General features: G+C 53.1%; 11 protein-coding genes across 13 annotated transcripts; 6 read left to right on the top strand and 5 right to left on the bottom strand.

Moving 5' to 3' along the window:
• The first annotated feature begins 17,124 nt into the window (after positions 1–17,124).
• Dtx1 (deltex E3 ubiquitin ligase 1) lies at positions 17,125–47,005 on the top strand. 2 transcript variants are annotated; one of them, XM_051176557.1, is made up of 10 exons: positions 17,493–17,640; positions 18,091–18,179; positions 31,432–32,137; positions 43,578–43,639; positions 43,886–44,047; positions 44,201–44,262; positions 44,666–44,824; positions 44,937–45,098; positions 45,177–45,266; positions 45,757–47,005. In XM_051176557.1, the coding sequence occupies exons 3-10, from the start codon at positions 31,437–31,439 to the stop codon at positions 45,979–45,981; spliced, it is 1,623 nt and encodes a 540-aa protein (XP_051032514.1). In that variant the 5' UTR covers positions 17,493–17,640; positions 18,091–18,179; positions 31,432–31,436; the 3' UTR covers positions 45,982–47,005. The 2 variants fall into 2 exon arrangements, with proteins under 2 accessions (XP_051032513.1, XP_051032514.1); XM_051176556.1 differs by lacking the exon at positions 18,091–18,179 and having other exon boundaries at positions 17,125–17,640.
• An 874-nt stretch (positions 47,006–47,879) lies between these two features.
• On the bottom strand, positions 47,880–76,254 carry Rasal1 (RAS protein activator like 1). Its single transcript, XM_051176555.1, has 21 exons — positions 75,951–76,254; positions 72,498–72,554; positions 70,364–70,477; positions 70,178–70,239; positions 67,453–67,582; positions 65,095–65,176; positions 64,877–65,008; positions 63,974–64,059; positions 63,174–63,291; positions 62,909–63,062; positions 62,516–62,580; positions 62,150–62,262; positions 60,822–61,014; positions 56,581–56,718; positions 55,745–55,889; positions 53,430–53,602; positions 52,080–52,217; positions 51,869–52,004; positions 50,540–50,660; positions 48,642–48,718; positions 47,880–48,407 (listed from the first exon to the last, which is right to left on the bottom strand). The coding sequence occupies exons 1-21, from the start codon at positions 76,013–76,015 to the stop codon at positions 48,283–48,285; spliced, it is 2,424 nt and encodes an 807-aa protein (XP_051032512.1). The 5' UTR covers positions 76,016–76,254; the 3' UTR covers positions 47,880–48,282.
• Positions 76,255–86,792: 10,538 nt separating this feature from the next.
• Cfap73 (cilia and flagella associated protein 73) lies at positions 86,793–92,446 on the top strand. The gene is made up of 7 exons (XM_051176554.1): positions 86,793–86,888; positions 88,529–88,634; positions 89,398–89,502; positions 89,763–89,969; positions 91,010–91,231; positions 91,483–91,641; positions 92,148–92,446. The coding sequence occupies exons 1-7, from the start codon at positions 86,833–86,835 to the stop codon at positions 92,223–92,225; spliced, it is 933 nt and encodes a 310-aa protein (XP_051032511.1). The 5' UTR covers positions 86,793–86,832; the 3' UTR covers positions 92,226–92,446.
• Positions 92,447–92,841: 395 nt separating this feature from the next.
• Ddx54 (DEAD-box helicase 54) lies at positions 92,842–107,557 on the bottom strand. Its single transcript, XM_051176537.1, has 20 exons — positions 107,343–107,557; positions 103,928–104,057; positions 102,579–102,649; positions 101,979–102,167; positions 101,843–101,892; positions 101,102–101,143; positions 100,893–100,988; positions 100,386–100,507; positions 100,235–100,296; positions 100,007–100,138; positions 98,928–99,138; positions 97,459–97,593; positions 96,882–97,112; positions 96,725–96,798; positions 96,010–96,204; positions 94,949–95,094; positions 94,758–94,871; positions 94,240–94,344; positions 93,940–94,055; positions 92,842–93,403 (listed from the first exon to the last, which is right to left on the bottom strand). Exons 1-20 carry the CDS (start codon positions 107,511–107,513, stop codon positions 93,171–93,173), a joined length of 2,625 nt encoding a protein of 874 aa, XP_051032494.1. The 5' UTR covers positions 107,514–107,557; the 3' UTR covers positions 92,842–93,170.
• A 559-nt stretch (positions 107,558–108,116) lies between these two features.
• On the top strand, positions 108,117–111,558 carry Rita1 (RBPJ interacting and tubulin associated 1). Its single transcript, XM_051176550.1, is given in 4 exon segments — positions 108,117–108,367; positions 108,925–109,000; positions 109,002–109,291; positions 110,694–111,558. Coding segments are annotated over 4 exon segments (942 nt in total). The 5' UTR covers positions 108,117–108,299; the 3' UTR covers positions 111,202–111,558.
• Positions 111,559–113,750: 2,192 nt separating this feature from the next.
• Iqcd (IQ motif containing D) lies at positions 113,751–129,497 on the bottom strand. The gene is made up of 5 exons (XM_051176546.1): positions 129,349–129,497; positions 119,337–120,143; positions 117,124–117,357; positions 116,171–116,242; positions 113,751–114,251 (listed from the first exon to the last, which is right to left on the bottom strand). Exons 2-5 carry the CDS (start codon positions 120,054–120,056, stop codon positions 113,853–113,855), a joined length of 1,425 nt encoding a protein of 474 aa, XP_051032503.1. The 5' UTR covers positions 120,057–120,143; positions 129,349–129,497; the 3' UTR covers positions 113,751–113,852.
• A 258-nt stretch (positions 129,498–129,755) lies between these two features.
• On the top strand, positions 129,756–182,559 carry Tpcn1 (two pore segment channel 1). 2 transcript variants are annotated; one of them, XM_051176538.1, is made up of 28 exons: positions 129,756–129,922; positions 133,037–133,271; positions 157,435–157,562; positions 159,371–159,547; positions 160,519–160,632; positions 161,227–161,357; positions 162,347–162,435; positions 163,338–163,372; positions 163,756–163,814; positions 164,003–164,102; positions 166,351–166,467; positions 166,680–166,804; positions 167,760–167,808; positions 168,135–168,198; positions 168,662–168,706; positions 171,779–171,835; positions 171,919–171,972; positions 172,266–172,338; positions 173,635–173,742; positions 174,277–174,348; positions 174,824–174,913; positions 175,735–175,850; positions 176,444–176,490; positions 177,074–177,142; positions 177,249–177,333; positions 178,596–178,735; positions 178,919–178,999; positions 180,411–182,559. In XM_051176538.1, the coding sequence occupies exons 2-28, from the start codon at positions 133,160–133,162 to the stop codon at positions 180,531–180,533; spliced, it is 2,460 nt and encodes an 819-aa protein (XP_051032495.1). In that variant the 5' UTR covers positions 129,756–129,922; positions 133,037–133,159; the 3' UTR covers positions 180,534–182,559. The 2 variants fall into 2 exon arrangements, with proteins under 2 accessions (XP_051032495.1, XP_051032496.1); XM_051176539.1 differs by lacking the exon at positions 129,756–129,922 and adding an exon at positions 130,825–130,932.
• A 794-nt stretch (positions 182,560–183,353) lies between these two features.
• On the bottom strand, positions 183,354–198,410 carry Slc8b1 (solute carrier family 8 member B1). The gene is made up of 15 exons (XM_051176553.1): positions 198,180–198,410; positions 191,993–192,145; positions 191,854–191,906; positions 191,289–191,345; positions 191,078–191,184; positions 190,827–190,994; positions 190,156–190,263; positions 188,648–188,707; positions 188,374–188,504; positions 187,709–187,850; positions 186,070–186,191; positions 185,501–185,654; positions 184,834–184,914; positions 184,291–184,358; positions 183,354–183,616 (listed from the first exon to the last, which is right to left on the bottom strand). Exons 1-15 carry the CDS (start codon positions 198,333–198,335, stop codon positions 183,419–183,421), a joined length of 1,758 nt encoding a protein of 585 aa, XP_051032510.1. The 5' UTR covers positions 198,336–198,410; the 3' UTR covers positions 183,354–183,418.
• A 9,668-nt stretch (positions 198,411–208,078) lies between these two features.
• On the top strand, positions 208,079–225,891 carry Plbd2 (phospholipase B domain containing 2). The gene is made up of 12 exons (XM_051176542.1): positions 208,079–208,361; positions 214,271–214,364; positions 217,207–217,365; positions 218,690–218,790; positions 218,971–219,185; positions 220,682–220,779; positions 223,058–223,218; positions 223,447–223,542; positions 223,710–223,781; positions 224,385–224,537; positions 224,977–225,139; positions 225,342–225,891. Exons 1-12 carry the CDS (start codon positions 208,084–208,086, stop codon positions 225,507–225,509), a joined length of 1,758 nt encoding a protein of 585 aa, XP_051032499.1. The 5' UTR covers positions 208,079–208,083; the 3' UTR covers positions 225,510–225,891.
• A 1,615-nt stretch (positions 225,892–227,506) lies between these two features.
• Sds (serine dehydratase) lies at positions 227,507–235,727 on the bottom strand. Its single transcript, XM_051176549.1, has 8 exons — positions 235,590–235,727; positions 232,849–233,003; positions 231,975–232,014; positions 231,582–231,721; positions 231,413–231,504; positions 230,611–230,838; positions 228,965–229,089; positions 227,507–227,853 (listed from the first exon to the last, which is right to left on the bottom strand). The coding sequence occupies exons 2-8, from the start codon at positions 232,999–233,001 to the stop codon at positions 227,648–227,650; spliced, it is 984 nt and encodes a 327-aa protein (XP_051032506.1). The 5' UTR covers positions 233,002–233,003; positions 235,590–235,727; the 3' UTR covers positions 227,507–227,647.
• A 12,453-nt stretch (positions 235,728–248,180) lies between these two features.
• Positions 248,181–255,770, top strand: Sdsl (serine dehydratase like). Its single transcript, XM_051176548.1, has 7 exons — positions 248,181–248,572; positions 248,732–248,771; positions 249,931–250,070; positions 251,249–251,337; positions 251,917–252,144; positions 254,408–254,532; positions 255,562–255,770. The coding sequence occupies exons 1-7, from the start codon at positions 248,399–248,401 to the stop codon at positions 255,753–255,755; spliced, it is 990 nt and encodes a 329-aa protein (XP_051032505.1). The 5' UTR covers positions 248,181–248,398; the 3' UTR covers positions 255,756–255,770.
• The last annotated feature ends 2,712 nt before the right edge of the window (positions 255,771–258,482 follow it).

Genomic DNA, 258,482 nt, shown 5'->3' with positions numbered 1-258,482 from the left:
GGAGCACTGCAGTCTCTGGGAGTGGGGTGGGCTGTGGTTTCGGGACTCTCAGATGCATGGACAGGCCAGGGTCTGGGTGCTTTCTCCCTCTTGTTCTCTGGGGCCCAGATGGCCACCTGGGAGGAGGGAGCAGAGAGTTGGGGGAAGGAGGGCTTGACTCCTTTACTCTCTCTGTGTATATTCATGTGTCTGTGTGTGTGTAGGCATGCACACATGCCTGTGGGAGCTCGAGTGTGTGTGTGTGTGTGTGTGTGTGTGTGTGTGTGTGTGTGTATGGGTGCAGGTGTCCAAATTTGTGCCTATGTGCATGGAGACCAGAGGTCAACCTCAGGTGTAAATTCCTCAGGTGCCACCCTCTACCATAATTTTGGTTTGGTTTGGTTTGGTTTTTTTAGAGACAAGGTCTCACATTGCGACCTAAGACTTGCTAATTAGAATGGGCTGGCTGGCTGGTGGGCCCCGGGAATCCTCCTGTCTCCCTTTCCCCAGGGCTGGGATTACAAATGTGTGCTACCCTGCTAACTTTTTAGATGGGTGTTGGGGAGCTAGCTTGCATGCTCATGCTTATGGCAAGCGCTCTACCCACTGAGCCGCCCCAAGCCCCTCTTTGACTTTCCTCTCTTTTCTATAATAGTCTCCGTGGGTGTCAACACCACACACAGGCGGGTCTGACATGACAAGGTCCCCTGCTCTGATTTGAGCAGCCTCAGAGGAAAAGAAGCCCAGGGGCAGGTCGGGTGCTGCCATTGTGGCCCTGTACCACAGACTTTGGACAAGCCCTCTAGCTACAGGTTTGCCTTGCGATCACACTCATTCTGAGCCACAGGTCACTCTGGCCACGGCTTCCTCTTTGCTGGGGATGGGCACCTGGTTGCTGGGGTAACTGGGGCACAGGATACAGGTCTCAGTCTACCATGTTCTCATTCTCTTCCTGGTGATTCTGGGAACACAGGAATCCATCCACACTCAAGGTCCTGGTTCCTCCTTCTCTGGCTTGCACATATTGTCAGCTCTCTCTCTGTCTCTCTCTGTCTCTCTCTCTCTCTGTCTCTCCCTATCTCTGTCTCTCTCTGTGTCTCTCTGTCTCTCTCTGTCTCTCCATCTCTCTGTCTCTCTCTGCATCTCTGTCTCTCTCTCCTTCTCTCTCTGTCTCTCTGTCTCTCCATCTTTCTCTGTCTCTCTGTGTCTCTCTCTGTCTCTCTCTGTCTCTCTCCCTGTCTCTCTCTGTCTCTCACTCTCTCTCGTGTGCACGTGTGCATCCGTGTGTGTACAGGTGTGACTGTGGGTATGGGTGTATCCGTGTGTGTACAGGTGTGACTGTGGGTATGGGTGTATCCGTGTGTGTACAGGCTGTGGGTATGGGTGCATCCGTGTGTGCACAGGTGTGACTGTGGGTATGGGTGCATCCGTGTGTGTACAGGTGTGACTGTGGGTATGGGTGTATCCGTGTGTGTACAGGCTGTGGGTGTGGGTGTATCCGTGTGTGTACAGGCTGTGGGTATGGGTGTATCCGTGTGTGTACAGGTGTGACTGTGGGTATGGGTGCATCCGTGTGTGTACAGGCTGTGGGTATGGGTGTATCCGTGTGTGTACAGGTGTGACTGTGGGTATGGGTGTATCCGTGTGTGCACAGGTGTGACTGTGGGTATGGGTGTATCCGTGTGTGTACAGGTGTGACTGTGGGTATGGGTGTGTCCGTGTGTGTACAGGCTGTGGGTATGGGTGCATCCGTGTGTGTACAGGTGTGACTGTGGGTATGGGTGTATCCGTGGGTGTACAGGCTGTGGGTATGGGTGTATCCGTGTGTGTACAGGTGTGACTGTGGGTATGGGTGTATCCGTGTGTGTACAGGTGTGACTGTGGGTATGGGTGTGTCCGTGTGTGTACAGGCTGTGGGTATGGGTGTATCCGTGTGTGTACAGGTGTGACTGTGGGTATGGGTGTATCCGTGTGTGTACAGGTGTGACTGTGGGTATGGGTGTATCCGTGTGTGTACAGGTGTGACTGTGGGTATGGGTGTGTCCGTGTGTGTACAGGCTGTGGGTATGGGTGTATCCGTGTGTGTACAGGTGTGACTGTGGGTATGGGTGTATCCGTGTGTGTACAGGCTGTGGGTATGGGTGTATCCGTGTGTGTACAGGTGTGACTGTGGGTATGGGTGTATCCGTGGGTGTACAGGCTGTGGGTATGGGTGTATCCGTGTGTGTACAGGTGTGACTGTGGGTATGGGTGTATCCGTGTGTGTACAGGCTGTGGGTATGGGTGCATCCGTGTGTGTACAGGTGTGACTGTGGGTATGGGTGTATCCGTGTGTGTACAGGTGTGACTGTGGGTATGGGTGTATCCGTGTGTGTACAGGTGTGACTGTGGGTATGGGTGTATCCGTGTGTGTACAGGTGTGACTGTGGGTATGGGTGTGTCCGTGTGTGTACAGGTGTGACTGTGGGTATGGGTGTATCCGTGTGTGTACAGGCTGTGGGTATGGGTGTATCCGTGTGTGTACAGGTGTGACTGTGGGTATGGGTGCATCCGTGTGTGTACAGGCTGTGGGTATGGGTGCATCCGTGTGTGCACAGGTGTGACTGTGGGTATGGGTGTATCCGTGTGTGTACAGGTGTGACTGTGGGTATGGGTGTATCCGTGTGTGTACAGGCTGTGGGTATGGGTGCATCCGTGTGTGTACAGGTGTGACTGTGGGTATGGGTGTATCCGTGTGTGTACAGGTGTGACTGTGGGTATGGGTGTATCCGTGTGTGCACAGGTGTGACTGTGGGTATGGGTGTATCCGTGTGTGTACAGGCTGTGGGTATGGGTGCATCCGTGTGTGTACAGGTGTGACTGTGGGTATGGGTGTATCCGTGTGTGTACAGGCTGTGGGTATGGGTGTGTCCGTGTGTGTACAGGTGTGACTGTGGGTATGGGTGCATCCGTGTGTGTACAGGCTGTGGGTATGGGTGCATCCGTGTGTGTACAGGCTGTGGGTGTGGGTGTATCCGTGTGTGTACAGGTGTGACTGTGGGTATGGGTGCATCCGTGTGTGTACAGGTGTGACTGGGGGTGAGTGTGGAGTCAGAGGACATCTTTTAGGTTCTCTCCTCCCACCTTGCCTTGACGAGGCCGGTCTCCCCTATTCCCCCTGCTGTGCTGTGATTTGCAGCTGGCTTGGGAGCTTCTGGTGGATCCTCCTATCTCTGCCTCCCAGCTTGCTGTAGAAGCTACAGGGTTACAGATGTATGCCACCGCGCCCTGCCCTTTATCTACTTGAAACAGAGACTCATGGGATTGGCCTTTCTCCTATTTCCCCCTTCGTTCAACTTCAATCCCTCGTGCAGTTCTTTTCAGAGTCTCAATCAAAACAAGGACAAGACTTGGAGGGGTCAGCAAAGTTGCCTGGACTTCCAGGGTACCCTGAAATAAGTAAGCGGTGGGCAATCGATGCCTCCTGGGGAAGGCAATGGAGCTCTGAGGCGGGCCCCTCCCAAGAGGTATGCCAGCCGAGCAAGCACACAAAGACTGGACCATGAGTAAACGTCTCCATCTGGAATAACTGTGGATTCCACGGGGTGGGGTGGGTGGATAGCTGACGACCTCCTGGAGGGGGCCTGAGGGTCACATGGGCAGAACCACATATTTGAGAGAGTACCAGTCTCCAGGGACATAGCTCCTTCTTAGAATTATAGGGCATCTTCATAAGTGGGAGAGAAGCACGCACCCCAAAATCAAAGTAGAGTTTAAACAAAACTATACCAATTAAAACAGAACAAAAGCAGCCCTTGCTCCTCACACCCCAGAACACCCTTGCTGCAGCCTGGTAGACATCTCCGCCCATCCTGGAACACTCCATCTTGTTCTACAATCCCTCTGTGTCTCCCTGACTCTCCCATCTTTAATATTCCCAATCTGGGAAGCTGAGACTTTTGGGAGGAGTCATTTGATTCAACCTTCACTGGACAGAAAAGGCCTGGAGAGATGGGACCCAAAATCAGGGTCAGTTGTCAAGGACATGGCTAGGCTGGGACTTGAATCCAGCTACCCATTGCATCAGCACCATGGCTTCTCTCTGTCTCCATAGCAATCTCTAACAATGACTCAGCAGATCTTGCCCCAGAGCTGCTCTGGGTAGCATTCTGGGTGAAACAGTCCTGGTATCCAAAGGGCTGTCTTAGATAGGATGTTGCAACTTTAGAGAGAGATACAGAGGAGAGAGAGAGATGCCTTAGGGGCTGAGCTTTCCATCTTTTGCACTGTCTTACTGAACAAGCTGTCTGTCAACCACTCACTCAGGGCAGAGCCACTCCTGTTGCCAGCATCTGAGACCCACCAGGGACAGGCACACTATCCCCCTGGAGCTGCAGCTAACCCATACCTTATGCCCCTGTTCTACCCCTCCCACTCCTCGCCTCTCTCCCTGGGTCTCTTCCTTCCCTGTACCACTCTGGCTCTGGCTGCTGCTGTGCTTTCTGCCACCTTGTGTTGTCGAGGAGAATTAAATTCACCAAGGAGGAACCAGTAAAGCCCCAAGATGTGCTTAGGTTCTAGGAGAAGCCATTGAAATAGGATTGGCCATTCTGAGTGGTGGCCTCCCAACTAAGGCATCTTTTAGTAGCCTACAGGGTTTACATACCATACCAGGGGGGAGGGGGACAGGTTGGGACATGGCTCAGAAATACTTCTTATTCTCTTCCTTGGCATTGACATGCCCAAAGAACACTGGACAGATGGCAGGATTAACCCCAATAAACAGTGCGGCTTTCCTCAAATCATTCTTCCATCTTATATGGGAAATAGCTCCTTCCTGTGAACGTCAAATTTGACCCTGTGGATTCACAGCATGAAGTTCCAAAAAATTCTTAGCTGCTTTGGTTTGAGAAAAAGGGTCTCCTGTAGCCCAGGCTGGCCTCAAGCTCTATACGTAGCCAATGATGACTTTGAGCCTTGATCTTCCTGCCCCTACCTCCTAAATTCTGGAACAGGTCTAGAATTCATGTTTTTTGATAGTTATCTTGCCTGTCTAAGTTTGAGTTTGAATAGTCAGCACAGACATAAACCCTGGCACAGCGGTGTGCCCCTGCAACTCCAGCTCTGGGATATGGAAGGCTGGAGGATTACTGGTGCTCAGTAGCCAGTTTAGCCTTGGACCACATTCAGTGAGAGACTGCCTCAAAAAATAAATAAGGTAGAATGGCCTCTATACAGATACGTATATATCATACACCCATGTGAACACACACAAAGTGTGGCAGGGGGAAAGAGAGAGATTCGGGGGAGAATTATCTTCCAAGACTGACTGTCAACCTCACAAGACCTAAGGCCACCCAGGAGACAAACCTCCAGTCATGTCTGCGAAGGGGTTTCTAGACTGAGTTAGCTCATGTGGAAAGATTCACCTCAAATGTGGGCAGCAGCATCCCATGGATGGGACCCTTCACGGAATACATAGGGGAAAGCCAGCTGAGCACTGGTGTTCCCCTCTCTCTGCTTCCTGACTATGGATGCCTCACGCACCTGTCATCATGCCTTCCCCCACAATAATGGGCTATACCCTCAAACGATGAGCTGTGTAAGCTGGAAAAAAACCCTTTCTTCTTAAGTTGCCTTTTTTTTTTTTTTTCTCCAAGACAGGATTTTTCTGTGTAACCCTGGCTGTCCTGGAACTCTGTAGACCAGGCTGGAACTCAGAGATCCTCCTGCTTCTGCCTCCCCAGTGTGGGAATTAAAGGCGTGCACCACCACACCCGGCCAAACCCTTCCTCTTGAGTTGCTTCCTGTCCGTTATTTTGTCTCAGCTCCAAGAAAGCTGTAGATGCTTAAGGTACCCCACAAAAGCTAAAACAATGTTTAAAAAAAAAATAAAAGAAAAAAGAAAGGAAGGAAGGAAGGAAGGAAAAGGAGAAGAGAAGAAATGGTACCTCTGTGTGACTGACCCCCTCCAAGGCTCAGGCAACATCAGGGAAGAAGGGACACAAAGGGTTTAATTGCTGGAGACGGCAGGGCCGGGGAAAGCTAACTTTGGAGCCTGGCAGGGCTGTTACACATTTGAACTCACAGCATCTGTGATTATCCACACAAGACCTGCACAAGATTGAGTCCATTGACATCCTGTCATGGAAGGGATGAGCAGCTCAGGAGGCCGCACCCCTTCATGAGGATTTAGATAGTTAATGGTTGATGGGGGAGGGGGAGGGATCTTCTTCGTGATGTAGACATAGGTAAGGTACCCATGCTCCTGTAAGCAAACCTAGTGAAACACATGAGAGAGAGAGAGACAGAAGACAGACAGACAGACACGCACACACACACACACAACACACACACACACACACACACAGAGCAGGGAAGGGTCCCTCAACTGAGCCCACAGGAGGGAAATGGCATTGTAAGTGGGAGTGAGAAGATGGGTTACTTGAAAGTAAGCTCATTTTAAAAGACATTTAGCTTATTTTACAATATGATCCAATTAGCATATTTTACATTGCGTTCCAATTAGCATATTTTACATTATGTTCCAATTAATTACCAGCTCTTCAACAAGATTAAATCAAGTATTCATGTTTTTTTTCCCCACTAAAATTATTTCCTTCATTTCCACGTCTCTCGGGGCTCGAGGACATTTTAATACAGTCTCATCACGATGGTCAGCTCTCTGGGGACAGATTTTGCGTCTTGTGGCCTTTTGACCTACGAGGATGCCATATGGACCACTGGGGACCCGGGGACTCTCAGGGGCATCATTTCAGGCCCCCTGTTCTGTGGGAGCCTAAGAGTGTTGAGATGTCTCACAGAGCATCAGGGCCCTGCTGATCCTGATCCCTGGGGTTACCACGTGGCTGCCGGGGTCTGGCATCCAAGAAGCTGGCCCTGGCAAAGGCAGAGAGCCAGCAACTGCCAAGGACCTGGAAGCCTTTGGGGCTTGGGTAGAAGAGAGAAGGGGCAGGTGAATGGCTCCTGGGCACCGACAGAGTTTATGGAACTGAGCCACCAAGTCTTCACATGCCCACTGACACTCACTGCAAACCCAGTCATTATGACTGTGCCCAGCCTCCTCTGTTGCCCTGACCCTGCATTGGATCTCAGTTCTGAGCAGTGGGGTTGGGAACTGGGGGTTATTAGGATGGGAGGAATCAAAAACAAGTATTTTCCTAAGGAAGGGGTGACCTCGCCCACCTCACCCCGGTTCCTCTTGCTTGGCCATGGGTATCTATATGGAGCTGGAGCTATGGCAGCCATTTAGCAAGGATGAGGAAACAAACATGATACTCAAAGGCCAGCACATTGACCAAGCACAGCCGTCCAGTAACCCAAGCACTGGTCCACCAAGGTATTATGAATGGTGAGTACGGCGGGGCACCGGCTGGCACCCACCTACTTCCAAGTCTAGGTACTTGAGGAAGCACACTTCTGCCTGGATATATAAGGTGGGGGGTGACCACGGACCTGGCACCAATCTCTGGCTTCTGTGCGCTTATGCACACACGCGCGCGCGCACACATACACATATACTCTGGTGAACTCATAAATATACCTATGCCACACACACACACACACACACACACACACACAAAGAAAAGAACTAGGAATTGCACATTTAAAGATAATAGCTTTAAATGGCAGGTAATAAAAGCCATTGATTTGCCAAAGAAGGAAGCAGCAATCCAAAGATACAGAAGAAGCAGCAGCCAGAGAGCAGTGAGTTAGAGATGGCTGCAGATAGAGTTAGCTGACTGGAAAGTGGACTGGAAGAACTCAGTTAGCATGGAAAGTCCTCCTCCTCTCCTCTCCTCCCTCCAGGCTCCTCCTTCCCCTTCCCACCCCCTCCGCTGTCATCCTTTTGCTCTGCCCTCCCTCGCTCCTCCATTCTCCCTCTCTCTCATCCTTCCTCTGTTTCCCTTGCGCCCACTTTCCTTCTTCCGCTCTCTTTTAGCCCCGCCCCTTTTGCCAGTTCTTCCCCCCCTCCCCCGTTGGTCAACCTGACCCAAGCTAGAGCCATTTAGGAAGCGAGACCCACAAATGAAGAAAAATGCCTCCATCAGACGGGCTGTGAGCAAGCCTGTAGGGCACTTTCTTGCTCAGTGATTGATGGGGGAAGACCCAGCCCACTGTGAGTGGGGCCACCCTGGGCTGGTGGTCCTGGGTTCTATAAGAAAGCAGGCTGAGCAAGCCATGAGGAGCAAGCCAGTGAGCAGCGCCCTCCATGGCCTCTGCATCAGCTCCTGCCTCCAGGTCCCTGTCCTGACTTCCCTCGGTGACAAAGTGTGATGTGGAAGTGTGAGCTCAAATAAATCCAGGTTGGTTTTGGTTCATGATGTTCATCGGAGCAATACAAACCCTAACTAAGGCAACCCCAGATGAGGAACCCCCCAGCCTGAAGGTTTCCAAGGCTCCTCACATTCTCACCAAACCTCCTAGCCCTGCTTCCATCCATCTTGTCTGCAAATTTTGATGCCGGGCTGCATCCAGAACCACCACTGCAGGCTCCTTGTGTTGGGTCGGTACATATTGTCTTCCCAAAGCCTGCCCGGTTTGGGGGAACAGCAACTGATTCCTCATCCCTCCCCAGGAACCATTTTCTCCCCACCCAGCCCCCCCACCAGTCCGATTCCAAGCCAGGCCTCACTTCCACAAGGGGGCCATAGGGACAAAGAGGACAGTTCTATCCCCCACCCCACCCCTGCCACTGGCTGCAGATCCCCAGAGGCTGAGATGGAGGAGCCTGCCCACATCCTTAGTCAGTCCTGGAGCAAAGCAGGAAGCCAGCCATACAGAGTGTGGTCTCCAGGGCTGGTCTGTTTCTGAGAGAACCAACCCTTTTGTTCCATCTCGTTGTCTCTTTAAGGCCACCACCTTAAACACTTTGGAACATTCAGACCCCAAAATTCAGGACCAGAAGAGAGCAAGGTAACCTGGTTTATGGTAAATGACAGACTGCTCTCTCTTCAATAATGAAGTGCTTCTTAACATTTATCAAGGTTATTAGTAATTAGATAGTGTTTTCAGAACTTGGCATTGGCAGAAACAACGGAGGCCTCACACTCTAAGAAATATCAGTTAATAGCATCATGTGTTAACAGAAGAGAAAACCAGCTCAGAGAAGTAAAGCAACTTGTCCAAAGCCACACAGAAATGAAGAGTCAAAGCCTTGTTTAACTGCGACTGCAGGACCCCAGGGCCCACAGGCTCATCTCTTGCCCAAAAGTGGTACATTCATTGCTTTATTGCACAATGGCCAAATGCCTGGCAGGAGCAACTTCAGGATATGGGTTCCTCTTCTGGCTCAGAGTCTGAGAGGACACCGTCCATCATGATGGAGAAAGCATGGCCGAGATCACTGTAATAGAACAAGAGGCCTTGGTTCTCACCTCTAAGCAGAGGACCCAGGCTGGAAGTAGGTCCAGGTTACAGCCCTCAAAGGTCTACATCATTGGCAAAGTGCTTGCCTTGCAAATCCCCAGACTCCACATTTAAAACAAAAAGCAAGCCGGGTGTTGCTGGCACACGCCTTTTATCCCGGCACTCCCATGAGGCAGAGGCAGGCGTGTCTCTGAATTCCAGGCCAGCCTGATCTACAGGGCGACTTTTCAGAGAAATCCTGTCTTAAAAAACAAAAACCAACCAAATAAACAAAAACCAAGCCAGAGGCACACACTGGTGATTCCAATGTGGAGCTGGTGAAGATAGGAGGGTCTTCCAGTACTGGGCAGCCAGCCTAAACTACCTGGGGAGCCTCATGCTGTGAGAGAGGTGTCTCAAAAGGCAAGGTGAACAGTTCCAGAGGCAAAGTACCTGAGGTGACTTTCTGGATTCCGTGTGTGTGTGTGTGTGTGTGTGTGTGTGTGTGTGTGTGCACATTCACACCTGCCTGCACTTATATAAACATGCAGGCTCACCACTAACGCCCGCCTCCAACACGCCATTCAAAACCACACTTCGTACTTAAGGCTTGCACGATTTCTCCCTCCGCCTTCCTCCCTGCACAGCCCCCCACCCAGTGTTCTCCTCGGCCTCCCCAGGCAGATTCAGTTTTCAGCAGACAGCAGGTGAGTGGCCAGGTGTCAGCTATTGGCCGGAACCCAGACAGACAAAAGCAGATTATCACACCAGGGAGGACATGGCTGGTAGTGACCACTTCCACTGAAGCTGGGTCTCCCAACCGGAAGTCCCACCCATCCTGAAGCAAGCGCAATGCTGTAAGAGAGCCTAGCCCATTCTACTCGCTGCCTTCCTACTTCCTGCTTCCTGCTTCCTGCTCCTCCTTCCTCTGTGGGTTGTCTGTACCACACTCCATCTGCCATTGCTTCTCTCCCACAATACTTATCAACATCCATCATGCCCCGCCCTCACTGCCATCCCCCTCCCTTCCAGCTCTCCAAACCCCACCTGAGCCCAGAGGCTGGGTCTCCCCTATGGGAAGGCCACCCACTGGAAGACATGTGGCCCAGTGCTGGCTGATGGAAACAGAGCTCAGCCATGAGGTCAGAGACTTTCCTCCTCTTAACGAAAGACAAAGACCAGCTAAAGATGTGTTTACTCTTTCTCCCTGCTTGCTCTGGACACTCTTGTTTGGGATTGCGATTTCCAGCACCCTGGCAGCCATCTTGTGACAGGGAGGACATAACGCTAAAGCTGAAACGCCAGTCTATCTCCTATGGGAGAGCAGAGGAACACTGGTGGCTGGTATGATTAATTTTAGGTGTCAACTTGGCTAGGCAATGGTGCCCAGATGTTTGATCAAACACCCAGTTATCTACATGGTTCTGTGACGGTATTGTTAAAATTTGGGTAAGTAGGCCCTGAGACAAGAGGCTGACCCTCCATGTCATGGGTGGGCCTCATCCAATCAGTTGACTGTCTCAAGAGAAAAAGACTGAGGTCCCTAGAGGAAGAAAGAATTGTGTGACTGACAGACAGTTCTACCCTGAACTTCTGTCTGCCATCTGGACCTTAGCCTGTCCCCTCTCCGTGGTCATAGGAATTGATTGGGAGGGAGGGAAGAAGGGAAGGAAAAAAGAAAGACAGAGGGTCAGAGAGAGAGCGTCATACATAGTTAAATAGTTGAATCTGAGGTGCTGCTGACCTCCCCCAAGGCTCCCCATTAGGAGTCCTGGGCCAGTGGGTAACCAAGGCCAAAGGACCTGACTTCAATTTCTGGAACCTACATGGTAGAAAGAGAGAGCTGGCTCCCATACGTTGCCCTTTGACCTAACACGTATGCCGGGATACCCATAGCCCACACACAAATGAGATTTAATTTAAAAAATTTGCATTCCAAAGCTTCCCAGTAATGCACCTACTTTACCAATTCGAACTGCAATGAAAAATCCCTGTGGCCAGAGGGAACAGGAACAGAAACCAGAAATTATCTCTCCTAAGCCCATGTACCAGCTGGGCCTCCTTTAGCTGAGCTTAGACGGGTGCCCTGGGTGGCCCAGTGCCCAGGTGACCCGGGGAGCCTTTTTCCTTCTGTTGCTGTGTCTGGATGCTCTTCCTAGGCCCCATCAGCCAACTGTGAGTGAGGCTGCAGGGAGCTGACATGGTGGCCACATGTCCCGCCCAACTGTCGGTCACCAGGGCTCCCTCATGATAGGATGTAGGGACCAGAGTGCTTCCGGGTAAGGAGAGACCCTGTGTGGATCTGATCTCAGATGTTTCCAAAAAAAAAAAAGTACATGTACATGATCATGTAGCTTGGAGAGAGGGGTAGAGAGACCAAGAGGCAGAAAGAGACCAAGAGAGCAGAGAGACAGAGACAGAGAGAGCGACCAAGAGACAGAGACTGAGGATTCCGCATCCAGCTCCCCTAACGCATTTGCTGTGTTGGAACCGTGTCCCCCGATGCATGCATATTGAGGGTTAAGCCTTGGCTTGTGAATTCGGGGGAGATTGGCTTAGTCTCTAGCATTAGTTTGCTTTTCTCACCACTAGGGCAAAACACTTGACAGACACAACCTGAAGGAGGAAGGAGCAGGCTGACTGATGGCCTCCAGGGCTTCCATCCATCGCAAAGAGGGCAGAGTATAACAGAGAACAGCCTCTCGAATCGTGGGAAGCCCAGGAGGGGACAAGGCCAGCACTTAAACGGCTCCTTCTTTTCCCCTCATTCTGTCCCAGTCACCAGCACACAAGATGGTGTGGTCCACACTCAGAGCCATCTGTCAGGTCATTCTAGATCCTTCTGCACCTCACAGTGGACACAGCCAAAGGAACTGAAAGCAAGGTTGGCCACTGCTCTGAACACCCCACAGTGTGTGGGGGGGAGGTGATTGGAAGTGAGTGAGGACCACGGATGGTGGAGCACTGATTGGATAAATGAATGGGAGCACTTCTACTCAAGAGTCCAGAAATCAGCCGTTCACAGTGTGTGTGTGTGGGGGGGGGGTCATTTGCACAACAGGAACCTACTTGGTGCGGATCAGCTGTAAACTCAGGTGTGACCAAAATGGGGAAATCTTAGATTCCCAGTTTTTGCCACAATAAGAAACATTTTAAAATAGGTTACCTAAAAAGGCCGCCGGCAGGAGAGCAAGGGATAAACTCTGGTCACCAGAGGGCGCTCTGCACCCACTCCTATTCCATTCCCCGGCCTGGCCTGCAATCTCTAGAGGAGCGAAGGACCTGGGTCCTGCAGGTGTCTAGTCCTCTGTCTTTCCCTTGGCCAACCTCTTCCAGGAGTGCCAAACTTCAAGCACACCTGGGTCGCATTAACTACCTGGCTGGCTCTTTCTGGGAGTCGTGGGGTGTGTAAAGTCTGCTGCAATGCCCACTGGGTTTACAGAGTCCCCGGTTCACAGAATATACTAGAAATGTCTGGTTTCTGCCAGCATCTCATGCTCAGCACTGGCTTGGTAGAACTTCTGAGTCCTGGGTCATACAATTCCAGAAGTAACTGAGGAGGCTGAATCTAGGTCTGGACCCCTCTGGGGATCCAGGAGTGTCCTCTTCTCGAGCCCTCCTACCAGCCTGCTTCATTCTCTCCCTCTGCTCTGTCATCTTCAGGACAGGCCCATGCTCAGGCCTGCTGACCCCACTGCTGTTCCAAAGGGCCCCAAGGATCGAACTCAGGTTGTCAGGTTTGGCAGCAGGTGCCTTCACCTGCTGAGCCCTCTTGCCCAGGATAAACGTTTTTTGTTTTTTAACAGAACTGGGGATGGCCCCAAACAAGCCTGGTGGGGGGGCTCAGAATACAGACCCCCGACTCAGCCTGGCTTGGTGTCACTCTTTCATATGTGGGGCCAACCTCAGTTTCTGAGGTGAGGATTGTACTCTCGCCACCTTTGAGAACGGTTGGGGGAGACTCCTGAGCACACGAGGGAGACCTGCGTCCACAGGTGGACACTGGTCTGGCTGTGGGCTTCAGGGTAGGTATGGACAGATGGGACCTTGTCACCCTGCTCCCCTGTCTCTTGATAGGAACACACTGATTCCAGGCCACAACTTAGACATGTGACCACCAACACAAAGCCTCCTTGTCACCGGGTGGGCCTCACAGGCCACCCTTCTGGGGTCCCTCTAGTCTACCTTCACCACACCCAGCTCTATGGCCTCAGGAAGTGCCCTGACTTGCGAAGGCCCCAAAGGCTTAAAAACTGACCACAGTCTGCTTCCCCTGCCCCTTTACGTTTTTACAACTGCAGAAGGACAGAGCACAGCTGGTCCCAGCTCTGGACGGACAGAGAAGGGCTGAGAAGAGCCCAGAAGCTAGCTGTACCCACCCTGTTCTGTGGGTCAGGGACAGAAGTGGCAAGCACATACTCCTAGGGACTATACCCTGACACAGGACCCCTCCTGGGCCTGGAACCACAGGTGCTGGCTATCTTCACTGCTTTTGTCCTGAGCCATCCTGCCCTGGCCTTCACTGTGCTAGATCCAGCCAAACACCACGGCGGCACATTGTGTGGAAGGTGCAAAGGCTTTTGGGACTCAATTCCCAGCTCTGCTAATTCTCATGAGAGCTTGAGCAGATCAGGTGACCTCTCTGCACTTCCAGAGACTTTATTTCCTGCCTGTAAAATGAGGACACAGTCTTACCTCCAAGGGACTATATGTAACAGACATTCAATAAGTAGAATTCAACATGCAGCGAGCTCAGGCCACAGGTATGGGAACATAGCAGGGGCCCTTCGGCACCTCTTGAGCAGGAACTGGGTTCATGTAAGTGGCTAAGCAGCTGCTGGTGAGATACAGGGTTTCACAGAAGAAGATGGATAAATCCAGGAAGGCTGCCTGGAGGTGGCAGTGCTTGCTGGGCTTTACACAAGCAAAAGGCGCTACATTGGGTTCCTCTTTGTTTTTTAGCTATTAAATCCCTGTGTGACTTGGAGCCTGGTGTCTTTCCTCTCCTGAGGACCTTAGGATCCCACCTCTATCACAAGCCGGTCAGGGCATTATGCCTTGGTTACAAAAGGTTATAAACAGCTTTCTTCTGAATAAAATAACACCACAAGTGTGCCTCCTTGATGCAGGCTGAGTTTTATGCCTCTCTACCACCCCCAGCCCCCATGATGTCATCCGAAGACCCTGAACTAACAATTCAGAGCTTCCCAATCTTGTGGGAGGCTGTCCCTACAGACCTGGGGGCTGCCCTCCCACAGGCCACTGCCCTCCGGCTTGAAGAGCCCAGGATGTATCTGGGAGCTGGCCCTGCAGGACCGAGGGGCCACGGGGAGGGGAGGGGGCTACTCCAGCTGACCCAGTTTGGTTCTGGGAAAGTGCCCAGTACAGCCTTCCCCTGACCTTACCCCCCAGGGAGGCAGAGGAGCAAGGTTAGGCCACTCTAAACAGACCCATTGACCCTGCTCAGCTGCCTGGACCACAGTTCTCATTCCCAGACAGCCTGGGCAGCCACACTTTATCTTCCCCAATCTAAACACCTCAGGTTCTGAGGGCCTCCTCCTCTTCGTCCATGTGTGTGTCCTCAGCTGCTGTGTCCAGCTTGCCAGAGGACAAAGGGCCCATCATAATGTCCTTTAACACTTGAACTGCTGCCCCAAGTGCTCATCCTACATTTATAGAACACCTATTGTTTGCAGGTGACTGCAAGGATCTTGGTTTGAGGCCATTCATCCCTTCCTCCCTTCCTCCAGGCAAGGGACCAGGCCTGTAGGCAGATATAGGCCTGGTCCCTTGCCTGGAGGATGCCATTCCCATCCCTCTGGCCTGGAAGAGCGGGTGGCTATCAGGGAATACAGCATGGTTTAGCTAACTCGATCCTGCAGCCAAACTAGAGTTGGGAGCAGGTCTGGTCACTATTAAGACTCCAATGATGTGGGACTTGATTTTTTTTTTTAATTTATTTTTGTTTTTCTGAAACAGTATTTCTCTTTGTAGCCCTGCCTGTCCTGGAAATTGCTCTGTAGCCAGACTGGCCTCAGACTCGGGGAATCCACCTGCCTCTGCCTCCCCAGTGCTGGGTTTAAAGGGGTGCACCATCACCTGGCTCTTTATTTTTTTTATGTTGAATTTGTTTTTATTTTCTGTGCATTGATATTTTGCATGTCTGTCTGTGTGAGGGTGCCAGATCCTCTGGAACTGGAGTTACAGACAGGTGTGAGCGGCCATGTGGGTGCTGGGAATTGAACCCACGTCCTCTGGAAGAGCAGTTAGTGCTCTTAATTGATTTTCATCCTATGTGGGTCTCTTTCTGAGCTCTCTAGGCTCCAGGGTTCCATTCGGCTCTGAAATGGGCCCTCTGGGTCCCTTCCCTCTCCACCCCAGAAGGCCTTATAGACTATCTCTAAATCAGATTCATTCATTCAAACATTTATTGAGCGCCGGTTATGTACCAGATCCCGGCCTAGCTATTAAATCAAAGATGACAGATTGGGACCTGGACCCCTGAACACACACCGCCTGGACCCGATGCCTCTCAGCGGGCCCAGCCGGGGACTCAGTGACTCCCCGTGTCACAGCGGCTGGGCGGGTCGGTCTCCTCCCCTTCCTCCACCCGCCCCGCCCCGAGGCCGCCTCCACCCGCGGGATCCCGGCGACGCGTCCGACGCGTCCGCGAGCCAGGGCTGCTGCGTCCTTCTGTCTGTCTGTCGGTCTGTCCTCGGCGGGGCGAGGTCCGAGCTGGGGTGGAGGCAGGACGGTCCCGTCCCTCCCTCCCTCCCTCCCTCCTGGGAGCCGGCGGGGAAGGAGCCAGCGCGGGGAGATCACGGTAAATGAGCAGCGCAGAGACCCCCACATCTCTGGCTCAGGCGGGTCCTCGGGCAGATGCCACTGGGAGGGGACATAGCGACCTGCAGCTCTTTAGCCTCTGGGGACACGACCCCCTAGGAGACCGGGTCGCGCGGCTTCGCCGGGCACCCTCCATCCGTCTCGACATCCCTCCTCTTGAACTCGAATCCCTGCATCCTTCATCTTTCATTCCACATCCCGCATCCTACATCCCCGCATCCCGAGTCCCCGCATCCTGAAACCCCGCATCCTGCGTCCCCACATCCCGCGTCCCCGCATCCCACACCGCAGCCCCCAGTAGCGCGTGGCCCGAGGCGGGGGACGCGCTCCAGCGGAGCACGGGTCACTGCGGGTGACAGTCAATGGTCCCGTGCCTGCTCTTCTCCAGGCACCCCAGGGACGGCAGGGCGTGGACCCCCGAGCCCCCCTGCAGCCCCCCCACCGGCACCCCATTGTTCTCCACCGCGGCACCCGGGAGGGGGAGGGGGCTGCTCTCTTCTTAAAGGGCCCTTTCCGCTTCTTGTCGCCTCTGCAGGTCGCGAACACCAGTGGGGTGGGTGGGGCGTGCCCACGGCCCCCGCCCCCCCCGGGGTCCCCCAGCCGCAGCTCCAGAGCAGCGATCCCGGTGCTCCGCCCCCTTCCCTGGGACATCTGCGACCACTCGGGCCGACCAGGAGAGGAGACAGGGGTGCAGGGGTGCAGGGAGCCCCTAACAGGAGCCGTCGGGAGGGGCGGAACCGAGTCACCCAGGAGCGAGGCACAGGGTCTGGAACGCAGAGCTGAGCGCACAGAGAGCAGCAGGCTGGGGCCAGGGCCTCCCCAGTGACAAGGCCCTGCGTGGCGGACACAAGCAACTAGAGAGAAATGGGGAAAGGCCGGACCTAGAGGGGCAAGCTCCTCGCTCCCCACACCTGCACCGAGGGGACCCAGGAACTAAGCACATCCCCCACCTAGGACAGACTTTGCCTTCGGCGCACCCCTGTGTGCAACAGCTGCGCTCTGCGGGAAGGGGTCCTCGCTGCTGCGTCTGGATGGCCACCCATCCCCCTAACCCAGGCCTCTAGGCCTTGGAGAGGAGCCCAGCTGGAAAAGAGGCCACACTCCTCGCTGCCCGCCCTGGAGAGAGAGGACGACACTTCCGCGGTGCTCCCAGGCCCAGGAGGAGCTGGGCCAGCAACAGTGGGGACCTGGCCCCGCAGGCAGCAGCGGCCATGTCACGGCCAGGCCAAGGTGTGATGGTACCAGTGAACGGGCTGGGCTTCCCGCCGCAGAACGTGGCCCGGGTGGTGGTGTGGGAGTGGCTCAATGAACATAGCCGCTGGCGACCCTACACGGCCACCGTGTGCCACCACATCGAGAATGTTCTTAAGGAGGATGCCCGGGGCTCCGTGGTCCTGGGCCAGGTGGACGCCCAACTGGTGCCCTACATCATTGACCTACAATCGATGCATCAGTTCCGTCAAGACACAGGTGAGTAGATTTCTACGGGGCCAGGCCAGCTTCTCACAAGAGAGGCGGGGAATACAACAATCCCCACCCCACCCCCCACCCCCAGCATTCCCGAAAGGGGAACTTGGGGTTCTGAAGATCCTGCCTGCCAATTAAGCTTCCTCCCTCTCCCTCCACTGGGAAAAAGGACAGTGTGGCCTGGTCCAGGTTAATACTTTGGCTCCAGCCCTACCTCATATTAGTTTGGGGGAATGTGGGTAAAAGAATCACCTCTCTGAACCTCAGTTTCTTCACCTGAAAAATGGGTAGATCTCTGTCTCTCAGAGCTATGTAAACATTTTTTAAGCGAGTCCCCACACTGAGACCTCAGTACTTAAACACACCCATTTATCAAACTCACCAGTTGTTTGGTATCTCTCCACCAATCACAGACAGAAAGACTTTTAGATTCCTCGTGGGGCCATTTTACAGGCAAAGAAACTGAGTCTCCCAGAAGCTGAGTGAATCGCACTCAGAGCTGGGATCAATATCCAGACAGCTGGGAGTCCAGAGCTGGCATGGTAAGCTGGCTGCAGGTGCAGGGGGAGGGGTGGGGTGTGGTAATGGTCCAGGTGATGCCTGGGGATAATGGTGTCCATGGTGGGGGCCATGATGGAAGAGAGCGTGGTGGTGGCTTGGTGATAAAAAGATGCTGAGATGTCGTCATCATGATGGTCGGAAACTGATGGTCCTGCTGGGATAATGTTAGGGGTGACCTGTGATGCAGGAGGGTGTGTGTGTTTGGGGTGGGGGTTGCTGGCCATCTTGGTAGCCCCATGGTGTGGGTGGTGTCTGCTGATGGTGGTCTTGGTGGTGGTATTTATAGTACAATAATAACAGTGACGTTAAAGATGGCCTCACTCTCAGGCCCTCTCTCCTCCTCCGGGGATTTGTCACCTCTGTGGAGAGTTTCTGCCACATCACCAGGCGGCCTCTGAGACACACAAGACAGGCACTGCGCAGTGAGGCCCTGCCTTGTGGGAACCTTGGTGTGTTTGACCTCGAGAGGCAGTGATGGGGTCTGGAGAGGCCTCTGTACTTCCCTGGGTGAGCACTGCAGGCAACTAGCTTGGGGACAATAGAATGTTCCTCCTCCCGTTAGCTCCCTGCCCAGCCTGCAGGCCACTAACCACCTGTAGCTACTTCAACTCACATTAGTTAAAAATATGTCATCGTGCTGCCACACTTCAATTACTCTAGAGCAGGACTAGGCAAGGTATAGTGTGGACCCAGAGATTCCAGGGCTACAAGTGACACCTACAGATGTCCAGACACACCCAGGGGATGCATCTCCAGCGGTCCATCAGTGTGACATTTCAGTGTGTCTGTTTCCATAGCTTCGAGCACCAGCCATGCCTATCATAAGGACATTTCCTGACCTCCCACTGTATGCTGTAGTGCTGTGCAGAGCCAGACCTTTCTGAGTAGGGACTGACCACTGGTAACCATCCCTATGTGGTCAAGGAGCGGGCAGGAGGATGGAGCCTGTGAGACAGAGATGTGTGGCTACTTGGGAAGACCAGTCAGGAAGTGGTACTCCCAGAAAAAGGGGATGGCTGGTACAAAGGTCCCGGAATGAAAAGGAACTGCACGTTTGTTTCTATTGAGCTTGGGAGGCAGGGAGGCTGCTTCCAGATGTGTAGATGTAGGCCTGGACAGTGAGAAGGGCTTGGGCTTGACCCTGAGAACTGGAGATTACCCTCAGCTCCTTCTCAGGAGGAAGGGAGCGTGGGGTGGGGTCTGAGAGGAGAAGAGGGTTCCCCTCACCTGCACCTTGGCTTAGCTTTCTGTAGCCTCGGAGTTTTGGCTATAGAGATTTTCCAGGACTGAACTTGGGAGGGTGGGGGCCCCCAGAAGCATAAGCAGCACCCCCTAGCTCTCAAATTTGTATCTTTGCCTGTGGCCCTCCCCTGGGTCCTCCTTCAAGACTCATCACCCCCACTTCAGCTCCCAAATCCTCAAGCCCAGGCCTACTCCATCCCCCTTACTATCCTCCTGTGGTCCAATCTTCAACTCCTAACCTCTCTCTTCAAGCTGTGTCTGGCCTATGAGCTAGAAATGGGACTAGGCTTCTGAGCAACTGCCAGGGACCCCCACCCACCCACCCAGCCAGCCAGCAAGGAGAAGGGTCTGGGAACCCCTGGGAAGCTAAGGGCTGCCTCCCACAGATAGAAAGTCTGGCTGAGCTACTTCAGAAAGGCCTCTGGCCCTCGCTGCCCCAGATCCAGGAAAGAACTTCCTTCTGCTCTGACCAGCTGGGGGACCTGGCCGGAGGGCCTCGGCTCCCCAGGCCTCGGCTTCCATCTCATGTCACAAGCAGGTCAAAGAGAACAGAGCCTGTCAAACAGACCAACTCCTGCCCCACCATGAATCCACACCAGGGTACACTGGAAGACAGGGGGAGGTAAAGCCGAATGTCAGGGGCTGGGAATTTTGCTCAGCTGATGGAGCAGCCATAGGCAGTGCAAGCCGAGCATCCCAGCATGTGCAGGTGGAAGTACCCCCCAATGCAAAGCCATAAAACCAGAAACCCGCACACATGCACCAAAATGCACAGGACTCCTGCTTGACTTGCTTGTATCAAAGTTCCTGGAAGCTTCCGGAAGCTGATCTGTCCGCGGGTGGGGAAATGTGAGTCTGGTTTTGCCCCGATGCAGGGGCAAAAGCTGGTAGGCTTTCTAACCTTGTGGGGACCCACAGGCTGTCACTGGATCATATGCACTGCCTGGGACATATGCAGATGAGCAAATGTGACGGGCTGAGATAAACACTTGTGGCCATCACTGACGTTTGAAGTTTGTGCCATGTCTCGTGGCTCATAAAGTATTATTATTTTTTTTTTACAACTGTTTGAAAATGAAAAAAACTACTCTCTATTCTTAATCTCTGTGAAGGCAGAGGGTGGGTGCGCCCCCCCCCTGTGCCCCACTGCAGGTCACCCCACCCCCACCCCCTGCCAGAGCACCTTCTAATCTTGCCTCTGGGGTGTGACAGGCGCTGACACCCCAGAACACCCAGGATGATGTAGGCACGCCTCAGGATGTGCCAGACAGAGCTCATGTTAAGCGCAAACACACACGCGGCCGCAGCCTGCTCATCAGCCGCCGGCACACAAGTGTCCTGTCTGTCTGCCTGTTCTGCTTGGCAGCCAGCAGAAGGGAAGAGAAGGGAAGGGAAAGGGGCCAGATGTCAGGCTTGGGGACAAGTGGAGAGGACAGACCTGTCACACAGGGACTGCTGTTTATTCAGCTGTCCCAGATGTTTCCACTCCTACTCATGGGGGAGGGAGGAGGAGAGGAAGAGGGGAAGTTCCCTTTGAAACCCTCTGGGCTACAGCCCCCCACATGGAGGCAGAGGGTACATCCCCGGGCCATGGGATATCAGATCCCTAACAGCTGCACCCCTCACTGGCTGCTTGCTGGGGTCTCTCCCACCCCCACACTTCTTTGTGGGTGGTGTTCTGTGCTGGGATCTGAACCCAGGACCTCACATACACTGGCTCTGCCACTGAGTTACAGGACAACTCTCATGAGTGTTCATTTGGAGATGGGCTCTACCCAACTGGCCTTGAACTTGTGGCCTTCCTTCTCAGTCTCCTGAGTGGATGGGGATGATGGTCCCGTACCACCAGGCCCAGCCAGACTCCCAAAGTTTACCCCTTTTATCTGGAGCTCTCTGACCCAGCTGAACCTAGGTAAATGGACAGTCAGGCCTAGAGGGGTTTGGTCAAGTGGGCTCACAGAGGCCGAGGAGCCACCAGGATGTGTGTGGGTGAGGGGTTAGGAGTGGCTTTCACCCACACACACAACTTCTCTGAGGTCTACAAGATTTAGACTCTAGGTAGGAAAATCGAAGCCCAGAGACGGTGAGTCACTTGCCCAGGATCACACAGCTTAGCAGCCCCAGGGCCTCCCACAGACCCACTCCACACAGCTAGAGATGGGTGATGTGGCCGGAAGGGACAGAGGGCTCCAGTGTGACAGGCGTCTCCCATCTTCCTCCCCCTCCATTCTGTAAAGGGACAGCTAAGACAGACGCCATGTCAGAGGGTCCACCAGCAGTTGTGTCTCGAGATGCTGGACTGGAGACAGTCCGGTGGGGGTGGGGTGTACACCCCTTCCCTGGGCAGCCAGAACTCCCTCACCCCGCATCCTGCCCTGGGTAGATCCTGCCTGTGACACTTAGACTGGGGGGGGGGGCGAGAGAGTGAGGTCACCCAGAAAGGAAGGGCAGCCATTGCCATGGAAAGCATCTCCAGATGGGATGATAAAGCCCCAGAGAGGGTGAGTGACCTGCCCAAGGTCACACAGCTTTTTATTCTCAAACCAAAGCTAGGCTCCTATGTCAGGTCTCAGGGATGAAGGAGAGGCTGACTGTCCCTTCTCCCTGTCCCCTCAGAGTTCTGTCGGGCTTGTTGTCAGGGCCATCCTGAGTTACCAAGAGGCCTCTAGGATCTGAGTCCCTGACTCCCACGCCTCTGGGGCCCTTTCCTAACAGATCTAGGGCTGGGCTTGATGGGAGAGCAAGAAGGATGGATGAGAAGGAGTCCCTATCAGGTCTGGCTAAGCCATCCACAGGGTGCCCCGTGTCTCTGGCGCCCTACCACAGCCCACAGTAACTCCCTGAACGCCTGTTCTTTGGGGTCTACTATTTGCCAGGCCCAGAAGCCTCCTGGTTGCCCAACTCCATCATTGTTCTATTGTATGGTCATTGTTGCTGTCCAGGGCCTGGTCCTGAACTGGGTCTTGGGGGTCTCGGAGAGAAAGATAAAATCAATGCATTTCAGATCTTATCAATCAATATCAAATCTGTGTCAGAGTCTAGGAGAGATAAAAGCCAGCACGTCATGGAAACGACTTGTGAGCCCAGTTCTGACACCGAGGCCAACAGAAAGGGTGTATAAAGCCCACTTGCTGGCTGTGTGACAATGCGCAAGCCACTTAACCTCTCTGGGCCTCCATTTCCTGCCATGTAAAGTGGGAATAATCCTTCCCAAGGTCAGTTTCACGGGAAGCCTAGAGAACACTCTTGTACATCCTTCTTATGGGCACTTAGGTACTTTCTGACATTCCAAGCAGGCTATGTGGGCTCCTGAGCATGTGTGGGCCTATGTGAGGGTCCAAGGAGCCCCAGCCAGCCCCCAACTCAGGCCCAAGGACAGAGGAAGGCCATGACAATCAGGAGACAGGAAAGGTGGTCCCTTGGGAGCCATCAAGACCTGGCAGACATACATGGCTGCCAGCTGCTGCCCTTTAGTGCCTGGGCCCCAAGAGACCCAGAGCCAGTGTGCAGTACCAGCATCATTAATCTCAGGCCCTGGGAGGCTGGCACAGGTGAGCCAGGGCAGGCAGGCTGCTTTTCAGTGAGTAGGGCACCCCTTAGCAACAGCATACACTGAAGCTGGGAGATGAGAGCTCCTGTCCAGGACACAGCCATGGTCTGACACACAGACAGAGGTTGGGACAGACCCTCGCCGCCCCCCCCCCCCCGGTTGCTATGTGACGCCTTGAATGGCTATGAGGGTCTTGAGTGTGTAAGGAGGGGGTCTTGGGTCACAATGCCCCCTGCCTCGCCCCCCTCCTCTCTTCTCTGGAAGCTGTAGTCTATCTTAGATGCTAAGGTACTGAAAGCCATAAGGGGGTGCTGGTCTGATGGGAGGGTGTGGAGCAGGTGATAAACAAGGCGTGAGGCTGAGGTGGAGGAGCTCAGTGTGGAGGTAAAGATCTGATGGAGGAGGATGAGGAACTGGAAGGGAGGGGGGAGTTTGGAGGTAGTAGCATGCCCAAATCCCTCTTCATTCAGGGACCCCAGGGGCCTCCCCACATGCCCCTCCACCTATTTTCCAGCTTTCCACCTAGTCACCGACAACAGAGTCACACCCAGCCCTGGCCAGTCATTAGGACAGCCTTGTTCCCTAGATACTCACTCACCTCAAGCACATTTAGCCAAGGGCACAGGGGCCTGGGGGGCCCCAACCCTAACACAGACTGCCTTGGGAGCCTGTGGGCGAGGACAGGGCTCCCAGGTCTAGCCCAGGAGCTCACTAGGCACAGTGAGAAGCTGTAACTTTGGCTAAGGCCCATACTGCCCCCCAAGCCTCAGTTTCCTCATCTGTGATATGGGCCCAGCAGCAGCTGTGGCCAGACTGTTCTGCCTTCCCTCATTCCACAGGGACTGGGGATGCGGCCTAGTTAATGATGTTACTTGGTATGCACGAGGCCCTGGGTTCGATCACCAACCATGCACGAACCAGATATAGTGGAATACAGCTGTAATCCCAACACTAGGGAGGCAGAATAATCAGAAATTCAAGGTCATCCTCAGCTATGGAGAGAGTTTAAGGCCAGCCTGGGCTACATGAGACCCTGTCTCAAAAAAAAAAAAAAGGGGGGGGGGGACTCAATAGGAATTTAACGAGTGTCTGTTGTATGCAAGTGTTAGGAATGTCACAATCAACAGAGCAGACACTGAAAGCCTGCCTCTGATGCTCCAGCTCTGGACAATGCCAGGTACCACAGAAGTCCAGGGCATGTGGCTGTCACTGACCTTGAGGCTACACAGATGCCAGACAGTGGCTAAGCCTCCTCCAGATCCTTCATGGCCATACCCTCGCTCTAACTCTGCCGCAGAGCCTCTCTGGGCCCCTCCCACAGTCTCTGGAGCTGGTCCAGGCTGCCACCTCCACCTGCCCAGACAGCAGTGGCACTCAGTGACTGGGTACATGAAGGAGCCTGGCAGGGAGCCCTGTGTAGCCCGGCACCCTGAGCTGTAGAACAAAGAACCGAGTCATCAGAGGTGGCTGCCAAGACAGCCTGCCCACACCTGCAACCCAATGGCTACCTCTTCTTCCACAGCCGCGGTGCCATGGCTGCTGCCAGCTTCTATTCCTCTCTTGGGCTCCAATGGTGCCACCAAGGGTATCGAAGCTCAAGTCAAGTGGCCACATGGAGGCAGAGAGATAGAGGAGTGTTCTTGTCAAGGTGTGAGGGGCCTGGCCCCATTCAAACTCCATTCAAACCCTAACCTGAGTTCAGACTCTGTCTGACTATCAGGGTAATCTTAGACAAGTTTCTCTTACTGGGACTCAGTTTGCCCATCTGTCCAGAGGCTGCAGATTCATCTGCCTGACTGGATAATGATACATGGGAAACCATGGGTGTAAGAGTATCTCGCTCACCAGTATACATGGTACATAGTAGGTGTTCAATAGATCCTTGAAGGTCTTGAGCCTAGAATTACGTCTATAATTCTAGTACTCTGGAGGCTAAAACAGAAGGATTATGAGTTTGATATCAGCCTAAGGTTGTCTAGTGAAACCCAATCTCAAATAAAATAGGGGGGAAATAAAACAAACAAAAACACTTGGAGACATGTACAGTGTGGCCCTACCCAGCTCTGGCTACCTGTTGTTAAGGAAACCAAACTTTGTAGTCACATCTCTGGCCATTTGAGGATCTAGAAAGCTAGGCTAACATGTGTCCTTTACCCCCAATTTTTTTTGAGATGGGGGTCTATGTAGCCCTGGCTGGCCTGGAACTCGCTCTGTAGAGCAGACTAGCCTCAGACTCACAGAGATCCGCCTGCCTCTTCTTCCTGAGTGCTGGAATTAAAGGCGTGCACCACTATGCCTGCCTACACTCCTGGTTTTTAAATGTGGCTCACGATTTTTTTTTTTTTTTTCTCATCATAAGCAGTAGGTGAGCAGAGGAAGCCCACATTCTCTCCAGTGAGAGCCTCCAGCCTGGATGTGGGAATGGCCCACTTAGCATCATCTGTATCCATGCACTGCATCACTCATTCATTGCATCATCCATTCATTGCGTCATTCAGCCATTGCATCGTTCATTTGTTGCATCATTCATTTGCTCCTATTCAGCCACTGTTTCCACAGTGTTGACCCTGTGCTACTGACTATGCTGAGATTAAACGGGGCATGAGAAAACCAGTCCAACCTTCTGAGCAAGGGGGCATAGCCTGACTGAAGGGCACGCAGGCACCCTGTCACCTAACAATAGAGCTTCTGGTGCTAGAGAATGCAAAGTGTTCAGGGAGCCTGTGAGAGAGCCCTTGGTTCTCCTTTGCGATGGTGGAGACCAGTCTAGGACGTAGTTGAGCCAAGAAAGATAAATTCAGCAGGGAGGGGAACTGGGAAGATGGAAGACTGTTCTAGATAGGGTTTGGCAAGTGACAGCCCCCAAGTATACCGTTATTAAGTATTGTGTCCATTTCACAGGCTGGAAGGAACAGTTTGGGGGACCCAGGGGAGGAGGATTCAGGGCCCTTAGGTCTCCTCCCCCTCCCATTGGCTGCTGCTGAGTCAGAGCCCTGAATCCCAGGGTGTAGGAATTGGTGTCAGGGAGGCCCCAGGGCCATGAGGTGCACAAGGACACACACACACACACACACATATTGCAGCAGCCTTGGCAAAGCAGAGTGAAGGAAATTTAGGGCCCGAGTCCTCCCCACTCTGCTACCAGCAGCTGCCCCCCCCCAGGGATCTTGGGCAGCCCCCATGCCCAGATCACTAATGGGCCGGAGCCAGGCCTGAGAGTCCCACGGGAGCAATCAGAGGGAAACAACCTGCAGGCTCATCGATTGCGGCTGGAGCAGGAGGCCCTTGACTCAGAGCCAGCCTGTGTCTACTGAAGTCAGCCAGTGCTGGGGCTGGACTTCTGTGCCTTCCCGAGGAGTCTCAGTTTCCCAGTCTCTTCAAATGGAGCCCCTGGGGAGATGACGTCAGAGGGCTGCTGTCGCTGCTGCAGGAAGTCCCACCAGCCCTGCAGTCAGCCTGGGTGCAAAGCTGCAACATTCCAGGCTGGGGTTTCGCTGACTTGCTGTGTAGCCAGTGTGCCTCAGTTTCCCCCCGGGTGTGAGGGACTGGGGAGTGCACACTGTTGAAGGAGCAGCCACAGAAGGCAGGTGGCCCCAGGCTGGAGTCTACCGGGCCAGGGAACTGCAGATGACCCTCATGTGGCCCAGAGCTGCCCAGCATCCTAAGCTGTACCCAGGGCAGCCAGCTCCATCTCACAGTGTGGTTGAGGATGGGGTGGGGGACAGGTGAGTTCTGAACAGAGAATAAGCTTACTGCCAATGTCACTCGTTCCTGGGATGGTTGAAGATCCCACAGCATCCCTCCTCAAGCCTGGCATCCAGAGGTGCTCAAACTTGCCCAACCCACCCACTGCACACTCCCAGGCCCCAGCTTGACAGAATGTCATGGCCACCTCCCACAGGCCTTCCTTCCCAGCGGGTCTCAGTGCCCCTACCTGAGGTCCTTTCCCTCAGGAAGCCACCCCCAAAAGGGAGGGGCCCCTACTTGGGACTGTGGAATATCAGAGAGGCAAGCATAAGTGATCTCCATTCACAAAGCCACTCCGTTCTGAAGAGCTAGAACTTGGGGCAGAGACACACACTCCCGCCCCCCCCCCCACAACGCTGTGCCACTAGAGGTGTGGGGGGATTGCTGTCCAGGTAGGAAAGCAAACCGAGGTAATGAGACCCCCGCGAGTGGAGGAATTCTAGGCTAGGCTACCACTTGGCTAGGCTGGAAGCCTGAGGAAGCAAGCCATGCTTTAATTTGCCCTTCCTCTGCGATGCTCAGCCCTCAACTCTTGCCCCTGCCCCCTTACCTCCCTTCTCTAGACCTATGTGTGTCCATGGGTCTCTGTCTCTTGCTTTCTCTGATCACCCCCCCCCGTGTGTGTGTGTGTGTGTGTGTGTGTGTGTGTGTGTTTCCTTCTCTGTCCGCCTATCTCTCTATCTCTGTCTCTCCCTGTTACCCATGCTCTCTCCCTTGTCTGACTATCATCTTCCTGCAGCCTCCAGCAGACACTGGCCCCCAGCCCCTCGCCAGTTCAGGCAATTTTTCAATTGTCCATTCTTTCTGTTCAGAGGAGGAAGGAGCAGACACACACCACCAGGCCCAGGACAGCCCTCTGTACAGCCCTCTGCGTAGGAAGGCCCATCTCCCAGGCTCACGCACTGGGCATCCAGTCTGCGGCTCATTGTTCTGTCCACAAATCTAGGCCAAGGCCACCATGGAGGAGGCCGGCACAGCTAGGAAATCTCGGGATTCAAGACCAAGCAGACACTGGGGGCCAGCCGCCTCCCCTCCCCAGGCGCCCCTGGTTCATGGCCACCCTGGGCTGCAGGGGTGGGTGCAGGGGCAGCATTCACAGCAGTGCAGGGTCTGGGCGGGCGGGCGGGCTCAGCTGCCCTAATTACTCCAGCTCTCCAGGCTCCAATCCTTTCTCAAAAGGACTCCAGGGACACTGCCTTTAGTAACTACCACTAAACAGGCAAGAAAATCCATGCCTGGTAAACAGAGCCCCAGGGAGCAGATGCAGGCTGGCCAGCAGCTCCCAGAATCCTTTGCGGCAGAGTGGCCCAGGCAATCTCTACAGCCCTCTCCCCACTGCCCTAGGTCCACCTCCCCCCCCTTTCTGCCAGGCCTGGCCCCTCTCTCCCCCCTCTGCTCCACAGGCCTGGGTTCCAGCTGCATAGGCCTTCCTTCCCAGCAGGTTTTGGGAACACTGTGGCTCTGATCTGGCCTTTGTCGCCCCAGAAGTTATCCGCCAGGTCAGGAGACAAAAGCAGAGATGACTCAATGACAGTACAATAGCCACATGTGCCAGCTTCAGCAACAGAACTAAGGCCTTGCCAGAGGGGCTGGGCATGAAGGGCTCTGTGGTATGATGAGGAGTTCACCGGGTGGGGAGGCTGAAAGTAGCTCCACTCGTGGGGGGCTTCTATATGCTAAGTCATGTGCTAAGCACCTGTCATGCCTCTTTTATTTTGTCCCCCAGAAGTTCTTGGGGTAGTTGTTGATACCCCCATTTTACATATAGGAACACCACCAGGGTTTACGTTTTACTGACGACTCTCGTCCCCCATTTTTCTCATACATTCGCCTTGGCTCAGGCCCTGGGCAGCAGACGGGGTTCAAGAGGACAATTCCCCTTTTCCTCCTGTCCCATCTAAGGGACACAGCCCCTTGCTTCACCACAGAGCTGACCGCAGCCTTTAAGGTTCATCTCTCTCACAGCCCCTCGCTCTACAGATGGGGAAACTGAGGTACTGAGAGGTCGAGTCTAGCATGGAGAAGCAAGGGGACAGGAGGGAGGGCTTGCTCCCAGCACAGCGAAAACCACAGAAAATCAATATGCATTCCATTAAAACAAACAGGCATCCATTGGGCCCTGGGGAGTCTTCCTGTGGTTGCTGGGGCATTACTGCTACACGGGGACCTGATTTCTTGGCACCGTCCACCCTGCCCCTCTCCTATCAACAGATGCAGGCCCGGGCCTCAGTTTCCCCAGCCCTCAGGGCCGGTGCTGTTATCGGGGGCAGCCTTGGACAAGGCAAGGCAGAGGACAAGTTATCTGAGGCCTGAGTGGCAATATAATGAGGGACAGTCACACAGGGTCTGTGGTCAGAAGGGAACCTTCCAGAAGGATACCACGATCTCAGTGCCCCCATCTCATGTTGTGAGGACCTACTGTGTGAGTCACCCTGCCCAGAGTGAGGGTGGAGGAGCTGGAGAGCTAAGCAGAGGGCCCCCTGTGGGACTGAGCTGACAGGTGGAGGTAGGAAAGAACCAGTCATGACCAGAATGAGCAGCTACCAGGAAGTGGGGAACAAGGCAGCGATAGAATAAATCACTCAGAAGCCAAGTTGGGGGGCGGGGCTTCCTAACCAGTGACATCCAAACAGACCTGGATTAAAGAAGTCTAAGGGTGACCAAGTCATAATCTAGGCGGAGGAAACAGCCAGTGCAAAGGCCCTGAGGGCACACAGGGCTTGGGGTGGTTAGGTTGCAGCAGGGAGACCAGAGAGCTCTATGAGGGTGGGTGTGATACAGCCTAGATTGGCTGCCCTGGCTGCCAGGTGGGGACCAGGGTCTACTGCTGTGAGCCAAGCACGGGAGGCACAGTGGCTTAGAGCAGCTGAGAATCGGGCAACAGAGCCGTCAGAGAGACAACTTGGTGCCCACAGGCCTCTCAGGAGAGACGGGGAACTAATGTCATCAGAGTGAAGGCAGGCAGGGCCTGCCCCGCAGCCTCAGCATCTCTGCCCGCCTGGCCCATTGCCCTGAAGAGAAACCAAGGCTGACAGAGGAAGTCATCTGAATGTGGTTACATGACTGGATAGTCTTGACCTGGCAATTTGAGATGAGGGCTGTCTGCTCCAAATCCCTCCCGGGGTTCGCTGAAGACTACTCTTGAATCCTTCCAGCAGGCACCGGACACGGTGGGCCAGGGAGCTCCCCACCACTGTCGAGATGAGGCAGGCATATTCATTCTTTGTCTCGTTGCCATGACAAAAAGCAAGACTTAATTTTGATTTTGACTCACAGTTCGGGGGGTACAGTCTGTCATGGCCAGAAGGCATGGCAGCGGGCGCCTGAGGCGGCTGGTCATGTGGCGTCAAGCAGAGAGAGACCAAAGCCCTTGCTCAGCTCACCATCTCCTCTTGATGCAGTCCAGGACCCCAGCCCACAGGAATGGTGCCACCACAGCCAAGGTGGGCCTCCCCACCTCTACCAGCCTGCTTCAGAAACTCCCTCCCAGACAAGCCCAGAGGATTAACTTCTAAGTCATGAGTGCCAGGCCCTGTTGAGCCAGATCTGTATTAACTGTCACCAGGGCCACAGAGGCCTGGGGAGGCCTGGGGGACTTCAACAGCTTTGCAGCAGGTGGCAGCCTTTCTACAGGCGTGGCCTTGAGAGCCTGGGACAGTCATTTCTGTGCTGTGGCACCTGGGCCGGGCAGCCCTGAGGCCTGCACTGTCCATCACTGGTTCCCTCAGTTTCCTCAAGAGGGTGGCTTTCAGGCACAAGGTAGAGAGCCTCAGCCAGTGCAGAGCAAAGAAGGAGGAGCCATAGCCCTGGTGAACCGCAGGCCGGGACACCGCAGAGCTCTGGGGTGTGTGTGTGTGTGTGGGTCGCCTGAACACACTGTCCACTCTCACAGCATATACTCAGCACCTGTTTACCCAGGGCTGGAACAGAGGTGGGGAGGGCAGAGAGAGGGAGGGAGGGAGAGAGAAGGAAAAGCCAGGGGAGGGAGGAGAAAGGGTACATAGAGGTGTGAATGAAAAGGAGAAGGTGTGGCTGAATGACTGAAGCAAGGGATGAGTGAATTAATGAAGTGAGGGATACGTGAATTAATGAATGAAGCCAGGGATGAGTGAACGTGTGGCAGAATGAGTAAACCGGCGTGGAATCCAGTGGGCTGTGGTGTGAACGGAGAAACCCACCAAATGCTCTGGCTGCTGGCACCCTGGGAGCCCAGGGCAGGTGGGCCCTGCTCTCTGTGTGGCCACCACCCACCCTTAATGTTCCCCTCGCCCTGTGATGAGCAGGCCCTTCAGGACCTGCCTTGACCCTGCAGAGGGTGGCTGGCTCTCCGGGGTCCACCCCTTGCTCCTTTTCCCCTTGACTCTATGCCGGCTTCGTGTCCCTGTAACCCACACGTTGCCGGGGCCTCTGCCTGCCTCTCCCCAGCCCCTCCGTGCCTTTTACGATTCTATTGCTTTTATTTATTAGTTTTCTGGAGGACAGATCACAGCCTGAAGGAGCCGATTCTCTCCTTCCACCATGGGATTGGATTGAAATCTTACTGTCAGGCTTGGTGGCAAGCACCTTTACCTGCTGAACCGTCTTATCGGCCTAGTCCCCATGCCTTGACCCTCCTGTCTGCACAGATCCCCTTCCTGGCCCTGAAGGTCCCCTTGGGGGTCTGTGCTGACAACCCCTCTCCCTTCTGAGCGCAGGCACCATGCGGCCAGTGCGACGCAACTTCTACGACCCGTCGTCAGCGCCGGGCAAGGGCATCGTGTGGGAGTGGGAAAACGACGGCGGTGCGTGGACGGCCTACGACATGGACATCTGCATCACCATCCAGAACGCGTACGAGAAGCAGCACCCGTGGCTCGACCTCTCATCGCTCGGCTTCTGCTACCTCATCTACTTCAACAGCATGTCCCAGATGAACCGCCAGACGCGCCGCCGCCGCCGCTTGCGCCGTCGCCTGGACCTGGCTTACCCGCTCACCGTCGGTTCCATCCCCAAGTCGCAGTCCTGGCCCGTGGGAGCCAGCTCGGGTCAGCCCTGTTCGTGTCAGCAGTGCCTGCTGGTCAACAGCACGCGCGCCGCCTCCAACGCCATCCTGGCCTCCCAGCGCCGCAAGGCGCCCCTTGCGCCAGCCGCTCCTCCAGCGCCCCCGCCGCCCCCTCCGCCGCTACCACCAGGAGGGCCTCCGGGTGCGCTCGCTGTGCGCCCCAGTGCCACCTTCGCCGGGGCCGCGCTCTGGGCCGCCCCTGCCGCCGTCCCCACAGAGCCCGCCGCGCCACCTCCAGGAGTTCCCCCGCGGAGTCCTAGCGCCCCCAACGGAGCGCCCACCCCGGGCCAGAATAACCTCAGCCGCCCTGGACCCCAGCGAGCCACCAGCGTCAGCGCACGCGCCTCTATCCCGCCTGGGTAAGACGTCCCCCCCCTTCCAGGGCCACCCCCAGCAAGAAGCTACCCAGGGGCCATTGCCGGCCAAGGCCAAGGCTAGGGTGAAAAAGATTAGGTGCGGGCTACCCCTCTCGACTTGCTTTATAGTGGAGCATGCTACCAAGCTGGACAGCGGGACCCCATGAGGCAGGGACCAGCTCACCATCTAACTAAATGGGGACCATGACTATCATTGTCTGTCTATTCACACACACACACACACACACACACACACACACACACACACACACACACACACACCTACCTTCCCAAGCCATGGAACTAAGTCTTCATCATTTTGTGGCTCGCACTTGACCACTGAGCCATCTTCCCAGCTCAGGGTTTATTATTTGCCCCACTTTCTCAGTGTTAGTTTGTGACACCCTCCCCAAGACAATTCCAGAGGCTATAAAAGAGATACCTTCTGTCCATCACCCAGGAAAGGAGGTGTTCAGCCCACACCTACAGATCCAATGATGGAAGTTTTGCCATTTACTGTGGGGTGGGGAATCGAACTCAGGGTAGCAGGCTTTGTGGCAAGCCCCCTTTACCATCTGAGCCAGCTTGCCTTTCTGAAAGAAGTTTTTGGGAACATAGCTGTCTCTTCTGCTCCAGGCCACTGCTACCTTAGGGGTAAAAACAAGTTTCTCGAAAGAAACATCGCAGTCCCTTTGGGTTCTTAATGTCACTTTCCAAACTGGGTTCCAAGGACTCAAGTGACCTGACATGGAGGCTGGCCAGAGGGAACCAGTCTCTTGCTTCAACAAAAGTTGCCCTTTTTCTGGGAGAGGAGGCGGGGGGGGGGGGCTTCTACCACCCAGTCTTCCCATTAACACCTCACTGAAGACTGAGGGCCAGAACTCAGTTTGGAAATCACAGGCTTAGTGCCCTAGGTCACAGAAGTATTGGGGTGTGAGCATGTGGACATCCCATCCCAGCACCCACCTATAAACCAGGTACAGCAGTGTCCAGTTCTGGGGGGGTGAAGGGGACTGATAGAATCCGGGGCTCACTCTTCCATGCTGAGCAGATCCATCAGCCAGTGAGCTTCAGGGGTTTTTTTTGGGGGGGGTGTGGCTGGAGAAGGCTGAAGGTTCTTCTAGAGGACCCAAGTTCAGTTCCCAAAACCCACATGGTGGCTAAAACCATATGTTGCTCCAAGAGATCCAGTGCCCTCTGCTGGCCTTTGCAGGCACCAGCAGAGAAGAGTACATATAGATCACACACACACACAGTGTTCTCTGTATTTCGAGATCACATATATTGGGTGGTGTGTGCACGTGCTTACACACTCCATCACATGGGCACATGGGCACGCACGCATGCACACACACCACAGGATGTATGTGTAGATCAGAAGAAAGACAATTGTGGCAATCAGTTCTCTCCTACTGTGCTGACCCCCAGCATGGCCCTCAGGTCATCAGGTTTGGCAGCAGACACTCTGAGTCATGTCACAGGCCCCATTTCTGCACACTCTTCACGGGTCAGTGAGGACAGTGCTGCGAGCCACTCCTTTGGGACACACTACACAAGTCACTCAGCTTTTCCTGCCGAGTGTTCGTTCTCCATGAGTGTGCCATGGGTGTGAGCTCACAAAGTTGATCTGGCCTGGGAGGACTGAGTTCTGAGGATGCACACACAGGAGATACACAGCCATCAAGGGAGTCAGTGAGCACAGTCCTGGGAGGAGAGGGGAGGTCTGGGTAGGTGGTGGCACATGGGCCAGAGGGGGTGGGTAGTCAGGACAGACCACATGAGAGGAGTCTGTTTCTAGGGATTTCAGAGGACATGGTGTGTTAAGGGAGGGGCTGGGGTGTCCCGTACCTAGCAGGAGGAAGGGCATCCCAGGATGGCATTGCAGGTGCACAGGAGTGGAGGCTGAACAAATCTAGAAGGTTCTAGAAACCATACAGAGGCAACGCCTCCCTAATAGAATGGGTAGAGCAGTTGTCTAAATGGGGGTTTAGAGCCAAGTTGGGGAGCCTCAAGAGAGCTTGGTGTTGGTGTTGCCAGCAGCTGGGAGCCCTAGAGTGTTGTTTGAGCTCGAGAGGGTAGAGGCTATTGATCATTAGACACATCCCACTCATGTCCCACTCTGCCATGCAGACCCCCCTCTCCTGCCTGACAAATCTGTCAAGGCCCCCAATCCTCCCTCTCCAAGGAACCCCAAGAAATACACCCCAGGCTCATATGAGGTATGGGTGGGACCCAGGGGAGAGGGATGGGGAGGGAGGGGCCACCAATCCCTGGCCCTGTCATGTTGTGAACTAGACAAGAGTTGTGGGTGTCTCCGTGGACCAGGCAGCTCCCACCCACCCACCAACCCCGGCCTGCTCCCCAAGCCCCCTCACAGCCCTTGCTTCTGAGTCTTTTCCTTCACCCATCTGCCCAAAGGGCTTAAGCTGCAGAATTCGAATCCTGAGCTTCTGAGTCTAGAAACTCAAGATGGAGGACAGGGTGGGGTTGGCTCTCCCCTAGGCCCCACCCCTCAGACTCTGTGTGTCCTTGTGTTGCCTTCTCTCTGGGTGGGCCTGAGTCCAGACTGCCTCCTCTTGGGAGGACAAGGCACAGCCACGTTGGGTTGGGCCCTTGCTGGCCTCGACTGTTCTGGGATTCCAGGATCCAGCACGTAGGCACTTAGGTCCTGGGGTCTGTGTCTCCCTCCACATCTCTCAGATCTCCTTTTCCTCTCAGCCTCTCCAGGGATATTTTCACCTCTTCAGCCTCCTTTTCCCCACCTGGCACAGAGTCCCACCCTCCACCTGTGCAGGGCTGACCGCTGGATGAAGTCTTCACACCTGTCAGGTGTGATCAGTGTGCAGAGAGGGCCAAGGACTCCTTGATCTGTGAGGGAATTCACATATCACTGGAGGGGGACCAGGACGGAGGCCCAGAGTCGGGGAATCAACCTGCCCAGAGTCACACAGCCAGTGGGGATAGGCTAGGGTTTTTTTTCCACTATCCCTGTGCTGGGGCCAGAAGCCAGCTGGCAGGGTGGTCCTGGGGGATACACAGGGTGGGAAGATCCGCCCTGTCTTATGGGAGGTCAGTGTCCATCCCTGTGAAACACAGCTGCAGAGCAGAGGAACCGAGTCAGACTTTCCAGCCCACATGGGGACAGCAGCGGGGCTGTTTCAGTTTACAGAGCACACCCCAGGTCCCCTGTCCCATCCCATACTCTACCGCATTGCCCATCTCCATCAGAGAAACCCATAGCCACAGCTCCTATTGCCGCTGCTTCTCGGAGGGCAAAACCGAGGCTCCGAAAGACCATGACACCCACTTGGGTCATACACTTTGAACCTAAGTTGGCCAGGGTATGTGGGATGTTGTTCCCCCACCCCCGGAAAATAGAGCCCAAGAGAGAAGATGTAGCAACAGAGGCCATGCTGGGACTCAGCTTCAACTTTCTCTCTCGCTGTGTGACCTAGGAGAACCCATTGCTCTCTCTGGTCTTTGGTTTTTGCAAAGTGTGAGAATAGGATTGACATAGTACAAGCCATTGTCTAGCACGTGGCACCCCCATGTTTCCCAGGCTGCACCCTGCTCCCCTGTCCCTGTTAGCCTTTACAACACTGCCAACTGAACAGGTAGCAGGCACCAGGCAGGCGCTGTTTGAACACCTAGGTCTTAGCAGGTCTTTTCCTGAATGCAGGCCCTCAGTGACTCCCTGTGGCTGAAGACTGGTTTACTTCCCGCGATTCTCCTCATGAGTATTTCTGTAATCACTGTCTCTGCCTTGATGGTGTTAACTGGGCATCTTCTCCAGCTCCCCAGCATGACTTATGTCTATCAACTCCACATTTTTAAAGAACCATTGTATAGCAGGCACCCTAGGGGGATCCTGGGACACAGCAGGCCAGTCCCTGACATCCAGGAGTTTACAGCTTCATCAAGGCAAACCGAACCCAAAAGAAACGGATCCTAGACTATGCTAGAAGGTAGTCTGAGTGCTGCAGAGGAACCACAGAAAGAGGAGAGTGACATTTTATCTTACTGCATTATTTTTAAAGGGTGTAACTTTAAAAGTTGCTTTTGGGCAAGGAGAAAGTTGAGATTAAAGAAGCCAGCTAGAGCCAGGCGTGGTGGTGCACACCTTTAATCCACACACTCTAGAAGCTGAGGCAGGAGCATTGCTGGGAGTTTGAGGCTATCTTGAGTTACATAGCAAGCCCCTATCTCAAAAAAGGGGTGTGTGTGCTGTACTAGGCTTTTTCTTTTGGGCCACTAACCAGTCCTAGATAATGACACAGAGACTTATTATTAGTTTTGAATGCTCAGCCTAGCTTAGGCTCCTTTCTGACTAGCTCTTTTAACTTAAAGTAGCCTGTTTCTCTTTACCTTTTGCTTCAGGGCTTTTTACTTTTCTTTCTGTATATCTTACTTGTCTGTCTGGTGGCTGCCTAGTCTCTTTCCCAGGGAATGTCTCTCTCCTCCTCTCTCTTCTCTTTCTAGATTCCTCCTCCTATCCTCTCTGCTCACCAGCTCTGCCTATCCCTCTTTGCCTAGCTATCAGCCATTCAGCTCTTTATTAGAACAATCAGGTGCCTTAGGCAGGCAAATGAAACAGATGCAACACATCTTTACATAATTAAACACACATCCTTACATGGTTAAACAAATGCAACATAAACAAAAGTAACACAGCTTCACACAGTTAAAGTAACATTCCAGGGCATAAACAAAAGTAACACAGCTTCACACAGTTAAAGTAACATTCCAGGGCATAAACAAAAGTAACACAGCTTCACACAGTTAAAGTAACATTCCAGGGCATAAACAAAAGTAACACAGCTTCACACAGTTAAAGTAACATTCCAGGGCATAAACAAAAGTAACACAGCTTCACACAGTTAAAGTAACATTCCAGGGCATAAACAAAAGTAACACAGCTTCACACAGTTAAAGTAACATTCCAGGGCATAAACAAAAGTAACACAGCTCCACGCAGTTAAAGTAACATTTCACAACAGGGGACCAACAAGATGGCTCAGCAGGTAAAGGTACTTGCTGCCTAAGCCTGACGACCTTGGGAGCCATGTAGTAGGAGAGAACCGACTCCCAGAACTTGTCTTCTGACCTTCCCATGCATTTCGAGGCACATGTGCACCCATGCATATACACAAAATAATAAGTGGGGTTAGGGAGAAACAGAAGCGAGAAGCATGGTGGCACACAGTTATAACCCAGCATTCGAGGGGCTGAGGTGTGCAGAATGTGACAGGCTTGACACTGAGACTGGGGGCAGGCGTGGCAGCATGCCTGGAAGGCAGGTAGGGACACACTTTCCAGACAGCACGAACTGACTGTGCAAAGGCCCTGAGGCAGGAACTGATCTGATGTGGCCAGGCCTGAGTAGCTAGAGAGGATGGAGTGTGTACAGGCTGTGGGACCTAGTTTGCTTTAACCAGCTTAATCCAGTGCTAGAAGCCTTCAGTTGTGGACAGGTGTGCCTGGTTGTATATGGGGGGAGGTGATTTGAAAAAAAAAAAAAAATATATATATATATATATATATATATATATATATATATATTTTAAAGACAGGGTCTCATATAGCACAGGCTGGCCTTGAACTCACTAGGTAGCTGAAGAGAAACTTGAACTGCTCAGGTCCTTCCATCTCCTGCCCTCTCTAATGCTGGATTTACAGAAGTGTGCAACCGTGCCAGGTTTATGCAGGAGTCAAACCCAGGATGTCATGAATGCTAAACAAGCGCTCTACCCACTGAGCCACACCACCCAACCCTTGTTTATGTTTTATCTCTTGTGACTTTGTGTCTGCCAGTGTCTCTCTCTAGGTCTTTTTGTTTAAATGGCTCTAAAATGTTTTATGGCCCCAAGTTTTGCTGGAGCCTAAACCAGGGAAGGGAGGGGCCTTAGCTTCCCACCCATCCCCCTTTCCTGGCCAGGGTAGCTGTGATGAGACAGGGTCATCACCTCACCACAAGGTCAAACCCAAAGCCACCCCAACCAGCCCCCACCTGAAGCACTTCCTGCCCTCTCCCTGGGAAGCCAAGCCACTGTTTGCTCTGTGTGCTCCTCAGGACCGTGGGAACAGCAACCAGCAGGCCCTCCCCTACCTGGGCTCCTCCCCCCACCCCCACCTCACCCCCCACCCGGAGAGAGAACATATACACACACAAAATTAATCTTTGAAAGCAGGGCTGAGCCCCAGGATTCTGGAGAGAAATCCGAATGCCAGCCAGGGCTCCAAGTTATGGAGTGCATGTGCAACCTGAGAGGTAGACAGGGGAAAGGAGTCATTTGGCAAAGGGGAAACTGAGGCCTGCAGATGGTCAGACCTGGCTGTCATGGATGACGATGGGAACATAGGGCGCCCAGACCACTGATGGTGGACCCCAGAGCTCAGGCTCCATCTCCGAGGCCTTGCCTTGTCTCCACAGATGGGGTGTGCAGGGGTTGGCCTCAGGTGACCTTGAGAGCAGGAACTAAAAGGCAGCAGGTGACAAGATTATCTCTGAATCCCCAAAGGAACTTCTTGAGAGGGGGAAGGGGAGAGCGGGAGATTTGCCTCTCCCTAGATGGCATGGTTTCTCTTCTTCCCTGTCCTGTCCACCTGCACTGAGGCCAGAGCCTTTAAGGGTTCCCCAGGGGCTGCTGGGTACATGTTAGGCATCCCCAGAAGGTCTGAGGCTCAGGGACATGGAAACTACCATCAGGGAGCTTGGCAAACCTGGGCCTTCTGGGACAAGGCAAAGATGGAGAGACTCAGTAGGCCTACGGGGGCATTGCTGGGGCTCTTGTTCCCAAAGGTGGTGACTCGCTCCGATGGACATATCATGAGGTCCCTTGTAGATCCCCTGAGCTAGCTCTGCAGTCCAGCTCTGAGGCTTTACCTGGCTCTGTAGGTCTCAGATCAACAAAACCCCACAATCTTGGCTAACCCAGCCAGGTGAGCCCAGAGTTGGACCCAGAAATTCCAAGAGCATCACCGGCCAGTTTGGGGGCCAAAGTGATGTCATTTCCTCTCTTTGAACTTCATCATGCTGTTAGGTGCAGGGTCCATGACCGACCATCTCACATGTGTCCTTGCCCTGGAAGTACAGACTTCCTAGAGTATGGTATTGAGGGTGATTCTCAAGTTAACATCTTAGCTGTGTGGGAAGGAGTGCTGGGATTGATTGATGATGTCTGCCATGGGTGCAAATTTGGTGATAGTGGTATGCATGTTATTTATCTGACATCTGGTCCAATCTTGTTTAGGAGATTGGGTGGAACATCTGGATTGAAACCCTTGTTTCTAATGATAACCAAGAGACCCCAGAGGTAGTGAGCTAGTTTCTTATCTGTTCAGTCCTGGGAGTTTGTTTTGTTATTCCAAGCCCTTGGGTCACAGGGTTGGGTGGTTCCCAGAGCTAGATATCTGGCAGACCAGATAAGAGTTGAACCGCACAACTAGAAAACAAGATGGAAAATGCCCAGACCCTCAATAAGAGATGAACTGTGTCCCTTGTGGATAAAAAAGGAGTAGAGCCTGTGTTCGAAGGACAGATGTGGAGAATGGTGGAGAAAGGGACTACATGGGCCTCTTCCCACTTGGGCTGAGGAGGGAGATGACTTGCTCCACCCATCAGTTTCTGGCCTCAGCCTCTGAGCCATGGGACTAGAACCTGGGTCAGTGTAGGCTTCCAGGAAGCCTGGCTGTGGACCCTGCCCTGCAGAGAAGGCAGGTGTGTGCTGTTCTTCAGGAGGCCTCCCGAGTGCTCTCACTTCAGCATGAACACAGCTTGGAGGCTGCAGAAAGTGTCCCTGAATGCCTGCCTTGTGACTTCCCTAAGACATGGTGGGAGAACGCCCAGGGATGGTGTGCTCCGACCCTGTGCATAGAACAAATCAGTGCCCACCCTGTTTTCCCACACTCGCCCCGCAGGCAGGCAGGCAGATGTTGAGCATCTACCACATGCCAGGTGGACATCCTTTCTGCTCCCCCCCCCCTCTTGAGGGACCTAGTTGGGGATATAGGTGGGGAAGGCACAGACATGCAAAGGCCAGAAAAGGGACTGGATCTAAACATTAGAGAAGCCATCGAGTGGGAAGGGAGAGGTTGGGTGTGTGGGGAGCACAGAGGCAGAGGCCAGACAGCACAGGGCTGGCCATGGGAGGAGTCCGTGGAAACTTCTTACATCCATGCTAATGCCAAGAAAACAGTAAGCTTGGGAGACACGGGCTGTCTAGGAGGACAGCCTTGAATCAGAGACCTTTGAGGGAGGGTGCAAGAGACATCTCAGGAAGAGCTGCCCAAGAAAAGGGTTAGTTGGTGCAAAGGTCGCAGGGTGGGAATGAGCCTTGCATGAGTGAGGAGATCAGCGGGGCTGGTGTAGAGTGTGCAAAAAGGTGCACGCACAGGAAATGAGGTTCAGGGTACAGCAGAGGCCCTCTCAGATCGCCAGCTGTTTCTCTGTGCAAAGGGCTAGCCTCAGCAGGATGGATGGCAGAGGACACATGCCAGAAGACCAGGGATGGGAACAGTCGTCAGGCAGGTCCTGGGAAAGCCTGTCCTCAGACCCTCTGCCAACCTAAGCCTCAAGAAGTCAGGGCGGCAGTAAAGACTCCCCCCTCCTTTACTGGAGGCCCGGCAGCAGCGCTTGTCCAGGGAGATATTCTCGATGCCTGGGAGGAAGCGGTGTCTCCCACATCAAAAGGGCCACCCCTCAAAGCTCTCACGCTTGGCGGCATGGGAACTGTGCTGCAGAAGGTTCTCTCAGGCAGAGTGTAGACTGCAAGAGGGTGTGTGCCACCCTGGGACTGTCCCTTATGACATAGAGATGCTGCACCATCAGACCCCACACAGCTCTCTTCCCAGGAACCCAGGCCTCAGAGAGAGAGACAGAGACAGAGAGAGATGTTTTCAAAGCTTTTCTTGAAATATAAGTGTGGCCAAGATCTCAAGAATCCTTTTCATGGGGCTTCTCTGCCCATCTCTCAGAGAAAGAGACTCAACAAGATGGGAGATCTTTTGGACCAGACTTTGGGCATCATGTATTAAGGTAGCAATCTGATTGCTATCCTAATTGATAGAGGCTGACTGGAGAGCTGTTATAGATTCTTTAAACTTCAGAGAACTGTGATGGATTAGTCGTGCCTGTCACTGGTAGGAGACAAGTGGATAGTGGTGTGTATGCTAAATATTTTCCTCCCTGCCCATATCACACACTGTTCTGAATAAGAAGAGGGGAGTTCTCATGAGGCAGAAAAGAAAGGGAAGTGGGAAGGCAGAGATGAGGGAAGGACCTCAACTGGTGTGTCCACATGCAGTGTTTGTAGATAAATGGGAAGGAAGGCTGGGAACCATGACCACCTCTCTGCTGCCCATAAGTATGAAGAGCAACAATTAACAGTGGTGCTGTCCTCCAGGAAGGTCTTGGAGGGTGGTGACAAAGCCTGAGGCAGGTCACATGGGTGCTCAGCCCCTCCCATTTTGGGTCCTACCATACTGCAGAAGGTGAAGCGCTTGAATTTTCACAAGACTCCTCATTACATGCAGGGAAACTGAGGCTCGGTGCCTCCATCCCACTTCCACTGATCATATACCTCAGGACTCGGAGCATCCATCCCTCTTCCCCTTTCCCTCCTCCCATGGGGACAATGCTAATGCCTTTACATTGTCTCAGCCACTTCCCCAAAGATGGGCCTAGTGGTGATGGTATTGATGATGGTGGCGGTGATGGTGGTGAAGATGGTGATGAGGTTAACGGTGATGATGGTGATGAGGTTAACGGTGATGGTGATGAGGTTAACGGTGATGATGGTGATGAGGTTAACGGTGATGGTGATGAGGTTAACGGTGATGGTGATGAGGTTAACGGTGATGATGGTGATGAGGTTAACGGTGATGGTGATGGTGATGAGGTTAACGGTGATGATGGTGATGAGGTTAACGGTGATGGTGATGAGGTTAACGGTGATGGTGATGAGGTTAACGGTGATGGTGATGAGGTTAACGGTGATGGTGATGAGGTTAACGGTGATGGTGATGAGGTTAACGGTGATGATGGTGATGAGGTTAACGGTGATGATGGTGATGAGGTTAATGGTGATGAGGTTAACGGTGATGATGGTGATGAGGTTAACGGTGATGATGGTGATGGTAGAGATAATGGTGATGGTAGTGGTGGTGGTGCCGATGGTGTGATGGTGGTGAAATTGGTATGGTGATAATAGTGGTGGTGGTGATGGTGATGAGGTTAACGGTGATGATGGTGATGAGGTTAACGGTGATGGTGATGAGGTTAACGGTGATGGTGATGGTGATGAGGTTAACGGTGATGGTGATGGTGATGGTGATGATGGTGATGAGGTTAACGGTGATGATGGTGATGAGGTTAACGGTGATAATGGTGATGGTAGAGATAATGGTGATGGTAGTGGTGGTGGTGCTGATGGTGTGATGGTGGTGAAATTGGTATGGTGATAATAGTGGTGGTGGTGATGGTGATGAGGTTGATGGTGGTGGTGGAGGTGATAGCAATGGCGGCGGTGGTGATAGTGATGGTGGTGATAGTGATAATAGTGATGCTTTCAGAGTGTCCCTTAGCTACCAGGGTTTGTGTTCCTCTCAGCAAATACAAAGCAGGTACCACATCATGCCCATTCCACAGATAGACAAACTGGTACAAAGGGTGACATGTTGTGCCGTGTGTCACAAGCTAATTAGTGGCTGAACTAAGAAACAAAAGCAACTATGGTTGACCCCAAAAGGCGAAAAATACTTTTTCCAGGGGCTCTTTCTCTGAAGAAGGGACTGTGTGAGTCCTGGTGTCAGGACTTATCAGCCTCTAGTGTGCTCAGATAAGTTGGGAATCTTGGAGTGAGAGACAGACTAATATTTCCCAACTTACATGTGTCCTGAATTCTTCCAAGTGTTTTGCAGGAACCGGTGCTCTATAGAACAAACCTTAGAAGGTAACTCGCTGACAGTTGGGTTTCAGGCCAGAGAAGGAGAGGGAACTGGAGCCCAGATGCTCTCTGGTGGAAGAGGCCATCTGTAAGGTGAAGAGGAGATTGAGCTTCGGATGTGGTTCATTTGGTAGCGTGCTTGCCTCACCATGAAGCTCCTGGTTCAATCCCAGCACCACGTAAAACTGGATATGGTAGAACACACTTGTAACCTCAGCACATGAGAGGTGAAGGCAGGAGAGCCTGGGCTACATGGAGAGCATGTCTAAAAAACGCAAGTCAGAACTAGGCCTAAGGGTGTTTCCATTAGAGGCCTCTGACTGTACTGCATCGCTGAGAGGAGCTCGAGATGGGATAGGGTTTCCTGGTGGCTCATCCAGACGACAGAGAGGCAGAGGAGGTGGGGTGTGCCAGGAGGAAGCCTGAGGTAAAAGCAAGCCAGGCTCTTTGCTGGAGTGTTGGGGCTGGAGTCCAGCTGGGATCACTTCTCATCCCCACAGAGTTCCTGCGCTCCCCGTGAAGAACTTGAATGGCACTGGCCCTGTCCACCCAGCGCTGGCAGGTAAGACCCAACCCAGTGAAGCCCCGCCCACCAGCCTCATGATCCCCGCTCCTTTGGTGAACTGGTAGCTGGGCCCAAGAGCCGCCCTTCCCATTGGGTTACCTTGATTGCAACTTGGGGTGGAGCTCTTGCAGGGTCAGAGTCTGGACCTCCGCCCTCCATTCTCTTTGGCATTCACCAAGCATGAAGGGAGGGTGTGGCTTGTCACGACCACGCCCCTCATCACTACACTCCCACCCCTCCCAGGGATGACTGGGATTCTGCTGTGTGCTGCCGGGCTGCCAGTGTGCCTGACACGAGCCCCCAAACCCATCCTGCACCCGCCCCCTGTGAGCAAGAGTGATGTGAAGCCCGTGCCCGGAGTGCCCGGCGTGTGCCGCAAGACCAAGAAAAAGCACCTCAAGAAAAGTAGGTCCCATGTGACCTCCCAACACTCTTAGGACCCAGCAGACACCTGCCTCTGCTTGCCCTTGGCTCGGCCTTCACCCCTCCTTTCCTGCCACTTCCCAGCACTTGACTCCACCCCAGCCGTCCTGAGACATGTTTCCCCAATCTCTGCAGGTAAGAATCCCGAGGATGTGGTTCGAAGGTACATGCAAAAGGTGAAAAACCCACCTGATGAGGTGAGCCAATCAAGTGGGGCCTCAGCTCCCTGGACCAGCTCCTCCCTGCCGGCCTCTCCTGCCCATCCTGGTGTCACTTTCCTTACCAAGCCCCCCCAGGGGAGGAGCTTAAGTTTAATAGCATCACACCTGCCTGTCTTTGTGGTGGATGGTTTTACGCCACGTTTTCCACTCAGGGTTTTGCTTTGGGGAGTTAAACTCTGCTCGGGGGCTGTCTGGGGAGCAGTCAGAGCCAAGGTTTCCCATCTTCAGTGTCCCTCAGTGGCCTTCCTCATGACCCTCATCCTCAGGTGCCCTCTACCCATCTTCTGCACCACCCCACCATAGCCTTTCCCATGGCTTCATCCTCTGGGTCCCTCCTCATGGCCCTCCCCATGCTCAGTGTCTCTCCCTGGCCCTCCAGGACTGTACCATCTGCATGGAGCGGCTGGTCACAGCATCTGGCTATGAGGGTGTACTCCGGAACAAGAGTGTGCGGCCCGAGCTTGTGGGCCGCCTGGGCCGCTGTGGCCACATGTACCACCTGCTCTGCCTGGTGGCCATGTACTCCAATGGCAACAAGGTGGGCCACAAGGTGGGCTGCCGTGCAGTGGGTGGGGGCCAGGCAGTGAGTTGGGCAGTGGGTGGGGAGCAGGTGAGACTGTAGGGGCCTCTCACCAGCACCCCCTTCACAGGATGGCAGCCTGCAGTGCCCCACCTGCAAAGCCATCTACGGGGAGAAGACAGGGACACAGCCACCAGGGAAGATGGAGTTTCATGTCATCCCACACTCGCTGCCTGGCTTTGCAGACACCCAGACCATCCGCATTGTCTATGACATCCCCACAGGCATCCAGGTGAGCCCCGCAGACCACAGTCCCAACCCTCTGACCATTCCAGATACTCTGACCTGAACGCTCCTGCTGTCCCCACAGGGCCCTGAACACCCCAACCCAGGGAAGAAGTTCACCGCCAGGGGCTTCCCTCGACACTGCTACCTACCCAACAATGAGAAGGGCCGGAAGGTTGGTGCCTACTGGCTCTCAACAATGAATGAGGGCAGGACCCCCAGCCACCATCTCCTAGGCCTGCAGCCCCCCCCCCACCTCCCCGTTCACGGTCCCTGCTGTGTCATTCCTTCCCAGGCCACTGTGCTCAATAGCAGGTCCCCTCCCTACTTCATCTCATTCACCAGCTAAAGAAAACCTCAGAGAGGGCAAGGAATGTGTGCACAGCCACAGAGCCCAAGCAGCTCCATCACTTAGGCTGTCTGATTTTTCACTTACTGCTTATGCAAAGAAGCTAGAGCGCCTTCGATTTCCCTGTGAGACCTCCAGATCTTTAATCGAGGGAACTAATTCACGAAGGAGCTGTTTAGTGCAAAGAGTGGGGTCTAAGCCTCATCTGTAGTGATGACAAGGCCCAAAAGAAACAGACCTTTATGTAGTCGATGGTAGTCGAGAAGGCTGAGGCCCAGGCTGCCTGTAACGTTCCCTCCCAACCCCCCCCCCCCAGGTGCTGAGGTTGCTCATCACCGCCTGGGAACGCAGACTCATCTTCACCATTGGAACATCCAATACCACGGGCGAATCGGACACGGTGGTGTGGAATGAGATCCACCACAAGACGGAGTTTGGTTCCAACCTCACTGGCCACGGCTACCCCGATGCCAGCTACCTAGACAACGTGCTGGCTGAGCTCACCGCCCAGGGTGTCTCTGAGTCCATGGCCAAGGCCTGAGTTGCCCGCCTTCCCTCTTGCTTTGCCCCTAGCCAGGCACATGCCTCCCTCCACCAGGCGGGAGGAGCCAGAAGCGCTAAGGGGATCTGGCTGGTGGCTGTAGGGGTGACCCGAGAACACCAGGCCAGCTGGCTCCAACCTGTGGCTCCCAGCAAGGGCAGCAGAGATCGGATGGCCAGAGAGGGCGACCTCCCTAAGGAAAAGATGGAGCTTTGCCCTTCACGCCACACACAAGTGTCCTGTTGCACGCACGCGCTCTCACGCACGTACACTCACGTGCCTCTGACTTCCCCCAGTTTGAGGGGGGAAAGAGACAGAAAGGCTCCCATTGACATATCATGTGGATTCCAACTGTGTCTCCATCACATCTGTATAGGCTCGTCCCCTTCCCAGGACTTGGGTCAAGCACTGAGGGAGCGGGGTGTCTAAGGTTTCCAGGGGTCAGTCTGGCCCCATGTCTCACCCCCTTAACCCATGTCAGCTCCGCTACCCGCCCACTGGGCACTGCCAACCATTTCGGTAGAAACCCCGGTTACAGAGTAGCTTCTTGCAGGCCGCTGGGGACGAGGCTCTTATTTTGTGCTTGTGTCTATTTATCTTTCTGGGACCCTAACCTTCCTCCTGTGCCCATCTCTAGACCTCTGTCTATTCCAAGCAAAGGCATTGTTCTTGCCTCTGTACCGGCGTCTCCCCTTCACTAAACCGCTTCGGACATTGAGACCCAAGAGCTGTAGCTTCTGGCTTCAGGAGAGAGGGAAGAAGCCGTTTAGGCCCACACATTGAAAGAGCAGGAGGCAAAGTGTTAACTTCTATGCTCCTTGGAAGTGGGCAGTGGGCGGCTGATCGTCTCAGGCCAACCAGAGGCCTGTTGCCCAGGCAACTCACCAGCTCCGCCTCTGAGGATTGGCTGCTGTGATGGAAGTCAGCCAAGCTTTAAAGGGACGCCAGCGATTGCTCTTTTGGAAAAAAAAAAAAAATTCTACCAGTCCCACTGTGGGTGGAGAAATAAATGGTCTTTCTCCTTGTCAGGCCTTTTTCTGCCAAGAGGGTGCTGGGTGACTGCTTCCAGGGAACACTGGGGAAGAGACAGCTTAGGAGACAATGGTAACTAAAGCCACTGCCCTGGGCAGCGGAAGCAGCAGTGGGTGGGCTCTGATACTATCCTGTCTTGCAGCATCAAGGGAAGGATGGGAAGTGACAGCACACACACACACACAAGGATGATGAAACCCTGTGTGCCCTCCAGGAGGATGTGGAAGATCCCATATCAACCCACCAGATGCCAACCCTACCCCAAACTAGGAGCAGGAGGCAAAGCTTCCCTACTAACAGTCTTTGGCCGCCCAGGTGTACCAAGCCAGTGGGACATGACGCTCCGGCTCCAGGCGACCCCTGCTGGCCACATGTGTGATAACGCCGCACCATCCCTGGCGCTCTTGATCCAGCCTGGTGAACTTGAGTTTCCAGCGCTCCCCTTAGACAAACTCCGGGGTCTCCCTCCACAGGCTCTTCGGCTCTGCCAGCCGAGTGTTCCCAAACGTCTCGCCCTCTGTGGCTCACTCTTAAATCATACCCCAAGCCCACAGTCCAGACCTGTGAGCTCCAGAACTCAGATATGCCTCCAAAACCCTCAAATGGATTCAGTGGCCGGGTAGGGCCTGGTAACCTGTGTTTATATAGCCAAGAATTTTCTCACTGGCCGCTAGGGCGCCCTATTTGAACACTTCACAGCTAATCACACTCACTCATCACTTTATACAGAATAAACTGAGGATCAAAGAGGGGGAAAGCGCTTGTGTCCAGCGTCAAGGCTCCAAATTGGCATGCTGGGCTCCCAGCCCCGGCTTCTGAGAAAACCTGGCTCCAGAAGCTAGAGGTTGGGGCCCCAGTTAAGGGTGGGGTGCGAAGATCTGTGAGGTCACGGGAATCACAGGAAGCTCTCGGCCAAGCCAGTTTAGTGCTTTTCTAAGACAGCTAGGAAAGCACACCTAGGCACAGCTGTATCCAGCAGCTCAGGCTGAGATGGACTCCACAGATACTAGAAGAGGTGCATCCAGTGATACTGAGACTCTGGGCTCAGAGAAGAAAGTGAGGTTTGGTCAGTACAAAGCTGAACCCTGCCAAAGGCTCCCACACCCTGGCTGGCCACAGGGCTCACAGGCCCAGGCTTTGCCTGGGAGGCTCCAGGCCACAGCAGTGAAGAGGGCAGCTTCAATAAGATGCCTGGGCCAGACTGCACTGATGGAGACCCATGGCTCATTGTCCTCAACTGGCTTTGGCACATCCTCAGCATCCAGCATCCTAGAGGGCCACTTGCCCCTGTCCCCGCTTCTGGAACTCCTCATGGGCTTGCTCCAGATCTTCAAGTACCTGCAGCAAATGGGTGGTGGCAGCTCTCTGCTGTGCCAGAGCCTCAGTGCAGGTCCCTGGAGGGAAAGAGCAGGCCACGGGGTTCAGTGGGCTCCTGGTGACTGTCACCAGACCCCGGTGGCTTGCTGGAGTTATAGTTTTATCCTATGCAGAAATAAGCCTCAAAGTACTAGCACAAGGGTCCTATTGGTGAACTGGAAACAAGAGGTCACACAGGAGGACATTGGGGTTTGCTTGGCAAACTGCAGCACACATTTGCAAGGGACAAGAATGGAACTCCTCTCCCTTACCATCCATGGCACCGAAGTCCTTCCCAGGGCCCACCTCCAGAGCTGTGTCCAGGCTGGAGTCCTCTAGCAATTTCAGCCTGAGGGTTGAGAGAAATGCGGACAATGCTGGTTTCTGAGGCACAGTGCTGTTCTTACCCAAGATTCTCTGCTGCTTGCAGGAGAAATCAGGTTCATCACCATCACTACCATCATGACCATCATAATCACCATCACCACCACCACCATCATCACCACCACCACCACCATCATAATCACCACCATCATAATCACCACCATCATCACCATTACCACCACCACCATCATAATCACCACCATCATCACCATTACCACCACCACCATCATAATCACCACCACCATCACCACCATCATCACCACCACCACCACCACCACTACCATCATAATCACCACCATCATCACCACCACCACCATCATAATCACCACCACCATCATAATCACCACCACCATCACCACCATCATCCCAACCATTGCCACTCCATTACCACAAACATTCTAGAGTAGCAGACACTACACCAAGAAGCCCTTAAACACACAAATTCACTTATCGACACAGCCAGCTTACATGAGGAAGCTGCTTACCAGTAACACTGCTCTCAGGTAAACCACAGATACACAGTGATCAAGGAACTTGCCTAAATTCACACAGCATAATTACAGCTCCTACATATGGGAAGCTATATGATGTCCTTTTACTGGATTAGCCCCTAACCTTAGGACAATACTATGAAGCCATTGCCCTATCGCCTCCTTTTCTACAAGGCACAGAGAAGTCAAATGACCAGCTGAGCCTCATACAGACATTAAATCAGCCAGGATCTAAACCCCAGTACACAACCTTCTCTATCGTGGCTCAGTACAAACCTGTCACTAAATAACCGAGCTCCTTAAGCCAGTAAGAGGGAGGGAGTATCCAAGGTACCAGGGAGATTCCAAACCTCTGGAGCCCCTGGGGTGGAGTGAATGAGGAATAACACCAACTCATCTGCTTGAATACTTGGCTCCCCATTGGGGGAACTGTTTGGGAAGGATCAGGAGGTGTGGCCTTGCTGAAGGAGGTGTATCACTAGGGGTGGGCTATGAGGTTTCAAAAGATTCAAACTGTTCCTAATTAACTCTCTCTGCCTCCTGTCTTTGGTCCACCATCATGGACCCTAACCATCTGAAACCTAAGTCCCCAGTTAAACACTCAGTTTTAGATGTTGCCTTGGTTGCAATAGAAACCTTAGCTAAGAAAACCCATTCTGCCTTACAGATCATTACAAGTCCTGACTTCCTGGACACTGAGGCTCCACGGTGGCCCATGCACCTCTAAAAGCCCGGCCAGTGTGCTAAAAGGTGGGCAAATAGGGCTGGGCTGAAGCTCAGTGGAATGCAGGAGTTCTATCCCCAACACTAACACACAGAGAAAGAAAGGAATGGCAATGGGCTGGGCTCAGTTGGTAGAGAGTTTGCCCACCACATGTGAGCTCGAGGCTGAGTCCCTAACGCCAGCTAAACCAGGCATGGTGGTGCACACCTGTAAGGCCAGTGCTGAGCAAGCACAAACAGGAGGATCAGAAGTGTGGCTGGAGAGATAGCTCAGCAGTTAAGAGCACTTGTTACTCTTCCAGAGGACCCAGGTTCAATTCCCAGCACCCACATGTCAGCCTACAACTGTCTGTAACTCCAGTTCCAGGGGTCCCAACTCCCATGGCAATATACCAATGCAAATGAAATAAATAAATTTTTAAAATTGCAAATTAAAAAAAAGTTTAAGGTCATCTGCTACACAGCAAGTTCAAGGCTAGCCTGGGCTACATGAAACCCTGGAGAAGGGGAACTTTCTAAGGGTTAAATGAATGTAAAGAGGCTGCACAATGGGGTGAGGCAGTGACTCCCACCTGAGTTGGTCCCGTCCCAGGAGCAGCTGGCGATACACCATCTGGGCCTCTGCGTCTGGGTCCAATGGGTCACTCCAGTCTCCCAGCGTGACGGCTGAGTGTGTGCGGCTACAGCCGGCAGCTGAGGGTACACAATATTGTCAAGAAAGTCTCTCTCCAAGCCATTCCAGGCGTAGTTGGCATCATGTCCTGCCTTCAGTTTGTCCAAATCCTGTGTAAGTTTCTCCCTCCTCCACTTAGCCAAGTGCCCCTGTAGCTCGTGCCTGGGTTCCAGCCTCCACCCTGCCACTCTGGTTCAGAAGCTACAGCCTCATGAGCCCTGTCCCTGATCAGCTTTAACTGTCAACTTGACACAGCCTAGTGTCATCTAAGAAGGGAGTCACAAATAGCAGAATAGTCCCTGTTCCTATCAGTGGCAGAATGTGTTGACCGTTAATTGATGCCGGAGAGCCCAGTCCACTGTGGGTGGCACCATCCCCTAGGCAGGTGGTCCTGGGCTGTATAAGAAACCTAGCTGAGTGTGAGGCTGTTAGTGAGCCAGGAAGTAGTGCTCCTCCATGGTTTCTGCTTCCGATTCCCGCCCTGACTTCCCTCAATGATGGACCGTGATCTAGAAATGTAAGCCACATTAATCTTTCTTCCTCTAAGTTGCTTTTGGGCAGTGTTTTATCACAGATACAGAAGGGAAGATGAAACAGACCATATTGACCCATTAACCCTGCCTCAGCCCCCTTTGCTCAGGCTTGCACATCCGGGTTCACCATCGCCACTCAACTCTACCCACTCAAAGCCACACCTCCTCCAGGCAGCCTTCCCCAACCCCTACCCTAGGGCTGGGTCTCAGACACTCTCTCCAACGCCTTCTAACACTATTATAACTGTCTGGATGAGTCTGGAATCAGTGTCAGCGGTAGAGCGCTCAGGGCCATAAATTCATCCCAGCAACAGCATAGCAACCTGTTATCCTCACCATCATCGTCATTGTCATCTAACCTCAACAAGTCAGACCGTGTGCTCTGGGCAGCTGGTACACGTGGTGTGAATATTGGAAACAATACTTGTGTGTAGCTAGCACTGTGTGCTGGACAGTGCTGTGAGTATTATCAACTCAGGATCAGCTAAAAGAACCAAGGAGGTAAGGGCTATCCTCAACCCCGCTTCCCAGTCGAGGGGCTATCCTCAACCCCACTTCTCAGTTGAGAAGACTGAGGCACCGAGAAACTGAGTCTCTTACTCCTGGTTACACGGTACACACACCCAAGTGAGGGTGGGGTTCTACCGATTGGCAGATGGGGAGGGCAGAGCCTGCAGCAAACTCCACACTCTCACCTGTGCGCTCAGCCTGGAGGCAGCAGGTCCAGCGTCCACTGCGGAAGGCACCAGGGTGGCAGGCAGTCAGCTTGTCCTGGTTGGGGGCACTGGCTTTACGCAGGGCTGACAGCCATTGGTTGAGGTCATTCACATTCTGCAAGAGTAGAGGCAATCAGAGCGTGGGTGAGGCTGAGCCACGGTCCCCACCCCGATGGTGGTGACACCTTACCTTGCACTGGAGGTAGGTGGTGTGTGGCACGCCGGTGCCATCCTGTGTCACCACCTGCATGACGTGTGGTAGCTGGAAGGCACCCTCATCCACGCGCTCCACGGCACGAACACAGGACACTGGGATGGATGAGTGAACCTGTGGGCAGCCACAGGCAGCACCCCTTTGGATGTGGCACCAGGTGGGGTCACCAAGGCATGTGTTCAGTTCCAAATAGCTCTGCTGTGCCTTCCCCACAGTCCAGCTCTGTCAGCAGCTGAGCGACTCGATTTTTCTAGGTCTGAGTTTGCTTTTATCAACATTAACGTCACTGACACCATCACCACCGCCACCATTATCAGCACCAGCACCATCCCACAATCACCATCCCCCTCATCACACACACCACCATCACCATAGTCATCACCACCACCATCATCCCCACCAGCAGTAGCAGCAGCAGCAGCACCATCAATATGGCCACCATCCTACAATCATCACTGTAACCATCATCACCATAATCACCATTACCACCACCACCACCATCATCATCGCCATCACCATAATCAATTATCACCACCGCTACCACCACCATCTTCATCATCATCTTCAGCATCACCAGCATCACTATTGTTACCTCTACCGTCACTGTCATCACCAGCATCACCATCATCACCACCACCACCCTTGCCATGGCAACAGTAGCTTATGCTGCAATTGCTTGTGGCTTTCAGAATCTTAATTTCCTCCGCTCACTCAATAACCACGACCACCTTCTGAAACTAGGCCTGTTATTTACCCCCAATTTGAAGATGAGAAAACAGAGGCATGGAGGTAAATGGCCCTGCCAAAGTCATTCAGTCTGTGGACCCAGCCTCGCAACCCAGACAGCCAATGAAATGCAAGTCATTCCCACAAGCCGAGTCCTAGTTTCCCTTGGGCTGGTTAGGGTGGAGGACAGTGGTGTCATCTGCCTAGGACAGAGCCCAGCACACACAGGCACACAGGGAAAGCTTGTGCACTATGAATGAGTTGTTGAGTGGCTGCCTGGATGTCTGGATACCTGCACATAGCCAGCAGAAGGGTTAGAACCCACGTATGTCTATGATGCTTGGTGTAGACCTTGTGGCCCCCACCCCTGTGTGTCCACACCCGGAAAAAATGCCTGGCTGTGAAATGTGTATCTGTTCAAGAGTGTAACAGCAAGTGTCCTTGTCCCTGGCCAGGTTGGCCCCAAGCTTGGAACCAGCCGTGAGTTTAGAATTTGTTGCCTTAGCCACTATGATATTGGAGAGAGGTTTCCAACTCATACCCTGGGCCTCAGTTTCCCCTGAGTACCCTGATGACATCTTCTTGTGGTCAGAGTCCCACCTGCCACTCTGGAGTCTTGGAATAGGAGAGGTCCTGCCCACTCAGGCGGAAGTAGCGCTTCTTGAAGGCAAAGCGCGTGGCCAGGCCTGCGGGCTCCTCCTTGCGCTTCAGCAGGAAACCTTCCCGAACAATTGTGGAGGGTTGGATCAGGGCACAGGCTGGCCCCCCAGCCTCTGGAAACAGAGAAAGGATGGGGGACTCTGCTATGTCTGGACCTCTGGCCCCTGCTACACTGTCTGCTCCTGAGGGGCAGGAAGGCCATGGCTATGACCTCAGACTCCATCCCTACACACACACACACACACACACACACACACACACACACACACACACACACAGAGTCCCAGCCACTAAGGCAAGGAACTAAGGTGCAGGGGGAAAGTAGTACCCAGAGCCTTCTCCAAGCCCAGGGACCTGCAGGTGATACTGCAGCTGGCCAGCAGAGGGCATCCAGCTAATCCAGGAATGTTCCCAGCTAGCAACCTCAAGCCCACTCAGAGTTCCAGGCTGCAGATATGCCTCAGCTCATCCCACCCAAGATCACCACAGCCCGGGCTCTCCATCGCCCCTGGTTACTCCTATGCGACAGAGTCTCCCACTTGGAAGCGCCCTCTACTCCAAGTCCTCTGCTTCAGAGACGCATGACAGCGGTCCACTCCCAACACAAGCCCCAGTTTTCCCACAACTGCCCAGTATCCTGCTCTCTTCCCCTATTTCTCTCCTCTGCAATAGTCTCTCTGTTGCTCTCTGTTCCCGCCCCAGGGCCTTTGCGCGTACTGTTCACTGCCTGGATCATTCTTACGGCGAGACTAGTACTCTGAATCCTAGCCAGAGTGTCTCCATCTTGCACCAAGGTGCCCTTTAGCTGTTCTGTGTGCACACACAGAAGCCAAACAAGCCATTCTTCCCCAAGCCAGTATCTCCGAGGCCACAGATCTCAGACAAGAGCGAACTGGAGTGTGCTTAAGTCCTGGTTTTGATCTGTGCCCTGTTGTTGGAGCTGGCAGTCATCTCCACTGCACTGACACTAGGTGGTGCTCTGAACCCAGGGCTGTATCAGTGCCTGTGTGTGTGTGTGTGTGTGTGTGTGTGTGTGTGTGTGTGTGTGTGTGTGTATGTGTGTGTGAGAGAGAGAGAGAGAAAGAGAGAGAGAGAGAGTATGTGTGTATTAGGTGAGTCAGGCAGAGGGAACGTCTAGAAAATTCAGCATTGAGAGCTAAGCTTGGATTCCATTTTCTGGGCACTTGTCAGTGTCATCTGGCAGCTGATAACAACACTCCAAAAAAGGTCACCGTGCTCACTCAAGATCTTCATTTTAGTGGGACCAGGGACATCTTTTCTTTCTCTCCCTCTCCCCTCACACCCATCTCTCTCCCTCTCTCTTCTTCTCTTTCCTTCTCCCTCTTTCTCCCCCTTCTCTCCCCCCTCTCTCTCTGTCCCTGTCTCTCTCCCCCCCCCCCCCAGGACCTCACTGTGTTGTTCATGCTGGCCTGGACTCTCTGTAGACCAGGCTGGCTTCTCTTGCCTCTGCCTCCTGAGTGCTGGGATTTAAGACTTGGGCTATCATACTGGCCAACCCCTCCTTCATTTGTAACTCCCTGACACTGTGCATTTGCCTATTGCCTTACAGCTTGAATAAATTCAAGATTTTCTCCTATCTCATTCACTGTGTACGCACACGCATGTGCACATGCGTGTATAATGCATGCATGTGTGTGTACATGTGTTCATATGAAGACCAAAGGTTGACATCTGGAGTCTTTCTCTGTTTTCTGAGACAAGACCACTTGTTGAACTTACAGTGGCTGGCCAGGGAGCCCTGGAAGATCTGCCCATGTCCATACCACCTGGTTACAGGTGGGCACAGCCATGGCTGGATTTTAGGTGAGTGTAGGAATTTGAACTCAGGTCCTCAAGCTTGCTTATCAAACACTTCACTCACTGAGCCATCTCTTCCTCATTAACTACTTTATCCAGATCATCTAGAAAGATATCTAAGTTTTTTGTTTTCAGTGCTGGAATTGAACCTAGGACCTCATGCACACAGGGCAAGCTCTCCTCCACTAAGCCATAGCCCGAGGCCTTTGATGGTGCCTAATACATAGTGGAGACTTACTAAGCATACCCATACCAGAGACTCCAGGCCATGACCCTGCCACACGGCCACAGTGGCAGAGATGACCTAACCAAGCCCGAGGCAAATGTAAACTGACTGACTAGCTGACCTGCAGGTCTACAATCTTGGTACTGGGGAACTGGAGACCAATGGAGTGAGATGCTTAGTACTCCCTTCCCCATCACAAGCCAAGACTCACCCTCTTCCCCATCCACATCCACCAACTGGTCCAGGAAGTCCCTCACACGTGAGATGCTCTGCAGCAGAAAGGGGTGGAGGGGGGCCAGCCACAGCTCCTTGCCCTGGCCCAGCTGCTGGCCCAGGTTTCCAATGCTCTGCACGGCCTGGAGCAAAAGAGAAAGCAGGCCAAGGTCTCTGCTGGGGTGAGCGCCCTCTGCAACCCCAAACTCTGGCTCTTGCATCTGTACACATTGGGCACTGTCTGATCCTCCCTGTCCCTTTTGGAACCAGTACCCCAGTTCCCACCCAGCACAGCTTAATTCTATCACATGTGCTTGGGGACCCTTCAGAGCCACAAGTTGTGGCTACTTTGTCAAGAATGGCTTAATCTTCCAAACTACTGTATAAATGACTACTAGCCCCCCCTCCAAAAAAAAAGGAGAAGAAGGAGAAGGACAACTGGGCTGGGGCTGTAGCTCAGTGGTAGAGTGATCACCTCCCATGAGGCCCCATGTTCAATTCCCAGTACTGCCAAAAGGGCAGGGGGTGGGGAAGCAAATGAAAGCTAGGCATGGTGGCACATTTACCATCTCAGCACTTGAGAGGCTGAGGCAGGAGGATTGCCTTGAGTCCTAGGCCAGCCTGGGTGACAAGGCAAATTTTCTAGGTCTCAGTGGCCCAGCAAGCCCGGGTCATAGAGAAGAGACACCCACACAAGGAAATTGGCTTTCCTTGGCCCTTCTCCCAGATGGCTTTCCTGATATTCCCATCATGCTCCTCTCTCCAGCTGGGAGGACCCAGCTGGGAACCCCTCCACTCTCTCTCACACACACACACACACACACACACACACACCTTGGCGAGCAGCAGCAAGGAGCGGCTGGTCTGGGGGTCTGCGTGTTGGTCTCTGAGGTCAAACAGCTTTGGTGTGAGGATGGCAGGCGCAAAGAACCTCAGAAAAAGGAAACCGCTGGTGGCCAGGTACTTGGCATCCTGCCAAAGAATCACAGAGGACAGGCCCTGAAGCCCTCAGCCCAGCTGGGGAAACTGAGGTGGAAAACAGCAGGTACCCAGAGGAGGGAGTTTGGTCAGGAGACTTATCCTTAGCCTGCTAACGGGCTTGCTTCTCCCTGCCTCAGTTTCTCTAGCTAGAAAATGGGTTGACACAACTGATCTGACAAAACTGGTTTTAGCAGTCAGTGACACACAAGCCAGAAGAGAGAAGTCATTGCAACCTCAGAGAGGCCAAGTGGCTTGCTCAAGGTCACACAGCAGAGGAGTGAGAATTCAAACCCGGATCCGTGATCTAAGGTTGCAAGAACAGGCCATATTCTCCTCCATAGCCTTTACTTATTACTCACTCTAGGACGGGTTACTCTAGGACGGGTTACAGCCGGTTTTAGAGAAGCAGCAACTGAGGCCCAGATTGGGTCGTTTGCCCAAGATTACCCAGCAACCAACAGCAGATACAACAATGCTTACCAGTCTTCTACTGGTCAGTCTCAGCTACCCAAGGGTCAAGGGTCAAGAGCACATTTAATCTCTGCTTTCCAAACACGGAAACTGAGGCTCAGCAAGGAGCCTGGGCTGAGTCCACGCTGTCCCGGTCCGCGGAGCCCTCTGCGGACTTGCCACGCTGGCTCCCCAACTGCTGTATCAAGCCTGAGTATGTAGTCTGTTTATTTAGGGGTGTCAGTCACCTCTGTGACAGTGTGCTAGCTTCCTGCGTATGTCAGCCTTGCCAATGGGCCCTGCCACGTCGGTACCCAAGGCTTCACCTCAGGGCCCTTCCCAGCCAGAGCCCTAAACTATCCCCAAATCACTACTTCCTCCCAGAAAGGTCCTCAGGTCATTTTAGCTCATCAAGGTACACAGGCTTGGTGGCGTACGTCTGTCATCCCGTGTGCACAGGGGCCGAGGCAGGAGGGCCACAAGTTCAAGGCTAGGCTGGGATACAGAGTGAGTTTCAGGCCAGTCTGGGCAAGTTAACGATACACTGTCTCAAAGGAAGAGTAAAAAAAGAGGGTTGTGGGTGTGTCTTACCGCTGGAGTGCTCACCTAGTGTTTGCCTAGTGTTCATGGGGCCCTCGGCTTCTCCCCAGAGCCACAGAAACCGGCTATGGTAGCACATGCCTGTGAGCCCAGCATGTCCGACGCGGAGTCACTGTGCTAGTTAGTTTTTTTTGTGAACTTAACACAAGCTACAGCCACCTGGGAAGCGGGACCCCAATTAAGAAAAACTCTTCAATCGGATTGCCTGTAGGCAAAGCTGTGGGGGGTTTTTCTTGTCTAATTATTGACGTGGGAAGGTCCAGCCTACTGTGGGTGACATGGTTCCTGATCAGAGGATCTGGGTCATGTGAGAAATCAAACTGAGCAAGCTCTGAAGAACAAAACAGTGAGTAGTGCGCCTCCATGGCCTGCACTGCATCTCCTGTCTCCGGTTTCCTGCCTTGACTTCCCTCCAGGAGCCTACACACTCTTTTCTCTCCAAATTTGTCTCAGTGTTCATCACAGTGGGGGGAAAAAAACTAGAACAGTTATCCTTGGGTATGTAATAAGTTAGAAGAGGCCAAGCCTGGGCTACATGACACGCACACACGCATTCACTTACACGTGTATACACACACACACATGCATTCTCTCTCTCTCTCTCTCTCTCTCTCTCTCTCTCTCTCTCTCTCTCTCTCTCTCTGAGGCTGCTCAGGGCTCCCTATCTTCATAACCTAAGAAAGTCTGTGGTCCCTGCCCACTGGAACATGTGGGTGATACTGATGTTGGCTTCCTGGGCTGAGCTGAGAGGGGACCTGGACTCCTGATCTCTTTCCTTCTCTCTCCTTCCTCCCTACCTCCCTACCTCAGCTGTGTCCTACTTAACGCCTCTGAGGCAGCCCAGGTGAGAGCCAGGCTAAGTGGGATGCAATGAGGCCACCTCCAGATGAGAGGCCAGCCTCAGTCCAAGGGGGGAGGAGGGGGAATCTGGGGGAGAGATCGCCAGCTCCCTGGGCCTCAGTTTCCCAGTCTGTAAACAAAAGGCAGAGAGAGGTGCTACATACATCCAAAGCTCTTAACTCAGGCTGCAAGAATTGGGTTGTGACAGCGCCAGCATTCAGCAGGTTCTAGATCTTTCTGCCAAGGGGTCTGTATTCTGGCTGGAGCAGGAGAGTTGCCTCAGTGGTTAATAATGAGTGCTTAGTTCTCTATCAGAGGACCCAAGTCCGGATCTCAGCACTGCCATCAGGTGGCTCACAAACATTTGGAATACTAAAGACTCATATGACATCCTGTGACCTCTGAGTTTGAGCTCACACACACGTAAAATAAATCTGTATCTGAAGTCAGCATCAGTGGCATCTGTGTTGCCCTGGCTGGCCCTGGACTTATGACCCTCCTGATGCAGCCTCCAGAGAAGCTGGGATTAGAGGCCTGTGCCACCACATTCCCCCATGACAGTCACCTCATGCTGTGCACTGAACATTACGAAACAGATCTCAGCCGGGCAGTGATGACGCACACCTTTAATCCCAGCAGCACTCAGGAGGCAGAGGCAGGTAGATCTCCGTGAGTTCGAGGCCAGGACAGCTAGGGACGTTATACAGAGAAATCTTGTTCCGAAAAACCAAAACAAACAAAAAATCCAGGGATCTCAGACTGGCAGCCCATGGTCCAGGACAACCTAGAAACGTGGTGACTGATTCCAAGTAACAGTTGCTTATGTGTCTGGGTGAATTAGCCCGAATGTCTCCAAAATGGGAGACTTTACAAAGAACCCTGGAAGTTGGCAAGAGAGAGAGGGGAAGTTGGTGGGGAGAGAAGGGAGGGAGGGAGGAAGGAAGGGAGGGAGGAAGGGAGGGAGGAAGAAAAGCAGATGCCCAGCGTAGCCCAGCTCAGCTCAGCTCAGCCCAGCTTGGGCCAAAGGCCTGTCTGTCATCCTAGATATTCCAGAGGGTGAGTCAGGAGGACTGTAAGTTCAAGGCCTGCCTTGGAAACTTGGCAAGGCCCTATTTCAAAATAAAGGGGAGAGAGAGCTAGGTCTTGGCTCAGCGGTAGAATACCTGCCTGGTGTTGTTCATATTGTGTTTTAGCCCCAGCATAGTAGTGAGAAAAGGGGCTCCGCACGAGCAGAGGGGCTAGGCCCCATTCCTATGTAGAACACTGGCCTGGGTAGTCCCAGTAGACAATCTATGGGGGGAGGGCTACATTTTGCCACAGGCTCCACCACTCCCTACAGTTCTACGTCTGCTCTGTCCATGTACCTCCCCTGGCCCTAAGCCACAGCTCCTAGTTTCCACCTTTTGTATGCAGGCTGGAAAGTCAGAACCCACTCAGCCTTCATCCTGGCCCTGTCCTTCTCCCTTTCTGCTCTCATTATTACCGCCATCACCATCATCACCACCATCCTCTGCTTGGAATATGATTTTAACTGGGCAAAGATGTGTTACATTTGTTTATGCTACCGATTGTTTAATTGTGTAAAGGTGCTTTGCTTTTGTTTATGCTGCATCTGTTTAATGGTGGAAAGATGTGTCGTACCTGCTTCACCTGGCCTGCCTAAGACGCCTGAATGTTGTAATAAAGAGCTGAATGGCCAGTAGCCGGGCAGAGAAAGGACAGGTGGGTCTGGCTGGCAGAGCGAGTACGTAGGAGAAATCTAGGCTCAAGAGGGAAAGGGGGAAAGCAGCGAAAGCATGTAGTAAGAAAAGCAAAACGCCCCCAAGGCAAAAGGCAGATAAAGACAAACAGGTTGATTGAAGTTAAAAATAAATAAACTAGCCAGAAGGGAGCCTAAGCTGGGCTGAGCATTCACAACTAATAGTAAGCCTGTGTCATGATTTGGGAGACAAAGCCTGGTACAACCATCACCACCATCACCATCATCTACACCATCATCACCGCCACCACTAACACTACCACCTTCCTCAGTCATCACTGGTCCTGCCAAGAACACTGTTCCTGTGCCAGCGCACACGTACTTAAGTCTGAGAGGTCCGGATCTTGCTGTCACCTTTGGCCTGACTGTGCCTGTGCCCCTGGACATGGTACCCCAACCCACCCCAACATCTGCATCAGCCCCTCCCCCCCAGAAGCCAGCCCACCTGATGCTCCACCCCGGGGAAGCGTTTCTCCACACACCGCTGTAGCTGCTTAAATGCCAGGCGCAGGGCTCGAGGGCAGCGTCCTGCAGAGCTCACAATGGCATCCACAATGGACCCCAGGTATCCGGTCAGCAGCCCCAGGCTGGTCTCCCGCACCTGCTCCTCCGTAGGCGTGCCCTTGAAGGAGATCCTCCTGCACAGCGCGACCGGGCAGGTAGAGCCTTCAGTCAGAATCTCCACCAGCCTCCATTGTGCCTCCCCTCACACCAGACCCCCTGCTGGATCTTGAACACTCCGGAGCTGCATCCCTGAGCCTTCACAGTGGCTGCTCCTTTGTTCTGGAATATGCTGGCATGCAGCTAAGTGTCATCTCCACAGAATGGCCATCACCCCCTATCACTCATAAATGCAAGCTCTAGCTTTGGGTATCTTCAATATGGTCATGTCAGATACGTGTTCCAAACCCAGACCCTTGCCACATACAGAGCCCACTGCCCGGAGCCCTCAAGTTCTCAGCCCCTGTATCCAGTCATGGCCCCTGGTTTTGGCCCACGTAGTCCTAACAGTAATTCATGAGTTGAGTATCCGACTCCTCCCATTTGACAGATAGGAAACCGAGACCCATCAACGTGACTTTGCAAGTAGGTGGCAGACCTGAGGTTAGAAGTCAGGACCAACTCCTCCAGTATCTATCTGCAACCCTGTCCCACCCAGGTGCCTAGTGCCCCGTCCCCCATAAGTGCCACTGAGCCTCCTGTGGTTTCCAGTTATACTGAGTATCACCAACAATCCTGTCCTTCTGTTTGGGGCCTGGACTCAAATTCCCACTTTGCAGTTTCCCAGTTGTGTGAACTTGGGGAGGGACCTCCCTTCCCTGAGGGTCCATAAAGATGCTGAGGCCTGCATCTGAGCCGGTCAAGAGGTGTGGGTCCTAACAGATGGCCTGCATTTAGCTCTAAGGGTTTCATGAGAGCAAGCACCCAACTGTAGCAAAGAAGGTTCTGGAAAGAAAGGAGTCCATAGAGGTGTGGAATGGCTTTTAGCTAACACCTAGCTTGCCTCCAATCTCACAGAAGGTTCTCGGGGCCCATTTTGCAGATGGCCCCCATGTGGACTGTCCTGAGTTTCACGTGAAAAACCCATAAGTGTCCCCAATACCCCCAAGTCACAGGGCGTGGGAGGGGCAGAGGCAGGATTTGGATTCCCCAGAACAGCCTGAGCACTCAGAGGCCTAACGGTGTCCCTAGACAGGTAACGGCACAGAGCAGCCCAAGGCTACTGCATATGGCAGGCGCAGCTGGAGGCCTGAAGCACCCCGCCTGGCTCACCGGGAGCGGTTCAGGTCCATCTTGCAAGGGTCCAACTCCATATATTTCTTCTCCTCGAAGACACGGCTGATCACCGGCCTCAGGACCTCGTGCAGGTAGCGCATGCCCACGAGCTGGGGGCAGGGGCCACACGGAGTGGCTAAGGGTGGCAGGGAGCGCCCTGGGCTGGGGCAGGGTGGGAGTGGGGGTTGTGCAGGGAGATTTCAGAGCCAGGCCAGCTGTGTCCAGGGGTGCCGCCCAGGCCTGAAGCCAGCCACCTGCCACCAGCTCAGCCATCTAGTGCCGCTTGAGGCCAGCAGGCTCTGGGGACCCGGTGATCAGGGGAAAGAAGCCACATGCACCCAGACATGCCAGGTCCTCACTCACCTTCATGAACTGCTCCATTGACTTGGATGCCAAGGAGTTAGAACGGAAGAGGGTGTTGGGGTCATCTGGGAGGATAGGGGATGTGTTTGCTGGGGGGGGGGGACGCTGGCCCCAGCTCATCCCACACACTCAAGGTGGAGATATGACTCTTTTGGCCTCAAGAATCATGGGGAACCCAAAACATCAACTTTATCCATAGGACAGAGGCCCAGAGTGGTTTGGCAAGCTGCCTGAGGTCACACAGCACCTGAAGCTGGACCTGTGTTCTCAGCCCTTCAGGGTTCACAGCATAGATACCCCAGCATATAAAAGTCCTCTAAAGAACCCCATTTCTTCCCTGGAAATCCTCTGCAGACCCATCCTTGGGGAATGGCATCTGTGTGGGAAACTCACTGGTTCGAGCCACCTCACGCTTTGTGAGGTAGTCTAGAAAGGGCCCAACCAGGCCCCGGCCCAGGAAGAGCTTCACCAGCTTGGTGGCAAGGTCTTGACGACAGTCCCCAGAGACCAGCTCCTCTAGCACAGCCAGGGGGCTGGTGGTGTCCTCCTGAGCAGGGATAAGAGAGCCAACAGGTGACTCAGGGCCCTGGTTCCAGAGGGAGCAGAGCTACACCCTGGACCCAGCAACCCAGGTGGAAGGACCTGCCACCACACCCACCTCGGCTGGCCCCTGTACGGACTCCAGAAGCAGTTCCATGAGAGGCTGATAGTATTGGGAAGGCAGGACACGGTCCTCAGTGAGGCGTACCTTCAGCCTCAGGGCACCCAGGCTCCCCCTAGATGGAACAGACCACAGGGAAGGGGATGTGAGTGTAGGCTAGCCCAGAGTGGGAGACATGAGCATGGGAAGGGACAAGAGGCACAGGGTAAGGGCAGAAGAGGCCAGCAGGGACAGAAATGGACAGGGAGAATGAGGATTGGGGGTCCCAGATGGTGTGTGGAAACTCCTCAGTGGGAGCCATGGCCAGGTGCACAACACAGGGCTTACAGAACAGCAAGTGTAAGCAGGGCACTAAGACGTGGGTCTTGTGGACACAAGTTGTGCAGTCAGTTAGTTATGTGAACAGGAATAATCGGGAAATGACTGAGGGGGACGGGGAGCTCTGTGGTCAGTGTGCATTGCACGTGCGTGCACTGGCAGTGGTAGCTACTCAGGATGGTAGTAGAGCTCTTACCTAGCACAGCCAAGGCCCTGAGTTCAATTCTTGGCACTACATAATAAAGCAAGGAATATGGCCAGGAAGGCAGACGTGATGTGACCACACATTCTAACATGCATTGGGTGTGTGAGCCTGTGTGTGGTAGACACTGGCTGGGCCAAGGGGCGCTGTGTGGGCCAACTAAAACATCCTGGGGGGCATGTGCTAGGGCCAGAGGGACAGGGTGGGCTGGCACCAGCACCCAGGATAATCTGCCCACAAGCTGAAGTGGTGTCCCTCCCTAGGCACCCATATTTACCCAGAATCCTCAGCTTTAGGAAAGGGCAGGAGGCGGAACCAGCCATTGGGTGGCTTCTGCTGGAGGGTCTGTGGGGTGAACTCCACCTGTGGAGGGACACACAGACCTCAGCTGGGGGCCCCATCCTGCCTGATGCAGAGCCCACCCAGCCCTGGAGGGAGAGCTTGGATTGCCATCCACAGATGGCATGTGGCCAGCCAGGGTCCAGTTCTTCCTCTCTCTCAAGCCATGGCACTTAGGGCCTCTAGGGGACACTTAGTTTACAATTGAGAAAAGCTAAGGCACTGGGCAGTAGTGGCACACGCCTTTAATCCCAGCACCTGGGAGGCAGTGGCAAGTAGATCTGTAAGTTGAAGGCCAGCCTGGTCTACAGAGCGAGTCCCAGGACAGCCAGAGCTACACGGAGAAACCCTACCTTAAAAAACCAAAAATAAAAGAAAGCAAGGGGGGGGAAGCTAAGGCCTGGAGAGATGGCTTGCCCTGGGCCACACAGTGATCCAGTGATGAGCACAATGTCACTGTCATAGCCACAGCCTCGGACAAGAAAAGAGCTGAGAGCCAAAGGGCTTCGGAAAAGCCACTTTGCTGTTCCAAACCTCAATTTCCTCATGTGCAGAGGGGGACAATGACTGTCAACGTCACAGGTGGTGACAGGGAGAGGTCAATGCTGGTGGCTGGCATCGGTACCACCAGGAGCCTTGGACCCACCCTGTGACCTCAGATAGGTCCTTGCCTCCTTCACAGTCTCCTTACTGTGTGTGGGAGCAGAGACACTCCCGTACCTAGGCTGGCCCTGGTGCTCGAGGCAGCTAGAACACCCACTCTCCGTCCCATCTCACCTGCCTGCTCATGGGAGGCACTGGGAAGTCACAGAGGGCATTTGTTAGTGAGAGGGACACTCACCATGCCCAGGAAGTCATTCTTGCCCACCATGTCCCAATCCCAGAGCTCCACCCTCAATGAGGACGTGGTCCCCGGCGCCTCCCGGAGCTCCAGCACCTCATCCCAGTGTGGGAAGCGGGTCTTCTTGATGGTCTGAGGGTGGAAAGGGCTGTGAGTGGGAGAGGTGGCTGGCTCCATCCACTGAGGAGTGCCCCACACCTGCCTGGCTGACTGCTCACCGATGTTTCCAAACTATGGCTGCCCCAAAACACACGTGCAAATGGGTCTGATGTGCCAGAGATGTCCCGGGGGGCCAGGTCCCTGTGGACAGAGGAAGAGAAGGGGTGTGTGGCCACAGGCCCTCGAGGACTCAGAGCCCAAGGAGGGCCTAGGAAAGAGCTTACGGGAAAACATGAGCTTTCCCAATTTTCTCCCAGTTTCCATAAGAGGAAACTGAGGCACAGAAGACCAGACTCTGTCACAGACCTCAGACAGTGAAGGGACAATGGGAATGAAAGAACACCTCAGTCTCCCCAGAAGCCCTACATGGGTGGCTACGGGCATGAGTTCAAAGTCTAACCCTGCACTTACTGGCTGAGTGACATTAGAGACCGTCACCTCCCCTCCCCGAGGCTTAGTCCAGAAAAGGAGAATAACAGACCAAGTTCACAGGTCCAAGGGTCCAATGAGATGACATAGGCAAGTCATTCAGCGTAGCATTGAGACCAGCTCACTTATTCATTCAACAAACATCCATGCCCACACCTTACTTAGGAACAAAGAGAAAGTCGAGACACAGACATCCTGCCTGTGGTTACCATGACAACCCAAACCTCACCCGAGTCAGCTTCTCCCTTCTAAGGACCCCCAAATCCAGGAACACCCCACCACCACCAGGGGCTGTTTCTTGCTCCCGTTTGCTTCCCAGCCTTGCTGGGCATCCAAAGCCTTTGGTTTCCTAGGAACCAACACAGTTGCTAAGCGACAGCACTCAGTCCCTCTCCTGCTTGCAAGGATCCTGTACGGCCTAGTGTGTGGGGAGGGGGTCATGGGCAGAAGAGTCGAGTTCAGACCCCTGCACACAATCTGTTATCTGGTTCCCTTCCTTCTTGGGTCATTTCTCATTCATGCTTCTCCCCAACCAGCTGGGGCCAAGGCTGAGACCTGAATCCAGAGGTTGCAGAAGCTCAGAGAGGGCAAGGAAGGGTCTTATGGTCACACAGCAAGTTAGAAATATGAGTCATCCTTACTGTGTGTGGGCAGAACCTAAGAGTGAAGGTTCCAGGAGGGGAGTAAGTGGAGGACAGAAAGGCAGGGTGTCAAGAAGAAGATGCCACAGAGCCGAAGGGTATGAGTGACGACTGAGGAGGGGACAGGCGGACTGAGGGAGGCTGAAGGGAAGATGGGTGTGGTCTCTAGAGGCCACCTCTGGGTTTTACTGGTCTTGTGTCTGTTGACCTCTTTCAGGCTTTCCTCATTGTCCTCCTGGTCAGCCCACATGACTCCAGTGTGACCCCAGGTCAAGCCAATAAAAATTAATCCTGGGATATTCTGTAAGAGTGAGGTACAAGTAAAGTTGGTAGGTCACTAGCCTGAGGCCATGAGGACTATGATGTCCCCACTTGGAGACACTGTCTGATGTCACCCTCTTGGATCCATCATGCCTGGGGCCACCTATCACTTCAGTGAGCCAATAATTAAGACTTCTGAGAAGTAGCAGTCAGCTATTTATTACTCTGTGTGTGTGTGTGTGTGTGTGTGTGTGTGTGTGTATGTATGTATGAGTCTGTGACTATGTGTGTTCTGTGACTGTATGTCTGTCTGTGACTCTGTGTGTCTGTGACTGTGTGTGTCTATGATTGTCTGTCTGTGACTGCATGTTTGTCTGTCTGTGATTATACATTTCTGCACATGTGTGGAGGTCAAAGACAACTTTCAAGAGTTGGTTTTCTCCTCCTATGGATTCCAGGGATCAAACTCAGATCATCAGGTATGAGTGGAAAATGATTTACCTGCTGAACCATCTCACCACCTCTGAGCTGTTAAAACTTAATTATTACCACCCTTCACACACCCACCTACCACCCTCCCACATTCATCTACATACACACACACATCTGTCTATCTGCCTCTTGTATCTACCTGGTTGTTATTTGTCCCTGAACACACCTAGGTTAAAATTTTGCTTTTGACATGCTTTTTGACATTTAATTCCAGCACTTGGGAGGCAGAGACAGGCAGATCTACACAGAGAGACCCTCAAACTCACAGAGATCTTCCTGCCTCTGCCTCCTGGTGTGCCACCACCAGCCGGCTTGACTTTGTGTTTTGTTGGTTTGTTGAAACGGGATGTCTTATAGCTCAGGCTGGTCTAAAACTCCCTATGCCGCCAAGGGTGACCTTAATTCCTGATCCTCCTGCCTTCACCTTCCAAGTGCTGAGATTAGACATGTGTGCCACCACGCACAGTTTATGTGGTACCACGGCTAGAATCCAGGGCCCCATGCATTCTAAGCAAGCACTCTACCCACTAGGCCACATCCCTAGCCTCCTTGCTCATTTTCAGAACACTGGACACCTCCCCCAGGCAAGCATACCTGGCCTGTCTCACATGGCAGCGGAGGCAGCGGCCCCGAGCATCGTCCACCAGCTGCACGGCCAGGTAGACCTCACCCTGTACCTCAGCATCTGGATCCACTCGGCTCAGGTTGATCCAGCTGTCAATGCCTGCAGAGGGCACACGTGGGGTTTAGCAAGCACCTGCACTCACTAGGCATTGTGTTAGCTCACAACTGCCAGTAATGACCACCATACATGATGCTGGAGGCTTCTCAGGCAGGACCTCAGGTTCAGTATGTGATCAGCTGTGTCAAAGGAGGAAACTGAGGCACAGAGACTAGACTGCCCTCTAGACACAGATTAGGGAGGTACAGGCAGGGGAAATCTCGGTGAGTTCAATGTCTACAAAGTGAGTTCTAGGACAGCTAGGGCTACAGAGAAACCCTGTCTCTAAATGAAAAAGAGAGAGAGAGAAAAAACAACAGAGATGGAATCTGAACATGGTCAGTATAGCTTTGGGCTGTCATCCTGGGTACTCAGCAACGTCGAATGACACAGACATGCCCATGCACACGAGCGCGTGCACACACCCCTCTCATCACACTTTAAACGTATCGCTTATTGACTTCTGACTCCCGCTGGAGCCCAATCCCTCTTCAGCAAACAGTTCCCCTTCCCCCGCTGTTTCTCTTTTGTTTCCATGCAGAGTCTTGTTGCATATCCCAGGCTAGACCGGAACCCCTGGCCCTCCCACCTTCACCTCCTGAGCCCCCCACCACCGCCCAGCATCCACAGGCGCCCTTTCCTGAGGTGTCCTTATTTCATTTGGCTCTTGAAACCCATGGGGTCTGTGCTATAATAAAAAGGATACATACAAGAATGTATGATTTGATTCGGTGCATAAACTTCCAGGAATTTCTTTGACTGGCAGGGACCAGAATGTGTGACATCATTAGTAAGTATAGGGCTGCCCACTGCAACTGCTTGAGCTGGGAACATATGGCCAACACCCCAGATGCTTCACCAGGGAGCCAGCCGAGTGCATGATGGGACATTACAGCAGAATGCAGTGATTGCAGAGCTCGGAACTCCTTGTAGCGCTATGAGGCAAAGACCTAAAAGGCACACTGTGGCTGTCTGTCACAGTGGCACATGCCTGTCACCCCAGTACTGGGAGGCTGAGTCTGTACCATCATATATTACAGCCAGCCTGGGGTATCTTGTCTCAAGGTACATAGTGAGGGAGGCTGGAGATACGGCCCACACTGTCTGCTCTTCCAGAAGCTCCCGTTCTGTTCGCAGTACCCACACAGTGACTCACAATCATCTGTAACTCTAGTTCCAGGGGATCCAGTGCCCTCTTCTGGCCTCTGCAGCCACTGCATACATATGGTGCACTTACAGGCATACAAAGCATACAAAACACATATAAAATAAAAGCACAAATTTAAAAATACATGAGGCAAAAAAAAAAAAAAAGGCACCTGGAGAAAACTAGTGTAACTAGTAGTGTAGCAAGTGTAACTAGGTAACTAGCTACCAAATGGGCTGAGAAAACCCATGTTTGTAAGTATTCACACAGACACACACACACACTCATGTGTACACATCCATACACATATGCACGCATGTGTGTGCGCACACATGCACACACCCACACAGTGTGGAACATGGTGAGCTCAAAACCTGGACCCAAAAAACCTTAGTCCCAAGTCCTGGTTGTCACAAAACCTTTGCGAGCATGAGCAAGTCACTGAGCCCTCCACACCTCAACACTGTCACAGGAAAAACATGAGGGAACAAAGGTCCCCACCTTACTTACGTTTCTGTGTGTTTAAAAAAAAAAAGCACAGTTTAGAGGCGGAGCTTTTGAGAGGTCCTGGGTTCACCACCAGCATGCATGCAAGTATAAAGGGTTCAGAAAGACTTAAGGAGGCTAGCCATAGCCAGGCATGATACTGTGCGTTGCCAGGCATGATTCTGTGCATTGCCAGGCATGATACTGTGCGTTGCCAGGCATGATTCTGTGCATTGCCAGGCAGGATTCTGTGCATTGCCAGGCATGATTCTGTGCATTGCCAGGCATGATTCTGTGCATTGCCAGGCATGATTCTGTGCATTGCCAGGCATGATACTGTGCGTTGCCAGGCATGATTCTGTGCGTTGCCAGGCATGATTCTGTGCGCTGGAATACCACCATGAAGGAAACTGAGGCATGGGGAATCACAACTTGGAGACTATCTAGGGCTAGATAGAGACAGCCTGTCTCAAAAAGACAAAACTGAAGCTGCTGACTACACAGGGTGGGGATCAGAGACCCAGGTGGGAAAGGGTACCACGCTTCTGCTGTGTGAACCCCAGGTCTATGAAAATGAATTAGCTGCTCAATAAATGAACTGAATTTCAAATTAAAGAGACAGAATACAAAAGACACATCCTCCAGCCAGTGGTGATACATGCTTTTAATCCCAGCACTTGGGAGGTAGAGGTGGGCAGATCTCTGTGAGTTCAAGGCCAGCCTGGTCTACAAAATGAGTTCCAAGATAGCCAGAGCTGTTACACAGAGAAACCCTGTCTCAAAACAAAAAACAAAACAAAACAAACAAAAACAAAACAAAACAAAAAAAAAAAACAGAGAGAAAGAGATGGAAAGAGTAAGATGGGGAGGGAGAGAGAGATCTTCCCCTTCAGGGTCTGAGGCCACTCCCTCAGTTCTTGTGGGTCAGACCATTTTTCTTCTCCCGCCAGCCAGGCCCTGCTCACCTCGAGGGTCAGTTGTGATGGCCTCCTTGCTCAGGGAGATCTTCCCAATGATGTCATCATGCCTGTGGGAAAGTGGTGGCGACAAGTGTCAGGGGTTGATTGCAGCACACCCCCTCTTGACCTGTGGACTGGCGTGTGGCTTGGGATCCCCGTGCACTCCCCACCCATTCACTACACACCACACACCCAACAGTGTCCTCATCCAGCACGTAGAAGGCCAGGTGGTGGAAGTCCAACGGCAGGTGCACAGTGTATTCCTCCCCCCAAAAGGGGCTCAGGCTCCTCCAGATGGTTGCTGTCCTGCAAGAGGGGTCCTGGGCTCATACACTGGGTGACCTGGAGATCCCCACAAACACAGCTAGTGATGCACACGTGTGCACACATATGTGCAAGTACATGCATATGTGCGCGTGCACGCGCGCGCGCACACACACACACACACACACACACACGACAGACTTGGCCATGCACACACTCCTAGAATCTTCACACGCTCCCATCCCAGGAATAATACAGCAAGCACACTCAGACAAATGAGCCCAGACAGAGAAGCACACCCAGACCCAACACGCACACATACCAGAGGCAGACAAACACAGGCACAGCTGCAGGCAGTTGAAATGTGCGTGTACACATGCAGGCACACATGTCCCCAAGACACAGCTAAAGAGCTTCACAAATAGACCAAAATAGGCAGAGACCCATGAAAACACATACAAACATACAACCAGGATAACACACCTAGACATGCATGCTGAGGAAGCCAGAGACACAGGGAGTCACAGACACACAGACACACATAAGCATTCTCAGAAGCATCTAGAAACCTGTTGGTAAATACAGACACAGTGTCTGGGATAGACACAAGCCTGGATACAGAGACACAAAGACATGCTTATATAGCAACATAGTATCCGCAAGTCACCAACACCTAGTGGTCCATTCATTCATTCCCTCTCTCCCCCCACTCTAACTCCCCCCCCACTGTAGACATCATCTGTGAAAGGGGTGAGTTCAGTGATGCCTGGGTAGGGCTGAGGCTGGGAATAGGGGAGGGAGGGCTTCCCACACAAATTAGTCAGACAAAAGAGAAGTGAACAGGGAAGACCAGCATCCCAGATGGCTGGGACAGCATGTGCAAAGGTCCTGAGGCAAGCATGAGCAGGGCCAGGGCACTGTAGGACCAAAGGTGGTCAAAACATGCAGGGCTTCATGGCACCCAGAAAGTTAGGGGACGCTGGAGTCCAGCCAAAGCTGGACACAGTCATCCACATACATGTTCAACATCTAGGCCGGGCACCCTAACAGGGCTCCCACCATGGCCGCTCCTGGGAACAACGACTCTACACTGCTCAGTGAAGCCCCAGCTAAACCAAGTGTGCAAAGCTTGCTACCTTTTGCTGGCTCCTTCCAGCCCAGGAAAGGAGAACAGCTGTCTGGAGCATAGAGAAAGCCAGTCTGAAGCTTGGGGGTTAGCATCTTATAATAGGGCAAACACAGAGTGAGCCATGGGAGGGGTCAGCCTTCCCTGGGGGCTCCCCACCCCCAGCTCCCAGCCCATCTGGACCAGAACTAGCGCCAAAAGCATCCTGAATCCTGCCGTCTCCATAGAAACCAAAGCTTCAGCCACCCACCCACCCACCCCCTCAGGTCTGCAGGGGTTGAGAGCTGTCCCTTGACCTTCGGGGAAGAGAAGCCCAACTCAGCTGGTGTCCATCTAGACTCAGCGCCCACAGATATCCACACACCCTCCTCTGCATTCACACCTGAGGCACATGCACACATCCCTGCTCGGGTACCCACGGCAGTCCTGAGGACTTGCACACCCACATAGACACTCACACATGGTCTGAAGCATTCACGCCAGCTCTGTGGCACCCCAGATGGGCAGGCTGATATGCACGCACACACACACACACACACACACACACACACACACACACACAGAGGCACACACACACTCCCGCTTGGACATTTGTGTGAATACAACACACCCAGACACCCGCAGGACCCAGAGGCCCGGAACAGCAAAGCCAACCATGCGTGAGATGCCCGCCCCACCTCCCACCAACAGGCCACTGTGGAGGCACAGCCTGATGGTGGCTGAGTCAGCCCCAGGGTGCCAGAGACATCATGGGTCCCCAGACAGATGATATTGGTCAGTTGACATCAGCCGCAGCAGTGTACCCAAGAGGCCAGGGCATAAATAGCCTCCTTGAAACCTGAAAGACAACCCTACCTCCATGAGAGGATACTCTCTCTGCTCCTCTGGGAGGTCCCTTCCCCTCCCCTGTCCATCCATCCCATCCTGACTACGCACCTGGCCACCACCTCATCATCCACTTTCACCAGGCAATAGGGGTCACTGCTCCCAGACCTGTAGGAAGAGGGGGGTCAAGGAGAGTATTGGAAGGGGCAGCCATGTGGGATCCCAAATCCCCACATTAGGTAGGGTGAAGCTGAGACCCAGAGAGGGGAGGGGACTTACCCTGGGTCACACAGCAACTCCTACAAAAAGGCAAGACCTTGGGGAACATCAGCAAGTTATATCACTGCTGCCCAGGCCAGTCACCTACCACCCACAGCCAGTATAAGCCTGAATGTCCATCCTTGTCTGCGACTTCAGTTTTGTCACTATGTGACTCCAATAGATGTTAACACACACACATGAGAGAGAGAGAGAGAGAGAGAGAGAGAGAGAGAGAGAGAGAGAGAGAGAGAGAGAGAGAGCAGGAGGGGTTAAAAGAAAGAGGTTTGGAGGCAGGGCAGGATCATGGGTTACCCAGAGCTCCCAGACACAGATAAGACCTGAATGTCAACTTCTGAGATAAACACTATGTTCCCTAGTCTTTCCCTAACCCCCATCTTCAGCAGGAAGGGCTTGAAGGCAAACACCAGAGTCCAGGACCTCAAAACTGAACCCATAGAGATGGCTGTAGGACTCGAGTATGGCTCAGTGGTAGAGTGTTCATGTAGTGTGTTCAAACCCTGGATACCATCCCCAGCAGGAAAAAACAAACAAAGCCAAATCCCAAAAGCCCTGTGTAATTGCCCTCATCACAAAGCCTGGAGCCCTAGGCCGGTCAAAGCCAGCCCTACCCACCTCCCCCTTATAATAGTAGTCACCAGAACTCCAGGCTGCCTACCGCCCAAAACCATCTCCTCGGAGAGGTTGTCTCTAACTGCCACTGTCTAAAAGGAACCTCCAAGCCATTTGGGATGGCCCACACCCACAGCCCCAACTCCCCGGAGGCTGAGGCAGGAAGTTTGCCTGAACCCAGGAGTTGAAGGTCAGCCTGGGCAACATAGTGAGAACAAGACTCCTATAAATAAAAAATAAATGTTGCCTTCCCGGACCTAAATCATCTTGCACACGGTATATCTGTGTGTTTGTGTCTACCTCTGCCTTCCTACAACCTCTGAACTTCAGCCTCCATGGGGTGCTGGCTGTACCTGCTTCATGGGTCTGGGGCTGGTCATGCAGGGAAGGTTCAGGATGAATGGGTGTGTAAAGCTTATGCTCTGGAGGAAGGTGGGATGGATGGCAGGAATGTGACTTTAGCCCAGGTCTCCTAGCCATGTCCCCTCTGCTCCTCCAGCCTCCTTCTCCCGGCCATCCACCTGCTCAATCACAGGGAATAGGGATGCTGGCTACAAACCGGGCTTTTGACTGGCTGAGTCCTTCCCTGTCCCTCAGTTTCCCTCCAAGGCTTCTCTACCTCATTCTTCAGCTGCCCCAGGACAGATGTGGCCCAGACCGATTGGGATCAGTTGGCATGGAGGCTTGGAGATACAGCCTCTCCCAGGTCCCTCAAGGGAGTAGGGTTCAACACATCTACTCCATGGCCATGACGCACATGGTCTTATCAGGCTCCTATCAGGTAGGGGCCAGAGTGGCCGGCAGGGCTGGCCTCTCCCAGGCCCTGGTCTCTCTCAGACTCCCGGCCTCTCCCATGGCCCCTGTCTGAGTCAAGTATGGGAAAATTTGACCCCCAGGCATCACTTCCCTAGACAGTTCATACATTGAAGCTGTTAGTGTTTACGTCCTAGCTTTGTGACCTTATAGTCATGACTGCCTCTCTGATCCTCCGTTTCTCCATTTATAAAAAAGAGAAACCAGCATTAAAAACATGATACCTGTCCATGGTAAGCCCTGCCTTAACCTTAAGTGTCAGACTGAATCTGAGCCCTCTGCCTTGGAAGGGGAAATAAGACGACACCCCAGCTAACACCCACTCTCAGACAAGGGAACCCCAGCTTGCTCTGAGAAGATCCCTTTTGGGAAACGAAGCTGATCACTGGAGAAACTGAGGCAGGGTGCCCCGCAGGGCACAGTGACACCTCTTCAACCTTGCTCTGGGGCACAGCCCACTCCAGCCAGAGTTCACCTTGGCCAGAAAACTGGAAGGAGAGGGGGAAGATAACTCAAGAATAAAAAGCAGCCGTAAGCCCCTTCCGGAAGAACCAGAAGAAGCAGGCAATGCTTGAGCCTGTATCCTAGTCCAGTGGCAACATCTGCCAGTGGCTCACGACTCTCTCCGAAGACCAGCTGGAGTTCAATGAGGCAAGAGCCCTATTTCTGGGCAGGTCCCCTTAGCCAGGCAGCAGGTGCCAGGCCTCCACTCCGGCCCCACAGTAATCTCTAATGTTCGGAGAGATCTTGAAGAGAGGGTAGCTCACACTGGTGCCATCACTCACTGTATTTACTTCGGGTGTGTATTTATTTACAAGAGCTGATGGGGAAGATGGTTTTACTCTAAACGGCTCCCCTCCTGGTACAGCTGCAGTGTTGGGGAACAAGGAGGTCCGCAAAATCAAAGGGTGGGGTTGCAGAACCTGCAACTTAGATAGTTGGGACCTCCACCCAAGCAAAGAAGGCCTCCAGGTCCCCTGTCTGCTCATCTTTCCACAGATGACCCCCTAGCCAGTGTCCTCCACCAACCCAGCTGGTCAAGGGATCAAACAACAGCTCCTTCCAGTTCTACACTCTACCCAGATGGGACACCAAGGGCCAGCAAAAGACATGTTCAAGGTCACCCAGCACACCTCCTCCCAAGGATCACAGCACCTGTCTCAGGTGCTGGTACCTTCAGAGCCCTTTCTGGCTCCGGACCAAGCAAGAGGGGGAAACCCGCTCCTCCACCTACCCCGTTCTGCTGAGTCAGCACTTGCTGACTCAGCCCTGGAGAAGCAGAGCCAAGGACAGGGGCAGAAAAAAAAACCAGCGCCCCCAGCCCCATCACATGAGGTTCATGTGAGTGAGTGGCTTTTAGAGCAGTTGGGGACCCAAAACAGCCCACCATAGGTTTGCAGGTACAAGACTGGAGGTCTCGGGGTTCCAGGCTGGAGAGCATCTGGAGAAAGCTCTGCAAACCTAAACACCTCCGAGGCACGCAAAATCTTGGGGTCCATCTGGACCACAGTCCTCTGGGGCTCTACCTGTGATCTCTGGGTAGCCCGGCTCCGACTCCGTGGTCTGGAGAAGCCTCACCTCCAACAACTGCTCTAGCTAAGAAGGGTTCATCAGTCCCTTCCTTGGCTCTAAGGGGACCCCATCCAGAAATCCCTTCTCCTGCCCTGGAAGACTTACTTGGGGGACATCCTAGAACAAAGACACCCTCCTTCCCCGGGGGGGGGGGGAATCAGGGCGCGGCACCTGCTAAGCATGGGTGCCCCCTCTCACAGGACAGAGAGGGCGGATCCCCAACAGTGGGTCCTAGACAGAGGTCCCCACAGCCCTTCCACGCACCCCAGTGGGCACCCGGGGACTCACACATCCTTGGCGGGCAGGGCCCGTCCCTCCACCACGCGGATACTCAGCGAGCCGCTCTTGGCCATGGTGCAGTCCCAAACTTTCCAAGCAAGGAGTCTACCGGGATTCCAAGGCTGGACCAGGTGACCCTACATGTCACCAGCTTCGGGCCCGGGGCACTCTCCGCAGGCTCACACAGGTCCGGGTCCGGGGTGTGACTAGGCAGGACGCAAGGCTGGGAGGGAGAAGTGCTGGATCCCAAGAGGGGACATGCGTCCTGTCCTAAGCCACAGGTAGCCGCGCGCTGCGCTCGCTCGAGGCAGGCTGAGCCCGGCGTCCGCAGCTCGAGAGGTCCCTCCCGATCCCGCCCCCCGCAGCTGCCCCGCCCGCCCCGAGCCCCGACTCAAGCGCCCCCTGCTGGCACCCCAGCCCACTGCACCCAGCCGGGGAACACAGGAGCTTTGGGTCAGGGGGTTGGGGGCCACGGACAATCGGGCCGGGCGGCAGGCCACTACTGAGCTGGCATTGGTCCCTCCAAGAAGCCGGGTGTCTCCCACCTGCCCCAACCCAGCAGCTCCACCCTCTCCCACCTCCGCCCCTACCACCCAACATCAGCCTCGGGGTCCCGGAACAGTACTCGCGCTGGGCGGCAGGCGGCGCACACTCCCTGGGGGTCTGATGCTAGAGGAGGGAGGGGCCTCGGACCCCCCCCCCCTCCGCATCTTCTCCAATTAAACCTGGAGTGTGCCAGCGGAGGCTCCCACGTCACCGGCTGCCACTGCGGGGGAGGAAGCCGCGGCCGTTGGGGGAGGGGAGGTGCGGAGATAACACTGCCAGGGCGACACGATAAGAGCCATCTGCAATCCTCGAACACTTAACTGTGTGCCAGGCACGGCCTGAGCCTTTCATGGGGATTATCTCACTTCTGAGCCCTCAGCAACCCTGTATGCCATCTATGCCCTCCATCTGTGGATTAAAAACAAAACAAAAACTGGGGTTCTGAGAGGTGGGGGTCTCTTGCCAGAAGTCTTCTTCCTGGGTTTGAATTCTGACTCTGCCATTTGCTAGATTTGATAGCTGTGTGGTCTTGGATGAGTCACTCAACCTCTCTGTGCCTTAGTTTGGTTTTCTCATCTGTTCAATGAGGGCGACACGTGTCTCACTCACAGGGTTGAGGGAGAATTAAGTGACATACTCCTATACCGGCCTCAGAACAGCGGTAGGCACCTAATCAGCCACACAAAGTATTCGATATTATTATTGTTCTTCTTCCAGGTGTGGTTTAAATGTCACATCTCCTGGCATGGCTCTCAGGGTGCCTTTCCACCCCAGGCAATGTTCTTTTTCCTCTTTGCTCTGTTTCCAAAATGCTTTATGTGTTTGCAAGTTTTAAATGGGGTTGTGCGAACAGGAGGCTTGTCCCAGCACAGCAGCTTCCTTCCTCCTGGAGTCTGTGGCTTACCTAACTGGAGTGTTTAGAAAGGCTGGCAAGGGACTTGTACAGAATGAGGTCACCTGCCACTGCCCAGACTGGCAAGACTGGGAGCACCTGCCCAGTCCTGGGAGCACCTGCCCAGTCCTGGGAGCACCTGCCCAGCCCAGAGAGGACCTGCCCAGTCCTGGGAGCACCTGCCCAGCCCAGAGAGGACCTGCCCAGTCCTGGGAGCTGTTCCAGATGTCCCAAGCACAGAGTGGGTACTCACAGTATGCCCCACAATCTCAAAGGCAAACAGAGTCCTCGTTAGCTCTCTGCATCATCTAGCATCCATGGCTGCCAACAGCAGACAACAAGACGTGGAGAGATTTAAGTAAAATGGGGACATGATGGTGCACACCCGCAATCCCACCACAGGAGGCTGAGGCGACAGGGTGGTAAAGTCCAGATTAGCCTGGATTACAAAGACAAACACCCATCTTAAAAAAAAATCAGGGCTGTGACTGCACTCCACTAGTAGAGTGCTTGCCTAATGTGTACATAATCCCAAGTTCCTTTGATGGGAGATGTCATTCGTTACATTCCTTTCCCAGCACATGGCTACAACATCAGCTCTTGGAGGACAGAGGCAGGAGGCTTAGAAGTTTAAGTTCATCTTTGGCTGCTTGGTGAATTCAAGGGCAGCCTGAGCTATACCTCTACATAAATAAAGTCTTGTCAGATGGTGAGGCAGAGACAGGCGGATCTCTGTGAGTTCGAGGACAGACAGGGCTTCACTGAGAAACCCTGTCTCGAAATGCACACACACACACAATTCTATAAAGGGTGGAGAAGGTGCTGGCTCAAGGTTTAGGGAAGGGGTTCTTATTACTGAATCCCAGAACTGGGTGCTTTCAGGCAGGTGAGTTACCCTCTCAATGCCTGTTTCTTCCTGTGTGAATCAGAGCTGTTAACAGCACCCATCTCATTGGATGCATGAGGGCATGGAGAAATGCAAGTTTTAGCTCACCTGGTATACAGCAAGTGCCCACTATGTGTAATGGTCCTCTTGTACAATCCCAGAGACTTCAGCACAGCACACCTGGTATACAGCAAGTGCCCACTCGGTGCAATGATCCTCATGTAGAACCCCAGCTCACTCCGGAGCCTGGAAGCACCCCCTCCACCTTGGCTCAACACAGAGGCCAGGCAGGTCCTGAGGATGTGGCCAGGTAGAGTGCCAGGCCCAGCCCAGAATTCCAGGGATGGAGGGAGTGCCGCATTCCAGCTAGCATGAGGAAGTGTCCTTTCTGGATTGTAGAGCTGCGGGAATCTGGGTTTTGTTTTTTTGTGCTTTTAATCTAGGCAAAGAGATCCCAAGATCAAAGTTCTTCCTGCCCCTGAAGGTTCACTGCTCAGATCTGGCTGATACCCTCACCTCATCCTGTGACAGGCTCACAGGGGCCCAGGGGAACTCACAGACTTTGAGCCGAGCATCCCTACCCTAACCTGTCTATGGGGGTCTGGGCAGGCTATACCACAGAGAGCTTCCCTGATCATGAGATCTGATTGAACCACCTTTGGAAACCCACCTTCCCAACCTCAAACCACAAAGAGAAAACTTACTCCACGGAAACTGGCAACCGATACCCTGGGCTTGGTTTTGGTTAAGAGACAGATGCTCACCATGGAGGCCAGGCTGCTGCTGAACTAACAACCCTCTTTCCTCAACTGCCCTGATACTGGAATCCTAGAGTGGAGATTCTGACTGTTTATGACAATAAGTCCCTTCACCAACCCATCACTGGGTTTGACTCTCCTGAATTCACCCTTAAGGCTTTTTCTAAGCTGGGTGTGGGGGGTACAGGTCTGTAACCGCAGCACGTAAGAGATGTAGGCTGTAGTTCAAGGATAACTTCAGCTATATAGCAACTTTCAGGCCAGCCTGGGCTACAGGCAACATCGTGAGCAAAACAGAATGAACAAGACTTTCCCCTTCACCCCGATTTTGCCTTTGCCATTAAGTCCTGCCCGCCCACAGGGAGACTTTATATACCCCCCCCCATTCAGCTACCTGCGTCCTTCACTTCAGCCACTTATGGCACAATTGAGGAAAGCTTGTGAAGGGTGGGACCAAAGACAGCTCGGCAAACAGACTGATGGAACAATTTACAACTGTTAAAAAGGAATTTCCCGGCTGGGAGCTGGCTCAGCAGGAAAGGGGTATGCTGTCCAAGCATGAGTTTGAATCTCCTGTACCAATGTAAAAGGCCAGCCATGGTTGAGCTTGCCTAGAACCCCAGTGCCGGGAGGAATGTGGGGGGTGGGTGGGAGACAGGTGGGTCCTGAGGACTCGCTGGCCAGCCCAGCCTAACTGACTCAGAGAGCTCTGCGCTCAATGAAAAATAAGCCTGTCTCAAGAAAAACAAAAAAAGAGGAGAAAATCACACACAGACACCTGATGCTTGTACAGGCGAGTGCACACAGGCACGGGTACACACACACTTATTTATAGGGGTCTGACACAATATTTTTTAGCAGGAGGACTATAGGTTTGAGGCCAGCCCGGACTATATCTCAAGAACCTGTTTGAAAAATAAGCCGGGCGTTGGCAGAGCACTCCCTTAATCCCAGCACCTGGGAGGCAGAGGCAGGAGGATCTCTGTGAGTTTGAGGTCAGCCTGGTGTACAGAGCAAGTTCCAAGACAGGCTCCAAAGCCACAGAGAAACCCTGTCTTGAAAAAACAAAGCAAACAAAATCAGAAGTTAGTTGAGTCTTCCTTCTGTTTTTGAAAGGACACTTCTTCCTTCTGGCTCTCACCGTTTGGCATCCAGAAGCTGGTAAGCCCAGGCAGAGAGGTGGGGAAGTAGGCAGGCCTGCCTGTGGAGTCCCCTGTAGCCATTGTGTCCCACCACCCCCAATCCCAGGGCCCTGCCAGGCACACTCATGACCTTGGTTTCCTGCTGGCTTGTTTGGTGGTGATTTACCCAACTAGTCTTATTGCCTAAATGTCAGGGACAAGGTCTGATTCATGTCGCCTCCCACACCCTTGGCACTTGGACTCAAAACAACACATACTCGGTACAAATCACTGCCCCTAGGAGCCAGAGCCCAGGGTTCTGAGACCCTGCTCCATTGACTGTCAATTCTCTGTCCCAGGGTACCTGGACGATGTCCTGACCTTCATCAGCTTAGCCCTGCCCTGTGCACCTCCTTCTCCACACCCAATAGCAGACCTGCCCCTGCCAGGGATCAGTGTCCCCTCCTAGGGAAGTGGCAGCATCTGAGGCCATGGCTAGGGCAGAGATGACAGGTCTCGGGCACAGGTGAGGGGGTGAGGGCAAGTCCTTTGTCTTTGGACACAAAGCCTGGTTTGTGATGGCTGGGCACAATTCTGGGCAAGATGCCATGGGGGACAGGCGGCCACGGTGGAAGGTGTATGCAGGATTGGCATTCTACCCCCTTCCCCAGGCTGCCTGCCCAGGAAACAGGTCCGTGACAGCCTCCCCCACCCACGCCTTGGAATGGAGAAGTAGGAAGGGAAGCCATTGGACCGTGAGGCCAAGGGAGGGGGCAGTGGATATTTCCAGAGCATGTGGGTTTGTGGCCAAGGGCAAGGCCAGCTGGGAAAGTGTCCTGCTGTCACTAAACACTCAACCCTACATCCCCCAGCCCCCACCCTAGCTAGGGACAGAGACAGGCAGAACAGCCAAGCTCACAGCATGGCAGGGGAACCCCAAGCCAACCAGACACATCCTCCTGTTTAACAGAAAGGACTTCTGAGGCCGGGGAGGGGAACCGTTCCCCACAGCTAGAGGCATAGTGCTCCACCATCGAGGACAAGCTGGTGGCTTGAGACCTTGGGCTTGCCTTTCAGCCATGCACGGTCTCAGGGCTAGGGTGGCTATCTGCATACAGGCAAATACCTGGTATGGCAGAGGACACCTAGAACGCCAGGGCTCAGCAGGCAGAGGCAGGAAATGGATTGCAGCCACTTTGAGGCCAGCCAGAGCTACAGAGTGAGACCCTACCTATAAAAAACGAATAGAGGCCCAGCGCCTCATGAGTCACCCACACCACAGGTGTGGACCCTCCTTGGCCTCATCCTGCCCTGACCCCCTTCATGCCTGAATCCCACACACCAACTTGTAGACCTTCCTTCTCTGGCCGCCTCACGGCCTTTGCAAACGCTGTGTTCACTACCCCGATCACTTTTCTCCTAGGCTCAACTCACAGGTGCTCGAGTCTGTTTACATGTGACTCTTTCCAAGTGTCCCTTTCTTCTGGGAACCTTTCCCCAGAATCCTTAGGTTCATGTAACCTCCTGTGTAGCAGGTGTCTACGAACCCATAAGGACAGGTCTGGCTCGGCTCTGAGAGCTGATGTATCTTTGGTGTCTGTAACAGTGTAGGCTATAGAGTAGGTGCCCAATAAACATTTGCAAGAGTGGGCTTTAGGAGGGTTTGTCTGCATGTCCACCTGTACACCACGCACATGCCTACTGCCCATAGAGGTCAGAAAGGCTTCAGATCCCCTGGAATCACAGTGGTAAACACTTGTAAACTGCCATCTACTTGCTGGGAATCAAACTTAGGTCTCCTGCTAGAGTAGCCAGGATTTTTAACTGCTGAGCTATCTATCCAGTCCCTGTAACTTGTGGGGTTTGGTTGGTTTGCTTCATGTAGCCCAGGCTGGCCTTGACTTCAGTATGTAGCCAAGGATGACACTGAACTTCCAGTCCTCCTGAGGACTGATATGCCAGATGTGTGCCCCAACACCTGGTTTATGCAGGACTGGGAGCTGTACCTATGGCTTTGTACATGCTAGGCAAGCTCTCCACCCACTAAGCTACAGCCACAGCCCCTGTACAGCATTTTTTTTTAAAAAATTATTTATTTATATATTTTATGTATATGAGTACTTTGTCTACATGTACATCTACAGACCGGAAGATAGTGTCAGACAGTTATATGTGGCCATGTGGGTGCTAGGAATTGAACTCAGAACCTTCCGAAGAGCATTGAGTGCTCTTAACCACTGAGCCATCTCTCCAGCCCCCTCTATAGCAATCTTGACAGGGTAAAGCTGTGCTGATGCTGCCAGGTGTGGTTTGATGGGGGAACAAGAGGATGTAGAGGGGAGAGGGCATGATGTGGGCTAGAAAAAGAGGTTAATAAAAATTGCAGGAAGTTGTGGCTTTGACCTTCCCTCCTGCTCAAACCAAGCTCAAAACCAAAATGGAGTCAGTCAAGCTAAGGTTCCACATTCCTGAGCTAAAATTAAACTGTTTGTCAGGTCTTCCCAGAAATGGGGATTGGCAATAACAACTGAAGTTTCCGAACAGGCAGGTTTCCATGGGAAATTATGAGGGAGATTGCCCTGCTTTAATCCTCACACAAAAGAGCCTGCAACAGCAGGATGTTTGATCATCGGGCATCTTCCTATGGTGCTTCCCGGTCCCTGCTGCACAAGGGGAGGAATTGGGAAATGACTGTGTGTGTGTACATGCTTGCCTATGTGTATGTGCATATTCATGTATTTGTGTGTGTATGCATGTATATATGTGTGGAGGCCATGTCTGGTGGTCCGAAGTCGCTCTCCACCCTATGTTTTGAGACAGAGTCTGTCCCTGACCCAGGAGCTCATCCATCCATCTCAGCTGACTGCCCAACCACACCCAGCTTTTGTGTGGGGGAAGTTAAGGATCCGAACTCAGATCCTCATGCTTTCAAGGCTCCCTAGCCCCTCCTGTTTCTGTTCCTGCTTTTCTTCACGCCTCTCTCTTCTGTGAAGCCACCCTCCTTTGTTCCAACTATTGGAACATTTATTCTGTTCTATGGAATACAGTGTTCCCTGATTCTAGAATTCCAAGTAAGTGGGGGGAGGGGCGTAGAGGAGGGCTGGGAGCTCGTTCCCTCTGAGGAACACTTTCTGTGTGTGCATGGCAACTTGGGCTTGCAGTGCAGTACCTACCCAGAGAGCCAGGCATAGCTTTGAACTCCTATAATCCCAGCACTAGGGAGGCAGAGACAGGAGGAGAAATGAGAACCCCCATCTCAAAAGAGGGAGGGATGGGACAATGAGATGGTCCAGCTGGTAAGGTCCATGCCACCACCAAGTCTGATGACCTAAATTCAATTCCTACACCACCCCCAACCCACGTGATGGAATGACAGAACCAGCTCAAGTTGACCTTTGACCTCCACAAATGCACTGTGGCTTGCCCCACAAACTACACGGTAAATAAATGTTTGGGCTGGATGGTAGTGGCCCCTGCCTTTAATCCCAGCAGAATCTCTGAGTTCGAGGCCAGCCTGGTCTACAGCGTGAGTTCCAGGATAGCCAGGGCTACACAGAGAAACTGTCTCAAAAAACCAAATAACAGCAACAATAATAATAATAACAATAGTAATTAAAAACCCAAATATATTAATAAAAAATATTTAAAAGGTGGATTGTGCCTGAGGAATGATATTGAGGTTGTCCTCTGGCCTCCGTGTATGTGAGAGCGTGCTCCTGCGCGCGCGCGCGCACACACACACACACACACACACACACACACACTTACACCCAGAGCCTAAGATCATTCTCAGCTATACTGAGGTCAGCCTGGGATACATAAAACCCTGTGCCAAAACAACAAGAAACTGACAGCAACCTAGGAGTGCAGCCCTATGCATCTCTGTGCAGCTCAGAGGATCATGTGTTTTGTTGATAGGACCCAGGGGTCCACCCCATCCTCACTTACAGTGACACCAAGCTTACACGGGACACTGGGACTATGAATGAGAAGACAACTTCCCCCCCTCGCTTGCTCTCTCAGTAAGTACTCTCACTGAGCTGCTCCCCCAGCCCCCAGCTTTTATTACTTTTCCTTGTGAGACAGGATCTCAGTAAGTTGCCGAGGCTGGCCTAGAACCTACATCATAACTCAGCATTGCCTGGGTGGGTTTTTTGTTTGGCTGGTTTGGGGGGGGGTTTGGGGGCCTTGCCATGCAGCCCAGGCTGGCTTTGAACTCTCCATCCTTCTGCCTCAGTTTCCTGTGTGCCTGGATTACAGATGTGCACCACCATAGCCTATGTGGTTTTGAGTCTGGAATGTACCCCAGGCAGATTACAAATGAATCCCGTGGTGTTTTCCTTGTGGTAGCTACACAGCTTTACACATTTGCCATAGCCCATGAAAACGTGTGTGAAAAAAGGGGTGAATTTCAGGAGGTAGAGATTATACCTCCATTTTTTTTTAATTAAGAAAAATGAGATCATGTTTCTTGCTGAAGCTTTGCATCAGGCTACACGGAAATATAATGTGGGTAATTTAATGCAAAATGCTCAAAGGGAAAATATGGGTTATTTTTGATCTCTTTTTTAAAAATATCCCCTAACAAAATTCCTTAGGAGTCATTTTAAGCAATGAAGGCCTTACAAGTAAGTATAGTTTGGCACAGGACTGGAAAATCCCGATGCTGGAGGGGCTGAGAAAGGATTCTGAACCCAAGGCTAGCCTGGGCTACACAGTGAGACCTTAACTTACACAGATAAACCAATTGAATTGAGCAAGGGAGCAGTCTTAGTTAGGATTACTATTGCTGTGATGAAACAGCTTGACTAAAGGCAGCTTGGGGAGGAAAAGCTTTACTTCATGCAGAGTTCCACAACATCAAAAGCAGTAAGGGCAGGAGCTCAAGCAGGGCAGGATCCTGGAGGCAGGGGCTGATGCAGAGGCCATGGAGGGTGCTGCTCACTGACTTGCTCCTCATGGCTTGCTCAGCCTGCTTTCTTATAGAACCCAGGACCACCAGGCCAGGGATGGTACCACCCACATGGGCTGGGCCCTCCCCCATCAATCACCAATTAAGAAAATGCCCTACAGGCTTGCCTACAGCTGGATCTGATGGAAGCATTTTCTCAGTTGAGGCTCCCTTCTCTCAGATGGCTCCTACTTGTGTCAAATTGAAATAAATCTAGCCAGCACACCTGTAATCCTAGCATTGGGAGATGGAGATGGGAGGTCAATCCCCAGGTCCCAGGAGGTTAAGGAGAGCAACAGGTCTCACAAGTTGTACTTACACACACACTGTTTTTTGTTTTGTTTTTGTTTGTTTGTTTGTTTTTTGAGACATGGTTTCACTGTGTAGCCCTGGCTGTCCTGGAACTCACTCTGTATACCAGGCTGTCCTTGAGCTCACAGAGATCCACCTGCCTCTGCCTCTTGAGTACTGGGATTAACAGCATTAGCCACCATGCCTGGCAATAAAACAATTTTAAAGGCAAACAAAAGAAATATATTCATTCGAGAGGGAAAATTACAGGAAGCTAATGCAAGCGAATTACCACGGGTTAGAGACCAGCATTGACTACATTATGTACATGTGTCACAGAATGGGACCCTGTCTCAAAGAAACTCTGTCTTGAAAAACAAAAATAAAATCAAATATGGAGATTAAAAACAAACAAACAAACAAAAAAACACAGCAGGTGTGGTGGCTCATCTCTATAATCCCAGCACTTTGGAGGCTGAGGCAGGATGATTTCTTTGAGTTCAAGGCCAACCTGGGCCATAAAGTGAGACCTTGTCTCAAGGAAGTACAGAAGGGAAGAAGGGAGGAAGAGAGGAAGAAGTGAGGGAGAGAGGGAAGGAGGAAGAGGAATTCGAACAGTCTGAAGCAGGTGACCAACTACTGTTCCAGCAGGTTCCAGGTGAATGTGCTGTGAACATTTTTTGCTGAGTCCTCCTCCAGGTTAAGTGTGGTACTATACAACGGAGGGCTTAGCATCCTGTGTGACCAGAGTAATTACTCAAACAGCCTCCTCCACCTCTCAAGTACAAATCTCCAGTCCCTTCTCAAGGCCCCTCTTCAGAGCAGCACTTTCCCCAAACCAGTCTGGGGCTCCATGAGGCATGGTCAGGATAGCCCTATCACCAGCATGGGCTTGAAGACTCAAAGGGCTGGAGCCCCTCCTCAGAGTGAATCCCCCAGAGTGAATGACAGTACACAGGGTCGAGCAAACAGTAGGCACTCAATAATTACTCTTTTGAGGGGGGCACAGCACCCGAGATAGAAGCCAGGACCTCCCGTATGCTCTGGATGAAAGCTGTATTCCTGAGCTCTGGTCCAGTTGGGATTATTCTCTGGTGTGCATGAAGGGACAAACTGTTGCATGGTGATGTCTGACTCTACACAGCCAAGAAGAGGTTTAGCCACAAAAGGGCTTCCCAGAAAGGGAAATATTGACCCAAGACCTGTGTCCTGTCCACTGCATCCAGATTTAGATAGGGGATAGCCGTCCCCTCCCTTCCTGATTGCTGTCTGTCCCTATCGGGGTGGGTCCTAGGCTGCAGCCTGGCAACAGAATGTTGCGCTGTTGGCTGCCCAGGCAACCAGGGCTCACTCAGCCTTGGGCTTCTAGGAGTTTCAAGCAGGGGCAGCACTCTCCATCCAAGCCCCTCAGTTCCTGCTAAGGTGGTCGGAGACACTTGTAGGCAAATGGCAGTGGCATGGGAGGAGTATTTCCGACTGGCCTTCCAAGAGAAAGCGCCCACGTGAGTGGTGGATGGGGTAAGAAGGGGGAGTAAACAGAGAGCCTATCCCTTCTCCTGGAGTTCCTGCTGCCTTTGGGCAGTCTTGGGGTGGGGTGCAAAATCCCTAAGAGAATTTGTAACTCAGACTCATCTACCCCAAGAACGCAGGGTTACTGGGATGGCTAGCCTGCTCCTGTCCTCGCCTTGGCCAGTATCTCACAGAGATGAAATCCTTGAACCAGGGTGGACAGGAGTTTTCCTGGGAACTGATATGCAGTGGAGAAGCCGCATTTTAAGGACACCAGTTCTGTAACTCATTGTCTGGGGACAGTGGAACACCCTGGCCCCAACAGTCTCGGTATCTGTAAAATTGGGAGGAGTAGGCAAGCAGAGATGCAGAGATGGGCAAGCCTTGTTGAGAGAGATATCAGACTCTGTCTGACTCCCTCCCATCCTCCCGGGAGAGTTAGGCTCCCACACTCAGCCTCTCCTGGACCTCTGCCCACAGAGGAATGCCTCCACTCAGTGTGGTCAGAACAGAGACTCATCTCTTCCATCCTACCTGCTCAGCCTATAGTCACCCCTCAAAGAGACATCCTCCCAGCAGCAGAGCCCACCTGATTCCCCTCTCACCCTGCCCTCATCCGTCGGCCCCGCCCTCATCCGTCGGCCCCGCCCTCATCCATCGGCCCCGCCCTCATCCATCGGCCCCGCCCTCATCCATCGGCCCCGCCCTCATCCCGTAACTAGAATGGGTCCATCCTCACCTCCCCACGCTGCCCACCCTGATCAGAGTGACATTCTTTCTAGAGTCCCTAAGCCCCACAACTGAGGTTCCCAGCTACTCACATCGGTCACAGGGTTTTCTACCTGACTCAAAATTTGCCCATGATTTCCATCTCTCTGCTGAAGTCTTCTTTTTCCCCCAGCCCGCCACAGTCCAGTCTTGCATTTCTCTGATTTTAGTTTCCGCTGTCATCTCCTATCTCCAGTCACACTTTATGGCTCCTTCAAGACACCTGGGTATTTTGCTGAGAGCCTGGGTCTTTCTTGTTCCCTTTATCTGGAGTCTGTTTCCCCACAGTCGTCAGTGCAACTCACTCCCGGCGGCTCTGCCCCAGTGTCTTTTGCTCAGAGAGCAAATCTGCCTCTGGTCTCCTGAACTTTACACCGCAGGGACCACTCTGTGCCTGGGCAGTGTTTGCTATTATTATCCATGTTAGCAGTCTGTGGAAGCACAGCTTCCAGCAACATGGGTTTCTGTCTGTCTTCTTAATGGCTGCAACTGCTGTGTCTAGGTACATTGCTTGGTATAGAACAAGTTGTCAGCAAACTTGCGAATGATTTTTTTTTTTTCCAGGACAGGTTTTCTCTGTAGCTTTTTGAGTCTGTCCTAAAACTCGCTCTGTAGACTTGTAAACAATTTAAAGACGCAGTAAGTAGTAAGTAGCCAATAGGTGGGCCAGCCTCATATCTGTCATCCTAACACTCAAGTGTTAGGTAGAGGCTTGGGATCAAGGGTTCAAGGCCATCCTCAGCTACAAAGTTAGTTCAAGGCTAACCAAGCCTATATGAGATATCTTAAAAACAAAAACAAATTAACTCAGTAGGTGGTGAGGGGGCAGCTCTCCTTCTTGTAACCTTCCCTTTGGGTCCTCCAGGAAGCCACCAGAGCAGAACGTGGACCACTTTCCACCCCTTCTGCGTCTCCTGGAGAAGAAGCAAGAGCTAGCAGCTGCAGACCAGGATCTGCAGGCCCAGAAGGAGGTGAGCCCTAGTTGTTGAAATTTGGGGGTTCACCAGACACACACTGGTGGTGCCCAGTTTGGGAGGGGCACATAGTCTGGAGTGAGTCTACTCTGAGCCCTGATGTCCTTGTCTATCAAAGGAAGATCTAGTGAGAACACTTGGTACAAATGCATGTGCGTGCATTGAGCACCTACTGTGTGCCGTCCTCTGCACTGGCTCTTGCCCTTGAGTTTCAGTCTGGAAAGGTAAATAAGTATGCAGGTGGGGGGTTGCTGTGTGGGAAGGGTTGTTGGATCCTGGGGGGACCTTCTGCTCGCCACGGAGAGTGGACAGTCAAGGCTTCCTGGTGGAAATGAAGGAGAACTTAGAGACTGCAGTGGGCAAGCCACATAAGGCAGCACAGGAAGAAGGGGGCATGAAATACAAAAACCGGAACTCAAGGACAAAGCTCAGAAGGTCATGGAAGTGGAGAGATGGCTCAGCAGTTAATGCTGGGGGCTCTTACAGAGGATCCTAGTTCAGGGGACTCACAACAGCTCTCAACTCCAGGGACCCGACAACTCGAGGAGCCCGCCCTCTTCTGGCCTCTGCAGGCACTGCATTCACGTGCACACACTCCTACTCTAGATATACACAAGGGTGTAGAGAAGAGGTGTGAAGAGGTCGGGAGTTAGCCTTCAGGGACCACAGGAGGGTATGGTGTATAAGTCAAAGAGCAGCTACAGCTGGGAGCATTAGGTGACCTGACAAACACACACCTCTAACTGCACCCCACTCCAAGGAGTTCCGCAGGACGATGGCCACCCTCAGCCAGCGCTGGGCACAGCTGGGGCAGAAAGAGCAGGCGCTGAAGGAGTCCTTCATCCGCTTTGACAAATTCCTGCAGGTCAGTGGATGTTGAGGCCTAGAGGTAGGTGTGACAGGGGCTCCTTCTTGCCACGCCCCCACCTAGGAAAGTCGCCTGAAGTGGGGAGATCACATTGCCTGAGGGTGGAGGAGTGAGGACCCCGAATCATAGTTCCTGGATGAACTTAATGCAACCTCCCGGAGTCTACGCACATGGCTTAGAGTGCCAATGTGGCCGCTCAGTGGAGGCAGGAGAACCTCCAGTACTCAGGCTCCTTATTTACTTCATCCTCCTCCCAGGATGCCGAGGCCCGGCGGCGGGGCCGCCGCGCACAGTGGAGAACAGCGGAGGAGGGACATGGAATGCGACACCAGGAGGCAGAGGCGCTGCGGTTGCGTGCACAGTTGGAGGAGCTGCGGCGGGAGCGCGCGCGGCTGCAACACAGGCTGCAGCGTCTGGAGCCCTGCGCGCGACTGCTGGAGCACGTGCTGGAGCAGATGCCCGAGGTGAGCTGCTCTGGGAGGCTGGGGACCGCTTTATTCTGACACACTAGTCAGTGCTGACTGTATACAAGAAACAGCACTTAAGGAGTGCTCACTGTATATCAAGGACACGCTTTGTTCTCCAGCCATCCCCTAAGTCTGATCAAGTGGGTCCTGTCATTGTCAACCCTATTTTACAGATCAAAAAAAAAAAAAAAAAAAAAAAAAAGTTGCAGAAAGTTCATTCTCACTCAAGGTTGCGTAGTTAAGCAAGTGAGAGAGAGAGAGAAAGACAGAAAGACACAGAGACACACAGACAGACAGAAAAAGACAGGACAGAAAATAATGCAAATTTTATTATTTGTGGAAGGGTGGGTTTGAGGGAGAAATGTGTGTGTTTGGTTGGTTTGTTGAGACATGAGAATATAGCCCAGGCTAGTCTTTTAACTCCTTACATAGGCAAGGCTACCCTTCAATTCTGCCCCAATACTCCCTCCTTTCCTCCGGCCCCTGCCTGTCCTGGCATTCACTCTGTAGACCAGGCTGGCCTCGAACTCAGAGACCCGCCTGCCTCTGCCTCCTGAGTGCTGGGATCAAAGGCGTGCGCCACCACCACTCCAACCTTCACCTCTTACTCCTCTCGCCTCACCCTGGTGCTGCCTTGATGCCCAGCTCTAGTTGTGGTCTTTTGTTTTCTTTGTTTGTGCATTTATCGCTTGAGACAGGGTCCCATTCTGTAGCCCAAGCTAACCAGGTACTCAATATGTAGTTGGGCTGGCCTTGAGCTTGAGGCAACTCTGCAGCCTCAGCCTGTCAAGTGCTGGCATTCCAGGCGTTAGCCACAAAGTTCGTCAAATGATGTCAACAAGTTATGGCGCCTAGCCAGCTTAGCTAGGTTTGATCTCGGAATTGAGAAGTGCATGAACAGGGCTCACTCAAATCCCCGTCCAGGGACTCCTGATGTCCTCGCTTCAGGACGTGTCCCATGGCACACCTGAACTGAGGACGCTCCCGGTGTGTGTGTGGCTAGTCAAGTGCGGAGGGCAGCGAGTCCCCCTCTCCAGTTTCAGGAGATTCCAGAACTGGTGGCACGCTTCGATGGCCTGGTAGACACACAGGCAGCATTGAAGCTGGCAGAGCGCAGGCGACAGGTGGAGCTGGATGAGACCCGTGCTCAGTTGCATCATCTTCTGGAAGCCAAGCAGGATGAGCTGCTGCGTCTGGGTCAGCAGCGTGCACAGTTGCAAGAGCAGCTGGAGGCAGCACACGCGCGAACACTGCAGTGGGTACGCGTCCCCGGGGCTGGAGGGGCCCCACCGCTGCAGTGGGTGCGCGTCCCCGGGGCTGGAGGGGCCCCACCCGCTGCACTAACTACCGGGTTGGGGCACCACATGACCAAGGGTACCAGAGACAGTGCTTGTCTCCGCCCTTTAGAACACACGGGCAGAACACCTGGGTGTACCTATTGGGTGGTGTAGCCTCCCAGACCCCAGAGTCAGGTCCCGACTCAGTGGCGATCTGCGCGTGTGTTCTGCAGGAATCCAAGTGGACTCAAATCCAGAACACTGCGGCGGCCAAGACGCTGCTCCTAGGACGCACTCGGATGTCTGTGCTCAACCTGTACCAGCTTGTGCGCCTGCGCCAGAGTCAGTCTCTAGCCCTGGATGTGGAGGACACGGAGGGGCAGCTAGAAGAGGTGAGGTTTGCTACCTGGAGAGATGGCTCAGAGGTTAAGAGCACTGACTGCTCTTCCAGAAGTCCTGAGTTCAAGTTCCAGCAGCCACATGGTGGCTCACACCCATCTATCATGAGATCTGGTGCCCTCTTCTGGTGTGTGCGCATACATGCAAGCAGAACACAGCATATACAATAATAAATCTTTAGCTGGGTGTTGGTGGCACATGCCTTTAATCCCAGCAGGAGTTCCAGGACCGCCAGAACTAAACAGAGAAACCCCAGACAAACAATTCAGTGGTATACACCTGTATTCTCAACACTCTGGAAACTGAAGCAGGTGGATTGCCATGAGTTAGAGGATAAGTTTGAGTTTGAGCTATACTTGGCAATAAACAAACCTTTGGGAGGCCATACTGGACACCATCAGTGCATCTCCAATGGAGTTTCCAGGCCCACACTGCCTTCCCCCTCCCTGTGTGAGGGTGGGGACAGGAATTGATCTTGCCATGTCTCCTCTGCCCCCAGGTGAAGCAGTTTATCCTGGACCTCTCAGCCACACTGACCAGCCTTGCCCAGGCCGAGCCCACAGCCACTGCCTCCTAGTTCGGCCAGGTGAGTGGTGAGGGGGACCTGAGTCTCACATTTCTTGATGTGTAGACTTCCTCCTGGGCAAGATGGAGCTGTGCCAGCCCTTGCCATTATGCAGCTTCCACAGGATAGTCAACGAATCACACCATCAGACAAGCTTAGACAGACAGGGCTGGTGTACTCCAAGATGGGCATTAGCTAAATAAAGTGGGTCCGAGCAAGAGGTGGCTGTTGGTAGCATCAGCTCTTCGAGGCCCAAAAGGGTAATGCCAGTGTGTGCCTGGCCTGCGGGGTCTAGCTTCTGGGGAAAACTTGACTCCCAGAGCCTCAAGCAAGAGGTGGGGAAAACCACTAGCAGGGTGGAGGGTGACGCAGGCCGGTTCTCACCTCCACATGCAGAAGGGCAGTAGCACCCTCAGAGCCTGCCTCCACCCTGCAGCAGTCCTGAGCTGCCTCCAGCAACCAGATCCAGAGTCTCAAGTCTCCTCATCTCGGTAGACAGTAGAGGCCACCTCACCTCAGTGGCCAGGTGGCACAGGCATGGCCACCTGCTCTCAGCCACTACAACAGCTGAGAACGGCAACTCTCCCTTCTAATACCCCAAGAAAACCACACTCCTGGCTACTAGAGGTGTTCTACAAAAGTTTACTACATTAAAACCTAACGTCTGGTCAGAGACAGCCAGGGTGCACATACATCCACACAGCCCGAACACTGAATTCATGGATGCTATGGCAGCCGGCCACAGGTTCAGGGCTTGCTCTGCCTAGCTTTGCTGGCAAACTCCTAGGCATCCTTCAAGACCCCACCCATCAAGAGCAGCCTGTGCTTTCTGAGGCCACCCAGCACTGCCCCTCACAGACACTGGCTCCCGTAGGAGACTCTGGCAACAGGACATGGGAAAGTATCAGTGATGTCCACACCAGGGCTACCAGGAAGTCCGGGGCTGAGTCTGGTTCCTTACATCCTCTTCCTCATCTTGCCCTTCCTGGAGGGGGCACCCCGGCCAAAGGCGCCCTGGCGCAGCTCTTGGGCTCGGCGGCGGTTGCGTGCTGAAAGCTGCTTCAGGCCCCCGCGCTGCAGGAAGCGCTGTTTCTGGGCCTGACGCCGCTGCTTCAGGATCTGTTCCTTGGTCTTGAGTTCTGAGCGCACTCGGCCCGTGGGGGCACTGGGTGCTCGAGGCAGGGAGGCACCTGTCAGCACAGACATTTGGGGAGCTCAGCCTCTGACCCACAGAGCTTGAGCCAGATCAGAGGCCAAACCCCAGGTCACCCGGCACCCTGGCCAGCCCACATTTTCAGAGACTGTTTTAACTCCTTAGGCATCACCTGCCCCTTAAGCCAAAGCTGCCGGTGGTGCCAGCTTTGCAGAGGGACCTCCTGAAAGGTGGCTGCCAACAACCCAGTGTGGCTACCAAAGAGATCCCATCCCAACCCCCGTGGGGACTGGTGCTCTGGGTGGGAAGCCGTCAAGCACCAGCTTCCACACCTCTGGGTGCGCACATGGCCCCACACGGGGAACCATCATCTATCCTGCTACCGGCTACCCCAGGTACCACCTTTTGAGTGGGGGAGGACAATGACCCTGGTCTGCTGGGTAGGGCTGTGCCACAGAAGCCAGGGCAAGTCCACCACAGGACAGGGATGGGGCTTTGCTCATAGGCAGAGTCTGTAGGCCCTGGCCTTGACCACGTCTTCCACGTTAGCACCATACCACCTGCCCTGCCCACCTTGACTTCGCCCTCGCTTTCCACCTCTGCGGGGCCCAGGGCCTCGCTGGTTGGATGATCCTTCTTCCTCGGAGTCCCGGTCATCGATTCTCTGCTTCTGCTTCCACTTCTGGTAGCTGAGTGCCTCATTAAGGAAATGCCCTTAGCATCTAAGCTGGGTGCAGGTCCCTCATAGAAGGCTGCTAGGGAGGCCGCCTGGCCCGGCCCCCAGACAAGACTCTCCTATAGGAGCAGTAGCTGGGAGCTGCCCCGCCCCGCCCCTCCACCCCTCTGCAGCCCTGTCTGTCCCTTTTAGGATACAGGTCACGCTTGTAGGAGCTGCTGATATACCGGCCACTCTCTGTCTTGATCTTCTTCTTGTCCTCCTGGCCTGATTGCCCCACAAACCGCTTCTTCTTCCGGTCCCTGAGGGAGATGGAATCCGCTATGGGAACCTGTTCCCCCACCTGCCCATGTATGTATGTATGTATGTATGTATGTATGTATGTATGTATGTATGTATGCATGTGGCCGGCAGAGGATCAAAGGAAGATGGCCTGCACCAGACACTTGATCACCTCTCCACCTTCCCAGCCTCAAAAGGAGAACGGGGTTTGGGGGCGTGGGGTTTGATCCCCACACCACTTCCCAGACCTGTGTGTGGGGAGCTGCACCAGAGTCCCCATGGGCCTGCCAGGAAACACTAGCTACCACTCACAGTGGGCCACGGAGATGGGGCAGACAAGGCGTCAGCACCCTGCTCTGAGCAGCCAAATGGGGACACAGAAGGCCACAGCCAGAGACACAGAGACGGCCCGGGACACTTCCTGGTCACTCACCACCTGAGCTGCTGCCGACCTCGGCTCATGTTCTGCGCTTCATCTCCCATCAGGTCAAGGACTGCACCAGCCACCTGCTGCTCAAAGGCGCCTGCCGTCCCACCGACGCTCAGCCTGCAGATCCAAGGGGGAGACTTAAGAGCCCAGGCCCTTTCTATGCACCGCATGCTGGGCCACAAGCTCACACTCACCCCCGCTCACTGTCGAAATCCTTGGGCCGGTAGGGGACATAGAACTCCTGGTCCCGATGATGAGCCTCCTCCCTCCTCTGTCTCTTGGCTCCTCGGCTGGGTCCTGGCTTTGGCCGCTTCTGGCCCACCACTTCTGTGAAGACATCCTGACAGACAGAAGCCCAGTGTCATCCCTGTGACCTCGGGGAGCCCCACTAGAACCAAGAGACCAGCGCTTCCCTTTTTTACTGCCAGAGCTCTCCGGCACACACATCATCTGCACACACAAGAGCCCTCGCTTTGGGGAGAAAGACAGGCAGAAGGGGCAGGATGGGCAGCAGGGAATGACACTGTGCTCCAGGACCAGCTCTGACCCCGCTTGGCCCTGGATACTTCTGTACATTAGGATGCACCCGGGGGGTTTGTGGCTGGGCCTCCAGCCTAAGGCACTCTGTGCCTCAGTGAGACAAGAGAGATGGACTGGACATGCAGGAGGGGCCACTGCCTTGTGGGTAGGGTACCCCAGCATCCCCCAGGCCCACTTGCGGGGGCTTCTCTCCCACCAGGACCTTAGGCTGTACTGCTTAGCCACAGCCCAGGCCACAACATCTGGGGAAGGAACTCTGTATAAGAGGGTGCCGAATGCCCTGGAACTGGAGTTACAGGCACCTGTGAGCCACCTAACGTGGGTACTGGCAAGTGAACTTCAATACCCTGCAAGAGTAGTATTTTTTTGTTGTTTTTGAGACAGAGTCTCATTATGTAGACTTGCTATTTACAGGCTGGTCCTGAACTCACAGACATCCGCCAGCCTCTGCCTCCCAAATGCTGGGTTAAAGGCGTGGGGTGTAGGCATGGGGTGCATCAGCACACAGCATGGGCTCTCAACCGCTGACCACTGAGCCAGCTCTGCAGCCCCTTCCTTTGGTTATCACTCTGTAGCCTAGGCTGGCTTTGAACTCGTGGCCATCCTCCTGCCTTAGTCTCCACGCCCACTTCCACAGAAAAGAGATAGGGACATGGGGCTGAACCACTGGCTGCCCCAAGGGCTGCGGGGACCTGGCTGCCCCTGCAGCCCGCACCTCCACACTCTCAGCCACATCCTCTTCCTCTTCCTTCTGCGGCAGCTCCTTCTGGGGCACTGGGTCAGCCGGGCCCTCCTGTCTCTCCTGCCGCCCCTGCTGGAAGCTATCGATTGCTTTTCGGTCCCTCTGCCGCTTGGCACGCATCATCTGGCTGCTTGGGTCCCGATTGGAAGCATTGATCTCAAAGATGGTCTGCAAAAGGGGCGCCATGTTCATGCCTGCCTGCCACCCACCCGCCAGCAACCCCCTAAGCCACTTAGACCTGTATGGGCGCTCCTCAAGCCTTCACCATGGAGGTGGGAACCTCGATATGAGTACTGAGCAATTAGAGGGATGCCCAGAGAAAGTGGATGTCGTGACCAAGGCCACACTGCTAGGAAAAGCCAGAACCCAGACCTCAGATTGAGTGTGCCCTTGGCTTTGAAACCATTGATGCCCGTGTCTCTCCCTAGCGGTTTTTGCTACTGGTCACCTGGCTGGGCTCCCCCTGCCTCTGTACATGAACCCCGTAGCATATGCCCACCCGTGGATACCCAGGAGAAGTGAACGGGCAGGGAGGGTCAGGGCTGGGGATGGATGGCTCTTCAGGCCTCTGAAAGGCAGACAACACATCATTCCCTTAAGGGGACTGACTCTGTCTGAGTGGTGATCTCTTCCCTGGACCTGCTGTGGGTCACAGGAATGCTCCAGAACAGGCGGGGGGACCACTCACTGTGCGGGCTCGGTAGTTCTTGATGCTGTCCACCAGCCTCAGGCGCTGTAGTTCCCCCTCCTCAAATCGGGAGCCTGAGGGGAAGCAAGTGTGTGAGGCCAGGCTGGGTTGTGAAGGGCCGACCCACCCTCACCTGCTCCACCCTGCCGAATCTCACTGAAGAGTGGGTGCAAGCCCAGCCTTGCCAGGTCCAGCTCCTTGGCTCTCTTGATGGACTCAGGTGAGGGCGCTGGACGAGAGCGCACATACTGCTGCTGAGCGTTGTCTGCCACACGGCGCAGGCCCCGAAGGTCCAGCGATGCCTCCAGGGCAGTCTGCAGGCCGCTGTCCTCGTCATCCACCACAGTCTGCGGCACTCGACCCAACACGCCATCCCCGCCAACTGCACCTGCCAGCCGCAAGGCACACTGAGGAGTCAGCCTGTGTCTATTCCCCACGGCTACAAGCCCCAGCACAACAGTTACAGACAAGAGGAACATTTACAGCGGCATGTTCAGTCAGTGCCTAGGATGTACAGGAATACAAACAGAACCCAACTCTGGCAACAACAGCCCAAGAACAGTCCTAAAGCCCAAGGCTGTCCCCATAGACGATGGTGGCTGTCTCCAAGGACACGGTGGGCAGGACCTCCTATGGTCAGACCCAGCAGTCACCTCCCAAAGCCAGACCACTGTACCACACTGCCTGCTTATGAACTCCACAGTGACCCAAGCCCTCCCCCCACCTCCCCTCACCCGAGGGCTCCTCGCATGGCTGGGCGAGGGCAATGGATCGGCCCAGGAACAGGTGCAGGTCAAGCAGGTAGGGGACCTCATCCGGGGCCACCAAGGAATAGGCGGTGCCACTTCGGCCTGCTCGGGCCACACGACCTGGGGACGGGGTGGATGGAGAGGGGAGAGTTGAGTTTCAGCGGAGAGAACCTAACTCCCCAAGGGCTAGAGCTAAGCCAGGGCCTTTCCTACAGGGTGGGTGAACAGGGGTGGGCACAGGTTGGTACAAAGCCCAAGAGAGTGAGGGCAGGCAGGGGCAAGCATCACTTGTGAGCAGACTTCCCCAGAAGCACAGTCAGGACTGCAAACTCCCACAAAAAGAGGTTTGGGCCGGGACTTCCTACAGGTGATAGGGCAGAGGACCAGTCAACAAGTTGATGACTACCAGGTGGAAATAACAGCGCCGAGGGAAGGGCGAGCACCTGGCCCACCACTTGTCTGTACAATAAAGTTTTAATGGCACACAGCCGTGCCCATTTATTTACATTTTCCCAGTGGGAACTTTCCTCACGATGCAGTAGATTAAATAGCCACAACGAAGATGGCATAGTGCATCAAAATAAAAATGGCCACTACCCAGCCCTTTACTGAAGATGTGCCACCCACAACAAACCATGTCACAGTAAATGGAAACATCTGTAATGCTACACAGTGAGTTGAAAAGCAGCATGTTGGGAAGTAACCCAACACGGCCCCAGCATTGCACTGAATAAATTGTAGGTGTCCGATTTCAGCTTGGTTTGTTGTTTGTGACAGGGTCTGTGCAGCCGAGGCTGGCCTTGAGCTCCTGATTCTCCTGCTTCTGCATCCTGAGTGCTGTGACCACAGACATTCCACACCATGCCCAGCTTTCTTTTGTGTGCTAAGAAACACCACATCCCCTCATTTATAGGTTTCAGTGGGAGTGGTCTGTCATGTGGCACCTGGGGAATCCCCCTTGGGGCTCTAGAAACCCCCAAGAAGGGGAGCCAGCTGTCCAGAAAGCAATGGAGACTTGGGGACAGCAGGCAGCCACCAGAAGGACATATCTGGGACTCACAGTGGGAGACACAGTTAGGGTCTCCTGTAAGTCTGACAGTGACAGACAGACCCCCAGCAACTGTCCTCATACCACTGCCGGCCTCTGCCTGACGGCTGTGCATACGAATCTACCACACTCAGTCACACACGACCAAGAAACCCTGTGCCCAGCCCCCCACCCCCACCCTGTACATATCTTAATCTATCTGTATTTATGAACATAGTGCATGACTCAGTGTGGCCTGTGCAGAGCAACGCCCTAGGTTCTGTCCCCAACATCGAAGGAAAGTCTGAAAGCTGAGAACTACCTGTCGGGATCCATCCAGTAAGCATTGCTTATGGCCTCAGTTTCCCCAAATTCTCAGACACCATTATGGCATGGTGGCCTCCCTTCACCCAGCCAGGCTCCTCACCCACACGATGCAGGAAGAGCTTGCCCTTGGCGGGGAAGCTATAGTTGATGACATTGTCCAGCAGTGGGATGTCCAGGCCCCGGGCCGCCAGGTCAGTCACGATGAGCGTGGAACATTTGTTGTGTGTGAACTTTGCCAGGTTGATCTTGCGGGCCGTCTGGTCCAGAGCACTGTAGATGTGGGAGCAGCTCACACCCTGGGCCGTCAGCAACTGTTCAGAGCAAAGTGGGAGGGGGGGTGGAGAGGGGCTCAGAGGAGCCAGGGCTGGAGGCTGGGCCCCAATAGGGGCACCATGCACGGTGGGTTTGAACCCCTGGCCCAACATACATGGAACTTCTACCACCTCCTAGCTCTGCAAGGCTGTTGGGACATCAAAGGGCACAATAAAGAGCGATGCTGTAAGGATCCTGTGTGACAATGGGAAAATCATTCAGTCTTTCTGTGCCTCCCAGAATGAAGTGGGTTAATGCACCTCAATGCGTTCACTGAGGACTGAGCCTGGAACACAGGAAGCCCATGAGAGCATCAACCGCTCTCTCAATGTTACTATTTTGGTCTCAGACACTCAGAGGAGGAAGGCGCTGTTTCCATGTGGGGTAAGCGAGACCCAGCCACCCGTGTCCTCGGCAGTGCCCAGGTGTGGCTGCTGGGGTGAGACAGTGGCTAGTTCAGCCCCTCCCCCAGCCTTCTACACTGCTGGGACTTCCCACACTTGCACCTAACTGAGGGCCACACAGGTGTGAATTCACAGAAAAGGTCAAGGACACGCCACGCCGCTAATGTGTGAGCATCATGCCTAGATATCGCACACTGGAAATCCACCCAAATAACCCAAGTCCACTGGGAATTGCTGCAGATGATGTGGACAGACAGGCAGACAGACCAAGACCAGCTGGGGTGTGCTGACAGTAGACGCTCCCACACAACTGTGTCTGAGATGTCAGTGTGTGATAAACGCCCCACCCAGACCCATGGCTGCTCTGTTGCTGCCCTCTGGTGGCCTCTCTTGGCAGTGCAGCTCTGGGCTGAGGATGAAACTGGTCTGTGACCTCACAGGGTCTTCATCCCACAGAGCTCACCTCCATGAGGTACTCTGCGTGGTGCTTTGTGGCTACAAACACCACCGTCTGGTCCTGGGGACGAACGACATTACGCAGCAGGTAGAGAAGCACGGCAGCCTTGGTGTCCTCACGAACCAGGAGGAAGGAGGTCTGCAGGGAGAGGGATGGGTGTGGGCACCTGGCTATGGGCCGGCCGGGCCCACCTGGCCCCAACCCCGGGGAAGAGGCCCAACGCCGCCTCCTCACCTTGAGCTGCTCATTGAGCTTGGCGTCCACATCCAGACGGATGAGCACAGGCTCTGTGAGACCTGTTGGGGTGTGGAGGAGATCGCAGGGGTCACAGAGGGGCGGATCCCAGGCCCTACCCCGCGTGCAGCACCCCACCCCACTGGCTCACCTGCCCGAGCAAATTCCACCAGCAGTTTGGGCAGTGTGGCTGAGAACAGCACTGTCTGGTGGCCCCCGGGGAGGCGGCCTATGATCTCTTGTAGCTGTTCAGCGAACCCCAGCTCAAAGAGCCTGCAGAGAGTGGTGGGCAAGGAGGCTCAGGAGAGGGGCTTCCACCCTTAGGAGCCTGGAACCCTGGCTACCCTCACTCCAGAATCCCTGCCATGTGCAGCTGTTGATCTTGTGTGTGCGTGTGTGTTTCCAGTGCTGGGAGTGAACTCAGCTCCACACAGCCCCGGCAAGCGCTCATCACTGCATACAGCCCAACACTCACTAAGCACTTTTCAGTACTAAGACGTAAACTTAAACTCTCTAGCGCAGGTGCCCCAGGGATGGGGCTACTCAAACACACATCAGGTCCCCCGGGCAGGGCCATTCTCCTGTGGCCTCCCCTCTCTATGCGGCCCAGGCCTTGGGGATAGCCCTGACCGTTGCTTAGGGTCATCTGTGGTCTCACCTGTCCGCTTCATCAAAAACCACGTACTCCACACTCTGTAGCTTCAAGTTCATCTCCACAGCCACGTGCATCAAGCGCCCAGGGGTGGCAATGATTCTAGAAGGATGGACAGGCCAGGTCAGCCCAGGCGCAGGGTCCCACCACTGCCCTCGGTCTCCCCACACCACTCTGGGAAGGGACCCCGAGGATCACCTCCCATCAACACTCACATGTCAGGGTTCTCATGCAGGGCAGCAAACTGATCTTCCATTCTAGGGGGGAAAGCAGGATCAGCCTGAGAGGGCAGAGCGTTCAAGCCTGTCCCTCCTCTATCACAGCCAAGCATCCCCACGCCTCACCGTGGGCCACACACCCCAGGCATGGAAGTGAGACGTGGCTATCGTGAGGCCAAGGCACTGGCCCAGCAGAGACAGACTGAAACACAGGGGAGGACCTCAGACTCTGGCTTCCTCTGCAGCTCCAGACACTTTGCTGCCAAACTACAGCGCCATCTAGTGATTGAGCCTGGAACTACCGGCTTTAACTAGACCCCTGATTCCCTAATGGCTAAGTGCCTGTTCCTGCCTTTCCCCGAGGCACCCCTAGAGCAGCGGAGGAATTCGGATCTTGGCTCCATGTAGCTTGGGAGCCTAGGCTTTTTGACAATCACAGACTGCATCTCTTGGTAGAAGCTGGAGCAAGACCGACCAACAGCAGCCTGAGCCCGGCACCCAGAGAATGAATGACACATCCTGTACAGCTAAGGTCTCACTAAACTCCCTAGCTCAACACTGAGCTGACAGGTCCCTCTGTCCCTGTCCCAGCTTCCATCACATGTCCCCTGACCAGTTTGTCTGAACATGTTGAGAAGCTGCTGTTAGTGACTAGCAACTCAGGACCACAAGGAAACCCTCGAGGTACAGGGGTGTGCCTGCACAGGGAAGCTGGGACATGGGGTGAGGGGTCCTTACTTGTCCCCACCCAGGATCAAAGCTGTCTTGAGGCCGGTGAACTTGCCCAGCTGTGGAGAGAGGGAGAAGGGGTCAAAGGTGAGGGGCTGCCACCTCAGCTTCTTCACAGTTTCCCACCAGGCCCTGCTACCCGCACCTCTTTAGTGAACTTCATGGTCTGCAGGGCGAGCTCCCGGGTGGGCGAGAGGATCAGGGCCCGGGCTCCCGTCTGTGCACTTCGAGCCTTCAGCCGCTCAAACATCGGGAGGAGGAAGCATGCTGTTTTGCCGCTGCCTGTCCGGGCCATGGCCACCACGTCCTTGCCGTCCAAGATCACGGGAATGGTCTGACAGACACATGATGAAGGCAGTGTCAGCTCCGGTCCAGCATGGCTGGCCACAGGTGAGCCCCGGGCCTCTAGACCTATTCTTACAAAAGCCTGTCAATGCATCTCCAGGAATGGGCACCCCAGCTCCTGTGCCGGGAGACTCCACTCTGCCTCCCAAGTTGGGTCCCCACCCTGTCTCCCATCACTGTGAGCAGGCACTGGGTGATCCCTGGGCACTTGTGAGCTGCCTGGGCAGGATCAGCATGACAAGCGGCAGAGAGCCACCAAGCTGCAGCTCTGCTGGACCCAACCTTCTCCCCCGTGAAATGGCTAAGCTAGTGGAGCTTCAGCCACTGTGCGGAGGGCCAGCAACATCGTCACCTGACCACTGCTCACTGCTGCCCCAACCCATTGCTCTCCAGTTCTTACCTTCCTCTGGATGGGCGTTGGCACCTTGTAGCCCTTTTTCATAATCCCTTTGAACACAGGGTAGCTCAAGCCTGGGGAGACATGGGAGCGATCAGGGGTTTGGGGGCAACAGCAGCCACCAGATACAGGACAAAGGACCATGTTCACCACACAGAAAGAAAAACAGAAAGCAACATACTGAAGAAGGTTAAAGGAGTCTAGGACACCAAACTGGCAGGGACACCTCACTTGACCTCTGCTGGAATTCTCTCTCATTTATTCTTCTGTCTGAGCTATGCACCCCACATGGCCATGAACTTGTGGTCTTTGCCTCTGCCTCTGAGCACTGGGCTCACAGACTTGTGTCACTCTAATGGGTGTGGCAGGGATGTTGGGAAATGGGGTCAGTATGGATGGGAGAGTGGCCCTCAGGGACTTCACAAGACCTGGACTGAGGACCTGGGAGGCAGCAGGAGGGGGCCTAGAGGCCAGTAAAGGACTTCAACTGTTTTCTGGTCAACCCCTCATCTTTGCCGTGTACGCCTACATACATGTCTCTGCGTGATCCCCCAATTATCAACGGGAGCCAGCACTTTGCTTTAAATCTAAACAGCCATCTGGATGGCATGTTTTTAAAGATTTAATTTACTTATTATATATACAGTGTTCTGTATGTATGTATGCCCGCCTGCCAGAGCCAGATCTCATTATAGATGACTGTGAGACACCATGTGATTGCTAGGAATTGAACTCAGGACGTCTGGAAGACCAGTCGGTGCTATTAACTGCTAAGCCATCTCTCCAGTCCTAGAACACTTTTATGAATCAACTATTTGGTTTCTTTAACCCATTCTCTTAGGGCTTCTGTCCTTTACGTATTGATTTGTAAGAATTCTTTGCATATTGTAGATAACGTAGATAATACAGACCTTCTGTCTGTCTCATAGGCTTCAGATACTTTTGGTTTTGTTGTGAGACAGGGTCTTACTAGCCATGGGATAGACCACCATGCCCAGCTCTTTTTTAGTTGCTATTAAAAGCCACTCGGTGGGTTTCTCAATCCTTGCCCTGGCAGCTACTGCTCCATCAAGGGCAGAGCACTTAAGCTGTGATTCCCAGTGTCCTGACACCACTCCATCATCCCACGCCCATCTCTCTTCAAGGCTATCCTCCTACCTGCCACCTCCTGTGCCTGTACGGGTGGCCCCCTTTCCAAGCCTGCTGTGGACTGTTTCTACTACCTCAGCTTACTTAACACCTACCACACAGGAAGACATCAGTACCTGAGCACAGAGGGCACAAAGACCCCCCCCCAACAACCACTCACCAGGCTACTCCCTGGGACCCCAGTACCCAGCCTCTTTACCCACCCATGGACTGGAAGCCTCCAGACTTCTTCTTTTTCTTGTTCTGGGCTCGCACCAACTCCCGGGTGTCGGGCTCCACATCTGATACGCACTCTGAGGTAGGAAAGGAGGGCAAGGCTCTGCCGGGGCCCAGCTGTGAGGGAGGGATGGAGAGGTGGTATCACTGTAGCTATGACGGACCTGACCACAAGGGTGTGAGCCCCAACTCTCCCACAAGCACTCCTTGGACCAAGCTGGGGCAGAGGTACAAATCAGTTCTACAAAAAGACTATGGGGCTTGCCAGCTGGGCTCCACCCCTTACCAGCAGTGCAGCCACCTCCCAGAACCTGAGGGCTCCCTTCTAGAAACTGAGGTCAAGGGGCACGGGGTGTGTAAAGACCCAGTGGGAAGTACAGGCTTGGTCAGGAGAGATGGGTGTTGAAGGCAGAGGATGTGTGTGCGTGCGTGCGTGCGTGCGTGAATATGCATGCCTGTAGTAGCCCGGGTATACCTGAGGAGTGGCCACAGCACCTGGCTGTCCTGGAACTCACTCTGTAGACCAGGCTGACCTCAAACCCACTGAGACCCACCTGTCTCTGCCTCCCGAGTACTGGTATCAAAAGCACACACCACTATGCTTGGATCTTATTTCCAATTTCTGATGAATTTTTAAAAAATAACAATTTATCTCTTCTCCCCCACCAAATGTTTCTCTTGTCCTGGTAGTGTTGAGGACAGAGTCCTCCGTCACTGAACTACACCCCCAGCCCTTTTCTTACTCTTTATTTTTGAGACAAGGTCTCACTAAGTTGCCCAAGCTAACCTTGAACTCCTCATGTAGCCCAGGCTGGCCTTGAATTTGCAATCCTCCTGCCTCAGTCTCCTAAGCAGCTGGGATCACAAGACTGTACCATCAGGCTTGGCCTATTTCTATTCCTTTCTCATTTTCATCTTGAGTCTTATTTCTTTTTTCCTTTTTTCTCTTCTTTTCTTTTCTTTTTTTTTTTTTTTGTCTGTCTCAAAAAAGAACTCCAGGCCAGGCGGTGGTGGTGCACACCTTTAATCTCAGCACTTGGGAGGCAGAGGCAGGTGGATCTCAGTGAGTTCAAGGCCACCCTAGTCTTCACAGTCAGTTCCAGGACATCCAGGACTGTTACACAGAGAAACCCTGTCTTGAAAAACCAAAAAGAAAGAAAAAGAACTCGTAGCTATAAATATGAGATGAACCCAGATTCTGTGACTAAATAGCAGGGATCTGGTGAGTCAAACACTGGTATTTACAACACCACATTTGGTGGCTACTACACTGGACGACACAGACGTAGACCATTTACTGCCCAGCTATGTCCAGGTTTTTAAATGTATTGTTTTGCCTGCACAGATTATGTGCACCATGTACGTGCAGTACCCAAGAAGACCAGCAGAGGGTGTTGAACCCCAATTTGCTGAAACCAATGAACCCACTCCTTCCTTCAGCCCCTACATGTTACCTGATGCTAGGGATCAAATTTGTGTTGTTGGGCTTACCAGGCAAGCATCTCAACCTCCTAGATCACCTCTCTGGCCTCTCAACCTGTTTTCTGGCTTACACATAACACACTTTATGGGTCTTTGTATAACTCTTCTGTTCTGTTCTGTTTTTGGCCTCACAGGATCTCCTGCACCCAGGCTGGTCTTCCGAACCTCCAATCCTGCCTCCACCTTCTAAGTGCTGGGATGTGTGGTGAAGCAGCCAATTCCTTCATTGACTTCTTTCGGTGAAATTCATCAAGTAACTTTTAAATTCTAAAACCTCTGGGGGGGTCATTGTATAACTTATTACAAGCCTGAGAAAGATTGTGGGGGCAGACTTGCCATCCCAGCACTCGGGAGGCCGGGGGATCAGGAGATCAAAACCACCCTTTGCCCCACAGTCGATCCTAGGCTACGCAGGGCTGCACAAGACCCTGTCTGACACTTTAACATGATGGGCAGTGGTGGTGCACGCCTTTGATCCCAGCACTCAAGAGGCAGAGGCAGGCTGATCTCTGTGAGTTCAAGACCAGCCTGGTCTACACAGTTTGAGACCCTGTCTCAAAACATAACAAATGAATAAATAAATACAAAAACTTAACATGAGGCAAATTCATTTTCCTGACAATAGTTAAGCCTTGCTCATTGGAATTTTTGTTACTAGTTTGAGCATTCTGCTTGGGGATCCCCACCTCCTTCATTTGAAGACAACTGTTTCAAGATTACATGAAAAAGACCCCGGGGATACAGGTAACTGACTGAGCATATACAAGGCTGACACTTCCAGGACTCTGGGTTTGGTCTCCAACCCTGCCAAAACAAGACGGGGTGGGGCCGGGAGGGGAGGATGAAAGAGACTTTCCCACTGATTCTAAGTTGACGGACTCTGGTTCCCATGCAGTATCCTGGTTTCATTTAAACGCACAAGGATACTGGTTTTGTTTGTTTGTTTGCTTGGGAGGGGTTGGGGGGGAGCAGCTCAATGACACAGTGTAAACTTGGCTGCTCTCCCAGACAGACCTTTAATAAGTATGTTTGTGTCCCAGGATGGAGGACCTTTTACGTTTTTCTTGTAAAGCAAAACATTCAGGATTGGTAGTAGAGCTCTTACCAGCTCACTATATAGCCAAGGGTGGCCTTGAACTCCTGACCCTCTTGCCTCCACCAATCCTACCCCAGGTGCTAGGATGACAGGTATGGGCCGCAATACCTGCTTTTCTGTGGTGATAGGTAGGGCTCGAACCCCACGTGTGTTTCGGGCTTGCTAGGCAAGCGCTTTACCAACTGAGCTACATCCGGAGCCCGCAGGCTGGGTTTGTATAGTTGAGCAACTTCTGTAAGTCAGTGTAAGGCTCGGCCTCAGCGAAGCCCATGGTCTGAACCACGTGCGCAGCCTTCTCTTCTTCGGCAATCACTCCCCGCGCTCTCGCTGCCTTGTCAGTCTGCACAACTAGTGACCACCGACCACCTACTGAGTTCCGCGCACGGGCTGAACTGGGGTGGAGGAATGGAGGAACATACCCGCTGTGCACAGGACAGCAGGCTTGCTTTCCTGCCCCTTTGGAGCTCAGGCCTGTCTCCCCACGGGCACCCACCCATTTGGAACCAGACCATCCCCAGTTTCAATCCTGCTGTCCGTCCCTGACAGTGCTGACTAGGCCTGCACGGCTGAGCCGCGGCAAATGTCTGCAAATACTACTTCAGTTTATAACCGGCTGCTTAGAGGACTGGTCCAGCCTCTCCTTTATTTTATCTCCTAAGACTGTCCGAAGCCCAGGCGGACCCTCGCACTTGCACTTTCCATTGGCCACATAGTAACTGAGCCCCGCCCCTTGCAGAAGGTACCCAATGAGGGCTCACAATAAGTGAAACGGACAAGCGGAAGGGCGCAGGCTGAGGGCCCGATCAGGGACTCCGCGTTCCTACCTTCCGCGCCCGAGCGTCATCCTCCGCTTGGATCTCGAACTCGCCGTCCTCTGAGTCGCTGTCGCGGGCCTGGGAAGCCCCAGTCCGGCGCTTACGCAGCCCCTTCTTCTTCCACGGCGCCATGGTGGCACGCGAGCGCGGGCCGGGACCCACGCGTCTGCCGGCAGCCATGCGAGCCGGGAACTCGGACCCGGAAGAGGGCGGGGCCTAAAGGACGCACAGCCTGAGGGAGGGCGAACCTTGGGGTGGGGGGAAGACGCACGAGCAGCGTCGTGATCAGGCTCCACCCCTAAGGCGCGGCCTGAGGAACCAACCAGCAGAGTGAAGGGCGGGGCCTGAGAGACCAACCCCCCCCCCGCGCGGGGACTGCGTCAACGTGGCTTCACCAATGGGGCGGGGTCTGAGGGGCATACCAGCCGGGTGGAGGCGGGGCTTGAGGAACATACCAACTAGTGGGGGTGAGGCGCGAGGAATGTACCACCTGAACAGGGATAGAGGCTTAAGGGACGTAATAACTGTGCAAATATCAAGCTCTGAAGGATGTAACAACTGTACTGGGAGCCGGATGTGAGGGACATACCAACTGAGCGTGTGGAAGGACTTGAGGAATGTACCAACTATGCAGGGCCGAACCCTGAGAGGCGGGGCTTAAGGGACGACTCAACGAAACAGGGGTGTGGCCTGAGGAACGTACCAAATGCGCAGGGGCGGGCCATGCGTCCTGTTGCCCAGCGCGGGATGCGCGTGGGTGTGTGTCGCTGTGGCACCGCTGTGCTTGCTGTGCTGTGCGGGGACTTGTGGCGGAGCTGGAGTTTGCTGGCCAGAGGCCCCGGTAGGAAAATCTCCGGGCACGGAGGAATTTCGGCGATGCCTGCGCTTTCAGATTTGTACACTTGACTGGTGCACTGTACTCCTCTGTTTCGAGCCTGAGTTCTGGTCGGGGAAAATGGATTTAATATGAGAGACCGAACGGGGCGATTGGCGAGAACTAGAACGCCCTACATTTGCAAAGTGCTTTGCACAAGGTAGGCGTGGGAGCGACAGTGACTTGGGAGTCCCTTTTCCCTCCCACCATAGTTGGGTTTTTCTGGTTGGTGCTATGCCACTGTACGCCCGTAGTCCTACTGTAAATATTTGTTGAGCATACACCATAGGCTAAACGTGTGTATCTATTTATTCATTAAATATTTGCTGACAGCATTTTTTCCCCTGTCTTGACAACTAAAAAGACAAGAGTGCCTCCTTAGCCTGCAGCTTGCACAGACCATGGGCTTCGAACCCGTGCATTTCAGACGCCAGACAATCGTGCAGTTCTTTCTACATGGGGAGTAGAGGCAGGAATCAGAGTAAAGGTCATTGGCTGTAGAATATAATGAGTTCCAGGCCAGCTTGAGCTACAAGAAACCCTGGGTAGGATGGGTCATGGAAGTGATTCATTTCCAAGATGCCTCCTGAATTGGTAGTCCCCTTTTGAGAAAGACCAGTCCCTTTCCCTCAGCAGGAAAAGGCCCTTGCCTTGAGACTCCGGGTTGCCACTGTTACTCACCTGATCCTGCTCTCAGCTCACTCACCCTTTCCACAGGGAGCCCTGGAGGCTGAGTCTGGCAGGCAGAGCACAGACACTGTCTCCCTTGACCACTGACGGCAGTGAAGATCCTGGTGGCACTGACCCGCGGTGGGATGCAGGCGCTCCACCTTCAGCACCGCAGTCCCAGAAGCTACAGGGTCAAGGCCAGGGCATCCTATGTGGACGAGACCCTGTTTGGCAGCCCTTCGGGAACCCGGCCCACCCCACCAGACTTTGACCCACCATGGGTGCAGAACAGTAACGGGACAAGAGGAGTGGGCCCAGAACCACCGAAGGTTTCTCTGGTCAAGAGAGATTGTGAGTCGACCCCCTCCAGGGGCAGCACCCCAAACCTCACACCAAGAAAGAAAAACAAATACAGGTAACAGGGTGGGGGTGTGCTGATGGACTAAGTAAGGGTGGCTGTCTTGGTCACTTTTCTGGTTGCTGTGATAAAATATTTAGGCCAGCAGGGGTTTATTCTGGCTTGTGGTTGCAGGCCCGATGTGGGGGCTAGAGACAGCAGGTCACATGACTCTTTTCCTTTCCTTTAGTTCCAGAGCATCCCCCCCCCTTCAGACACTCCAGGCACTCATGGTGCATACACTTCCATGCACACAGAGGAAGGTCCCTCGTAGGCACGCCCATGGGCCAACCTGACATAGTTAGCCGTCCCTCTCTGCACTCTCCTCCCAGGTGATCCCAGATCCTGCCAAGTTGACAGTTGAAACTGGCCTTCATTTTAGCCACTGAGCTCCCTGGTTCAGCTGCTATCCACCTGCTGTGTGGCGGTGGGCAAGCGCCTTGACTTCTCTGTGCCGCAGTATACTCAGAGAGTGGGGAATACCTTGGCATAGCTGCCGAATGCTTAGGAAGGGCTTGATCAGTGGTGGTGTTGGCTGGTGAGATGGCTCAATGGGTAGAGGCTCCTGTTTTGAGCCTGGTGACCTGTGATTGCCGGAACCTTCATAGAGGTGGAAGGACAGAATGACCTCCCTATGTGTGCCCTGTCTGAACACGCCTACATAGTCACATCACATACACATAGTAATGATAAATTTAAAATATTTTTAAAGGAAATTTCTTGGGGGGAAAAAAAAAAACTTCAGCCCTCCCAAATAAGAAAAATGCATCTCTGTTGAGCTCATAGAGACTTTTTTGAAAAGTCTGCTTGTATTTGGCTATTTTTGTATGGGAGGGGTGTATACTGGTAGAGGTCAAAGGACAACTTGTCCTTTCCTTTTACCATGTGGGTCCTGAGGATTGAAGCACCCATACCCACTGAACCATCTTGCTGGCCCAAGCTCTTATAGTTTTTTTTTTGTTGTTATTGTTGTTCCTAAACAAGTGTGACTACTGTGTGCATAGCACTTAATGAATTTCATTACTCCATTAATCTGGACCTGAGTAAATTCAGGAGGGTGTCTGTCATTTGATGCATAAGACTTCAGCATGTACAGATACTCACAAGGGTTACTGGAGTGCCCCCCCCCATATATCAAGGAATGGCTGTAGTTAGGATTCTTGATGGTGGAGTTCATGAGGTGCTTCAAGTGAGGGTCCTTCTTATGACTGCTCCCCTCTCCATCATGTCTGTCTCCAGGAGAAGAGGGAAACAAGCCCCAAGCTACTTTGGGCTGATACCTATGAGCCTGTTGAACAATTCAGGGCCCCCTGAGGGTGCCAGGCAGGCCCCCACTGCTCCCCCCTGCTGGTGAGGGAGTAAGGTTGTAGAGGGCTTTAATGTGTCACCCCAGGTCACTGCACCCTTCCCTTTTTCCTAGGTTGATTGGCCACACCCCGTCCTACTGTGATGAGTCACTGTTCGGCTCCCGGACACAGGACCCCAGCAAGGAGGGGTCTCGGACAGCCATGGGAGATGCTGCCAAGCTCAGGACCCTTTTCTGGACGCCACCACCCACTCCTAGAGACGGCCACTCACCTCGCTCCAGGGAGACCCCACTTCGAGCCATTCACCCAGATGGACCCTCCAGGACAGAACCCAGCATGACCTCGGGCTCCCAGAAAACATCCCAGGAGGGGTTGAATGCTCCCCACTCTCTGGGGCGGAGGCGTTCCCATTCACTCACCCACCTGAGTGTCCCTAGCATGGGTCATCCAGCTGCCAGTGTCCCCCAGACCAATGGACCTTGGAGTCCCCGGTCTTCCACATCAAGGATGACTGTCCAGAGTCCCCTGGTTACTCCCAAGGCACGGTCAGGCAGTGTTTCAGGGTCAGCTGCCCCTCAACGAGGAGCTGCCCCTCCCAAGCCAAAGCCTCCTTGGAAATGAGGCTCTCAGCAGGTAAGCCTTTGGCTCACAGCAAGGACTCAGCACAGGTGGGGCCCTCTGGGGACCAGTGTCTCCAGGGTCCCCAAGCACTGGAGAAGCCTCTGTGGGGCTCCATGGTGAGGATAGGCCATACTTTCCTTTGTCCCCACAAGCTCCGGATGTCCCTAACCCTCTCTGCAGGGTATTTGGGGTCCTTGAGACATCCTTCTGGCCATTTCTCAGCCTCTTTGTTCATGGGTGCCAAACCTCACCCAGCTTCCTGTTCAGGACTCAGTTTCTACAGGAGTCTGGGGGCCTTGAAGGACTTTCCCGGGCTGTGTGTGGACCCCAAGGGTGGAACATGGGGAGACAGTAATATTTGTGTATTTATTCCACGTATTAAATGTATTTAGCTCATCAAAGCCCAGTGGCGTGTTACATTTTAACCCCCCCCCCTTAAGTAAAGGCCTCGGTGGATTTAAATAGTAGAGTTAAACAGAACCACAGGTGATTTAAGTATGTGACAGAAATGACACTGGCTGCTGAGGTCTGAGGACCTCAAGTAATGCTTAGTCTACTCCGATCCTGTCTGCCCTGTGACTCCATTCATGGGTGGGTGGGTGGTTCTTGCCAGCTCAGGACATAAGAAGAGTCTTTTGATAGCAATTGTCTTGTTAGGGGGTGGGGATGTAGTTTACCCAGCATACATGAATGGGGCCCTGGGATCAATGCCCAGCAACCTCCGCCCCCAACAAAACAGAACAGGACTTAGTGATGAGCCAGGTGGAAAAGGCAGGCAGGGACAGGCGTATGCAGAGCCCTAGGCCTGGGCTGCTGGGTACTGCCCTGCCCTGCACTGCTGTGGGGCCCTGGGCCTCAGAGCTTCATTCAGGTCCTCCTTCCCTGGATGATGACAATGGGGTCTTGAGCCTCTCCTGGTCCCCCTCCCTTCCTGAGCATTTCATGGATCCCCATGGGCATCTCACTATTGTCTAGGTATAGCCAGGCCCAGGAACATGTGCAATCAATCACCTGCAGAGGTCAGACAGCTGTATCTGGGCACAGATATACTGCACCTTAGCAATGTGGGATGTTTAAGCTTCTAGAACTTTCACAAAGGATTGGTTAGTCTGCCTCCTGTTTTTCTGTCCCCTCCCTTCATGTCGATAGGCAGGGGCTAGTACCACGTTCTTCTCCGCCTATACTAAAAGTCAGCTGGAGCCCAGGGTGATCCCACCAGGTGGTTGATACCAGGCTCCGAGTGTGGTTAATACCAGGCTGTGGTGTCACAGAAATGGGGGGACAGGACGGGGGCAGCCTGATGGGAACGACAAAAGGTTGGGGGAGGGGGCACTAGAGAGTGCTTACTGCTCTTCTAGAAGACCTGGGCTTGGTTCTCAGCACCCACATCAGGTGGGTTATAATTCCAGTTCTGAGGGACCCAACACCCTCTGACCTCTGGAGGCATCAGGCATGCATGTGATGTATACACACACACACACACACACACACACACACACACACACACACCTCTTAAGGAAAGGAGAGGCAGCTGGATCTTTGAGTTTGAGGCCAGCCTGGTCTACAGAGCTAGTGAGCTAGTTCTAGGACAGCCAAGGCTACAAAAAAAAAAGTGGGGACAGAGGCCCTGAATTCAGATGTCCTCACCCTCCTCAAGTGGCTCACAAACATCTGTAACTCTAGTTCCAATGAATTTTGTACCTAGCTGTGGACTCCATGGGTACAGCCACATAAATAAAATAATCCTATTTTGTTGTTGTTTTGTTTTTTCACAGACAGGGTTTCCCCATGTAGCTCTGGCTGTCCTGGCACTCACTCTGTAGACCAGGCTGGCCTTGAACTCAGAGATCCTCTTACCTCAGCCTCCCGAGTGCTGGGATTAAGGCAAGGCATGCACCCCCATGACCCCCACCCCCTTGGCCATCCTTTGTATTTTAAAGTGGAGGAAGGAATCAGCCAGAAGAGGTGGCTCATGCCTGTAAATTCAGCATTTAGCAATCAGAGGCATGAGGATCACCATAAGTTCCAGGCCGGCCTGGGCTACAGAAGAATACTTTGTCTCAAAATAAACTTGCAGGGTGGCTACTGCTGCACCATGGAAGATGCAGCCACATATTGGGATGTCAGGGTGATGTGATCCTCACATAAAGGGCTTTAGGATTCTATGGTATAATTCTCAGTTTATGAAATCCTAACAACCAACGGTGGCCATGCCAAAGGTTCATAGCTAAAGGGTGGATGGAGCTGTGAGTGGATGGACAGTCCCAGGGCAGGCCAGGGCTGCCCAGTGATGATGTCTCCATGGCAACCACAGTAGCTCCTGGGCTGGAACAAGGGCCTCATTTCTCAATGAAGTTGTCCCTTCATTGGGGACTGGGAAGAAGGGGTCTCAGAGCTTGCACCCTCCTAAGGGTGCTGCACCCCATGAGCAACACAGTCTCATCCTGAGGTAGAGTCATCTGTTGAAGAGTGAGCCCTTGAGGGTTTCTGAGTGAGCTTATGAGGTTTTTTGTTTGTTTGTTTGTTTGTTTGTTTAATTTTAGCCATCGTTAAAGCTACGGGCGGAAGGGCTGGGGCGGGGTGGGGGCGCGGTTCAGATCCGGCAGGGCGTGGTTGAGGCTGGGCAGGGGCGGAGCCTGGCCGGGCAGCAGTTACTTCTTCTTGCCTTTGGCCTTGCCCTTGGCTTTCTTCTCTTTACCCTTCTCCTCCTTGCTCTTCTCCTTGCTCTTCTCCTTGCTTTTCTCCTTGCTCTTCTCCTTGCCCTTCCCCTTGTCTTTGCCCTTGTCTTTGCCCTTGCCCTTGCCTCGCTTCTTCTTCTTGGACCTGAGCATGGAGCGCACCAGGTAGCCCTTCCACACGGCCTGGATGAGCGTGGCGGCCCTCACCATGCGCACCATCTCGCGCTCAGCCTCCACCCGCTTCTTGGAGTTGATCTCACTCTCGGCACGGATCTGAGCGAACTCCTCCACCAGCACCGCGTGCCTCTCTTTTAGCTCCTCCAGCTGCAGCTTCTCCTCTTTGTGGATGCTCTCCAGGTCTTCGTATTCGTCCTAAGAGAGGGACAGGGCTGGGGGCACCTGGCATGGCCTCCCTCCTCTCCATGCGCCCCGGCTTCCGCCCCAACCCTGTCTGCACCTGGGCTCACTGCAGGAAGGACCCAACTGAACAGATCTCAGGGTGGAGGGAGGAACAAGGGCTGTGAGTTGGGCAGATCTAAGTGTGTGTGTTCTTGTGTAAGTGCACATGTGAATGCATGGGGTGCGTGCTTGAGTGCGTGCCTGTGTGTTTAGGCTAGGAGTCAACATCAGGCTTCCTCTTCAATCTTTCTTTCCACCTTACTTTTTGAGGCAGGATCTTTCACTGAACCTGGAGCTTGCTGGTGTCACTGGGCTGGCAAACTCCCAGCATCTGCTTGTCTCTGCCTCCCGGCACTGTGATTACAACTGCACACTGCAGCCTTCAGCTTCATACATGGGTGCTGGGGATGCAAACTCAGGTTCTCGCGTATGTATAGCAAGCATCCCAGTCGCTGACCCTAGCTTTGAAGTCTAGCTTCTCTGCACCTTAACGAGATTCCCTTTTAAGCTTCTGGTTTTCCGGACAATTCCAAATACCAGGGACAGTTTCTGGGATCAAGCGACCTTCTGGCTTCAGTGGCCCCTCACAGACACATGGTCTAGTCGCCCAGTAGGTGGCGCTGTTGAGTGGTGACTGAATCATGAAAACTCATTCAGAGTCGACATTTCTGCTGCCCTCTGTGACATTCCCACCTCAGGCTCAAGGCAGTGGGGTCATGTGACCATGGACTGAACTCTCCAGAACTCTGTTCTCACCGTGTTTCATCACCGTGACAAAGTTGGCTCCTGAGGATGCCGTGGCACTGTGTGTGTGTGTGGGGGGGGGGAACTGCCGCCCATGAGGCAGCTTCACAGAGGCCCAGAGCAGAAAGACCTGCCTTGGGTGACCCCAAGGTCCCCTCTCACTCCGTCGCCCCTCTCGCTGCAATTCACACCAGCCTCCCCCTCTTTCCTCTCTCTCTACCCAGTCTTTCCACTAGCATCTACCCAGACTCTACTGAGGGCGGAGCACTTCGGGGACAAGGACTGGGCGAACAGGGTCCCTGCCCAGCAAGGATCCTGTGGCCCTCAGTGGACTCTGTTTGTAGCAATTGTCTGTAGTACTGGACCCTGTGCACATTAGGCCGGTGTTGGACCATCCAGCTGCATCCCAGCCACATAAGCAGCCTCCACTGGGGCTCATGGAACAGGCTCCAGCCACACAGCTCCTGAACCTGGAGGGCACTGTGGTCAGGGCGAGAGGGGCCCCGGCTTGCCTTAAACTGTCTGGGGTGAACCCTCAGCTCTCCAGGCCTTCCCAGGCCAGGGCCACCCTTGTCACCAGCGAGTAGGTGTGGTCATACAGGCTCCCACTCCGGGTCAGGACTCTATCTAGACCTAGTTGGGGGCTCAGACACACTCAGTAATGGTGTCTCATTGACCCTTCCCCCAGGGTCCCAGGACAGACACTGCAGCCTGTGTCCCTCATGGTTAGATGCAAACTCAAGAAGGCCAACGGGTGTTGGGTGACACAGCTGATGAGCCACGCCAGTTTGGAAGGACTGTCTATGCTTCCCGCCTTATCCTGGAGCCTGGCACCTTTCAGACGCTCAGCGAATGCTGAGTGACAGTAATGGGGGTGGCCCACTGAACTGGAAGCAGGCAGGAAAGGGCCAGGCTGGAGGAGGGGACCATAGGACTGGATATTAGATGCAGCCACACCCCTCTGGATGGGTCTGGCCTTCATCAGTTTCCCGCCCTGCACCCCCCACCTCCCACAGACCTCCCACAGGGGCATGCCCCTTTAGGCAAAGGATCTCCAGAGAGGCTCATGCCTAGGCCATCTCGGGCAGCTCCTACCCCACTCGCAACCCCTCTAGTCCCCAGGAGGGACCCCCCCAGCATCCACATACCTGCTTCTCGCTCATCTCCATGTCATATTTCTGGATCCAGTTCTCAATTTCTGTCTCCACTTTATATTTTTTCTTAAACAAAAACAGAACCCAGGGACACTAAGCTGGCTCAGTGGGTAGGTACAGGAACTTAGGACTCAAGTTCAAGCCCCTGGTCCCACAAGGTGGCAGGACAAAGCTGTTCTCTGATCTCCACATAGGCGTACGTGCACGCGCGCGCGCGCGCGCGCACACACACACACACACACACACACACACACACACACACACACAGAGTTTGCTTTAAAGGGTCAGCTCCCAGCTAGGGGTGTGGCTAGAAACCTTTGCCTAGCACGAATGAGGCCCAAAGTTTAAAAATCAAATGTACTTGGAGATGGAGAGAGGGCTCAGAAGTTAAGAGTGCTGGTTTCTTTTCCAGAGGACCCAGGTTCAATCCCAGCTCACAACCCTCTGTAGCTCCAGTTGAAGGGAACCCAACCTTCTATTCTGGCCTCTGAGGGCACTGCACACATGTGATACACAGACATACAAACAGACATACATGTAGGCAATACACCAATATACATAAAATAAAAACGTAAAGAAAAATAAAGCACTGGGCATGGTACCAGGCAGTAGCACTCGGGAGGCAGAGGCAGGAGGATCTCTGTGAGTTCAAGGCCAGCCTGGTCTACAGACAGTCAGCGCCACACAGAGAAACCTTGTCTCAGAAAAAAAGAAAGAAATTTCCCCCATGCGTAAAACAGAACACATTCCGCCATAGAAAAGAATAAAGCTAGACACGGCCTCCTCCACGGGTGAACTCTGAGATGGTAGTGAGGGAAGTCTGGCTGCTGCCTGTTTGTGTCCCCCCACACCCCAGGCCTCCCAGGACACGCCACCTGTCTTGGGCTTCCCCACTCCTGGGCCAGCCCTGCCCTGCCCGCTCTGTTCTCCCCGAGACCTCAGGGCACCTTCCTCAGGGCCTGCTCTATCTCCCGATTCTCCATGACCAGGTTGTGGTACTGTGATCGAAGCGCTAGGATCTCTTGCTGTATCTTGGCCAGCCGAGCCTGGGAGGCCCGGTAATCCACCTTCTGCTGCTTCTCGGCCTCCTGCTTCGTGCGGAGGAGGCTGTTCTCCGAGAACTTGAACACCTGGTGCAGGTGGTTCTTCAGTTCTTGGATCACAAAGTTCTCCTTCTCCACCTAGGGCGGGAACAGTGAGGGTGGGGCCCTGTTAACAGCCACACACACCCACACACACCCACACACAACCCACACACACACCCACACACGCACATCCACACACACACACACACACCCCACACACACACAGACACACACACACACACACACAATCGCAGGGGCAGCTGGCCATTGGCTGTGCCCTCCCTTAGGGTTCAGAACCAGCCAGGCTTAATGCGCATCTCGGGCCTGGGACCACATGCTCCCCTCCACCTAGGAAAGGGGTCAGCAAACACAGGCTCAGAGGCCAGATCCAAACAAACAGCCACATCTGTCAATGAACTGGGACCCCGCCCTTTCATTCTGATACTGTTCTGGGCTGCTTCCACACTAACAGCAGAGTCGTGTGGAGGTCACTGGCCCACTGGGCCCAGCCTGTGTAGTGTGTGATCCTTTGGAGATGAGATATGGAGCCAAAAAGAAAGCAGGCTTCAGGAAGACAGTAGCCGCTGAGGACCCACGCCCTTCAGGATGGGACAGATCTGAGTTGTGACTGACCCTCCCTGGGACTCATTATAATACACTACGTAGTCAAGTCTGGGGCAGGGGGTTGGTTGGTACGCACATACAGGTATGCTTTAAGCTGCCTGCAGAACCTCTGGATGTTCAAGTATTCAAACCCTTCCAAGAGATGAAACACAACTCAGTGTTCACAGCTATAGAGTAGCCTGCTGTACCTCATTGGCCTGCAGCTTGTTGGCTTAGGCGAAGCTGACTTTCCACGGATCTCAGGGACCTCCTGTCCCTGCCTCCCCAATGCTGAGATTATAGAGGTACACCACCATACCAACTTAAAAAAAAGAAGAAATGGGCTCCAAGGCTCAAACTCAGGTTCCCCATCCCCAGCTTGTACAGAAAGCTTTTCATTCACTGAGCCATGCCCAGCCCTGTACTTTTCTTGAGACAGGGTCTCTCTGTGTAGCCCTTGCTGCCCTGGAACTCACTCTGTAGACCAGGCTGGCCTTGAACTCACAGAGACCCACCTGCCTCTGCCTCCAGGGTGCTGGGATTAAATGTGTGCGCCACCACTGGCCAGCCCTGTACTTTTTTCGTAATAGGCTTTCACTCTTCACTTTTGCTTCAATACTCTTGGGTTTCAGATTTCTTTCAAGATTGAATATAGTTTTTAAAAATCTGTGTGTGCGTGAGTATGCACACGTGTTTGTGTGTGTATATGTGCACATGAATGCAGATCCCTGTGGTGCCCAGAAGAGGGCGACATCCCTGGGAGCTGGAGCTACAGGTATTTGTGAGTGGCTGGACATAGGTGCTGGGACCTGAACTCTTCTGCTCTGCTAGAGCAGTATATACCAGGCGTGATGGCACAGGCCTTTAATCCCAGCACTCCGGAGGCACAGGCAGGGGGATCTCCATGAGTTCAAGGCCAGCCTGGTCTCTGGCATTCCAGACCAGCCAAGGCTGGATAGTGAGTCTCTGACTCAAAGGAACAGTACGCACTTTTAATCACCGAGCAGTCAGTACAAGCCCTCCCCCATTTGTCTGATATCTCTCCTATGTAAGAAGAACCCACTTTGCTGGAGACAAAGACAGTTTACCAACCCCTGGCTGGAAAGGCCTTTCTCACTTGTCTGGCTCAGTCCCCCCTTTTTTTTAATCCTTCTTGTCTTAGAGGCAATGTCCCTGGTCCTTCTGGCCCGAATTCAGTTCTCATCTGTTCATAGTGCCCTGTCCTTACCTTCATACTACCAAACAGCACTCAACTAATTCTTTAATGCCCTCCTGGGTGGGTCCTGTGAGCTCTTGAAGCTGGGTTTATTTAAAGACATACCTCCTAGTGAAATGCTCGGGATGATCTCTATGGAGTCAACGAAGAGGAAGCTATTTGAATCAATGAGAGAAAACCCAAGTCCCAAAAGAGACTTGGCTGCTCGGGCGGGGCGCAGTTTGTCCCAGAACCCGAGGGATGCTGGGAAGTATACCTCCGACTCCTTACTCTTCAGCACCTCCGCCAGCTCAGCCTGGAGGGCATCAATGACTTCCTGGTTCCTTTCATTCCTCCGGTTGATGTCCTGTATGAACTGGTTCTTCTCCCTTACTTCCATAGGGCTGGTGAGGAGCTTTTCAAAGAGGTAGCTCCGAAGCTCCATCAGGCCTTCGAGGAGGTGCTGCGCCCCTGGGCTTCTGCCTGGAGCCTGCACCTGCAGTAGCGTGGACACCTGGGAATCACTGAGCAGAAGCCTCAGGATGGTCTTGGTGGAATCTCGGAACTGGTGTGTCAGTGGCCACAGGCTGGCCTTGTATAGCTCTATGGACAGTAGGTGCTCCCGGAACCAGGCTTCATCCGCTTCCTCCTCTTTCTCCAGCTGTTTTTGCTTCTCCTGTAGGATGCTGGCACCCTCCAGCAGGACGTGGCCAATGTCCAAATGCTCTCTGATGGCCCTCACGAGGTCTTCGGGGAACATTCCCTCCAGAACCTCTTGGTGGGACTCGACATAGGACATCAGGGTCACCAGCCCCACTTTTTGTATGGCCTCATCCAGGACTGACATGATTCTCTTGGCCTCAATGGTGCTGAGCTTGGATTTGGATGGGGCCAAGGTCTTCATTGGCTCAACTGGGATTATGTCTGTCCTCAGTGGGATTCTGTGGATGGCCAGCCCATGGTAGGAAGGGGCCATGCTGTAGATGTCCAAGGCCATCTTTGGAGCAGCTGGCTTTGCCTCTGTATACCCTGGTACTGAGCCGTCAGACAACTCAAAGCTCTTCTGGCTTTTCAATCAGCAATCCTGCAAAGGAAGGGGTGGCTATTAGGTGCGATGGCCACGGCAACCACTCTATAGAACCTGGGAGCTACTTTTTAACTCTTTGGGGTTTTTGTTTTGATTTCAGTTTTTGTTTGGTTTTGAGAGAGGGTCTCTTATAGCCTAGTCTGTCCTCACCCCTGACACAGCTGCTGGGATTGTAGGTGTGTACCACCCTGCCAGGCTTGTCTTTTAGCATCGTGATGATGCTTGGGGCTTGAATGAGCCACTGGAGTTAGAGAACTGAGGGTGGAGAGGAGTCCCAGGCACATACACCAGGCAAGAGACACTCACCATCCTGAGGACCTTCATATGGCGGTTACCCAAGCGGCAGAAACATAGAGAGGCCAGCTTTAGGCAGCTGAGGTCACCCAGCAGTGTCAGCAGCAGGGAGCCACTCAGGGGGAAGATATGAGTGGGGTCTCAGGGGCGGCAGACCCTGGAGGAGTTGAAGCCGCGGCACTGTCCAAGCAAAGCAGAGAGTGGACGACGCGATGGCCCGCCCTCACTTGCATTGCCTCCCCATGTCGACCCCGAGCGCCTGGGACACGGTGTGCCGGGTCAGTGGCCCGGCACACAGGGGAGCTGCGACAAGCCACCACAGGTCATAGAGTAGAATGGGACATGGACAGTGCAGGATGGGCCAGAGTAGGAGAGGACATGGTCGCCCGTAGAACAGGTCACGGAATAGGACGTGAACGGGACAAGACACAGGCAGAGCTGAGCAGGTCACAGCCAACAATGCGGCAAAAACACGTGTCAGGAGTGTGTGTGTTTAGGTGTGTGCATGTGCGCATGCCCGTGTAGTGTGCATGTGCATGGAGTGCTGGTGTGTGTAGATAGGCATGCGTGCATGTATGTATGGATGAGTGTGTGGGGTGTGTGTGTATACGTGTGTGTGGTGTGTGCACCTGTGTGTATGTGTGCATACATATTACATGTCCACATGCAGGCCAGAGGTCACCATTGGGTGTCTTCATTTATCCATCCCTTCCTTGTATTTTGAGACAAATCAATTCATGTCCTGGACCAGTGGTTCTCAACATGTGGGTCGTGACCCCCATTGGGTTTGCATATCAGGTATCCTGAGTATTAGATATTTATATTACGATTCATAACAGTAGCAAAATTACAGTTATGAAGTAGCAGCTGAATAGTTTTATGGTTGGGGGTCACCACAGCATGAGGAACTGTACTAAAGGGTCACAGCGTCAGGAAGGTTGAGAACCGCTGTCTGGACTAGGTTCTGAAACAGAGAAGGACATCAGTGTAACAGCTGGGAAGCCACTAAGTCCAAGGTTTGCTTAGCAGATCTGTATCAATAGCATCTAACTTACATGTTTTTTTTGAGGCAGAGCCTCGTGTAGCCCAGGCTGGCTTGGAACTTGCTATGTGCGAGAGGGTGCCCTTAACCTCCGGCCTCCATCCCCAAGTGTGAGGACTGGGGCCACACCAGGTTTGACAACGTTACTTCCTTAGTTCTGACCTATGAAGTAACATTTTGGGGATCTGAATGAGGCCTGCAGAGAACGTGTATTATCTAGGCAGGTTTTCTACAAGTTCACAATTATTACAAAGTAAAAGGTTTGTCTGAGCAACTGTCTCAGAAAACTCAATGGTGACATCAGAAATCAATAATTTTGTTGGCAAGCAGGTGGTAGTGGCACACACCTTTAATCTCAGCAATCGGGAGGCAGAGACAGGAGTTTGAGACAGAGACTCTGTTTTACAGAGTAAGAGCTACATAGTGAGACCCTGTCTCAAAAAAACAAAACAAAACAAAACTTCCTGTGGCTTTGGTAACACAGTGGCCGTGGAGGGACCTGGCAGTGGCTCCACTGGGTCTGGTTACCCCTGGGGGTGGGGCCTGGCTCCCTTTGCCATAAGGAGGAATCCCTGGGTTCAATGGAAGTTTCGAGTACAGGACTTGGACATGGTGAGTCCCAGGGAAACTGAAGTGTGAGTCTGAACCACCACAGTGTCATGTATGAATGCCATCTCCATGTTCAGCCTGCCCCTTCTTCATGTTCCTTGCCCTGCTGGCTGGCTCTGATGTCCCCACACAGATCTGATTAATTATTCACCATCTTTCCCTTCTCCAAAGATGTTCCTGCCAACAGAAGCGGGGGCTCGGGGTTTGTTACACACTGTGACTAGGGAAGCCTGGAGGTCGTGTGTGGAGCGGAGGGCAGAGGACTCACTTTTGGACTCTGAGTTCCCAGCTGCTGTCACTGGAGGGGACAGTGGCATTGCTGTCTCTGTCTACTCAAGTCTGTGTCCTTGTCAGGTAAAGGCACCAGGTTTTCCTCAGGAAACAGCCTCCCCCATCATAGGCAGTAGCTCTGGTTTGCATACAACCCCACAGGTTCATGTGTTAAAGCTTTGGTCCCTAGCCCACGGCACCATGGCCATGCAGAGACCTTTCTTTAAGAGGTGGGGCCTGGAGGGGAGGTTGTTGGGGTTTTCTTTTTTGGGCGGTGGGTGAGTGTTAAGACGGAGTCTTACTATGTAGCCCTGGCTGGCCCGAAAGTCACTATGTAGACCAGGCTAGCCTTGAACTCACAAACATTCTCTTGCTTCTGCCTCTGGCCCCTCTGCTGGGATTAACCTAGGTGGTGCAAGGTTCTTCGGTGACTGGGGCTGTCTCTCTTTTTTTCTCTCTGTCTCTCTCCTCCCTCCCTTCTGTCTCTCCAACTGGAAGAGAGCAAGCTCATCTCTCAAGGCTCTGCCATGATGTGATACACTGTCTCGCCTCAGCCTCAGCAGCCACAGACCAGCCTTACAAGTCATTCACCTTGCTTTGCCATGGCGAGAACGCTGACTAACAGTAGACTTGGTGGGACTGTCCATCAGAGTCATCGTCCTGTCCACTGTGTCTGAGGGGCAGGGACTCTGGCTGAGGGGAAGCTTCAGGGGTGGGAACTGCCAAGCTCCCAGCTCCTTCCTAAAGACCCTACTAACCCAGGCTGAAGTGGGGGGTGGGGGGGAACTTTCTCGGCTCCTGTCTGAGTTCTGAGGCCTGGTTGGTCAGCATTGTTCTCTTTGCTATGCTTAGCCTCCATGCATTTCTGGTGTTTGTGATCAGAGAGGCTCAGCTGATCAGATATCCAGTCAAAGAGCCTTAGGTGACCAAACAGCCCAGGAACTGATGGTGGCACCAGATAAAGATGGAGGAGGAGAAAGCGCTAGGCAGAGCCACAGTGCACTGTCTTTAGGTCACCAAACCTCAGATGGTGAGTCAATTGGGTAAGTATCTAACATGTCTAAGGACAGAGAAGAGAGGTGCTAGCTCTGTTGTGAAGGATGGGAGGCTCCTTGGCTGGACAAAACACCCTCAGAGTGACAACCTCCTCCAAGGCTAAAGGAAGACCTCGCCCAAGGAGGTGCCATCTTGCTTCCCTGGGACTCATTCCCACTTCCTGCTCTCTCCCCCACAGAGTGAGTTCCCAGGGTGCCTTTTCCTGATTATAGTTTCCTGGACAGCTCTGGCGCCTCTCCCTGGACCCTCTCAGGATGAAGGACCCTGCCCAGAGGCCACAGGATGAATGAAGGAAGTGTTGGATGGACACACTGTTCCAAGTTGTCCTGGGAGTTCTGCAGGTGTCAGTCAAAACTCCCAGGATTCTTGGGAGACGAAGGCTGGAAACCCAGAGCCACAGGGAATGTTTCCAATTTGCTTTCAGCCAAATTGCCTCTTTGGCTTTAAAGGGCAAGCTTGTTTTCTTTGATTACCAAGACGCCCATCAGTTCTTGACAGCTCATTTGGGTGAACCCGGGAAGGGGAAGGTGTGGGGAGAGGGGTGAATGATGAAATTACCCGAGAAGAGAATCTTTTCCTTGAATTCTAATGAGTGTTCCGTGTCCTTTTTGATGCAACCAACGTTCATACTGAAATTGTCATCAACCCAGCCTCCCCCTCTTTAAGATTTCTGCCCTGAGAGTTAAGTGGGGGGTGGGGACTGCCGATGCACCAGGATTTAATTGTCATGAGTTCTATTGATTTATCTTTATCATGCAAATGTGCCTCCACTTCATTCAAACAGGCCTGTTGGAAATTTATTACTGTGCTCTGGTTTTGGAAAAAGAAAAAAGAGCCCCCCCCCACACACATATGGGAAAGAAGATGAAAGAAACCTGTGACTATTTCACAGATCCAATCCTGGCTGTGGGGAGGATGGGGTATGGAGAGGGCATCTTGGTTTAAGGACTTCTTTGTAATACTGGCCAATAGGTTAGAACTTACCTATGTGTTCTAAATGCGCCCGTGATCTCAGCACTATGGAGGCAGAGGCAGGAGGGTCAGAAGTTCACGACCATCCTTGGCTACACAGGGAGACACTGTCTCAGAAGAACCAAAACAAACAGAAAACCGAAAGTACTTCCTAGGGATGAGTCCCTGCGAGGTCATGCCATGTCCTGCATTTCACAAGCAAGGGAGCTGAGAGTGGTACAGGAGCCCAGTCAAACACGAGGACACAGGGAACTGCCACCCGTGCTTGGTGAGATAGGTCAGTGGGTAAAGACGCTTGCTACCAAAACTGAGGACCTGAGTTCGATCCCTGGAACCCGATCCCTGGAACCTATGCTGTAGGGAGAAAACCCACTTCCCAGAGCCGTCCTTGACTTCCACACATGTGCAGTGGCATGCCGGCACTCACACACACACACACACACCAACACCAATAATAATAATAGCACTGAGTTTACCAGCCATATGACGTCCTCACTTAGAGCCAGACAACAATGTCATCTGGTTTGTTTTTGGTTTGCTAGACAGGATCTCACTAAATTGTGGGGTCTGGCCTTGACCACATGATGCCCTCCCTACCTTAGCCTCCTGTGTAGTTGGGAACTACATCTTGTGGGCTATATGTGGTTCTGAAGACCCCTGGGATGGGCTTGGCAGCAGAGCTGGAAGTAGAGATGTCAGTAGCTAGGATCTCAGCTGTGATCAGAGGTTCCAGTGCTTCAGAGACAGGGCAGTGGCCAGTCACAACTGGGGATAGCTGTTCACGTTGCTGCTTGCAGTGGCCGATGTTCTGCAGCTTGGGACTGACCTTGGCATGGTCACCTAACCTTCTATAGGTTCCAAAGTGGGCTCACTGTGTGATAACTGAGTTCAATTGGCGCCCAGTTCCTGTGGCTCCCACCCAGCCATATGGGTTTGGATGAGCTGACCACCCTCTCTAAGCATTGGCTGCTCCCTCAACCCCCATAAAAAGGGGAGAGACAGGATGTACAGAACTCTTGTGTGAATGTGATACTGCCAAACCAGCTTTTATGACTTTTATTACTAACACTAAAAAGTGAGAGCAGCAGAGATGGCTCCGTGGTTAGGAGCGCCTGTTGCTCTGGCAGAGGACCGGGGTTTGGTTCTCAGCACCCACATGGAGGTACACAACCAGGAATAGTGTTCCAAGGGATACAGCGCCCTCTTCTGGCCTCTGATGGTACTGCAAACATCATGCACATATATGCATCCAGGCAAAACATTCACATACAGCTGGGCAGTGGTGGCTCATGCCTTTGATCCGAGTACTCGGGAGGCAGAGGCAGGTGGAGCTCTGTGAGTTTGAGGCCAGCCTGGTCTACAGAGTGAGTTCCAGGACAGGTTCCAAAGCTATACAGAGAAACCCTGTCTCAAAAATCCAAAACACCAAAACAAAACTAAATTAAAAGAAAGAATCCCTAAAGCATGACTATCACACATCACTCTACAGATTGAACAGAGCAGGCGCAGAGGCAGGAGGATCCTGGGGTGGTTAAGTTCCAGGTTCAAAGAAAACTCTGCCTTGCAGGAACAGCCAAGGAGTTATGGAAGGACACTTAATCCTCATCTGGGTTCCATGCCAGGCGTCTTGAATTCCTTTCTTGGTCTCAGTATGCTTTAGAAATGTGTATTTCTAATCACGCATGACTGTACAGTGCATTGTTTTGGGGTTTCAAAAAGGAAGGGCTGGGAGTGGTATATGTGTTTAACATGTATGATGTTCTGGGTTCTATCATAGCACTAATATACACATGCACACACATATACACATACACACAAGTACAGGCACATGCACACATATATGTATATGTACACACATACATACACACACATACATACATACACACACACATACATACACACACACACACACACACACACATACACACTAAATAAATGACATATAATTTAAAACACAGGCCAGAAGCTGGGGTATGGTGTGGCATGATGGCACACAACTTGAATCCCAGCACTCGCGGGAGGCAGAGGCAGGAGGATCTCTGTGAGTTGGAGGCCAGCCTGGTCTACAGAGTGAGTTGCAGGACAGCCAGAGTTGTTCTGCAGAGAAAGCACCGTACCTGAAAACACACACACACACACACACACACACACACACACACACACACACACACACACACACACTGTAGTCCAGAGAGATGGCTCAGTCTGTAAAATACTTGCTGCTCAAACCTGAAGCTCCCTAACACCCATGTAAAAATAAGGTGCGACACAAAGAATAAAACTCTACATCTTTAAAAAAAATATCAATTACCTACCAGAGTGTAAAATATCAATATAATTAATACATGTAAGAAGCACAGAATATGTGTTTGCCTGGAGTTTTGATGCTGGGGATTAAACTTAAGGTCAAAAAAAAAAAAAAAAAAAAAAAAAGAAAAGAAAAGAAAAGAAACCAAAAGCAACACAGAGCAAAACAAAGAAAAACTTAAGAGCTTACATGTCCAGCACAATCAGTGCTACCCAACTGCACTTTGGGCCTGCATTACTCCGTTAAAAAGAACTTTAGTTTTATGTTATGTTCATTGGGGCTCTCTCTGCATGTATGTCTGTGTGAGGGTGTTGGATCCCAGGGAACAGGAGTTACAGGCAGTCGTGAGCTGCCACATAGGTGCAGGAAATTGAACTCGGGTCCTCTGGAAGAGCAGTCAGTGCTCTTAACCACTGAGCCATCTCTCCAACCAAGCCTGCATTAGTCCTTTATAATTAAACCTGTGTTGAGTAATTTTAGAAGGAAAATGCATTTCTTTGTCAATTAAAAGAGAAAAGGTCACCTGCATTTGAAAACATTAGTGTTAAAATATTTTGTTAACTACAGGATCTAACCTGTTGCTATATGCATTTGAAAACATTAGTGTTAAAATATTTTGTTAACTACAGGATCTAACCTGTTGCTATAATAAAAGCTGAGGTTCAAAGATACCTTTCCCCTGATGCTCCATTCCAAATGTTCTTGATTCTGATTCTGATCACTTTTAATTCCAAGAACACTAACTAGGACCTCAAAGGAAAAGTGTATGTGTGTGTATGTGTGGTGGTATGTGTGTATATGTGGTGGTATGTGTGTGTGTGTTTGTGTGTGTGGTGGGGTGTGTGTGTGTGTGGTGGTATGTCTGTGTATGTGGTGGTATGTGTGTGTATGTGTGTGTGTTTGTATGTGGTATGTGTGTGTGGTGGTATGTGTGTATGTGTGTGTGTGTGGTGTGTGTGTGTGTGTGTGTGTTGGTATGCATGTAGGGGCTATGTGCATATGAGTGCAGGTGTCTATGGGGCCAGAAGAGGGGGCTGGATCACCTGCAGGTGGAGTTGCAGACAGCTGTGAGCCACTTGATGTGGCTGTGAGGAACCGAGAGGGTCCTCTGCAAAAGCAGTGTGTGCTCTTAATGAACAAGTCCAGCCGCCCCCCTCCCCCACTTTAAGAGACAGCAAGCACTTTGTGCAGCTCAGGTAGCCTCCAGCACTCATCCACAATAAGCACTCAATAAACACCTGTTAAATATGTGAGTATTTTCGGCGTGAGCCAGGAAAATGCTCTTGGAAATGTGTTTGACAGAAAGAGCTGAAGTAGAGTGAGTCACGTCGGGGAACCACCACAGTTCGCGGAGCAGTCACTGTGCGGCTGTGCCCGTGCCAACTCTCCCTTGCCCCACCTCATTCAGTCTTCCCAAGAAATTCTTCCTCTTCAGGACGCACAGGGAATCACATTTTAAACGCACGAGCTAAATGTTAAAGTTAATGTCAAAGACAAGGATATAATCAAAATCTTGTACACAGTCAAAATGACTGAGGTAGAGTGATGGTGTGGGGTCTAATAGCACTCACATACACACAGTGTCTCACAACCACCTGGAACCCCAGCTCCAGGATCCCCAATCCTCACTTCTGGCCTCCTTGGTCATAGCACACACACCGTGCACAAACATACATGTAGGCCTCACAGATACACATAAAGTTAAAATAAACACATCTTTGTTGCTTTTCGAGGAAGGGTTTCTCTGTAGCTTTGGCGCCTGTCCTGGAACTCACTCTGTAGACCAGGCTGGCCTCGAACTCACAGAGATCCGCCTGCCTCTGCCTCCCGAGTTCTGGGATTAAAGGCATGCACCACCACTGCCTGGCCCAAAATAAACAAATCAAATCTTTTAAGTTTTTAAAAAAAAGTGTGCAGGGCTCTTTCAGAGGACCTGAGTGTAGTTCCTGGCACTTATGTCAAGCAGCTCACAAATGCCTGCCAGTAACTTCAACTCCAGGCTCGAGTGGATCCAAAATCCCTTTCTGAATTTACATGCATGTACCCTACCAATACACATATAGTGATCAAAATAATAAAAATAAATCTTCAACAAACAACAATTTAAAAAAAAAAATTAATTAGGCCAGGAGTGCCTTTAACCCAGCCCTCAAAGGCAGAGGCAGGCGGATCTCTGTGAGTTCGAGGTCAGCCTGGTCTACAAAGTGAATTCCAAGGCAACAAGAACTACACATAGTGAGACCCTGTCTCAAAATCAAAAGAAACAACAAACCCCTAATTTAAGCATACACTGAAGGTAGGATCCTGCACCGGGCAAGCTCACCTGAAAACATAGGGTCCTTAGTAGGGACATCCAATGCCTAACAAAACGACCCACCTTCTTACTTGAACTAAGTTCACTGGGATGTCTACATAAATGGTACTACTGAGGGATGAGGGGCGGACGGGACAGGAGATGGGATTATCTAAAGAGGATGCTCAGTGGTCCTTGCAGGAGGCCTAGAGGAGGCTGGACCCAGGCAGAGTAGAGGCATGAGTCCCTGGAGCTAAATGGTCCGGGAGTGGGACGAGGACCCCTCGGGGGTCACTGGACAGAGAGTCCAAGTAGCGCACACCACACGCAGCCCTGGGGCTTCCCCGCTGTCACTCACCGGCTCCTTAAACTGCAAGTTTCTCTGCCCACAGTTAACCACCTCGGCGGTCCCTGTGTTGCTAGGTTACGCGCCAATCTTAGAAGGCGGGACTCTGTGCTTGACTGACCTCCTTTTCACCATTCAACTTCTACTCAGGCTGCCTTGGCTCCGCCTTCTGAACGACGACCAATCAAAACCACCGTATCCCTGACGTTTCGCCAATGGAAAGACACGGGATTCTCGTTGGTTGCTCGACCAAAGCGGGGAGAAAGGGGTGGAGCTTCTTCGCTCCGCCCTCCCTTCAGGAGGAGGGATGTGAGAACGGTGAGTGACGTGCAGATTACCCTGTCAAATTTCATTGCGGCCTCTCTGGTGGCCAATGGGTCGTGGCGTGCGGCCGTGGGGCGGGGCCTGCGGAGCTGAGTGACGGGAGTCGGCGGATGCAAGGGCTGGCGCAGCTGCCGCTGTGGCAGCGGTGAGGCGGCGGTGGCGGCTGCAGTGTCTCCGCTGTCGGGATATTGGCAGCGGCAGCTGCGGACCGAGCTGCACTGTGCAGATCCGGTGCACGGTGCGGGATCCCGGGACAGCGCGTGTAAGAATCCGAGGGGTGCGCCGGCTTGGCCCGAGGACAGGGGTCAGGGGTCAGAGGGCGCAGAGAAGGGGCTGAGACCAGGGCTGGGCGCTCCCGGCATCCGAGGCGGGGCCTGGGGAGGTGTCCCGCGTGCTTCCCTCCCTTGCACATCCACTTCTCGCTGCACCTTTCTCTTTTCCTTGACTTCCTGGGGCGACCCGGATCGCGGCGGGGAGCGCGGGGAACTGGAGCCCCCGCGCGACCCTTCTTCTTCTCCCTTCCCTCCCCATTCACCTCCCGGCTGCGATCTCTTGTGACAGGGCGGGAGACTCCTCTGGGTCAGCCTGACTCAGGGGGCAGACAGCGGGATGGCAGCTAGCTCTCTGACCCCGGGACCTTCCTCCTTTGGTGACCTTCCCCCCGGGGTGACCCTCTGGGTCTTCTCCGGAGTGAGAACCGAAGTCTACTGAAGGGCAGGACCCGAGGAACCCCGGGTTCTGCCTCCGAGTCTGCTGTGTGACCTTGGACAGTTAGTTTCCTTCTCTCTGGGCCTCATTTCTTTCTCTTTGAAAAGTCCTAGTCTCATTTGGGAGAAGAATGGCAACTTCAGGACTCTCCAAGACTAGACAGGGATATCCCTGTCTCAAAAGACAAAAACAAGAAAGTGATTGGTGGATTTCTCTCAAATGGCGTGCAGTTTCTAGGGATAGTTTAGTGGAAAGTGCCTCGGTCTGTGCCACCTGCTTTCCAGTCGGCCTGATGGAACTTGTAGTTGTTGACTCACGAGAGACAAGTTAGCCACGCTAACCAGCCTCATCTATGAAGTGGGATGCTTGCTAACCCAGGCTCTGCCGAGGGCAGAGCTGTTGAGTCTGAGCCAAAAGGCTGTTTCCTGTGGGTGTTTCCTCAGCTGTGTGCTCTGTAGATATTTAGTGGCCTCTTTGGACTCCCTCGAGATCATTCCCAAGTTGTGACGCCGGAAATATTTCTAGACAGTGGGGACAAAGTCACACCAGGCGAGAGCTGTTGAGGTAAGACAAGGCTGGAAGGAATGGAGTCATGCGTTCAGCAGTTAAAACGGAAAAACTAGCTAGGAGGATACTAGTGACAAAAATTAGAAACGGGTTATGAACTGGGAGGATTTTTTTTTTCTTTCCAAATAAAGAGAAAGGGCACTGCCAGAGCCTTCTTGTGGCTTCAAGGTAGTGTGTTCAGGTAATCCCTCTACCGTGGGGTATGTTAGACGAGTGAGTTTAGCCAGCCCAAGGCACTGGGAGAGGAGAAAGTTAAGCCAGAATACAAAACACAGCACAGTTCTTTAAACAGACAGCCAAACGATGGTGTCCTGTGGTAGATCTGCTTCTGTCTCCCCCCCCCCCTTGTTGAGATTTCAAAGCAAAATAAACCCCCAAATCTGCAGGAAAAGGAAAACAAAACAAAAACCCCACTCTCAGGAAGTTTGCTGGGCAGAGAGCTGCATACTTAGCTGGCTGCAGGGTAGTGTTTGTCTCCACTTCTGTCTCTGTTGAAAGAAACCTGCTGTCTGTGCCTGTTGATGATGCAGCTATCACCCCCACCAAAAAAAAAAAAAAAAAAAAAAGGAGGCATTGCTCAGTTGCTTTGGAAGCAGAACCCATCAGGTGCACAGGCCACAGCTGGAGGTAGCGACCTGCTGCTGCTTTCCAGGTTCAAAGGTCCCCAGGCAGATGTGCTGAGCTCTGCTTTTCTTTTTATCACAGTAAGCAGAAGTGGAATGTACAAACAGCCACTGTGGCACACCAGTCCTGAGTGTTTTAAACCTGGAGGGAAGGACGGGTCCCTCCGATTACAAGTTGTAAAAACGTGCATGCCCACTACTTCCTTATCAAGCATCCACATCGGTGAGGTCCGTACAAGAACAATGCCGTGTTGGCCACCAGCAAAGCCAGGATGATCTTGCTTGTGTTCCCAAGAGGGCACTTAACAAAGCTAAAGTGGAAATTGTTCACAAACATAAAAAGAGAGACCAGGGCAAGCTTGGAGAGCCGGGACAGACTCACTTTTTGTTACTGTTGTCTGAGGACCAGACCCGGGGACTTAGAAGGCACTGTAGGTGGTGTGAAGGCTTGGGATGCCAGCAAGGCAAAATTTGGCTTTCTGCCTGTGGACTCTCAAGCAAGTTACCTAACCTCTCTGCTCCTATCTGATGTGTAAGGCTATTAGTGAGTTTTTGGTCACCTAGTTGTAAAATTGCCAGTAGGGTCTCTGGCATAGTTTGAGTTTTCTTTGAAGATGAACTGTTAAACATTATAATCATTATAAATTGTTTTCCCTTCAAAATCTTTACAAAGCACAGAGATAAGGGAAAAGTAGTATTGCTCTTGCTAGCCCCTTTCTCTACTCTCCAGACTTGGTTCGCTCAGCTTGTCAGTGTTTGTTCTTATAGGAACCTTCCCTGTATTTTATTTTATATGTCTATTGTTATTATTTTACAATTTGAGGTGTGTGAGTGTTTTACCTGCATGTGTGTGTGTATATATATACACCACATGTGTGCCTGGTGATCAAGGAGGCCAGAAGAGGGTGTTGGATCCCCTGAAACTGGAGTTAGTGATGGTTGTGAGCCACCATGTAGATTCTGGGAACAAAAAAAAAAAAAAAAAAACAAAAAACAAAAAACGAGTCTTACTATTACTATATGGTCCAACCTGGCCTTGAACTCTTGTTATCCTCCTGCCTCAGCACATGTTGCAATTCCTAGCTCTCTCTCTCTTTTTTAATTAAATTGAAATACAGTGGCGGTGTGGGCTGTGGCTCAGTGGGTGGAGTGATACCTAACATGCACACGGCCCTGGGTTCAGCCCTCAGTTTCCTCTCAAGCATTTGTGGTACACATTTGTGAATCCCAGTGGAGGCAGGGGGACCAGAAGCTCAAAGTCATCCACCACTTTATATCAAGTTTGAAACCAACTTGGGCTACATGAGACTCATCAGAAAACAAACAGTTTTTATGCTGTAAGTTACTGCGACAAAAGATAAAATTCAGTGGTCTTTGGCCTGGCCTCTGGTTGTACTGCTCCCCGACTCTAGAATGCATTCATCGGTATCGGTTATGTTTTAATCATTACCTTTCTTTTTTTATCCTCCAAACCGTAGAAGATGCCTCTGATGGAGCAGGCTTTGAGAAGCATCTCTGGCACCGTGGCTTTGAACAGGAGCGCAACCCGGAGACCGTTTAAAGCCCTGGCCATTGCATCCTGAGGACCACAGGACAGGGACATGGCTGTGATCTTAGATGACGATGTGCCACTCATCCTGACCTTGGACGAGGGTGAAAGTGCTCCCCAGGCTCCTTCCAACAGCCTGGGCCATGAGGAGCTGCCCAGCAAAAGTAAGCTGATGGCTGGCTGGGTGGGCGGGGCTTATAGCATGTCTGGTCAGGGAGTGAGAGACAGGTGGGCTCCAGTCTCTAAGAGGAAGAAGAGCCCTGTCTCACCCATCTCAAGTGTGACACAGACTTTGCTCCTGGGAGACTGTGGGTGTGAACCCAGCCTTGCAATGTTTCTGGGGTGCAGGAGCCCTCACTCCTGACACACTTAGCTTTGTTCCTGCTGCCTGGGGACCTCAGGCAAGACTCTCTTCCCCACCTCGTTCCATGTCAATAAAAACGTCCCTATGGGTCCCCACCTGAAGCTGGGAGGGAAGCTGAGCTTATCTGCCCTCTTCCTGCCATTGATCTACTGTTTCAGAATGGGGTGGAGGGTGAGCCTTGTGGCGTATTGATCTAGGCTTTAGGGTTTCACATTGTCTTTCTGGGAAATAAACCTGGTACAAAGTAACCCCGAGAGAGGGGATGCGCCGTCTGTGTTGCTGACTTTTAAGTGTCTTTCTGGCAGAGGGAGAGGCCTTAAAACCCTTCCTGGTCCTCATCCTGAAACCATTGCTCCATTTGCTCAGAACAAGGGTTCAGGAGAGGCTTAAAATAACTTGCCTTTGCAGAGGGTCCTCAGACAGGGAGCAGGGCTTCAGGGCTCCCCGGGGAATGCAGACAGCCTGCCAGGGTGGAGGAGCAAGGGATACCAACCACACTTCCACCCATGGAAGACATCATGGGCCAGGCGGCACTAGCCTGGTACCCCATCTCCTTTGTTTAGAGAGAATACGGTTGGGCTTTGGGGATCTCGGGGCTCCCTGGGGAGGGGTGAAGGAGAGCAGTGCTCCAGGGTGAGGGTGCTAGGGGGTGCTGACACCCTACAGAGCACCTTTATGCCTCATGCTCATGCCCTCATGCTCACCTCCACTGTCCTGAGTGGCCGAGCGGCCTGATTCTCCCACTAAGGGCCATACAGGTACAAAACCCTGGCTCTGACTCCTTGTCTTAACCACCTCTCTCTTTGAGAGCTCCTGCAAGGAAGGCAGTATTTTTCCTATTTTACAAAGGAGGAAACAGGATCAGAGAGGTTGAATAAGTTTCCCAAAGCCACACAGCCAGCTAGTGAGTGAGGAAAGGTTTGAACTCCAGCCTGTCTGACTGAAGCTTCTTCCTTCTTCCTCTTTTTTTTTTTTTTTTTTAATCCCTTCTGCAGCTCCTCCTCCTCCTTTCACACCTCCACTCTTTACCAGCTATGAATGTAAGCTCTCAGGCAGACAGTGGAAGTCTTTAGGGTTGGCTAGCATTTTTATTTGGGTTCATTTGTTTGCTGTCTTGAGGATTCAACCCAGGGCCTGGCACATGCTAGGCTTGTCTTGTGACCACAAGACAGAGCTATTATTGCTACCCGTATTTTACAGAGGAGGAACCAGTCTCAGAGAGGTCAGCTAATTTGGCTAGGGTCACACAGCCAGTGGTTTTTCCCATACTGCTGTGGAGTTGCTCTGGGGGGGGGGGTAGAGAGAGAGAGAGAGAGAGAGAGAGAGAGAGAGAGAGAGAGAGAGAGAGGGAGGGAGGGAGGAAAATGAGTCAGCCTCAGGGGACATGCCCTCAGGAGGGCCCCTGTCACCTGCAAAAGGGAATGAACTAAATGGTGTAGTGGTGGCTGGCTTGTTAGGGTGTGGCTTGTGCCTGCTAAGAGGCAGGCTCACTTCTAAATGGGAACCGTCTTCATGCTCTTAGATCCCTCCAGAGGGCCCGAGCTGGGGGCAGGGTCTTGCTCTCCCACCCTGAAGCAAGCCTTGGGCCACTCTCAGGGCCTGAGGGAGAAATGGGCCCGTGAGACAGTGAGACTCACCATGCTGGGCCACCAGTGAGGCCACTGGATCTGGCAGAATTCTGTTGCTTGTGTTGGCTTAAGAACAGAGAGATCCATCACTATCGGGCACTCATGCCTCAGTTTCCCCTCTCTCACACTCTTACGGAGTGCTTCCTAAAGGCCCCGAGAAGCAGAGGCTGCATTCAGCACAGCTGGCTGAGGACAAGCGGGCCTCTCTGAGGAGAGACATTGGCTCAGGAGTTCTGTTGCTGTGAGAAAACACCACAGCCTGAAGCACATTGGGGAGGAAAGGGTTTGTTTCTTCCTAGACTTCCAGGTAACACTCCATCATCGAAGGAACTGGAGGGGTGCTGCTTAGCTGCTTATTGGCTTGCTCCCCATGGCTTGCTCAGCCTGTTTTGTTTTGTTTTCCAAGACAGGGTTTCTCTGTAGCTTCGGAACCTGTCCTGGAACTAGCGCTGTAGACCAGCCTTGAACTCACAGAGCTCCGCCTGCCTCTGCCTCCCAAGTGCTGGGATCAAAGGCATGCACCACCATTGCTCAGCCTGCTTTCTTATTAGAACCCAGCACCACCTGCCCAGGAGTGGCACCTCCTGCAGTGAGCTGGGCCCTCCCATGTCAATCATAAATCAAGAAAGTACACTGCAGGCTTGCCTACAGGCCGATCTGATAGGCAGCATTTTTCTCGAGGGAGGGAACCCTCTTCTAAAAAGAATTACATATCTTGTGTTGATATAAAACTAGCCAGCTCAGATGGGCTGTTAAAGGAAGCCCACAGACCTTTGCCCAGGCCTGGCCATGTCATGTTTAGATTTCCACATTGTCCTGAGGTCCCCTACTGTCTGAGCTGTCAACATGAACCACACCCGACCTGGCAATTTCCCCATCCTAAAGCTGTTTGGGAACTGTCCCATCCCTACAAGGTTTTGCTCGGTATCCCAGGACTGTGTCCCATGCCTTCTTTCCTGACTGACCGTTTCCTGGGCCAGCCCATGGTGTCACTCTGTGTTGTTTAGAGCTTGGGCTTTGGTCTGGCAGTCTGTCTGGAGGACATTCCTGGCCCTCCTGTTTTCACAAGGATTCCAGTTTAAGCTGAGAACTCCCTGCTCACACAGTCCTGTGAGATCTCCAGCTCCCTCAGTTCTGTGAGATCTGCTCACAGCAGTTCTGTGAGACCTTCTAAGTGTCCTTAGAGAGAGTTAATTACTTTCCTGCTGTGGGCAGGGAGGTAGCCAGCTTGTGGTAATTAGTTAGTATCTGGTCACCTGCTGGGCTCCAAGTTCCATTCATCTTAGCTTGGGACCTGGAGGTTCAGGGAGTTCTCAGGGCAATGGCAGAAATGAACCTACCTGGGCTTCTGGAACCTCGACACTTGCAGAAGTGGCTGACAAAGGGCCCTTGTCAGATGTGAATGGCATCCTGTCTGTCTGTGTTCTAGAACCAGGGGCAGAGTCTCATCTTCCTGTAAATAGGTCATGGTTCTAGAAGCCCCAGGCCCTGTCCACAGTTGCTGTGGACCCTGACATTCCCAGGGCAGGTGGGATGCAGACAGTAGGTCAGTGGAGTTGGCAGCCATGTACTTTGCAGATGGCTGTCTTGCTGCCTCCTCAAAGCTGTGGTCCATGCACAGTGCCCCATTTTACCTCTAAAGACGCCATCTTGAAGCAAACGCTGTCGCCTATCCTGAGGCTCCACGGTCAGCACTTCAACGTAGAGATTTGTTTTTATAACATGCTTGCTTCATGTGTGTGCATATGCATATGCCATGGCATACATGTTGAGGTCAGAGGACCAACCTGCAGTTCTCTCCACCATGTGCATCCTAGGTCATCAGACTTGGTGGCAAGCGCCTTTACCCACTGAACCATCTGCACAGCCCCAGGGGTTGGGAAGCGGGTTGAGACTGGGTCTCTCTGGTCTAGGGCAGCTAAGAGACAGCAAGCAGTATGTACACGTGCCAGGCGGTGGTGTGGGCTGCATGTATGTGGCAGTCTATACAGTGGGCGTACCTGGTACCTCCTGGCAATTCCCAGTAGGATTTTGCCTCTCACACGCCTTTAAGCCCATATGGGTTTTCTGGTGACACGAGGGTGGCTGTGCTCCATTCTCCTGGCTACTTTGGTGTGGCACTATTATGGTTTCCAGGTGACAAGCTGGTCAGGGATGGGCCTAAGGGGACAAAGCAGAGTCTTAATGCTCAGGCCTAGGACACAGTGCTGTGTCTACTGGGAAGGCCACTGTCCCTACAGGGACCAGTATGTGACACCCTGGCTCCTTTTCTAGAGACTTCATACAGGTGGCTCCTTTTCTAGAGACTTCATACAGCCTGAGCCAGCTGGCACCAGGCACCGTCTATGTGACCAGAGCTGCTGACCTCAGGCAGCTGTGGCCAAGAGGAGCTGGGAGGGGTCAGTAGGGCTTTTCTCAAGGGACGGTCAGCTCAACAGTCCCTCCATGGAGCAGTCCCATTCTGTAGTTCTTTGTTGGGCCAAACATTCTAGCATGCTTGTCTGAGAGGGAAGGACACCCAAGGGTCAGCCATGGTCTCGGTCACTTGTGTCTGTGTGGGTTCTAGAGTCAAGCCCCAGGCTGTAAATCCTAGCTGAGAACATACCTAGGTCCTTCAAGCTGCAGCACCCTCGCTGTGTATCAGTCAGTGTACCTACAGTCCCCCAGCGAGGTGGGTGGGACTTGGCGAAATGCTGTGGACCACCGTCCCTGCTTGCCCGGTTATGACATAGGTCATGAGATTGCAGACTGGGACCTCCCATGGAATGTCCGCAGTGAGCGAGCAGTCTTGATCTCAGGAAGAGCTGTGAGTCCATATTGCCTCACTCCCAGCCCAGCAGGTGGCTACCACCACACAGGGACACGGGGCAGTGTAGCAGTCAGAAACCAAGAACAATTAAGTTTCCACAACCTCCCGCTTGGCCCGGCCACCTGGCCCTGCCAGAGTCACTCCTCTGATTTTTATAGGGCAGAGTGCCGGATGTCACCAGATTGTTGGTGGTGCCAATTAAAATGAGCAAGCACCCAGCACGCTGAGACGGAGTCTCATAATGGAGGCTGGAAGCCGTAAGCGTCCTGGCCCTTTGCATCTTCGTACGGGGACCCTGTCTGTTGCCACAGGCCCCCCTGCCACGAAATGCCATCTCTTCCTCTGCATGCAGAAAGCCACCGCATCTAAATGGCAGGCACAGCAGCTGGGTGCAGGCTGGCACCTGCTGCCCTGCTCCGCCAGTCACCCGAAGGAGGTCTGAGATCGTGTGTGCTCTGAAAGTGTTTTATGAGCCAGAACAGTTGACTTCCCAGCCTCCAGGTCAGGGAGGGAACATGGGAACAGCTGGAAGGTTTACAGTGCTGTTGTTGATCTGGTGGCTTCTGGCCACAGTGTCTCCTGGGACTGTCTCAAGTAACAGCATGAGGCCCCAGAAGAAACCCCATACTCTTACAGAAAGCAACCAAGGCCAAAGCAGGAGTGTTGAGGTCCTTCATGCTTGGGGACTTGAGGGACAACTCTTCATTCTGATCTTGGCTGAGCAGATTCCCTGATGTGACCGTTCTCTGGCTCAAAACTCCTTTCTCCCTGCCCAGTCAGTCTGCATGAGAAAGTTCACTGGGGTCACTGTGGTCTGCCACTGTGGAGCCCTGCCCTGTGCCAGGTTCTCCTGGAATGTACCCATGCCTCCTGTGACATCGTGACCCTGCAGACATCTAGGGCAGCGCTTTCAAGATCCTCCTATGGAGAGGAAACCGAGGTTCCCAGAGGTCGAAACCTGCCCCAGGTCACAAAGGTACGCTGGCACACTTGGATCCAAGCATCCTAGCTCTTAGCTGATGTGCCTCCATCAGGAAGTCAGGGTTGAAGGGGACAGGACAAGGGACAGGGTCTCATCCAAAATTGGTTTCTAGCATCGCTTTACCAAAGTAAAGTGTGCGATATTGCACAATGGTGACTGGCGTGTGGGTCAGCGTTCCGTGCTGTCAGAATGGCCACCCTGATGGCATTTTGATGTGCAGTATCTATGGGATAACTGGGTGACTTGGACAAAGGGCAAGGGAAAACCCCAGATTCCTGTCGTGAGCCACAGCTTCCTCCTCCATGTACCCTCCCCCACCTGCCTTCACCACCCTTCCTTAGGCCGGTCCCACACGGGAGCCTCGGTGTTTGTTTTCCATTATGTCTATGAAAATAGGATATGTCAGGAACTAAGATTAAGGATCAGGAAAGGAAGGACAAGGGAGAGTGTGGTTGGGGACCCGGGGGGGGGGGAGGCGTAGCAGTAGGTCACGTGGGTACCTGATGCTAAAGCTCTGTGGCAAGTATGGAGATGGTGGAGGATGCCCAGACTGGAGGCTGCTCGCACCTGTCTTTGGTCCCTGGGACCCTCGTCGCCTTGTTTGCTTTCTGCCGGGGTGTGTAGTTGTTTGTGGAAGTCTTAGGCCAGGCGTAATGGTGTGCTTGTATGATCCCAGGACCCTGGAGGCTGAGGCAGGAGGATCATAGGTTAAGCTCAGAGTGTGGTTCTGTGCTCTTGGTGCGGAAGAAGCAACCTTGGACACTCTGGCGTGTGTGCTGTGCAGGGGCAGTTGCCACCCCACTCTGTCCAGTTGTCACCGGGTCACAGGCTGACACTGTTAGAGCCCCCGAAGGAAGGGAAGTTCCTGGCTGCCAACCCCAACCCCATGCCAGCTCAGTTCTGCAGATCACTTTAAATCAAGGACAACAGTGCAAACCCAGCCAGCTACCTGCCCTGGTCTGAAGTCACCTCCCTAGGGTGTCATTCAGGGAGCAGCAGAACTGGTTGAGGCAGGCTTAGCCAGTTAGGCAGGGACTGGAGACGACAGTGTGTGTGTGTGTGTGTGTGTGTGTGTGTGTGTGTGTGTGTGTGTGTGTGTGTGTATGAGTGGGGGGGTAGTTCCTATCCTTTCCGGTTTTCAGGCCCTCTTTTTGTTTGTTTTGTTTTTTATTTTTCCAGACAGGGTTTCTCTGTGGCTTTGGAGGCTGCTCTGGAACTAGCTCTTGTATACCAGGCTGGTCTTGAACTCACAGAGAACCTGCCTGCCTCTGCCTCCTGAGTGCTGGAATTAAAGGCACGCGCCGCCACCACCCGGCTAAAAAACGATGTTCTAAAAAAGTTTTTACAGGTAATGATTTGTTATCCAGTCCTTCTTTAGGCCATGGCCGTCTTGTCAGCCGAGAAGGTGGCACTTTCTAATGGCCAGCTTGTCTGTCTTTAGTGCAGGAAAGGGCCCGTGGAAGTGAAACAGTTCAGTTGACAGGCCGGGGAGCGTGTAGTGTACCCCGTTTTGTTGCATGTTCGATAGCCGTCAGTGCACTTAGACGTGGGAGGGATGGGGGAGGAGGGAGAGGTAGGGCTCTGGTAGCACAGGACGGCTCTGGAGAGATGCAGGTTGACTGTGTCCCTGAAGAGAGTCACCCTGGGCGAGTGGCACAGCAGTCATTTAATTACAGGGTGGGGTGGGGAGCTGAGATTTCAGGGTAGCCTTGCCTCCGCCCCAGAGCTACCGTCATGTTACGGGGGGGCTGAAGAGTCTCCCAGTCTGCCTCCAGAAAGGGGTTAGAGATGAGTGACAGGGCCAGGTGGGCACTGAGGGCGTGCCTTAGTGGTGTAGTGCTTACTGAGCATCTATAAGGCCCTGGCTTCAATCCCAACCCACCAAAAAAAAAAAAAAAAGGAGGAAACAATAATGTGGCAGTGGCCCAGGACAGGACACCACATTGCCCATTTGGTTGAGCTCGGTGTTTAAGGGGTACCTGGGTAGTCAAGCAGACACTGTTCTTATTCTAGCCTGAATTCTGAAACCTCGGCTTCCCATATTCTAGTAGGTACTTGTAAGCCCTTGGAGTGAGTTCTGACTATCACACTGTGGTAGGAGACACTGGAGCATGGGTGCCATCACTCAGCTGGAGGGGACACACCCATTCAGACACCTGGGTGAGCGAGGGCAGGACTTCTTAAACTGTTTCTACTTAAAACCCCTTCTTTACACACTTTTTAGACATTTATTTGCCGTATGTGTTTGAGTGCGAGTCCGTCCTCTCTTCTAACACGTGGGTCCCGAGCATCAGGATTGATGGCAGGAGCTTTGCCCACTGTATCTATCACCTCAGCAGCCCAAGACATTGATCGGAAAACAGTTCTTTGGTATGGATAGTTTTACCATTTATTGAAGATGAAGGCAAATTTGCGTCCTAAGTGAGACAAGCGCACTCGTCTGTTTTTGCATGCGGGATCAATTCTTGGCTGAATACTTGCCACTGCAGGATGAAGAGTCGTTTCCCAGAGCTGATAAATATTTGGATTTTATATCAATACTGAGAATGTTGCTTTGCATAAATACTCTGTACCCATCAGCCGGAGTAAGTTTAGGGTCCTCTCAAACTATTAAGAGATTCTGTCCTAATCCTAAGCCAGAATTGATTTAGTGATTTTTTTTTTTTTAATTTAAGAAACTCAAGTTAGCAACTCAAACATCAATGTTTAAAATCAAACATTCTAAAAGTACAATCCGGAAGACACATGCTGAAGAATGACAATAGGAAAAGAATTTAAAGCCTCTGTTTTTCTTAATTAAGCCACTACATTTAAACTGAGGGATCTGGGGAAGCTGGGAGGGATGTAGGGGGCAGGCCTCCCTTGTAACAGGCTTTTTCTTTTGTGCTACCATATCATGACACGGAGACTTATTAGTTTTGTACAATTTTACCTTGGACTCCCTCCCTCCCTCCCTCCTTCCCTCTCTCCCTCTCTCCCTCCCTTCCTATCTTATTTTCCTGTTGTCGCTACATCTGGCTGGTGGCTGCCTGACTTCTGGCCCCTCTCTTTCTCCTTAGTTCTCTCCTCCTTCTTCTCTCTCCATCCTAGATTCCTCCTCCTATTTATTTTCTCTGCCCACAACCCCCCCCATACCCCTCTCCGCCTAGCTAGCTATTGGCTGGCTGTTCAGCTTTATTCAACTTTAGGCAGGCAAGGTGAAACAAAAGTAACACATCTTTACATACATAAGTATTCCACAACACAGCCTGGCAGGGGATACAGTCTAGACAGAAGAATCACAGTGTGGGATGGGCCTGCGCTCTGGGGTTGGAGCAGCTGGGTATTAACCCAGCACAGCATGGACTGTGCCCCTCAGGCAGGTGACAGCATGTCTCTAAGCTTGGGTCCCCTCATTCATAAAGAGACAGTCACACCAAGACTTTGGACCTGTCATGAGGTTAAAACAAGAGCTTTCCTAATGACCGCAGGGCCTGGAGTATGTGTGCCAGGTGGAGGCTTAGTAAATGGCCACCAGTACTGTTGGAAGGTACTAGAACAAGGAATCCCAACTGGCAGAGAGGCCATCTTGCCTTGCCTGGAGCTGTGGGGTGTTTTGGGTAGGACTGTCGTGTGGTGATACTATATACATGGTTGTCCCTGAAACTAGTAGCCACAAGGTGGGTTGGTCTTGGAGATTCTGGCCATGTGGTGGGGGCAGGAGCCAGGTTTATCCATTTATTCTCTGGCTCGGGCTCCCCAACAGTCCGTGAGCCTCCCCAGGCTGGGTGCATTATGCCTTGCTCATCTGTGCAGCTTGGAAACCCAGCACCCTCTTGCTTCAGAGTTGCTGGGAAACTTCTGGTCTGTGAGAAGCCTACAGGACTGTCCCAGGCTACCTGCCCAACCCTGGCCAGGGAGCTACTTAGATTAGCCTCGTCCTAGCAGCAGGAGACAGGAAGTGAGAGCGGACCATCCCACCTCCTGTTGTGCTCTTCCTGTTCCCTTCAGCCCAGCACCAGATCAGAGAGGCCGCCAAGTCCTGGCCCGGTGTCTCAAGCTCCTGCTGTGTCCAGGCTTAGCTTTCCACCCAGTCCCCAGGCCTCCATCCTGACCAGGGATGGGGCTTGATGTCGCTCTGCTCAGCCGGGCAGCTGAGCCTTAACACTTGGTTCCTCCCAAAGCAGAAGCCGCCCACTCTGCCCACTGGGTGTGCGACTCAGATCCCAGGATTTCAGAGTTTAGGAAGTGCCAGGTTGTGGCTCAGCCATGTCTCCCTCCCTGTGTGCTAACCGTGGAAGCTGCAGGGTTATGTTGCTGCCTGGGGCGGCTTTGATTTGAGTTATCCGAAATATGGTGCGGGGCACGGTTTCTCTGTGGAAGACTCCCTCAGGATTGGGGAACTCCTTGGTGAAATTGGTGGTGGCTTCCCAGCCTCCACTGGATGGGTTAGGGCACTTGCAGATCCCTTCTCAATTTTTCAAAGTGTCACCCTTTGCTGGACAGGGACCGCAGATGGAGTGGCCTTCCTATCACTTAAATGACAGTCTTTCTAGCCACCATTGTTGTCCTTGCTTGTGGCTCTCTGTGTGTGTATTGATATTACAGGCTGTCATCTCCAGTCAAGCCTGTGGAGGTATGGGGGGAGGGCATCCACCCAGGCAGGCCTCAGGAGCCACAGAGTCTATCCCTTCAGCAAATAATGGTGAGCCAGTGGGCAGAGTGAGCCATCTTGGTCAGTGGCGGTGACCTCCGAACCCTGCTGTCTGTTTTAGGTCAAGCCCTTAGTCCTCAGAACAAACAAAAGAGAAAGAGAAGAGAAACTGATGTTGTTGGTAGGCCATTGAAAAGGCATGAGGAAGCCAGTGGTATGATCTCAGTACTCAGGGAGTTTGAGGACAGCCTGGTCTACAGAGCGAGTTCTAGGACAGACAAGCTGTTACACAGAGAACTCCTGTCTCAAAACAAAACAAAACAAACAAACAAACAAACAAAAAAAAAAAAAACAAAGAGGAGGAGGTGGAGAAAGTAGAGGGAATATGGGAGGAGATACCTGAAGTCAAGGTGACTTAGAAAGGCCTGTCTAGGGGTTGGCCTGCTGCAGAGTTCAGCCTCAGGCTGCCTGGCAGCGAAATGTTGTTGATAGCCCAGCAGCCTAGAAGCCTAGTGTTCCAGCCATGTGTCCACCTGGATGCCCAGTTGTCCAAACTGCCCTCTCTGACAGACCACTGAGACGCCCAAGTTAGATAAGGGGGTGTTGTTTTAACTTCTAATTGTTTCACCAGGATGGACCACACAGGCAGTAATACACAGTCAGAGTCACCTGAGGCCTCAGCTAACAATAAATAGTGCACCTTTTCTTTTTTCTTTTTTGAGATATGTGTCATGTAGCTCAGGCTAGCCTCAAGCCCTTTATATAGTTGTTGATAAGCAAATGATAAACTGAGCCTCTGGGTCAAGTTCTTGTCAATGCTGACAGTGAGACAGTTTAGTGTGTATTGATATGTATGTGTGTGTCCTTGTGCACATGTATGTGCACATGCGTATGGGTACCTTCAAAGGTCAGAATCGGGCTTCGTATCCCCTGTAGCTGGCGTTACAGTTACAAGCTGCCCTACCTCAGTGTTGAGAATTGAACTCGGGTCCTCTGCAAGAACAGCAAGTGCTTTTAACCATGAACTGTCTGTTCAGCCTAGTTTTTGTTGTTTCAAAAAAAAAGTTTTAATTACATTTATTTATTTATTCTGTTATCTGTCTGTGTGCTTGTGCATGTGTGTGTGGCTGTGCTAGGGCTCATGTGTGGAGACCAGAGGACAACCTGTGGGAATCAGTTCTCTCCTTCCACCATGGGAGTCCCAGGGTTCCAACTCAGGTCGTCAGGCTTGGCTTCAAGTGCCTTTACCCAGTGAGCCTTCTTGGTAACCCTGTGTTTTGTTGTTCATTTGAGACAGAGTCTTACTGTGTAGCCCTTGACTGGCTTGGAATTTGTAGGGCAGGCTGCTGGCCTCTAACTCAGAGAGTTCCACCTAGGATTGGTCTGCTTTTGTGGTTTTTTTTTTTTTTTTTTGAGTCAGGGTCTTATGACATAGCCCAGACTGGCCTAGAACTGGCTTTAGTTGTCCTGCCTCAGTTCCCAGCAACTGGGCTGCCAGGTGTGCAGCGTTATACCAGCTTCCTGTGACCAATTCAATGTCCCCAGCTTGTCTCTAGGATTCTTCCTTCGATACAGGCCCGGTTCCTCTTCTCCCTAACCTTGCCTTCGCAGCATGGAGCCGGTCCCAGAACACGGGCACAGCACGGCCACATTGCACTGTGCCCCGCCATCACAGCCCAGCTCCTGGAGACCCGCATTTGCTCTGTCTAACCTGAGTTCACTTTGCAGAGTAATGGGTTCCTTACAGCAGTGAGAAAATGGGGTTTTGGTGAACTGGCAGAGAGAACCACAATGTGATTACCATCTCCTCATTCACACAGTTCAGGCTGGGTTTGTAAATGTATTCCAGTCAGTGACAACATTGGAGCTGGCTGGGTGGGCCAGGGAGGGTAAGGAGGTAGGGTGCCCAGTCAGGTAGGTGGCCACTGTTTCTGAACTATTGGTCACACAGCTCTACCTCTTCCTGGCACTGTGAGTTTGATAAAGGCAGGACCAGGTCTCATACACCGTCCCTGTGCACTTAATATCTGAGATGGAGTCACAGCTTCTCTCTAGCCCCTGGAGTAAGCAAGAGGCTCATTCGTGTCCGTGGGACCAGCCCAGAGTAGCCTGACGAGGCCTGCTTCCCTAGAGCAGCCTGCATTTTGAACATGGAGGTCTCGCTCAGCCTCCAGCCTGCATGTTTTTTGTAATTGTAGCATCATCATTCAGTCTGTGCCGCTCGCTCCGTTCCCCACCACCACTGCCACCGCCTTCCCTCATATCTGAGTTCCCTGACCCTGCCATTTGGAGACTGCCAGCCCTCTCTTAAAGATGTCTCTCTTTAGTAAAATTCCATTTTCTTTCTCTTACTCGCTTAGCTCTTGTAGAAAGTCAGCTGGGTGATGGCTGAGCTCGGCCCTGGCTAATGGCCTGGAGCCGCTCCAGGCCACCGGCTGCATCGGCTCGCACTCGTGGGTGGTCGGCAGTGAGTGTGATATCTTCTCTCTGTGGCTCTCAAGGGTCCCCTCTTCTCACGAGCTCGGCTGTTCACACTTGGCTGGCTCTGCCTCATCGTTTGTGATCATGGTTGTCGTGCAGACCCTGAAGCAGATCTGGAACCTCACCAAGGCTCCGATTTTATTAGTATTGAAGCACTCAGCCTCTAGGCCAGTTGGCCATTTCAGACTGTTACATAGTGTCACCCCCCCCCCAATTTCTATGTGGAGACTGAGCAGTGTCCTAGAATGTGGAGGGGCTGCAGAAGAGCCTGGAGCTGGCGATGGCTTGAGAGAATTCTTAGGCTATAGGAGTCTGTGTGATGGAGGGACAGGGTGGTGATGTAGGCAGCCACAGAAAAATCTGGGATTTTAATGTTTCCTCAATTGCGCAGGCTTCTTCATCAAAGGAAGGAAGTTGACGTGCCAGCCAAACCACTTAGAACAAAGTTGTAAGTGTGTGTGTGTTCTGACCCTCAATTTCTAAATCTGTGAGATGGTGTTACTGGACAGCTAAATCAGAGTCAGTCGGTATAAAGATTAAACTGTGAAGGGTGGAAACTTAGTAACAGAGTATCAGGGCGGAAACTTAGTAACAAAGTGTCAGGGTTCTATCATCCACAAAGTAGCATCATCATCAATAAAGTGGCCACACTGCAGGTGTTACCCTCTTGAACCCTGAGTCATGGAGGAAGGACTCTCTCCGGGAGCCCAGAGCTCTTCCTCATTCTGAATTCAGACTTCCTCTTAGAGATTGGGAGCCGGTTTTCTGACTCCAGCCATCCAGGCTGAGCATCTCACCGACTGCTAACTTCCTTGAGGCCCCCCCCAACCCTCTGCTCCCCCCCCCACGCCCTATGCACTCTATAGACATCTGAGTCTGAGGATAGTTAACTTCCTTTATGTCCCCCAACCTTTCCCCCAACCCCCATGCCCTGGACAGTCAGGAGCTCCCTCCCTTCCAGGCCTCCAGCGCAGGTCTCTTACTAATGTCTCTTTCAGGCTGCCATTCTTCTAGACTGAGACAAAAGGAAGGAGGACTTAACTCAGGCCTGGCCATTGACCATCCAGGGTTTCAGCTCCCTGGAGACGTGGTGTGCCCATTGTATCCAAACATCCAGGTCTTTTAGGACATAGACTTCCTGCTAATGTCACTCTTCTGGAGGGTACCTGTACTCTTGACTGCTACTTTTTTGGAACAAAGTGGTTTCCAGCAGCCTCAGCCCCAGATGCTGCGAATGTGGCCGTCCACAGAGCTGGGTCCAGGCAGCCCTCCTGGCCAATGACCCTGGTAGCCACTGGGTAGGGACTATGCTACAGCCCTGTACTGGCTGAATTTAAGTCACTCCTGTCCTCTGAGGATGGGTTGTGTGCTGGCCTCTTTTGGGGACTGAGAAGCCCCCCGATGGGTCTTCCAAGTAACCATGGCCAGATGTCTGCATAGATGCCGAGGCCCTCCACCAAGGAGCAGTGAATGGAGTGGCATGTATGTGTGCATATGTGCACATGTGTGTCTTTGAGCCTGTACATGTGTGGGATATTCTAAGCACTGTGCAAGGCGGTGCCCAGTCAGTCCTAGGAGTAAGTGAGGTGGTGATGAGCATAGAAATGCAGTGTGTGACCCCACACCCACCACCACCACCACTGGAGAGCAGGCAGGTCCAAACCGGGCCTCGAAATGCATGACCTGAAGATGTCCGTGCCATGTATGGATCAGCAAACCATAGATGGCAGCCCTGTACCCCGAATGGCATGGAAGAGGATCAGTGTGGCTGTGGTTGGTCTCTGGTGCAGGTGTGCCATGACAGAAATGGATCTCACGGTTTGATTCAGGTAGAGTGAGCAAAGATGGGCTGAGACCAGATGGGCCATGTGGCTGTGTGACCTGAGGTAGCCCACTGCTAGCCCTGGGCGTCAGCAGCTCAAGTCCACGCCTGTAATGGGGCCTGCTGGCCAGCCCCCCATCCTACAGCTTTATCCTGTCAAAGGCGGCAGAGGAGAGGTGGGCACTCAGGCTCCCTCTCTGTCCTTGGGGAAGTTCCCGCTCTGCACCGCAGTGCCCCCGCTCAGTGGATGGCAGAATTACAGCAGACTCCTGCTCCGGGCATTTTCACTCCCCAGCTACCTCCTGGTGTGTGTGCCCTCAGAAGGAAGCATGCCCCAGGGGCTCCAGTGTGAGCAGCTACCTTCGCTGTCGGCAGTCCCCTGCCTCTGCCTTACCTTTTTTTTTTTTTTTCAGGATTTCAGAACTCTCTTTGGCTTTCCGCCTACACCTTGCTCACTGCCTGTTTATGCTTCCAGCCTGGGCTCCCTGCTCCCTAAGCCCCCCCCCACCTTCTAGAATATGCTGCCTATCTGTCTTCCAAGTGCTAGAATTATAGACACAGCTAGTCCCTCCCCTTGTGTGGTTTTGTGGGGTGGGCACTGCAGGCAGTGACACCCTTGCTCTCCTTTCCCAGCCTCCCCCACCCTGCCTGCCCACACCTCAACCTGCTCCTTCCAGACTCCCCAGGGCCAGCTGTTTCTGTCCTGCTGCTTCCCGCCTCTCCCCCTCCCCCCTCCTCTGTTTAGTGCTTTCAACCTTCTGGCTCTTTGCCTGCCAAGACCTGGCGGGGCAGGCTGATCCCTTTGGATTTGCCACTCTAGTCCCGGTCTGTCAGGTGGCTGAAAACAGAGTTAGAGCTGGCACACAGCTTTATCCTGACCACTTCCGAGCCAGAATTTCTTCTAACGCAGCGCTTGACCGGTGAGCCTTCCTGCGGCGCCTTCTGTTCCTCCTTGGGCCCAAGTAAGCCTTTGGCAGGGCAGGCGCTGAGTTGGTGCCAGCCATTGAACTAGGAGGGCCCTGGGCCAGCTTGACCTTCCTAGAGGCCAGCGTGTGTGCCTGGCTGTGCCTTCCCTACCTGAGCTGATACTGCGGGCCACTCCCTACCCCATCTCACAGCCAATTGCCAGAAAGCAGAGGCTTGGAAGAGGGCAGCATACCTCCTGCCTCCTCCCTACTCAGTTCCCATCTGGGAGTCCTTGAAGCGCCATCCCACACAGGAGCAGCATAGCCCCCCCCCCCCCGCCCCTGCGAACACCACCCCAGCAGCTCTCTGCTTCAGTTTCCCTCCTCAGGTTTTGCCCATGGAGTGGGACTCTCAGTGACAACTGGCAAGCAGTTTTGTGGCTGCTCATTGTCATTCTGGTGGGCTCCAGTTTCCAGAGGGCTCCGGGTGCTTTCTGGGTGTTTGCATTTATTTCTGCTGTGCCCGGAGCACAGCTGGCATGGGTCCCAGTGTGTGGGAGGAGAAACTGAGGCTCCGTGGAGGAAGGTTGGAGGAGAGGCACATGGCGGGGGTTTTCTTGGACCGAAGAGGACATGTGTGCCAGGTGTGTGTTTAAGAGTGTGTGAGCTGAGGGCAGTTGGAAAGGCCGTGGACTCCCCAGCACTGGTCTGCTCTGAACTCTTGCATCGGGCCAAGCTGCTCACTGCTGCCTTTCAGATCAGAGCTCCCACCCAGGCTTTTTACCCAGAGCTACCTCTCAAGGCCAGCCGTGGCTGGCTTGCCTGCTGGGTGTGTGCAGGCAGCGCAGCCCCTCTCCTGCCCACCCGCTCCAGTGCGCTCATCCTTCTCCCCGCCCCTTGCCTCTCTTCCCCAGCTTTATGGCTGGCATATGGAAGCCATTTCTATTTATCCACTGCACCAGGATGCTGCACCGTGCTGTGCTCCAGCGAGCGGAATCCTCAGAGTCCCTGCAGGGCCATCTCAGAGGCTGCATGCGAAGCAGCCAGCTGTTTGCAGGGAGCGGCTGGGCCCGTTACATCAGTGTAGAGGCGGCATGGCCATCTGTGCACATGGGTCATCCTGGGCTGTCTGCGTCTCAGGGATGGAGGCGGTCCGAGTTCTGTCAGAGGCTGGGTGGCTGCCCTGTGTCCTGATGCTTTTCATTCCTTCTCTCCGTTCTCCGATAACTTTGTGGTCACATCCCTGGGCCCTTAGCCAGGGATAAGGGAGGAGTTCCGGGGAGGGGATCACACAGATCTTTAGTAGTCAAGGTCTTCATGCCTGTCTGCTCAGCCCAGTTTTCAAAAGAGAGCCCTGCCCAGGGCACTGGCGGTGGACAACACAGTTTACCTCTAGGGAACTTTCCCCCAGGCTCACAGTGCTGACTTCCCGGTGGCTGAGTGTCCCTGAGCCTCGCCTCCTCTGGCTAGTTCCAAGCTGCGGGTGCCAGAGTCAGGGAGACTGTACTTCTATTGCCCACTGGGACCCTGTCCCTACTTCTCATTTGAGTTTCCAGCTGTCGTCATTGGAGGAAGCTGGGGAAGGCCAGCCCTGTGACCACCCCATACTGATGTCATCCCTGCTCCTCCATTGTACCTCTTGTGGTATGCCTTGCTCCTGGCCACGTAGGTCATCCAGAAGGTGCTTTCGTGCTCCTGGCAGGGACGTAACAAAGTCCAAGGGGGTGATGCTGATGGGGTCTTTATAAGTGTCTGGGCTGGAAAGGGTCTGTTGTAGCAATCCATGATGAGGGGCTACTCCAGGGGTGATGTTGGGTGAAGCCAGTCTTTCACCTGGAGACCTGCTACCTAGTTCTCATGGGAAGCTCTGTAGGAGGAGGCTGGGCAGATCTTGTCACCAGGGTAGGTGGGTGCCAGTGGTCACTGGAGCTGTCTGTGACTGCAGAGGGGCAGGGATTCCGGGGCAGGTTGGGGGAGCGGGGCCTCAGTGGGGTCAGGGGCTGGGGCATGCGCTGTGGTGATACCCTGAGAAGCCACAGGGCATTCCCTGCTTACTTCCTGGGATCAGTTCCCCATCTGAACTTGGGGACCACTTGTTCTGCCTTCTCAACTTTGACACATCCCTTCTGCCCTTCCCTGGGGCCCTTAATTGTCCTTTCCCTCTGGAACGCGGCCGAGCCCCTGAGCACAGCTCATACAAGGGACAATGGACTCTTAGGAGCTGGAGCGACTCCAGCCTCGGAGCCTGGCAGCCAAGCAGGCCCAGGCAGGGAGTTGCGGCTCAGCCTGCAAGAGCTCTTAGACCTGAAGCCACCAAACCTCCGCATAAAAGGGCTGGGAGGGGCCGTGGCTCCCTGCCCACCACGTATGACCTCTCTATAATCCCTAAATGTCCTGCCCAGCCACCTGCATGCACTGAAGGAGGCTGTATGGAATCACCTGTGGCTTCCCTGAAAAGCCCTTCGGTGACCCAGGCGACCCACAGCTTTTCAGCCCAGTCCCTGTGTGAGAGCCGCTAACAAACAAGTCCCAAGCCTTGCCAAGTTCTGTGCTGTGTTCTCCACAGTGAAGGGCTGAATGGTTGGAACACAGTGGGAGGAAGCGCTCGACTGGCCGCCCGGACATGGGAACCGCGTGACCCTTCTGTGCTTTCAGAGGGGTCTGTCCTGATCCCCCTTGTATAGAACTGCCCCTCTGCAGCCAGTGTTTAAAGGGAATCTCAGAATACAGAGCACTGGGCTGTGCCCCTTAACACCCCTGGGTGCTCCCTAGTGCACTGTGGGTAAACGCTGCCACGCCCTGTGCCCTCAGCCTCTGGGCACCTGTTTTTCGGTGCTCTGTGGGAGCCGGTGGTCTTTGGGGAGGGGTCCTTGATGTCACGTCAGTTCTGACAGATTTGTTGATCTGGACTGACACTGTTCGGGGCTGTGGGGACACTGCAGTAGTCATGACAAAGGCCCGTGTCCTCGGAGAGCTGACATTTAGCCAGGGGAACGGGCAAACATGCCAGGTTCTGAACATTTGCTGGGCTGTGTAGGGGTCAGGGGTCAGAGACAGATGGACCATTGGTCTTCGAAGAGGAGCCAAGGGCAGTCTGTCCTGGGACAGCGTGAGGGTGGGAAGTTGAAAGACCTAAGAAAGTTGACTTCTTGAAGGTCCCTTAGGCCAAAAGTTCTAGAAACAGGGATCCAGAGTGCAGAGAAGAGACATGAGGGGGCCTTTTTAACTGGATTGCATGTTGAGGGGTAAATGCCTAGGGTTTCCCAGGGAGGCTGACACTGTGGTATCTTTGAGGCAGAAGACCAATACCAACAGTCTTAGTGTGCATGTGTGTGTGCATGTGCCTGTGTGGTGTATGCATGTGGAGTGGGTATACATGCTCATGCATGCTTGTATGGAGTACAGATGCCCGTGTGTGTGTGTGTGTGTGTGTGTGTGTGTGTGTGTGTGTGTGTGTAGGCCAGAGGTTTCATTCCAGTGTCTTATTTGAGACAGGGACTCTCACTGAGCCAGAAGCTCACAGTTTTGACCGGTTGGCCGGGGAGCCCCCAGGGCCTGCCTGACTCCCCCTTTCAGTGATGTGTTATATCCTCCCCATGCCGCTGGGGATCTAATGAGGGTCCTGGAGCTTATGCTACAAGCACTTCACCAGCTCAGCCATCTCCCCAGCCCTGCCTTAGTTCTCTTCAGGTGGCTGTGCTGCACTGGGAAGTTAACACACGTACACACACACACACAGACATACATGCACAGGCATACACAGATGCATATACATATACACACAGACATACATACACACACAGAGAGACATACACAGACATACATACACACACAGAGAGACATACACAGACATACACACACACACAGAGAGACATACACAGAGGCACACAGACACAGATATAGACATACAGAGACACACATACACACAGGCACATACACACGCACAGAGCAGATTTCTCTGGTATGGAAAAGGTCATGGGGCAGGACAGTAAGGGACAAGTCCATGGAAGGTCGGTCGGTTCAGGGGACATAATTGTGCCTAGTTTATATAGTATCTGGTGCTTGTTTGCAGCATGGAAGTACTCAGAGAAGGGAGGCTGAGGCAGGAATCTGTGGGGAATGATTTTGGTCCTAGGGGAGGGGCCTGTCAGTTTCCTGAGCCCCCTTGTGCCTGTGTTGATTCAGCTGCTCCATCTGCATGAGAGGCCAAGGGCAGGACCCCCTGTCTTCTGCCTCTTCACAGTGAGCCCGTGGTCCTCTGTGGCAGAGCCTGTCACTCGTCCTCTGAATCCAGACAAATTTACCCACACCTGGACTTGGTGTCAGCTCCAGCAGTGCAAAAGGTGCTGACCCCAGTGAGGGAGAGGCCGTCCTGTGCTGGTGATGTGCCCGGTGACAAGTCTGGCCCTGTGTCTGTCATCCCAGGATGAGCTGAGTGGCGTCCATGTAGACTAGTGGGCCGTGGTTCGTCAGGCAGAGGGAGGGAGGGACTCCTGTGTGCTAACAGGGTTATTGTCGTCTTGGAGCAGGACAGCTCAGCTAGGCAGTGTTGGTGGAAGGCCCCAGCCCCCACACACAGTCCAAGAGCTGCTGACTCCTCAGGGCAGAGCCTGAGTTTGGGGTCGTTTCTCAGGCCGTGTGCATCTGCCTGCCTGCCAGCCTTTGTTGATTAGTTAGTTGGCTAGTTGTTTTGTTTTTTGTTTTTTGTTTTTTTTTCATTTGGCTGGTCATAAACTGTAGCAGAGGATGACTTGAACTCAGATCCTCCTGTCTCAACGCCCTAAGTACTGGAATTACACGAGTGTGCGACCATGCCCAGTTTCAATTTATAGATATGTGTGGTGCTGGGGATTGAACCTGGGTCTTGGAACATGTTAGGCAAACATTCTATCAGCTGAGCCACATCCCCAGGCCTGCCTGTTTTCATGTGATTGCTGCCTACCTATAAATACATTGATGCCCCAGCAACGGTTAGTCCTAAATCACAGTCCATATCTGGGACGAAATAAAACACACGTGTGCCCAGTTGAAGTTGGAGCTCGGCACTGACTGCCATTTTTCGTAGTCTGCCCGTTGTTACCCAGCCCTGAGGCCTCGCTGCACACATCTGTCCTTTGTTACCGAGTCCTGTGGCCTGGCCGCACACTTCTGCCCTCACCGTCCTCACTAGCCACTCGTAATCTGTAGCTGTGGGGTGGTGGCATGTTGCCTCTGTGGTACCACGCCACTTCTCTGTACAGAGCCCCTTGGTGCTCTGTGATGAGCAGCTGCCCTCCGTGGCAGCCAGTCACCCCAGGCTGACGCCCTGCCTGCCTGTGAGGACTTTGTACATGCTGAAACATGGAAAGAGAAGCAACATTCTGGGTTTTCCACCCAGGCTGGGCCTGTGGAGGGTCTTATATAGTAGAGGGACATGGGTAGACTGGAGCTTCACACGCATGCCCACCACACCTGCAGCAGAGTGACCCGTGCATCCCTCTGGAGCCCTACAGCCAGGGCCCACGTCCTGGCTCAGCCTCTCACAGTGGCGGGGTCTTGGGCACATTTGCTGAACCTGCCTGTATGGTCACATTTGTAACAGGACACACCCTATAGAGCCCTTGTGTTTCAGAATTATATCAGTGTGCAACACATCACACTTGAGCTCGAAGTGATGCTATGTCCCATGGGCACTGTCTCTTCTGTCAGGAATTCCCTACCTGCATACTGTACACGCCAGCAGGCACGTGCGTGCTCACACACACACACACACACACACTTGTGTGCATGAGACTTGCTCCAGAGCTGTGACCAGCGAGGAACAAGGCATCTGGGTCGGACAGGAAGAAATGAATTGGACAGTCTGGTTCTCCCCGACCACACCTTACAAGGCATCTGTAGGAAGAACCCAGTGTTTAGACTCTGTCATTTGCATGCCTGTCTGGAAGCTGGAATGCTATCCTTGTGTTCCACAGACGCGGTACTAAGGCGCAGCTTCTGCAGCGCCAGGCTCGCTGTGGGGCAAGCGCTCTCATTCCTTTGGAGTAATTAAGTACCTAGAGGTGGGATGACTGGTCACAAGTTTATCTTCTCAGAGGTAAAACCTAGGCCAAGCTTGTCATCGTCCTCCTGCTCCAGTCCCCAGAGTGCTGGGATTGCATCGGGCCACCATGCCTGGCCTAGGTTTTTCTTCTGTGGATGTCGGGAGGGACACCATGGGTACTTGAGGGCACAGTTACAGGATGGGATATGCTCAGTAGCACAGAGCTGATGACACACGGGACAACGCCAATTCACTTCAGGGTAACTGTGGTGAGAGGAGGCAGCCACATGTGCAGACTGGACGATGTCTTAAACAATATTCTAAGATGTGCATTGTCATTAGGCAGGGTAGCAGCTGAGTGGTCATCTAGGGTGGGACAGCAGTCACAGGAAGTGATGAAGCGATGGTCCTGTCATCCTTTTATTTACATTTCTTCTTTGTGTATTTTTGGTTTTTCGAGACAGGGTTTCTGTTCAGGACAGCTTTGGCTGTCCTGGAACTGGCTTTATAGACCAGGCTGGGCTCAAGCTCACAGAGACCCGCCTGACTCTGCCTCCCGAGTGTTGGGATTGAAGGCGTGCGCCACTACACCAGACTTTATTTATCTTTTTAGTTAGTCTTTGGGTGCTGGGGATTGACTCGGGGCCTTTTGCACACAGAACTAGTGTTTTCCCAGTGTGTTGTGTCTCTGGCCCAGTTTACTTTTGTTTAATTCATTTTTTTGCTTATTTAATTAATTAATGTTTTCATTTGGTTGGTTTTGGTTTTGTTTGTTCGTTTTGAGACAGGGTCTTGCTATGTGACACTAGCTGACCTGGAACTTGCTGTATAGACCAGGCTGACCTTTGACCTTAAAGAGACATACCTGTCTCCACTTCTCCAGTACTGTGATTAAAGGAATGTGCCATCATAGGTGGCTTATTTAACATTTAATTGCTTACTGTGTTTATTGGTGCACGTGTGAAAGTCATAGAGCAGCCATGGGAATCAGCTCTCTGCTTCATCTGTGTGAATCCTGGGGGTTGAGCTCAGGTCATCAGGCTCGGCAGCAAGACCCTTTACCGTCTCACCAGTCCAGCATTTTATTCTGAGACAGTCTTCGAGTCTGGGTGGATTTGAACTCACTCTCTAATCCAGGCAGGCTTTGAATTTGCAGTTTTCCTGCTGGACCCCTCAGCTAGCTGAGACTCCAGGCCTGTGCACCCAGGCCATGCTGGCTTTACTTCTTAATTTAGCTGCTTCTTTCACAAGTGTGTACAAACTTAATACCTGGTTGGGCTGAGAGTGTAGCTCAGTGGTAAGAGTATCCACCCGGTCCTAGCCTGACACCACCCAAAAGCAAAACTGTCAATCCATACACTTTAAAACATGTACATTTTAGTGAGCATCAACGGTCCCCTCTTTGTGTTTTTATAAATTTGTGGGAAGAGCCTTGTTAATGGCCGTACCCAATGACCCTGGCCCACACTTCCAGGTCAGCGAGATCTTGGAACCAAGTGGCCCTGTGGACCTGACCCTTTCTGCCCTAGCCCTGGGTGGCTTTGTGAAGAATCTAACATTGGGTCCCTCCTACAGAAACCTCGTTCACAGCGTGGGTTGCGGGTAACCAGATTGTCATAAATTCACTTCTTCTCAGTAGATTAGCCAAGTGGACTCATGCCCAGTGCTCAGATTTAAGCATGTGTACCAGGAGAGGCTTCGGATTGTGACAAGCCATGTGAACATGCTCAGATTTGGAAGTCAAAGGGTCCCGTTGACTTCCTTCTCGTGCAGCCAGAGGACAGAAAGAGCCCCTCTTGCCCAGCTGACCCAGGGCAAGTGCCAAATGCTGCTCCTGTTGGCCGGCTTCAGTGCTCCACCCACCATGACTCCTGGCTCTGCCGGCAGGCAGGCTCTCTGGTCAGCTGCCTTCCAGCCAGGGCTGGCTCTGTCCAAGCCAAACAGTATGGCTAAGGCAGGGAGAGGGCACTCTGCCCAGACAAAGCAGGGAAGAGGTGGGCGTTGGGGGGGGGCAGGGAAAAGCAACAGATGTTCCTGCCCCCCACCCCCGCCGGGGGTGGGGGTGTCCACTTTGGTTAAATGTTTGACCAAGCAAGATCTCTACATGCTTCCAAAAGTCAAAAGTCTACACAGTGAGCCTGCCCCCCTGCCTGCCCTTACTTACCATGCCCCCCCCCAAACAGCCAGTTTCTTTCTTGTTTTTCTTCCCTGAATAATTTCTTTTTCTAAAGATAAGTAGACATGTGTAGGTTTGACCGTTCCCTCCCTCCCTCCCTCTGCTCTTTTGTGCTTTTTCTCTCTCTCTCTCTTTTAAAAGAAACACATTAGTTTATTTATAGGAGCGGGTTGGCGTGCCCACATGCCAGGTGCACATATGGAGGTCAGGGGGTAGCTTAAAGGCTTTCTGCATATGAGTACCAGGGGTTGAACTCAGGTCACCTGGCTTGGTGGCAAGCACCTTTATCTGCTGAGTCATCTTGCTGGCACGGTGCTTTTTTTTTTTTTTTTTTTTTTTTTTTCCCCCCCTTACTTAAGAGAAAGCGTTTTTGATCAGCCACCCTGATGCTTGTTGCTAGCAGTCCAGGTTAGCACGTTGACAAGAGAGTGACCTGGTGCTGAGCATTTCTGTGTTATCTCAAGCCTGGGTTCTAAGTGACTCTCTCTCCCCTCTCCCAACGCAGATGGGGGCAGCCACAGCATCCAGGACTCCCAGGTTCCCAGTCTGGTCTCCAGGACCGACAGTTCCCCCTCCAGTCCCACCAGACACAACTGGGAGATGAATTATCAAGAGGCGGCAATCTACCTCCAGGTGAGTGCATCTAGGTCCACACCTGGGGGTGGGGAGTGGGTCCTTAGGACCACTTGTATGGTTCAGACCACCTCCTCTTGCCTGTGAGTCAAGATGTCGGACTCTGCCTGTACACCGCCACGTTCCACCATGACAACAATGGACTAAACCTCTGAAACCGTAAGCCACCCCAGTTAAATGCTTTTCTTTATAAGAGTTGCTGTGGTCAAGCTGGACACACACCTTTAATCCCAACACTTAGGAGGCAGAGGCAGATCTCTGTGAGTTTAAGGCCAGCATGATCTACAGTGCGAGTTCCAGGACAGGCTCCTACGCTACATGGAGAAACCCTGTCTTGAAAAACAAAACAAACAAGAAAACAAACAAACAAAAAGAGTTGCCGTGGTCATGGTATCCCGTCACAGCAATAGAAACCCTAAGGCAAACCTAATAAGGGGTTTCAAGCCAGGTGTGATGGCTGCGACTGAGGCAGGAGAAGCACAAGTTTGAGACCTGCCTGGTCGTCATAGTGAGGATACATAGTTAAATCCAGATTCTACATATAGAGAACTGTTTTTTAAAGATGTCTTTTCATTGTTATTGCTGTTGTTCTGAGACAGGATCTCTCTATGTAACCTTGGCTTTCCCAGAACTTCCTATTAGACCAGGCTGGCCTAGAACTCACAGAGATCCTCCTGCCTCTGCCTCCTGAGTGCTGGATTAAAGGCGTGAACCGCCATTGCCCAGCCACAGCATCAGCTTTTAACAGTAAAATGTACAGCAGAGCTCAGATCCCAGTGGGTTCGGTCTGTGCTGGAGGACCGTCCAGCTGGGGTCAGGGCCAGCCCCTCATCCCTCCTGCAGCCATGGTGGAGAAGGCCCGGTCCAGGTCACTGGATATGTGGGTCTCTGGCCCTGGCTCTTCTCACATTTGCCTGTTAACTTTCTCACTCACCCTTGGGCGCCATGAGCTTCGAGGTTCTGTCGTCCCGGAGACTTGAAGCCCATAGAACAGTGGCCTGGGGTGGACAGTCTGTACACAAGCCCAAAGCTTTCTCCAGGAGCTGTGTTAGATTCTGTGAATTCTCAGTCTGTCTTTGCTGTTGGAAACAACATGCCCCATCCCCTGGGTGGTTGTGAGTCCTGGGGTTCAGAGCTGAGCCCTCCCAACAGGCTCTCTTTAGGTACACCTTCCTCCCTAGCAGCTGGTTAGAAAAAAGTTGCAAGAGCCAGGTGTTGGTGGTGCAGGCCTTTAATCCCAGCATTTGGGAGGCAGAGGCAAGTGGATCTCTGTGAGTTCGAGGCCAGCCTGGTTAATAGAGTGAGTTCCAGGACAGGCTGCAAAGCAACCCTGTCTAGAGAAACCCTGTCTAGAAAGAAGAGAGAGAGAGAGAGAGAGAGAGAGAGAGAGAGAGAAATTTCACAAGAATTACATATTTTAGTAATTGAAAACAGAGGCTTCCAGGCCTTCTCTGTCCCTGGAGACCACGGTGAGATGGTGAGAGACTCCACCCTGTACAGACCACAGGGCCTTTCAGCCTCCCCTGGCCACAACCCTGCTTCCTCTGTCTGGCCTGCGGTTTGTCTTCTATTGCTGATGTGGGATAGCAACGTCCAGCTTTCAGGAAGTGACCAAGGCCCCTGTCAGCTCCAGCCAAGGCCTCCTCAGAAGGGGAAGAGGGCCACGGGATGGCAGGGGCTGTCCCCCAGTGCGACTGCTGTCCCACTACCTTCCTGGATGTGTGCCTTGGCCTCGGTCACCTGCCCCAGCACCTCCCCAGATGCCGCCTCGGCATGTGATGTCTGCTCAAGTTCTCCTGTCTTTGTAGGAAGGCCAGAACAATGACAAGTTCTTCACCCACCCCAAGGATGCCAGAGCACTGGCCGCCTACCTCTTCGCACACAACCACCTCTTCTACCTGATGGAGCTGCTCACGGCCCTGCTGCTGCTGCTGCTGTCGCTGTGCGAGTCACCCGCCGTCCCCGCGCTCAGGCTCGGCATTTACGTGAGTGCTCTGGGAAAAGGAGCCACAGCGCCTTGTCAGCCCTTTAAGGGGACCTAAGGGGGAACATTCTAGAAGCACAGAGAGAAGACCCAGCTGCGCCCTGTTCCCAGCTAGAGGAGGTGCTCCTCTGTTTCAAGTGACTCCACAGACAGGCTGGGGCCTTGAGAGCCCACTCAGAGGCCTGTCCTACAGGGCCACCCTGTGGTCAGGTCTGGGAGAGCCACAGCTCACGTGGGTGAAGTCCCCTGAGGGTCTTCCCCGGGTCCTTCCCTTTCCATCAGTGGGGAAGCGTAGTTACAGAGTTTGCTGTCCACATATCCCTCTTTTTAAAAGAATTACTTCTTACGTGTGTGTGTGTGTGTGTGTGTGTGTGTGTACACATGCACTCATGCCAGGGCACATGTATGGTATTTAGAGGAAAACTTGTGGAGTGAGTTCTCTTTCTGTCTGTCTGTGGGATCCAGGCGGTAGAACTCAGGTAGGTCATTAGGCCTACAAGGCAATTGAGAAGAACTCAGGTCACTAGGCCTACAAGGCAAGGGAGTGCCTTTACCCAACTGAGCCACCCCCCCCCCAGCCCTAGCAGCCTGCTAGATGCAGATGGCTGTTCAATTGTTACCTTTTACCTTTTTGCTTATAATCCCCTGTTCTTGCTTCCAGATGCCTTTCGTGGGTTTTTTGTTTTTTGTTTTGTTTTTTTTTAAGTCCTGCACAGTTCTCCCTAGAACAACCAGAGCCTCGAGCTGCTTTCTAACTTCACACGGTGTGGGTCTGCATTTCTCTCCGTTGAATGTCAAGTTTATTCTTAGCCGTCTGGGGAAAGCTCTGTCTCCAAGGCCTAGTCTGGCATCTTGAGGTCTGGTGTGTGGGTGTGGGTGTGTGTATGTGTGCGAGCCTCGGAAGAAGTCCCAGGAGAGGAGTGGTGCCATGGACGGGCTCCCCAGATATGGCCTCCACCTCTCTGACTGCAGGTCCATGCCACCCTGGAGCTGTTCGCCCTCATGGTGGTGGTGTTTGAGCTCTGCATGAAGCTGCGGTGGCTGGGCTTCCACACATTCGTCCGGCACAAACGCACCATGCTCAAGGTACTATATCTGTCCATCTCATGGAGTGAGTTCCCCCGGGTCCCTGAGACACCTGGATCTATGGCTCCATTTAAAATCCCCCTGGGCCCAGCGTATGCTGGTGGGCTGATTTGCATATACGTGGTCACGGGGGGGGGGGGGGTGGGGTGGGGGGGTGGGGGGGAGTGTGATGGTCTTCTCATGTCATATTCCAACCAGAGAATGAGCAGTGTCTCAGGCCCAGAGGGTGGGATTCAGACCCAGCTCTGTGACCTCACTGGGACCACGCCAAAGGCCATGCAGTCTGTCCAGGAAAACATCCCCCCAAGGGCTGAGTCCTCAAGGGCTTCCTGGTGCCATGAGGATGCTGGGAGGGTATCAGTGAGCACCCAAGGACAGGTGGCATCTCACTGTAGAGAGGACCCACATGCCAGCTTTGTCTCAGGCCACACATCTGGACTGGCTGGCTGCAGGAGGGCTCACCACTGCTATTGAGACAGGCAGACACAGGAGGAGCTCTGCGGTCCCTGTGGGCTCTCTCTGCCCATCGGTGTCTGCTCAGTACATCGGAAGCTGGGTCAGGGAGATAACCATGTCCTGCATTCCCAACCCCAGACGTCTGTCCTGGTGGTACAGTTCATCGAAGCTATTGTGGTGCTGGTGCGGCAGACCTCCCACATGCGGGTGACCCGGGCACTACGCTGCATTTTCCTGGTGGACTGTCGGTACTGTGGCGGCGTGCGGCGGTAAGGCCTGGCCCTCCAGGCTGGCAGGGAGAGGAGTGAGCAGGAGTTGGGTTGACTGGTCCCCTCCCAATCCTGCTTCTGGGGGCAGTGTCAGCACATTAGCTTCAGCACGGCGGAGGGTGTATTTCTGGGAAGTGTGCTCACTCTGGCCGAGGCTCCTTCCCTATCTTGGCCCTACAAGATAGCCTAAGGCTGACTTCTCAGAGCTGTCCTGCAGGCTCCTCCCACCTAGTCCAGAACTCTGAGCTTGAGCTGACCCAGCCTAGGATTAAAGCCATCCTTGGAGACTCCCTCCAGTCACTTGGCCAGGGACCCGCTGATGGCAGGGAATGAGCACTTGATCCTTTGTGTCTGCAGCTAGAAACAACTATCCTGGGAGTGGGTGGCTTAGTACCTGTGTGTGCATGTGCCCTCCAACCTACGGAAGGTGACCTTGGTCCCCACAGGCCACATGTAGCCTCTTGCAACACCTTCCCTCTTAGCGTGGAGGTGGCAGCTCCTGCCTTGGTTGTCCCTGTCATCCACTGAGTGGAGGCCCTCAGGTGCGTTAGGATTAAGCTAAGCATGGAGCCCTCCGGGGTACAGTAGGAAGAGGCAGCGTCCCAGGTCACCTTCAGGGGTACAGTAGGAAGAGGCAGCGTCCCAGGTCACGTTCAGGGGTGCAGTAGGAAGAGGCAGCGTCCCAGGTCACGTTCAGGGGTACAGTAGGAAGAGGCAGCGTCCCAGGTCACGTTCAGGGGTACAGTAGGAAGAGGCAGCGTCCCAGGTCACGTTCAGGGGTACAGTAGGAAGAGGCAGCGTCCCAGGTCACGTTCAGGGGTACAGTAGGAAGAGGCAGCGTCCCAGGTCACCTTCAGGGGTACAGTAGGAAGAGGCAGCGGCCCAGGTCACGTTCCCACCAGGTCACGTTCCCACCAGCCTGTCTGCTGGAGGCACGGATGGCCCCTCCCACCGCTGCCCACCTCTCAGCTGGCTGTCTCTCTCCCCAGCAACCTGCGGCAGATCTTCCAGTCCCTGCCGCCCTTCATGGACATCCTTTTGTTGCTGCTTTTCTTCATGATCATCTTTGCTATCCTGGGTGAGCGCCGTGCGTCCCCCCCACCAGCCAGTCCCGAAACACACGTCACCCACAGGCCAGGAAGGCCGTGTCCCGGGGGCTTTATGCATGCACGCAGAGTGGCTCAGCAGCCAGGGCCTCAGTTGCTCACAGCTCTGGAGGCTATAAACCGGCACCTCCCCTCTACATCCCCACCTGCTGAAAGGCCAGGTCAGCTGGGTCTCACTGTGTAGGCCCAGGCTGGCTTAGAACCTTTGAGCTCTCTGCCTCAGTCTCCCGAATGTTGGGATTACACATGTGCACTGCCTGCCACCCACTCTGGTCGAATCAGATTCGGCATCTGTGTGGAGGCAGGGGCTTTCCCCTGGGTCATGATTGTAAGGCTCCCGGGGAAGGGTGAGAGGAAAGGCAGGAGGGAGGGGAGGGGAGAGGAGGGAGGAGGGAAGGGTGACAGGAAGGAAAGAGGGAGGGATGGAGGAGGAAGGAAGGAAGGAAAGAACAGCACCCTGCCCAGGGCCTTGGCTGCCTTCGCATGACTTGGCTGTTGTGCCCTCAGCGCAGAGGCAGTCAGCTGCCTGCATCTATGGTCCAGCCCACAGATGTGATTACTGTGAAAACTCTACATCTTAAAATTCAATTTTATGCAACAGATTTCTAGCCCTTTCTAAAGGCTGGAGCTGACAGAGTCAACACTCATTCCCAGGTGTCAGCAGGTTAACATGTGGCGGCCCAGGGGCTCTCCAGTGTGCCTCAGTCCTCACCACGCCCTAGTGCCCTCTCCCAGCCTCCTCTCTGGCTCTCACTCATTTTAGACCCTCCCAGCTCCCTCACGTTCCCCACCCACCCCCGCCTTGGGAGTTTCCACTTCTAACATCACTCTTGGTCTGTGTGTGTTTTTTTTTTTTTTTTCTGCCACAATCTAGGTTTCTACTTATTCTCCACTAACCCTTCCGACCCAGTAAGTAAATAGGTCTTGGTCATTTGCTTTATGGGGAGGCTCTTCTGCCAGACAGGGTAGCTGGGAGGACCCTGGCCCTGTTTAGAAGAGTACCCTGCCCGGTTTCTGGTTCCCAAGAGTCCCCATCCCTCAGACCTGAGCTGCTGCTTTCCCTGACAGCCAAGGGGCCTCCTTTTGCTGTTCTTATAGGCTAAGCTTCCAGGTTCAGGGTTGGAATGCTGGAGTGTTCTAGTAGACAGCAGAGGAGGAGGCCTCACTCCAGGCCTCCATGGACACTGCCCCTCTGCTTAGATGCCCTGTGTATTCCAAGGAGGAAGGGGGAGAGGTGAGCCCTGCGAGTGACTATCCAGGCTGGTCCACACATCCCCACCCTTTCCTTGTAGTACTTCAACACCTTGGAGAACAGCATCGTCAACCTGTTCGTTCTTCTGACCACAGCCAAGTAAGCCAGGGTCCACTCCCACCGCTGGCCTCGCCCCAGCCCAGGGCTGTCTCCTTCCTCCCAAGGTTCTCCCCATCTCAGTGCACACGGGGCTGAGCGGAGGGAAAGGGGGTGGCTGGGAGTGCAGGGGAGCAGCTGTCTCTGTCAAGGCGCATCCATAGAGATTGAGGTGACCCTGTGCCATGCAGCTTTCCAGACGTGATGATGCCCTCCTACTCCCGGAGCTCCTGGTCCTGCATCTTCTTCATCGTGTACCTCTCCATTGAGCTGTACTTCATCATGAACTTGGTGAGTGTCTGCAGTGGGCTCAGGGATGGAGATGTCAGGACACCAAGCAGGTGTGTCCCAGGTCCACAGTCAGGTGTGGGGCCTGCAGAATGTTTGAGGACGGCCAGGGTTCCCTGGCTCCGTGCCCCCATCGCCATAGATGATGCTGGGTTTTACAGCAAGGCGATTCTCACCTCTGCATCCTTCCCTCCTTAAAGTAAGCATTTTGCCCCCAATGAAGCCAGCCAGGCACTGTGCGGAGAGGACTGAACACAGATGCAGGGCGGCAGTGCTGTGGTTTTGCCACCACCGTATGCAGGAGAGGCAGCTGAGAATCAGGTGGACGGAGGGACATGTGTGCCCATCACACTCTGCAAACACTGGTGGCGTCAACATTACAGAGAGAAGGAGAGCCCTGCTGTGGACCTCACGTGCCAGCCGAGGGCACTGTTAGCCTTTAGACTGGTGATGTGTTTGTACATTCTGCAGGATTTCCTTAATAGCCACAAAGACGGAAGGTTTGCACGCAGAGGCGGTTGTAAATGACCATGAAGGAACTGAGGTAGTTTGTAATTAGCTTCCAGACCAGCCACACCCCAAAGCTCTCCACCGCCTCTGAAGTTGTAAGCAGCCTGTGGGCCAGCAGGTGTGTGTGCTTTCTGGCAGCTTTTGCCCATCCCACTTCCAGACAGCGCCAGACCCCACAAGGCAAGGGCTTGGTCCCCAAACTTCAGGCAGCTATAAGCACCAGGGGACCCCTTTGCTTCTGGCTCAGTGGTTGCATAGCAGGGTCCCTGCAACCCTCACCTTAGGGTCAGTGATTTCCTTGGGGACTCGTAGAACTAGGAAGATCTGTTTGCAGGTTTATAGTAAAGGAACTGCAAGGAGTCCAGATGAGATTTGTACGGGCACAGTGGACACTCTCCTGTCCTCTCCCGACTTGCCCCTGCAGGAACCTCCAGGCTCTCTAGAAACACCCCACACTCCATCCTTTGGGTTTTCAGAGACTCCGTTACAAAGGCATGGTGGAAGTGTGGACAGCCACAGGGGACTGCACAGAAAGAATGTGGCACAGCGCTTCCAGGTTGAGTGGGCAAAGCTTGTCTGCCTCAACGTTCCTCCTCCAGAATGGGGCGAGGCTCCGGGATGCAGAGGGTCTGTTGACTGGAACATGGGGAAAGGCAGGGGATTTCTGTGTGGCCGGCACCAAGTCAGAACAATAGGGAAGGCTTGGGCCCAATGCCACACGCCTGCAACCCTGGCACTCAGGTGGAGGATGCAAGGACATAGCAAACTCCAGACCAGCCATGGCTACATACATCGTAAGACTGTCTCAAAAAAATAAGAGAGGGCCAGTGTGATAGCTCAGCAGGTAAAAGCATTTGCCTACAAGCCTCACAGCCTGAGTAGCGTAGAACGGCCCCCAAAAGTTGTCCTGTGGCCCCCAAATTGCACTATAGCACATATGCTCACACAGACACACACACATGCGTGCGTGTGCACACACACACAGTAATTACTTTTAGTAAGTTTTATTGGCGTCCAATCACAGCCCTGTGTTTACTCTCATCTGTGGCCGATCCCTCCTTGGAAACAGCCCCGCCATAGGGTCGTGTAAACTTGTAACAGAGCCCATCTGCCCATACCTCCGCAAGTCTTTCCTACATGGCCTTTGGTGGAAAAATGCGTGCTTTCAATCTACATGGAAAACAATGAGGGGGTGGGCGGGGGGGGGGGGTTGAAAGAACAGGATAGCTCACTCAAAGCATCTTTGAACGGCTGTGTATCTGTCAGATCTTCCCCATCCTCTGTTCCCCTCGTTAATGAATTGACTTTGCTCTAGGGCAGTTCTGGAATGTTCTTTTCTGGCATGCAGGCCTCCTTCTCCCCACCTACCTCCCACCCCCCATCCCTGGAACCTCACAGGAAGCTGTGACTCACAAGAAAAGTAACCGTGGTAGTAGGAGGAGGCTCCAGGGTTGATGTCCCTGGCCTGTCCTCTGGCTGTTGGGGACAGAAGAGGGGCCTGAGGAATACCCATCGATAGTGCCTTCAGGAGAGAAATGTGCAAAGGGCAGCAATTCATGTCCTTGAGGTTTTGAGTAGCTGTCCCCTATCCTGGGCAGTAAAGCCCACCAGAAGGCCTCCTTAGTGCCCCCTGGGTGGCTGGATGAAAGCCCTGTCCGGGGGTGGGGGGGGCAGAGGGTGACCCCTGAGCCCTGCAGACCCACTCAGAGGATAGCCAAGGCTCCATGCTTGTCCCTTTCAGCTCCTGGCTGTGGTGTTCGACACCTTCAACGACATCGAAAAGCGCAAGTTCAAGTCTTTGCTGCTGCATAAGCGATCCGCCATCCAGCACGCCTACGGCCTGCTCGCCAGCCATCGGGTAGGGCACTGGGGCCGAGGCACGGAGGGGGAGTTCATTCTCTCTCCCTACCAGAAGCATCCCTTTTGGCATGAATGGCAGAAAATGCAGGTGCCAAAATGCAGATTGAGATAACTGTCCTCCCCCCCACACCCACGCCCCCCCCCCAGCATGATGCCATCTGCATCCTCACGTCCCTGTGACTCACCACACTGCCTTCCTTCTCCCCCCAGAGGCCGGCCGGCATCTCCTATAGACAGTTCGAAGGTCTGATGCGCTTCTACAAGCCCCGGATGAGTGCTAGGGAGCGCTTCCTGACTTTCAAGGCCCTGAATCAGAGCAACACACCACTGCTCAGGTAAGAGCCAGGAGCCAGCGTGGCCAGACCCCACCCCCCACCCCTACAGTGAAGCAGTTCCGGGCACTAGGAGGGGGGCTGCAGAGGGGCCTTTGAGGGGTACACCACAACTCTCACATGGTCATTGGTCATCTTTTGCAAGCCACAGAAGCCCAGCAACCGTCCACATCAATCTGATTTGACTGAAAAGAAATGTGTGAGGCTGGATGTGGTGATTTATCCCTCTAATGTTAATACATAATACCCTGAAGCAGGAGGATTGGAAACTTAGTGCCTCCCCCCCCCCCCCCGCTATGTTGTAAGTTTGAGGCCAGCATGGATTATTCCAGATCTTGTCTCAAACAAACAAATAAATCCATAGAAGGAGGTAAGACGGCTCAGTGAGTAAAGGTGCCTGGGACACATGTAAGTGGGAAGAGAGAATCAGCTCCTAAAAGTTGTCCCCTGGCCTACACAAATGCATTCCCTATACATGCACGCGCGTATGCACACACACACACTCCACTCCAGCTTGGAAGGGCTGCACCCGAGGATCTCCAATTGTGGTTGCTGACCTTGAGGCTGGTAAGTGCTAGGGTGGTGCCCACTGAGCTGGGCACCACCTGTTATGGAAGTGAGGGCTCTCTGACTGAGATCACCACTCCGTCAGTCCCCAGAGGCCACTGTTCCCCTAAGGGGCAGTGTTCCAGGGCAGAGGTTAGTGTGAACTAAGCGGATTGAGTCATCCTAGCCCCTGTAGGACAGAGGCAATCAGGGTGCTGCAGGTAAGGGCCCTGACTTAGTGCTGGGCCCCACAAAATGTCCATCTTCCTGTGAGAGGTAGCCTTGTGCAGGTGCGGGGAGCAGAGGCTGAGCGTCGTGTGTGTGTGTGTGTGTGTGTGTGTGTGTGTGTGTGTGTGTGTGAGTGTGTGACAGGCTTGCATGTGACCGCCTTTTTCACTTTTGTTTGTGACAGCCTGAAGGACTTCTATGATATTTACGAAGTTGCTGCTCTGCAGTGGAAGGTGAGGGTCCCCTATCTGCATGCAGAGATGGGAAAGGCAGCTCAGCCTTCAGTGGGATCCAGACAGCTCAGCCACAGCTGGGATCCTGACCCCATAACCCAGCCTTCCCAAGCTCACCTGAGGTGCCAGAGGATAGCATCCCTTCTCAGAGCAATGGGCCATCTGCAAATATGATCCATGCATGGAACACTATGGGCACTCAGCCCCAGCTCTCCAATTTATCATCCAGATCCCTAAATGTCACTGCTGTCCCCAGTTGAGGAGGCCTGGGCTATGTTCCCATCCCTGGCCCTGACCCCGTCTCCCCTGGACCCTTTGCATTGCAGGCAAAGAAGAACAGACAGCATTGGTTTGATGAGCTTCCCCGGACAGCCTTCCTCATCTTTAAAGGTGAGTGTGTGTGGTCCAGCTGGAAATGAGCAGTTAGCTCCAACATCAGGGAGGACCCTGATCAGTAATTCAGAAGCTAGGGCCAGCCGCCACCCATAATCCCAGCACGGGAGAGGCTGAGGCAGGAAGATGGCAAGTTTGAGATCATTCTGGGTTACATAGCAAACCCACATCTCAAATAAATAAAAGTTAAAGTGGATGCCACAGCATCCACTGGACTAGTCACCCTTTAGTTCAAGGCCAGGTTTGTGGTGGCTTTTTCATATTTTGGTTTTTGTTTTTTCAAGACAGTGTTTCTGTATGTAACCCTGACTGTCCTGGAACTCACTCTGTAGACCAGGCTGGCCTGGAACTCAGAGATCTATCTGCCTGCCTCTGCCTCCCAAGTGTCGCGTTGCTAGGGTTAAAGAGTGCCTGGCCTATGGTGGACAGTCTAACCTTAACATTTCTTGTTTCCAAACAGGCATTAACATCCTTGTAAAGTCGAAGGCCTTCCAGTATTTCATGTGTAAGTGTGAAACATAGCAGCTCCGGGCCCCTGCCCTCCTGAGTCCTTTGTTCTTGAAGGTGAAAGGACAAGAGACCTGAAGGTGCCAAGCACGTGGCTCTGTCCCCAGCACCCCTCAAAAAAAGGGCAAGATTCTGAGACCCAGGCATACCTGGATTACCGAGCTGATTATGTGTGGCAGTTACGTGATGCATGGTCACTTCCTAGTCTTCTGGACCCCGGTTCAGTTCTGTGTCTCTGTTGCAGACCTGGTCCTTTTGGGACCACAGTGTTGATGGGTTCCTCCTGTTTCAGTTTGCCTCCTCTGCAGACCTGAGCCTGCCGCGGTGGCTAGTTAAGGAAGAGTGTGACTGTTTTCTCTCTGTCTGTCCCCCGCCGCACATACTTACTCCCTATAATTTGGTACTTACATCCAGAGTCCCTGGGTCTGACACTGTAACCATAGTGACATGTGATTCTTAACATTTAAGCTAATTGGAAAAAAAAAAAAAATCTAGTATGGTGGTTCATGACTGTAGTCCCAGCACTTGGGAGACTGAGGCAGAGTGATTGCCACAAGTTCTAGGCCAGCCTGGGCCAACAGGAAGACCTTACCCAAAGAAAACAAATTCAGAGTTTGGTAGAGTGCTCACCTGGCATTCTGGAAGCCCCGGGTCCATCCCCAGCATCACAGGGAGGAAACAACAGCAACAGTCCAGATCCCTGGCACAGTTCTTGTGCTCACTAGCTAGAAGGGAGGGGGTGGGGGGCAGCACCCTCAGGAAGGCGGCTCTCAGACCTTCCATGGATTCTGTTCAGCGGATGAGCCCTGATTCCTTCTGTGAGGAAGTGGTGTCCAGAGGCCACAGTTTGAGCAGAGCGCTTATTGCTTTGCACCAACTGTTTCCTGGCTTCCCACAGCCAGGGTCCTGCTTGCTTGTTTGTTTGTTTATTTATTGCATATTTATTTTATGCACTTTATTCAGAGGATTGATTTAAATCGAGGAGGCAAAAAGCCGTAGAAACCAACCTCCTGGCTAGGGCAGATCTTCTTAGACTCCGTCATAAATAAAAAGCATGCCTTGTATGTTGATTTTCATTTTTATTTTATTTTTATATCATTTTTATTTTCAAGACAGGGTCTCACTCTGGAACCCAGGCTGCCCCACAGTTTACTCTATATTCCAGGCTGGCCTTGAACCCATGGTCCTCCCAAGCATTGGGGTACAGATGTGAGACAATGTGCCCAGCTGGATTTTGCCTTTGTAAAGATAATAAATTATGCCCACTGTGGTGGTGCACGCCTTTAGTCCCAGCACTAAGGAGGCAGAGGCAGGTGTACAGAGCCAAGTTCCAGGACAGCTAGGCATGTTAAATAGAGAAACCCTGTCTGGAAAAACCAAAAACAAGCTATGAGTCTCTGTTGATGCTTCATTTTCAACCCCAGGGTGTTTACCTAACTTACTGCTCTGCTATATCTTGATTCCCAATGTTAACACAAGGGGCCCCTGCTGTACAAGCCCATGACCTGTGGCCCATGGTCCCAGCATCAGTCCCACCCTAGGTATGACCCTGCATCACCTGGAGCATCACCTAGGGACACACATTTGCTTAGTGTGCCGCAGGCCACCAGAAATAGTCTCTGTCTGTTATGTGGGCAGGTCACCAACTGGGACACAGTAGTCTCTTTTGTTGTTTTGAGACAGCCCCAGCTAGTCTGAGACTGATAGAACTCTCTCTGCCTCGGCTTTCCCAGGTGCTGGGATGAAAGGTCCGTGCTCTGGTTTTTCTTTATTTCATTTTATTTTGGGTTCTTAGTGCTCCCTTCCTTCATTTAACACTTTGTATTATAACTTGGTAGCATATTTATCCAGTTTCAAGTCAAATTTTCAAAACAGATTATAGTCAAGTAAGTATAGGTTATATCCATTACCTCCCAGTGGGTGACGCTTTTATCGTGGCTTATTTTTCTGCTGTGTAAAAGCGATAACAGGGCCAGCAAGATGGCTCAGGGGCTAATGGAGCTTGCTGCCAAGCCAGAAGGTCTGAGTTCAGTTTCCTCGGACCCATGTAGTGGAAGGAGGAAACCAACTCCCACAAGTCTGTTCTCTGACCACCCCGGGCACCTGGTGACACGTGCCCAACCTGGCTTCCCACAAGTAAATAGTAAATAAATAAACAAGTATAATTTTTTAAAACCTCTAAAAACCAGGTGTAGTAGTGAAAGCCTGTAATTTCCCGTACCCCAGAGGTTGAGGCAGGAGGATTGTCAGGAGTTTGAGGCTGGTTTGGGGTACATAGCAAATATGCGAATTGCTTCCATCTTAAATATGTGAGCACATTTTAGGCGCCCTTTCCCCATTGCGGTGTGTTAGTAAAGAGTAGATACCATTGCACAGTAACACACAGAGAGGGAACACATGGTCTTCCGTCATGGGTGGCCGGCCCCCTGGCAAATGTGTCAGTCCATTCAACTAGTCACTGACTCCTGTCATACACTTATTTCCCATCTCCAGTTGCTGGTCCTGGGGTGGCTCCCAGATATGATTGCTGTGTGGAAGGCTCCTATGTGCACGATGCTACCGTGTCCATGCAGGCATTTTGAGAGAGAAAAAAGTTTACTATCTACTGTATGAGTAGTATCTGCACCACGTGTGTGGCTGGAGCATGCAGAGGTCAGAAGAGGGTGTCAGATACCTGGAACTGGAGTTATGGATGGTGTGAGCCACCATCTGGGTGCTGGGAAGTGGACCCAGGCTCTCTACAAGAGCAACAAGTGCTCTTAACCTCACACAGTCACTTCGGAGTCAGACAGGCCCAGGCAGACTGGCCATCTGTGTTGACAACTTGGACTCGTTTGAACATCTGAACCCAGTTGCTAATAGAGACACAAACTGTGCCATTAGCCATTCCTGGCCATTTCCTGAGGGAATTGCCTGGGTGTTGTTAGTCAGTAATGAGAGCTCTAAGCAGAAGGGGGAATCTTCCATGAATGGTGTGTAGCCTAGGCCTGCTCTGTTCACACCCTCTGGGTTCCTGCCAATAGCCCTGCAGGCTGGCAGGCTGGTCCCTCTGACTCCCTCTCTGTTGCAGACTTGGTGGTAGCTATCAACGGGGTGTGGATCCTGGTGGAGACATTCATGTTGAAAGGTGAGCTGCGGCTGGGACCTCTCCCTGCCTTACTCAGAGCCCCTGGCTGACCGCAACTGCCAGCTACTTCTCTTGTCTTCCAGGAGGGAATTTCATCTCGAGGCATGTGCCCTGGAGTTACCTTGTGTTTCTTACCAGTAAGTGTGCTGCATGGCTCGGCCTGGCTGCTGGCTTAAACCCAGCTGTGAGAGCTCTGTCTGCCAGTAGCATCTCATGGCCTGCCCCTAAAACAGAACCCCATCTTAGAGGTTTAGTGTGACCTCTTTACCTTGTTTCAAACCCCTCTCAAGGCCTTCTGCCATGTCCCTCAGGCTTGTCCCTAGCTGGCCCCTTCACCATGTCCCTTGGGCTTGCCTCTAGCTGGCCTGCTGCTCACAGAGGGTTGGGGAGAGAGCCCAGATCAGCCCCTGATGTCTTCCTCTTATCTCAGTCTATGGAGTTGAACTGTTCATGAAGGTGGCTGGCCTGGGCCCTGTGGAGTACCTGTCCTCTGGATGGAACTTGTAAGTAGAGAGTATATGGTCACCCTGGGGCTGAAGTGTCGGTGCCAGCCACCCTCTCCCCACCCACACCCGAAGGGCAGGCTCCAGGGGACACTCTTGGAGGGTCATAGGATAGCAAGTTCTGCCTGCCTGTGATTCAAGACTCCTCTGGGGCGTTTACCTGAAGCCTCTAGGGTCACCTGCACCAGTCCCCACTGGTCCCCAGGGCTGGCTTTTCCTAGTCATCAGGCTCCTCCTCTCCCATTAAAACCACAAAGGCCCTGGCCGTGGTGGCGCACGCCTTTAATCTCAGCACTGGGGAGGCAGAGGCAGGCGGATCTCTGTGAGTTCAAGGCTAGCCTGGTCTACACAGAGAAACCTATCTCACAGAACAAAAACAAAAAAAACCCCAAACCACAAGGGCCACAGAAGGTGTCACCTCCTCTTGACTGGCAGTGGAAAAAGCCATGTGGCAGGCCCCGTCATGCTAGCACTTGGGAAGTAGAGACAGGAGGATGAGGAGTCGAAGGTCATCCCAGATGTATAATGTCTGCCTGTAGCCTGGGCTACATGAGGCCCTGTTTTAAAAAGTGGAAACAAACTAAATTGACTACATGGCCTCAATGCAGCTCCGGAGGGTCCCGTACCCTCCTTCATTTAAAAGTAACTCGCCTGTGAAGTCAGTCAACACTCACGAGGGCTTGGGTCGTCAAAATACAGCTAATCAGAGCAGGGGAAATCAGTGTGGTGGGGATCTGCTGTCATCACCAGTTAGGACGGGGTGGATGGCTTATCACTTGAGCCCAGTCCAACATCTGCCCGGGCAACACAGACACCATATTATATTAAAGAAGGGAGAAAAGAACAAGGAAGAAAATACAAACGGGCCGGACATACTCAGTAGACGCTCGTCTAACACGCATGTCTCCTTGACACTGAGTCCCGTGAGAGCAGTGTGGCACGTGCCTGCCTGGTACGTCTTAGAGTCCTGCCTCCAGTCCCTCCGCGTGGCCAGGTCCCAGTATGACCAGCCATCTGGGGGCTGCTGGAGGCCAAGGCTGCCGCCCCGTGCTTAGAGCCACACATGCTCTACAGAGGCCGTCTCCAGGCACATGCGCCCCGGGACCAGAATGCCAAGGCTGACACTGAGGCCTGAGCTGTGGCTGGGGGGTGGCCCATTGCGGGATGTTGTCCTGTGTGTGCACTGTGGCTGGTCCAGGCTCTGTGGAAGCCACGAGCTAAGAGCAGGGCTGTCAGAGGAAGTGGAAAGGGCCTGGGATGCCATTGACAAACTGGTTCCTCCCCTGGCCCCCCCAGGTTCGATTTCTCAGTCACAGCTTTTGCCTTCCTGGGACTGCTCGCACTGACACTCAACATGGAGCCCTTCTATTTCATTGTGGTCCTGCGCCCCCTTCAGCTGCTGAGGTGACCTGCAGGGCTGGGGGGTGAGCGGTGGGCACTGGGGGTTTGGAAATCCTTGGAGCTAAGCTAAGGGGCTCAGTAGCTGGTGGCAGCCCCCCCCCGCCCTTCCCCCCTCCCCTCCTTTATCATGGACTCTGCAGGGTAAGGGTACACGATGCTCTGAGTCCCCGAGTGTGACTGCTTCTCCATCCCTGGGCTTGTCACACCGTCTGAACTCCTGGCTTCATCTGTCTGTCCACTCCCGTGGTGGGGGGGGGGGACTCACTAAATTTTTTTTAAAACCACATAATACAATATGAGGCTGGCACAGTCTGCAGCTCCTCAGAGGGTCCTGGCCTGGCCCGGTGTCCTGGGTCTGTCCCATCAGATGCCACAGTTTGAGTCATGAGAGGCGTGAGCCCAGCTTTGCGAGGTTTCTCAGCCTCGTCTTCGTGTGGGGAGAGGAGGGCTTGCAAGGCTCTGGCCCATCTGAGGAAGTGGGCTGTGGCCATACCCCTGCCTCTGTAGCCCCAGCAACACAGTGTTCCCATCGCTCAGGTTATTTAAGCTGAAGAAACGCTACCGCAACGTGTTGGACACCATGTTCGAGCTGCTGCCGCGAATGGCCAGGTACTGCCCACCTCTCAGCTTGCAGGGCCAGGCAGTATGAGGCTTGCGTGGGGGTTCAGGGGAAGTAGGAACAAGGAGGAGTCCCAGGAAGGCTGAATCCGGGGGCCTGGGAGGGCTCTTCAAAGAGGCAAGAGTCTGGACCATATAGGTCCCCTCGGCAGCACCGGCCTGGCTGAACTGTCTACTGGGGAGGGCAGGGAGCTGTCAAACTTACCACCTGTGTCTACGTTCACAGGTAAGGGGTCACCTGTGAGCCTACCTTCACAGGTAAGGGGTGCATCTCTGGTCAAGGGGCATCTGTCCCTGGCGTCCCCCACCGTGAGCCACGCGGCCCCTCCCCTGCAGACACTATTCGGTGGTCCACTTGGCCAAGGCTAGGGGCATGCCTCCCGCAGTCAGTGCCGGGGGACCAGGACGCGCTGCAGCTACCACTGCCCTCACCCACCCTGACTACCCTGTCCCTCTTCCTCCCCAGCCTCGGCCTCACACTGCTCATCTTCTACTATTCCTTCGCCATCGTGGGCATGGAGTTCTTCAATGGGCGACTGTACCGCAACTGCTGCAAGTATGTGGCGTGCGTGGCCTTGGGCCACACGGAACTAAGTGACAGTTTGGGAGCCGGTGTCACCCATCCCAAGCAGGGCTCAGGCCTCAATCGACACACCCCTTCCCAGAACCAGAGCAACCCTCACCCCCTCATACACTGTCCAGGAGAGGCTAGGACCTGGCAAGAGACTGGACAGATGACCGTGGCAAGGAGGTCACAGAGATGAGGGATGAAGAACGAGGGGACGAGACCTCTGTGGCCCTACCCCGACCCCTCCCCTCCCCTCCAAAAGGAAATGAGAAAGATCCACTACCAATACGTCCGCTTACGACTGGCCCATGTGGCCTTGAGCACTGATAGATCACCAGTGACCCTGGTTTGTGTCCAGCTGAGGGCTTCACCCAGAGCGCATAATGATGGTCACCACAGTGCACATTCCAGACCTCCCGTGGGGTCCATGTACCTATCGGGATGGGGGACTCAGTACATAATAGCCTTGCTAGCGAGCTCCCTGGTGGCATGGGCGCCTAACTTTTTACAAATGGCAGCATGGATTTTAACAGAAGAGTATAAACCTGGAGTGTGGCGAGCAGGATCCCCTCCAAGTGCAGCAACTGGGTCAAAGCTGGAACACATGAGCAGTGCCCCAGAGAAGCCTGGGAGGGTAGAGAAGGCCGCCACTTCTCCACCAAGCAATGCCCAGTGATTATGCGTAGGGCAGGATATGGGTGGCGTTGAGAGACAGAGAGGCTCCTAGGCAGACCTTGTTTTGCCTGCTTGTCCCCGTGGAGGTGGTCGGTCATCTTGTGACCCTCCTGTCCTCTCGTCCTGCTCGTTAGCTCCAGCACGGTGGCTGACGCCTACCGATTTATCAACCACACAGTGGGCAATAAGACCAAGATAGAGGACGGCTACTACTATCTCAATAACTTTGACAACATCCTCAACAGCTTCGGTGAGTGCGTCCTGGAGGGTGCTGCTGGCCTCAGTCTGGCTCAGGGCTGCCATAAGGCCTCTCCGCTCTCTCTGGCCACTGAGCGGCCCTCCTGGGGTCCCTTGTACTCACAGCAATGCCCTGTGGCTGGAGAACAGGCAGACCCAGGCTCTCTCTGGCACCAGGCCTCACAGTGACAGAGAAGTAAGAGGCCCTAGCTGGAGGGCTGCGCTGTCAGGGTGGCCCACCTCCAGTGCCGCCAGAGGGAACCCAGCACAACAGTGCTATTTCAGTGTCAAGCAGCCCCCGACAGAGGACCCGGGCCTCCTCTCTGCTCTCCGGTTCCTTGCCTGACGATGGGAGGGTCGTAGCACCGGGCACGGTCTCTCGAGGGAAGGGAGAGCCCCTGCTTGCTCCCATCTTATATTGGTTAAATCTGCGGCTCGCTCCCTCACTGCCAGCCTCAGCCAGACCTGCCCCCACCCCACCATGGGCCCTTCAGGCAAAGAGCACTCCTTTTGGGGGGACAGGTTGGTGGCAGGAGTCCCTGCAAGCAGTTACTCGGGGACGGAGGCCTTTGACATTGGCCTGAGGCACACCCCCTTCCCTTGCAGTGACCCTGTTTGAGCTCACGGTTGTCAACAACTGGTACATCATCATGGTAAAGCTCTGGGCCTCCTCCCCCTCCCCCTGCCTTTGCCCCCTCTCGGGGCTGGGCTGCAGTTCTCTTCCAGTGCCCACAGGGTGCGGGGCCCCAGTGCACCATCACCCCTCAGCCCTGTGCCACGCACCTGCCGTCTCCCTCCATGCACCGTGACAACCTTCACCTATCTGACCATTGGTCAACAGCGTGACATGACTGGTCCTGCAGTGTGGCGGTGGCAGCTGCTCGGGAGGCTGAGGCGGGAGGGTTGCTTTTGATCACAGACTCTGTCTCTAAAGTCGAGTATGGTGAGGGTGGGTGGCTTTTTCCCCCCCGTCCCCCCTTCCTTAAATTCTCTCCAGTCAGAGACCTGTACTAACCCAGGCTCCCTCCAGTCAGCCATGCTGGAGAGGGCTGTGGGGGGGTGATGCTAAGGAAAAGAACACTCAGATCCAGGGAGCAAGAGGCCTTAGCCTTGGTGCCCCACACCCACACAGAGGGCCAGGGAAGTGCTGCGTGTCACCTGGCTTTGGGCCTGGGCTGACAGACTAAAGAGGTGGCGGCTAGTGCCGCCTACAGGCTCACTCACTGCGTCCTCCAGGAAGGTGTCACCTCGCAGACCTCCCATTGGAGCCGCCTGTACTTCATGACCTTCTATATCGTGACCATGGTAGGTCCCATCACAGCTGTTCTCTGTCCCCTGGGCCGCAGTGTCGGAGAGGAAGGGCCTCATCTGACGGGACCGTGACACCCACACACTGTCTTCCCTTGGCCAGGTGGTAATGACCATTATCGTGGCCTTCATCTTGGAGGCCTTCGTCTTCCGCATGAACTACAGCCGGAAGAGCCAGGACTCGGAAGGTCCGTATGGGCGTCACACCCCAGGCCCTGGCAGCTCACTGCCCGTCTGCTGCATGCACTCTGCCGTCCCGCCGGCTGTCCCCATGCCTGCTTGTCCCAACCGCATCAGCTTTGTGTTTTGGCTTGTCTGCCGAGGTCTAATTTTTATCCCTTGTTAAAAGAATATAATAGCAGAAGGGCTGGAGAGATGGCTCAGCGGTTAAGAGCCCTGGCTGCTCTTCCAGAGGACCTAAGTTCAATTCCCAGCACCCTCATAGCGGCTCACAACCATCTATGATGAGGATCCGATGCTCTCTTCCGGCATACAGGCATACGTGCAGGCAGAGCATTCATACCTAAAAAGATACATACATTTTTAGAAAAATATAATAACAAAGAAACGTCCCCAGTTTCTAAATGTGAAACAAGTAGCCTCTGTCATTTCATTCTGAGTAGAGAAGGCTGTGGGAGGAACAGCCTTCTGCCTCATCCCAACCCTGTACAACCCTGACCGGCATGTACTGCTAAGAGCCTTCCGTCAGCCAATGCCACGTTTCACTGTAATCCACTCAGACCACCACAGCTCCCGATTCCCATGTGTGAACATCACTGCAGAGGTAGACACCTTCTGCGTCCCAGTGGCCTGGCGATGCCCACTTTTCCTGCTTGTGCAGCCGCCTTCATTCTTAGCTCAGTGGTAGAGTTGTTTCTGTACACATGTGCCAGGTCCTGAATTCCAACCCCAAACCGAAGAAAGAAAACAAAAAAGCCACACACCACCAGAACTGCCCACCTGTTCCTACTTGTTCTTCAGTCGATGTGGTGCATCAGGCTAGGGGATGTTGTATATGTTCGCTTCATGTGTGCGTGTTTAGAGACAGTCTCGGATATACCTGAGACTGGCCTTGACCTTGCGGTCTTCCTGTGTGTGCATCCTGAATGCCACCTGATGTTTTTCTATGTTCTTGGAGACTCCCTCGTGAAGCCTTTTGTGAGATAGATGCTCACGTGGCCCAAGCTGGCCTCAAACGTGCTAGGTAGCCAAGGCTGGCTTTGAGACGGTCCACCTACCCTCTGCACCTAAACACTGAGATTACCAGTGCGTCCCCTGATGCCCTGTGTCCCCTGTAAGCTGTTGGCTGGACATGACGTCCTGATAATTAGCGAGGGGAGGGGAATGAGGGACCACCAGTGGCTGGGACAGGAGCAGGGGCTGCTTGCGGGAAGAGCCAGGCTCTACAGTGGGGGAGAGTGGTTATGGACACAGCTCTCTCCACCCTCAGTGGACAGCGGCATCGTCATCGAGAAGGAAATATCCAAGGAGGAGCTTCTGGCTATCTTGGAGCTTTATCGTGAGGTACGAGGTGCCTCCTCTGACGTCACCCGGCTGCTTGACACCCTCTCTCAGATGGAGAAATACCAGGTAAGGGAGGGGCAAGAGGCTCCGCAGTTGCAAAGGGGGAAGGGGCCTGCCATCAAGCTGGTGGCACCCTTGCAGATGTCAGCGGGGTAGGAGCAGTCTCCATGGTACAGCCCTAGGGCCCAGGCCCAGGCGAGTCCTGCCATCTGCAACTACATACACCTCACAGCCCCTGTTCTTCCCTAGCAAAATTCTTTGGTGTTTCTGGGCCGGAGGTCGAGAACCAAAAGTGACCTGAGCTTGAAGATGTACCAGGAGGAGATCCAGGTAGGGGCTGACACCCTGGGGGGGAGCCTCCTGGTGGAGGGCAGGGCCCCGGCAGGGTCCATGCCCTCCCAGGGACTCAGGACCAACACCGTTCACAGCCTTGACATGTTGGTGCATTGCCGGGTGGCCACTTTCCTGTCCAGCCCACTGCACAGCCATGCTGCCCCTTGAGTTTCCAGTGCCCCTGTGGTTCTTCCCAGAGATGAGTGAGGGAAGAGACCGGAAGGCCCCTACAGGACCTGCTGCTGCCCAGGCAGGGCGGCTGCTGCCCACTTCCTGCCCCGTTGCTTGATGGAATAAGCATTGCTGGGCATTTTGACTTGGGGACTTTTGTTTTAAGGAAAAAGTCAGACAGCCAACCCCCTTCCCTCCCCTCCCAATCTTACCAAACTGACAACTGTTAAATGTATAGGCCAGGCAGTGGTGGCGCGTGCCTTTAATCCCAGCACTCTGGAGGCAGAGGCACTCGAATGGATCTCTGTGAGTTTGAGGCCAGCCTGGTCTACAGAGCGAGTTCCAGGACAGCTTCCAAAGCCACAGAGAAACCCTGCCTCGGAAAACGAAGTATAAACACTGCAGGTTGGCGCCATGCCCTTCCAACGGAACCCAGAGGCATGAGCTGCTTAGCCCTCCTCCTCCCTGTGGGGTCCCTGGGGCTTCCTCTGCAGCGGCCTTGTTAACCCAAGAAGTTGTGGTTGGCTTCTTTCCATATGTAGAGGCAGGTCGCTGAGCCTTGGTGCACAGTCCCCACGGACTGAGTTTTTTTGTTCTGTTTCTGGTTTGGGTTTTCTCGCCCCCCCTGTAGCCCCCCCTTTAATAGTTGTTTATTGGCAGTGGGCTGGAAGGGGTAGCAGAATTAGCAGTCACAGACAGCCACACCAGTCACAGGGCAGCAAGAGCGATGGGGAAGAGCCCGAAGGCCCCCAAGGGCCTGGAGTGTCGTTGATGGAGCAGCCAGCCTGTTTTTGCTTTTGGGTTTTCAAGACAGGGTTCCTCTGTGTAACAGCCTTGGCTATCCTGGAACTCATTCTGTAGACCAGGCTAGCCTCAGACTCACAGAGCGTTTATAAAAGACCCCTGTGACCCCCTCAGAGGGCAGCAGAAGCAGTGTCCCACACTGCCACATACAGCCTCTAACCCTGAGACACGGCCTCCTGTGGAACCTGTGTGGCCCCGGCTCAGGCCTCTAGTGGTTCAGTGACTTTTTCTTCATCGGGGGCCACTGTTCCTATCCCCAGGGCGGTGCTGCTGGGGTGTTTGTCTTGGAAGGTGGGCCCCTGGCTCTGCCTCCACTGACCTCTCACCCAGCAGAGGTTCTTTTGCGGCCCGGCCCCTTGTGGTGGGCTGTGTCCCAGCTGGAGGAGTGGGCCGGAAGGTGAGCCGCCCTCAGCATCACTTGCCTCTGCTCTAGGAATGGTATGAGGAGCATGCCCGGGAACAGGAGATGCAGCAGCAGCAACTTAAGGGCAACATGCCTGGCCCGACAGCCCAGCAGCCTCCTGGTAGCCGCCAGCGCTCCCAGACCGTCACCTAGCCGGGTCTGGTCAAGCCAGCTCTTCTATGCAATAACACCATAGTATTATGTACTACAATGTATGGAAACCATGTGTGTATGCAGACACACTCATATATATGCACATATTAACAGAGACAGAAAAGGACTAGCCAGGGCCGGTTTGAACCGCCTTGCGCTGTCTTCCTGAGCTTCAGAAGTTGGCTTGGGCTAGAGGACCATGCCTGGCTGAGCTCTTCCTACCATGGAAATCTCTGGAAGCCCTCTTCCCAAGAAGCTCCTCAGACAGGCTGTGCCATCTCGGCGATGCCCGTGTTCCCCTGGGGTGGGCACACAGGTGGGACCCCCTGCTGCCCCCTGCAGTGACCTCACCTCACCAGCCCCCGCACCCATCACAGGTTGTCTGTGTCTGGCATTAGGGGCAAAACCGCTACGAAGAAACGCCACATCCTACGGGATGGTGTCTGTAGACGATGAAAGTGTTAGAAAGTTCCCCGTGGGATTCAGTGCCTGGGATCCTGTGGGAAGCCCGAGGGAGGCCAGACACGTCTAGTAAGGTCTCTGCTAGACAAGAGATGGCGCCAGTCTCGTACACTTCTCTCGAGTCCACCCCTTTGCTGAAATCCTGGGGAAGCTAGGCCCAGCAGGAGGGAGCCAACGGGAGGCCCCAGGAATTTGGCCGGGGTACACTGCATCCCTTCTGGGGGTCACCGCCTTAGCAGAGTTCATTTGAGCCGGTGCTGAGGCCAGTCCCCACCCTATCCCCCTCCTCCAGTAGATACTGTGGCTGGGAAGGGAAGGACAGCACAGGGACAATGGCTGCCCACCCCGCCATCCCTGGCACCACATCCACACCATGGACTCTGAGGCCCCATGAGGACTGACCTCCCCAATGTTCACATAAGCTAGGCCGGTGTGGGAGGGGAGGGAGGCAGGCAAGCATTCAGGGCCTCCTGGGAGTCCTCAACAAGGTGGTGATTGGATAGTGAGGGAACAGTGTCAGGGACGGAGCTGTGGCCCTTCATCCCACTGTAGTGCCCAGCAAGGGGGAGGTGCACAGGCAGGCAGGCCTCGGGAGAACTGGGGAAGCTTCTCCAGTCTCCGTCCATCCTTCTAGGCCTGTTGCTTCTTGGCACTCAGAGTGGACGGGGATGGGCCCCTTCATGTTCTCTAGGCTGCAGAAGAGGACAGAGCTGGGCCCAGCACGTCATTCAGCTGATCCTGGGGCCAAGCTGGAACACGAGTGTGGGTGTTTTCACTTTAAATAAAGCACAGCCCCCTGGGAAAACCACTGGTGCCCACAGGCAGTCAGGAGACTGTAGCATCCCTCTCACTTTGAAGGGCTCTTGGCCTCCACTGGCATTCAGCCTGGACTCCCGGCCACAGCCCCTTCTCCAGAGTAGCAGCTTCATTTGCACAGCTGGGTGCCTTAGCTTTTGTATACAGGCATTTTGGAAGCAAAAAGGGGAGGCTTCTACAGAGGGCCTGGTGCCTTGGAGCATCCAGCCTGGTCCTAGGCCTTTCCTCTACCCTAGGAATTGACAGTACCCCTTAGCTTAGGGGGCCAGGGCACAAGTTGGGGGACTGATCTTGGGCTTATTATGGAGGTACTAAAACCTGGGTTTAGCACATACCAGCCAGGTGCCAGGAGGGAATAGGGCTGGTAGGCCAAACTCCAGCCAGTCCTGTAGCCTGGGGACACCTATCCTTACAGGGCTACCTTGGGCACACCAAGCTGACTCTCAAACAGGGGACAGGTGGATGTCATCCAGGCTGTGAGCTGAGGACCCTGGAACCCTGTCTAAGTCCAGCTGCCCCTTCCCTCAATTCAGCTCAGTGGGGACTGGAGGCTCTGTGTCACAGCCCAGCAGGGGTACCTATGAATCCATGCTTCCCCTCCCCCACCCCAGCCTTACTCCACACCATGCAGACAATCATTTTGTATGGATCAAGGAGCCACGACAGAAGGTTTTATACAATGATTTGTTACCTAGAAACCCACTGTGCCCAGATTTCTGTTGTGTCAATAAAGAGCCTCTGCTTTGTAGATGTGACTGCAGCCTCTGACTTCCAGCTTGGGGGTGGGTTGGGGACACTACTGACCCCACCTTAACCCCACCCAGCCTTCCCGTCAGTCATCTGCCCAGGCAACTGAGGAGACCTGCAGGCCTCTCTGGTATGATTAAAATAGCTCATCTTTTATTATTATGGGGGGTGGGATGGGGGGACCAAAAACCATCATCTGAGTTACAGCTGAAAGCCATCAGGGACTGAGTGGCATTTTTTAAAAGAATCCCCTGTGGAGGGGGTCACTCCCCCTGGCTCCCCTTGAGGTAGGCACAGGGCCCAGGCTGGCTCCTGTTTTGTAGATTGGGGAGTCAGAATTGTGAGCACAGAGTTCTAGAAGAGTCTGGATCCACGGTCCAATGTAGCAGCCACTCGTCAGGCAGGGCAGGGCAGGGCCCAGGTGGCTTTGAGCCACCTGGCTCAGTACCGTGCACAACCATTAACTTGACCTGTTTCCTTCTACTGTAACACTACTTGAGAGGCCGAGAAACCACACGCTGGGTCTATTCAGCCAACACTGGTGCGGGACTCAGCTGACGCTGGGACTATGCTAGAGCCTAAGAGGGAGTCACAGGGCTGCCCAAAGCCCAGCAGTGATGGGGGCCACCCTCCCCAATGGCTCTGCAGTCATTTAACATCCCATCCTTTCCTGGGGGTGGTGCCAGCCTCCAAATCCCCAGACTGAGGCAGTTGGGTCCTGGCAGCCAGGACCTTGCAATCCATGCAGAGCTCTGCCCTGGCGGTGACAGACCACCCTCTCAGGAGGTACACAGGAACTACAGGAGCCCCCCCTCCAGTTCTCCCATCAGGAGGCTAGGGGAATCACCAAGCAGCTTCAGTCAGACCCTCTTCAAGTGGATCACCCCAAATTCCGTGAGTAGGACCACAACAAGGAAAGTGGCATAGAAGAGGAGCAGGCAGAGACCGTATGCCTTGCTGAGCTGGAAACACTGAGTCGGCACCGAGACCAGCGAGAAGACGAGGCTGAGCCCCAGGGCGCTGGCCAGCACCCACACCAGCAGTCCATCTGGCTCCAGCTGTGGGGAGAAGAAGAGAGGTGTTCAGCACCCCCCATGAGAGCCCTCTGGGCCATGGCTTAGCACGTGTGAGCCATTGACTCGAGTCCCCAAGTCTCTGCAAGTTGAAGATTCCCAGACTCCACTCTCCAGAACACATGTTCTCTGATGCCTCAGTAAAGTCTTGGCGTACACAAGCACCCAGGCCAGCCTGTGTCCTCCCTGAGAGCCGGGCAATGGTGGTGTACGCCTTTAATCCCAGCAGAGGCAGATGAATTTCTGTGAGTTCCAGGATAGCCAGGGCTACACAGAGAAACCCTGTCTCAAAGAACAAACAAGAAAAAAAAAAAAAAAAAAAAAAGAGTCCTCCCTTAATGTGACTGTGACGGGCCCCGCCTTCTGGGGCACATCTCGGCTCCCAGCTCCTCCCTGTGGGGAGTACTTCCAGCTTTGATCCTCATCCCACATATGCTTATCCAGGAAGCTGGGGTATGTCATCACTCTGATTCACTGGCAAAGCTGAAGGGAACGGAAGCCTCAGGCCACCTGCTCATTCCATGCAAGCTGCATCTTAGTCTGCTTGCAGGGAAACTCCACCCCCTATGCCAAATATTTTGTTTGTTTGTTTATTTTTGCCAAACATTTTTAAGATATTCTGCGATCACCCTAGCCTTCCCTCAAGACGGCTGACTCACCTTCACCTCTGCAGTATGGTTCCGGGCGATCTGCAGCAAGCAGCCCAGCCCCACACCCACCAGGATATCTGCAGCCGGTTCAGGAAGCTTCCCTGGAGTCCACAGCCCAGCCTTGCAGCCCTCCCTCACAGCCGCTCAACCTCAGCCCTGGGCTCAGAGGCCTCCTCAGTACATGGCCTTCTTGACTGTCTATACCCAGGGCCTCCAACCCAGAGCCCCTGATGCTAATGCCTCTAATAAAATGGGTGATGGAAATGCTGGGTGCCTGTGAGCACTCAGCAGATGGGGAAACGGAGGCTAAGTGACCACACCCCTGTGCCTTACAGTAAGAGGCTGAGGCGGAGCCAAAGCCATCTCTATAGATCATTTCAGGTTCATTCCTTTCTACTAACCTGAGGATGGAATCTCAAGTCCCCATCACCAAATGTAAAGGGAAAGACATAGGTTCCTGGCCAGCCCCAAGGGTGGCGCTGCTCAGAGTCTCCCTGTGACTCTCAGAGCTGGGACACCACACGGGGACTCAGAGAAGCCCACAAAGGATACTGAAAATGATGCCACCGAAACAGGCAGAGAATGCCATCCGAGGGTAGCCCTGGCGGGCCAGCGTGAAATCTGAGAAGGCATCTGCAAAGAGAGTAGGCTGTGAGGGGCAGGCTCCTGCTGACACAGCTAGTCAGTCAACAAACACCAATAGAGGCCTTCTGGGGGACCCAGCGCCATCTAAGACACCCTTCACTCTAATTCCTCTTACCCCACTCTTTCTCCTGGGAGCATCCTTAGGGGTGCAGTACTGTACCACTAGCTCTCACGGCACCTTTGCGTGCTTTCGGTAAGATACTCAGAGGCCTGAGCTAAAGGACAGCTGGGTTCCGGACTCCCAGCTCCATGCTAGACTAGACTGTTCCTGTTCAGTGGGTAACCTGGTCAACCATAACCAAGCTGGTATGTATGTGTGACAGCCTGTGTGTCACAGACCCCCACATATACATTAAACATGGTTGGCTGTAATGAGTTTCATGCCGTGCATGAACTCTGGGGAGCTGTGAAGTGTTTCTGCATTAAACTAGGTGCGCCCGCGCACACACACACAGAGTCACCTCAAAAATGACAGTAGGCAACCCATTGGTATAGAGAACACACACCCTGGATGTCCTCTCGATATATGCCTGTGGCTAAGGAAGGGAAGAGCCACCCCAGAGCATCAAGTCACCTCCAATGCTGTTCCCCCAGGCCAGGAGAGTGAGCCCTAGTACAGTGTTGCTCAGACGGAAGACCACGCCCAGGGACCGCAAGATGTTCACCACCTCGGTGGCTGCTGCATTGATCCACAAGGCACTGGTCAGGAAGCCCAAGAAGGCAAAGAGCTGTGGAGGGAATGGGGATCCCGATAGGACCCCAGCTGGTCCCCAACAGGACACAGCCTCAGGTCCTTATCCGTAAGCTGTGTAACAGATACCCACAACCCAGGCTGGGGCGTGACCCAGCGACAGAGTGCTCGCCTGACAGTATTCGAGACTTACGAGCTTGCATAAACATGGTGTGCGTATACTCATGCAAGCCAAACACTTAGGCACATAATGGAGCAAACAAAAATAAAAACAGAAAGGCACACGAGTAGTATCTCAATGAAACAAGCCTATTCCACTCCAAGTATAAAAAGAAGCCTGAACAGGCAAATGGCTTGGGGTTCAGCTCCCCGGTAGGGTAGACATTACCGCTCACCAAGCCACTCCAGGACACACACACCCAGGCTGCCCATCGGAGGCCTCCAATCCTTACCCAGTGAAATCTAGGGGGCTCTCTGTTAGTTGTGGCAAAGAAGGTCACTGAGGCCAGAGCTGTGCCCACGATCACCACCACAGCCCAGACAGGAAGGAGGCCGCCAATCTCATAGATGCCGTCTACGGGACAAGAAAGGGAGCTGAGATTCCCCCAGCCTTGGTTCCCACTTCCTGCCACCACTCCCCACAAAGTGACACAGACTTTGAGCAAGTTCAGAAGTTCAAGGCCAGACTCAGTTACATAGAGAGTTCAAGAGACACTGCCTCAAATGCCAGGAAGAGGTGGGAAAGCAGCTGGGTCACTAGACAGTTGGGAAGCCTGGGTTCCTCCTCCAGCATCATATAAACCAGACATGGTGCTTGTCATCTTAGCACCTGCACTGGTGACACGGAGGCAGAAAATTCCAGAGTGTATGGCATCCCTCCTCCTCCACACAGTGAGTTCAAGGCCAGCCGGGGCTACATACCAAGGCTATCTAAATTTTTAAAAAGTGAGGGCTGGGAAGTAAGCTTCAGGCTTGCCCTGGCAGGAAGCAGGGCCACAGCTCCATCAGGGACAAAGGCGGTAAGGGACCAGGTTCCCAGACACCCTCGTTTCCCTTCCTAACCACCGCCGCCCCCACCCTTTCACAGTGTGGGCACACACCCACACAACATGGCCCTGCCATGAAAGTCGCATGGTGATCACATTGCCTTTGCCTCAGACTCCCACATCACCAACCTTGGTGAGGGGAGATGCTGGAAGACAGAGATATGAGCAGTGCTAGTTTCTCACCTCAGAAAACAAGAAAAATCAGGGGTAGGACTAGAAAGTGCCTGGTGAGTCTGTCTCTCAGCTACAAGGCAAAAATGAAACTTGTCCTGGGGCCAGCAGGGAAAAGCCAGTGTGGTGGGGGCCAGCAAGTCACTCTGAGGGCACCGGAACACTCCAGGACCACAGAAACTGACAGACATCCCCCTCTGGGCTCTGGCGAGTGTTCCTTCTGGCCCAGATCTCAAGATGATAAAGCTGGGATTTGATGTGAAATTTCTCATTCTGTAACTTTTTTTTAAGACTTATTTATTTAGTATGTATACAATATATTGTGTTCTGCCTGCAGGTATGCCTGCAGGCCAGAAGAGGGAACCAGCTCTCATTACAGATAGTTGTGAGCTACCACGTAGTTGCTGGAAGTTGAACCCGGGTCCCCTGGAAGAGCAGTCAGTGCTCTTAACCTCTGAATCTACCTCTCCAGCCCCATTTTTTTTTTTTTTAAAAGAATTTCTCTCTGTATATTCATGGCTGTCCTGGAACTCACTCTGTAGACCAGGCTGGCTTCAAATTCAGAAATACACCTGCCTCTACCTCATAAGTGCTGGGATTAAAGACGTGAAACCCAGCACCTCAGCTGCCAGGCAAGTGTCCCATCTCTGAGCCCCGCCCATCCTCCAGCCCTCCTCCGTCTTTGATGGAGATAGGCAGAGAGGGCTGGACTAGCCCATCCTAGGACCACTTGTTTATAGCGCCACCTGCAGGCGGCCGGCAGGACTGGATCACTGATAGGGAAGTCTGTTGGCTAGGCATGCCCTGGAGTCTAGTCTGAAGAGGCTTTGGGGGAGAAGGAGGAGAAGGGAGGCAGTGAGGGAGGGGTACTCACAGACCCCCGACTGCAGGGTCAGGACCAGGACCAGGGGGCTGATGACCAGCTGCAGACAGTTGAGTGGCCGCTTCCAATTCCGATCATCCTTGTCAGGATCCACGACGGGTACAGTGAGCAGCAGAAAGAACTCCACAGGCAACTGGGGGCGTGGGAGGTGTCAGCTAGAGGGGGTGCGGCAGACTCCCCCATTCTGGGGTGCCCTGTGGCTGCACAGTACCCACAAGCAGGCCCATGCCTGTCTGCATGCTGTCCCCATCTCTGGTTCTGCCGCCTCCTCGGTGCCAAGATTAGAGGCATGCCCACCACACCTCACCTATGTAGTGTGGGGATGGACCCAAGGGCTTCATGTGTGTTAGGCCAAGTGCCCCACCAACGAGCTGCCCCACAATTCCATTTTATACTGAAGGAACGGGGCTCAGGTGACCTCATACCACAGGGGCACAAACAAATGTACTTCATTCTTTATTCCTGAGACTAACAAGGCCTAAAATCTACCCAGGCCTCTGGTGGGTTTCCCTGTCCCTGGCAGACATTTGTCTTCTTCCATAGCGGGTAGAGAGCCCTGGTTCAGGTTCCCAGTCATGCCTGAGGACTCAGTCTCTCCACTGCATGATAGGCTGGCCATCAAAGGGCATTTCATTGGGTCCTGAGACCCCTCTTACCTTGGCCACCTTCAGGAGCCTCCAGGACATCGACTGGGTCCTCCACTTCCTGTAGTCCAAGGGATTCAGGGCTTGGATCAGGATTTGGGCAGTGGTCTCCTGACCCAGCAACAGAGGCCGATATTCATCTCCTGTGTGTAGCAGGTGGGGCAGGTGTGGCCACTCTTGGCTCATCCAGGGAGGCCTATTCCCTTGCCCTCCCAGCCCAGCAGAGGGTCCCTAACCAAGCCCCAGTGTTTCCTTATTCCCATGGGTCCAGGGCCTGGGGCCTCACCATAGTCATAGCTGTTGGTGTTGGAAGACACCTGATCATCTTCTGAATCAGACAGTATCTCTGTAAGAACAGGAGCAGGGAGGGCGTGGTTAACACCCTTGGCAGGGTCTCACGTAGCCCAGGCTGACCCTGAACTTCCAGCCCTCATTGCTGCAATGCTGGGATATCACCATGCCTGCTTTATGAGTGCTGGTGATAGAACCCAGGACCCTGTGCATCCAGACACACATTCTGCCTGAGCCCTTCACTTTAGCTTTCTCAGCAACGGCCACACACACTCAGAGATCCCTGCACTGTGGGAACACAGCTCGCAGGACATCCTCAAACATCAGGCAATGGCAATGCACAGTTCAATACCCAACAGGAAGGTGGGTGGCTACACTGGCTTTTCCAGGTTAGCCTAGGACCTTAAAAAATAATTACATTTGTCAGGTAGTAGCGCGGATACCTTTAATTCCAGCACTCAGAAGGCTCTTTTGCCTCTCTGTGACTTTGGCTTCTCTCAGAATCACTGTCCTTTCCCGACCCAACCTGCCCAGCTTCCGTGTATCTACAGACACAGCGGAGGAGCAGGCTCTGAATTCTAACAGCTTGCTTAGCAGAGAGGGGGATATCCCGGCAGCCTTCCTGTAGGAGAGCCCTCAGGCCCTCCATGCCAAAATGAGACAGTGCTGCCCCCTGCAGGCTTGCAGCCACACAGACAGGCGTTATGCAGACTGGCTTGCAGGTTCCCAGGTATAGCCTTTGGAGTCTGGGTCTACCATCTGTCTGGTGTTGGGGTGCTGGTTGATGGGATGAGGAAGAGTGGAGTCAGAGGAGTCACCCATCAGACTGATAAGATTGACACACAAAATGGGATAGAGGTGCTGGGCAGCGGTGGCGCACGCCTTTAGTCTCGGCACTCGGGAGGCAGAGGCAGGTGGATGGATGTCTGAGTTCCAGGCCAGCCAGGTTTACAGAGCGTGTCCTGGGAAAGGCTCCAAAGCTGTCTCGAAAACAGCTCCCCATCTCCAAATGGGATAGAGGTAAAAGCCACAAGTCTTGAGGCAGCACATAGATGAACAGAAATGGGGTAAGTTGTAAGAGCTAGTTAGTAACAAGCCTGAGCTATTGGATGAGCACATTTATAAGTAATCTTAAATATCTATGTTGGTTATTTGGGGATGGATGGGGGGTCAAGGACAGGAAAACTCCACCTACAATGTGTTTCATTACATACATGTGTGCATATACTTATATGTTCATATATGTACCTGTGGTCTGAACATGTGCCTATAAGGTTCATCTGGATTCTTCCTTACTCAGTGTGTACTGCTGTGACCAACTGTGGTAATGCTGCAGAGACCTGTGACCACAAACCAGGGAATAGACACACGGCCTGGGCAGGGTGGGAACTGCATGGAGAGGAGATGGCTGGGCAAGAGACAGACTGGCCTCGGGGACATGAGACAGCAGGAAAGGACAGAGACGCCAGCCCCTCCCTCCTGTCCCTTGTGGAAGTTCCTTACCTGGTGTCTCGGGCGTGGACTGGACCAGAGACCTGCTACGCTGCCGTTGGTAGACCCAAGTGCAGAGAATGACCGTTACCACGTAGAACACATAGAGACCCAGGTAACCTGTGGGCAGAGGTGCAGAGCGCCATCAGCGGGCATCCGGGCGGCAGGTATCAGCCTAACCCGGTCCTGGGGGGGGGTGGTCCTGCTGGGGGAGTCTCCATACCTTTCCCATGTCATTCTAGACCCACCTTTCCTGCCTATCTGAGAAGGAATCATGGGTGGACAGAAACCCCTAAGCCCCTGTGGGTTTGCTCACAGAAGTCAGAGCAACAGGCAAGTCTGGGATGTGGTCCCCAATAGCCTCCTGCTAGGCTAACCTGTCTCTGGCCTCTTACCTTCCACGACTAGAATGAGTTGGGTAGCTCCAGCTCAAGACCCTTGCCAGCTCCCCATTTGCCCCTCCCCCTAGCTTCCCTGACCCTCATATTGGTCTCTCTTAATCAGCACTGACTGAGTTTGCTGTGAGGCCACTGGGGTGAAGATCACATCTGAAAGTCTCCAGATTCCACCCTCCCTTTGTTTATCATTTGCTGGCCTGAGTAGTTTGTCACTTTGTATCAAATCAACCTCTCTGTCCCTGGACACTTCCAGAGACTCTGTCCTGGAATGCCCCAACTGCTCACCCAGTGCCCACGCCAGCGTGATCTTGCCGAGATAGAGTGCAGTGAAGGTTAGGAACACAGCCGCCATATAGAAAGCGATGTCCCTGAGGAAGGGCCTGGAGGCAGCCATGAAAGGGTGCAGGATGGTGATGCCTCCGGCCACCACAGTAGTGACCAGCACCCCTGCACCTGGAAGACAACAGACCAGAGCTCAGGAGCGGACACCCTGGGTGGTCCCCAATACCTCCGTACACCAACAGAACTGTACTCACCAAACAGAGCCCCAATGGCCAGGCCAGCCGTGCGTGGGTCTGAGAAAGCCACTAGAGCGCTGAAGATATCTGGGGCTCCGTTCCCGAAGGCCAAGAAGGTGACACCATGGGGGAGTATGTCAAGGGGGTTCCATGCAGACCACAGCCGCCACCCTGTGCCACTGCCTCCCTCGACCACCCTTTCCTACAGGAAGCTCCATCAAAGGATACTGCCACATTGTGGGACAGCTTGAGATTGGTGGAGATGGCTGACAAGTTAGGGCAGAAGCTAGAAGAGGAAGAGCCAGCAGTCAGGGTCTGCAGGGAGGGGACGCAGCCAGTAGTAAAGTGCTTGCCTTGTAAGCATAAGGGACCTGAGTTCAATCCTCGGGTCCCTTGTGATAAAGCCGGGCACGGTGGCATTCTGTAATTACTAGAGCTGTGGAGGAGGCAAGGGCTCACGGGCCAGCCAGCCTAGTCCAATCAGAGAGAGGCCCTGTCTCAAAAAACAGAATTCTAACCAGACAGTGGCCTTTAATCCCAGCGGTTGGGAGGCAGAGGCAGGGGGATCTCTTGTGAGTTCCAGGACAGCTAGGGCTGTTTACACAGAGAAATGCTGTCTCAAAAAACCAAGGTGGGAGGTAAGCATAGCACACACGCATGCGTGAGGACCCACGCAATGGGCATGCTCTCAGTGACTGGCCCCTGCCCCATCCATCCCCCAACTAGGTTACTGGCTCTCAAAATTGCATTTTCCCATCTTCTGTAAGCTGGACACGAGCCGAGGCCACACTCACAACTTAGCTGCAGTGACTCCCAGGATCAGAAAGAGGTAAAGTAGCCAGAAAACCTGGTGGGGACCAGAAAGGGAGACAGTTAACTTCCCACCGGAGACACCTGCCCATTACCAGGTCCCCAGGGCACAGACTCACTCACATAGAGGGTGATGGCCAGAGGGAGGAGGTTGGGGGGAAAGTGGCAGAAGATGCCCTCAAGGTAGTCCAGGTAGCCCCCCGCACTGTGGCAGTCGGGGTTCACCCTGACAAAGTCGCAGCGGTCAGAAGTGTTCAGGCTACACACGGCGCGGCACTGCAGAGAGGGAAGAAGGCAGGGGACATGGGTGACAGAGCCACCAAGGGAGAGACCAGATTGGACCCATCTAAGCAGTTGAATGTGATCTTCCGTCAGCCTGTCCCTGACCCCCAAAGATATCCACTGGGGGGTTTTGTTTTAGAAATAAATGTGTATACCAGCAACATGCCTGCACAGGGGAGCTCGCCGAAAACCAAGCAAATGGCCTGAATTCGACCACCAGGGCCCCATGTGGTGGAAATGACTCCAAAAGTTGTCCTCTGACCTCCACACTCACACACATGAACTAAACAGATGGCAAAGGTAATTAAGTTCAACCTAGCACAGTAATCCACAGACGCATGTTTGCTTCATGATAAAATAACATGGACTGGAAAGATGGCTCCGCTATCAAGAGCATTTACTGCTTATGCAAGACTTGGGTTAGGTTCCCAGCACCATGTGATGCCTCTGGCCGGCTAGGGCACACAGACACACATAATTAAAAAAATAAAAACAAGCTGGGTGTTGGTGGCTAACGCCTTTATAATCCCAGCACTCAGGAGACAGAGGCAGGCAGATCTCTGACTTTAAGGTTAGCCTTGATACAGAGCTAGTTCCACGACAGACAGGGCTACACAGAGAAACCCCATCTTGAAAAAAATCAAAACTAAATAGATACAAAAATAAATGTGTAGAAAAGCAATATATATATGTATATATATATACACATATATATACTAAATCTCCTGTTATAAGCCCCGCCCATCATCTTACTTTTCTACCAATCCCACTCCCTTATGGAGACACCCCCTTTTCTTTAAGTTGCTATATACAAGTGGTCTACCGCTCTACAGAAATCAGGATATCCTGAATCTCGTTTTTGCAATTGCTTTATCTATCACTAATCAACATGGCATATGACCAACATCAATAAAGATAAAACACGCGGAGTAACTTCAGTACACCGGGCAGCGTTGTTGATGGCTCCAACAAGTACATGAGTCCTATGTGACAGGAGCAAGGGTTGAGTCCTTGTAAGGAAACCAAGACAACACTGAAGAGTCCAAGGGCCCAGGACAGACAGACAGACAGACAGACAAGATACTCTGTACCCGCCTTCCTTCCTCTTATGTATTTATTTATTTTTGAGAAAGGGTTTCTCTGCGTACTCCTGGAACTCGCTCTACAGATCAGGCTGGTCTCGAACTCACAGAGATCTGTCCGATTCTGCCTCCTGAGTGCTGGGATTTGAGAGGCACATCCAGGACTCCAGGGTCGGGCAAGCCACTATTTGCCTTGTCCCCTACCTCACTGGAGTCTTTCTGATAACAGCAGTATTCTTAAACTCCTAGGATACTCTGAGGGCTCCCTCAGGGAGTAGTGACTCTCTTCACCCACTGTGAACTTCCTAGCACATGACCCCCAGCATATGCCAGAACATTCTGTCAGGGAAAAGCCCCGGAAGTGAAAGTGCTGAGTGGCGGCCTACGGGCTCGGCTGTGGCCTCTAGAAGCTGAGACAAGAGAGACACAATCTCACAGGTGTGCTGGAGAGGTACTGGGGATGCCATTACAGGAACAGAGGAGGACAGGAAGGGACACAGCCAGAGAGCAGGGCTGGTGGCTGCCACTGTGGCCCCAGGAGCCCCAGCCTAGAGAAGGGATCAGAAGTGGGGCCACCACCTCACCTCCGTCACCAGTGGGGGATGCTGGGAGAATTTTCAGTGATAGCATCTTATGTAGCGAAGGCTGGCCTGGACCGTGCTACCTGCCGGGGGCTGGGGGTAACCTTGGACTTCTGATCTTCCCACCTCCACCTCCCTAGACTTGAGAGTCCAGGCAAGCGGCAGCATGGTTTATGCAGTGCTGGGGAGGGAAGCCACGGGCCTCGTGCATCCTCAACTGCACTTTGTGCAGGCACTCTATCACTGAGCCGAGTCCTCAGCCCAGCTCATCGTCTGACAGTGCCCCACTACCCCCGGCATGTCGACAGTGGATCTAACTAAGGGCATCACCTTCCCTGGACACAAGAGGCCTGGGAAATAGCCCAGGGAAGGGGAGGGGAGGGGAGGGCCACCTCCTCCTCCCACAGCCTGTGTGCAGCCCTAGGTGTGTCTCACCCAGCTCTGCTTGACAGTGGCCAGCTGAAGCGAAGCACGGGACGGGACACGACACAGTGAGAGCCCATGACACAAAGGGGGTGACAGGCACATGGGAGACACACGCTCCCACTCCCGGAAGTCAGCCAGACAAGTCCTCTGAAGGTGGCCTCCTGCCACATGGCCTGACCATCTAGCCCCTGCCTGAGCTGGGTATCCCTCCCTCCCCCCGGCCACGCCCTCCCCCACTCTGCTCACACTCAGCAGTGCATGGCGAGGGTGGTGCCCCTCTGGGTCTTGCCTAGGGGACAGCCTACCTCCCCACAGCCCTGCCACCCTCTTCCCTGAGGCTCCACTTCAGCCCAGGAGAACTCAGAAGACTCTGGGCTCATGGGTCAGGCTCGGGCAGCCAATTCCAATCTGTGGGAACCACACAGATTACAGAAACACTAAACCCACGGGGCCGCTTGGAAGTCTGGGCAGTCACATGCCCTTCTGAAAGACATCCAAGTGCTAAAGCAAAACAACCTCCTGTCCCCAAACCCACTGGGCCAGGCAAGTGACAAACTGCATGTGATCTGGGACCACAGTATCTCCCTCTAGCCAGCCGAGCTATTGTGAAGGACAGTAAAAGCTGGGCAGAAAAAGACGGAGAGTCAGGAGCCCCGAGGGTCCAACTGTGTGACCTTTGCTAAGCAGCTTGCTGTTTCGTGACTCTGCTTTCCTCAAAGTGCTCTGGTGGCCACTGTCACCTTGGTGACATTTGTGCCCACATGCTCCTCAACCCTCACTCCATGGCCCAAAGTCGGTTGAGGCTCTCAGAGCCCTCCTGACCCCAGGAAGAGAGGCCCTTCTACTCTCGGTCAGCATTGGTCAGGAAAGCCCTGTGCTTCGTGCTCTGAGATGGCCCCAAAGGGCCAGCCCAGGCATCCGAACAGACAAAAACAGGCAGACAGACCTGCATAGACATATAGACATAGACAGACAGACAGACATGCACACACCACATGGGGGGGCAAACAACCAAAGGAACTACAATGGTTTGAAATTCCTTGAATAGAGACATCATGCTGAGTCACCTGACCCAGTGTCCCTCCTGCTCAGGATTCCAGCCACCCCCACCCCACCCCACCCCACAGTTTGTAAAAACATCACTCTGTCCCAGGACCGCTGCACCTGCTGTTCAGGCCTCAGTAAAAACATCACAGCATGCCTTTAATCCCAGCACTGGGAGATTGAGGCAGATAGTTGAGGCCAGCCTGGTCTGCAGGCTTCCAGGATGGTCAGGACTATACAGAGAAAGACACCCTGTGTGTGTTTGGGGTGTGTGTGTGTGTGTGTGTGTGTGTGTGTGTGTGTGTGTGTGTGTGTGTGTGTGGAGTGGGGGGGAGATGCCTTCCCCTGATGGCCTGAGGCAAAGCAGCTAGCCTCTGAACTACACCCACATTCTTTTAACCTGGTTCTAACCAGGTTCCTTTTTACTTTATAAGTTATTCTGCAGGTTTCTGTCTTGGCCTGTTTCCAGAGCAGTGAAAGCCGCAGGGGATGGCTCTACAGGCTCTCTGTCTCATTCTTGCACACTGCAGGAGCTCAATAAACATTAGCTAACCTGCTGGGCGAGGTGGCTCACAGTTTTAGTCCCAGTACTCCATGAGCATGCCCACTTGTGCTCTCTCTCTCTCTCTCTCTCTCTCTCTCTCTCTCTCTCTCTCTCTCACACACACACACACACACACACGCATACATGCACACATGCACACCAGCATGGTAGCTCATATCTGTAATTCCAGTACTCAGGAAGCTGAGGCAGGAACGTTATTTTGAGTTTAAGGCCAGCCTGGGCTACAGCTTGTGAGTTCCTGTGTAAAACATAAACAGATGTTTGGTGAATGAATGCAGATTACATGAGAACATTCTCCGAGGGTAACTGACCTCAGGCTCCTGGCACAGAGCTGTCTCCATGTTCTGGGAGATCATGTGCTAAAGAGGAAGGTTTGGTTTGTCATAAGGGGGCCAGGGGCCACTTTGCTGACAGCCATCTTCACATCCTTGACCCTCAGAGTCTTCATCTAGTACCTTTAAGTGGGCAGACCTTCTAAGTGAGTTCAGCACAATGATGCCTGATGAGCACAATGACTTGGACAAATCACCCAGCAAACAGAATCACCCAGATTCCTACCTGGGAAGGAGCAGCCAATTTTATATAGGCCCCGTAACTGCAAACTGCCCACCCTTCTGTAAAATGGGCTTAATTGCCATCTCAGAGGGTGGGGTGCAGACACCCTCGCCCTCCCATAAACTTGGTATAGGTGGCCACACTCTCAGTGTAGGTGGTTTGAGTTTGTGATTTCTGACAGAGAAAATACAGCTGTCGAGGTGCGGCCCTGGGTTCTACCCACAGATCCACATAAAGAAACTAGGCAGCACATGCCTGGAATGTCAGCTCTCAGGAGAAGGCAGGAGGATCAGGTCAAAGTTATTCTCCACTTGGTAGAGAGTTTGAAGCCAGCCTGGGAAATGTGAAACCCTGTCTCAGACAGTGGGTAGATGGCTCAGTGGTTAGAGCTGCTCATCTCACAAGCATAGGGCCTGGATGATGGATCCCTAGAAACCAGGTAAATGCGCGCGCTCGTGTGTGTGTGTGTGTGTGTGTGTGTGTGTGTGTGTGCAGTTCCAGCCATAGAAGGAAGAGGGGATTCCCCCAGGGCAAGCTGGCTAACTGGACTAGGCAAATTGGTAAGCTCCGGGTTTGACTGAGAGATCCTAGCTCAGTGAGTACAAGGGAAGAGGCCACCTCAGGCCATCACGTGCTCATGGACAAGTATGTTCCCAGGTGAGCTTTGTAAGCAGCACCCACCACGTGGAAACCTCCACATATGCAAACACGTGCACACACACATACGAACCACACTATACACACCCGTCTCACACACACACACACACACACACACACACACACACACACACCCCACACTCTTGAGGGCGCACAGACACACAGCAAAAAGGAAAAGAAAGTTCTCCCCAGCAGCTCCTGCCTTACGATCCACTGGGGGCCCTCCTCCCTGTCCCTCCTCCCTGTCCCTCCTCCCTGGCCCTGCAGCTGTCCATCTGCCTTTGTCCAGCCCGGTGCCATCCTTTTCCCCCAGAGATCCTTAATCAAATCTCTGTTCAAGTCCTAGGTCACTCTCAGCTTACCAGGCTGGACCCATGGTGACATCCATTCCGCATCCCCGCCTGCTCTCCACCTGATCCACCTGTGTGTTCCTCTTTGTGTGTCCCTGGCACTTCACCAAACCCACCGCCATGTTCCCAGTCTCCCAGCTTGGTCTTTCCGCAACCACCCCTCCCCTCTCAAAGCCAGGGAGACCCCTTGAAGAAAGACATAAATCAGATCTTGACATCCCTCTGCTTAAAACCCTCCTTTGGCTCCCTAGTCTCACCTCCTGGCCTAAGGTCCAGAGCTCTTTTGTAATCTGGCCCACACTTCACCTCTCTGCCCACCTGGTCTAACCTTACACAGTGTTTCAGTCCTTCTGGCCTCGCTGCTGTGGGAGAAGGCACTAAACTTGAACCCGCCTCAGGGCCTTTACACTTGTCCCCTAGCCTTTCCCCCAGCTGTCTGTCTGTGCAAGCAAGTGGCTTCCACCCTTCCTTTAAAGCTTGGCTCCAAGGTGACTTGTTCACAGAACACGCTTGTCACAGACCACCAAACCGGAAGTAACTTTGAACACTCACATCCTCCCCCCCACAGTGTGGCTGTTCACACAGCTCCCTGCTCTCTGAAATCTCTGGCTTTATCTGTCTTGCTCACATCAGCTCCCTCAGGAGCTCCGGTAGATCCCAGGGTCCAGCCCCGCCAGTGCTGACACACAGTAGATGTGTAATAGTTAGCTGGCAATACGACAGACACACTCCACCCAATCCACCTTCCTGCCCTGCCTGGGTACTCACGTCTGCCATGGCAGTCCAGTTGACACCTCGGGCTGAAAACTGGATGTACTCATGGGCCTTCACGGGTGGATCTCTGGCCCCAGAAGCCGTCTCCATTATCAGAGGCACGTACAGGAAGCCAGCTGCCCAGCGCAGACCCAGCCATCTGCCTGCCATCAGCCCCTTGGGGCCAGGCCAGCCCCCTCTGCTTGCTTCAGTTGCAAAGGGCTGGTCACTCCCGTACTCCAGTGCCTGCAGGGTGGGGTGAGAGGAGGGGACATTATCTCTGCAGGCCCCAGGGCCTTAAGGAGCCCAAGCCAAGTCTCCTCAATATAGAGGCCCCATTCCCAAGGGAGAGCACTTAACTCCTCCCAGGAGTGACCCCCCCCAGGGTGTCTCCCTGAGACCTGCCCTTCACCAACACATCAGGCCTGGAAGAGCCCTAGGGAGCAAGCCAGACAGCTGAATGAGATCAGTATGGGAAGTAGCCCATTATAAGAACAAGGAACTCAGACTTTTGATTTTTTTCCTTTTTGGGTGGGGCATCAGGATGGACCTCAGGGCCTTATGAATGTAGGCAAGCACTCTAGCACTGGGCTATAATGTCCAGCCTTGTTTTTTTGTTTTTGTTTGTTTGTTTGTTTGAGACAGGCTAACCTGGACTTTACTATGTAACCTGGGCTGCTCTTGAGCTAGTGACAATCCTCTTGCTTCTGGTTTGGGAGCACTGGGCTTACAGATGTGAACCACCTGGTTTCTACCCCCTTCCTACTCTTTATTTTGGGGCAGGCTCTCCTAAACTTGCCAGAGCTGACCTTAAACTCATGTTTCTCCTGCCTCAGCCTCTTCAGGAGCTGAGATTTCAATGTGTGCCAGCCACTAAGTTCCAGAGTAAAAAAAAAAAAAAAAACAAAACAAAAACAAAAACAAAAGAACATACTTCTGAGGTGGCCTTGGCTGTGGCCACCAAGACCTACAGAGGCCAGCGCCTCATACCCCACAACCTCCTTTGATGTCTTGCAATGTGCCCAGCATGTTACACCAGGGACCTCATTGGATCCCTACATGGGGAAACTGAGGCACGGTGAAGCGCTGTCACTCTCAGTCAGCAAGCAGAGGTGCCACACCGCGGTGCCCTCTCTGAGTGTTCAGAGGGCTGGGGATAGACAGTTCAGCAGGCTGCCCAGGGTCATGCGGCAAGAAAGAAACCCACAAAGCCAACCGTCCTCGATAGGGAAATTGAGGCCCAGAGGGAAGTGAGTTACTCAAAGCCACCTAAACTGCCTGGGACCAGAGTCGGCCGAGTTGGGAGGGGCTGCAGCATAATCCACTTCCCTCCTGCCAGGGAGAGAGGGCTTCATTTTTCTCTCCAAGCAGAAACTGGCTCAAAGTCTTAGGCAAGCTGCCTCACATGTTTTGACCATTTTATTTTTGCAATCGGGAGGCAAAGGCCATCAGTTCTCTTGGTTTTAGTTTTGAGAGGGTGTGACTCCCTGCACATGCATTTCTCAATCTCCTCAGAGCCAGGGGAGGACAGGAAGAGACCCCAGAGGAGTGGAAGGGTGTCCGGATGCTTCCTCACCTGTTGACAGGAAGAGAGTCTCGTCTCTCCTTGTTCTAGCTACTCCACTTGGGACCGACACGCAGTGGAAAAACACAGGGCCTTCCAGTTCAGTCTCCGTTTGCTATGTGGGCAGTTTGAGGTTAGTCTGGGCATACGGCCATACGGCCTCGGAGTCCGCATCTGTGAAATGGACACGAGCGCTGACCCAGGGCGCAGGTCCCCGACACAAATCTCCACTCCACTGTCTGCCAATTTCTTTTACTCATTTCCAAATGAGCATCTATTGAGCTCACAGCATGCCGGCACCTGTGTGGAACGCTGCAGAGGTGGGCAGACTTGACGGCGAAGGACAGGGATAAGAACCGGGCAGTGCTTTCTGGTTTGGGGGGTCCCAGTTGGAACCCGGGTTAAGAAGCTGAAGTTGGGTGCTCGGGCTGCGAAGCTCGGGCTCCTCTTACCTCGGGCGGGACCTGGACCCGCAAGCTCACAAGCTCAGAGTCTTCTTCCAGCCGGATGGCCCGCGCGCCACGACCTTCCGCCCCTAGAGCCCAGGCCAAAAGCAGCTGGGCCCCGCCTACACAAACCGCCCCGCCCATTTCCCTGCCTGGCCACTCCCCAGTCCGCCTTTCCTCGCCTAAGACACGCCCTCTAAGGCTCGTCCCGCCCCAGCTCTTAAAGACACAGGCTCCCTTACCCACTCTCCACCTTGCTTTTTGACTCCAACCTGTTACTTCTGCTTTCAGGTAGAAGCTGTGATGAAAGCACGTGGATTATAGGCATCAGGCGGCCCGAGGGACGTTTGAAGGGGAAGCGTAAAGATTCTGTTACTGAAGGTGGTATGGAAGGGTGAGAGCTCTGCAGAAACTCTGCCTGAAGTCCTAGCACTCAGGAAGCAGAGGCAGGAGGGTTGTGAGGTTAAGGCCAGCCTGAGCATCACAGCAAGACTTTGTCTTAGTACGCTGGCGATGATGGGGATGGTAAGAGTGAAATAGTGATAATGGTAATGTTGATGGTGAAGGTGATGAGGAACATGATGGCGATAATTCCAAACGACTCCAGATAGAAAAGGTCTCCTGCTGTCTGCAAGCACGCTGGCTGTAGAGCCTGAAATGCCTGGATCCGAGGTTCCTCCGCATTCCTCTCCACAGCATCTCTTCGTGCTAGCACACGCTGAGCTGCACACCCAGTCTAGAAGCACAGAGCAAGCATAAAGGCAGCAGTGGGATAGCCCTGCAAGTTCAGCTACTCAGGAGGCTGGCAAGAGGGAAACAAACCCAAGGCCTACCCAGGTTCCAGTTCAAGGGCATCCGCAGCACTTAGTGACACCCTTTCACTCAAAGTGAAAAGAGGGTTGCAGTTTGGTGGGAAATTCATGGGTGCAGTGCTCCATGAGTGTTGTCAAGGCCATAGGATTACTCCCCAGAACCACAATTAATTAAACATGCTGGGAGCTGATGAGACAGCTCAGTGGGTAAAGTGGGCAATGGGGACGCTTGATGCTCAGGCCTCACAACCTGAGTTTGACCCTTGAAACCCACGTAGGGATGGGAGAGCTGCCCTCTGATCTCCACATGTACACATGTACACCATGGCACGCACACACATGCACGCATGTGCGTGCACACACGCGCACACACACACACATCCAATAAACAAATGTAATGTATTAAGTTAGCCATGTGTAAGGTTAGAGTTCAACTAGTATCCACATGGCTGATATCACTATTCTTTTTTGTCTTGTTTTTGTTGTTATTGTTGTTGTTGTGAGACAGAATCTCACTGTGTATTACCAGTTGCCCTGAAAACAGCCATGTAGACCAGGCTGACTTCAAACTCATAGAGATCTGCCTTTCTCTGCCTCCTTAGTGCTGGGATTAAAGGCGTGTGCCACCAAGCCCCTCCATCATTACCACAATTCTGCCTCAATAGGTCCCATGTCACAAAAACCACTGGAGAGTATTGAATTCCTTCCCCCGAAGGAGATTTCCTGCGTGTATCAATTAGCTATGGCTGCATAACAACCATTCCCAATGTCACCCGATCTAATACACCAGTGTCTTGATATATGTCTGAGTGTCTGAGAGTCATGATTTTGGGAGAGGCCCAGTGTAAAGGTTCTAGCTTAAGTCCTTGTGTTTGTATTTGCAGCCCGAGGGAAGCTGGTAGACATTTGCCTTTCTCTGTGAACTAGGCCTTTTCTTTTTGGGCCACCAACCAGCTCCCAAATCATGACAGAGACTTATTAATAGTTTTGAATACTCAGCCTAGTTTAGGCAGGTTTCTGGCTAGCTCTTTTTAATTAACCTGTTTTTCTTTATCTTTTGCCTCAGGGCTTATTACTTTTTTTTACTTGTGTAACTGCTTTTCTACACCGGGCTGCCTGGCATATCCCTCATTCTACTCCTCTTCCTTCCTCCTGTGATTTTTTTTTTTTTTTTTTTGGTCTTTCTCTGGAGCCTATTTTTCTCTCTTCCCACCAGCCCGCCTATCTTTTCTCTGCCTACCTATTGACCATTTAGCTCTTAAGCAGGTGGCTTGGCAGGCAAAGTGAAGCACATGCAACACATCTTTACATAATTAGACAAATGCAGCGTGAACAAAAGTAACACACCTTTACACCGTTAAAGTAAGATTCTGCAGCATAAACAGATGCCACACATCTTTGACTACTTAAAGTAGGCTTCTCCATGTGGTTTTTCTGCATAGCTGATCCCTGGGCTTCCCCAGAACAAGGCCATGCCAGGGCGGTAGATGCGTGTTCATGTGGTACCCACCTCAGGGGCCAGCACAAGGGGAAGCTATGCCACCTTCTGAGTATTTGTGATGGAAGTTAACAGAGTGGGATAGGGCCACTTCCTTCACAGTCACTGGCCCAGCCAGGTTCACGGAGAGGAAGCAACCCCTGACTCCAAGGGATGTGAGGTCCAAGACTCTGATGTGACCATATTTAGAAGATATCAGCTACCTCTGTGTTTCAGTCCACAGACACATCCAGCAAGGCCCCCAAGTCCCACTGGCTGGATGTGTGCCTATAGCATCACAGGCACACCCATCCTGTCTTCAGTCTCTCTATTTTGAGGCGAAGTCTCTTTATGTAGCCCAGCCCGCCTTCTGATCCTCCTGCCTCAACTTGGATCACATGCAAGTGCTGGCATGCAGGTCCTGCCTTGGTCTCTTATGGTTTAACCCCAACTCAACAAAAGCTGGGATGAGGCTGGAGTTTAGTTTGGTTGGCCAGTATCCTCAACTTCATCGTCAGTATTTCATGAGCTTGGTGTGCTGGTGCCCAGCTGTAACCCCAGCACTAGCAAGTAAAGGGAGATCAGGAGAGTTAGGTCAACCTTGGCTACAGAGTAAATTCAAGGACAGCCTGGGCTACATGAGACCTTGTCTCAAAACAAAAACAAACAAACAAACAAACAAACAACCCAAAACCAAATAAACGAAAGGCAGACCAGGAGGTGGTGGTACACTTTTAACCCCAACACTTGGGAGGCAGAGGCAATGGAATCTCTGAGTTTGAGGTCAGCCTGCTCTACAGAGTTAGTTCTAGGACAGCCTAGGCTACGCAAAGAAAAGCTAATCTCAAACCAAACATCAAACAAACAAACAAAAACACCAAACCAAAACAAAAGGCAAACTGCAGCTGCTGACTGGAACCAGACTGTGTGCATATGCCCTGTAGGAGGGCCTGCCATCTCCATTTCACTGACTGGAAAAGTTGCTGCTCGGGGAGATGAAGTGTCAGACCCCAGAGCATGCACTGGGGAGTGGCAGAGACCAGACAGCAACCACACCTGAGGTGCCTTCCCCTCCAGGCTTGGAGGGGCCTGGTTCACACACAGGCAAGGCCAGACCTGCCCCATATTCAGCATGCCCTCCAGTTTGGTTTCAGAGGCCAGGGTGTGGGTGGCAGCTGGGACATAGTGCAAGAACCTGGGGACAGTCCTAGCAGAAGTGGCGAGGGAGATCTAAAGTGCAAAGAGAAATGGAACTTTCTATTTCAGTCTAAGAGGCCCTAAGACATGGAGAGGTTCCTTAAAGATTTATAACCTCACCTTAACTAGTACCCTTCCTTCCCAATGATGCCCAAGGCCTTGTCTTAAACAAACAACAAAAACCCAAACACACACATACAAAACTACACAATATATAATGAAGAGGCAAAAACTTAATCGCATTCATGTAATGTAATACCAGGCCTGGGTGCTGGGTCTCTTTTTGATGTTGGAGATTGGACCCAAGACCTCAGGCTGCTAAACATAGGCTAATGCCCAACTTCACGTGGACACCAAAGATCTTAATTATCCTTTTATTACCACTACCATCATCATCATCATTATCATTATTGCTGTTTTGTGGCACAGGGTCTCTCTATGTAGCCCTTGCAGGCCTGGAACTCACAAAGCCAGGATGTCTGGCACCACCTTACTTTTTCAAAGAATCTATTATCAAACCTGGGGCCACTCATTCAGCAAGGCTAGCTGGCCAGTGGGCTCCAGGGACCCTTCTGTCTCTGCGTCCTTGGGTTAGGGTGCATGGGAGACCCTGCTTAGCTTGTCACATGGGTACTGGTGTCTGAACTCAGGTTCTGGTGAATGTACTCTGTGTAGTGGCTGTAGACCAGTGGTTCTCAACCTGTGGGCCACAACCCCTTTGGGGATGGACCAGTCAGTTCTTTCACAGGAGGTTGCCTAAGCTCATTGGCAAACACAGATATTTACATTACGATTCATAACAGTAGCAACATTACAGTTATGAAGTAGCAGAGAAACTAATTTTATGGTTGGGGGTCACACCACAAGGAGCTGTGTTAAAGGGTCATAGCATTAGGGTGTTGTTCTTTAGTTACAGTTATAAGAATAAAAGGTGGAGAAGGGGGGTGGAGGGTGGTCCCGAGTGAGGGTCCCAAGTGAGTGGGGTCACAAGGTAAGGGACCACGTGGGAGAGCATAGCAGGTTCCCTAGCAGGTGAAGGTGACCGAGGCTGGAGGGAATAACACACCGGACAGATAGAGCTTGAATGAGGAGTTTATTTAGAAAGGGGAGTGAGGGAAGGGAAGGGAAGAGACATAGAGGCATCCAGAACAGAAGAGGAGAGAGGGGGAGGGGGAGAGAGAAGAGGAGAGGGGTAGCTGGTGGCTAACTGAAAGCTGGAGAGAGAGCAAAAAGAGAGCGTAAGTGGGCGGGGTCTGACTTTTAAAGGGGTCCTTTACACCTGCCTGCAGACTAGTACCCATGGAACCTTGGGCTGGCCAGAGTACTGCCTGAGTGCATTCTGCCAGGTGACAGGGGCAGGCCAGCATAAGGCCTGAATCCTTACATTAGGAAGGTTGAGAACCACTGCTTTAGACTATTACAACATGCTTAGAAGGCATCCAGGCTGCAAAGTAGCATGGGCTTGTGTGTGTGTGTGTGTGTGTGTGTGTGCGCACGCCTGCACCCCTACTGGTGTACCTCTGGTGTGTTTTAATCCTAGCAGTCCTGTGGTTTAGGCTGTGTTTGTTAAGTTCTCTGTGGAGCTGAGTCCAGTGAGGCTCAGAATCCTGCTATCATTCCTGGTCAAGGGCTTCAGGGAATGAGGACTGGGATCCAAAGCAGGCTCCTCCCCCTCCAGCCAGGGCCAGACCTTCCAGAGGACAGCAGAAAAGTCGTGTAGATGAAGTTATGTGTGCCCTCTGGTGGCTGTAAAGGGCAGTGTCCATGATGCTTCCACGGTGAGTTCGAATCCCTGTGCTGACATTCCTAGGTCACTTCATCTGCTTGAGCCTCAGTTTCCCTAGCTGTTAGGGACTTGATGGCTGAAGTGTTTACAGTAAAGGATTACCAAATGGCAGCAGTGACTGGAACTGATGTCAGGGCGGTAATTCTGTCTAGAGGGTAAGCAGTCAGCTGGGCGCTGCCAAGCCAGCCTTTTGTGTGGTCTTGCCATGTTTTTAGGTGGGGTCTCATAAACACCCCAAAATGTCCTTTAACTTACTATGTAGCTGAGGCTAACTTTGAACTCTCAATCCTTCTGCCTCTAACTCTAGAGTGCTGGGTTTATAAGCATGTGCTACCATGCCCAGCAAAGGACCTTACCATTTTCTCTCCTTTAAAGATGGGTCTCGGGCTGTAGAGATGCCTCAGCAGTTAAGAGCAATGGCTGCTCTTCCAGAGGACCTAGGTTCAATTCCCAGTACCCACATGGTGGCTCAAAAACCATTTGTAACTTTAGTTCCAAGGAAATTGACATTCTGGGGAACCAGGTACACACCTGGTAACCAGACATGCATGCAGGCAAAATCACTCACACATAAAAAACAAAAAACTAAGAAAACAAAAAAAAAAACCAAAAAACAAACAAACAAACAAAAGATGGGGTCTCACTATGTAGCGCCCTAGCGCAGACAGGTCTCCACCTGATGACACTGGCAATCCTCCTGCTCCAGCCCTGTGCATTCAGGGTTTATAGGTGTGTGTCCTTTAGGAAGCATCTTTCCCATTCTGTGAAACATTCTAGAAAGTTATGCATCCAAGTAGGGGTAGAGGGACACGCTGAGTTCTGTTTTTGATAGGGGGACAAGCTCTTACACTGCAGTCCAGACTGTCCTAGAACTCTTGGCAATCCTTCTGCCTCAGCCCTCCTGCGAGCTAGATTTCTAGCTGAACCCATGGAATTTACCACTGGTTCTTCAGAAGCACAGTGGCCAGTGACTTGTAAGGGGTCATCTGAAGTGGGGACAGCTTATGTGCTCAAGCCGTTGACTTCTGGGGTCTGGTACTTGCTGCAGGTGAGGGTCTGAATGGAATGCCATTTGCTACCCTCTTTTGTGTTATTTTTGAGACTTCCTATTGAAAGACCCCCACTATGCTTATTGCCTGTTTGAATTGCTCTTGCTAATTTGCCAGGGTCAAGTTATGAGAAAAGTACAGGAGGGAACCAGGTGCTGCTCTCATCCAACGCCAACCAGATATCTGTGGTCTGCAGCTTGGACCAAAGCAAGGTCAGCAGGACAGTATCCGGGATGCTGAGAGAGTCATAACTGAATTCTTTGTATTCTTTGTGCCCAACCCGAATAACCAACTGTCCTTGGTTAACTACAACTGCTACATTTAGATGAAAGAATGAAATCCCTGTAACCATGCTTCTGCTTCTGTAAGCCTGCTTCTTGCCACCCCAACCCTATATAAACTGCCTGAGTTTTAAAAGGCACGCTCAGTCCCCCGAAAGACTGAAGCGTCCACAGGTACCTGTGTAAACAATAAACAACCTCTTGCACTTGCATCCAGTGGTTTGGTCTCGTCTCTTGGGGGGCAAGGGCCTTCCCCCTGACAGGCTCCAAACTCTTGGGGTCTCTGGGGTCTTTCACTATACCATGCAGGTGTTGAATCTTTGAGAATACAGGTACAGGTGTGCCAACACTCAGCTTAAAAAACCCACTTATTTTGAGACAGGGTCTCACACTATATCCAGGGCTAGTCTGGAATTAACTCTGTAGGTCAGGGTAACCTGGGTGACACTTGAGACTATTTCATTCATGGACAGATAACAAAAGAAATTTGGGGCTGGGAGATAGTTTTGTAGTTAAGAGAACTTGCTCTTGCAGAGGACTTGAGTGTGGGTTCCAGCACCCACATCAGGCAGCTCACAACTGAGCACTCTTTTCGGCTTCCACAGGTACCAGCATCTACTCCCTTACCCCCCACACCCCACCCTCCTCCCCCCCCATCCCTGCCCCAACACATCACTGCACATACATAAATCCTTAAAAAGAAATGAAATCGATGCTGGAGAGATTGCTCCGCTCTGTGGTTAAAAGCACATGATACTCTTACAGAGGACCTGGATTCCCAGAGCCCACATGGTGTTCCACACCGATCACAACGCCAGTTCCAAGGGATCCAATAGCTTCTGACATTCGAGGGCACTGATATACACACATGCAAGCAAAGCACTCATGTACATAAAATTAAAAAAAATCTAAAACTAGTGAAAATTAAAAGAGGAAGAATTAAAAACAAAAACACGCGCAGCTGTTGGTAGAGCACGCCTTTACTCCCTCCCAGCTCTCGGGAGGCAGAGTCAGGCAGATCTGTGAGTTCAAGGCCAGCCTGGTCTACAGAGTGAGTGCCAGGACAGCCTCTAAAGTTATGGAGAAACCCTGTCTCGAAAAAGCAAAGCAAAAAACAAAATAAAACAAAAAGAATACGCCAATCCTGGGAAGGATGTCAAGCGGACTTTCCCTGGCGAGTGTGTACCCTTTAAGGCGGGCCCCACCCACGCCGGTCCAGAGACCCCGCCCACTCCGGAAGCCCCGTGCAGGCCCCGCCCCAGCCCCGCCTCCGGAGCGGCAGTCACGTGGCCCGATTGAGGCGCGCGATGGCGGCCCCCATGGACGGGAGCCCCGGCGGCCGGGCGGCCTGGGCGCTGAGGCTAGCGCTGGCGCTGGCCTCGCTGGCTGGGGTGTTGCTGAACGGCCTGGCGGGCGCCCTCCCCACGCAAGGACCCGGCTGGCGGCACCGAAACCCCGACCCGCCGGTCTCCCGCGTCCGCTCGCTGCTGCTGGACACCGCGTCGGGTCAGCTGCGCCTGGTGGACGGCATCCATCCCTACGCGGTGGCCTGGGCCAACCTCACCAACGCCATCCGCGAGACCGGGTAAGGGTTGGCCGTCCCCGCCGCCACCGCGTGTGGCCCTGGCGGGTGACAGGACTCTGGGCTGCCCACCTCGGGAGTCCACAGCCGGGTCAGGCCCAGGGTTAATGGGTGACACATTAACTCCCGATCCCAACCACGGGGTTCTTCCCTGAGGGGCTGGGGGACCCGCTTTCCACCTACATGGGCAGGCTGGCCTAGAACTCGCTCTGTGGACCAGGCTGGCCTGGAACTCACAGACCCGCGTGAGGCGTGTGCCACCACACCAGGCTCTCCAGCCTGAGTGTTAGTGACAGCTGTCCAGGAGGTCAGGCCCTTGTCCCCCTCCAGAGCCAGGGCGCCAGGAATGAGCCTGGTTCCAAGCCAGCGGGATCGTTGAGGGTCCCTAAATCCACAAGCATAGACAAGATCCTTGTTGCTGCTCCTGGCCATCCAGGGACTAGTTTATGGCCCAATGCTACAGAGCCAAGGGCTTGTCGATATGATCAGTGTCACTCTTGGGACACAGGTTGGCCGTAAGATCCCTAGCCTCTCGATAACTCCTGACAGCCTGGGTCTTCGAATCACCACTGTGAACCCAGAACTTAAAGGTGGATTGTGTGTGTGTGTGTGTGTGTGTGTGTGTGTGTGTGTGTGAGAGAGAGAGTGTGTGTGTGCGTGTGTGCGTGTGCTCAGTCATTCTTATCCTGGTGTGTGGTCTCAGGCGGAGAGAGCGGCAAACAGACAAGACAAGTCCCACAGGAAACCAGGGCCAGCAATCTGCCTGGAAACCCAGATTCAGACCTTGCTGGGGACACCTCCAGATCTGCATGTCCTCCCCCTCCCCCAGGCCTCGATGTACTCATGCTTAGAGGACACAGCCTCCTGCGGCATGGGCTTCCACAGCCTTGGGGGGCACAAGGTGCTAAAGACACCTCCAGTGTTGGTGGTCATTGCAGAGGTAACAGCTAGGTGTGGCCAGTCTAGGAAGGCTTCCAGGGAAAGAAGGCTGTTGACTGTAGCGCCCGCACTACAATCTGTTCCACTAATTGGGCGAAGGCCTAGAGATTTAAATAAAAGACCAGACAGCGGGTTATTCGTGCAACAGGAATGCTGGAATGCCGAATGCCATTTGTTGAGGGGAAGGAGTAGGCTTATACTGACTCACACACAGCACCATAGAAAACAATCAAGGGTCAATCATGCAAGTTCTCGAGCTTAGTTCCTCCCCAGCAGATGTGTGTTAGCAAATCAGGAAGAGTACCATTAACAACTCTGGGCAGGATGTTCCAGCCAACAGCTCAAGGTGCCTCAGGGGTCCAAGCAGAGCCCTACAGTTGACTTTGAAGGGAGCCGGCTCCCTTCAAGGGTACCCCATGTGCCTTGATCTGGTAGCCTGTTCTTTGCTGGCTGACTCACTTTTGTTCTGGTCTAGCAGGGCCAAGAGGGCATGACGAACCCCTGCCTGGATGCGGAGGCCTGTGTGGGGAGGGGGTTTTGGGCTCAGGAGGACATCAGGTGGCCTGGGAATGCTTTCAGTTTGGGGGCTCATAATAGTGGGGAGGGGCCTTCTGTTCTCTTGCCTGAAAGGCTCCCACAGCCTCACTGGGATTTAGAAAGCACCCCTGCCGGTTGAAGAAGAAATGACAGAAAGGAATAATTATCCTCTGGCCATTTTGTGATGGGGAAGCTGAGTCTTCTCATCATGCTGGCATCCTTCTGCCCTCTCCCTCCTCTCCTATATCAAATGTCCCTTCACCCTGAGACTCCAGCAGTACAGGGGGTACATAGTGGGAGACCACGACTTACAGTCGGGGCAGCAGACTCTGGGAAACAGCTTGAGGACGTGGGTCAGTGGAAGATATTTGGTTTGCCCTGGTCCCCCTGACAGTGGGCAGGCCTGCTGGGGGTGCCTGTCTCTCTCTCTCTTTTTTTTTTTTTTTTTTTTTTTTTTTTTTTTTTGGAGGGCAGAGGTCAGGAGCTAGACTCCTAGAATTAGAGTCCACCTTCTTTCTGGAGGTTCCTGCATTGCCAATTCTGGGATTGTTGGGGGTAAATTCCCTTTCCCCTTCCTCCTTCCTTTCTGCTGTTCTGAGTCCGACTTTTATTGTTTCATTTCATTTATTTATTTATGGGGCAGGAGGTGGAGGGCACATGTACTGTGATGTGTGTGGAGGTGGAGGGCACATGTACTATGATGTGTGTGGAGCTAAGAGGACAACTCATAGACCCCAGGGATCAAACTCAAGTTCTTAGACTTAGCGACAAGCACCTTAACCTACCGAGCTGTCTTGAGGGCCCATGATTCTGACTTTGAACCAACACCCAAGACAGCTCTGAGACTGTTAGGATTTTGTGTGCGGTGGATGGAGATGTCCCATTGCAGAGCCTGTGCCAGCCTGGCTGGGTCTCTGACTCCCTTCTTCCTTTTCAACTGAATTCTACCAATCACAAGGCTATGTACAGTGGGGCTTGGAGCTGGTCACCATGCGGTAGACCGAGAGAGGGCATGTTAGGAAAGCAGGGAGCATCTTTACTGCAGCTGGGGAAGTGGGTGAGTAAGGCCCAGCCATTGAAGAAAGGCTAGAGAGAAGCCTGCTGTGTGGACAACCTAGGGTTCTGTATAGGAGACATTTGAGACCCCTGACCACCTCAGCAATGGCCTAGTTTTTTTTTTTTTTTTTGTTTGTTTTTTGTTTTTTGAGACAGGGTTTCTCTGTGTGTCCCTGGCTGCCCTGGAACTCACTCTGTAGACCAGGCTGGCCTCAAACTCTTGGAGATCCCCCGGCCTCTGCCTCACCAACTTTGGGATTTAAGGCTTGGTTCACCAATGCCCAGGTGGCCTAACTTCTTAAAACTTGCTACTACTTCCTCTTTCTGCTCTTCTCTCCTCTGTTTCGTTCCTTCTGGAACTCTGGGCAGCATTGAACCCAGGGCCCTTTTAGTTTTAAAATTTTGAAACAGGGTTTTGTTATGAGGCTAGTGTGGGCTATAAAGGAAGATCCTGTCTTTAAAAACTCCATAATTAGGTTTTAGAAGTGTGTGTGTTTTGTTCTTTTTCTGTGTGTGGTGAGTGTAGGCCAGAGGTATGTATACCTTGGGTGGTGTCCCTCAGGTGTCCCTGTTTTTTGAGACAGGATTTCTTACTGGATAGGGGCTTGTTGATGAGGTGAAGATGGCTGTCCAAGGAGCCCCAAAGATTTGCCGGTGTCCTCTTCCTCCTCAGTGCTGCAGTTACAAAAACGGGACACCAGCTTTTTGCGTGGTCTCCATGCTTGTGAAGCAGACTGGACTGTCTTTCCAACACACACACACACACACACACACACACACACACACACACACTCAGGCTGTTCTAGATGACTTTGAACTTATTATCCTCCTGCCTCTACCTCCTGAATGCCAATTTTATAGTTATGTCACCAGATACCCAATTTATGAAGGGTGAGGGACAGAACCCAGGGTTTGGGGCATGCTAGGTGAACTCGCTACCAACTGAGCTGCACACCCATCCCCACCCAATGTTTTTTTTTTTTGTTTGTTTTGTTTTGTTTTTAAATATTTACGTGTGTCTTGTCATAGTTTAAGAAAAGCTGTGCAAGAGAGAAAGACACCAGGCAACAGGGTTCAAGCAGAGGGGTTTTTAATTAAGGAAAGGTATCATAAAAAGGGGAAGGGGAGCGGAGACTGGCCTCTGGGGGATGAGAACAGCCAGAGAGGGGAAAGGGGGAGAGAGGGAAAAGAGTGAGAGAGAAGGGAGGTGGGCAGGCCCCTTTTAAAGGGAACATAGTGAGTGTGCACAGGTGGTGCTCTTAGTGGCTGCAGCTGAGGGCGTGTCCTGTCAGAACCCCAAGGACAGGCCAGTGCAGATGCCTGAGTACTATCATGTATACCTGAGTGAGTTTATTATGTACCATGTGCATGCAGGTGCCTGCAGAGGCCTGAAGAGGGGGTTGGATCTCCTAGAACTGGACTTCTTGTGAGCTGCTTAATGTGGGTGTTGGGAACAGATGTGGGTTCTGTGCAAGCACTCATAATTGCTGTGCTATCTCTCCAGCGTCTGGGAGAAATACTTCAAAGGTAAAATTTCCCCCCCAAGAAAGAGTTTCTCTGTGTAGTCCTGGCTGCCCTGGAACTCATTCTGTAGATTAGGCTGGCTTCAGACTCACAGAGATCCACCTCTTGTCTGCCTGTGGGATTAAAGGCATGCACCACTGCCTCTCGGGATAAAGGCAATTCAATTAAGAAAATGAGGACAGGACTGGAGAGATGCTCAGTGGTTAAGAGCACTGGCTGCAGCCAGGTGTTGGTGGTGCACGCCTTTAGTCCTAGCACTTGGGAGGCAGAGGCAGGTGGATCTCTTGAGTTCAAGGCTAGCCTGCTCTACAGAGCTAGTTCCAGGACAGGTTCCAAAGCAATACAGAGAAACCCTGTCTCAAAAAAACAAAACAAAACGAAACAAACAAAAGAGACACGGGCTGCTGCTCTTCCAGAGGATCTGAGTTCAATTCCCAGCAACCACATGATGTTTCAGAACCATCTGTGATGAGGTCTGGTGCCCTCTTCACGAAGAACACTGAATACATGATAAATACATTTTAAAAAGAAAGAAAATGAGGACAAGGGTTGAGGGTTAATTTTAGCGCTCCCATGCTGGGGCGGGAGGTGGAGCTTTGGAGAAATTCAGGTCTCTGTGAGAGACTCCATCTCAAAAATAAATAACTAAATAAGGATGGTAGCCTGGCTTGACAGAAGTCTTGTTCTGCGCTTGGTGACCACTGACCCTGCGAGCGCATCAGTTAGCGCTGGGCGACAGTGCTGGGCCACTGTGCTTCAAGCCTCGGCTCTGCAGACCTGCTCTGCTCTGGGTGTTTTCCTTCCTGGGACCTGTGGACTGACTGTGCTGTCCTTTCACGACGGCAGCAGAGCCACAGGAGGGTAGGGGCCGTCAGAGGCCTCTTGGGTTTTTTTTTGTTTTTGTTTTTTGTTTCTTTTTTGGCTTTTCAAAATAGGGTTTCTCTGTGTAACAGTCCTGGCACTAGCTTTGTAGACCAGGCTGGCCTTGAACTCTCAGAGACCCTCCTGCCTCTGCCTCCCGGGTGCTGGGATTGAAGGTGTGCGCCACCACCGCCCGGCCTCCTGCTCTTCTTAACGGCGCTTTATCAGTTCTTCTTTTGTCCCTCTGGGCAAAGCGAGCCACATGTGTGGCACAGCACAGATGACATGTGGGCAGGGCACACGTGGCCGTGGCGGAGACATTGCAGAGTCTCACGGTAGAGAGTGAGGACAGAGGGCATGCATCCCATGATGACAAACTCCCGTCTCCGTCCCCTCCTCTTCCATGTCATGGGACCACTAGCAGTGCTTATCTGGAAGGACTGTGAGGTCGCCATTGGACAAATTGGATGTGATTGCTAGATCATTGCCAGCTTAGTAAGGGCCATCCATCCAGCATGATTTGGGACATCTATTGGCGTGGGTGGGGAGAGGAGACAGATTCAGGCTCTGAAATACATCCTCTGGCCCAGCACTTCCTGTCTCAGGCATCTGGCCCAGTGGGTATGCCGGTACAGACTGGCAGGCCGACATCTGTGTGAGCTACTGTTGCTCACTAGGCTGTTTTAATGCCCGAAAACTAGACACTGGACAGGCATGGTGTCACACGCCTGTGATCTCAGCACTTGGAAAGCCGAGGTGGGAGGGTTGGAGTTCCGAGCCAGCCTGGGCTACATAGTGAGACCCTGTTTGAAAAAGGGACGGAAACAAATATGGGGCTGTCGCACTTGCCTGGCACATGAGGCCCTGGGCTCCATCCATCTGAGGTGTAAGGAGTGGAGAGCGGGCCCCAGAGTGCCTGCAGCCATGGGTCTGGCTGCGGTGGCCGACTTCACAGGTCCCTGCTGATGACTGGATGTCCTCTTTTTCCCCTCCAGGTGGGCCTACCTGGACCTGGGCACAAATGGAAACTACAATGACAGCCTGCAGGCCTATGCAGCTGGTGTGGTGGAGGCCTCTGTGTCTGAGGAGGTTAGACCAATGTGGGGAGCCTTCAGTGGGGTTGGTGTGTGTGCTGAATGGGACCCCACCTCCTGTGCTCCGTGTAAGTGGGGGAAAAAGAGCCTGTTCCTCACAACAGCACATGAAGCTGAGGCAGGAGGATTGCCAAGTTTAAGGGTAGCCTGAGGTAGACAGGAAGAAACAAAAACCCCTAGGCTATTCCTCGTGCCTGTTGTCCCAGCAGATGGGGGAAGGAGGGACAAGGACCAGGCATTGAAGGACAGCCTTGAGCACATACCCCCAGCCTACCCCTCCAAGAAAGGGACAACAGTCAACCCACTGGTTTTGGGTACACCTCTGAGGTTGTACAGCTGGCCTGGTGTCCAGTTCTAGAGTGTCCCTGTCACCCAGGAGGGTCCCACCCAGCTATCCTTAGGTACACGGTGGCCAACAGCATCTCATAGAAGTGCAGTCGCACGGTGGAAGGCGCCATCGCTGCCTGGCTTTTGCTTTTGTTTTTTGATAGAGAATCTTGTAGCCCTGGCTGGCTGCAAACTCAGTGTGTCCTACCTGTGTGAAACTAGCTTTCCTGCATGTCTCAAGCCTCTAGACAGCACAGTCTCTTGCTTGCCTGGTGTGGAACCGCAGGGATTGCAGTCACTGTCAGGGGCCTCACCCATCAGAAGTTAGCACCACTGTGGGTGACAGCTCTGCCCACGCTGGATGGGAGGTCAGTGGACACCCACTTTGGGAAATTCCTGGGCATCAATTTATAGGGTGGCAGAATCCACTCAGGGTCCAGTGGCCACTATTTAAATATGTATCCTGTTGGTGACCCAAAGGACATACATGGGGTGTCCAGAGGCTGGAGGAGCTTGATGGGAACAGTGACAGTGAGGGACTGCGGACTGTGTGAGCTATGCCATGGGGGGTTGTGGGGTCACGGAAGCAGCCTCTGTGGGATTCTTCATAAGCTTAACCACCATCCAGGCCACCCAGGAGCCTTTGCCTCTAAGAAGACACTGAGATGCAGTTCCTTCTCCCGAGGGACACTTAGCCTGCTGGTGACACTGAGGCAATACCACAGTGGCTGTTGTGCCAGAGGGATGTGCCTGGGACTTTGCCTGTGTCATCTCACTGGATCTCAGCTCCTGAGGGTGGCCTGGCCCTCTCCACTGGGGAGAGGTGATGAGACTTGGGTCCTGAGAGGCTTCCTTAAGGTTAAACAGGCATTCAAGGCGAGGGGCAGCACTCAGACCCCGCTCTGTCCGGCCCGTCTCCACTCCTGACAGTTTGTACTATTGCTGCCTCCTGCAAGGATTATGTCTAGTCCCCAGCTGAGCCCAGCCTGACCCTCAGGTAGGCCAGGCAATAGGCAGTGCTCTGGAGGCTCTGGGAGGTTACAAGGAGGCAGGCAGCATTAGTAGGGCCTGGGGGTGAGCAAGATTTGGTGTGTCAGTGCGCCGGGGGCCTCGTGGTGGAGAGGCTTTCCATAGGGTGGCTGGCAGTTACCTCCAGCTGTTGCCCAGAGAGTGTGGGGCTTTGGGACTGGACAGAAGCACATTTTGACATTGATTCAATGTCTTGGTGTTTGGGGACACTGGTACTTGCCTACCTGTGCCTCAGTCTCCCCAACTGTAAAGTGGATTGTTGGTTTCACTTCACTGTTCTGAAATACCCAAGGCAGTAAGCTCAAAGGCAATGGTTTATTTTGTTTGGCTCATGGCTCTGGATGGTTCCAGCCCAAAACTGGGTGGATCCTTGCTTTTGGCCTTGGTGGGGTCTGGGCAGCAGTGTCAGGGACATATATGTAGAAGGCAAAAATGGAGAGAAAAGGTAGTGGGGTCCCAGAGTCCCCTCCCAGGACAGACCTCAGAGACCTTAGGCTCTCCTCCCAGCAGTGCTACGCCGTAGACCAAACCCATGACAGCTTCTGGATGGCCAGCCCAGGCTGGGCCACTGTGTGGGGATGGCAACCACAGTGCCTAGCTCAGAGCACTGGAGCCGGCAGCATGCCCAGTGTGCGAGGACACTCACTAGCATGAGCAAGGCCAGCAGGCCTCCTCCCAGGGAGCATTGGCTGTGAGCCCTGCTTATTCTAGGCTGGGTCAGGCTGACCTTGGTGGGCTCACTGGTGCTGCTGTAGTTGGCTGGCAGGGAACTGGGGTAACTGGGTGGCCTTGGATAACCTCATTCACATGTCCAGGAGTTGATGTCCATCAGCTGTGGGGACTGGGTAGGCTGGTTGCAGTCTTTTTTAACTAGCAGGCAAACCCAAGCTTGTCCGCACTGTCCCTGGGCAATGCTGATTGCCCAGCACACTTTTCTGGCCCAGTGAGTCAGCAGAGGGGAATGTGGCTGCATGTGCAGGCTCCAGGTTCCAGCCCCAGCCCTGTATATCTAGGCTTGATAATGCACACCTATAATTCCAGCACTGGGCAGGTGGAGGCGGGAAGATCAGGTGTTCAAGGCCAGGCTCATCCTCATTAGACTACCTCCAGACAACCCAAACAAAACAAAACCAGGCCTGAGGGCCAGGTTGTTGTCCAGTGGCGTTACAGAACATTTGCTTGGCCTGTGTGAGGCCCTGGGTCTAATCTCCAGTGCTACGAACGCCACAGAAACAGCCCAAGACCCTGTGTTTGATAGTGGAGCACATTGCTCAACCTGGGTCCCTCCCAGCAACAGGAGGTGCAGTCTAGTCTAGACCTTCTACATCACAGGTCCCAGGGGAGGGAGACCTAAGAGGCTTTGGGCCTTGAAGGGGGCCAAGAGCCACGTAGGCTAGGAGCTGCCTCTGCAGGCACTCTGGTGGGGCGAGTCCTGGGGTCCTGCACAAAGAGAGCGGCAGCTGCCCTGCCCCTCCCCACAGCTCGTCTACATGCACTGGATGAACACTGTGGTCAACTACTGCGGCCCCTTCGAGTACGAAGTCGGCTACTGTGAGAAGCTCAAGAGCTTCCTGGAGGCCAACCTGGAGTGGATGCAGAGGGAGATGGAACTTAACCAGGACTCTCCATACTGGCACCAGGTAGGCCAGGCTGCCCTGCTCGAAGGGAGGTGGCACTTTGGGGGTGCCCATGTCCCGTGCAGTCCCTGGCTGGCCCTGAGTGAGCCGGAAGTTCAGTCTGCTCTAGTGTCTGTCAGCATCCGCCGCCCTCCTCCTTCCATCTGTCTGCCTGATGAACCTCCAACGGCCCAATCTGGCCCGGATGCCCAGCCCTTTCTGCCTTCCTGCTGTCAAAGAACCTCGATGTCAGGGACACGGCGGAAAGCTGGATAAAGCAGACACCATTTCAGAAAGGGAGGGAGGAGAAAAATGAAGGCATGCAAAGTAGCCAGGCTTTGCATTCCCTCCTGGGCTGAGCTTGGACTGACTGGATGCTAAGGGCCTGGTCCTGTGTAGCTGGCTTCTTGGCCTTGGGCTGCTGGCTAGGTCATCAGTGAAAAAGGCATGAAGACTATGAGTTCTCTACAGGCCTGAGGGTTTAGCTGCGCAGCACAGGCAGTAGCCTCTGTGGATGACCCTGCTGCCTGTTAGCACATCCTCCAGTGCTGACACCGTTATCCTCCTGCACAGACTCCTCCCTGCCAATCCACCTCCTGCACTTGCTGCATCAGGCTCTCTTCCTGTGCATCCATGTATCCATCCCCATCCTTCCATATGTCTGCTACTCACCAACACATCAACCCATCTACCCTACAGATCAGTCACGTGCCCCCTTCTGTCCTATCCATCTACCCTCCTATGCTTCTGCTTACTAAGTTAGCCATTCTCCCAGCAATACATCTACCTAGATACCCACACATGTACACATCAACCCATCCACCCTCCAAGCCATCCATCCACTTTCCTGTTGGTCCATCTATCCATCCTTTTGTCTGTCCATCTGTCTACCCATCCCCTCCTGTCCATCCATTGTCATCCTGTCTGCCCATCTATCTTGCGCATACTTACTTAAGTTCCTAGTCCTTGCCCAGAACCAGCCAAGACCCAGTGAGGGGCATGGTGATGCCTCTAGTTACAGGTGCTAAGGCAGAACTGAGGATAGAAGGCGACCTTAGGACAGGTGCCAGGGTCAGCCACACGGCCAGCATCTAAGACTAGGGAGGTGTTTGGCAGGGGGTCCAGCCAAACTAGAAGGTTTTGTGGGGAAGGTGGTTTTGACCCTGGTTCTTAAGTGAGGGGGACTTGGGGTCAGCATAAGGATATGTCATACAGTTGAGTTATTGAAAGCAGGAGAGGCTGGCTGGAGCCTGTGAGCACACCCCTGGACCAGGTCAGAGCCCTGCAGTGGTGTAGAAGGGGTCAACTGGGGGGGGGGAGCTTCATCCTCCCTCTGCCCCTCCCCTAGGTGCGGCTGACCCTCCTGCAATTGAAAGGCCTGGAGGACAGCTACGAAGGCCGTTTGACCTTCCCAACTGGGAAGTTCACCATCAAACCCTTGGGGTTCCTGTAAGTGCCCCCCCCCAGCCTGCGCAGGGTGGGTGAGGAGCCATGGACCTCAGTCATCCCGGTTCTGTGCCAGCTCTGCCATTTCCTGCTCCCAGAACACAGTGGGTCTACTGAGCCCTGGATCCTCAGCTGTGACCTGGGTACAGAGCAGGCACTGACCCTCCCATCCTGCCTCCTCAGCCTGCTGCAGATTGCCGGAGACCTGGAGGACCTCGAGCCAGCTCTGAATAAGACCAACACCAAGCCTTCCCTGGGCTCCGGTTCCTGCTCAGCTCTCATCAAGCTGCTGCCGGGCGCGCGCGACCTCCTGGTGGCACACAACACATGGAACTCTTACCAGAACATGCTGCGCATCATCAAGAAGTACCAGCTGCAGTTCCGGGAGGGGCCTCAAGGTGGGAAGAGCGAGCAGCCTTGCAGGAGGGTGGTGCACAGGTTGGGGGGGTGGGGGGGGACACTCGGGCAGAGATCTGGAGCTGAGCCAGGAATTCTTTTTTTTTTTTTCTTTAATTTTTGATTTTTTTTTTTTTTTATGTATATGAGTGCTCCATCTGCACGTATACATTTATTCCAGAAGAGGGCACCAGATCTCATTATAGATGGTTGTGAGCCACCATGTAGTTGCTGAGAATTAAACTCAGGTCTCTGGAAGAGCAGCCATTTCTCCAGCCCCATGCTGGGAATTCTTATTTGGCAAGTAAGGCCTGTCAGCTGGTTCCCAAGGTTACTACCATCCACCCTCTGCCTGGACCTCCCCTTCTACCTTCTGACTCTAGCCTGGGGGCGTTGAGCCCTGGGCCTTCTTGCTGGGAAAGCACTGTACCATTCAGCTGCATGCCCCAGTTGGCCTTGAGCTCACTCTAGGGTTTGTCTACCATAGGGCGTCACCCAGTGAGGCAGGCAAGACAATGGCAATGGGGAGAAAGCAGTGGCACTTAGTGGGATGGCACTGAACTTAGCAGTCCCCCTGCCTCAGCCTCTCTCGTACTGGGATGATAGGCACTCACCACCATGGTTTCTTACATTTTTAACTCTTTAAAAACCTGCTTAAGGGTTGGGGATAGAGCTCCATGGCAGATTGCTCATCTGGCAAGAGCAGCAGCCCCCCCCCCCCAAACAGTGCCATCAATATGTGGAAACTCTGTGCAGAGGAAATCATAACTAATAGTGAGGCCCTCTTGCATGTGACATCCACAGCCCTTGGGAGGTTATCCCTGTAGATTGGTGACATCCACAGCCCTCAGGAGGTTATCCTGCAGCTTGGTTGTTTACTTGTAGCTGCACCAAGATCCCTTTTGATTTTTCATTGCTTTATTCTGCATTTGGTCTCAGTTGTATATGATCACAAATTTGTGGGTCCAGAGTAAACACTCACCTGACTCTGAGCTCCCCATAGGCAGGCCCTCCTGATGAACTCAGATCCATCTACATTTTTAAGTGAGTTTATTTATTTGCTCCATGTTAAAAGCTAATTCTGCAGTGTTTAGGGAAGACCTTCCAGCCACATAGAGGAGCAGCTGCAGATCATCTTGCTGTTTACCATGTTGCAAGTTTGTGTGGAGCCAGGAGACACAGCCAGTGGGTCTCCCCCCTTCCTCCCTTTTCCTCTCCCTCCTCCCCTTCCTCTTCTTCATGCGCTTGCTCATCTTCCTCCTCTACCTTCCACACTCCTCCTTCTTGTAGCTCTGGCAGGTCTGGGACTCCCTGTGTAGCCCAAGTGGCTTTGAACTTGGAGCAGTCCTCCTGCCTCAGCCTCCTGCTGTTGGCATTCCAGGCAGGTGCCACCCACATATTTTATATGAAGGGCTCTCGTTTTCTATATCAAGTGGCTGAAGTGATGAGTGTGGGTCCCCTGAGGACCTACCTGACCAGCTTACCCTTCCTCCCCCAGAGGAGTACCCACTGATCGCTGGCAACAACTTGATCTTTTCATCTTACCCGGGCACCATCTTCTCCGGCGATGACTTCTACATCCTGGGCAGTGGGCTGGTGAGTGACCGAGTCACACGCTTCCTAGGGACACTGCACACAGGCTCTGGGGATCCAGTGAAGGATAAGGTGTGTGGGGCCTCTGAGCTATGGTCTTGGGGACCTTTGCAAAGCCCTTGAGTGCAGTGACCTTGGTTTGTTTTTCTGTGTTCAGCATAAACACCTCCTTTCTGCCAGGGACCTTGCTCTCTGCTGCCTTCCCCTCTCCCCACCCCCTAACCTGGCCACACTCTGAAGAGCTGCTGTTTACAGTGCCTTGTTTCCTCTGCTCCCTGGCTGACCTCCAGGCCCCTTTAGAAGTCTGTTCCTGGCGCTGAGATCATAGACTGATGCTGCCAGGAGACCGACTTTGCTGCAGAAAGGCGCTTGGGTGCAGGGGTGCAGCGGATGCTAGGGAGCAGGCGTGGAGGGCTCATGTCCCGGCCTTTGCTGTTGCTTCTTCCTAGTGTGGGAGAGGCTTGAGGGGGCCAGGGGTGGGGCAGCCGCTGGGAGCTTTAGTCACAGGAGCCTCGGGCCAACAAGCTTTGTCTGTTCCCAGAGGGTCCTCTGTGTGTGTGTGTGTCTGTGTCTGTGTGTGTGTCTGTGTCTGTGTGTGTGTCTGTGTCTGTGTGTGTGTCTGTGTCTGTGTGTGTGTGTGTGTGTGTGTGTGTGTGTGTCTGTGTGTGTGTCTGTGTGTGTGTGTGTGTGTGATGGAACCTTGGGCCTCATCACTGCGCTGGCACATGCTGGTGACCTTCTCAGACTCTTATTCTATTTGTTCATTGAGGCATAGTCTTACTATGTAGCCCTGATTGGTTTAGAATTTGCTGTCCTAAACTCAAACAGATCTGCCTGTCTTTGCCTCCAAAATACTGGGTTTAAAGGTGTGAGCCACTAGACCCAGCTTTTATTTTATATTTTTATGTTTTTGTTTGTTTGCTTTATTTATGTATTCAAGCTTATAAGACAGTGTATCGCTCTGTAGCTCAGGCTGGCCTGGAACTCAGTACATAGCCCCAGGCTGGCCATTCTTCTTCCTCAGTCTTCCAAGTAGACTGGCGTTACATACCTGTGTCAGGCCCAGCTTACACGTCATCTTTATTTTTCTTCTGAGACAGGGTCTCATGTAGCCCAGGCTAGCCCCAAACTCACTAAGTTGCTGAGGTTTTCTTGAACTCCTGACCCTCCTGCCTCCACTTAAGGACTGGGGTTAAAGGTGTACAGATTCGATGCCCTCTTTAAAACGCTGGCCTATGCTCACACCTGAACTAGCACTGGAGAGGCAGAGGCAGGAGAATAACCAGGAGTTCGAAGCCAGCCTGGGCTACAGTGTGACACTATAAATGCCCCCCAAAAACAAATAAAACCCCGACACTAAAGCACTCTCATATGGGTCCTGCCAACTTTTGGCTCTGTTTGGTCTCCGTGTGTAAAGAAAGACCCAGGCCAGCACCCTTGGGGACACAGGGGACTAAACTCTAGCTTTAGGCTGGGGTGCCGGTCACCAGCCCTGACCAGCTGGTGAGCTTGTTTCTGAGCTTCTCTGGATCTTGCACACCTGTCTTCCAGGAGGAGGGTGGCAAAAGCTGACTGGGACTCAGCTGTCAAGATTCTCTTACAGCAGGGCCACACACCAGCTGCCAGGCAGGATGTGGCCGTTTGAAAGTCAAGTTTCACAGGCTTTGCTTGGCTTTGTTCCCAGTTATGTTGTTTGGTCTTGAGATGGGGTCTCATTCTGAAGCCCTGGCTGTCCATAGACCAGGCTCACCTTGAACTTGTGACAATCTTCCTGCCTGTGGCTCCTGAGTACTAGGTTGTAGACATGTGCACCATGCCTGGCTAGTCCTGCATTGGTTTTAACCCGTGAGAACAAGGCATATTTATGTAGACATATGAGTCCAGGGAACGGTGAGGTGAGGGGCTTGTGAGAGAGAGAGGTAGACTGAGGCCTTCCCGAGGCGTCTGGCTGCAGGGGCATCGATAAGTAGCCTCAAGCCACCAGTATCCCCTGCATTGCTGAGAGAGGGGTGGAATGAAATGCTGCCTCTTGGGGGAGACTTCACCCTCTGACAAGGGAGGAACCCAGGAGTTGTACTCTGGGCTTCCCGGAGTCTGGTCCCCCATGCAGAGCCGGGCACAAGATCCTGAGTCTCCCCCAAACCAAGTACTTTTCCAAGGAATCCACGAGGGATATACACCAAGCAGGTCAGAACTGTAAGGGAAGCATAAACATTGATGTCTGAGCAAAGACAGGGCAGGGCTGCCACGTGGCATCTGTGGCCCTCCTTGTCTTTCACAGGTCACCTTGGAAACCACTATCGGCAACAAGAACCCAGCCCTGTGGAAGTACGTGCAGCCCCAGGGCTGTGTGCTGGAATGGATTCGAAACATCGTGGCCAACCGCCTGGCTTTGGATGGGGCCACCTGGGCAGAGGTTTTCAAGCGATTCAACAGTGGCACGTGCGTGCGTTCCTGGCCTTGCAGCCCCTACTTGGGGACCAGTTAGCACTCAGAGCAGGGGGGACCATTGGGGCTCCAGGGCCTCCTCACAGATGCTCACTGGAGCAGCTCCAGCCCCTTCCTTGTTTTATCCTTGGGGAAACTGAGGCTCAAGAATGAGTGGATTTTCTTTTCTCCTCTCCTGCAAGCACTCCAGGCTTGATGGAGTTCCTTCCCTGTGCCCGGCAGGTATAACAACCAGTGGATGATTGTAGACTACAAGGCATTCATCCCCAACGGGCCCAGCCCTGGAAGCCGGGTGCTTACCATCCTAGAACAGATCCCGTGAGTCCCTGGGGCAGAAGGAAGAAGGGGGGCTTGGGGGAGGGTGCCCCTGATGGGGGTGGGAGGTTCAGGACACAGCAGTTTCCGCTGAGGGCCCTGAGAGCCCTCGCTGGCTTTGCCCCAGGAATTGTCTCCTCACTTGCTTTGTCCATCTCTCTGGGTCTCAGGGGCATGGTGGTGGTGGCCGATAAGACTGACGAGCTCTACAAGACGACCTACTGGGCTAGCTACAACATCCCGTATGTATCCTCTTCCCCCGTGCCTTCCTGCCATCTGTCCCAGTGAGAACTGCCCCAGCCCCTCACCTGCTGGGAAAGCACTGTGACCTCATGTGTGGCGCCCGGATCTGGTACCTGCTGCAGGGTGACTTGGGATGGCCACTCCTTGGGACTGGGTATTGCCAGGCATTCAGCTGGACTCGCCCTTGTCCCTGAGAGGTGGAGATGCCCAGGCTGATGCTGAAGCCTGGCTGGGGCAGTGAGTCCCCGTAAACCCAGTCTTAGCTGGGTTCCTCAGAGCTACCTTTGATCCTGCGCTTTCTCAGGACGAAAGGACCTGCCACTGGGTCCTTGTGACTATGATACATGAGTGTAGCAGCCTGTTCTCTTTCCACTGATGTGGAAACTGAGGCAGGGGTCCTGGCTCACCCACAGCTCCATGGTCAGAGAATGCTGAAAGACTGACCCCAGAGCCCAGGGTCATCCCCTACAGTACTAGCAGGCCTAGCTGCAACCTGCTGTGGCCTTGACGGCAGTTCACTGTGACTACACCTCCCACCCTGGCCAGAGCCACAGCCAGTTGTGGCCAGTAGGAGTCGTGGGTGACCACCCTTGTCCCAGCAGGTTCTTTGAGACTGTATTCAACGCCAGTGGACTGCAGGCCTTAGTGGCCCAGTATGGAGACTGGTTCTCCTACACTAAGAACCCTCGAGCCCAGATCTTCCAGAGGGACCAGTCGCTGGTGGAGGACATGGATTCCATGGTCCGGCTCATGAGGTGGGTCAGCACACTTCTGGCTTGGTGTGGAGCGCCGTCTGTGTGCCTGTGATAGTACCACTGAATCTTGCCAGCAGCCTCGGTTGCAGGTGGCAGGCCTTGTTCCCTACCATCCCTGGGGAATCCCTTTCTCCTGGGCGGTGGAGATGCCTGCCCAGGACCCAGGCTGGAGCTGAAGTGTGGTTGGGCAGCCTGAGTCCCCACAGATGCTGTTGAGGAACGGACCATCTGTTTGGTCTGCTTGGAGGAGGGGCCTGGAAAACCTCCCCCAGGAAGAGCCCAGTGACGAAGCTGGGGTGACCCCATGGAGGGCTGGGGGTGGCCCACATCTAGGGCTGGGTGATCCTGTAGGGGGGTGAGGAAGGGTTGAGGCCACCCTGTGCCACAAGGAGCTTGGCTTTTCTCGAGGGTGATTAGTATCCCTTCCATCTTCACCCAGGTATAACGACTTCCTTCACGACCCTCTGTCACTGTGTGAAGCCTGCACCCCGAAGCCCAATGCGGAGAATGCCATTTCTGCCCGCTCTGACCTCAACCCCGCCAATGGCTCCTACCCATTTCAGGCCCTGCGCCAGCGTGCCCATGGTGGCATCGACGTGAAGGTTTGTCACCCAAGCCAGATGCCACATCCCCTGGGGAACGGTGGATAGAACAGGTGCAGGGTCAGGGGTCAGACCTGGGCTGCAGTTGGGTCAAGGTTAAGGGGACATCTACTTTGGGGTCAGCTTCAGAATGGTGCTCGGAGAGTTGGGTCCCAGCTTGAGCCCCGCCCGCCAGCTCAGTGTCCTGCTCTCTGGCCTCCAGGTGACCAGCCTCTCACTGGCCAAGTACATGAGCATGCTGGCAGCCAGTGGCCCCACGTGGGACCAGTTGCCCCCATTCCGGTGGAGTAGATCGCCGTTCTGCAACATGCTGCACATGGGCCAGCCTGATCTCTGGGCATTCTCACCCATCAAGGTCCCGTGGGACTGAGGCGCTGCCTCCACCCAGTTGCCTTCATTCTATGTGGCCAGTAGGGTCGCACGCCTGCCACCTACCCTTTGGGGTCCTCACTGGACTCTCACTGGACTCTGGTCTGGGTAGTCTTCTTTGCAGGGTTACAAACCAGTGGGCTCAGAGCTGACTCTCCATCCCCGAGCCTTCCGCCCTCCCTTGCTCCTCTCTGCCCGTCACCAGTGGGCTGGGGCTTAAGCTTGGCTGTGGGCCTGGTGGGATCCTGGGCACCATTTTCTTAGTGCTGGTCCCTCAGTGTGTGTGGGAGGACACTGATGGGGCTCATTATTGCTGTCACTACTAGCCTGCGGGCCCATCACCTCAGGGAGCAGTCCGTATCCCCTTCTCCTGAGGATAGAAGCTTGAAAACAAAAACCAAAGTTTCTGGCTGCTTGTAGCTGAAGGGTCTTGAGTGTTCTTTCTGCAGGAGGGGTACGCCGTTACCCTATACTCCTGCTCACCCCCACCCCACCCCCAGCCTGCCCTGGCTTCCTGGTAGGTGTCCCTGACTCTGCAGTGGTTAGCAGAGTCCCATTAAACGGGAGGGGTCATGGCCCTGCTGTGTCTCCTGAGGCAGCAGTGAAAGGTGCAGCGTTCTGGCACCACACCCTGTCCGTTGTTCTCGCCATCCATCTGTCCTTTCACTCTGTGCCAGTCCTCTTACCCACTGTCTGTCTGCATAGCTGGCCACCTGCGCATCCGTCCACTCACCCATTCACTCTCCTATCCATCCAGCCGCCTGCTACCCAGCCCTCATCTACCGATTCATTTATCCACCCCACCCCACCCCCAGCACTGCACACCCTTTCCTTCTGGTTTTAGACACAGCCTTTGCTCTGTAACAGGCTGGCCTTGACCTTGTGATCACTATGCCTTCACCTCTCATGTGCTGGGTTTACATGGGCCGCCATGCTTGTCTGTTTTCATCTGTCGGCCCACCAGTCTGTCTCTGTTCACTTGTCTGTTCCTCCATCTATGTCCACTTGTCCCTGTTAGTCTCTCTGGCTTCTGCTCAGCATCCATCTTACCTGGTGTATTCTGGGCGCTAGTCTGGCCTGCCCTGCTGATCACCCAGACCCTAAATCTTCTGTGAGCCCCAGAGACCCACAAGAACCCGTCTTCCCTGTGTGGTTTCACAGGCTGCCCTGCTGTGGGGCACGGAGCTCACAGCCTGTGAGCCAGAGGTCTGGGCTCTAGTCCTGTTCCTACCTCATCTGTTGGTGGGGTCCTACCAGATGGGAGCTGCATCCCCTGGGATATGTCAAGGGCCCCTGCAATCATGGCTGTGGTGCCATAGAGCCCCATTGAACCCTCAGTCCCTGGACTTTGTTAGGAAAGTTAGAGTGTGTCCCTCTGTGGCGTGCACAAACGTTAACTGCACTGATGTAGACCAGCCATGGTCTCATAGCGTCCTGGAGCCCTGCCATGCCGTGGAGTGAACGACCTGACCCAGCCAGCAGCCCTGGGTCCTGAGAGGCGTGGGTAGCTCTGCCCAGCCAGCCCAGAGTCGAGGGTTTTGAGTTTTATTGGGGGGGGGGGTTGACACTTCACCTGCCCTGCTGACAGGAGTACAGGGTTGGTTTTCGTGCACATGGTGGGCTGCTGCTGTTTCAGGGTGTCCTTGTCCTGTCAGTAAGGACTTCGCACTAGAATGCGGTGGCCTTGCCTATGCCTCCCAGCTGCTTTGCCCTACCCTAGGTCCCTCTGTGGCTTGACTAACGTCCCCTCTCCAGATTTATGAATGTGTGGGCCCCACTCTCTTACGTCAGTCCCCTGGGAGACCCAAGCTTGTGTGCGGGAGCATCGCTCCTCTGGGAGCCAAGGCAGGTGTAGCATGGTGCAGAGGGAGCCTGAGCAAGGCGTGGTGGCCAGTGCCTGTCATCGCAGCACTCTGGAGGCTGAAGTAGGCTCTCCAGCTTGAGGCCAGCCTGGGCTGCACATGGGCCCCATGTCACAAAACCAAACTCAAAGAAGTCTTTGCTTTATAAATATATATTTATCTATTTACAGTGGAAAAGTACACATTATAGACGTGGGTAAAGGAGGGTGAGGCCACTGGCAGGTGCATCCCCTGCTCACACTGCACGGGGGTGCTGGTGCCCACTTCTTATGGGACATCACTTGGGCAGTCCATTCAGGCCCAGCTGCACCTTGAGCGCCTGCAGCTGCGCCAGGCTGATGTTGCTGCCGCCACACACAACAATGACCAATGAGGCTAGCCTGGCTGACAGCCGGCCCTCAGCCTGCAGCCTGCACACCACACCACTGTACACTGCAGCCAGTGCCGCTCCACACGCGGGCTCCACCAGGATCTTCTCGTCATCTGTGGGAAAAGGGGCTGCTCAGCCCTCAACACCGTTAAAGAGGACCAAGTCTCTCGCTGGCTGGGAGCAGTTAGGCTGAGCCTAGCCCGGTTTCCTCAGCCTGGGCTGAGCTCTCGGGTGTCTGAGAGGATCACAGGTGCCTAGGTATGCGGCACAAGCTGCAGTTGTTCACAGCTGGCAATGTGTGTTACTGTTCATCCTTTCGGGCCTTATATCCCCTCCAAGACTTTTATTCCCTCAGTGTAGCCCTGGCCATCCTGGAAGTAGCTCTGTAGCCCAGGCTGGCCTGAACTCAGAGCTCCACCTGCCTCTGCCTCCCAAGTGCTGGGCTCAAAGGTGTGTGCCACCACTGCCTGGCTTTTTTTTTTTTTTTTTTTTTTTTTTTATTATTATTATTTTTATATACTGACCACAGTCCCCCTTCCCCCATCTCCTGTTGCCCCGCACCCACTTCCTCTATCCCCCTCCCCATTCACCCCTCTGTCTCCATTCAGAAAGGGACAGACCTCCCATGATGACATTTTAAGTTGGGGCAGAGCTGAGCTCTTGCCCCCTACTTCAAAGCTGAGTGAGGCAACCCAGCATGAGGACTGGGGTCCCAGAAGCCACATAAGTACCAGGGACAGGTCCTGGTCTCACTGCTAGGAGCCCCACCAACGGGCCAAACCATAATTGTCACACCCATGCAGAGAGCCTAGGTTAGTCCCATGCAGTGCTCCCTAGCTGGGATAAGCTGTCTGTGTGGGTCTCTCGTTTCATGACCTTGATGCTCTGGCTTGTACAATCCCTCCTCCCTCTTCAACAGGACTCCCAGAGTTCAACCCAGTGCTAGGCTCCCAGGAATCCACAAGGATGACCCCAGCTAAGACTCCTAACAGTGGTGGAGAGGGTGCCTGAACTGACCATCTAATGAATCAGATTGGTGACTGTCCTCATTGTCATCAGAAAGCCTTCATCCAGTAGCTGATGGAAGCAAACGCAGGCTCAGTCTCTCATGAGCGGCATTAGTGTTTTCTTTTTACTACTGACTTGCTTTAGCTTCCACCCATGAGGCATTCTAGGCTGAGGAGGGAGAAAATTAGGGGGGGGAAAAGCTCTCTCCGTACATACCCACGAACTTCTCGATGGCGGCCACGGCCTCCTGGTCTGAGATGACCTCAGAGAAGATGGGGTGTTCGTAAAATAGCTTCAAGGCCTGCGCTGCCACAGTGTTCACTCCCAAGGCCTTGGCAACACTGGGAGATGGGAGTGGGAAGCAGGCACAGGGAGGGAAGACGAGGCAAGGGTGCATGTGAGAGGCAGGGATACAGGCGAGCGGTAGGAAAGGGCAACCCCTGCCCAGCCCCGGGAACCTGCACAGTGCTCCCAGACTGGCCTGAATCAGAGATGCCCTGCCCCTGGCTTGTGACGGCCACCTACTGTGCACAGCACATACCTCCTGCCCCAACCTGCCAGACTCAAGATGAGGCCCTCTCTTCCAGGGCCCCTCGGTCCCATAGTTTACTTGAGGTTCTCAAATAGCACCCCCCCCACCAATCCTAATGAACAGGATTACTAAATTATCAGGTGCCACACACTTCCTGAACTCAGGTTCCCCCCCCTTTTTTAAAGATTGATTTATTATGTACCAGTGTTCTGCCTACATGTATGTCTGCACACCGGAAGAGGGCACTAGATCTCATAGATGGTTGCCACTATGTGGCTGCTGGGACTTGAACTTAGGTCCTCTGTAAGAGCAGCATGTACTCTTAACCGCTGAACCACCTCTCCCCCTAACTCAGTTTTATAGAAGGGGAATCAGGAACAAAGATGGGGCAGTAGATGCCCCAAGGCACATTAACTTAGAGTCAAATTGGCTGCTTGAGTGCCAACTACTGCACCCATACTCCATCTGGCAGGAGTCCTAATGGTGAAATCATTCCCAGAAATCTGGAAGAATCCCTTAACCTGATTTATCCCTCCCTACCTATGGCAGAAACTGTCGTCCCCCTAGAAATCTCTTCTAGCTGAACTCAAGGATGCCTAGTGTAAACTTTGTCCAGCCTCCCTTGCAGCTAGGCGTGACCATGTGACCAAGTTCTGCCCAATGAGTAGTAAGAGGAAGTAAGACAGCTCTGATTGCCGAGAGTTGGTCCATGAGATTACTGTGTACTAAACAGCTGGCAGACCAGGTTCAATTTATTCAGAACAATCTCAATTCTCATGATGGGCTTACCAGGGTCAGTGGAGGGACAGCCCACTTTGTCATTAATGTTTAGGTGCATACTTCTGCCCTCACTTCCTGTCTTCAGGCGGAGCATGGTTGTGGTGGCTGGCACAAAAGCAGCCACTTTGGACCCTAGGTGAACACACTCAGTAGTGGAGCATCAGACTGGAGGAACTTGGCCCCCAGCTCCAAGGAACTCTTCCTAATAGGCTTTCTTCCTCTTGTCCTTTCTTCCTTCCCTTCCTTTTCTTTTTTAAGTAGGGAGAAACAAAGTTCAATTTTGTTTAAGCTGCAAATTTGGGATTTGGTTATGAATTCCTTGCAGGCAAGAAGGTGTCCCTCCACTCCCCCAAGATCAGCCAGGGTCTTGCACATCTTGGCGGTCAGAAAAACAGCCAGCAAAGACGCGAGGCATGAGGACCTCAAGAAGTGGTTGACATTACCATTCTCCACATAAAGGCTCCCGTTCAAGGTCACACCTGCTTGTGTGACCTGGTAAATGAGAAAGTCTCCTTTTCGCTGCTTGTATAACGAAGGTCCCTAGACTCACCTGGTGATCTTGGGCAGGGTGACCAGTTTCCCTTCCTTGACGGCAGCATGGAAGCTGTGAGCACCGAAGGTCTCCATGGCGATGATGGGCACATCCTCCCAGCCCACCTCTTGAAGTCCCTGGACTACTCCGCACAGCAGGCCTCCGCCGCCCACTGATAGCACAATGGCCCCAGGCTTGGCATTGAGTGTCTCCTTCAGTTCCTTCACGATGGAAGTGTGGCCTTCCCTGGGCAGGAGAAGGGTGGCAGGTCAGGGCTGGGCTTCCTGAAGACACAATGGATGGTTGGAGATGCCAGCTAAGGCTGCATTTGCTTCCATCCCAGGCAGTCAGTGGTGAACCTCAGAGCTGACCCCTGCCCTTTCCCTGCCCAGCCATGGACTCACAGGACACTGACGACTGTGTAGGAGACACAGACCCCCATCCTCCAGAAGAGGGTGGCTGCAGGAGTGGTGGATAGACGCCCACTTCCTACCCATCAGTGGACACATTCCCTGGATGCTCATTCCCCACAGACTTTGAGGGTCCCCAGGGGCTGAGGTTCAGTTGCCCGTGGCAGCTGCTATCACGTGAGAGCTACCTTCATCAGTGCGTCCCCACTTCATTTCTTCCTAGTCACCCCCAGATGAGCTGATCTCCCCGAATCTCTATCTGGAGACACCCCTCCCATCGCTGATGTGTGCATCTGCGTGTTTGTGTGTTCTCTCCTGCGTACATTGGGTGTGCAGCATGGGGAGGACCAGCAGGCATTACGCATCATGGCAGACACGTGCAGTAAGGAGTGAGGTGGCCCCCGACTCACCAGATGAGGGGGTCATCGAAGGGAGAGATGTACACCCAGCCTGGGTTGTTCTTTTCCAGAGTCTTGGCCAGTTGGATGGCCTCGTCCAACATCTGTAGGGCAATGGGAGCAGGAAGAGAGTGAAATGACTCCGCCCTCTCAGCCCTGCCACCTGCCGGCCAGCACTCACCTCTCCCACCACTTCAACTCTGGCACCTTCGTTCTTGAGACGCTCGATGGTGAGGGCCGGTGTGGTGCTGGGTACGACGATAGTGGCTGGGATGCCCAGCCTCCTGGCGGCGTAGGCAGTTGCCATGCCCGCATTGCCCGCTGTCAGGGAGGCAGTGGAGAGGGCGTCAGTAAGGAGAGTTTGGGACCCCAGGTGGGGCTGACCATTCTTGTCCTGTCAGGCCCTGGACTCCCCTCTCCTCCCAAGTGACGTCTGCCTCATTCTGGAACTTCTGGACTTCTATAAATGAGTTCATTGCTGCAGAGACCAGGGCCCAGAGGGATGACGTGCCTGTCTTCAGGACTCACAGTCCAAGATAGGATGGGAAAGAGAACCTCCTGGCTGGCTACTTACCTGAAGAGCAGACAAAGTGTTTACAGCCTTTTTCTGCCCTCTGTGGAGACAAGAGGAGGGGTCAGGCCACCTCTCAATCCCTGCCTAGGCTCACCCCTCACTGGAACGTCGTCAGTCTACACTGAACCCACCTTTCTCCTGTTGGTATCTGAACCTCAGACTTCTCTTCCCCAAGGAGACTGGCTGGGGCAAGGGGGCAGGTGTCAGTCTTGAGGGACTCTCACGGGTTGGCGCCCCTTAGCCAGAGGGATCTCTGATATGTGTAGCCTATCCTAAAATTATTTTCTTTTTAGAAAGATTGCATTTGTTTATTTAAGATTTTATTTATTTATGTGTATGTGGGCATTGTTGCCTGCAGAGGGCAGAAGAGAGCATCAGATGCCCTGAATCTGGAGTTTCAGGTGAGCCACCAACTTGTATGCTGAGAGTGAGTGTGGTTCCTCTGAAAGAGCCCCAGGTGTTCCTAACTACTTAGCTATCACTCCCTCCCAATATTTATTTATTTTTTTAATTGTGTGCACATGAGTGTAATTGCTCTTGGAGACCAATAGAGTGCGTCAAATCCCCTGGAACTGGAGTTTAAGGTAGTTGTAAGCCACCATGTGGGTGCTGGGACCTGAACTCAGGTTCTCTGCAAGAGCAGCCAGTGTTCTTAACTGCTGAGCCGTCTAAACTTCAGCCCTTAATATGATGGTGATGGTGACGATGAGGAGGAGGAGAGACAGGGTCTTGCTATGCAGCCTAGGATGCTACTCACTTTCCACCCTCAGTTTCCTGAGTGCTGAAATCTTGGGCGTCTATCTGCACACCTGGCTCTAGAACTGTCAGGTAGGAGGGAGTGCCCTTCCTGCCAGGATACCACCCTGCTCTGTACCATCTTGCAGAGGTGCCCAATGCCTCGGATCTTGAAGGAGCCTGAGGGCTGGGAGCTGTCCATCTTTAGGTACACACTGGTGCCAGCCACTTTGGACAGGGCCATGCTGTCACGAAGCGGGGTCTTCACGTGGAGGGGCTCCTGGACCGCCATGGCTGGGAGACAGGGAGAGATGCAAAGGGTCAAGGCGGCAGCCCGCTCCTAAGCTCTATGACTCCTCCTTCATACCCACGATGATAAGGAAAGGACACAGGGTAAAATCTCAGCTGGGCTCTCACCTTTGCCCCAGCCCCACCCCAGAGCTGGAAGGTTATGAGCTCAGAAACTTCCTCAGGTTGCAGGGGAAAGTTCTTGCACAAACATCCTTAGGCTGCAGCCTTGGGCAAGAACAGGGGAAGGGTCTTGCACAAACATCCTTAGGCTGCAGTCTTGGGCAAGAACAGGGGAGGGGTCTTGTACAAGCTGAATCAGAATGAGCCACAAGATGGGGGTGTGGATAAAACAAGGCAGGGGCAGCCAGGTCCTGTCTCTGCAAAGTCACCAGGAACTAGCCTCAACCCATCTGCTTCCATGAGCAGTAAACCATGGCAGCAAACAGAAGAAACAGGCCAGGCCGGGTCCCTGTGGCTAGTGGCCCTCGGGTCCACAGCACCCCACCATGCCCAGCATTTTACCCTCCTGTATCTTACTTAAACACATTGTGTGTGTGTAGAGACCAGTGGTCAACATCCGGTATCTTCCTCTATTGCTCTCCAGATTACTTTTTCAGGCAGGGTCTCTGACCCTGGAGCTCAGTGATTCAGTTACACTGGCTGGCCAGCGAGCCCCATAGGTCCTCCTGTCTCTTGCTCCCTAATGCTGGGATCAATTTTTTTTTCTGTGCTTGACATTTTTGATGTGAGTTCTAGGGCCATAGTCACAGGTCCTCGTGGGAACAGCTTTCACAGGAAGCCCTTTCACAGATGGAGCCATCTCCCAACCCAATAAACAATTTAAAATACAATGTTCTCACTATGTAGCCTAAACTAGCTTTGAACGTGTGTGTGTGTGTGTGTGTGTGTGTGTGTGTGTGTGTGTGTGTGTTTGGGAGGTTGTTTGTTTGTCTTTCAAGACAGGGTTTCTCTTTGTAACAGTCCTGGCTGTCCTGGAACTCATTCTGTGGACCAGGCTGGCCTGGAGCTCATCTAGCTTTGAACTTTTGATCCCCTATCTCAGTCTCCCAATGGCTGTGATCACAGGTGTGCCCCACTATGCCTGGGGATCAACACACATATATTTTTGAAAAATGAGCCTTTGGTCTTGGCGCAAGCCTATATCCTGGTACTTGGGGGGTGAACAACGCAAAAGGATTTGCGTTCAAGGTCATCCTTGGCTACATAAGACCCGACCCTGTCTTAAAACAGAACCAAAAAGACCTGATACCGCAGTATCAAGCTGTGAAAAGGCTTTCCTCTCCTTTTCCTCCCCCCCACCTCTCTCTCTCTCTGAGATAGGGTTTCTCTGTGTAGCCCTGGCTATCCTGGAACTTGCTTTATAGACCATACCACCTCCCAACTCAGAGATTTACCTGTCTCTGTCTCCCAAGTGCTGGGTTTAAAGGTGTATGCCACCACCACATGCTGGCTCTCAGTTTTTTTTACAAATAGAATTATAGATTTTTTTTTCCCCTAGCATGGAGATCAGAGAGCAACACAGACCCCAGGTTCACCTTTATCACATGACTTCCACATTGAAAGGAAGTCTTTCTAGGCTACATAACAAAGTTCAGGTTTGGCTAATGGCACCATGCTGTCCCTTTGGTAGCTATGACAGTGAGGAAGGAAGCCCTTAGGTTAACACTGACTCAGCCACTGTCACTTTGCAGCCCTGTGAGAAGCCCTAAGAGAGATCCAGGGCCAAGTAGGATTAAGCCTAGGCAGATGGTGATTCTTGTGAACATTTACATATAGGATCGCTCATGTGTGTGCGCATTTGTGTATATGAGTATTCGCACCTGTGTGTGTATGACAGACTCCCACTTGTTGTGATCCTCCTGCCTCAGTATCAAGAGAGATGGACTCAAATTCATTGTGATTCTCCTGCCTCTCAAATGCTGAGATTACAGGCAAGCCAACCAGGCCCCTCTTTCTAGTTGACCTCTTGAATGGCAGTCAGAGAAGAAGTACATGCAGGGTACCTCCAACTTTGCTCTATCTTTCAGCTAGGTCCCATCCTGACACACTGGGCCTCCTCTGGACCTAAAAGGCCCAGCTGATGCAGCCTCTGGCTGGTGGGTGGTCCCCACCATGTACACCCCTTCCAGGTGACTTTGGGAAGCCCCACCTGGTCCCTGCCCCCAGGCAGCAACATTGGAGACCTTTGGAAAAATGGACAGGGTACTTGGTACTGATTCCCACCCCAGAGGCCAGTCCCACCCGGCTCCATAGACAGTGAGACTCCATAGACAGTGAGGAAAAGGCGTAGGGTGGGGATCTTGGCAAATGTAGTTGGGGTAGGGCACAAGCTCCAGGGCAGAAATCCCTCCCTTGTCGTTTGTCTCTCGCGAGCACTCAGTTAACACAGCCTGTCACATCTCACCCTTGTGGCATCCTAAGCTAGAGGGTTCTACCCATCCTCCCATTTTACAGATCAGAACACGGAGACTGGAACTGGATGTGCCCCAGCCCCTCCCCCTGGGTACCCAATTCTGGCTGTCCCTGGCTGTCAGTCCTGGGGTGGGGCTGAGACTGGGGGCCACGTACCCGGCACAGAAGTTGCTGGACAAAGCGAGCGAGAGAGGTAGATTCTGTCTGAGTCCTGGGAGAGTAGAAGGTTGGCAGGACGCTCTGCTCCAGGGCTTTATTCTCTGGAGAAACCTCGGGGCAGCCAATAGGGGCCCAGGCAGGCCACGCCCCCAAAGCCACGCCCCCTGGTCCAGTCCCGGGTGGTGGTGCAGGGGAGGGCACTCAGGCCTGTTCTCCATCCTGCTCCTCAATCCCTGTCCACTTCCCCTTTCCTCCTGGTTTCTTCACTAGCGAAAGAAGACACTTATTTTTCAAGGGCCTGAAGGACCTGGGGGATGGGGATGAGGGGTTGCACTAAAGAGTCCTTGCCAGGGGCCCTGGGGTTCATCCCACAACAGAAAAGCCGAGCCGTTGCTGGACACTAGTGTGTAGCCAAAAACCAGCCGCATGGCAGCTCACACCTGCAATCCCAGAGCAGCAATGGTGGAGGTGGAAGGAAGTACGAGTTCGAGGTCAGCCTGGACTAAAGAGTGAGATCTTGTCTCAAAATAGAAAGAAGCGGGGAGGGGGCGCGGAGGGGGGAGGGGAACAGGGGATGGGCGACTCAAATTAGTGTCGAACCATAAAAGTGGCTTGTATAGAGACTGGAAATGAGGCTCAGGTCACAGAGATAGTGAGAGGCAGGCCTCGGGCAGGACTCTCAACCCAGTGATTGACAGAGCTGCTTACTGCCTGCCATCCTCTAGGGACTCTGCATGTGAAAGGGCAGATGGGTGAGACCCAGGGGATTGGGTTCAAGTCCAGACTCTGCGGTTACTAGATAAGTGGTCTGGTCAAGAGCCTTGATCTCACGCAGCCTGTTTGTTCATTTGTAAATGGGGATGACACTAGTACCTGTGTGCCACGCTTTGGTGACATGAATGAGCGCCAGGTGGCAGACGTGAAATTGAACAGGCAGCCAGTGTGTATTAGTAGTCTTCATCATCATCATCACCACAATCACTGTCATCACCATCATCACCACCACTACCACCATCTTCATCACTACTGTCTTCGCTACAATCACCATCATCATTGTCGTCGTCACCATCAACACCACCATCACTACCATGACCTAGAACTGGGGGGGTCTTACATCTAAAAACCCTTCTAGCTGTACTCCAAGCCTCTGGCCTGTTCCTGGCTGTGTGCAGAGGCCTGTGTATCCACAAGGGCGCGTACACACACACACACACACACACACACACACACACACACACACACAGAGGCAAATGGCCTGACTGCTTCTTTCTCTGGCCCTCCCCAAGAAAGCTCTCTTGTCCCACTGGCTGGGCTGAGAATACAAATGAACACAGTTTGAGGATGGCACAGTCGGCTTGCCCAGGCACGCCCCCCATTCCCCCTACTCCACCCTTCCCCCTCCCAACCCCTTCCAACCCCCACTCCCCCCATCTCTACCCCTCCTCCCCCCCCAGCCACCCAGGCAGAACAAGTTGTGTGTTGTCATTGCACCCTCTGATCGCTCACAACAGGGGTGAACACAGGGTGTGGATCAAGGACATGGGGTAGGCAAGCTGGGATGACATGTACATCACAAGGCCCTTGTGTGGGAAGAGCCATCTTGTGCTCTCTGTACTGGCAAGCGATTGCCAGAGTACTGGGGTTCTGCCCCCATGCCATGGATCTCCCGTGTGGAGACGCACAAGTGTATAGGCTTTCTTTATCCCTTGTTGTATGTGAGGACAGGCTTGGAGGATGGCATTTGCTAAGAGTCATAGGGACAGAAGTTAACTTAGAAAATGCTGTCTTGGGGATTCAGTCTTTAGGGAGCACAGAGCTGATGGACAGGGTTGGATTGAGGAGTTTGGATATACCCAGAGGCTCTAGACTTCATTTTTTAGATTAAATTTGAGTCAGGGTTTCATGCAACCCAGGCTGGCCTCCAACTCACTAAGTAGCTGATGACATCCTTCTTTCTTTCTTATTTGGTTTTTCTTTTTTATTATTTTATTTATTATTAAGTCCAGTTCCCCCTGGGCTTAATATAGTATGTATACAGTGTTCTATCTGTATGTATCCCTGCAGGCCAGAAGAGGGCACCAGATCTTATTATAGAGTGTTGTGAGCCATCATATGATTGCTGAGAATTGAACTCAGGACCTCTGGAAGAGCAGCCAGTGCTCTTAATTTCTGAGCCATCTCTCCAGACCCCTTTTTTGTTTTTGTTTTCTCCGGACAAGGTTTCTTTGTGTAACAGTCCTGACGGTCCTGGAACTCACTCTGTAGACCAGGCTGGCCTCGAACTCACAGAGATCTTCCTGCCTCTGCCTCCTGAGTGCTGAGATTAAAGGTGTGCACCATCCCAGCCCGGCTGAAGGTGCCTTTCAACTCCTGATTCTCCTGCCTCCACCTTCAGAATGCTGGGATCATAGTCTAGTGCCAACCATGCCTACTTTGCTTGGTGCTGAGGATGGAGCTCCAGGCCTAGCATATGCTCGGAAAGCACCCTGTCCACTCAGCCATATTCCCAGCCCGACCCTCACCACCTGTCACACATGCCTCCTTCCCACACCTCGATCCAGTACAGCCATTCCCAGGGTGGTGTGAGTTTTGCATCCAGGGGACGCTGGACAATCTCTGGAGATATTTTTAGTTGTATCAGAATGAGGAGCATCATACTCAGTTACGCTCAATGCCCGGGGCAGCTGTCCTACAACAGAAAATGAACCGTCTCCAGATACCAATGGCTGCATGGGAGGAACCTCTCCAGGGTAACACGAAAGACACTCGGCCCTCCTTGTTCTGCGGTCTCTGTTCCTGGCCTTGTGGCCATAACTAAACCTCAAGGGTACAAAACATGTTCTACCCTGCTGCTGCTGAACCAGAGCCCCGAGAGGCGTCCCATGGACATGGTGGCTCACCCCTGTCATGATAGCACATAGGAGAGGATAGCACAGGTTTGAGGCCAGACTGCGGTACAGAAAGAGATGTGGTCCTAAAGGAAAAAAATAAAATAAAAGTGGCCAGGTGTGGGAGACAGAAACAGGAGGGTCAGGAGTTTGACGTCATCCTTGGCTGCATAGTGGGTTCAAAGCCAGCCTGGGAAACATGAGATGCTCTCTCAAAAAAGTAAAATGTTACACACACACACACACACACACACACACACACACAGAGGCTGGTTGGTAAGATGACTCAGTGGGTAAAGACCCTTGCTGACAAGCCTGATGAGCCGAGTTCCATCTCTGCCACTCACACAGTAGAGAGAACCGACTCCCACAGATTGTTACCTGACCTCTATATGTGTGCCATGCCACACAAACAACCCCAAATACATAAGTAAGAAAGCAAATGAATAAACCATAAAATTATTTATTTTATTTTATTTTATGTGCATTGGTGGGAAGGTGTCGGATCCCCTAGGAACTGGAGTTACAGACAGTTGGGAGCTGCTGTGTGGGTGCTGGGAACTGAACCTGGGTCCTCTGGAAGAGCGGCCAGTGCTCTTAACCACTGAGCCATCTCTCCAGCCCTAAAACTGTTTCTTTTTTAATGTTAAAAAAAGAGAAAAGAATTTGCCTGAACATCGAGCCTCCCTTGTTTTGGACTCTGTGCCCACCTCTGTGGCCCCAGCTGAGGGCTTGGCAGCCACTGCTCTCTTTCATGTGGTTGCCTGCTGCAGCCCTGGATAGATGGGGGTGGAGGGAGCTCCCAGAACCCTCTGGGGCTTCTCGGTGGCGCTGCCTGCTGCTGACTCCCACTGTGCGTCATTCCTAGTGACAAACAGTCTTTGCTGATCACTGATGTGTAAAATCAGTCACCAAGCCAAGGTCAGGACCTGGCGATAGCTAGAGCCTCTCACCGGGTTATCATTACCCATGGTGACCCATGCCTGACGTGGGCCAAATCCAATGCCCTGAGAGACCCTGAGAGAGATGTGGCCACAGCTCATTGACAAGTGAAGAGGTCTACAGCAAAAACAAACAAACAAACAAACGAACAAAAACACCCTTACACCCCAAGTGCAAGTACACTGCTTAATTTGAGGTGACAGGATTTTTTTTCTTCTTCTAGGGGTTGCAGCAAACACAGGAGCCAGAGCAATTGGGTGGTAACTGTTAAGTTATGTGAGAATCTTCTGTGCCTCCAGCTCAAGGCAGCTGTCAGAGGCTTTGGACAGCAGTGTCAAGGCCTCTTCCCCACCCCCGCCCCCACTCCCAACCCCAACACCACTCACAAGCTCTTTCCGTTTCTCTGAAGCCCAAGGGATTTTGTTCTATGAGATGGAGGTCTCACTATGTAACCCAGGCTGGTCTTGAACTCTTCATTCTCCTGCTTTAGCTCCCCCCCCCCAACCAAGTACTGGGACTAGAGATATACACCACCCTGCTCAGATTAGCTATGAGTTTGTTTGTTTCAAGGCAGGTTCTCCTGCAGCCCAGGCTGGCCTTGAATTTCCTTTGTAGCCCAAATGGCCATTATCTTCTGATTACCCTGCCTCTGCCTCCCCAGTGTCGGGATTACAGGCATTCGCCATCATACATGGTGCTTAGCTACGAATTTTTAAGTCTATTGGGAGGTGCACCCAGGTTGAATGTCTCCGTGCCCGGTGACCCAACTAGCCACATTAGCTTTTTGCACCTAACTCCTTCTGTTGTTCTGGGCAAATGAGTTGTGGTGGCGGGGAGGTCTCTGGTAGGGTCTCAAACTCAGATACATGCAAAGTTCAGTCAGGAGCTGCTGGGTGCTGGGTGCTGGGTGGCAGCTGAGTGGGGAGGACGGGGTGATCTCAGGACTGTGACCTTCCAGAAAAGATGGGGTCGGCTGATGACATAAAGCCCCAAAGATGTATTCTCAAGTCCAAAATGATCATATTTGTTGGTCAGGGATGGGGGAGGGTCTTTGATCGTGACCACGCCACACTGGTCATCGTCCTGTGTGTGGGGAGACCTGGGTTTCTTTGCTCCCAGTCTCTGCTCCCTGGCTGCACTGGTGGCCTCACCGCCTTTCCAGGTCCCTAGTCCCACCTAGCGGCTCAGAAAGTCACCCAGGGGAGAGTGTGAGGTGAGACTTGTGACAGAGGGTGGTTGGCAAGTGTCGGATGTTCCGCCCTACCTCAGCAGAAAGGTCCCTTTGTCCTGGGAACAGGATGCACAGCTGAGGCCGGGTGGTGAAATGAAGGTTAATGAGAAACTGGCCAGGTGACTGCTTGGTGGCCTGAGGTGTCAGGGACAGGAGCTGGCTGACAAACATAGCACCAGCACCGCCCCCACACACCCTGTTAGCCTTCCAAGCCCATTCTCGCCTCAGCCCAGCCAGCAGCTGCGGGCGGAGCCCAGGCCCTCTGCGATTCAGTCTCTGGTTCTGCCCCTGCTACGTGACCTCGTGCAAATGTCTTGGTTTCTCTGAACCCGTTTCCTTCCGTGCAGGGGTCACCAGAACGTTTGTTGCTGGTGGTGGTTGTTGCTGAAGTTGTTGTACATTTTGTGATGGAATGACGTCACAGGCTTCTTTACAACTTCTGCTGTATTCTCAGGTGACTTCTTTTACAACCATAGGAATGACTGACAACAGAGCGCCAGCTGTAGGCCCCAGTACCTCACTCACATCCGCTACCAGGGCAGGAGCCGTGTGTCCCTCCCCACAGCAAGGCAAGCAAGGCACAGAGAGGTTGAGTGACCAGCCTAGGGTTCCTCAGCCTGGAAATGTTGTTGCTGCTGTGCACAGCAGAGCCCGGCTCCAGGATCTGTGTTCTAGATACGGATTGCACTGCTTCCCCATAGGAACCCTGTGCCCATTGAGCTTTCTTTCGTTTCTCTGTATTCAACAAAAAATTTAAATTACATGTATTTATTCTGTGTGCATGTTGGTGCATAGGCATGCCACAGCATGTGTGTGGAAGTCAGGTTTTGTGTGTGTGTGTGTGTGTGTGTGTGTGTGTGTCAGTTCTCTCCTTCTACTATGTTGGTCCTGGGAACTGAACTCAGACCATCAGTTTGGTGACAAGTGTTCTCACCTGGCAAACCATCTCAACAGCCCTATTTCTTTTGTTTGTTTGTTTGTTTGTTTTTGTTTTGAGACAGTCTTGCTGTTGAATTCATGGCAATCCTCCTGCCTCAGCCTCTGGAGTGCTGAGGTTACAGGCATGCCAGCATTTGGCTTGTACTATTACTTATTATTTTTCTCTTTAAAAAGATTTAATTCGCAGCTGGAGAGATGGCTCAGAGTTTAAGAGCACTGGCTGCTCTTCCAGACATCCTGGGTTCAATTCCCAGCAACTACATGGTGGCTCACAACCATCTGTAATGAGATCTGGTGCCCTCTTCTGGTGTTGAGACGGAACACTGCATACATAATAAATAAATAAATCTTCAAAAAAAAAAAAAAAAAAAGATTTAGTTCAGCACAGTGGTGCACGCCTTTAATTCCAGCACTTGGAGGCAGAGGCAGGAGGATCTCTGAATTCAAGGCCAGCCTTGTGTACATGGTGAGTTCCAAGCCATCCAGGGCTATATAGTGAGACCCTGTTTTAAAAAACAACAAACAAGCAAAAAAAAAAAAAAAAGAATTATTATTATTATTATTATTTTGGAGTTTTGAAACAGGGTTTTCCTATGTAGCCCTGGCTGTCCTGGAACTCACTCTGTAGACCATGCTGGCCTTGAACTCACAGAGATCTGCCTGCCTCTGCTTTCCCAAGTGCTGGGATTGAAGGTGTGAGCCACCGCCTCCAGGCTGTGGCTTATTAATTTTAGTTGTGTGGATGGTGTGTGGGGTTATGTGAATGTGAATGCAGGCACCCATGGAGGCGTCAGGCATGCTGGAACTGGAGTTAAGGGCCATTGTGAACCACCTGAACTGAACTTGAGTTTTCTTCAGGGTAGCACTTCTTAACCCGCCCCACCCCACCTGTGTGTGTGTGTGTGTGTGTGTGTGTGTGTGTGTGTGTGTGTGTGTACACGTTCCCATGCACGGGTGCAGCTGTAACCCTAGCATTTGTATGGTGGAGGTGCGAAGATGTCTAGTATCATCTTCATTTATATAGCAAGTTTAAGGCTGGCCTGGATTACCCAAGATCCCATTGCAAGAAAAACTAAAGAGACTCCATTGCTAGGGGCTTGTGGTAGACAGCTTAGCTGACACATGCAAAGCCCTGGGCTCCTTCCCCAGTGCTGGCGATGAGAGCCTTGAGAATATGCTATTGGTATACCACAGGTATGTAGTAAGTGCAGATTCTTGTCTACAAGTGAGGTATTCCTCTACCAGGAAGCCTTGTCCAGATCTTATACTACAGCCACTATAAGACCTTCTGCTCTCCATCCTTTTTGGGTCCCCAGAGCCTCCTGCAAGATTGGGCACTTGGTAGTGATGGGGGAGGGGTTAATGTGATGTGAGGGCAGAGGTGAATTGGGCGGGGTCCTAGTCACAGATCATGGCTATGCAGCTCCACCTGACCCCAGGTAGCCAGGGGTTAATCATCAATCACAGGAGGAGAGAGGTCACTCTTCCCTAAGGGACACCTATGGTGCCTGGCCCTTCCTGAGTCTTGCCTCTCATTTTGTGTTTAGGGAAACTGAGGCTCAAGATGGATGAGGCTCAGGGTCTCAGCATTATTCAGTGAGATGGGGACAGACGGGGCATGAGAATCTGACTCTTCTTCAAGGGTGCTGAAGAGCTGATCTTGGGTCTCCACACTTGCATGGGGAGCATTTACCCACAGCTGTCTCTTCAGAGTCTTTCTCCCCAGGCTCTTCTAGAGCCTAGAACTCAGCACGGTTTCCAGCTCCCACCCCCCACTCCCTGACTGCCTGGGCTCTCCACATCCCACCTGCTCCCACCTCCCACAGCATGGGCATCCTGAGTGCTGGGTCGGATCAGGGGACACGCTATCTTGTTTGAGGTTAAAGGTCTCAGGTCTTGGCAGGTGGCAAGTGTTAGGAAAATATTTATTTATTGGATGCACGAAGGAATGAGCAGCCATTGCTGTGAACAGTAAATAACAGCTAGGCTTCTGCTGCTGGCTGTGAAATAGAGATGGGAATGTGACGTGGGAGTCACCCTTCCCTTCCAGACAGCGAGTCAGGATGGCTGCCAGCACCCTTGTCTTCTTTCTTTCTATCTTCCTATTATTATTATTATTATTATTATTATGGACAGGGCCTCTTTATGCAGTCCCAAGTGTCCTGGAATTTGCTCTATAGACCTTGAACTCACAGAGATCCTCCTGCCTCTGCTGGCATCAATGGCGTGCTCCACCATGCCTGCCCTGCATCTTTGTTTTCTTGTCTCAAACCTAAGCTGACCCCAGTGTGGTCCGGGGAAAGTGGCCTGACCTAGAGACAGCTCTGGACACGCCAGATCTAGGGTGGCTGTGTTATGAAGGTGGTCCAAGGGGAGCGGTTCCTTCTACCTCTTGCTGGCCAACCCCTGTGGATGGATGCTTCCCTTTCTGAGCCTTCATTTCCTCACCTCCCAGATGAGCCCCGGTCATTCATGAGCCATGGGCTGCATGAAGAAGGAAGGGAGGATTGAACAGCCCTATGAGTCTGTCTTGGCTGTTTTTGTTGTGAGTCTGTCCCTTTAACAGGGAGGAGGGGCCAGGCCTTGGTGGCTGGAGGAGGCTGATCTAGTGGCCTGTGAATGCAGGTTGGTCCTGGCTGGGCAGTAGGCTGTGCTGGCCGGGGAAACTGTGCTTCGGGAAGGTAAGGGTGGCATTGTGGGAGTGGCTGTAGGCTGTGGGGGTGAGGGTGGCTATGATCGCAGTAGCACACGTCCTGTCTTGTCCAGGAGGCGGGCGCTGAGGACCGTGAGGGTGGCTACCAGGTTGTGCAGCCTGAAGGGACAGTCAGTCTGGCTTTCTAGCCTTTTTTCATGATTCAGCTGTTGTATGCCACCCGAATGGCCTCTGGGGAAAAGCACCCCAGAGCTGTGGGGGTTGGGATGAGGGCTGGAGAGAGTGAGCAGTGCTTATAAATGAGTTCCAGTGAGGAAGTCACAGGGCTCCCTCTCTGCTGCCACACTGATGAGTGGACCAGTGGGGTCCCTAGGCATTGTCTCAGATGGGTCCCCACCCGACGGCAATGAGGTTGCTGTCACCAAGAGGGACATAGAGGCCTGGGGACAGCTTCAGCTCTTTTTTGTCCCTGCTTTTCTTTGTTTTTCAAGTCAGGGTCTCTCTATGTTATCTTGACTGTTCTGGAACTCACTCTGTAGACCGGGCTGGACTGACTCGAACTCACAGAGATCCCCCTGCCTCTGCCTCCCTGGTGCTGGGATTAGAGACATGTGCCACTGTTAGCCGGCGAGGATAGTTGTCAGTGAAGTACCGAATGGCCTCGTTTTTAATAAGTGACGACGATGATGATGAGGAGGAGGATACTGATAACCCTGTAGTTGAGATGTCACACAGTGTTGAAGCGCACACCTACACCTGTGTTTAAATTCTGAGCCATGTTTCCTGACCTGTGGCCTTGTGTACCAACCGCTCTGTGTCCCTAGTTATGAAATGGGGTTAAATACAAGACTCTGTCAGGGCTTCTCAGTGTATTCTGAGATAAATAAGGAAGGTGCTGGGCATGGTGCCCGGTTCCCAGCAAGCCCCAGACAACAGTTAACGCTTATCAAACCACACCGGGAAGAGTGGGCACCTTCATTTCATGGCTGAACTTAATCCTCATGAGGGCCCTGCGGTGTACAGCCCTGCATCCAGTGTGTAGCATAGTTCATGCTTAGCTCACTCATATCTTTCTGGACCAAGAGGCCTTTCTTGGCTCCATGCCCAGAAGAGGCCATTTTGCTCATCTTTAATATTCACAGTTTCCTATTGTTTTGTTGGTTTATAGTAGATCACATCAAACTACAAGATGGCTCCAAGGTAGGTGGGTGTCTGTCTTCCCCACTGTGCCGTCCCTGGGTCTCAAGCCCAAGCCTGGACCTTGATGGTGCTCTCTAGGCATGCGCGGTAGGGTGTGCACAGCCTCATTGGTAGAAGGTCCCAGCAAGGGAACCTGTCTAGAGGATTCAGCCTGGAGTGTGGTAATGTGTGCCAGTGCACAGCTTGGGAGTTGGAGTGTGTGTTACAGAAGAAGAAATAGGTTCAGAGTGGTTGAGACACTTACTTGGGTCACACAGCTGCTTTTTTGAGTTTGATCTCTGGTTAGCCCCCAAATCTGTGATTGGGGGTTGCAAGACTGACCTGTGGGTCAAGCCAGGCTATGAGGGATGACTTAGTTAGGGTTACTATTGCTGTGAGAAACACCAAGACCAAAGGCAACAAGAAGGAAGCATTTATCCGGCTCACACTTCCCTGTCATTATTTGTCACCAAAGGAAGTCAGGGCAGGAACCCGGAGGCAGGAGCTGATGCAGAGGCCATGGAGGGTGCTGCTCACTGGCTTTTCCCCCATGGCTTACTCAGCCTGCTTTCTTATAGAACCCAGGACCAGCAGCCCAGGGGTGGCCCCACCCACAGTGGGCTGGACCCTCCCCCATCAATCATCAATCAAGAAAATACATGACTGGCTTACCCACTGGCCTGTCTCTTCTCAGTTGAGGCTCTTCTCTTCTCAGTTGAGGTTCCCTCGTCCAAAATGACTCCAGCTTGTGTCCAGCTGACATAAAAACTAGTCAGCACAGGGAGTTTGGGGACCAGGCACGGCTCATAGGCCCCCTTTCCTGTGACAGGTGCTGAAAGAGACCGAGGGTCTACTCTGTCTGGGGAGGTCCAGGGCCACCCTGACAAAGGGTCAGTAAGAAAGGGTTGAGGTTCAGGCTTGGGGACTGGAGGAATAGGGTGCAACTCGCCTCTTGGTGGCCGACCTTAGAACTGCAAAGGGCCTCACCCCCCCCCAAAAAAAAAACCCAAAAAACAAAAACCAACAACAAAAACACAAAAGGAGGGTAGGTTTTATTTTTGGTTTTTCCCCTTTTCTTTGGTGTTTGAAGCAAGGCCTTCCCAATCCATAGCTGAGAATATAACCTCGAACTCACTTTGTAGTCCACGCTGGCCCTGAACTCTCAATCCTCTTGCCTCAGTTTCCCGAGTTTGAGTGCAGGGATTACAAGTGTGAGCACCACCCAGCTTGTTCCTTTTTCCAACATTCCTTCCCTCATTTCCTATTTACTTGTTTTATTTATTTATCTACAGACAAGATCCCTTTATGTAGCTCTGGCTGGCCTATAACTTGCTTTGTAGACCAGGCTGGCTTGGCATCCATAGATCCTCCTGCCTCTGCCTCCTGCCTGATGGGATCAAGGGCATGTGCTACCATGCCCATCTTCCTCCCCCTTTTAAAATTGTATTTATTGACAGTGTGTGTGGGTGTATGTATGTGTGTGTGTGCATGAGAGAGAGTATGTATGCTTGTGTGCGACTGTGTATGTATGTGTATGAGTGTGTACATGTGTGTGAGTGTGTATGTGTGTGAGTATGTATGTATGTATGTATGTATGTGTGTGTATGTATGAGTCTGTGTATATGTATGTGTGTGTGTATGAGTGTGTGTGTGATTGTGTATATGTATGAGTGTGTGAGTGTGTATGTGTGAGTGTGTGTGAGTGTGTGTGTGTGTATGTATGAGTATGTGAGTGTGTATGTGTGAGTGTGTGTGTCTGAGGGCGACACTATGAACTTGGTTCTCTCCTTCCACCTTTAAGTGGTTCCTGGGGATCAAACCCAGACCATCAGGCTTATGAGAAAAGTAGACACGTAGTATTTGTTGAGCCATCTCACCAGACCTTTGCAATCTTTTTGTTGTTGTTGTTGGTTATTCGAGGCAGGGTTTCTCTGTATTGCTTTGGAGCCTGTTCTGGAACTCGCTCTGTAGACCAGGCTAGCCTTGAACTCACAGAGATCTGCCTGCCTATGCCTCTCAAGTGCTGGAATTAAAGGTGTGCGCCACCAACGCCCGGCCTTTTGCAATCTTATAAAATTTATTTTTATGTGTACATGTGTTTCTCTGCATATATGCCTGCACACCATGTGCAAGCTGTGCCCAAGATGGCCACAAGAGGGCATCAGACCTCCTAGACTGGGCGGGGCACCATATGGGCACTGGGAACTGAACCTGGGTCCTTTGCAAGAACATTATGTGCTCTTAACTGCTAAGCCATCTCTCCAGGCCCCCCTCCCATATTTTTGTTTTGAGACAAATCTTGTGTGGTCCTGGCTGGCTTCAAACTTGTTATGCAGCAACATAAAATCATCAACAAACGTAGACCATTGTAAAGCTACATATGTACATTGAAAACAAACAAAAGCTTTCTGGCCAGTGTGATGTCATAGCATTATAATCCCAACACTAAGGAGTTAGAGGCAGGGGGATGGTGGGTCCCAGGCCAGCCTGGGCCGCACATGGAGACCCCGTCTCTCAACAGCAACTACAACAAAAGCATCTTTGCTTTTAGAGATACTAGCCATGGCTGTATAACTGGGAACCAATGACTGGGAAGAGGGCATAAAACTGCCAACGGCAAAGGTAAGAACTAGGGAAGGGCTCTGCCTCCCTGGCACCTGCTTAGCCAGCATTTTTTTTTTAATGGAAAAATTATGAATGAATGAATGAATGAACGAATGAATTTTTATTACTCTTCTGTCACACTCTGCATCTCCAGCACTATGGACAGCCACAGACACTAAGTGAAGGGTACCCAGGACAATCTGTTTTGTTCAGATGGGGAACCAAGGTCCACTTGCCTGAAACTTGAAGCTTGGAAGCTGGATTGGATTTGGGGTGGCCAGGCTCAGGGGCCTTGACCTCCCTTCCACTGTCATAGTTAAGGAATCTGAACCATGTATGTCCCCTTGCAGGTCATCTGTGTGCCACAGGAATGGAAGGAGCCTTGGCAGAGCGTGTCAGGGCAGAGCCTTTCCACAGGGTCACGCCCCTGTTGGAGAGCTGGGCACTGTCTCAGGTGGCAGGCATGCCCGTCTTCCTCAAATATGAGAATGTACAGCCGGCTGGATCCTTTAAGATCCGGGGCATCGGGCATTTCTGTCAGCAGGTGAAGGAGGGTGGGGACAGGGCTGGAGAGGGGAGTGAGGTCCCACGGGGCCAGCGGAGGAGATGGGCAGGAGTGTTCGGTGAGGATGGACACCCAGCCACATCCCACAAAGGCCTCCATGACTAGAGTGACCCCTGACTCCATCCTTTCTCTCTCCAGATGGCCATGAGGGGATGCAGGCATCTGGTGTGCTCCTCAGGTGACCCTGCCCCTCTCTGTTTTACTAGGAGTTCTCAGGACTGGGGTGGGGGCAGGTAGAGCATCCATCAATGTCCAGGGCTTCCCTCCCTCCCTCCCTCCTCCCCTCCTTCCTCCCCTCCTTCCCTCCCTCCCTTCTTCCCTTCTTCACTCCCTCCTTCCCTCCCTCCCTCCCTTCTTCCCTCCCTCCCTCCCTTCTTCCCTCTCTCCCTCCCTCCTTCCCTCCCTCCCTTCTTCCCTTCCTCCCTCCTTCCTTCCTTCCCTCCCTCCCTCCCTCCCTTCTTCCCTTCCTCCCTCCATCCTTCCTTCCCTCCCTCCCTCCCTCCCTCCTTCCCTCCCTCCCTTCTTCCTTCCCTCCCTCCCTCCCTCCTTCCCTCCCTCCCTCCCTCCCTCCTTCCCTCCCTCCCTCCCTCCCTCCTTCCCTCCCTCCCTTCTTGCCTCCCTCTCTCCCTCCCTCCTTCCTTTACTTTCTTCTTTCCCTTGTAAAGGCTATGGGATTCCTGATCCTCCTGTCTCTACCTCCTGGGTGGGATTACAGGTCTTGCACCACCAGGACCAGTTTAGCTTCATCTTTTTTTGTTTGTTTGTCTGTCTGTTTAGACAGTTTTTCTGTGTAGCCCTACCTGTCCTGGAACTCACTCCGTAAACCAAGCTGGCCTTGAACTCAAAGAGATCCACCTGCCTCTGCCTCCCAAGGGCTGGGATTATAAACACATGCACCACCACTGACTAGCTTCATTTTAAGGGTCAACCTCACTCAGGTTGCATCTCAGACAGCCACACACGACCTGTTTTCAGTCCCTTCTCAATACTCTGAAGTCCATGGTGGTCATGAGCGACAGGGACCCGTCTCACAGAAGTTTAAAGCTGTAGGCTCCAAGTTCTGAACATCCTCAGGATAAATGGCTTTCAGACATGGCTGTGTCTAGCCAGCCTCTTCTCTTGCTCTCTCCATCTCTTTCTTTTCCTTCGTTGTCCAAGCCACACAGTAGCCTGGGTAACATACTCACCCTTGAGGCTGGAAGGGGCGAGGAAGTTGCCTTCTCTGGTTGGCTCAATGTAGATCAGGTGTCCCCTCTGCCAGCGGTGGGGAGGGGGCAGATACCCAGGTGGGGCAGGCATGTGGAAATCTGAGGAACTCCTCTCTCTACTGCTCCCAGGGGGCAATGCAGGCATTGCAGCCGCGTACGCGGCTCGGAAGCTAGGCATTCCGGTCACCATCGTGCTCCCGGAGAATACTTCCATGCAGGTGGTGAGGCGGCTGGAGGGAGAGGGGGCCGAGGTCCAGCTGACTGGGAAGGTAAGGAGTGGAAAGCAAGGGCAGAGGGCTGGGGGAGGGGTCCTGAGTCCTCCCTCCCCACCCCATCCCACCCCACCCCAGGGCATTGCCTCCAATTATTTTGGACAAACCCTAGCCAGAACCAGGCTTCGGTCTGGAGAAAAGAGGATGGGTGGGACAAGGCTGTTGCACTTTGAGGGCTGGGACCTCTGGACCTGTTGTCTCACTCCGAGAAGACCACTGTCAGAGGGCTGGATAATGTCCCCCATCCTCAATGACACTTGGTACTAGGACCCTGAAAGGCTGGCAGTTTGATAAGACAAAATGTCTTCAGTGACAGCTGTGTGTGTTCTTGCTCTGAGACCCCAATGAGAAAGTAATGGGGACCTCAGAAGACCCCACCCCTCCCATGAACCATGGTGCCCAAAGCTGCCACTAAGTACTGCACGGTGGAGCCTCCCTGCTCCCTTCCAACCCTTTCTTCTTTCCTTCTCCTCTGCTTCTTTTTGTCTTGTTTTTGCTTTCTAGACTGGCTTTCTCTGTGTAGCCCTGGCTGACCCGGATCTCACTCTGTAGCCCAGGCTGGCCTCGAGCTCACAGAGATCCATTTTGCTTCTGCCTCGCAAGCGTTGGGATTAAAGGCGTGTGCCACCTCCTCCCTTCAACATCCACTCACCCATCCATGGGGTGGGGTGGGGCAGGGCGGGGCATGTCTGTGCCACCCAGGGTTTCCCTAGAGCTCAGGAGGGTTGGCTGACTTATGGTGGGCACAGGTGCCAGTCAGGCACCAGCTTGCCTACATCTATGACTCCACTCACTGTGCACTCCCTTAGGGGGATGGAGGCTCTCACGGGTGAGCTGCAGGGACCCAGCCCGTATGTGGGGTTGGTGTGAGGGACTTGACCCCTCCTGTGGGCCCCACGTAGGCTCCATGTCACCGGCCCTGGGGTCCATTGGCTCTGCCTGCCTGCACACCCTGAGCTGGTCTGGCCCTGCTGTCATATGACATTTGGGTCCCTTTGAGTTCGAGGGACAAAGGTGGTGCCCTTTGTCCCATGAAGAGGTTGCAGTCCTCACCCTGGGAGGTGTGGTCTTCCTCAGGGGAGGCCTTCTCAAGCCCTGAAGGAGACCCCAGTCTCTGCTACCATCTCTGTGGAGTCTGCACCCCAGAGTTTTCCAGGGCCTCTATTTCTCTTTAGGTCTGGGATGAAGCCAACATAAGGGCGCAAGACTTGGCCGCAAGGGACGGCTGGGTGAACGTTTCCCCATTTGACCACCCCCTGATATGGTAAGGCTTGTGGCTTTGTTCCCAGGGTGCCAGAGTGGGAGGCCCTCGCTGAATCAGGGCCTAAAGAAAGGCCCAGGAAAGAGAAGAGCCTTCAAAGCCAGGCAGATGTGGGTTCAGACCTTGCTTCTTGGGAATCGTGTTTTGTGCAAAGCGCCTCATTGCCCGTGCCTCAGTTTCTCCATCCATAGAATGGAAATCGCGTGCCTTGGGGCTGGGTGCAGGCTGCTGGCATTCCCTCACTGCCTACTCATCTGGGAAGCCCACTGTGGCACAGAGAAGCCAAGACACTTGCTCGAGGGCACACAGCTGATCTGGGGCAGAGATGGGGTTCTATTTCCAGAACCGCAGATGGTCCTAAGTCACAGGCTGGTCCCTCTGAACCCTCCCTGAGAAGGATATTTCTTCCCAACGTGGGGAGGATTGAATGAGATAAGGCAAGAAAGAGTCTGGGAGGGCGATGAGACGGGTGGGTGGATGAAGGAATGAGTGGATGGAGAGAGAGCTAGGCCGAAGCAGAGTGGCCAAGGAGGGCTCAGCTGTCTCCGGAGTCACACACTTTGTGCTGTCCCCACCCCACAGGGAAGGCCATGCCAGCCTAGTGCGGGAGCTGAAGGAGTCACTGGGGACCCCACCAGGTGCCGTGGTGCTGGCCGTGGGGGGCGGAGGCCTCCTAGCAGGTGTGGCTGCGGGCCTGTTGGAGGTAGGCTGGCAACATGTGCCCATTGTTGCCATGGAGACCCGAGGGGCGCACAGCTTCAACGCAGCCTTGCAGGCGGGCAGGCTGGTCACTTTGCCAGATATCACCAGGTGAGTCTGGGCGGATCATCTGAGGGGGTAGAGGATGGGGTGTCGGTACCCTATGGTCTGTTTTTCCAAGGTAGTGGGAGTGGGGGCACCCCAAAAATCTGCTTGTTCTGGAATTCTAACACTGTCACGAAGACCCACGTTAGAGGGTATGAAAAAAGCTGGGTTTATGGCTACACCCCTGCCATCCCAACACTTAAAAGGCCGAGGCAGGAGGCTTGAGAATGAGAGTCAAGCCAGAGCTCGCACAGAGAGACACTGCCTCAAAATAAAGGTGGGTGGTGCTGGAGCAGCACAGTGGGTGACGTGCTTGCCGCAGAAGTGTGAAGACTTGAGCACAGATTCTCCACACCAACCGAATCTGGGTGCGGTGGCGGCACATCCCAGAGTTTCGCTGGCCACTCAGCCTAGCAGAGGAGGTGAGACCCTGACTCAAACACATGCGTACACAAGCTGATCCAGTTTCCTAGGGCTGCTGTAAGAAATGACCGAAAACTGGGCCAGGGAGACAGACATGGAGGATGGATAAAGTTCCTGCTTTGCAAACATGAGGACCTGAGTTCAGTCCCCAGGACCAGTGTGAAAGGAGTGCGGTGGTGTGCCTCTGAAGAGGCAGAGGCAGGTGGAGTCAGGCTAATGAGATCCCGTATATAAAAAGAAAGGAAGGAAGGAAGGAGGAAATAAAGGAAGGAAGGAAGAAAGGAAGGAAGGAGGAAAGGAAGGAGGAAAGATGGAAGGAAGAGAGGAAGAAAGGAGGAAATAAAGGAAGAAAGGAAGGAAGGAAGGAGGAAAGAAAGGAAAGAAGGAAGGAAGAAAGGAAGGAAAAAAGGAAAGATGGAAGGAAGAGAGGAAGAAAGGAGGAAATAAAGGAAGGAAGGAAGAAAGGAAGGAAGGAGGAAAGGAAGGAAGGAGGAAAGAAAGGAAGGAAGGAAGGAAGGATGGAAGAGAAGAGAAGAAAGGGAGTTTACTCCAGAGTGGCAGCCCAGCTGTTTAAGCCCTAAGGTGGGTGCATGTCCCCCAGCCTGGCACAGTAGCAGCGCCACATGATATCCACAGATTGCTATTTCTGCAGATAAGAGCAGTCCACACAGGTGGGGTGTTGCATTGAGGGGGTCACCTAGGGACCCCCTTGGCTTTGGAAGGTTCATCTGTCCCATTCCTAGACCCCGGTTCCCTCCTGAACCTTGTTCCCATACTCCATTATGTCATTGTCTCCGATAGGGTTCTATTGCTGTGAAGAGACATCATAGCCACGGCAGCTCTTACAAAGGAGAACATTTAATTGGGGCTGGCTTACACTTTCAGAGACTTGGTCCATTATCGTGGTGGCATGCCTGCAGACAAGACTTGATGCTAGAGCAGTAGCTGAGAGTCCTACATCTTGCAGCCAACAGGATGTCGACTGCGACACTTGGCAGTACCCTGAGCATAGGAAACCTCAAAGCACAGCCCCGCAGTGACACACTTCCTCCAACAAAGCCACGCCTCCTAATTGTGCTACTCCCTATGAGATTATGGGAACAAATCATTCAAACCACCACAGTTACTGAACCCTGGTTTGGGGTAACAGCCTCCCCTCTTCCCTGGACCGGTCTTGTGGCCATTTTGTTTTTGGAGCGGGGGTAACATCTACATGAAGATGTGTGGGACAAAACTATACTCCTCACTTATTCAAACTGCAGTGGTCTTTTTAAACATTTCTGAAACAGGATCTCATGTAATCCAGGTTAGCCTTGAACTTGTTATGTAGTTAAGGATGACCTTGAGCTCCGGATCCTCCTTCCAAGTGCTGGTATTATAGGCATAACCCACCATGTCCAGTTTATGGAGTGCTAGGGATAGAACCCAGGGCCTTATGCATGCTGGGTGAGCACTAGACCCACTGAGCTAGAATCTTTTTTGTTCAGTGCTAGGAGCGGAGCTCAGGGTTTCTTATAGTGCCTCACTGAGACAGTTCAAGGCCAGCCTGGACTATGGTGCTCTGCCACTGAGCCCCACTTTCTTTGTAGCTCAGGCTGGCCTTGAACTATCTCTGTAGCACACTGAACCCCACCCTGTTACATGACTCAGCCTCAACTTGTGCCCATCCTTTCCCTTCTCCCAATCCTGCAGCCAAACTCTAGGCTCTCCCTCCATCCCTCTGCTCTTGGTATGCAGGACATCTGAGCATGTCTGGGCGCCCTGACAGGGACCTGTCCTTCACAGGATGTGGGTGGGTGAGCTGGGGCCTGAAGGGTGGAGCTCTGATGTGTCTGCTCCCTTGCAGTGTAGCCAGGAGCCTGGGAGCCAAGACAGTGGCTGCGCGGACCTTGGAGTGTGCAAAGGAGTGTGAGATCCTCTCTGAGGTGGTGGGAGACTGGGAGGCTGTGAGAGCTGTGCAGAGATTTCTGGGTGAGTGAGACCCAGGTCATCCATCTGTCTACATCAGCCGTGTCCCCGGCATCTGTGACAGGGCTGGCTGGGCAGTGGTGACATCATGGGGTGTGTCCAATAGTGATGTGTGGAGGGGAAAGTCTTAGGCAGCTTCAGGACATATGCATATGCTCTTCCCACCTTCCTGCCTCTGGATATCCATCCTGGTCCTACCCACTACTGCTTGTCCATGGTGATGACTAGTACCTTCTCCACGAAGCCTCCCTGATCTCCCCACACCACCTCACTAACTAGAGATTTCCAATATACTAACCCCCCTGCCTACAGCTGCCTGGTTTTTAATCTACTGTTGGGGTGTGACTGGGTGGGGGTTGGGCTTTGTGTCTTGGCCACTGTTATGTCCCTAGGGTCTTCTAAGCATGGATGCAGGCAGAGAGTGAGGTATTTGTTGAATGAATGGATGAGTGTATAAGTGAATGGAGAAAATGAGTAATGGATGGATGGACAGTGAAGGAGAGAAGGATGAATGTGTGTGTGGGGGGCAGGTAAGTGGGGATGGGTGGTTGTGTGGATGGGTGGGTGGGTGGATGGATTGGTGGATGGGTGTAAGTATGTATCTGTGGGTGGGTGGATCGATTGGTGGGTAGATGGACACACTGATGAGCAGGTTGATGAATGAACGATCGCATGATGGGTAGGAGATGGTTGGATGGCTCTTGGCTGGCTGGCTTTACAGACAAAGGCTACACTGATGGATGGACAGAGAGATAGCCAAGTGATGGAGTAAGGAGTCGATCTGTAGAAAATCAGAGCTGTGATGGCAGAAGGGGTAGATGGATGGATGGGTGGGTGGGTGGACGATGGTTGGATAGATGGATGGATAGATGATGGATGATGGCTGGATGGATGGATGATGGATGGTTGGATGGATGGATGGATGATGGATGGATGGATGGATGATGGATGGATGATGGATGGATGGATGGACGGACTGGCAGAATAGACCCTTCCTGCTGTGCACTGACTGACAGCCCTTCCTCCCAACAGATGATGAGCGCATGCTGGTGGAGCCTGCCTGTGGGGCTGCCCTGGCGGCTGTATACTCAGGCATCTTGGGGAGGCTTCAGGCTGAGGGCCGCCTGGGCTCCCCCCTGACTTCCATTGTGGTCATCGTGTGTGGTGGCAATAACATCAGTATCCAACAGCTCCAGGAGCTGAAAACCCAGCTGGACTGCAGCTGAAGGCTTCCGGGGACCCCAGAGAGGCTCCTGGATGCCTTCATGTCCACCCAAGGGGTCTCAGTTCCATCTGTCTGGCCCTCTTCCTTCAGGTAGCCCTCTTGGATTGCACCCAGGGGATCTCTTAGTCCAGTGAATAAACCTTCCTGAGCCGAGTGTGTGGTTTCCACAGGTTCTGTGTTTTTATCCCTTGGGGTACACAACCCTGAAGCTGATTCTCAGACAGTGACCCCATGTCACAGCATGAGTGGCTGCGTGGAGCCTTGAAACACGTCCCTCCCTGGAGGAGATGATGTCACCTCCTTAACTGCCAGGGACTTTTATAAGAGCTTGAGTCCTTCTCTACATCAACATTCACCAAGGCCCTTGACAGCAAGTCCCTGTGTGTATGTGTGTGTAAGTGACATAATGCCCCAAGGTCACAAAACTGGCATGCGACTCAGCCAGGTGCAGACACTATTTCTCAGCGTCACTAGGTTATGTCAGCATGAGTGGCATGGCTGGGGGAAGAGGTAAGAGTGGAGTTCTGTGTCCCCTGCTCCCTTGGGAGTGGGTCAAGGCCTTCAGCTCTAGAAAATGTCTTAGGAAACATTAACTCTTGGAGCCACAAGGGGGCAGCAGAGTGTCTCCTATAGGGAAGGAGTCTCTTGTGTCCCTACAACCCTGGAGTTCCCTTTAGCTCTTTCCCAATTGGGGTTCTAAGACCCCAGAGGGGTCTGGGACACATCTTGTCTTTTTGTTGTTGTTTGTTTTGTTTTGTTTTTCCAGACAGGGTTTCTCTGTGTAACAGTCCTAGCTGTCCTGGAACTCACTCTGTAGACTAGGTTGGCCTCAAACTCAGAGATCCACCTGCCTCTGCCTTCCTAGTAGTAGGATTAAAGGTGTGCGCTACCAACTCCTGGCATACCTTATTTTTGTATGGGGTCTTCTGATTCTCCTCACAGACCCCCAGGTGACAGAGCTCAGCTTGGGGAGTCATGACTCACCTCCTCCCTCAGTGGCAGGATTCAGACAGCAGTGACTTCGTTTTCAAATCTGCTGCCTGCACTGTATTCCCTCCAGAGCCCCAGACCTGGTCCTCACTTGCCAGCAATCCCTCACCAGACACCTGGGACCCAGTTCCTGCTTCCTTGGCTCCACGATTTGTGAAATCTGCCAGGATAGAGACTTTGGGGCTGTGAGTCCTGGAGCTGGATGCAGCCAGACCTGAGTTCATATTTTTTGTTTGTTTGGTTTTATTTTATTTTATTTTATTTTATTTTTGAGACAGGGTTTCTCTGTGTAGCTCTGTCTATCCTGAAACTCACTCTGTAGACCAGGCTGGCCTCGAACTCACAGAGATCTGCCTACCTGTGCCTCCTGAGTGCTGGGATTAAAGGCGTGCGCCACACCACGCAGCCTGAGTTCATCTTTGTTCTTGCTAATTATCCAGGGCACCCTGAGAAGATATTCCCTCACTGCTTGCTCTCCATGTCCCAGTGTTCTGGGCTGTGACATGGGCTGATGGGGATGAGTGACTGTGGACCTGCTGTGTGTCTCAGGGCTTTGAACCAGTTTGTCCCATAATGACCCATGCCATACAGAAATTACTACCTACATTCAGGCGAGGAAACTGAGTCAGAACAGTTGACCCCGTGGGCTGGGCCACAGCTTATACACGGAATCTCCACTGTGCCCCCTCCCTCGCAGGTGTCCCCTGTCTGCCTTGCTGTCCATGCTTCTGACTCATACATCCTTCTAGCCTGGCGTGAGTACCTGCCTCCTCCCTGAACCCTCCCAGGACTGTCCAGGTCCTTCTCCTGTCCCTGCACCTGAGTGGCAGAGGCTGTCTCCCGTCCAGGTGCTGGGGATCCCAGGCAGCCCTGGCCTGGCCTCCGCTCTGTGACTGTCTCTCTTGGGAGTCATGTCAGCTGCTGTTTGTTCCTTGCCCCGGTCTTTGGAGCTGCAGATAACAGCCCCAGAGGACTGTTGACTCACCCGGATAACATGTGTGCCTCTGAGCTCAGTTTAGCCCCTCTGGTTGACACCCAAAGCATCTGAAAGTAGGGAGGGTGGAGAGAGTCAGGGGATAAAGGAACGGGGACACCGCAGACTTGCTGTGGCAGTGCCAGGTTCGGTGGGTGGATGACTCTGCTGCCTCTGGGCTCTCCACTGGGAGAGTAGAGCCTGCGAGGGGGCTGGAGTCAGAGGGCATTTGCCTGGGGCTGCACAGGGCCACTGCAAACCTGTGTCTGTGGGGGTGTGTTTCTGCTCACATGCATCTACTGGCTTGCCTGTGATTCCCGCTGCCCCTTCCTCTCAGCTACCGGGATTCATCCAGACCATTGCAGATGTCTTACAGACATCCCACCTTCAAGCTTTGGCTGGCAAAGGGGCTGTTGTCACCCTGAAGCATGCGGGAGGAGGGAGGAAGGCAGAGGCAGGTGACCCTTTCAGCTGGGGTGGTGTCATTGAGAAATGGCACCCGAGGTTAACCTCTGGCTTCCACATGCCTCTGCGCATGCACGTGCTCACACACACGTGTACTCACACACATGCATGCATACATACATACAATGTGTTACTGATGGGGCTTTTAAAGAGAGGTGGAGAATGTGGGAAAGTATGTGTTGGAGAGACCATACAGGCCATTTTATTGGATTGGACTATTTAAAGGAGTCTCGAACTTCAGCTGGGCTAGCTCATAGCTAGTTACATCTATGAATCTTTAGTAGATAAGAGGGGAAGCTG

The sequence above is a fragment of the Phodopus roborovskii genome, unplaced genomic scaffold (genome assembly GCF_943737965.1).
Source record: "Phodopus roborovskii unplaced genomic scaffold, PHOROB, whole genome shotgun sequence".
NCBI classification, from domain to species: Eukaryota; Metazoa; Chordata; class Mammalia; order Rodentia; family Cricetidae; genus Phodopus; species Phodopus roborovskii.
The sequence above is the reverse complement of the archived record's forward strand: the minus strand, read 5'-3'. Positions and strand labels throughout refer to the sequence as shown.

Bases quoted from the DNA above. Each gene is read 5' to 3' on its own strand.
- Sds (XM_051176549.1), bottom strand. From the start codon at position 233,001: ATGGCGGTCCAGGAGCCCCTCCACGTGAAGACCCCGCTTCGTGACAGC. The intron at 231,722-231,974 runs GTAAGTAGCCAG...CCTCCCTGACAG, and splicing joins ACACTTTGTCTGCTCTTCAG to CGGGCAATGCGGGCATGGCA. The intron at 227,854-228,964 runs GTATGTACGGAG...CTTTTCCCACAG, and splicing joins CGCCATCGAGAAGTTCGTGG to ATGACGAGAAGATCCTGGTG.
- Slc8b1 (XM_051176553.1), bottom strand. From the start codon at position 198,335: ATGGCAGGCAGATGGCTGGGTCTGCGCTGGGCAGCTGGCTTCCTGTAC. The intron at 191,346-191,853 runs GTGAGTGTGGCC...TTCCTCTTCTAG, and splicing joins GGAGTCACTGCAGCTAAGTT to CTTCTGCCCTAACTTGTCAG. The intron at 190,995-191,077 runs GTGAGTACAGTT...GTTGTCTTCCAG, and splicing joins GGCCATTGGGGCTCTGTTTG to GTGCAGGGGTGCTGGTCACT.
- Ddx54 (XM_051176537.1), bottom strand. From the start codon at position 107,513: ATGGCTGCCGGCAGACGCGTGGGTCCCGGCCCGCGCTCGCGTGCCACC. The intron at 99,139-100,006 runs GTGAGCTCTGTG...TGCTCTGAACAG, and splicing joins ACGCAGAGTACCTCATGGAG to TTGCTGACGGCCCAGGGTGT. The intron at 96,205-96,724 runs GTGAGTGGTCCC...CCCCTTTTGCAG, and splicing joins AGAACTACCGAGCCCGCACA to ACCATCTTTGAGATCAATGC.
- Iqcd (XM_051176546.1), bottom strand. From the start codon at position 120,056: ATGGCCTTGGACATCTACAGCATGGCCCCTTCCTACCATGGGCTGGCC. The intron at 117,358-119,336 runs GTATACTTCCCA...TTCCCGCCCTAG, and splicing joins TGAAGAGTAAGGAGTCGGAG to GTGGAGAAGGAGAACTTTGT. The intron at 114,252-116,170 runs GTATGTGGATGC...TCCCTCTCTTAG, and splicing joins TGGAGATGAGCGAGAAGCAG to GACGAATACGAAGACCTGGA.
- Dtx1 (XM_051176556.1), top strand. From the start codon at position 17,382: ATGTCACGGCCAGGCCAAGGTGTGATGGTACCAGTGAACGGGCTGGGC. The intron at 32,138-43,577 runs GTAAGACGTCCC...TCATCCCCACAG, and splicing joins CGCGCCTCTATCCCGCCTGG to AGTTCCTGCGCTCCCCGTGA. The intron at 44,048-44,200 runs GTAGGTCCCATG...CAATCTCTGCAG, and splicing joins GAAAAAGCACCTCAAGAAAA to GTAAGAATCCCGAGGATGTG.
- Cfap73 (XM_051176554.1), top strand. From the start codon at position 86,833: ATGGCAGTGGCATGGGAGGAGTATTTCCGACTGGCCTTCCAAGAGAAA. The intron at 88,635-89,397 runs GTGAGCCCTAGT...CCCCACTCCAAG, and splicing joins ATCTGCAGGCCCAGAAGGAG to GAGTTCCGCAGGACGATGGC. The intron at 91,232-91,482 runs GTACGCGTCCCC...TGTGTTCTGCAG, and splicing joins ACGCGCGAACACTGCAGTGG to GAATCCAAGTGGACTCAAAT.
- Sdsl (XM_051176548.1), top strand. From the start codon at position 248,399: ATGGAAGGAGCCTTGGCAGAGCGTGTCAGGGCAGAGCCTTTCCACAGG. The intron at 250,071-251,248 runs GTAAGGAGTGGA...ATTTCTCTTTAG, and splicing joins AGGTCCAGCTGACTGGGAAG to GTCTGGGATGAAGCCAACAT. The intron at 254,533-255,561 runs GTGAGTGAGACC...TCCTCCCAACAG, and splicing joins AGCTGTGCAGAGATTTCTGG to ATGATGAGCGCATGCTGGTG.
- Plbd2 (XM_051176542.1), top strand. From the start codon at position 208,084: ATGGCGGCCCCCATGGACGGGAGCCCCGGCGGCCGGGCGGCCTGGGCG. The intron at 208,362-214,270 runs GTAAGGGTTGGC...TTTCCCCTCCAG, and splicing joins AACGCCATCCGCGAGACCGG to GTGGGCCTACCTGGACCTGG. The intron at 218,791-218,970 runs GTAAGTGCCCCC...CTGCCTCCTCAG, and splicing joins ATCAAACCCTTGGGGTTCCT to CCTGCTGCAGATTGCCGGAG.
- Tpcn1 (XM_051176538.1), top strand. From the start codon at position 133,160: ATGGCTGTGATCTTAGATGACGATGTGCCACTCATCCTGACCTTGGAC. The intron at 163,815-164,002 runs GTAAGCCAGGGT...TGTGCCATGCAG, and splicing joins GTTCTTCTGACCACAGCCAA to CTTTCCAGACGTGATGATGC. The intron at 168,199-168,661 runs GTGAGTGTGTGT...GTTTCCAAACAG, and splicing joins AGCCTTCCTCATCTTTAAAG to GCATTAACATCCTTGTAAAG.
- Rasal1 (XM_051176555.1), bottom strand. From the start codon at position 76,015: ATGGCCAAGAGCGGCTCGCTGAGTATCCGCGTGGTGGAGGGACGGGCC. The intron at 55,890-56,580 runs GTGTGTGTGTGT...CTTTTGCTCCAG, and splicing joins CCTTGCTGCTGCTCGCCAAG to GCCGTGCAGAGCATTGGAAA. The intron at 53,603-55,744 runs GTGAGTCTTGGC...CTCTGTTTCCAG, and splicing joins GGATGTGGATGGGGAAGAGG to AGGCTGGGGGGCCAGCCTGT.